Source organism: Protomyctophum bolini (genome assembly GCF_963924005.1).
Source record: "Protomyctophum bolini genome assembly, chromosome: 12".
NCBI lineage: Eukaryota > Metazoa > Chordata > Actinopteri > Myctophiformes > Myctophidae > Protomyctophum > Protomyctophum bolini.
The window spans coordinates 13,583,688-13,872,045 of NC_137873.1; the positions used below are offsets into that span (position 1 = coordinate 13,583,688).

Sequence of the window (288,358 nt, forward strand, 5' to 3'; positions counted from 1 at the left end):
AGCCTCGTTTCTCATCATTTTGGACCATGGGCTATAGCCCATATCGTACGGCATACTATAGCGCACCGTTTTTCATCATTTTTGAAGATTTGAAAAAAATGACGAAATGACAAAAACGAAAGGTTATAGCCCATGTTTTTTGAAATTTTGAAAAAAAAAGTTAGCCTCGTTTCTCATCATTTTGGACCATGGGCTATAGCCCATATCGTACGGCATACTATAGCGCGCCGTTTTTCATCATTTTTAAAGATTTGAAAAAAATGACGAAATGACAAAAACGATGGGTTATAGCCCATGTTTTTTGAAATTTTGAAAAAAAAAGTTAGCCTCGTTTCTCATCATTTTGGACCATGGGCTATAGCCCATATCGTACGGCATACTATAGCGCGCCGTTTTTCATCATTTTTGAAGATTTGAAAAAAATTACGAAATGACAAAAACGATGGGTTATAGCCCATGTTTTTTGAAATTTTGAAAAAAAAAGTTAGCCTCGTTTCTCATCATTTTGGACCATGGGCTATAGCCCATATCGTACGGCATACTATAGCGCACCGTTTTTCATCATTTTTGAAGATTTGAAAAAAATGACGAAATGACAAAAACGATGGGTTATAGCCCATGTTTTTTGAAATTTTGAAAAAAAAAGTTAGCCTCGTTTCTCATCATTTTGGACCATGGGCTATAGCCCATATCGTACGGCATACTATGGCGCGCCGTTTTTCATCATTTTCGAAGATTTGAAAAAAATGACAAAATGACAAAAACGAAAGGTTATAGCCCATGTTTTTTGAAATTTTGAAAAAAAAAGTTAGCCTCGTTTCTCATCATTTTGGACCATGGGCTATAGCCCATATCGTACGGCATACTATAGCGCGCCGTTTTTAATCATTTTTGAAGATTTGAAAAAAATTACGAAATGACAAAAACGATGGGTTATAGCCCATGTTTTTTGAAATTTTGAAAAAAAAAGTTAGCCTCGTTTCTCATCATTTTGGACCATGGGCTATAGCCCATATCGTACGGCATACTATAGCGCACCGTTTTTCATCATTTTTGAAGATTTGAAAAAAATGACGAAATGACAAAAACGATGGGTTATAGCCCATGTTTTTTGAAATTTTGAAAAAAAAAGTTAGCCTCGTTTCTCATCATTTTGGACCATGGGCTATAGCCCATATCGTACGGCATACTATAGCGCGCCGTTTTTCATCATTTATGGAGTTGGAACAACTGATGTTCAGGAGGAGGAGAAACGCGCATTGGCCCTGCCCTTCACGCCACTCTCCTCCCTCCACGTCAATCTACCTGTCCCCCTTTTATATCTGCCCAATACCACCCAGAATCCTCCTTGCTTCGCCCGCCTCGCTGCGTCGCACACTAGCCGCCTTCCTACAGGCTTCTCTCGCAAAATTTTATCAACACCATTTCCTCACTCACCGTTCGTCCACGGAACCAGCATTCTACCTCGTTCGCGTACTTCCAACGCCACCAAGGCTCATCAACATGTTTGCTGCGGGCTACACAGACAGATGGCCTCCCCAACTTCAGAACCGGCACACCGTCACGACACGGGACCCTCGCCGATCAGATGACGCCACCCACAGTTCAAGAGCCACGCCGTTCGAGCCAAACAGAACGATCCATCCGCCTCCCCAACACTACAACTCACAAAGCTAAGTTTCATTCAACCGTCCGTCCTTTCATTAAGCCACAGCGTAGCTCAGGGCTTTCGGCTTTCCATTCATGCCCGAATCTCATACTACGCGCAGCCTGTCACGTCATCACTCCGTGACAGCCCAACCAGAAGCAGTTCCTGCTGAAACCACACGGGGTCGCCGAAGGCCAGCTAACGGACTGCACTCACTATAGTGCTTCTCCCTGCGGTCTCAGGCTTCCACGCAGCCTTCTTTCATGTTAACGGCTCGCACTTTCACAGTGTTTCCCTGCAGCCAAGCTTCCTTATGTCGTGCGTATCATACCGTATGGATGTAACAATTGCTTGCCATTCACTCAGCCTTTCAGTCACCTGCCTATTCTCTGTCTTTCTCTCTCTCTGTCTATCTCTCTCTCTCTCCCTCTACCCCCCCCCCCCCCCCCCCCCGCAATATTGCTTGCTCTGGGTGGATCTTTGTTGGTTGTAAAGTATCTTGAGACAACTTGTTGTGATTTGACACTATAATAAAATTGAATTGACCATAGACTATTGAATAGACTTGCATTTACATAGTCCTAGCACTTCATAGTAAACACGTATATCGTATAATATAGCATAGTACGCTAAGTTGACATAGATACTCCGTGCTTTTGTTCCCACTTAAACGTAAGTCGCCCTGGATCAAGAGCGTCTGCTAATTGCCCAAATCGTAACTCGTTTTTAGCCAGTCGGCCAGCCAGCCAAGCTCCCAGCCTCCCATCCCCAGGCATTCTTCTGCCTTTTTTCAGCCAGTCACGCTCCCAGCGCCTCTCTCAGGCCCCAGCCACTCCTCCAGCCATTCAGCCAGCCACTCTCCCAGCGCCTCTCTCAGGCCCCAGCCACTCCTCCAGCCATTCAGCCAGCCACTCTCCCAGCGCCTCTCTCAGGCCCCAGCCATTCAGCCAGCCACTCTCCCAGCGCCTCTCTCAGGCCCCAGCCACTCCTCCAGCCATTCAGCCAGCCACGCTCCCAGCGCCTCTCTCAGGCCCCAGCCATTCTTTCAGCCAGCCACTCTCCCAGCACCTCTCTCAGGCCCCAGCCATTCTTCAGCCAGCCACGCTCCCAGCGCCTCTCAGACCCCAGCCATTCCTTCAGCCATTCACGCAGCCAGTTAGCCAGCCATGACCCACGCCCCCGCCATGCTCCCATGCCATGCACTTTACGTAGCCTAGCACTTCTTAGTACACTTGTATATCGTATAAAATTATAGTATAGTATGCATAGTCGACTAGATACTCCACCGTTACGTTCTTAGTTTATACCTGATTCACGATAACTACTCTTACGTTTGCGACGTACGACATGCTTTGTTCCTGCTCACATGTAAGTCACTCTGGCTCAAGAGCGTCTGCTAAATGCCTAAATCACAAATCGTAAATGGTATTTCAGCCAGTCGGTCAGCCAGTCACTCTCTCAGCCTCTCACTCAGGCCCCTGTCCCCCCTCCTTCTCACCTTCCACAGCTAGTCCGACGGCTGCCCCTCCCCCGTCCCCTCCCTCTCTCCTATCCCCTCCTCCCCCCCCTCTCTCTCCTATCCCCTCCCTCCCTCTCTCCTATCCCCCCCACTCTCTGCCCGCCTCCGCCGAGGCTCCGCCCACCTTCCTCATGGCTTCTCCTGCCGAGGCTCCGCCCACCCTCCCTCGGGCCTCTCCGCCTTCCCACAGGCCTCACCCGCCTACCCTCCCCTCCCGGCCCCCCCTCCCCAGGCTCTGCCCACCTTCCCTCCGGCCTCTCTCGCCTTCCCACAGGCCTCACCCGCCTACCCTCCCCTCCCGGCCCCCCCTCCCCAGGCTCTGCCCACCTTCCCTCCGGCCTCTCTCGCCTTCCCACAGGCCTCACCCGCCTACCCTCCCCTCCCGGCCCACCCTCCCCAGGCTCCGCCCACCATCCCGCTGGCTTTTTCTGCCTTCCCACAGGCCTCACCCGCCTACCCTCCCCTCCCGGCCCACCCTCCCCAGGCTCCGCCCACCATCCCGCTGGCTTTTTCTGCCTTCCCACAGGCCTCACCCGCCTACCCGCCCCTCCCGGCCACCTACCACCCCACGCTGACTCCTCCCAGCGTCCTTTCCGACTCCTCCTACCCCCCCCCCCCCCCCCCCCCCCGTCCTCCCAACTTCTCTCTCTCCACAGCAACCCCACCCCCCATCCCCCCCAGCTACCTCGCCACCGTGGTATCCCTTTTCATAATAGTCCATATTTGTAATATTCCCTGTCAAATGTTTTGGTCACGTGCTAGGACAAATGTGCCTCGTTATCAGTCCATATTTGCAATATTCCATGTCAAATGTTTTGGTCACCGTGCTAGAACAAATGTGCCTTGTCATTAGTCCATATTTGCAATTGTCATTTGTCATTTACAGACGATCCGCTGCCCGCCGCCTCACTCCTCTCTCTCCTGTCCTCCCTCCCCGTCCCCCCCTTCCTCTCTCCACGGCCAGACCAGGGCCGCCCAGAGAGTGCCTGCCCCAGGAGATCCAGCTAGACCACTTCCCCCACGCTCGATCCACCTTCCTCCCGACCCACTCCCGCCCCCAGTTCTAGACCTTGCTCGTTTTTGTTTTTTTGGGGACCTAGAATACAAACTATGCGCAGACACGGGTTCCTCTCTCAGACCCGTATCCTGCCCCAGACCCTCAATTTCAGGTTCAGGTTTAGGTTCAGGCCCAGGTTCAGGTTCATTCGTCACGTGTACAGATACAGAGTATAATTACAATGAAAATGATTTAGTGTTAAGCGTTAAGACCATGCGACTTCGTCCGTGATGTGTATACCCAGGTCACCATTCTCCCCCGGAACTTCCCCTCGACACCTCTCCGCAGCGGCCCTCCACCCTCCTAGGCAGTCGGCTCGGACCGTCCTCCCTTCCTCAGACCTCGCCACGCTCTCGGCCCTCACCAGCCACGGCCACATCGCTCCTCCGCCCTGACAACTCTCCCTTCCCTAGACCTCGCCACGATCTCCAACCTCCCCTAGTCACTTTCACCATCACTAGCCACGGCCACCTCGCTCCTCCACCCCTACAAATCTCCCTTCCCTAGACCTCACCACGCTCTCCAACCTCCTCTAGTCACTTTCACTAGCCACCTCGCTCCTCCACCCCTACAACTCTCCCTTCCCTAGACTTCACCACGCTCTCCAACCTCCTCTAGTCACTTTCACTAGCCACCTCGTTCCTCCGCCCCTACAACTCTCCCTTCCCTAGACTTCACCACGCTCTCCAACCTCCTCTAGTCACTTTCACTAGCCACCTCGTTCCTCCGCCCCTACAACTCTCCCTTCCCTAGACCTCGCCACGCTCTCCAACCTCCTCTAGTCACTTTCACTAGCCACGGCCACCTTGCTCCTCCGCCCCTACAACTCTCTCTTCCCTAGACCTCGCCACGCTCTCCAACCTCCTCCAGTCACTTTCACTAGCCACGGCCTCGCTCCTCCGCCCCTACAATTCTCCCTTCCCTAGACCTCGCCACGCTCCGCCTCCTCTAGTTACAACTTCCACAGCACTCCCTCCACATCGGCGCCGCATCCACTGCTGCCAGCCAAGGCCCCCAAGACCTCGCCACCCACCTGCTTGGCAGATGGGCCACCCAAGCCTACCAGTTCCACCCGTACGAACCTCCCTGGCTTCCCCTAATAAGTAGCCGCGGCCCGTTGCTCCTTTTGGGGATATTGTCCATGCGCACCGTAAGACGAACGCCTTACGACGAACGCCACACGACGAGTGCCATTCGACCTCCTCCCCAAAGACTCCAGGGTCGGCGACCCCCCGGAACCTACACATCCGCATTCATTCATCCCTCCTTCATCCCTCCATTTATTCACTGTCAATAAATTCCTTAAACCTCCCCAATGGCGTGTTTATTCCTACTAGTGAAATGGAGTTGGAACAACTGATGTTCAGGAGGAGGAGAAACGCGCATTGGCCCTGCCCTTCACGCCACTCTCCTCCCTCCACGTCAATCTACCTGTCCCCCTTTTATATCTGCCCAATACCACCCAGAATCCTCCTTGCTTCGCCCGCCTCGCTGCGTCGCACACTAGCCGCCTTCCTACAGGCTTCTCGCAACCCACCCCCACCCCTTCACCTCCATAGCAACTCCTCTCCCCGCTCCCCCCAAAGGAGCGACTACATCCACCTCACCAAAAGCGGATCAAACGATTAAAACAAAACTCTCTCCCATCCTTATCAGGTTCCTGCGGGGGGATATTGTCCATGCGCACCGTAAGACGAACGCCTTACGACGAACGCCACACGACGAGTGCCATTCGACCTCCTCCCCAAAGACTCCAGGGTCGGCGACCCCCCGGAACCTACACATCCGCATTCATTCATCCCTCCTTCATCCCTCCATTTATTCACTGTCAATAAATTCCTTAAACCTCCCCAATGGCGTGTTTATTCCTACTAGTGAATTGAAGATTCGAAAAAAATGACAAAATGACAAAAACGAAAGGTTATAGCCCATGTTTTTTGAAATTTTGAAAAAAAAAGTTAGCCTCGTTTCTCATCATTTTGGACCATGGGCTATAGCCCATATCGTACGGCATACTATAGCGCGCCGTTTTTCATCATTTTTGAAGATTTGAAAAAAATGACGAAATGACAAAAACGAAAGGTTATAGCCCATGTTTTTTGAAATTTTGAAAAAAAAACTTAGCCTCGTTTCTCATCATTTTGGACCATGGGCTATAGCCCATATCGTACGGCATACTATAGCGCGCCGTTTTTCATCATTTTTGAAGATTTGAAAAAAATGACGAAATGACAAAAACGATGGGTTATAGCCCATGTTTTTTGAAATTTTGGAAAAAAAAGTTAGCCTCGTTTCTCATCATTTTGGACCATGGGCTATAGCCCATATCGTACGGCATACTATAGCGCACCGTTTTTCATCATTTTTGAAGATTTGAAAAAAATGACGAAATGACAAAAACGATGGGTTATAGCCCATGTTTTTTGAAATTTTGAAAAAAAAAGTTAGCCTCGTTTCTCATCATTTTGGACCATGGGCTATAGCCCATATCGTACGGCATACTATAGCGCGCCGTTTTTCATCATTTTTGAAGATTTGAAAAAAATTACAAAATGACAAAAACGAAAGGTTATAGCCCATGTTTTTTGAAATTTTGAAAAAAAAAGTTAGCCTCGTTTCTCATCATTTTGGACCATGGGCTATAGCCCATATCGTACGGCATACTATAGCGCGCCGTTTTTCATCATTTTTGAAGATTTGAAAAAAATGACGAAATGACAAAAACGAAAGGTTATAGCCCATGTTTTTTGAAATTTTGAAAAAAAAACTTAGCCTCGTTTCTTATCATTTTGGACCATGGGCTATAGCCCATATCGTACGGCATACTATAGCGCGCCGTTTTTCATCATTTTTTAAGATTTGAAAAAAATGACGAAATGACAAAAACGATGGATTATAGCCCATGTTTTTTGAAATTTTGAAAAAAAAAGTTAGCCTCGTTTCTCATCATTTTGGACCATGGGCTATAGCCCATATCGTACGGCATACTATAGCGCGCTGTTTTTCATCATTTTGGAAGATTTGAAAAAAATGACGAAATGACAAAAACGATGGGTTATAGCCCATGTTTTTTGAAATTTTGAAAAAAAAAAGTTAGCCTCGTTTCTCATCATTTTGGACCATGGGCTATAGCCCATATCGTACGGCATACTATAGCGCGCCGTTTTTCATCATTTTTGAAGATTTGAAAAAAATGACGAAATGACAAAAACGATGAGTTATAGCCCATGTTTTTTGAAATTTTGAAAAAAAAAGTTAGCCTCGTTTCTCATCATTTTGGACCATGGGCTATAGCCCATATCGTACGGCATACTATAGCGCGCCGTTTTTCATCATTTTTGAAGATTTGAAAAAAATGACAAAATGACAAAAACGAAAGGTTATAGCCCATGTTTTTTGAAATTTTGGAAAAAAAAGTTAGCCTCGTTTCTCATCATTTTGGACCATGGGCTATAGCCCATATCGTAGGGCATACTATAGCGCGCCGTTTTTCATCATTTTTGAAGATTTGAAAAAAATGACGAAATGACAAAAACGAAAGGTTATAGCCCATGTTTTTTGAAATTTTGAAAAAAAAACTTAGCCTCGTTTCTCATCATTTTGGACCATGGGCTATAGCCCATATCGTACGGCATACTATAGCGCGCCGTTTTTCATCATTTTTGAAGATTTGAAAAAAATGACGAAATGACAAAAACGATGGGTTATAGCCCATGTTTTTTGAAATTTTGAAAAAAAAAGTTAGCCTCGTTTCTCATCATTTTGGACCATGGGCTATAGCCCATATCGTACGGCATACTATAGCGCACCGTTTTTCATCATTTTTGAAGATTTGAAAAAAATGACGAAATGACAAAAACGATGGGTTATAGCCCATGTTTTTTGAAATTTTGAAAAAAAAAGTTAGCCTCTTTTCTCATTATTTTGGACCATGGGCTATAGCCCATATCGTACGGCATACTATAGCGCGCCGTTTTTCATCATTTTTGAAGATTTGAAAAAAATGACAAAATGACAAAAACGAAAGGTTATAGCCCATGTTTTTTGAAATTTTGAAAAAAAAAGTTAGCCTCGTTTCTCATCATTTTGGACCATGGGCTATAGCCCATATCGTACAGCATACTATACCGCGCCGTTTTTCATCATTTTTGAAGATTTGAAAAAAATGACGAAATGACAAAAACGAAAGGTTATAGCCCATGTTTTTTGAAATTTTGAAAAAAAAACTTAGCCTCGTTTCTTATCATTTTGGACCATGGGCTATAGCCCATATCGTACGGCATACTATAGCGCGCCGTTTTTCATCATTTTTGAAGATTTGAAAAAAATGACGAAATGACAAAAACGATGGGTTATAGCCCATGTTTTTTGAAATTTTGAAAAAAAAAGTTAGCCTCGTTTCTCATCATTTTGGACCATGGGCTATAGCCCATATCGTACGGCATACTATAGCGCGCCGTTTTTCATCATTTTTGAAGATTTGAAAAAAATGACAAAATGACAAAAACGATGGGTTATAGCCCATGTTTTTTGAAATTTTGAAAAATAAAGTTAGCCTCGTTTCTCATCATTTTGGACCATGGGCTATAGCCCATATCGTACGGCATACTATAGCGCGCCGTTTTTCATCATTTTTGAAGATTTGAAAAAAATGACGAAATGACAAAAACGATGGGTTATAGCCCATGTTTTTTGAAATTTTGAAAAAAAAAGTTAGCCTCGTTTCTCATCATTTTGGACCATGGGCTATAGCCCATATCGTACGGCATACTATAGCGCGCCGTTTTTCAACATTTTTTAAGATTTGAAAAAAAGACGAAATGACAAAAACGATGGGTTATAGCCCATGTTTTTTGAAATTTTGAAAAAAAAAGTTAGCCTCGTTTCTCATCATTTTGGACCATGGGCTATAGCCCATATCGTACGGCATACTATAGCGCGCCGTTTTTCATCATTTTTGAAGATTTGAAAAAAATGACAAAATGACAAAAACGAATGGTTATAGCCCATGTTTTTTGAAATTTTGAAAAAAAAAGTTAGCCTCGTTTCTCATCATTTTGGACCATGGGCTATAGCCCATATCGTACGGCATACTATAGCGCGCCGTTTTTCATCATTTTTGAAGATTTGAAAAAAATGACAAAATGACAAAAACGAATGGTTATAGCCCATGTTTTTTGAAATTTTGAAAAAAAAAGTTAGCCTCGTTTCTCATCATTTTGGACCATGGGCTATAGCCCATATCGTACGGCATACTATAGCACGCCGTTTTTCATCATTTTTGAAGATTTGAAAAAAATGACGAAATGACAAAAACGAAAGGTTATAGCCCATGTTTTTTGAAATTTTGAAAAAAAAAGTTAGCCTCGTTTCTCATCATTTTGGACCATGGGCTATAGCCCATATCGTACGGCATACTATAGCACGCCGTTTTTCATCATTTTTGAAGATTTGAAAAAAATGACGAAATGACAAAAACGAAAGGTTATAGCCCATGTTTTTTGAAATTTTGAAAAAAAAAGTTAGCCTCGTTTCTCATCATTTTGGACCATGGGCTATAGCCCATATCGTACGGCATACTATAGCGCGCCGTTTTTCATCATTTTTAAAGATTTGAAAAAAATTACGAAATGACAAAAACGATGGGTTATAGCCCATGTTTTTTGAAATTTTGAAAAAAAAAGTTAGCCTCGTTTCTCATCATTTTGGACCATGGGCTATAGCCCATATCGTACGGCATACTATAGCGCGACGTTTTTCATCATTTTTAAAGATTTGAAAAAAATGACGAAATGACAAAAACGATGGGTTATAGCCCATGTTTTTTTAAATTTTGAAAAAAAAAGTTAGCCTCGTTTCTCATCATTTTGGACCATGGGCTATAGCCCATATCGTACGGCATACTATAGCGCGCCGTTTTTCATCATTTTTGAAGATTTGAAAAAAATTACGAAATGACAAAAACGATGGGTTATAGCCCATGTTTTTTGAAATTTTGAAAAAAAAAGTTAGCCTCGTTTCTCATCATTTTGGACCATGGGCTATAGCCCATATCGTACGGCATACTATAGCGCGCCGTTTTTCATCATTTTTGAAGATTTGAAAAAAATGACAAAATGACAAAAACGAAAGGTTATAGCCCATGTTTTTTGAAATTTTGAAAAAAAAAGTTAGCCTCGTTTCTCATCATTTTGGACCATGGGCTATAGCCCATATCGTACGGCATACTATAGCGCGCCGTTTTTCATCATTTTTGAAGATTTGAAAAAAATGACAAAATGACAAAAACGAAAGGTTATAGCCCATGTTTTTTGAAATTTTGAAAAAAAAAGTTAGCCTCGTTTCTCATCATTTTGGACCATGGGCTATAGCCCATATCGTACGGCATACTATAGCGCGCCGTTTTTCATCATTTTTGAAGATTTGAAAAAAATGACAAAATGACAAAAACGAAAGGTTATAGCCCATGTTTTTTGAAATTTTGAAAAAAAAAGTTAACCTCGTTTCTCATCATTTTGGACCATGGGCTATAGCCCATATCGTACGGCATACTATAACGCGCCGTTTTTCATCATTTTTGAAGATTTGAAAAAAATGACGAAATGACAAAAACGATGGGTTATAGCCCATGTTTTTTGAAATTTTGAAAAAAAAAGTTAGCCTCGTTTCTCATCATTTTGGACCATGGGCTATAGCCCATATCGTACGGCATACTATAGCGCGCCGTTTTTCATCATTTTTGAAGATTTGAAAAAAATGACAAAATGACAAAAACGAAAGGTTATAGCCCATGTTTTTTGAAATTTTGAAAAAAAAAGTTAGCCTCGTTTCTCATCATTTTGGACCATGGGCTATAGCCCATATCGTACGGCATACTATAGCGTGCCGTTTTTCATCATTTTTGAAGATTTGAAAAAAATGACAAAATGACAAAAACGAATGGTTATAGCCCATGTTTTTTGAAATTTTGAAAAAAAAAGTTAGCCTCGTTTCTCATCATTTTGGACCATGGGCTATAGCCCATATCGTACGGCATACTATAGCACGCCGTTTTTCATCATTTTTGAAGATTTGAAAAAAATGACGAAATGACAAAAACGAAAGGTTATAGCCCATGTTTTTTGAAATTTTGAAAAAAAAAGTTAGCCTCGTTTCTCATCATTTTGGACCATGGGCTATAGCCCATATCGTACGGCATACTATAGCGCGCCTTTTTCATCATTTTTGAAGATTTGAAAAAAATGACAAAATGACAAAAACGAATGGTTATAGCCCATGTTTTTTGAAATTTTGAAAAAAAAAGTTAGCCTCGTTTCTCATCATTTTGGACCATGGGCTATAGCCCATATCGTACGGCATACTATAGCACGCCGTTTTTCATCATTTTTGAAGATTTGAAAAAAATGACGAAATGACAAAAACGAAAGGTTATAGCCCATGTTTTTTGAAATTTTGAAAAAAAAAGTTAGCCTCGTTTCTCATCATTTTGGACCATGGGCTATAGCCCATATCGTACGGCATACTATAGCGCGCCGTTTTTCATCATTTTTGAAGATTTGAAAAAAATGACAAAATGACAAAAACGAAAGGTTATAGCCCATGTTTTTTGAAATTTTGAAAAAAAAAGTTAGCCTCGTTTCTCATCATTTTGGACCATGGGCTATAGCCCATATCGTACGGCATACTATAGCACGCCGTTTTTCATCATTTTTGAAGATTTGAAAAAAATGACGAAATGACAAAAACGAAAGGTTATAGCCCATGTTTTTTGAAATTTTGAAAAAAAAAGTTAGCCTCGTTTCTCATCATTTTGGACCATGGGCTATAGCCCATATCGTACGGCATACTATAGCGCGCCGTTTTTCATCATTTTTAAAGATTTGAAAAAAATTACGAAATGACAAAAACGATGGGTTATAGCCCATGTTTTTTGAAATTTTGAAAAAAAAAGTTAGCCTCGTTTCTCATCATTTTGGACCATGGGCTATAGCCCATATCGTACGGCATACTATAGCGCGACGTTTTTCATCATTTTTAAAGATTTGAAAAAAATGACGAAATGACAAAAACGATGGGTTATAGCCCATGTTTTTTTAAATTTTGAAAAAAAAAGTTAGCCTCGTTTCTCATCATTTTGGACCATGGGCTATAGCCCATATCGTACGGCATACTATAGCGCGCCGTTTTTCATCATTTTTGAAGATTTGAAAAAAATTACGAAATGACAAAAACGATGGGTTATAGCCCATGTTTTTTGAAATTTTGAAAAAAAAAGTTAGCCTCGTTTCTCATCATTTTGGACCATGGGCTATAGCCCATATCGTACGGCATACTATAGCGCGCCGTTTTTCATCATTTTTGAAGATTTGAAAAAAATGACAAAATGACAAAAACGAAAGGTTATAGCCCATGTTTTTTGAAATTTTGAAAAAAAAAGTTAGCCTCGTTTCTCATCATTTTGGACCATGGGCTATAGCCCATATCGTACGGCATACTATAGCGCGCCGTTTTTCATCATTTTTGAAGATTTGAAAAAAATGACAAAATGACAAAAACGAAAGGTTATAGCCCATGTTTTTTGAAATTTTGAAAAAAAAAGTTAACCTCGTTTCTCATCATTTTGGACCATGGGCTATAGCCCATATCGTACGGCATACTATAACGCGCCGTTTTTCATCATTTTTGAAGATTTGAAAAAAATGACGAAATGACAAAAACGATGGGTTATAGCCCATGTTTTTTGAAATTTTGAAAAAAAAGGTTAGCCTCGTTTCTCATCATTTTGGACCATGGGCTATAGCCCATATCGTACGGCATACTATAGCGCGCCGTTTTTCATCATTTTTGAAGATTTGAAAAAAATGACAAAATGACAAAAACGAAAGGTTATAGCCCATGTTTTTTGAAATTTTGAAAAAAAAAGTTAGCCTCGTTTCTCATCATTTTGGACCATGGGCTATAGCCCATATCGTACGGCATACTATAGCGCGCCGTTTTTCATCATTTTTGAAGATTTGAAAAAAATGACGAAATGACAAAAACGAAAGGTTATAGCCCATGTTTTTTGAAATTTTGAAAAAAAAAGTTAGCCTCGTTTCTCATCATTTTGGACCATGGGCTATAGCCCATATCGTACGGCATACTATAGCGCGCCGTTTTTCATCATTTTTGAAGATTTGAAAAAAATGACGAAATGACAAAAACGATGGGTTATAGCCCATGTTTTTTGAAATTTTGAAAAAAAAAGTTAGCCTCGTTTCTCATTATTTTGGACCATGGGCTATAGCCCATATCGTACGGCATACTATAGCGCGCCGTTTTTCATCATTTTTGAAGATTTGAAAAAAATGACAAAATGACAAAAACGAAAGGTTATAGACCATGTTTTTTGAAATTTTGAAAAAAAAAAGTTAGCCTTGTTTCTCATCATTTTGGACCATGGGCTATAGCCCATATCGTACGGCATACTATAGCGCGCCGTTTTTCATCATTTTTGAAGATTTGAAAAAAATGACGAAATGACAAAAACGATGGGTTATAGCCCATGTTTTTTGAAATTTTGAAAAAAGAAGTTAGCCTCGTTTCTCATAATTTTGGACCATGGGCTATAGCCCATATCGTACGGCATACTATAGCGCGCCGTTTTTCATCATTTTTGAAGATTTGAAAAAAATGACGAAATTACAAAAACGATGGGTTATAGCCCATGTTTTTTTAAATTTTGAAAAAAAAAGTTAGCCTCGTTTCTCATCATTTTGGACCATGGGCTATAGCCCATATCGTACGGCATACTATAGCGCGCCGTTTTTCATCATTTTTGAAGATTTGAAAAAAATGACGAAATGACAAAAACGAAAGGTTATAGCCCATGTTTTTTGAAATTTTGAAAAAAAAAGTTAGCCTCGTTTCTCATCATTTTGGACCATGGGCTATAGCCCATATCGTACGGCATACTATAGCGCGCCGTTTTTCATCATTTTTGAAGATTTGAAAAAGAATGACGAAATGACAAAAACGATGGGTTATAGCCCATGTTTTTTGAAATTTTGAAAAAAAAAGTTAGCCTCGTTTCTCATCATTTTGGACCATGGGCTATAGCCCATATCGTACGGCATACTATAGCGCGCCGTTTTTCATCATTTTTGAAGATTTGAAAAAAATGACGAAATGACAAAAACGATGGGTTATAGCCCATGTTTTTTGAAATTTTGAAAAAAAAAGTTAGCCTCGTTTCTCATCATTTTGGACCATGGGCTATAGCCCATATCGTACGGCATACTATAGCGCGCCGTTTTTCATCATTTTTGAAGATTTGAAAAAAATGACGAAATGACAAAAACGATGGGTTATAGCCCATGTTTTTTGAAATTTTGAAAAAAAAAGTTAGCCTCGTTTCTCATCATTTTGGACCATGGGCTATAGCCCATATCGTACGGCATACTATAGCGCGCCGTTTTTCATCATTTTTGAAGATTTGAAAAAAATGACGAAATGACAAAAACGAAAGGTTATAGCCCATGTTTTTTGAAATTTTGAAAAAAAAAGTTAGCCTCGTTTCTCATCATTTTGGACCATGGGCTATAGCCCATATCGTACGGCATACTATAGCGCGCCGTTTTTCATCATTTTTGAAGATTTGAAAAAAATGACGAAATGACAAAAACGAAAGGTTATAGCCCATGTTTTTTGAAATTTTGAAAAAAAAAGTTAGCCTCGTTTCTCATCATTTTGGACCATGGGCTATAGCCCATATCGTACGGCATACTATAGCGCGCCGTTTTTCATCATTTTTGAAGATTTGAAAAAAATGACGAAATGACAAAAACGATGGGTTATAGCCCATGTTTTTTGAAATTTTGAAAAAAAAAGTTAGCCTCGTTTCTCATCATTTTGGACCATGGGCTATAGCCCATATCGTACGGCATACTATAGCGCGCCGTTTTTCATCATTTTTGAAGATTTGAAAAAAATGACAAAATGACAAAAACGAAAGGTTATAGCCCATGTTTTTTGAAATTTTGAAAAAAAAAGTTAGCCTCGTTTCTCATCATTTTGGACCATGGGCTATAGCCCATATCGTACGGCATACTATAGCGCGCCGTTTTTCATCATTTTTGAAGATTTGAAAAAAATGACGAAATGACAAAAACGAAAGGTTATAGCCCATGTTTTTTGAAATTTTGAAAAAAAAAGTTAGCCTCGTTTCTCATCATTTTGGACCATGGGCTATAGCCCATATCGTACGGCATACTATAGCGCGCCGTTTTTCATCATTTTTGAAGATTTGAAAAAAATGACGAAATGACAAAAACGATGGGTTATAGCCCATGTTTTTTTAAATTTTGAAAAAAAAAGTTAGCCTCATTTCTCATCATTTTGGACCATGGGCTATAGCCCATATCGTACGGCATACTATAGCGCGCCGTTTTTCATCATTTTTGAAGATTTGAAAAAAATGACGAAATGACAAAAACGATGGGTTATAGCCCATGTTTTTTGAAATTTTGAAAAAAAAAGTTAGCCTCGTTTCTCATCATTTTGGACCATGGGCTATAGCCCATATCGTACGGCATACTATAGCGCGCCGTTTTTCATCATTTTTGAAGATTTGAAAAAAATGACAAAATGACAAAAACGAAAGGTTATAGCCCATGTTTTTTGAAATTTTGAAAAAAAAAGTTAGCCTCGTTTCTCATCATTTTGGACCATGGGCTATAGCCCATATCGTACGGCATACTATAGCGCGCCGTTTTTCATCATTTTTGAAGATTTGAAAAAAATGACGAAATGACAAAAACGAAAGGTTATAGCCCATGTTTTTTGAAATTTTGAAAAAAAAAGTTAGCCTCGTTTCTCATCATTTTGGACCATGGGCTATAGCCCATATCGTACGGCATACTATAGCGCGCCGTTTTTCATCATTTTTGAAGATTTGAAAAAAATGACGAAATGACAAAAACGATGGGTTATAGCCCATGTTTTTTTAAATTTTGAAAAAAAAAGTTAGCCTCATTTCTCATCATTTTGGACCATGGGCTATAGCCCATATCGTACGGCATACTATAGCGCGCCGTTTTTCATCATTTTTGAAGATTTGAAAAAAATGACGAAATGACAAAAACGATGGGTTATAGCCCATGTTTTTTGAAATTTTGAAAAAAAAAGTTAGCCTCGTTTCTCATCATTTTGGACCATGGGCTATAGCCCATATCGTACGGCATACTATAGCGCGCCGTTTTTCATCATTTTTGAAGATTTGAAAAAAATGACGAAATGACAAAAACGATGGGTTATAGCCCATGTTTTTTGAAATTTTGAAAAAAAAAGTTAGCCTCGTTTCTCATCATTTTGGACCATGGGCTATAGCCCATATCGTACGGCATACTATAGCGCGCCGTTTTTCATCATTTTTGAAGATTTGAAAAAAATGACGAAATGACAAAAACGATGGGTTATAGCCCATGTTTTTTGAAATTTTGAAAAAAAAAGTTAGCCTCGTTTCTCATCATTTTGGACCATGGGCTATAGCCCATATCGTACGGCATACTATAGCGCGCCGTTTTTCATCATTTTTGAAGATTTGAAAAAAATGACAAAAACGAAAGGTTATAGCCCATGTTTTTTGAAATTTTGAAAAAAAAAGTTAGCCTCGTTTCTCATCATTTTGGACCATGGGCTATAGCCCATATCGTATGGCATACTATAGCACGCCGTTTTTCATCATTTTTGAAGATTTGAAAAAAATGACGAAATGACAAAAACGAAAGGTTATAGCCCATGTTTTTTGAAATTTTGAAAAAAAAAGTTAGCCTCGTTTCTCATCATTTTGGACCATGGGCTATAGCCCATATCGTACGGCATACTATAGCGCGCCGTTTTTCATCATTTTTGAAGATTTGAAAAAAATGACAAAATGACAAAAACGAAAGGTTATAGCCCATGTTTTTTGAAATTTTGAAAAAAAAAGTTAGCCTCGTTTCTCATCATTTTGGACCATGGGCTATAGCCCATATCGTACGGCATACTATAGCACGCCGTTTTTCATCATTTTTGAAGATTTGAAAAAAATGACGAAATGACAAAAACGAAAGGTTATAGCCCATGTTTTTTGAAATTTTGAAAAAAAAAGTTAGCCTCGTTTCTCATCATTTTGGACCATGGGCTAAAGCCCATATCGTACGGCATACTATAGCGCGCCGTTTTTCATCATTTTTAAAGATTTGAAAAAAATTACGAAATGACAAAAACGATGGGTTATAGCCCATGTTTTTTGAAATTTTGAAAAAAAAAGTTAGCCTCGTTTCTCATCATTTTGGACCATGGGCTATAGCCCATATCGTACGGCATACTATAGCGCGACGTTTTTCATCATTTTTAAAGATTTGAAAAAATGACGAAATGACAAAAACGATGGGTTATAGCCCATGTTTTTTGAAATTTTGAAAAAAAAAGTTAGCCTTGTTTCTCATCATTTTGGACCATGGGCTATAGCCCATATCGTACGGCATACTATAGCGCGCCGTTTTTCATCATTTTTGAAGATTTGAAAAAAATGACAAAATGACAAAAACGAAAGGTTATAGCCCATGTTTTTTGAAATTTTGAAAAAAAAAGTTAGCCTCGTTTCTCATCATTTTGGACCGTGGGCTATAGCCCATATCGTACGGCATACTATAGCACGCCGTTTTTCATCATTTTTGAAGATTTGAAAAAAATGACGAAATGACAAAAACGATAGGTTATAGCCCATGTTTTTTGAAATTTTGAAAAAAAAAGTTAGCCTCGTTTCTCATCATTTTGGACCATGGGCTATAGCCCATATCGTACGGCATACTATAGCGCGCCGTTTTTCATCATTTTTAAAGATTTGAAAAAAATTACGAAATGACAAAAACGATGGGTTATAGCCCATGTTTTTTGAAATTTTGAAAAAAAAAGTTAGCCTCGTTTCTCATCATTTTGGACCATGGGCTATAGCCCATATCGTACGGCATACTATAGCGCGCCGTTTTTCATCATTTTTGAAGATTTGAAAAAAATGACAAAATGACAAAAACGATGGGTTATAGCCCATGTTTTTTGAAATTTTGAAAAAAAAAGTTAGCCTCGTTTCTCATCATTTTGGACCATGGGCTATAGCCCATATCGTACGGCATACTATAGCGCGCCGTTTTTCATCATTTTTGAAGATTTGAAAAAAATGACAAAATGACAAAAACGAAAGGTTATAGCCCATGTTTTTTGAAATTTTGAAAAAAAAAGTTAGCCTTGTTTCTCATCATTTTGGACCATGGGCTATAGCCCATATCGTACGGCATACTATAGCGCGCCGTTTTTCATCATTTTTGAAGATTTGAAAAAAATGACGAAATGACAAAAACGATGGGTTATAGCCCATGTTTTTTGAAATTTTGAAAAAAAAAGTTAGCCTCGTTTCTCATCATTTTGGACCATGGGCTATAGCCCATATCGTACGGCATACTATAGCGCGCCGTTTTTCATCATTTTTGAAGATTTGAAAAAAATGACAAAATGACAAAAACGAAAGGTTATAGCCCATGTTTTTTGAAATTTTGAAAAAAAAAGTTAGCCTCGTTTCTCATCATTTTGGACCATGGGCTATAGCCCATATCGTACGGCATACTATAGCGCGCCGTTTTTCATCATTTTTGAAGATTTGAAACAAATGACGAAATGACAAAAACGATGGGTTATAGCCCATGTTTTTTGAAATTTTGAAAAAAAAAGTTAGCCTCGTTTCTCATCATTTTGGACCATGGGCTATAGCCCATATCGTACGGCATACTATAGCGCGCCGTTTTTCATCATTTTTGAAGATTTGAAAAAAATGACAAAATGACAAAAACGAAAGGTTATAGCCCATGTTTTTTGAAATTTTGAAAAAAAAAGTTAGCCTCGTTTCTCATCATTTTGGACCATGGGCTATAGCCCATATCGTACGGCATACTATAGCGCGCCGTTTTTCATCATTTTTGAAGATTTGAAAAAAATGACGAAATGACAAAAACGAAAGGTTATAGCCCATGTTTTTTGAAATTTTGAAAAAAAAAGTTAGCCTCGTTTCTCATCATTTTGGACCATGGGCTATAGCCCATATCGTACGGCATACTATAGCGCGCCGTTTTTCATCATTTTTGAAGATTTTAAAAAAATGACGAAATGACAAAAACGATGTGTTATAGCCCATGTTTTTTGAAATTTTGAAAAAAAAAGTTAGCCTCGTTTCTCATCATTTTGGACCATGGGCTATAGCCCATATCGTACGGCATACTATAGCGCGCCGTTTTTCATCATTTTTGAAGATTTGAAAAAAATGACGAAATGACAAAAACGATGGGTTATAGCCCATGTTTTTTGAAATTTTGAAAAAAAAAGTTAGCCTCGTTTCTCATCATTTTGGACCATGGGCTATAGCCCATATCGTACGGCATACTATAGCGCGCCGTTTTTCATCATTTTTGAAGATTTGAAAAAAATGACAAAATGACAAAAACGAAAGGTTATAGCCCATGTTTTTTGAAATTTTGAAAAAAAAAGTTAGCCTCGTTTCTCATCATTTTGGACCATGGGCTATAGCCCATATCGTACGGCATACTATAGCGCGCCGTTTTTCATCATTTTTGAAGATTTGAAAAAAATGACGAAATGACAAAAACGAAAGGTTATAGCCCATGTTTTTTGAAATTTTGAAAAAAAAAGTTAGCCTCGTTTCTCATCATTTTGGACCATGGGCTATAGCCCATATCGTACGGCATACTATAGCGCGCCGTTTTTCATCATTTTTGAAGATTTTAAAAAAATGACAAAATGACAAAAACGATGTGTTATAGCCCATGTTTTTTGAAATTTTGAAAAAAAAAGTTAGCCTCGTTTCTCATCATTTTGGACCATGGGCTATAGCCCATATCGTACGGCATACTATAGCGCGCCGTTTTTCATCATTTTTGAAGATTTGAAAAAAATGACGAAATGACAAAAACGATGGGTTATAGCCCATGTTTTTTTTAATTTTGAAAAAAAAAGTTAGCCTCGTTTCTCATCATTTTGGACCATGGGCTATAGCCCATATCGTACGGCATACTATAGCGCGCCGTTTTTCATCATTTTTGAAGATTTGAAAAAAATGACAAAATGACAAAAACGAAAGGTTATAGCCCATGTTTTTTGAAATTTTGAAAAAAAAAGTTAGCCTCGTTTCTCATCATTTTGGACCATGGGCTATAGCCCATATCGTACGGCATACTATAGCACGCCGTTTTTCATCATTTTTGAAGATTTGAAAAAAATGACGAAATGACAAAAACGAAAGGTTATAGCCCATGTTTTTTGAAATTTTGAAAAAAAAAGTTAGCCTCGTTTCTCATCATTTTGGACCATGGGCTATAGCCCATATCGTACGGCATACTATAGCGCGCCGTTTTTCATCATTTTTGAAGATTTGAAAAAAATGACAAAATGACAAAAACGCAAGGTTATAGCCCATGTTTTTTGAAATTTTGAAAAAAAAAGTTAGCCTCGTTTCTCATCATTTTGGACCATGGGCTATAGCCCATATCGTACGGCATACTATAGCACGCCGTTTTTCATCATTTTTGAAGATTTGAAAAAAATGACGAAATGACAAAAACGAAAGGTTATAGCCCATGTTTTTTGAAATTTTGAAAAAAAAAGTTAGCCTCGTTTCTCATCATTTTGGACCATGGGCTATAGCCCATATCGTACGGCATACTATAGCGCGCCGTTTTTCATCATTTTTAAAGATTTGAAAAAAATTACGAAATGACAAAAACGATGGGTTATAGCCCATGTTTTTTGAAATTTTGAAAAAAAAAGTTAGCCTCGTTTCTCATCATTTTGGACCATGGGCTATAGCCCATATCGTACGGCATACTATAGCGCGCCGTTTTTCATCATTTTTGAAGATTTGAAAAAAATGACGAAATGACAAAAACGATGGGTTATAGCCCATGTTTTTTGAAATTTTGAAAAAAAAAGTTAGCCTCGTTTCTCATCATTTTGGACCATGGGCTATAGCCCATATCGTACGGCATACTATAGCGCGCCGTTTTTCATCATTTTTGAAGATTTGAAAAAAATGACGAAATGACAAAAACGATGGGTTATAGCCCATGTTTTTTGAAATTTTGAAAAAAAAAGTTAGCCTCGTTTCTCATCATTTTGAACCATGGGCTATAGCCCATATCGTACGGCATACTATAGCGCGCCGTTTTTCATCATTTTTGAAGATTTGAAAAAAGACGAAATGACAAAAACGATGGGTTATAGGTTATAGCCCATGTTTTTTGAAATTTTGAAAAAAAAAGTTGGCCTCGTTTCTCATCATTTTGGACCATGGGCTATAGCCCATATCGTACGGCATACTATAGCGCGCCGTTTTTCATCATTTTTGAAGATTTGAAAAAAATGACGAAATGACAAAAACGATGGGTTATAGCCCATGTTTTTTTTAATTTTGAAAAAAAAAGTTAGCCTCGTTTCTCATCATTTTGGACCATGGGCTATAGCCCATATCGTACGGCATACTATAGCGCGCCGTTTTTCATCATTTTTGAAGATTTGAAAAAAATGACAAAATGACAAAAACGAAAGGTTATAGCCCATGTTTTTTGAAATTTTGAAAAAAAAAGTTAGCCTCGTTTCTCATCATTTTGGACCATGGGCTATAGCCCATATCGTACGGCATACTATAGCACGCCGTTTTTCATCATTTTTGAAGATTTGAAAAAAATGACGAAATGACAAAAACGATGGGTTATAGCCCATGTTTTTTTTAATTTTGAAAAAAAAAGTTAGCCTCGTTTCTCATCATTTTGGACCATGGGCTATAGCCCATATCGTACGGCATACTATAGCGCGCCGTTTTTCATCATTTTTGAAGATTTGAAAAAAATGACAAAATGACAAAAACGAAAGGTTATAGCCCATGTTTTTTGAAATTTTGAAAAAAAAAGTTAGCCTCGTTTCTCATCATTTTGGACCATGGGCTATAGCCCATATCGTACGGCATACTATAGCACGCCGTTTTTCATCATTTTTGAAGATTTGAAAAAAATGACGAAATGACAAAAACGAAAGGTTATAGCCCATGTTTTTTGAAATTTTGAAAAAAAAAGTTAGCCTCGTTTCTCATCATTTTGGACCATGGGCTATAGCCCATATCGTACGGCATACTATAGCGCGCCGTTTTTCATCATTTTTGAAGATTTGAAAAAAATGACAAAATGACAAAAACGAAAGGTTATAGCCCATGTTTTTTGAAATTTTGAAAAAAAAAGTTAGCCTCGTTTCTCATCATTTTGGACCATGGGCTATAGCCCATATCGTACGGCATACTATAGCACGCCGTTTTTCATCATTTTTGAAGATTTGAAAAAAATGACGAAATGACAAAAACGAAAGGTTATAGCCCATGTTTTTTGAAATTTTGAAAAAAAAAGTTAGCCTCGTTTCTCATCATTTTGGACCATGGGCTATAGCCCATATCGTACGGCATACTATAGCGCGCCGTTTTTCATCATTTTTAAAGATTTGAAAAAAATTACGAAATGACAAAAACGATGGGTTATAGCCCATGTTTTTTGAAATTTTGAAAAAAAAAGTTAGCCTCGTTTCTCATCATTTTGGACCATGGGCTATAGCCCATATCGTACGGCATACTATAGCGCGCCGTTTTTCATCATTTTTGAAGATTTGAAAAAAATGACGAAATGACAAAAACGATGGGTTATAGCCCATGTTTTTTGAAATTTTGAAAAAAAAAGTTAGCCTCGTTTCTCATCATTTTGGACCATGGGCTATAGCCCATATCGTACGGCATACTATAGCGCGCCGTTTTTCATCATTTTTGAAGATTTGAAAAAAGACGAAATGACAAAAACGATGGGTTATAGGTTATAGCCCATGTTTTTTGAAATTTTGAAAAAAAAAGTTGGCCTCGTTTCTCATCATTTTGGACCATGGGCTATAGCCCATATCGTACGGCATACTATAGCGCGCCGTTTTTCATCATTTTTGAAGATTTGAAAAAAATGACGAAATGACAAAAACGATGGGTTATAGCCCATGTTTTTTTTAATTTTGAAAAAAAAAGTTAGCCTCGTTTCTCATCATTTTGGACCATGGGCTATAGCCCATATCGTACGGCATACTATAGCGCGCCGTTTTTCATCATTTTTGAAGATTTGAAAAAAATGACAAAATGACAAAAACGAAAGGTTATAGCCCATGTTTTTTGAAATTTTGAAAAAAAAAGTTAGCCTCGTTTCTCATCATTTTGGACCATGGGCTATAGCCCATATCGTACGGCATACTATAGCACGCCGTTTTTCATCATTTTTGAAGATTTGAAAAAAATGACGAAATGACAAAAACGAAAGGTTATAGCCCATGTTTTTTGAAATTTTGAAAAAAAAAGTTAGCCTCGTTTCTCATCATTTTGGACCATGGGCTATAGCCCATATCGTACGGCATACTATAGCGCGCCGTTTTTCATCATTTTTGAAGATTTGAAAAAAATGACAAAATGACAAAAACGAAAGGTTATAGCCCATGTTTTTTGAAATTTTGAAAAAAAAAGTTAGCCTCGTTTCTCATCATTTTGGACCATGGGCTATAGCCCATATCGTACGGCATACTATAGCACGCCGTTTTTCATCATTTTTGAAGATTTGAAAAAAATGACGAAATGACAAAAACGAAAGGTTATAGCCCATGTTTTTTGAAATTTTGAAAAAAAAAGTTAGCCTCGTTTCTCATCATTTTGGACCATGGGCTATAGCCCATATCGTACGGCATACTATAGCGCGCCGTTTTTCATCATTTTTAAAGATTTGAAAAAAATTACGAAATGACAAAAACGATGGGTTATAGCCCATGTTTTTTGAAATTTTGAAAAAAAAAGTTAGCCTCGTTTCTCATCATTTTGGACCATGGGCTATAGCCCATATCGTACGGCATACTATAGCGCGCCGTTTTTCATCATTTTTGAAGATTTGAAAAAAATGACGAAATGACAAAAACGATGGGTTATAGCCCATGTTTTTTGAAATTTTGAAAAAAAAAGTTAGCCTCGTTTCTCATCATTTTGGACCATGGGCTATAGCCCATATCGTACGGCATACTATAGCGCGCCGTTTTTCATCATTTTTGAAGATTTGAAAAAAATGACGAAATGACAAAAACGAAAGGTTATAGCCCATGTTTTTTGAAATTTTGAAAAAAAAAGTTAGCCTCGTTTCTCATCATTTTGGACCATGGGCTATAGCCCATATCGTACGGCATACTATAGCACGCCGTTTTTCATCATTTTTGAAGATTTGAAAAAAATGACGAAATGACAAAAACGAAAGGTTATAGCCCATGTTTTTTGAAATTTTGAAAAAAAAAGTTAGCCTCGTTTCTCATCATTTTGGACCATGGGCTATAGCCCATATCGTACGGCATACTATAGCGCGCCGTTTTTCATCATTTTTGAAGATTTGAAAAAAATGACAAAATGACAAAAACGAAAGGTTATAGCCCATGTTTTTTGAAATTTTGGAAAAAAAAATTAGCCTCGTTTCTCATCATTTTGGACCATGGGCTATAGCCCATATCGTACGGCATACTATAGCACGCCGTTTTTCATCATTTTTGAAGATTTGAAAAAAATGACGAAATGACAAAAACGAAAGGTTATAGCCCATGTTTTTTGAAATTTTGAAAAAAAAAGTTAGCCTCGTTTCTCATCATTTTGGACCATGGGCTATAGCCCATATCGTACGGCATACTATAGCGCGCCGTTTTTCATCATTTTTAAAGATTTGAAAAAAATTACGAAATGACAAAAACGATGGGTTATAGCCCATGTTTTTTGAAATTTTGAAAAAAAAAGTTAGCCTCGTTTCTCATCATTTTGGACCATGGGCTATAGCCCATATCGTACGGCATACTATAGCGCGACGTTTTTCATCATTTTTAAAGATTTGAAAAAAATGACGAAATGACAAAAACGATGGGTTATAGCCCATGTTTTTTGAAATTTTGAAAAAAAAAATTAGCCTCGTTTCTCATCATTTTGGACCATGGGCTATAGCCCATATCGTACGGCATACTATAGCGCGACGTTTTTCATCATTTTTAAAGATTTGAAAAAAATGACGAAATGACAAAAACGATGGGTTATAGCCCATGTTTTTTGAAATTTTGAAAAAAAAAGTTAGCCTCGTTTCTCATCATTTTGGACCATGGGCTATAGCCCATATCGTACGGCATACTATAGCGCGCCGTTTTTCATCATTTTTGAAGATTTGAAAAAAATTACGAAATGACAAAAACGATGGGTTATAGCCCATGTTTTTTGAAATTTTGAAAAAAAAAGTTAGCCTCGTTTCTCATCATTTTGGACCATGGGCTATAGCCCATATCGTACGGCATACTATAGCGCGCCGTTTTTCATCATTTTTGAAGATTTGAAAAAAATGACAAAATGACAAAAACGAAAGGTTATAGCCCATGTTTTTTGAAATTTTGAAAAAAAAAGTTAGCCTCGTTTCTCATCATTTTGGACCATGGGCTATAGCCCATATCGTACGGCATACTATAGCGCGCCGTTTTTCATCATTTTTGAAGATTTGAAAAAAATTACGAAATGACAAAAACGATGGGTTATAGCCCATGTTTTTTGAAATTTTGAAAAAAAAAGTTAGCCTCGTTTCTCATCATTTTGGACCATGGGCTATAGCCCATATCGTACGGCATACTATAGCGCGCCGTTTTTCATCATTTTTGAAGATTTGAAAAAAATGACGAAATGACAAAAACGATGGGTTATAGCCCATGTTTTTTGAAATTTTGAAAAAAAAAGTTAGCCTCGTTTCTCATCATTTTGGACCATGGGCTATAGCCCATATCGTACGGCATACTATAGCGCGCCGTTTTTCATCATTTTTGAAGATTTGAAAAAAATGACGAAATGACAAAAACGAAAGGTTATAGCCCATGTTTTTTGAAATTTTGAAAAAAAAAGTTAGCCTCGTTTCTCATCATTTTGGACCATGGGCTATAGCCCATATCGTACGGCATACTATAGCGCGCCGTTTTTCATCATTTTTGAAGATTTGAAAAAAATGACAAAATGACAAAAACGAAAGGTTATAGCCCATGTTTTTTGAAATTTTGAAAAAAAAAGTTAGCCTCATTTCTCATCATTTTGGACCATGGGCTATAGCCCATATCGTACGGCATACTATAGCGCGCCGTTTTTCATCATTTTTGAAGATTTGAAAAAAATGACGAAATGACAAAAACGAAAGGTTATAGCCCATGTTTTTTGAAATTTTGAAAAAAAAAGTTAGCCTCGTTTCTCATCATTTTGGACCATGGGCTATAGCCCATATCGTACGGCATACTATAGCGCGCCGTTTTTCATCATTTTTGAAGATTTGAAAAAAATGACGAAATGACAAAAACGATGGGTTATAGCCCATGTTTTTTTTAATTTTGAAAAAAGAAGTTAGCCTCGTTTCTCATCATTTTGGACCATGGGCTATAGCCCATATCGTACGGCATACTATAGCGCGCCGTTTTTCATCATTTTTGAAGATTTGAAAAAAATGACGAAATGACAAAAACGATGGGTTATAGCCCATGTTTTTTGAAATTTTGAAAAAAAAAGTTAGCCTCGTTTCTCATCATTTTGGACCATGGGCTATAGCCCATATCGTACGGCATACTATAGCGCGCCGTTTTTCATCATTTTTGAAGATTTGAAAAAAATGACGAAATGACAAAAACGATGGGTTATAGCCCATGTTTTTTGAAATTTAAAAAAAAAAAGTTAGCCTCGTTTCTCATCATTTTGGACCATGGGCTATAGCCCATATCGTACGGCATACTATAGCGCGCCGTTTTTCATCATTTTTGAAGATTTGAAAAAAATGACGAAATGACAAAAACGATGGGTTATAGCCCATGTTTTTTGAAATTTTGAAAAAAAAAGTTAGCCTCGTTTCTCATCATTTTGTACCATGGGCTATAGCCCATATCGTACGGCATACTATAGCGCGCCGTTTTTCATCATTTTTGAAGATTTGAAAAAAAGACGAAATGACAAAAACGATGGGTTATAGCCCATGTTTTTTGAAATTTTGAAAAAAAAAGTTAGCCTCGTTTCTCATCATTTTGGACCATGGGCTATAGCCCATATCGTACGGCATACTATAGCGCGCCGTTTTTCATCATTTTTGAAGATTTGAAAAAAATGACAAAATGACAAAAACGAAAGGTTATAGCCCATGTTTTTTGAAATTTTGAAAAAAAAAGTTAGCCTCGTTTCTCATCATTTTGGACCATGGGCTATAGCCCATATCGTACGGCATACTATAGCACGCCGTTTTTCATCATTTTTGAAGATTTGAAAAAAATGACGAAATGACAAAAACGAAAGGTTATAGCCCATGTTTTTTGAAATTTTGGAAAAAAAAGTTAGCCTCGTTTCTCATCATTTTGGACCATGGGCTATAGCCCATATCGTACGGCATACTATAGCGCGCCGTTTTTCATCATTTTTAAAGATTTGAAAAAAATTACGAAATGACAAAAACGATGGGTTATAGCCCATGTTTTTTGAAATTTTGAAAAAAAAAGTTAGCCTCGTTTCTCATCATTTTGGACCATGGGCTATAGCCCATATCGTACGGCATACTATAGCGCGCCGTTTTTCATCATTTTTGAAGATTTTTAAAAAATGACGAAATGACAAAAACGATGTGTTATAGCCCATGTTTTTTGAAATTTTGAAAAAAAAGAGTTAGCCTCGTTTCTCATCATTTTGGACCATGGGCTATAGCCCATATCGTACGGCATACTATAGCGCGCCGTTTTTCATCATTTTTGAAGATTTGAAAAAAATGACGAAATGACAAAAACGATGGGTTATAGCCCATGTTTTTTTGAAATTTTGAAAAAAAAAGTTAGCCTCGTTTCTCATCATTTTGGACCATGGGCTATAGCCCATATCGTACGGCATACTATAGCGCGCCGTTTTTCATCATTTTTGAAGATTTGAAAAAAGACGAAATGACAAAAACGATGGGTTATAGCCCATGTTTTTTGAAATTTTGAAAAAAAAAGTTAGCCTCGTTTCTCATCATTTTGGACCATGGGCTATAGCCCATATCGTACGGCATACTATAGCACGCCGTTTTTCATCATTTTTGAAGATTTGAAAAAAATGACGAAATGACAAAAACGAAAGGTTATAGCCCATGTTTTTTGAAATTTTGAAAAAAAAAGTTAGCCTCGTTTCTCATCATTTTGGACCATGGGCTATAGCCCATATCGTACGGCATACTATAGCGCGCCGTTTTTCATCATTTTTGAAGATTTGAAAAAAATGACAAAATGACAAAAACGAAAGGTTATAGCCCATGTTTTTTGAAATTTTGAAAAAAAAAGTTAGCCTCGTTTCTCATCATTTTGGACCATGGGCTATAGCCCATATCGTACGGCATACTATAGCATGCCGTTTTTCATCATTTTTGAAGATTTGAAAAAAATGACGAAATGACAAAAACGAAAGGTTATAGCCCATGTTTTTTGAAATTTTGAAAAAAAAAGTTAGCCTCGTTTCTCATCATTTTGGACCATGGGCTATAGCCCATATCGTACGGCATACTATAGCACGCCGTTTTTCATCATTTTTAAAGATTTGAAAAAAATTACGAAATGACAAAAACGATGGGTTATAGCCCATGTTTTTTGAAATTTTGAAAAAAAAAGTTAGCCTCGTTTCTCATCATTTTGGACCATGGGCTATAGCCCATATCGTACGGCATACTATAGCGCGACGTTTTTCATCATTTTTAAAGATTTGAAAAAAATGACGAAATGACAAAAACGATGGGTTATAGCCCATGTTTTTTGAAATTTTGAAAAAAAAAGTTAGCCTCGTTTCTCATCATTTTGGACCATGGGCTATAGTCCATATCGTACGGCATACTATAGCGCGCCGTTTTTCATCATTTTTGAAGATTTGAAAAAAATTACGAAATGACAAAAACGATGGGTTATAGCCCATGTTTTTTGAAATTTTGAAAAAAAAAGTTAGCCTCGTTTCTCATCATTTTGGACCATGGGCTATAGCCCATATCGTACGGCATACTATAGCGCGCCGTTTTTCATCATTTTTGAAGATTTGAAAAAAATGACAAAATGACAAAAACGAAAGGTTATAGCCCATGTTTTTTGAAATTTTGAAAAAAAAAGTTAGCCTCGTTTCTCATCATTTTGGACCATGGGCTATAGCCCATATCGTACGGCATACTATAGCGCGCCGTTTTTCATCATTTTTGAAGATTTGAAAAAAATGACAAAAACGAAGGTTATAGCCCATGTTTTTTGAAATTTTGAAAAAAAAAGTTAGCCTCGTTTCTCATCATTTTGGACCATGGGCTATAGCCCATATCGTACGGCATACTATAGCGCGCCGTTTTTCATCATTTTTGAAGATTTGAAAAAAATGACGAAATTACAAAAACGATGGGTTATAGCCCATGTTTTTTGAAATTTTGAAAAAAAAAGTTAGCCTCGTTTCTCATCATTTTGGACCATGGGCTATAGCCCATATCGTACGGCATACTATAGCGCGCCGTTTTTCATCATTTTTGAAGATTTGAAAAAAATGACAAAATGACAAAAACGAAAGGTTATAGCCCATGTTTTTTGAAATTTTGAAAAAAAAAGTTAGCCTCGTTTCTCATCATTTTGGACCATGGGCTATAGCCCATATCGTACGGCATACTATAGCGCGCCGTTTTTCATCATTTTTGAAGATTTGAAAAAAATGACGAAATGACAAAAACGATGGGTTATAGCCCATGTTTTTTGAAATTTTGAAAAAAAAAGTTAGCCTCGTTTCTCATCATTTTGGACCATGGGCTATAGCCCATATCGTACGGCATACTATAGCGCGCCGTTTTTCATCATTTTTGAAGATTTGAAAAAAATGACAAAATGACAAAAACGAAAGGTTATATCCCATGTTTTTTGAAATTTTGAAAAAAAAAGTTAGCCTCGTTTCTCATCATTTTGGACCATGGGCTATAGCCCATATCGTACGGCATACTATAGCGCGCCGTTTTTCATCATTTTTGAAGATTTGAAAAAAATGACGAAATGACAAAAACGAAAGGTTATAGCCCATGTTTTTTGAAATTTTGAAAAAAAAAGTTAGCCTCGTTTCTCATCATTTTGGACCATGGGCTATAGCCCATATCGTACGGCATACTATAGCGCGCCGTTTTTCATCATTTTTGAAGATTTGAAAAAAATGACGAAATGACAAAAACGATGGGTTATAGCCCATGTTTTTTGAAATTTTGAAAAAAAGAAGTTAGCCTCGTTTCTCATCATTTTGGACCATGGGCTATAGCCCATATCGTACGGCATACTATAGCGCGCCGTTTTTCATCATTTTTGAAGATTTGAAAAAAATGACAAAATGACAAAAACGAAAGGTTATAGCCCATGTTTTTTGAAATTTTGAAAAAAAAAGTTAGCCTTGTTTCTCATCATTTTGGACCATGGGCTATAGCCCATATCGTACGGCATACTATAGCGCGCCGTTTTTCATCATTTTTGAAGATTTGAAAAAAATGACGAAATGACAAAAACGATGGGTTATAGCCCATGTTTTTTGAAATTTTGAAAAAAAAAGTTAGCCTCGTTTCTCATCATTTTGGACCATGGGCTATAGCCCATATCGTACGGCATACTATAGCGCGCCGTTTTTCATCATTTTTGAAGATTTGAAAAAAATGACGAAATGACAAAAACGACGGGTTATAGCCCATGTTTTTTTAAATTTTGAAAAAAAAAGTTAGCCTCGTTTCTCATCATTTTGGACCATGGGCTATAGCCCATATCGTACGGCATACTATAGCGCGCCGTTTTTCATCATTTTTGAAGATTTGAAAAAAATGACGAAATGACAAAAACGATGGGTTATAGCCCATGTTTTTTGAAATTTTGAAATAAAAAGTTAGCCTCGTTTCTCATCATTTTGGACCGTGGGCTATAGCCCATATCGTACGGCATACTATAGCGCGCCGTTTTTCATCATTTTTGAGGATTTAAAAAAAATGACAAAATGACAAAAACGACGGGTTATAGCCCATGTTTTTTTAAATTTTGAAAAAAAAAGTTAGCCTCGTTTCTCATCATTTTGGACCATGGGCTATAGCCCATATCGTACGGCATACTATAGCGCGCCGTTTTTCATCATTTTTGAAGATTTGAAAAAAATGACAAAAACGAAAGGTTATAGCCCATGTTTTTTGAAATTTTGAAAAAAAAAGTTAGCCTCGTTTCTCATCATTTTGGACCATGGGCTATAGCCCATATCGTACGGCATACTATAGCGCGCCGTTTTTCATCATTTTTGAAGATTTGAAAAAAATGACGAAATGACAAAAACGATGGGTTATAGCCCATGTTTTTTGAAATTTTGAAAAAAAAAGTTAGCCTCGTTTCTCATCATTTTGGACCATGGGCTATAGCCCATATCGTACGGCATACTATAGCGCGCCGTTTTTCATCATTTTTGAAGATTTGAAAAAAATGACGAAATGACAAAAACGATGGGTTATAGCCCATGTTTTTTGAAATTTAAAAAAAAAAAGTTAGCCTCGTTTCTCATCATTTTGGACCATGGGCTATAGCCCATATCGTACGGCATACTATAGCGCGCCGTTTTTCATCATTTTTGAAGATTTGAAAAAAATGACGAAATGACAAAAACGATGGGTTATAGCCCATGTTTTTTGAAATTTTGAAAAAAAAAGTTAGCCTCGTTTCTCATCATTTTGTACCATGGGCTATAGCCCATATCGTACGGCATACTATAGCGCGCCGTTTTTCATCATTTTTGAAGATTTGAAAAAAAGACGAAATGACAAAAACGATGGGTTATAGCCCATGTTTTTTGAAATTTTGGAAAAAAAAGTTAGCCTCGTTTCTCATCATTTTGGACCATGGGCTATAGCCCATATCGTACGGCATACTATAGCGCGCCGTTTTTCATCATTTTTGAAGATTTGAAAAAAATGACAAAATGACAAAAACGAAAGGTTATAGCCCATGTTTTTTGAAATTTTGAAAAAAAAAGTTAGCCTCGTTTCTCATCATTTTGGACCATGGGCTATAGCCCATATCGTACGGCATACTATAGCACGCCGTTTTTCATCATTTTTGAAGATTTGAAAAAAATGACGAAATGACAAAAACGAAAGGTTATAGCCCATGTTTTTTGAAATTTTGAAAAAAAAAGTTAGCCTCGTTTCTCATCATTTTGGACCATGGGCTATAGCCCATATCGTACGGCATACTATAGCGCGCCGTTTTTCATCATTTTTAAAGATTTGAAAAAAATTACGAAATGACAAAAACGATGGGTTATAGCCCATGTTTTTTGAAATTTTGAAAAAAAAAGTTAGCCTCGTTTCTCATCATTTTGGACCATGGGCTATAGCCCATATCGTACGGCATACTATAGCGCGCCGTTTTTCATCATTTTTGAAGATTTTAAAAAAATGACGAAATGACAAAAACGATGTGTTATAGCCCATGTTTTTTGAAATTTTGAAAAAAAAGAGTTAGCCTCGTTTCTCATCATTTTGGACCATGGGCTATAGCCCATATCGTACGGCATACTATAGCGCGCCGTTTTTCATCATTTTTGAAGATTTGAAAAAAATGACGAAATGACAAAAACGAAAGGTTATAGCCCATGTTTTTTGAAATTTTGAAAAAAAAAGTTAGCCTTGTTTCTCATCATTTTGGACCATGGGCTATAGCCCATATCGTACGGCATACTATAGCGCGCCGTTTTTCATCATTTTTGAAGATTTGAAAAAAATGACGAAATGACAAAAACGATGGGTTATAGCCCATGTTTTTTGAAATTTTGAAAAAAAAAGTTAGCCTCGTTTCTCATCATTTTGGACCATGGGCTATAGCCCATATCGTACGGCATACTATAGCGCGCCGTTTTTCATCATTTTTGAAGATTTGAAAAAAATGACGAAATGACAAAAACGACGGGTTATAGCCCATGTTTTTTTAAATTTTGAAAAAAAAAGTTAGCCTCGTTTCTCATCATTTTGGACCATGGGCTATAGCCCATATCGTACGGCATACTATAGCGCGCCGTTTTTCATCATTTTTGAAGATTTGAAAAAAATGACGAAATGACAAAAACGATGGGTTATAGCCCATGTTTTTTGAAATTTTGAAATAAAAAGTTAGCCTCGTTTCTCATCATTTTGGACCGTGGGCTATAGCCCATATCGTACGGCATACTATAGCGCGCCGTTTTTCATCATTTTTGAGGATTTAAAAAAAATGACAAAATGACAAAAACGACGGGTTATAGCCCATGTTTTTTGAAATTTTGAAAAAAAAAGTTAGCCTCGTTTCTCATCATTTTGGACCATGGGCTATAGCCCATATCGTACGGCATACTATAGCGCGCCGTTTTTCATCATTTTTGAAGATTTGAAAAAAATGACAAAAACGAAAGGTTATAGCCCATGTTTTTTGAAATTTTGAAAAAAAAAGTTAGCCTCGTTTCTCATCATTTTGGACCATGGGCTATAGCCCATATCGTACGGCATACTATAGCGCGCCGTTTTTCATCATTTTTGAAGATTTGAAAAAAATGACGAAATGACAAAAACGATGGGTTATAGCCCATGTTTTTTGAAATTTTGAAAAAAAAAGTTAGCCTCGTTTCTCATCATTTTGGACCATGGGCTATAGCCCATATCGTACGGCATACTATAGCGCGCCGTTTTTCATCATTTTTGAAGATTTGAAAAAAATGACGAAATGACAAAAACGATGGGTTATAGCCCATGTTTTTTGAAATTTAAAAAAAAAAAGTTAGCCTCGTTTCTCATCATTTTGGACCATGGGCTATAGCCCATATCGTACGGCATACTATAGCGCGCAGTTTTTCATCATTTTTGAAGATTTGAAAAAAATGACGAAATGACAAAAACGATGGGTTATAGCCCATGTTTTTTGAAATTTTGAAAAAAAAAGTTAGCCTCGTTTCTCATCATTTTGTACCATGGGCTATAGCCCATATCGTACGGCATACTATAGCGCGCCGTTTTTCATCATTTTTGAAGATTTGAAAAAAAGACGAAATGACAAAAACGATGGGTTATAGCCCATGTTTTTTGAAATTTTGGAAAAAAAAGTTAGCCTCGTTTCTCATCATTTTGGACCATGGGCTATAGCCCATATCGTACGGCATACTATAGCGCGCCGTTTTTCATCATTTTTGAAGATTTGAAAAAAATGACAAAATGACAAAAACGAAAGGTTATAGCCCATGTTTTTTGAAATTTTGAAAAAAAAAGTTAGCCTCGTTTCTCATCATTTTGGACCATGGGCTATAGCCCATATCGTACGGCATACTATAGCACGCCGTTTTTCATCATTTTTGAAGATTTGAAAAAAATGACGAAATGACAAAAACGAAAGGTTATAGCCCATGTTTTTTGAAATTTTGAAAAAAAAAGTTAGCCTCGTTTCTCATCATTTTGGACCATGGGCTATAGCCCATATCGTACGGCATACTATAGCGCGCCGTTTTTCATCATTTTTAAAGATTTGAAAAAAATTACGAAATGACAAAAACGATGGGTTATAGCCCATGTTTTTTGAAATTTTGAAAAAAAAAGTTAGCCTCGTTTCTCATCATTTTGGACCATGGGCTATAGCCCATATCGTACGGCATACTATAGCGCGCCGTTTTTCATCATTTTTGAAGATTTTTAAAAAATGACGAAATGACAAAAACGATGTGTTATAGCCCATGTTTTTTGAAATTTTGAAAAAAAAGAGTTAGCCTCGTTTCTCATCATTTTGGACCATGGGCTATAGCCCATATCGTACGGCATACTATAGCGCGCCGTTTTTCATCATTTTTGAAGATTTGAAAAAAATGACGAAATGACAAAAACGATGGGTTATAGCCCATGTTTTTTGAAATTTTGAAAAAAAAAGTTAGCCTCGTTTCTCATCATTTTGGACCATGGGCTATAGCCCATATCGTACGGCATACTATAGCGCGCCGTTTTTCATCATTTTTGAAGATTTGAAAAAAGACGAAATGACAAAAACGATGGGTTATAGCCCATGTTTTTTGAAATTTTGAAAAAAAACGTTAGCCTCGTTTCTCATCATTTTGGACCATGGGCTATAGCCCATATCGTACGGCATACTATAGCGCGCCGTTTTTCATCATTTTTGAAGATTTGAAAAAAATGACAAAATGACAAAAACGAAAGGTTATAGCCCATGTTTTTTGAAATTTTGAAAAAAAAAGTTAGCCTTGTTTCTCATCATTTTGGACCATGGGCTATAGCCCATATCGTACGGCATACTATAGCGCGCCGTTTTTCATCATTTTTGAAGATTTGAAAAAAATGACGAAATGACAAAAACGATGGGTTATAGCCCATGTTTTTTGAAATTTTGAAAAAAAAAGTTAGCCTCGTTTCTCATCATTTTGGACCATGGGCTATAGCCCATATCGTACGGCATACTATAGCGCGCCGTTTTTCATCATTTTTGAAGATTTGAAAAAAATGACGAAATGACAAAAACGACGGGTTATAGCCCATGTTTTTTTAAATTTTGAAAAAAAAAGTTAGCCTCGTTTCTCATCATTTTGGACCATGGGCTATAGCCCATATCGTACGGCATACTATAGCGCGCCGTTTTTCATCATTTTTGAAGATTTGAAAAAAATGACAAAAACGAAAGGTTATAGCCCATGTTTTTTGAAATTTTGAAAAAAAAAGTTAGCCTCGTTTCTCATCATTTTGGACCATGGGCTATAGCCCATATCGTACGGCATACTATAGCGCGCCGTTTTTCATCATTTTTGAAGATTTGAAAAAAATGACGAAATGACAAAAACGATGGGTTATAGCCCATGTTTTTTGAAATTTTGAAAAAAAAAGTTAGCCTCGTTTCTCATCATTTTGGACCATGGGCTATAGCCCATATCGTACGGCATACTATAGCGCGCCGTTTTTCATCATTTTTGAAGATTTGAAAAAAATGACAAAAACGAAAGGTTATAGCCCATGTTTTTTGAAATTTTGAAAAAAAAAGTTAGCCTCGTTTCTCATCATTTTGGACCATGGGCTATAGCCCATATCGTACGGCATACTATAGCGCGCCGTTTTTCATCATTTTTGAAGATTTGAAAAAAATGACAAAAACGAAAGGTTATAGCCCATGTTTTTTGAAATTTTGAAAAAAAAAGTTAGCCTCGTTTCTCATCATTTTGGACCATGGGCTATAGCCCATATCGTACGGCATACTATAGCGCGCCGTTTTTCATCATTTTTGAAGATTTGAAAAAAAATGACGAAATGACAAAAACGATGGGTTATAGCCCATGTTTTTTGAAATTTTGAAAAAAAAAGTTAGCCTCGTTTCTCATCATTTTGGACCATGGGCTATAGCCCATATCGTACGGCATACTATAGCGCGCCGTTTTTCATCATTTTTGAAGATTTGAAAAAAATGACGAAATGACAAAAACGATGGGTTATAGCCCATGTTTTTTGAAATTTAAAAAAAAAAAGTTAGCCTCGTTTCTCATCATTTTGGACCATGGGCTATAGCCCATATCGTACGGCATACTATAGCGCGCCGTTTTTCATCATTTTTGAAGATTTGAAAAAAATGACGAAATGACAAAAACGATGGGTTATAGCCCATGTTTTTTGAAATTTTGAAAAAAAAAGTTAGCCTCGTTTCTCATCATTTTGTACCATGGGCTATAGCCCATATCGTACGGCATACTATAGCGCGCCGTTTTTCATCATTTTTGAAGATTTGAAAAAAAGGCGAAATGACAAAAACGATGGGTTATAGCCCATGTTTTTTGAAATTTTGAAAAAAAAAGTTAGCCTCGTTTCTCATCATTTTGGACCATGGGCTATAGCCCATATCGTACGGCATACTATAGCGCGCCGTTTTTCATCATTTTTGAAGATTTGAAAAAAATGACAAAATGACAAAAACGAAAGGTTATAGCCCATGTTTTTTGAAATTTTGAAAAAAAAAGTTAGCCTCGTTTCTCATCATTTTGGACCATGGGCTATAGCCCATATCGTACGGCATACTATAGCACGCCGTTTTTCATCATTTTTGAAGATTTGAAAAAAATGACGAAATGACAAAAACGAAAGGTTATAGCCCATGTTTTTTGAAATTTTGAAAAAAAAAGTTAGCCTCGTTTCTCATCATTTTGGACCATGGGCTATAGCCCATATCGTACGGCATACTATAGCGCGCCGTTTTTCATCATTTTTAAAGATTTGAAAAAAATTACGAAATGACAAAAACGATGGGTTATAGCCCATGTTTTTTGAAATTTTGAAAAAAAAAGTTAGCCTCGTTTCTCATCATTTTGGACCATGGGCTATAGCCCATATCGTACGGCATACTATAGCGCGCCGTTTTTCATCATTTTTGAAGATTTTTAAAAAATGACGAAATGACAAAAACGATGTGTTATAGCCCATGTTTTTTGAAATTTTGAAAAAAAAGAGTTAGCCTCGTTTCTCATCATTTTGGACCATGGGCTATAGCCCATATCGTACGGCATACTATAGCGCGCCGTTTTTCATCATTTTTGAAGATTTGAAAAAAATGACGAAATGACAAAAACGATGGGTTATAGCCCATGTTTTTTGAAATTTTGAAAAAAAAAGTTAGCCTCGTTTCTCATCATTTTGGACCATGGGCTATAGCCCATATCGTACGGCATACTATAGCGCGCCGTTTTTCATCATTTTTGAAGATTTGAAAAAAGACGAAATGACAAAAACGATGGGTTATAGCCCATGTTTTTTGAAATTTTGAAAAAAAACGTTAGCCTCGTTTCTCATCATTTTGGACCATGGGCTATAGCCCATATCGTACGGCATACTATAGCGCGCCGTTTTTCATCATTTTTGAAGATTTGAAAAAAATGACAAAATGACAAAAACGAAAGGTTATAGCCCATGTTTTTTGAAATTTTGAAAAAAAAAGTTAGCCTTGTTTCTCATCATTTTGGACCATGGGCTATAGCCCATATCGTACGGCATACTATAGCGCGCCGTTTTTCATCATTTTTGAAGATTTGAAAAAAATGACGAAATGACAAAAACGATGGGTTATAGCCCATGTTTTTTGAAATTTTGAAAAAAAAAGTTAGCCTCGTTTCTCATCATTTTGGACCATGGGCTATAGCCCATATCGTACGGCATACTATAGCGCGCCGTTTTTCATCATTTTTGAAGATTTGAAAAAAATGACGAAATGACAAAAACGACGGGTTATAGCCCATGTTTTTTTAAATTTTGAAAAAAAAAGTTAGCCTCGTTTCTCATCATTTTGGACCATGGGCTATAGCCCATATCGTACGGCATACTATAGCGCGCCGTTTTTCATCATTTTTGAAGATTTGAAAAAAATGACAAAAACGAAAGGTTATAGCCCATGTTTTTTGAAATTTTGAAAAAAAAAGTTAGCCTCGTTTCTCATCATTTTGGACCATGGGCTATAGCCCATATCGTACGGCATACTATAGCGCGCCGTTTTTCATCATTTTTGAAGATTTGAAAAAAATGACGAAATGACAAAAACGATGGGTTATAGCCCATGTTTTTTGAAATTTTGAAAAAAAAAGTTAGCCTCGTTTCTCATCATTTTGGACCATGGGCTATAGCCCATATCGTACGGCATACTATAGCGCGCCGTTTTTCATCATTTTTGAAGATTTGAAAAAAATGACGAAATGACAAAAACGATGGGTTATAGCCCATGTTTTTTGAAATTTAAAAAAAAAAAGTTAGCCTCGTTTCTCATCATTTTGGACCATGGGCTATAGCCCATATCGTACGGCATACTATAGCGCGCCGTTTTTCATCATTTTTGAAGATTTGAAAAAAATGACGAAATGACAAAAACGATGGGTTATAGCCCATGTTTTTTGAAATTTTGAAAAAAAAAGTTAGCCTCGTTTCTCATCATTTTGTACCATGGGCTATAGCCCATATCGTACGGCATACTATAGCGCGCCGTTTTTCATCATTTTTGAAGATTTGAAAAAAAGACGAAATGACAAAAACGATGGGTTATAGCCCATGTTTTTTGAAATTTTGAAAAAAAAAGTTAGCCTCGTTTCTCATCATTTTGGACCATGGGCTATAGCCCATATCGTACGGCATACTATAGCGCGCCGTTTTTCATCATTTTTGAAGATTTGAAAAAAATGACAAAATGACAAAAACGAAAGGTTATAGCCCATGTTTTTTGAAATTTTGAAAAAAAAAGTTAGCCTCGTTTCTCATCATTTTGGACCATGGGCTATAGCCCATATCGTACGGCATACTATAGCACGCCGTTTTTCATCATTTTTGAAGATTTGAAAAAAATGACGAAATGACAAAAACGAAAGGTTATAGCCCATGTTTTTTGAAATTTTGAAAAAAAAAGTTAGCCTCGTTTCTCATCATTTTGGACCATGGGCTATAGCCCATATCGTACGGCATACTATAGCGCGCCGTTTTTCATCATTTTTAAAGATTTGAAAAAAATTACGAAATGACAAAAACGATGGGTTATAGCCCATGTTTTTTGAAATTTTGAAAAAAAAAGTTAGCCTCGTTTCTCATCATTTTGGACCATGGGCTATAGCCCATATCGTACGGCATACTATAGCGCGCCGTTTTTCATCATTTTTGAAGATTTTTAAAAAATGACGAAATGACAAAAACGATGTGTTATAGCCCATGTTTTTTGAAATTTTGAAAAAAAAGAGTTAGCCTCGTTTCTCATCATTTTGGACCATGGGCTATAGCCCATATCGTACGGCATACTATAGCGCGCCGTTTTTCATCATTTTTGAAGATTTGAAAAAAATGACGAAATGACAAAAACGATGGGTTATAGCCCATGTTTTTTGAAATTTTGAAAAAAAAAGTTAGCCTCGTTTCTCATCATTTTGGACCATGGGCTATAGCCCATATCGTACGGCATACTATAGCGCGCCGTTTTTCATCATTTTTGAAGATTTGAAAAAAGACGAAATGACAAAAACGATGGGTTATAGCCCATGTTTTTTGAAATTTTGAAAAAAAACGTTAGCCTCGTTTCTCATCATTTTGGACCATGGGCTATAGCCCATATCGTACGGCATACTATAGCGCGCCGTTTTTCATCATTTTTGAAGATTTGAAAAAAATGACAAAATGACAAAAACGAAAGGTTATAGCCCATGTTTTTTGAAATTTTGAAAAAAAAAGTTAGCCTCGTTTCTCATCATTTTGGACCATGGGCTATAGCCCATATCGTACGGCATACTATAGCACGCCGTTTTTCATCATTTTTGAAGATTTGAAAAAAATGACGAAATGACAAAAACGAAAGGTTATAGCCCATGTTTTTTGAAATTTTGAAAAAAAAAGTTAGCCTCGTTTCTCATCATTTTGGACCATGGGCTATAGCCCATATCGTACGGCATACTATAGCGCGCCGTTTTTCATCATTTTTGAAGATTTGAAAAAAATGACAAAATGACAAAAACGAAAGGTTATAGCCCATGTTTTTTGAAATTTTGAAAAAAAAAGTTAGCCTCGTTTCTCATCATTTTGGACCATGGGCTATAGCCCATATCGTACGGCATACTATAGCATGCCGTTTTTCATCATTTTTGAAGATTTGAAAAAAATGACGAAATGACAAAAACGAAAGGTTATAGCCCATGTTTTTTGAAATTTTGAAAAAAAAAGTTAGCCTCGTTTCTCATCATTTTGGACCATGGGCTATAGCCCATATCGTACGGCATACTATAGCACGCCGTTTTTCATCATTTTTAAAGATTTGAAAAAAATTACGAAATGACAAAAACGATGGGTTATAGCCCATGTTTTTTGAAATTTTGAAAAAAAAAGTTAGCCTCGTTTCTCATCATTTTGGACCATGGGCTATAGCCCATATCGTACGGCATACTATAGCGCGCCGTTTTTCATCATTTTTAAAGATTTGAAAAAAATTACGAAATGACAAAAACGATGGGTTATAGCCCATGTTTTTTGAAATTTTGAAAAAAAAAGTTAGCCTCGTTTCTCATCATTTTGGACCATGGGCTATAGCCCATATCGTACGGCATACTATAGCGCGCCGTTTTTCATCATTTTTGAAGATTTTTAAAAAATGACGAAATGACAAAAACGATGTGTTATAGCCCATGTTTTTTGAAATTTTGAAAAAAAAGAGTTAGCCTCGTTTCTCATCATTTTGGACCATGGGCTATAGCCCATATCGTACGGCATACTATAGCGCGCCGTTTTTCATCATTTTTGAAGATTTGAAAAAAATGACGAAATGACAAAAACGATGGGTTATAGCCCATGTTTTTTGAAATTTTGAAAAAAAAAGTTAGCCTCGTTTCTCATCATTTTGGACCATGGGCTATAGCCCATATCGTACGGCATACTATAGCGCGCCGTTTTTCATCATTTTTGAAGATTTGAAAAAAGACGAAATGACAAAAACGATGGGTTATAGCCCATGTTTTTTGAAATTTTGAAAAAAAACGTTAGCCTCGTTTCTCATCATTTTGGACCATGGGCTATAGCCCATATCGTACGGCATACTATAGCGCGCCGTTTTTCATCATTTTTGAAGATTTGAAAAAAATGACAAAATGACAAAAACGAAAGGTTATAGCCCATGTTTTTTGAAATTTTGAAAAAAAAAGTTAGCCTCGTTTCTCATCATTTTGGACCATGGGCTATAGCCCATATCGTACGGCATACTATAGCACGCCGTTTTTCATCATTTTTGAAGATTTGAAAAAAATGACGAAATGACAAAAACGAAAGGTTATAGCCCATGTTTTTTGAAATTTTGAAAAAAAAAGTTAGCCTCGTTTCTCATCATTTTGGACCATGGGCTATAGCCCATATCGTACGGCATACTATAGCGCGCCGTTTTTCATCATTTTTGAAGATTTGAAAAAAATGACAAAATGACAAAAACGAAAGGTTATAGCCCATGTTTTTTGAAATTTTGAAAAAAAAAGTTAGCCTCGTTTCTCATCATTTTGGACCATGGGCTATAGCCCATATCGTACGGCATACTATAGCATGCCGTTTTTCATCATTTTTGAAGATTTGAAAAAAATGACGAAATGACAAAAACGAAAGGTTATAGCCCATGTTTTTTGAAATTTTGAAAAAAAAAGTTAGCCTCGTTTCTCATCATTTTGGACCATGGGCTATAGCCCATATCGTACGGCATACTATAGCACGCCGTTTTTCATCATTTTTAAAGATTTGAAAAAAATTACGAAATGACAAAAACGATGGGTTATAGCCCATGTTTTTTGAAATTTTGAAAAAAAAAGTTAGCCTCGTTTCTCATCATTTTGGACCATGGGCTATAGCCCATATCGTACGGCATACTATAGCGCGCCGTTTTTCATCATTTTTAAAGATTTGAAAAAAATTACGAAATGACAAAAACGATGGGTTATAGCCCATGTTTTTTGAAATTTTGAAAAAAAAAGTTAGCCTCGTTTCTCATCATTTTGGACCATGGGCTATAGCCCATATCGTACGGCATACTATAGCGCGCCGTTTTTCATCATTTTTGAAGATTTTTAAAAAATGACGAAATGACAAAAACGATGTGTTATAGCCCATGTTTTTTGAAATTTTGAAAAAAAAGAGTTAGCCTCGTTTCTCATCATTTTGGACCATGGGCTATAGCCCATATCGTACGGCATACTATAGCGCGCCGTTTTTCATCATTTTTGAAGATTTGAAAAAAATGACGAAATGACAAAAACGATGGGTTATAGCCCATGTTTTTTGAAATTTTGAAAAAAAAAGTTAGCCTCGTTTCTCATCATTTTGGACCATGGGCTATAGCCCATATCGTACGGCATACTATAGCGCGCCGTTTTTCATCATTTTTGAAGATTTGAAAAAAGACGAAATGACAAAAACGATGGGTTATAGCCCATGTTTTTTGAAATTTTGAAAAAAAACGTTATCCTCGTTTCTCATCATTTTGGACCATGGGCTATAGCCCATATCGTACGGCATACTATAGCGCGCCGTTTTTCATCATTTTTGAAGATTTGAAAAAAATGACGAAATGACAAAAACGATGGGTTATAGCCCATGTTTTTTGAAATTAAAAAAAAAAAAGTTAGCCTCGTTTCTCATCATTTTGGACCATGGGCTATAGCCCATATCGTACGGCATACTATAGCGCGCCGTTTTTCATCATTTTTGAAGATTTGAAAAAAATGACGAAATGACAAAAACGATGGGTTATAGCCCATGTTTTTTTAAATTTTGAAAAAAAAAGTTAGCCTCGTTTCTCATCATTTTGTACCATGGGCTATAGCCCATATCGTACGGCATACTATAGCGCGCCGTTTTTCATCATTTTTGAAGATTTGAAAAAAAGACGAAATGACAAAAACGATGGGTTATAGCCCATGTTTTTTGAAATTTTGAAAAAAAAAGTTAGCCTCGTTTCTCATCATTTTGGACCATGGGCTATAGCCCATATCGTACGGCATACTATAGCGCGCCGTTTTTCATCATTTTTGAAGATTTGAAAAAAATGACAAAATGACAAAAACGAAAGGTTATAGCCCATGTTTTTTGAAATTTTGAAAAAAAAAGTTAGCCTCGTTTCTCATCATTTTGGACCATGGGCTATAGCCCATATCGTACGGCATACTATAGCACGCCGTTTTTCATCATTTTTGAAGATTTGAAAAAAATGACGAAATGACAAAAACGAAAGGTTATAGCCCATGTTTTTTGAAATTTTGAAAAAAAAAGTTAGCCTCGTTTCTCATCATTTTGGACCATGGGCTATAGCCCATATCGTACGGCATACTATAGCGCGCCGTTTTTCATCATTTTTAAAGATTTGAAAAAAATTACGAAATGACAAAAACGATGGGTTATAGCCCATGTTTTTTGAAATTTTGAAAAAAAAAGTTAGCCTCGTTTCTCATCATTTTGGACCATGGGCTATAGCCCATATCGTACGGCATACTATAGCGCGCCGTTTTTCATCATTTTTGAAGATTTTTAAAAAATGACGAAATGACAAAAACGATGTGTTATAGCCCATGTTTTTTGAAATTTTGAAAAAAAAGAGTTAGCCTCGTTTCTCATCATTTTGGACCATGGGCTATAGCCCATATCGTACGGCATACTATAGCGCGCCGTTTTTCATCATTTTTGAAGATTTGAAAAAAATGACGAAATGACAAAAACGATGGGTTATAGCCCATGTTTTTTGAAATTTTGAAAAAAAAAGTTAGCCTCGTTTCTCATCATTTTGGACCATGGGCTATAGCCCATATCGTACGGCATACTATAGCGCGCCGTTTTTCATCATTTTTGAAGATTTGAAAAAAGACGAAATGACAAAAACGATGGGTTATAGCCCATGTTTTTTGAAATTTTGAAAAAAAACGTTAGCCTCGTTTCTCATCATTTTGGACCATGGGCTATAGCCCATATCGTACGGCATACTATAGCGCGCCGTTTTTCATCATTTTTGAAGATTTGAAAAAAATGACAAAATGACAAAAACGAAAGGTTATAGCCCATGTTTTTTGAAATTTTGAAAAAAAAAGTTAGCCTCGTTTCTCATCATTTTGGACCATGGGCTATAGCCCATATCGTACGGCATACTATAGCACGCCGTTTTTCATCATTTTTGAAGATTTGAAAAAAATGACGAAATGACAAAAACGAAAGGTTATAGCCCATGTTTTTTGAAATTTTGAAAAAAAAAGTTAGCCTCGTTTCTCATCATTTTGGACCATGGGCTATAGCCCATATCGTACGGCATACTATAGCGCGCCGTTTTTCATCATTTTTGAAGATTTGAAAAAAATGACAAAATGACAAAAACAAAAGGTTATAGCCCATGTTTTTTGAAATTTTGAAAAAAAAAGTTAGCCTCGTTTCTCATCATTTTGGACCATGGGCTATAGCCCATATCGTACGGCATACTATAGCATGCCGTTTTTCATCATTTTTGAAGATTTGAAAAAAATGACGAAATGACAAAAACGAAAGGTTATAGCCCATGTTTTTTGAAATTTTGAAAAAAAAAGTTAGCCTCGTTTCTCATCATTTTGGACCATGGGCTATAGCCCATATCGTACGGCATACTATAGCACGCCGTTTTTCATCATTTTTAAAGATTTGAAAAAAATTACGAAATGACAAAAACGATGGGTTATAGCCCATGTTTTTTGAAATTTTGAAAAAAAAAGTTAGCCTCGTTTCTCATCATTTTGGACCATGGGCTATAGCCCATATCGTACGGCATACTATAGCGCGCCGTTTTTCATCATTTTTAAAGATTTGAAAAAAATTACGAAATGACAAAAACGATGGGTTATAGCCCATGTTTTTTGAAATTTTGAAAAAAAAAGTTAGCCTCGTTTCTCATCATTTTGGACCATGGGCTATAGCCCATATCGTACGGCATACTATAGCGCGCCGTTTTTCATCATTTTTGAAGATTTTTAAAAAATGACGAAATGACAAAAACGATGTGTTATAGCCCATGTTTTTTGAAATTTTGAAAAAAAAGAGTTAGCCTCGTTTCTCATCATTTTGGACCATGGGCTATAGCCCATATCGTACGGCATACTATAGCGCGCCGTTTTTCATCATTTTTGAAGATTTGAAAAAAATGACGAAATGACAAAAACGATGGGTTATAGCCCATGTTTTTTGAAATTTTGAAAAAAAAAGTTAGCCTCGTTTCTCATCATTTTGGACCATGGGCTATAGCCCATATCGTACGGCATACTATAGCGCGCCGTTTTTCATCATTTTTGAAGATTTGAAAAAAGACGAAATGACAAAAACGATGGGTTATAGCCCATGTTTTTTGAAATTTTGAAAAAAAACGTTATCCTCGTTTCTCATCATTTTGGACCATGGGCTATAGCCCATATCGTACGGCATACTATAGCGCGCCGTTTTTCATCATTTTTGAAGATTTGAAAAAAATGACGAAATGACAAAAACGATGGGTTATAGCCCATGTTTTTTGAAATTAAAAAAAAAAAAGTTAGCCTCGTTTCTCATCATTTTGGACCATGGGCTATAGCCCATATCGTACGGCATACTATAGCGCGCCGTTTTTCATCATTTTTGAAGATTTGAAAAAAATGACGAAATGACAAAAACGATGGGTTATAGCCCATGTTTTTTGAAATTTTGAAAAAAAAAGTTAGCCTCGTTTCTCATCATTTTGTACCATGGGCTATAGCCCATATCGTACGGCATACTATAGCGCGCCGTTTTTCATCATTTTTGAAGATTTGAAAAAAAGACGAAATGACAAAAACGATGGGTTATAGCCCATGTTTTTTGAAATTTTGAAAAAAAAAGTTAGCCTCGTTTCTCATCATTTTGGACCATGGGCTATAGCCCATATCGTACGGCATACTATAGCGCGCCGTTTTTCATCATTTTTGAAGATTTGAAAAAAATGACAAAATGACAAAAACGAAAGGTTATAGCCCATGTTTTTTGAAATTTTGAAAAAAAAAGTTAGCCTCGTTTCTCATCATTTTGGACCATGGGCTATAGCCCATATCGTACGGCATACTATAGCACGCCGTTTTTCATCATTTTTGAAGATTTGAAAAAAATGACGAAATGACAAAAACGAAAGGTTATAGCCCATGTTTTTTGAAATTTTGAAAAAAAAAGTTAGCCTCGTTTCTCATCATTTTGGACCATGGGCTATAGCCCATATCGTACGGCATACTATAGCGCGCCGTTTTTCATCATTTTTAAAGATTTGAAAAAAATTACGAAATGACAAAAACGATGGGTTATAGCCCATGTTTTTTGAAATTTTGAAAAAAAAAGTTAGCCTCGTTTCTCATCATTTTGGACCATGGGCTATAGCCCATATCGTACGGCATACTATAGCGCGCCGTTTTTCATCATTTTTGAAGATTTTAAAAAAATGACGAAATGACAAAAACGATGTGTTATAGCCCATGTTTTTTGAAATTTTGAAAAAAAAGAGTTAGCCTCGTTTCTCATCATTTTGGACCATGGGCTATAGCCCATATCGTACGGCATACTATAGCGCGCCGTTTTTCATCATTTTTGAAGATTTGAAAAAAATGACGAAATGACAAAAACGATGGGTTATAGCCCATGTTTTTTGAAATTTTGAAAAAAAAAGTTAGCCTCGTTTCTCATCATTTTGGACCATGGGCTATAGCCCATATCGTACGGCATACTATAGCGCGCCGTTTTTCATCATTTTTGAAGATTTGAAAAAAGACGAAATGACAAAAACGATGGGTTATAGCCCATGTTTTTTGAAATTTTGAAAAAAAACGTTAGCCTCGTTTCTCATCATTTTGGACCATGGGCTATAGCCCATATCGTACGGCATACTATAGCGCGCCGTTTTTCATCATTTTTGAAGATTTGAAAAAAATGACAAAATGACAAAAACGAAAGGTTATAGCCCATGTTTTTTGAAATTTTGAAAAAAAAAGTTAGCCTCGTTTCTCATCATTTTGGACCATGGGCTATAGCCCATATCGTACGGCATACTATAGCACGCCGTTTTTCATCATTTTTGAAGATTTGAAAAAAATGACGAAATGACAAAAACGAAAGGTTATAGCCCATGTTTTTTGAAATTTTGAAAAAAAAAGTTAGCCTCGTTTCTCATCATTTTGGACCATGGGCTATAGCCCATATCGTACGGCATACTATAGCGCGCCGTTTTTCATCATTTTTGAAGATTTGAAAAAAATGACAAAATGACAAAAACGAAAGGTTATAGCCCATGTTTTTTGAAATTTTGAAAAAAAAAGTTAGCCTCGTTTCTCATCATTTTGGACCATGGGCTATAGCCCATATCGTACGGCATACTATAGCATGCCGTTTTTCATCATTTTTGAAGATTTGAAAAAAATGACGAAATGACAAAAACGAAAGGTTATAGCCCATGTTTTTTGAAATTTTGAAAAAAAAAGTTAGCCTCGTTTCTCATCATTTTGGACCATGGGCTATAGCCCATATCGTACGGCATACTATAGCACGCCGTTTTTCATCATTTTTAAAGATTTGAAAAAAATTACGAAATGACAAAAACGATGGGTTATAGCCCATGTTTTTTGAAATTTTGAAAAAAAAAGTTAGCCTCGTTTCTCATCATTTTGGACCATGGGCTATAGCCCATATCGTACGGCATACTATAGCGCGCCGTTTTTCATCATTTTTAAAGATTTGAAAAAAATTACGAAATGACAAAAACGATGGGTTATAGCCCATGTTTTTTGAAATTTTGAAAAAAAAAGTTAGCCTCGTTTCTCATCATTTTGGACCATGGGCTATAGCCCATATCGTACGGCATACTATAGCGCGCCGTTTTTCATCATTTTTGAAGATTTTTAAAAAATGACGAAATGACAAAAACGATGTGTTATAGCCCATGTTTTTTGAAATTTTGAAAAAAAAGAGTTAGCCTCGTTTCTCATCATTTTGGACCATGGGCTATAGCCCATATCGTACGGCATACTATAGCGCGCCGTTTTTCATCATTTTTGAAGATTTGAAAAAAATGACGAAATGACAAAAACGATGGGTTATAGCCCATGTTTTTTGAAATTTTGAAAAAAAAAGTTAGCCTCGTTTCTCATCATTTTGGACCATGGGCTATAGCCCATATCGTACGGCATACTATAGCGCGCCGTTTTTCATCATTTTTGAAGATTTGAAAAAAGACGAAATGACAAAAACGATGGGTTATAGCCCATGTTTTTTGAAATTTTGAAAAAAAACGTTAGCCTCGTTTCTCATCATTTTGGACCATGGGCTATAGCCCATATCGTACGGCATACTATAGCGCGCCGTTTTTCATCATTTTTGAAGATTTGAAAAAAATGACAAAATGACAAAAACGAAAGGTTATAGCCCATGTTTTTTGAAATTTTGAAAAAAAAAGTTAGCCTCGTTTCTCATCATTTTGGACCATGGGCTATAGCCCATATCGTACGGCATACTATAGCACGCCGTTTTTCATCATTTTTGAAGATTTGAAAAAAATGACGAAATGACAAAAACGAAAGGTTATAGCCCATGTTTTTTGAAATTTTGAAAAAAAAAGTTAGCCTCGTTTCTCATCATTTTGGACCATGGGCTATAGCCCATATCGTACGGCATACTATAGCGCGCCGTTTTTCATCATTTTTGAAGATTTGAAAAAAATGACAAAATGACAAAAACGAAAGGTTATAGCCCATGTTTTTTGAAATTTTGAAAAAAAAAGTTAGCCTCGTTTCTCATCATTTTGGACCATGGGCTATAGCCCATATCGTACGGCATACTATAGCATGCCGTTTTTCATCATTTTTGAAGATTTGAAAAAAATGACGAAATGACAAAAACGAAAGGTTATAGCCCATGTTTTTTGAAATTTTGAAAAAAAAAGTTAGCCTCGTTTCTCATCATTTTGGACCATGGGCTATAGCCCATATCGTACGGCATACTATAGCACGCCGTTTTTCATCATTTTTAAAGATTTGAAAAAAATTACGAAATGACAAAAACGATGGGTTATAGCCCATGTTTTTTGAAATTTTGAAAAAAAAAGTTAGCCTCGTTTCTCATCATTTTGGACCATGGGCTATAGCCCATATCGTACGGCATACTATAGCGCGACGTTTTTCATCATTTTTAAAGATTTGAAAAAAATGACGAAATGACAAAAACGATGGGTTATAGCCCATGTTTTTTGAAATTTTGAAAAAAAAAGTTAGCCTCGTTTCTCATCATTTTGGACCATGGGCTATAGCCCATATCGTACGGCATACTATAGCGCGCCGTTTTTCATCATTTTTGAAGATTTGAAAAAAGACGAAATGACAAAAACGATGGGTTATAGCCCATGTTTTTTGAAATTTTGAAAAAAAACGTTAGCCTCGTTTCTCATCATTTTGGACCATGGGCTATAGCCCATATCGTACGGCATACTATAGCGCGCCGTTTTTCATCATTTTTGAAGATTTGAAAAAAATGACAAAATGACAAAAACGAAAGGTTATAGCCCATGTTTTTTGAAATTTTGAAAAAAAAAGTTAGCCTCGTTTCTCATCATTTTGGACCATGGGCTATAGCCCATATCGTACGGCATACTATAGCACGCCGTTTTTCATCATTTTTGAAGATTTGAAAAAAATGACGAAATGACAAAAACGAAAGGTTATAGCCCATGTTTTTTGAAATTTTGAAAAAAAAAGTTAGCCTCGTTTCTCATCATTTTGGACCATGGGCTATAGCCCATATCGTACGGCATACTATAGCGCGCCGTTTTTCATCATTTTTGAAGATTTGAAAAAAATGACAAAATGACAAAAACGAAAGGTTATAGCCCATGTTTTTTGAAATTTTGAAAAAAAAAGTTAGCCTCGTTTCTCATCATTTTGGACCATGGGCTATAGCCCATATCGTACGGCATACTATAGCATGCCGTTTTTCATCATTTTTGAAGATTTGAAAAAAATGACGAAATGACAAAAACGAAAGGTTATAGCCCATGTTTTTTGAAATTTTGAAAAAAAAAGTTAGCCTCGTTTCTCATCATTTTGGACCATGGGCTATAGCCCATATCGTACGGCATACTATAGCACGCCGTTTTTCATCATTTTTAAAGATTTGAAAAAAATTACGAAATGACAAAAACGATGGGTTATAGCCCATGTTTTTTTAAATTTTGAAAAAAAAAGTTAGCCTCGTTTCTCATCATTTTGGACCATGGGCTATAGCCCATATCGTACGGCATACTATAGCGCGACGTTTTTCATCATTTTTAAAGATTTGAAAAAAATGACGAAATGACAAAAACGATGGGTTATAGCCCATGTTTTTTGAAATTTTGAAAAAAAAAGTTAGCCTCGTTTCTCATCATTTTGGACCATGGGCTATAGCCCATATCGTACGGCATACTATAGCGCGCCGTTTTTCATCATTTTTGAAGATTTGAAAAAAATTACGAAATGACAAAAACGATGGGTTATAGCCCATGTTTTTTGAAATTTTGAAAAAAAAGGTTAGCCTCGTTTCTCATCATTTTGGACCATGGGCTATAGCCCATATCGTACGGCATACTATAGCGCGCCGTTTTTCATCATTTTTGAAGATTTGAAAAAAATGACAAAATGACAAAAACGAAAGGTTATAGCCCATGTTTTTTGAAATTTTGAAAAAAAAAGTTAGCCTCGTTTCTCATCATTTTGGACCATGGGCTATAGCCCATATCGTACGGCATACTATAGCGCGCCGTTTTTCATCATTTTTGAAGATTTGAAAAAAATGACAAAAACGAAGGTTATAGCCCATGTTTTTTGAAATTTTGAAAAAAAAAGTTAGCCTCGTTTCTCATCATTTTGGACCATGGGCTATAGCCCATATCGTACGGCATACTATAGCGCGCCGTTTTTCATCATTTTTGAAGATTTGAAAAAAATGACGAAATTACAAAAACGATGGGTTATAGCCCATGTTTTTTGAAATTTTGAAAAAAAAAGTTAGCCTCGTTTCTCATCATTTTGGACCATGGGCTATAGCCCATATCGTACGGCATACTATAGCGCGCCGTTTTTCATCATTTTTGAAGATTTGAAAAAAATGACAAAATGACAAAAACGAAAGGTTATAGCCCATGTTTTTTGAAATTTTGAAAAAAAAAGTTAGCCTTGTTTCTCATCATTTTGGACCATGGGCTATAGCCCATATCGTACGGCATACTATAGCGCGCCGTTGTTCATCATTTTTGAAGATTTGAAAAAAATGACGAAATGACAAAAACGACGGGTTATAGCCCATGTTTTTTTAAATTTTGAAAAAAAAAGTTAGCCTCGTTTCTCATCATTTTGGACCATGGGCTATAGCCCATATCGTACGGCATACTATAGCGCGCCGTTTTTCATCATTTTTGAAGATTTGAAAAAAATGACAAAAACGAAAGGTTATAGCCCATGTTTTTTGAAATTTTGAAAAAAAAAGTTAGCCTCGTTTCTCATCATTTTGGACCATGGGCTATAGCCCATATCGTACGGCATACTATAGCGCGCCGTTTTTCATCATTTTTGAAGATTTGAAAAAAATGACGAAATGACAAAAACGATGGGTTATAGCGCATGTTTTTTGAAATTTTGAAAAAAAAGGTTAGCCTCGTTTCTCATCATTTTGGACCATGGGCTATAGCCCATATCGTACGGCATACTATAGCGCGCCGTTTTTCATCATTTTTGAAGATTTGAAAAAAATGACAAAATGACAAAAACGAAAGGTTATAGCCCATGTTTTTTGAAATTTTGAAAAAAAAAGTTAGCCTCGTTTCTCATCATTTTGGACCATGGGCTATAGCCCATATCGTACGGCATACTATAGCGCGCCGTTTTTCATCATTTTTGAAGATTTGAAAAAAATGACAAAAACGAAGGTTATAGCCCATGTTTTTTGAAATTTTGAAAAAAAAAGTTAGCCTCGTTTCTCATCATTTTGGACCATGGGCTATAGCCCATATCGTACGGCATACTATAGCGCGCCGTTTTTCATCATTTTTGAAGATTTGAAAAAAATGACGAAATTACAAAAACGATGGGTTATAGCCCATGTTTTTTGAAATTTTGAAAAAAAAAGTTAGCCTCGTTTCTCATCATTTTGGACCATGGGCTATAGCCCATATCGTACGGCATACTATAGCGCGCCGTTTTTCATCATTTTTGAAGATTTGAAAAAAATGACAAAATGACAAAAACGAAAGGTTATAGCCCATGTTTTTTGAAATTTTGAAAAAAAAAGTTAGCCTTGTTTCTCATCATTTTGGACCATGGGCTATAGCCCATATCGTACGGCATACTATAGCGCGCCGTTGTTCATCATTTTTGAAGATTTGAAAAAAATGACGAAATGACAAAAACGACGGGTTATAGCCCATGTTTTTTTAAATTTTGAAAAAAAAAGTTAGCCTCGTTTCTCATCATTTTGGACCATGGGCTATAGCCCATATCGTACGGCATACTATAGCGCGCCGTTTTTCATCATTTTTGAAGATTTGAAAAAAATGACAAAAACGAAAGGTTATAGCCCATGTTTTTTGAAATTTTGAAAAAAAAAGTTAGCCTCGTTTCTCATCATTTTGGACCATGGGCTATAGCCCATATCGTACGGCATACTATAGCGCGCCGTTTTTCATCATTTTTGAAAAAAATGACGAAATGACAAAAACGATGGGTTATAGCGCATGTTTTTTGAAATTTTGAAAAAAAAAGTTAGCCTCGTTTCTCATCATTTTGGACCATGGGCTATAGCCCATATCGTACGGCATACTATAGCGCGCCGTTTTTCATCATTTTTGAAGATTTGAAAAAAATGACGAAATGACAAAAACGATGGGTTATAGCCCATGTTTTTTGAAATTTTGAAAAAAAAAGTTAGCCTCGTTTCTCATCATTTTGGACCATGGGCTATAGCCCATATCGTACGGCATACTATAGCGCGCCGTTTTTCATCATTTTTGAAGATTTGAAAAAAATGACGAAATGACAAAAACGATGGGTTATAGCCCATGTTTTTTGAAATTTTGAAAAAAAAAGTTAGCCTCGTTTCTCATCATTTTGGACCATGGGCTATAGCCCATATCGTACGGCATACTATAGCGCGCCGTTTTTAATCATTTTTGAAGATTTGAAAAAAATGACGAAATGACAAAAACGATGGGTTATAGCCCATGTTTTTTGAAATTTTGAAAAAAAAAGTTAGCCTCGTTTCTCATCATTTTGGACCATGGGCTATAGCCCATATCGTACGGCATACTATAGCGCGCCGTTTTTCATCTTCATTTTTGAAGATTTGAAAAAAATGACGAAATGACAAAAACGATGGGTTATAGCCCATGTTTTTTTAAAAGTATCCTTTTGGAATACTTTAAGTAGGCCTACATCTGGGGGCACGGTGGCACATGCAGTCGGTAGTGCTGTCGCCTCACAGCTTGGTTCGATTCCTGCTGGAGAAGCTGTGGGCACTGGGGTGTGTTCTCTCCTCCGCGCCGTCAGTGCCCATACCCGAGGGCAGGGTTGGTGAAAGGGCCTTTCTGTGTGGAGTTTGCATGTTCTCCCCGTGTCCCCTAGGGTAGGTACCCTCACATGTTCTCCCCGTGTCCCCTAGGGTAGGTACCCTCACATGTTCTCCCCGTGTCCCCTATCCTATAGGGTAGGTACCCTCACATGTTTTGTTGCCCCAAAAAAATAAAAAAAGACAAAAGTGGAATGAAACATTGATCAGTTCTTATGGTGGTACTTGGAGAGACACATATTTTCTTAGGTGGTACTTCAGTATAAAAAGGTTGGGAACCAATGTGCTATACTATAGTATGCCTGTTCGGTCAAAAATGATGAAAAACGAGTATTTGAGAAATAGACGAAAATCACTCATAGTGATTTACGTCTTTTTTTTTAATCCTCAAAGATGATGAAAAACGGTGTGCTATAGTATGCCGTCCAAGGCCATGGGCTATTGGGCTATGGGCTGAACTTGAATCCACAACCTGTGGCTCACATAGACAGCAGCTTATCACAGAGAGCCACCACATGCTCTCTGAGAATCTCTGCAGCTTTTCATTGTTCTTCAAGGTGTTATTCTCCAAAATGTGATCCACAGTGAAGAGTATAGATTGCAACTCAGCTAGACTTGAACCCACAACCTGTGACTCACATGGATGTCGTCTTAACAAGGGTGCCACTGAGCTCTCTGTGATTTTGTCACTTTTCAAATGGGGCCTTGGGATCATGTACAGAGCATTTAATGGTGTTTTCTGTGCATCAAAAAGGCAAAGAATAAATATACTTTATTTCAGAAGTCTTTTCAATCATTCTTGAATTTGTTAATACAAGTTTTACCTCATTTCAGTATTCAATAGTTTTACAATTGTTTCACAATGTAGCTTCTTTTTTATATGAGTGCTTCTCATTTTACAATGAGCTTCTTTAAGTGCATCACAAAATATTAAAAAATAATCATATTTATGTAACACTGTTAGTTTCCCCCCACATCATTGGTGTGAAAGTCTTACTGTAAAATAACATTTGTATTTGAATGTTCCCAGTCGAACACATCAAATATCTCAATTATTATAGTTTTTGGGAGGCATTGAGTTGCTTCATTAATGGCCGCGCCAATGGCTACGCACTGAAAAACAAAAACAAAATGAATTAATTAAAATAAACAAACAAAAAACATCAAGAAATTAGTTCAAATGTTGTAATAAGAAAGCTAGGGATGGGACGATAATATAATATTGTGAAGGTTTCATGTGATTACTGTGATAATATCGTTTAACAATATTGCGATAATTAAAACATGCTTAAAGATTAGCCAAAGTACAGAGACAACTCTGTCCAGTTGTATGACGGACAACTTTACCATACATTCATCTTCCGTGATATGATTACTGCATGTGTTTTCTTTTTTTAATCACAATTATTAATCCATTTTGGACAGGAACCCCTTTTGGTGTTAGCATGCTTTAGCTATTGAAAAATAGCAGATCTACACGCTCATTTTATATTTATTTACATTTATATGTTATATTTATTTTTCCTATTCTGTTTTAGTAATATTTCTATGATATTACTCTTTTTTTTTTTTTTTCATTTGTGTTTTTCATAAATTATGCTACTGTGATTAATGATCACAGACTATTATTATTATTATTATTATTATTATTATTATTTGTATTATATAAAAAGGTGGGCAAAATAAGCTTTATGCTTCAGCCCATACCTTTTCGGTTAAAACTAGTCACTGCGTTGACTAAGTAATGTAAATTGAGCAATGTAAATTGCTTCAACCTATTTTGTTTATCTGTTTTGTAAAAATGACCGAAATAAAGATTCAAACTAAAAAAAAACTTGTAGGTCTGCTATTTTTGAAAAATCGAAGAACGACTGACGTAGAAGACATTTTTAGTATCTGATCTCAGGTCAGAATGGAAAACTGTCAGGATGTAGAAGACATTTTTAGATTCTGATCTCAGGTCAGAATGGGTTAATACATAAATAAACAATGTTTTACTTACGTCTACACGTGGGAAGCTCAGGGCTCCATTGTCCATCGATGCCACAGGATACGGTGGTGGACCCCAGCAACACGTAGCCCCAGTCACAGTGAAATGACACGGCGTCTCGGTGCTCGTAGGGCGGCCTTAAGGCCCCCGTCCTGGAGGCGTGGAGCACGTCGGGGAGGACAGGACAGGATATGTCTGGAGAAGGAGATATTCAACAAGCATCCCTCAGTGACATTAATAATAATAATAATAAAAAAACTTTATTTGTATAGCACCTTTCATGACATGAAATGCAGCTCAAAGTGCTTTACAGAGCAATGGAGAAGAAAAGAAAAGAAAAGCAAGGCATAAACATTAAAAAGAAAACAAGCAGTAATGCAGTGAGGACATGAATTAAAAAAATAAAAAAAAAGATCAATTAAAAGCAAGAGTGTAGAAGTGGGTCTTGAGCTGTGCTTTAAAAATGTCTACAGAGGCTGCCTGTCGAAGGTACACATTGTCAGTGTCTGCCCAGGCCTCTTTTCCACCAAAATAACTTCAGTTCAGGAACTGGTTCCGTTCTAGACCCTTGGAGGCTTAATGGTTCTTTCACGGAACCGGCGGCCATTTTTTGGTTCCAGTTCCAAAAACCAGTGTTTAGATTTCTGAACCAATTCATTTTCAGTGTAAACACTCTGAGCTGGTTCAATATCAGGTGGGGGAAAAAATAACCGAACCGCCTCAGTGTCATGTTGGAACATCTCAAATGGTATGACCTCCGGGAATTTGACCTCAGGAAAATCAAACTGCAAGTATACGGCTGTCACAATTAGGTCAAATAATGTGTGATTAACAATGGTTTCTGTCCGGACATTATGCATGAAAAAAAAAATATATATTTCTGTAAACAAGGTGCACAGGGCAGATATGACAAACGTGATCGAAATAGTACGTAGCCCTGCAAGCTCAAAACGCATCACGGTTTTGAGCTTGTAGATCTGCTATTTCCTGTGACAGGCGTACACAGGTATAAAGTATGTTTGACCTGTTCTCAACAAAGCCATGTGTCTACGATAATGCCTAGCAAATGAGATTTGACCTAAAAGTTGTAATGGAAATATTAGAATGCCACATAGAACAATCATATACATTATTAGGGTGTTTCTCATCCGTCCATCCAGTCTTTCACCATACACTGACACGGAACAAGACAGGAACGCCCAAAAAACGTCACATCCGGTTTTTTTACCCTGGGCAGAATTTTCTATGGCTGCCAATGCAACTTTTTCCAATCCTTAATCACATACGGACAAACATCTATGCCGATAATATCCAACTTGCGGAGGTAACGTGCCTTGTCCACGGACAGCAGATCTTTCAACGTATGGCATTGCAAATACGTTTGATAATCGCTACTCTGCGCAATATTGTTTTGGAAATGCCGCAAATTGCATTGCAGTGAACGAGAGCAAATCACAACTTACCCTGGGGGTGGTGACTCCGCCCTGAATACGTGTTGTCGTGTCAGTGTATTGAGCTAACTCTGACTGAACAGCAGCTGTCAATCTAACAGCTGAGTCTCCATGCTTACTGTACCACTATTGGCAAACAAGTATTTGTGTAACTATCCCATTTAGAACAGAAACAAGTCTAGCACCTAATACGGTAGGTGCTAGTAGGTGCCACCTATGCCTTCCTCTCTCAACCTACAACCAAGAAAGGACATGTTGAATGACCACCCGTTACTGACTGTCTATTTTATTGTTGTAAAAAGGAGAATGAGACTAGCAGGACACTGCCAAAGACACCAAGAGCTGCCAGCCAGCAAACTAGTGCTGTGGGAACCAACACACGGGCACCGGTCACGAGGACGTCCCACGCTAACTGGATGTACTCAAGAACGACGCAGGAGCCTAAAGTACCAACGAACTGGCCAGATGTATGGAGAACCGGGATGACTGGAAACGACGATGGAGGGCTCGTCTGAGGACGACCTAGAGAAATGTGGATCTGCTGGGGAATAAAGGGGGGTGATTTCATTGATGCTGGGGGAGAGAACTGGGACACAGTTAATGCTACCACTTTGCTGTACTGTACTGAGAACTCTGAATAAAGATGACGATGCCTGAATCTTGAGCCGGAGTCCTGTGTCTGATGCTTTTCGTCTGCTTGTCAACATTGAGACCATTAATAATTGCCACTACAGAACCCAAGCCAACATCACGTGGTACCTTTGCATGTGGGGGGTTTGGAACTCCAGGTTCCGTCCTTGGTGCACCAGAGCTGCCTGTCCCCGTTGAGCGTCCCTTTACGGCAGCGGTAGCTCACTACGCTGTGGTACGTGTAGGTCTCAAACGCCCCCGACATCACTGCATCAGACACCGACGGCGGCTCTGGGCAGTGCACGGCTGGAAGACACCGGAGGTGTAGAGCCTATTAGTTTTATCAGCATTATTCTTCATTAATTCATTTGTGTCTTGTCTTTGTCTGCTGGTTCAGGTTGTCATTAGTTTCAGTGTCAGTTTTTTGTTTATTGTAATGACTTCAAAAAAGGTTGAGAAAAATAAAGCCATTTACAAAACATGAACAGTTAAAACAAGCACTGCTAAATAGGGAAGATTAATTTAATATCCTCCTGAGATAGTGAAGATTAATTTAATATCCTCCTGAGATAGTAAATAGGGAAGATTAATTTAATATCCTCCTGAGATAGTAAATAGTAAAAGAAAACCTATGAAAATCAGGGAACTAAAACGTTGCCAAGAAATGTCTTCACCAACATGTTTCTAAAGGTGTCTAATAATAACATGTACTAAAATATGTGTCTAAAGGTGTCTAATAACATGTACTAAAAGTTAAATGTCTTCACCAACATGTTTCTAAAGGTGTCTAATAACATGTACTAAAAGTTAAATGTCTTCACCAACATGTTTCTAAAGGTGTCTAATAACATGTACTAAAGGTTAAATGTCTTCACCAACATGTTTCTAAAGGCGTCTAATAACATGTACTAAAAGTACCAATATGTTTCTAAAGGCGTCTAATAACATGTACTAAAATATGTTTCTAAAGGTGTCTAATAACATATACTAAAAGTTTGAAATTCAACTCCTGTGGCAAATTTCCACAAATCTGATGAGGTCAGCACATTTGGGGTTTAGCCCAATGAGTGTTTTTAATACAGTTTTTTGTTATTTTCTTTTTAGATTATATAATTGTTATGTCTAACTATTTTCCCTCTAAATTCTAGTTGATTATTTTGTCAGTTTTATACTAAACACTGTATATTATCATTATTACCTTCACAGACAGGAACTCGGCCGTCCCACACTCCTGAACTCATGCAGTTCCTGGTTTTGTGGCCGACCATGTCATACCTGACAACAGAGTAGGACAAATAAATTAAACACATGGACCACAGGTCAGCAATGACACATAATGTACCGCATATAAGGCTCCATTTTCGTCACCAATCTACATTGACACGTTGTGAGCTTGTAGACTGGGCATTTTAACTAGTCAAAATAGTAAAAAAGGCAAATAAAGTTTAGGGATATGGGGTTTAGTGGTGACGAAAATGGAGCCCATAGTGTTGAGTTTGACAGCATTATTATTATATATATATTTTTTTTTATCCCACGATTTTCCAACCCATTTTTTTCACCCAGTGTCAATTATCTAATGTAATCCTGGGCGCTACACTTCCTCTGCCAACCTGGGGGGGGGGGGGGGGCAGCAGACTGAGCTCATGCTTCCTTCTATGCATGAGGAGTCCAAGCTGCTTCTTTTCACCTGACAGGGGAGAGTTTCCCCGGGCCGGACGTAGCGTGTGGAAGGAACACGTTATTCCGGCCAGTTCCTTTCCCCTCCATCAGGCCCCCCGGCTGGCCAGGTGGAGGTAGTTTAGAGACCAGGATTACTGCATGTTTTTGTGAGGGTACCTACAGTACCCTAGCCTAGGGCAGTGGTTCCCAAAGTGGGGTCCGGGGACCCCCAGGGGTACCTGAGGGACTTCCAGGGGGGACCCATCTATTTTGTTCATGTTCATAAAGTGCTAAAGTGTTTAAAGCAGTGGTTCCCAAACTTACATTTAGACGTCTACATTTAGACGTCTACATTTAGACGTCTGTATACATTTAGACCAGTGGTTCCCAAAGTGGGGTCCAGGGACCCCCAGGGGTACCTGAGGGAGTTCCAGGGGGGACCCATCTATTTTGTTCATGTTCATAAAGTGCTAAAGTGTTTAAAGCAGTGGTTCCCAAACTTTTTCATGTCAAGGACCCCCAAATTGACACTACTTAGCCCGTGGACCCCCATTTGAAAAGATATGCCAGGGACCCCCATAAGAGAAGACGTACACATTTAGACGTCTACATTTAGACGTCTACATTTAGACGTCTGTATACATTTAGACCAGTGGTTCCCAAAGTGGGGTCCGGGGACCCCCAGGGGTACCTGAGGGAGTTCCAGGGGGGACCCATCTTTTCTGTTCATGTTCATAAAGTGCTAAAGTGTTTAAAGCAGTGGTTCCCAAACTTACATTTAGACGTCTACATTTAGACGTCTACATTTAGACGTCTGTATACATTTAGACCAGTGGTTCCCAAAGTGGGGTCCGGGGACCCCCAGGGGTACCTGAGGGAGTTCCAGGGGGGACCCATCTATTTTGTTCATGTTCATAAAGTGCTAAAGTGTTTAAAGCAGTGGTTCCCAAACTTACATTTAGACGTCTACATTTAGACGTCTACATTTAGACGTCTGTATACATTTAGACCAGTGGTTCCCAAAGTGGGGTCCGGGGACCCCCAGGGGTACCTGAGGGAGTTCCAGGGGGGACCCATCTATTTTGTTCATGTTCATAAAGTGCTAAAGTGTTTAAAGCAGTGGTTCCCAAACTTACATTTAGACGTCTACATTTAGACGTCTACATTTAGACAGTGTCCCCCTGAGTGCCTTCCCAGTGCCTCCCCAGTGTCTCCCCAGTGCCTCCCCAGTGCCTCCCCAGTGTGCCCCTGAGTGCCTTCCCAGTGTCTCCCCAGTGTGCCCCCGAGTGCCTTCCCAGTGCCTCCCCAGTGTGCCCCTGAGTGCCTCCCCAGTGTCTCCCCAGTGCCTCCTCAGTGCCTGCCCAGTGTCCCCCAGTGTCCCCCCAGTGTCTCCAATAGCAATACAAGAGCAATAATACAAATTAATCTTAATGTATTAATCTTATTAATTAATGAATCAAATTAATTAATTAATTAATCAAAATTGCGGCCTCTGCCCAGCACCATGCCAAAGCTTTTTCCTGCAGGAAACACTGCTTGTGGTTGTAAATATATTGTTATCCGTGTTGCGAGGATGAGAGGGTACCTGGAAAAATATCTACCCCAAAAGGGGTACCTGGTCCAAAAAAGTTTGGGAACCCCTGCCCTAGGGGACACGGGGAGAACATGCAAACTCCACACAGAAAGGCCCTTTCGCCAATTGAACCCAGGACCTTCTAGCTGTGAGGCGACAGCACTATACCGACCGTCATATTTTAGTAATCTGAAATGTTTTAGTGTTAGTCTAGTTTTAGTGCTCAGCGGCCTTGTGGTTAGAGTGTCCGCCCTGAGACTGGGAGGTCGGGGTTCGATCCCCGGCCGGGTCATACCAAAGACTCTAAAAATGGGACCCAGTGCCTCCCTGCTTGACACTCAGCATCAAGGGTTGGATTGGGGGTAAGTCCCTGCGACATACTAGCGTCACGTCCAGGCTACTTAGTTTTAGTCGACTAAATCTACAGCTGATTTAGTGGACTAAAATGTATTTTGGCGGGCCTCGATTGTGTCATAATGGCTGATTTTAAACAACCTGAAAAAAGAAGATCTACAAGCTCACAACGCGTGGCAGCGCCACGCGTTGTGAGCAACCAAGCATAATATGACTCATCTTTTAGTTCTACTGGATCTCTTTCCCACTAGTTCCTCCCTAACATTTTAGTCTAGTTTTTATTTGTTGACAAAATTGACAATACATTTAGTCTTAGTGTTAGTCATCGTAGGTTGGTTTTTATTTAGTTTGTCAGTGAAAAACCTTAGTCAACGAACATTTGCTTTGTCATAGCTTTAGTGTACGTGACCCACCAGCCTCGTGGAGATTGGGCTGCCGTGTATAAATGTACAGTAACATAATGTATAACGTTCTTACCCTTCATCACAGACCGCTGTAGCAGAGTCTCCAAACTCTGCTCCACTGTACAAAAAATGACCGTTGGAGACTTCCCCTGCAGAGCCGCAGGACTTCCCTGTTTGGGTCACACACAAACAAGATGATGTTGCCAGTGTCTGCGTGGTGGCCTACTGAACAAACACTATACTATAGAGTCTATAGCAAAGGTACGATCCCTGTAGAGATTTAACATTTTACAAAAAGGATTTATTTTTAAAAAATAAATGTCTGTGTGTGTGTGTGTGTGTGTGTGTGTGTGTGAGAGTTACAGTAAGATTGAACCCCCCTACCCCACCCATGGCAAACACACACACACACACACACACACACACACACACACACACACAGTAGGCTAACGGTCTCTACAGATTTCTACATTTTCAAATACATTTTCAGGTGTGTTACCAACTTCATCCAATAAGGAGAGTGTAGCCAATTATCAGCTTCACATTTATTCTGCTAATTTCTTTGTGTCATCAATTCACACACACACACACACACACACACACACACACACACACACACACACACACACACACACACACACACACACACACACACTCTTGTTTAACCTCTATGAGCCCTCTCTTCTGATTGGATAACATTTATATGCCAACCTGAAAATGTATTTTCTATTTACTTTAAGAGCTGGAGAGATGGGGAGGCTGCCATTACTGAACATTAGCAATGATTACTATCAGAATATGAACAGACATAGTAAAGATTACTATCAGAATATAGAGCTATTTAACAAAGAATATCACTTAGCAAGTATCTTTACGGCAAAGGATATTTTAAGTACAGTAGGCCTGTTAGTAAGTACATTAAATAGTTATACTTACGTTCACATCTCAATGTGAGCCTGGTCCACTGTCCGTTGATACAATGGCGGTAACTGCTGCCCCCTGCTGGTACGTATCCCAACTCACACACGTAGCTCACTCTGGAGCCAGCAGGAAACACAGCGGTCTTCTGGGTAATGTAGTCATCGTGAAGGAGGATAGTGGGTTGGTCGTTGAGCTGCGGTGCGTCACACTCACCTATAGCCAGGAATTAAGCATGTCAGCTCTAAGCTCATTTACAATTTACAATTTAGGCATTTAGCAGACGCTCTTAATCGAGAGCGACTTACATTAAGCAAGAACAAAAAAGCATGGGAATACATCAAATAAAACATTTATCATGAAACTTGCGTAAGCTAAGAAAGTAACAGTGGAATATCTATAATGAAACTATACATGTAAACTATACATCTATACTACTATGCTATACATCTGTACTATGACTACATACAATGCAATTATAGTGCTGTCTACATAACATGCTATAAGTCTGTATCAAATGCTATCTAAGTCTACAGAAATGCTATCTAAGGGGGTGGGGTAAGTGCTATGGGCCATGATGGAGTCTGAAAAGGTGGGTTTTCAGACTACGGCGGAAGATTGGGAGTGATGCTGCAGTTCTGACTGCAATGGGAAGTGCATTCCACAGTTTTGGAGCCAGAAGGGAGAAGAGTTTGGGACGTGTGAAGCGTTGTCCCAGCGTTTTTTGTGAGGGTACTTCCAGCTTCCCTGCGTTGGCTGATCTGAGTGCGTGGGAGGGTTTGTAGGGTTCGATCATACTTGCAAGATAACGGTTCAGTAACAGATAAGGGACGAACTTCTGATATTTAAATAATCTAAACACCAATATTGGTTTCTTCTTCCATCACTATAATTATGCAATTGATATAAAATATTGCAGAATGGAGTTGCACGGTGATGACATCACCAGTGGAGGAAGCTCCTAGACTCATTGTTACATATTGTGAATCACCTAATCAACATGAGTTAAGGTCATTACACACTGGCGAATTAGCGACGCGATGCGAATAAGCGATCTGAAAATGCGAAATATTGCATGTTGCAGTTCGCCTGCGAATCTCTGCAAAATACGACACCAGAGCGAACAAATAAAGAGCGAAAACGGTCGCATTTTCGCACATTCGCCACTGATGTGGAAGCTTGCATGGACTTCAATTGTTTTTTTTTAAAATGCGAATTATTCGCACGAATATATCGCGTCGCCAATTCGCCAGTGTGTAATGACCTTTAGACTTTAATATATTAGCACCCCTCACTTCACACGGGTGTGATTTTTATGTTTCAAACCTCTATGAACTGCTGCAAATAAAATTGCCCTCCGGGGACATTGATAAAGAACTTGAACTTGACAAGACAACATTTCTCAACAAATAGGTTTATAAAACACATTTGTTTCATGAGAATGACAAATTATAACATAAGCTATGTGCTGTTTTCCCATATTTTGGATTTCCAGCCCAATCTCAAATATACAAGCTCCGAGCGTGTTGCAAACTTTTGTGAGCTTGTAGATTGTGCGATTTTCGCCTACCATTTCCCCCCAGAAGAAGGGACACACTAGGGTCAACATCGCCTACCATTCCCCCCAGAGTAGGGACACACTACTGACACTAGGGTCAACATCGCCTACCATTTCCCCCAGAGTAGGGACACACTAGGGTCAACATCGCCTACCATTTCCCCCAGAGTAGGGACACACTAGGGTCAACATCGCCTACCATTTCCCCCAGAGTAGGGACACACTATAGGGTCAACATCGCCTACCATTTCCCCCAGAGTAGGGACACACTAGGGTCAACATCGCCTACCATTTCCCCCAGAGTAGGGACACACTAGGGTCAACATCGCCTACCATTTCCCCCAGAGTAGGGACACACTATAGGGTCAACATCAACAACTCACCCGGTGGTTTGGGTTGAGCAGACGGTTCAACAGACTGCAGACAGCTTGGAAGCCGAGGCTGCCACTGGCCCGCAGGACCACATGTGACCCGCAGGGGTCCGTCCAGCCAGAAACCCCGCTTGCAGGTGAAGGTCAAGGCCTCTCCCATCCCGTACGAAGCCCCTGCTCTGCCAGTGGACACGCTGTTGTCCACAGCAGGGCCAGGACATGTCTTCTCCACCGCTTTAGCATCTGACAGAGGGAAATAAACAGAATAAACATCCGCTGGCATACATATGCATATGAACGTGCACGTTACATTACGGGCGTGCCAAAATACATTTAGTCGACTAAAACTTTTCAGATTACTAAAATATGACTAAAACTAAATTATTTTTCATTCCATAGACTATATGACCAACTACAAAATAGAAGTTATTTTTTAAATTACTAGACTTTCACAATTGCTACAGTAATGATACTTTTACTTAAAAGGATATTTCACTTCACACAAGAAAGCAATCTTGGTCATAATTCTACTCAGGCTTTTGTGAGCACCCCAGACAGTTTTGAAGTTGTTCGATACAGTATTTAGATATTTTAGCTTCCCCACAGCTAAAATACTATAGAAACAAAAGACAAAACACGGGCACCTCACATATTAGGATTGCTGAATCAAGCAACATAAAAAACTGTCTGGGGTGCTCACAAAAACCCAAGTAGATGATACAATTACCAAAAGTATTTTTGAAAGTGAAAAATCCCTTTAAGTAACATATTTGAGTACTTTTTCCACCACAACGTGAGTTATGAGAAATAATAAGAAATGAGAAAATTCTTAATTTTTTTTAATTTTTTTTTCCTATTTCTTTCCTATTTTTTTCCTTTTTTTTTCTTATTGTTTTTCCTATTTCTTTCTCATTTATTTCTTTTTTTTATATATATTTGTTCGATTTGAGATTTGTTCGATTTGAGATTTGTTCGATTTGAGATTTGTTCGATTTGAGATTTTGTTCGATTTGAGATTTTGTTCGATTTGAGACTTGAATTTGTGAGATTTGTCACAGTCACACCCATTACTCCTAAAACATTATTTGACACTTTGGTTGTTGAGAAACAGCTCCTAAAACATTATTTTACACTTTTGGTTGTTGAGAAACAGCTCCTAAAACATTATTTGACACTTTTGGTTGTTGAAAAACAGCTTCAAACCATTATTTGACACTTTGGTTGTTGAGAAACAGCTCCTAAAACATTATTTTACACTTTTGGTTGTTGAGAAACAGCTCCTAAAACATTATTTGACACTTTTGGTTGTTGAAAAACAGCTTCTAACCATTATTTGACACTTTGGTTGTTGAGAAACAGCTCCTAAAACATTATTTTACACTTTGGGAGGCAAATTATTTTGGGAGGCAAATTATTTTGGGAGGCAAATTATTTTGGCAAATTATTTTGGGAGGCAAATTATATTGGCAAATTATTTCGGGAGGCAAATTATTTTGGGAGGCAAATTATTTTGGCAAATTATTTTGGGAGGCAAATTATTTTGGGAGGCAAATTATTTTGGCAAATTATTTTGGGAGGCAAATTATTTTTGCAAATTATTTTGGCAAATTATTTTGGGAGGCAAATTATTTTGGGAGGCAAATTATTTTGGCAAGTTATTTTGGGAGGCAAATTATTTTGGCAAATTATTTTGTGAGGCAAATTATTTTGTGAGGCAAATTATTTTGGGAGGCAAATTATTTTGGCAAGTTATTTTGGGAGGCAAATTATTTTGGGAGGCAAATTATTTTGGCAAATTATTTTGTGAGGCAAATTATTTTGGCAAATTATTTTGGGAGGCAAATTATTTTGGGAGGCAAATTATTTTGGGAGGCAAATTATTTTGGGAAGCAAATTATTTTGGGAGGCAAATTATTTTGGGAGGCAAAATATTTTGGCAAATTATTTTGGGAGGCAAATTATTTTAGAAGGCAAATTATTTTGGGAGGCAAATTATTTTGGGAGGCAAATTATTTTGGGAGGCAAATTATTTTGGCAAATTATTTTGGGAGGCAAATTATTTTGGGAGGCAAATTATTTTGTCAGGCAAATTATTTTGGGAGGCAAATTATTTTGGCAAATTATTTTGGGAGGCAAATTATTTTGGCAAATTATTTTGGGAGGCAAATTATTTTGGCAATTTTGGCAAATAATTTTGGGAGGCAAATTATTTTGGGAGGCAAATTATTTTGGCAAATTATTTTGGGAGGCAAATTATTTTGGGAGGCAAATTATTTTGGCAGGCAAATTATTTTGGGAGGCAAATAATTTTGGGAGGCAATTTATTTTGGGAGGCAAATTATTTTGGCAAAATATTTTGGGAGGCAAATTATTTTGGCAAATATTTTGGGAGGCAAATTATTTTGGGAGGCAAATTATTTTGGGAGGCAAATTATTTTGGCAGGCAAATTATTTTGGGAGGCAAATTATTTTGGGAGGCAAATTATTTTGGGAGGCAAATTATTTTGGCAAATTATTTTGGGAGGCAAATTATTTTGGCAAATTATTTTGGGATTATTATTAATTTGCCAAAATAATTTGCCTCCCAAAATAATTTGCCAAAAAAAATTGCCTCCCAAAATAATTTGCCAAAATAATTTGCCTCCCAAAATAATTTGCCTCCCAAAATAATTTGCCAAAATAATTTGCCAAAATAATTTGCCAAAATAATTTGCCAAAATAATTTGCCTCCAAAAATAATTTGCCAAAATAATTTGCCTCCCAAAATTATTTGCCAAAATTATTTGCCTCCCAAAATAATTTGCCTCCCAAAATAATTTGCCTCTCAAAATAATTTGCCAAAATAATTTGCCTCCCAAAATAATTTGCCAAAGAAACAGCTCCTAAAACATTATTTGACACTTTTGGTTGTTGAGAAACAGCTCCTAACCATTATTTGACACTTTTGGTTGTTGAAAAACAGCTTCTAACCATTATTTGACACTTTGGTTGTTGAGAAACAGCTCCTAAAACATTATTTTACACTTTTGGTTGTTGAGAAACAGCTCCTAAAACATTATTTGACACTTTTGGTTGTTGAAAAACAGCTTCTAACCATTATTTGACACTTTGGTTGTTGAGAAACAGCTCCTAAAACATTATTTTACACTTTTGGTTGTTGAGAAACAGCTCCTAAAACATTATTTGACACTTTTGGTTGTTGAAAAACAGCTTCTAACCATTATTTGACACTTTGGTTGTTGAGAAACAGCTCCTAAAACATTATTTTACACTTTTGGTTGTTGAAAAACAGCTTCTAACCATTATTTGACACTTTGGTTGTTGAGAAACAGCTCTTAAAACATTATTTTACACTTTTGGTTGTTGAGAAACAGCTCCTAAAACATTATTTGACACTTTTGGTTGTTGAAAAACAGCTTCTAACCATTATTTGACACTTTGGTTGTTGAGAAACAGCTCCTAAAACATTATTTTACACTTTTGGTTGTTGAGAAACAGCTCCTAAAACATTATTTGACACTTTTGGTTGTTGAAAAACAGCTTCTAACCATTATTTGACACTTTGGTTGTTGAGAAACAGCTCCTAAAACATTATTTTACACTTTTGGTTGTTGAGAAACAGCTCCTAAAACATTATTTGACACTTTTGGTTGTTGAAAAACAGCTTCTAACCATTATTTGACACTTTGGTTGTTGAGAAACAGCTCCTAAAACATGATTTTACACTTTTGGTTGTTGAGAAACAGCTCCTAAAACATTATTTGACACTTTTGGTTGTTGAAAAACAGCTTCTAACCATTATTTGACACTTTGGTTGTTGAGAAACAGCTCCTAAAACATTATTTTACACTTTTGGTTGTTGAGAAACAGCTCCTAAAACATTATTTGACACTTCTGGTTGTTGAAAAACAGCTTCTAACCATTATTTGACACTTTGGTTGTTGAGAAACAGCTCCTAAAACATTATTTTACACTTTTGGTTGTTGAGAAACAGCTCCTAAAACATTATTTGACACGTTTGGTTGTTGAAAAACAGCTTCTAACCATTATTTGACACTTTGGTTGTTGAGAAACAGCTCCTAAAACATTATTTTACACTTTTGGTTGTTGAGAAACAGCTCCTAAAACATTATTTGACACTTTTGGTTGTTGAAAAACAGCTTCTAACCATTATTTGACACTTTGGTTGTTGAGAAACAGCTCTTAAAACATTATTTTACACTTTTGGTTGTTGAGAAACAGCTCCTAAAACATTATTTGACACTTTTGGTTGTTGAAAAACAGCTTCTAACCATTATTTGACACTTTGGTTGTTGAGAAACAGCTCCTAAAACATTATTTTACACTTTTGGTTGTTGAGAAACAGCTCCTAAAACATTATTTGACACTTTTGGTTGTTGAAAAACAGCTTCTAACCATTATTTGACACTTTGGTTGTTGAGAAACAGCTCCTAAAACATTATTTTACACTTTGGTTGTTGAGAAACAGCTCCTAAAACATTATTTGACACTTTTGGTTGTTGAAAAACAGCTTCTAACCATTATTTGACACTTTGGTTGTTGAGAAACAGCTCCTAAAACATGATTTTACACTTTTGGTTGTTGAGAAACAGCTCCTAAAACATTATTTGACACTTTTGGTTGTTGAAAAACAGCTTCTAACCATTATTTGACACTTTGGTTGTTGAGAAACAGCTCCTAAAACATTATTTTACACTTTTGGTTGTTGAGAAACAGCTCCTAAAACATTATTTGACACTTTTGGTTGTTGAAAAACAGCTTCTAACCATTATTTGACACTTTGGTTGTTGAGAAACAGCTCCTAAAACATTATTTTACACTTTTGGTTGTTGAGAAACAGCTCCTAAAACATTATTTGACACTTTTGGTTGTTGAAAAACAGCTTCTAACCATTATTTGACACTTTGGTTGTTGAGAAACAGCTCCTAAAACATTATTTTACACTTTTGGTTGTTGAAAAACAGCTTCTAACCATTATTTGACACTTTGGTTGTTGAGAAACAGCTCTTAAAACATTATTTTACACTTTTGGTTGTTGAGAAACAGCTCCTAAAACATTATTTGACACTTTTGGTTGTTGAAAAACAGCTTCTAACCATTATTTGACACTTTGGTTGTTGAGAAACAGCTCCTAAAACATTATTTTACACTTTTGGTTGTTGAGAAACAGCTCCTAAAACATTATTTGACACTTTTGGTTGTTGAAAAACAGCTTCTAACCATTATTTGACACTTTGGTTGTTGAGAAACAGCTCCTAAAACATTATTTTATACTTTTGGTTGTTGAGAAACAGCTCCTAAAACATTATTTGACACTTTTGGTTGTTGAAAAACAGCTTCTAACCATTATTTGACACTTTGGTTGTTGAGAAACAGCTCCTAAAACATGATTTTACACTTTTGGTTGTTGAGAAACAGCTCCTAAAACATTATTTGACACTTTTGGTTGTTGAAAAACAGCTTCTAACCATTATTTGACACTTTGGTTGTTGAGAAACAGCTCCTAAAACATTATTTTACACTTTTGGTTGTTGAGAAACAGCTCCTAAAACATTATTTGACACTTTTGGTTGTTGAAAAACAGCTTCTAACCATTATTTGACACTTTGGTTGTTGAGAAACAGCTCCTAAAACATTATTTTACACTTTTGGTTGTTGAGAAACAGCTCCTAAAACATTATTTGACACGTTTGGTTGTTGAAAAACAGCTTCTAACCATTATTTGACACTTTGGTTGTTGAGAAACAGCTCCTAAAACATTATTTTACACTTTTGGTTGTTGAGAAACAGCTCCTAAAACATTATTTGACACTTTTGGTTGTTGAAAAACAGCTTCTAACCATTATTTGACACTTTGGTTGTTGAGAAACAGCTCTTAAAACATTATTTTACACTTTTGGTTGTTGAGAAACAGCTCCTAAAACATTATTTGACACTTTTGGTTGTTGAAAAACAGCTTCTAACCATTATTTGACACTTTGGTTGTTGAGAAACAGCTCCTAAAACATTATTTTACACTTTTGGTTGTTGAGAAACAGCTCCTAAAACATTATTTGACACTTTTGGTTGTTGAAAAACAGCTTCTAACCATTATTTGACACTTTGGTTGTTGAGAAACAGCTCCTAAAACATTATTTTACACTTTGGTTGTTGAGAAACAGCTCCTAAAACATTATTTGACACTTTTGGTTGTTGAAAAACAGCTTCTAACCATTATTTGACACTTTGGTTGTTGAGAAACAGCTCCTAAAACATTATTTTACACTTTGGGAGGCAAATTATTTTGGGAGGCAAATTATTTTGGGAGGCAAATTATTTTGGCAAATTATTTTGGGAGGCAAATTATTTTGGCAAGTTATTTTGGGAGGCAAATTATTTTGGCAAATTATTTTGGGAGGCAAATTATTTTGGGAGGCAAATTATTTTGGGAGGCAAATTATTTTGGCAAATTATTTTGGGAGGCAAATTATTTTGGCAAATTATTTTGGGAGGCAAATTATTTTTGCAAATTATTTTGGGAGGCAAATTATTTTGGGAGGCAAATTATTTTGGCAAGTTATTTTGGGAGGCAAATTATTTTGGCAAATTATTTTGTGAGGCAAATTATTTTGGGAGGCAAATTATTTTGGCAAGTTATTTTGGGAGGCAAATTATTTTGGCAAATTATTTTGTGAGGCAAATTATTTTGTGAGGCAAATTATTTTGGGAGGCAAATTATTTTGGGAGGCAAATTATTTTGGCAAATTATTTTGGGAGGCAAATTATTTTGGCAAATTATTTTGGCAAATTATTTTGTGAGGCAAATTATTTTGTGAGGCAAATTATTTTGGGAGGCAAATTATTTTGGCAAATTATTTTGGGAGGCAAATTATTTTGGGAGGCAAATTATTTTGGCAAATTATTTTGGGAGGCAAATTATTTTGTCAGGCAAATTATTTTGGGAGGCAAATTATTTTGGGAGGCAAATTATTTTGTCAGGCAAATTATTTTGGGAGGCAAATTATTTTGGCAAATTATTTTGGGAGGCAAATTATTTTGGCAAATTATTTTGGGAGGCAAATTATTTTGGCAATTTTGGCAAATAATTTTGGGAGGCAAATTATTTTGGGAGGCAAATTATTTTGGCAAATTATTTTGGGAGGCAAATTATTTTGGGAGGCAAATTATTTTGGCAGGCAAATTATTTTGGGAGGCAAATAATTTTGGGAGGCAATTTATTTTGGGAGGCAAATTATTTTGGCAAAATATTTTGGGAGGCAAATTATTTTGGCAAATATTTTGGGAGGCAAATTATTTTGGGAGGCAAATTATTTTGGGAGGCAAATTATTTTGGGAGGCAAATTATTTTGGCAGGCAAATTATTTTGGGAGGCAAATTATTTTGGGAGGCAAATTATTTTGGCAAATTATTTTGGGAGGCAAATTATTTTGGCAAATTATTTTGGGATTATTATTAATTTGCCAAAATAATTTGCCTCCCAAAATAATTTGCCAAAAAAAATTGCCTCCCAAAATAATTTGCCAAAATAATTTGCCTCCCAAAATAATTTGCCTCCCAAAATAATTTGCCTCCCAAAATAATTTGCCAAAATAATTTGCCAAAATAATTTGCCAAAATAATTTGCCTCCAAAAATAATTTGCCAAAATAATTTGCCTCCCAAAATTATTTGCCAAAATTATTTGCCTCCCAAAATAATTTGCCTCCCAAAATAATTTGCCTCTCAAAATAATTTGCCAAAATAATTTGCCTCCCAAAATAATTTGCCAAAGAAACAGCTCCTAAAACATTATTTGACACTTTTGGTTGTTGAGAAACAGCTCCTAACCATTATTTGACACTTTTGGTTGTTGAAAAACAGCTTCTAACCATTATTTGACACTTTGGTTGTTGAGAAACAGCTCCTAAAACATTATTTTACACTTTTGGTTGTTGAGAAACAGCTCCTAAAACATTATTTGACACTTTTGGTTGTTGAAAAACAGCTTCTAACCATTATTTGACACTTTGGTTGTTGAGAAACAGCTCCTAAAACATGATTTTACACTTTTGGTTGTTGAGAAACAGCTCCTAAAACATTATTTGACACTTTTGGTTGTTGAAAAACAGCTTCTAACCATTATTTGACACTTTGGTTGTTGAGAAACAGCTCCTAAAACATTATTTTACACTTTTGGTTGTTGAGAAACAGCTCCTAAAACATTATTTGACACTTTTGGTTGTTGAAAAACAGCTTCTAACCATTATTTGACACTTTGGTTGTTGAGAAACAGCTCCTAAAACATTATTTTACACTTTTGGTTGTTGAGAAACAGCTCCTAAAACATTATTTGACACTTTTGGTTGTTGAAAAACAGCTTCTAACCATTATTTGACACTTTGGTTGTTGAGAAACAGCTCCTAAAACATTATTTTACACTTTTGGTTGTTGAGAAACAGCTCCTAAAACATTATTTGACACGTTTGGTTGTTGAAAAACAGCTTCTAACCATTATTTGACACTTTGGTTGTTGAGAAACAGCTCCTAAAACATTATTTGACACTTTTGGTTGTTGAAAAACAGCTTCTAACCATTATTTGACACTTTGGTTGTTGAGAAACAGCTCTTAAAACATTATTTTACACTTTTGGTTGTTGAGAAACAGCTCCTAAAACATTATTTGACACTTTTGGTTGTTGAAAAACAGCTTCTAACCATTATTTGACACTTTGGTTGTTGAGAAACAGCTCCTAAAACATTATTTTACACTTTTGGTTGTTGAGAAACAGCTCCTAAAACATTATTTGACACTTTTGGTTGTTGAAAAACAGCTTCTAACCATTATTTGACACTTTGGTTGTTGAGAAACAGCTCCTAAAACATTATTTTACACTTTTGGTTGTTGAGAAACAGCTCCTAAAACATTATTTGACACTTTTGGTTGTTGAAAAACAGCTTCTAACCATTATTTGACACTTTGGTTGTTGAGAAACAGCTCCTAAAACATGATTTTACACTTTTGGTTGTTGAGAAACAGCTCCTAAAACATTATTTGACACTTTTGGTTGTTGAAAAACAGCTTCTAACCATTATTTGACACTTTGGTTGTTGAGAAACAGCTCCTAAAACATTATTTTACACTTTTGGTTGTTGAGAAACAGCTCCTAAAACATTATTTGACACTTTTGGTTGTTGAAAAACAGCTTCTAACCATTATTTGACACTTTGGTTGTTGAGAAACAGCTCCTAAAACATTATTTTACACTTTTGGTTGTTGAGAAACAGCTCCTAAAACATTATTTGACACGTTTGGTTGTTGAAAAACAGCTTCTAACCATTATTTGACACTTTGGTTGTTGAGAAACAGCTCCTAAAACATTATTTGACACTTTGGTTGTTGAGAAACAGCTCCTAAAACATTATTTTACACTTTTGGTTGTTGAGAAACAGCTCCTAAAACATTATTTGACACGTTTGGTTGTTGAAAAACAGCTTCTAACCATTATTTGACACTTTGGTTGTTGAGAAACAGCTCCTAAAACATTATTTTACACTTTGGTTGTTGAGAAACAGCTCCTAAAACATTATTTGACACTTTTGGTTGTTGAAAAACAGCTTCTAACCATTATTTGACACTTTGGTTGTTGAGAAACAGCTCCTAAAACATTATTTTACACTTTGGGAGGCAAATTATTTTGGGAGGCAAATTATTTTGGGAGGCAAATTATTTTGGCAAATTATTTTGGGAGGCAAATTATTTTGGCAAGTTATTTTGGGAGGCAAATTATTTTGGCAAATTATTTTGGGAGGCAAATTATTTTGGGAGGCAAATTATTTTGGGAGGCAAATTATTTTGGCAAATTATTTTGGGAGGCAAATTATTTTGGCAAATTATTTTGGGAGGCAAATTATTTTGGCAAATTATTTTGGGAGGCAAATTATTTTTGCAAATTATTTTGGCAAATTATTTTGGGAGGCAAATTATTTTGGCAAGTTATTTTGGGAGGCAAATTATTTTGGCAAATTATTTTGTGAGGCAAATTATTTTGGGAGGCAAATTATTTTGGCAAGTTATTTTGGGAGGCAAATTATTTTGGCAAATTATTTTGTGAGGCAAATTATTTTGTGAGGCAAATTATTTTGGGAGGCAAATTATTTTGGGAGGCAAATTATTTTGGCAAATTATTTTGGGAGGCAAATTATTTTGGCAAATTATTTTGGCAAATTATTTTGTGAGGCAAATTATTTTGTGAGGCAAATTATTTTGGGAGGCAAATTATTTTGGCAAATTATTTTGGGAGGCAAATTATTTTGGGAGGCAAATTATTTTGGCAAATTATTTTGGGAGGCAAATTATTTTGTCAGGCAAATTATTTTGGGAGGCAAATTATTTTGGGAGGCAAAATATTTTGGCAAATTATTTTGGGAGGCAAATTATTTTGGGAGGCAAATTATTTTGGCAAATTATTTTGGGAGGCAAATTATTTTGGCAAATTATTTTGGGAGGCAAATTATTTTGGCAAATTATTTTGGAAGGCAAATTATTTTGGGAGTCAAATTATTTTGGCAAATAATTTTGGGAGGCAAATAATTTTGGGAGGCAAATTATTTTGGGAGGCAAATTATTTTGGGAGGCAAATTATTTTGGCAGGCAAATTATTTTGGGAGGCAAATTATTTTGGGAGGCAATTTATTTTGGGAGGCAAATTATTTTGGCAAAATATTTTGGGAGGCAAATTATTTTGGGAGGCAAATTATTTTGGGAGGCAAATTATTTTGGCAGGCAAATTATTTTGGGAGGCAAATTATTTTGGGAGGCAAATTATTTTGGGAGGCAAATTATTTTGGGAGGCAAATTATTTTGGCAAATTATTTTGGGAGGCAAATTATTTTGGGAGGCAAATTATTTTGTCAGGCAAATTATTTTGGGAGGCAAATTATTTTGGCAAATTATTTTGGGAGGCAAATTATTTTGGCAAATTATTTTGGGAGGCAAATTATTTTGGCAATTTTGGCAAATAATTTTGGGAGGCAATTTATTTTGGGAGGCAAATTATTTTGGCAAAATATTTTGGGAGGCAAATTATTTTGGCAAATATTTTGGGAGGCAAATTATTTTGGGAGGCAAATTATTTTGGGAGGCAAATTATTTTGGCAGGCAAATTATTTTGGGAGGCAAATTATTTTGGGAGGCAAATTATTTTGGGAGGCAAATTATTTTGGCAAATTATTTTGGGAGGCAAATTATTTTGGCAAATTATTTTGGGATTATTATTAATTTGCCAAAATAATTTGCCTCCCAAAATAATTTGCCAAAAAAAATTGCCTCCCAAAATAATTTGCCAAAATAATTTGCCTCCCAAAATAATTTGCCTCCCAAAATAATTTGCCTCCCAAAATAATTTGCCAAAATAATTTGCCAAAATAATTTGCCTCCAAAAATAATTTGCCAAAATAATTTGCCTCCCAAAATTATTTGCCAAAATTATTTGCCTCCCAAAATAATTTGCCTCCCAAAATAATTTGCCTCTCAAAATAATTTGCCAAAATAATTTGCCTCCCAAAATAATTTGCCAAAGAAACAGCTCCTAAAACATTATTTGACACTTTTGGTTGTTGAGAAACAGCTCCTAACCATTATTTGACACTTTTGGTTGTTGAAAAACAGCTTCTAACCATTATTTGACACTTTGGTTGTTGAGAAACAGCTCCTAAAACATTATTTTACACTTTTGGTTGTTGAGAAACAGCTCCTAAAACATTATTTGACACTTTTGGTTGTTGAAAAACAGCTTCTAACCATTATTTGACACTTTGGTTGTTGAGAAACAGCTCCTAAAACATGATTTTACACTTTTGGTTGTTGAGAAACAGCTCCTAAAACATTATTTGACACTTTTGGTTGTTGAAAAACAGCTTCTAACCATTATTTGACACTTTGGTTGTTGAGAAACAGCTCCTAAAACATTATTTTACACTTTTGGTTGTTGAGAAACAGCTCCTAAAACATTATTTGACACTTTTGGTTGTTGAAAAACAGCTTCTAACCATTATTTGACACTTTGGTTGTTGAGAAACAGCTCCTAAAACATTATTTTACACTTTTGGTTGTTGAGAAACAGCTCCTAAAACATTATTTGACACTTTTGGTTGTTGAAAAACAGCTTCTAACCATTATTTGACACTTTGGTTGTTGAGAAACAGCTCCTAAAACATTATTTTACACTTTTGGTTGTTGAGAAACAGCTCCTAAAACATTATTTGACACGTTTGGTTGTTGAAAAACAGCTTCTAACCATTATTTGACACTTTGGTTGTTGAGAAACAGCTCCTAAAACATTATTTGACACTTTTGGTTGTTGAAAAACAGCTTCTAACCATTATTTGACACTTTGGTTGTTGAGAAACAGCTCCTAAAACATTATTTTACACTTTTGGTTGTTGAGAAACAGCTCCTAAAACATTATTTGACACTTTTGGTTGTTGAGAAACAGCTCCTAAAACATTATTTGACACTTTTGGTTGTTGAAAAACAGCTTCTAACCATTATTTGACACTTTGGTTGTTGAGAAACAGCTCCTAAAACATGATTTTACACTTTGGTTGTTGAGAAACAGCTCCTAAAACATTATTTGACACTTTTGGTTGTTGAAAAACAGCTTCTAACCATTATTTGACACTTTGGTTGTTGAGAAACAGCTCCTAAAACATTATTTTACACTTTGGGAGGCAAATTATTTTGGGAGGCAAATTATTTTGGGAGGCAAATTATTTTGGCAAATTATTTTGGGAGGCAAATTATTTTGGCAAGTTATTTTGGGAGGCAAATTATTTTGGCAAATTATTTTGGGAGGCAAATTATTTTGGGAGGCAAATTATTTTGGGAGGCAAATTATTTTGGCAAATTATTTTGGGAGGCAAATTATTTTGGCAAATTATTTTGGGAGGCAAATTATTTTGGCAAATTATTTTGGGAGGCAAATTATTTTTGCAAATTATTTTGGCAAATTATTTTGGGAGGCAAATTATTTTGGCAAGTTATTTTGGGAGGCAAATTATTTTGGCAAATTATTTTGTGAGGCAAATTATTTTGGGAGGCAAATTATTTTGGCAAGTTATTTTGGGAGGCAAATTATTTTGGCAAATTATTTTGTGAGGCAAATTATTTTGTGAGGCAAATTATTTTGGGAGGCAAATTATTTTGGGAGGCAAATTATTTTGGCAAATTATTTTGGGAGGCAAATTATTTTGGCAAATTATTTTGGCAAATTATTTTGTGAGGCAAATTATTTTGTGAGGCAAATTATTTTGGGAGGCAAATTATTTTGGCAAATTATTTTGGGAGGCAAATTATTTTGGGAGGCAAATTATTTTGGCAAATTATTTTGGGAGGCAAATTATTTTGTCAGGCAAATTATTTTGGGAGGCAAATTATTTTGGGAGGCAAAATATTTTGGCAAATTATTTTGGGAGGCAAATTATTTTGGGAGGCAAATTATTTTGGCAAATTATTTTGGGAGGCAAATTATTTTGGCAAATTATTTTGGGAGGCAAATTATTTTGGCAAATTATTTTGGAAGGCAAATTATTTTGGGAGTCAAATTATTTTGGCAAATAATTTTGGGAGGCAAATAATTTTGGGAGGCAAATTATTTTGGGAGGCAAATTATTTTGGGAGGCAAATTATTTTGGCAGGCAAATTATTTTGGGAGGCAAATTATTTTGGGAGGCAATTTATTTTGGGAGGCAAATTATTTTGGCAAAATATTTTGGGAGGCAAATTATTTTGGGAGGCAAATTATTTTGGGAGGCAAATTATTTTGGCAGGCAAATTATTTTGGGAGGCAAATTATTTTGGCAAATTATTTTGGGAGGCAAATTATTTTGGGAGGCAAATTATTTTGGCAAATTATTTTGGGAGGCAAATTATTTTGGCAAATTATTTTGGGAGGCAAATTATTTTGGCAAATTATTTTGGGAGGCAAATTATTTTGGCAAATTATTTTGGGAGGCAAATTATTTTGGCAAATTATTTTGGGAGGCAAATTATTTTGGCAAATTATTTTGGGAGGCAAATTATTTTGGGAGGCAAATTATTTTGGGAGGCAAATTATTTTGGGAGGCAAATTATTTTGGCAAATTATTTTGGGAGGCAAATTATTTTGGGAGGCAAATTATTTTGTCAGGCAAATTATTTTGGGAGGCAAATTATTTTGGCAAATTATTTTGGGAGGCAAATTATTTTGGCAAATTATTTTGGGAGGCAAATTATTTTGGCAATTTTGGCAAATAATTTTGGGAGGCAAATTATTTTGGGAGGCAAATTATTTTGGCAAATTATTTTGGGAGGCAAATTATTTTGGGAGGCAAATTATTTTGGCAGGCAAATTATTTTGGGAGGCAAATAATTTTGGGAGGCAATTTATTTTGGGAGGCAAATTATTTTGGCAAAATATTTTGGGAGGCAAATTATTTTGGCAAATTTTTTGGGAGGCAAATTATTTTGGGAGGCAAATTATTTTGGGAGGCAAATTATTTTGGCAGGCAAATTATTTTGGGAGGCAAATTATTTTGGGAGGCAAATTATTTTGGGAGGCAAATTATTTTGGCAAATTATTTTGGGAGGCAAATTATTTTGGCAAATTATTTTGGGATTATTATTAATTTGCCAAAATAATTTGCCTCCCAAAATAATTTGCCAAAAAAAATTGCCTCCCAAAATAATTTGCCAAAATAATTTGCCTCCCAAAATAATTTGCCTCCCAAAATAATTTGCCTCCCAAAATAATTTGCCAAAATAATTTGCCAAAATAATTTGCCTCCAAAAATAATTTGCCAAAATAATTTGCCTCCCAAAATTATTTGCCAAAATTATTTGCCTCCCAAAATAATTTGCCTCCCAAAATAATTTGCCTCTCAAAATAATTTGCCAAAATAATTTGCCTCCCAAAATAATTTGCCAAAGAAACAGCTCCTAAAACATTATTTGACACTTTTGGTTGTTGAGAAACAGCTCCTAACCATTATTTGACACTTTTGGTTGTTGAAAAACAGCTTCTAACCATTATTTGACACTTTGGTTGTTGAGAAACAGCTCCTAAAACATTATTTTACACTTTTGGTTGTTGAGAAACAGCTCCTAAAACATTATTTGACACTTTTGGTTGTTGAAAAACAGCTTCTAACCATTATTTGACACTTTGGTTGTTGAGAAACAGCTCCTAAAACATGATTTTACACTTTTGGTTGTTGAGAAACAGCTCCTAAAACATTATTTGACACTTTTGGTTGTTGAAAAACAGCTTCTAACCATTATTTGACACTTTGGTTGTTGAGAAACAGCTCCTAAAACATTATTTTACACTTTTGGTTGTTGAGAAACAGCTCCTAAAACATTATTTGACACTTTTGGTTGTTGAAAAACAGCTTCTAACCATTATTTGACACTTTGGTTGTTGAGAAACAGCTCCTAAAACATTATTTTACACTTTTGGTTGTTGAGAAACAGCTCCTAAAACATTATTTGACACTTTTGGTTGTTGAAAAACAGCTTCTAACCATTATTTGACACTTTGGTTGTTGAGAAACAGCTCCTAAAACATTATTTTACACTTTTGGTTGTTGAGAAACAGCTCCTAAAACATTATTTGACACGTTTGGTTGTTGAAAAACAGCTTCTAACCATTATTTGACACTTTGGTTGTTGAGAAACAGCTCCTAAAACATTATTTGACACTTTTGGTTGTTGAAAAACAGCTTCTAACCATTATTTGACACTTTGGTTGTTGAGAAACAGCTCCTAAAACATTATTTTACACTTTTGGTTGTTGAGAAACAGCTCCTAAAACATTATTTGACACTTTTGGTTGTTGAGAAACAGCTCCTAAAACATTATTTGACACTTTTGGTTGTTGAAAAACAGCTTCTAACCATTATTTGACACTTTGGTTGTTGAGAAACAGCTCCTAAAACATGATTTTACACTTTTGGTTGTTGAGAAACAGCTCCTAAAACATTATTTGACACTTTTGGTTGTTGAAAAACAGCTTCTAACCATTATTTGACACTTTGGTTGTTGAGAAACAGCTCCTAAAACATTATTTTACACTTTTGGTTGTTGAGAAACAGCTCCTAAAACATTATTTGACACTTTTGGTTGTTGAAAAACAGCTTCTAACCATTATTTGACACTTTGGTTGTTGAGAAACAGCTCCTAAAACATTATTTTACACTTTTGGTTGTTGAGAAACAGCTCCTAAAACATTATTTGACACGTTTGGTTGTTGAAAAACAGCTTCTAACCATTATTTGACACTTTGGTTGTTGAGAAACAGCTCCTAAAACATTATTTTACACTTTTGGTTGTTGAGAAACAGCTCCTAAAACATTATTTGACACTTTTGGTTGTTGAAAAACAGCTTCTAACCATTATTTGACACTTTGGTTGTTGAGAAACAGCTCTTAAAACATTATTTTACACTTTTGGTTGTTGAGAAACAGCTCCTAAAACATTATTTGACACTTTTGGTTGTTGAAAAACAGCTTCTAACCATTATTTGACACTTTGGTTGTTGAGAAACAGCTCCTAAAACATTATTTTACACTTTTGGTTGTTGAGAAACAGCTCCTAAAACATTATTTGACACTTTTGGTTGTTGAAAAACAGCTTCTAACCATTATTTGACACTTTGGTTGTTGAGAAACAGCTCCTAAAACATTATTTTACACTTTGGTTGTTGAGAAACAGCTCCTAAAACATTATTTGACACTTTTGGTTGTTGAAAAACAGCTTCTAACCATTATTTGACACTTTGGTTGTTGAGAAACAGCTCCTAAAACATTATTTTACACTTTGGGAGGCAAATTATTTTGGGAGGCAAATTATTTTGGGAGGCAAATTATTTTGGCAAATTATTTTGGGAGGCAAATTATTTTGGCAAATTATTTTGGGAGGCAAATTATTTTGGCAAGTTATTTTGGGAGGCAAATTATTTTGGCAAATTATTTTGGGAGGCAAATTATTTTGGGAGGCAAATTATTTTGGGAGGCAAATTATTTTGGGAGGCAAATTATTTTGGGAGGCAAATTATTTTGGCAAATTATTTTGGGAGGCAAATTATTTTTGCAAATTATTTTGGCAAATTATTTTGGGAGGCAAATTATTTTGGGAGGCAAATTATTTTGGCAAGTTATTTTGGGAGGCAAATTATTTTGGCAAATTATTTTGTGAGGCAAATTATTTTGGGAGGCAAATTATTTTGGCAAGTTATTTTGGGAGGCAAATTATTTTGGCAAATTATTTTGTGAGGCAAATTATTTTGTGAGGCAAATTATTTTGGGAGGCAAATTATTTTGGGAGGCAAATTATTTTGGCAAATTATTTTGGGAGGCAAATTATTTTGGCAAATTATTTTGTGAGGCAAATTATTTTGTGAGGCAAATTATTTTGGGAGGCAAATTATTTTGGCAAATTATTTTGGGAGGCAAATTATTTTGGGAAGCAAATTATTTTGGCAAATTATTTTGGGAGGCAAATTATTTTGTCAGGCAAATTATTTTGGGAGGCAAATTATTTTGGGAGGCAAAATATTTTGGCAAATTATTTTGGGAGGCAAATTATTTTGGCAAATTATTTTGGGAGGCAAATTATTTTGGCAAATTATTTTGGGAGGCAAATTATTTTGGCAAATTATTTTGGGAGGCAAATTATTTTGGCAAATTATTTTGGGAGGCAAATTATTTTGGGAGTCAAATTATTTTGGCAAATAATTTTGGGAGGCAAATAATTTTGGGAGGCAAATTATTTTGGGAGGCAAATTATTTTGGGAGGCAAATTATTTTGGCAGGCAAATTATTTTGGGAGGCAAATTATTTTGGGAGGCAATTTATTTTGGGAGGCAAATTATTTTGGCAAAATATTTTGGGAGGCAAATTATTTTGGGAGGCAAATTATTTTGGGAGGCAAATTATTTTGGCAGGCAAATTATTTTGGGAGGCAAATTATTTTGGGAGGCAAATTATTTTGGCAAATTATTTTGGGAGGCAAATTATTTTGGGAGGCAAATTATTTTGGCAAATTATTTTGGGAGGCAAATTATTTTGGCAAATTATTTTGGGAGGCAAATTATTTTGGCAAATTATTTTGGGAGGCAAATTATTTTGGCAAATTATTTTGGGAGGCAAATTATTTTGGCAAATTATTTTGGGAGGCAAATTATTTTGGGAGGCAAATTATTTTGGGAGGCAAATTATTTTGGGAGGCAAATTATTTTGGGAGGCAAATTATTTTGGGAGGCAAATTATTTTGGGAGGCAAATTATTTTGGGAGGCAAATTATTTTGGGAGGCAAATTATTTTGGCAGGCAAATTATTTTGGGAGGCAAATTATTTTGGCAAATTATTTTGGGAGGCAAATTATTTTTGCAAATTATTTTGGCAAATTATTTTGGGAGGCAAATTATTTTGGGAGGCAAATTATTTTGGCAAGTTATTTTGGGAGGCAAATTATTTTGGCAAATTATTTTGTGAGGCAAATTATTTTGGGAGGCAAATTATTTTGGCAAGTTATTTTGGGAGGCAAATTATTTTGGCAAATTATTTTGTGAGGCAAATTATTTTGTGAGGCAAATTATTTTGGGAGGCAAATTATTTTGGGAGGCAAATTATTTTGGCAAATTATTTTGGGAGGCAAATTATTTTGGCAAATTATTTTGTGAGGCAAATTATTTTGTGAGGCAAATTATTTTGGGAGGCAAATTATTTTGGCAAATTATTTTGGGAGGCAAATTATTTTGGGAGGCAAATTATTTTGGCAAATTATTTTGGGAGGCAAATTATTTTGGGAGGCAAATTATTTTGGGAGGCAAAATATTTTGGCAAATTATTTTGGGAGGCAAATTATTTTGGCAAATTATTTTGGGAGGCAAATTATTTTGGCAAATTATTTTGGGAGGCAAATTATTTTGGCAAATTATTTTGGGAGGCAAATTATTTTGGCAAATTATTTTGGGAGGCAAATTATTTTGGGAGTCAAATTATTTTGGCAAATAATTTTGGGAGGCAAATTATTTTGGGAGGCAAATTATTTTGGGAGGCAAATTATTTTGGCAGGCAAATTATTTTGGGAGGCAAATTATTTTGGGAGGCAATTTATTTTGGCAAATTATTTTGTGAGGCAAATTATTTTGTGAGGCAAATTATTTTGGGAGGCAAATTATTTTGGGAGGCAAATTATTTTGGCAGGCAAATTATTTTGGGAGGCAAATTATTTTGGGAGGCAAATTATTTTGGCAAATTATTTTGGGAGGCAAATTATTTTGGGAGGCAAATTATTTTGGGAGGCAAATTATTTTGGCAAATTATTTTGGGAGGCAAATTATTTTGGCAAATTATTTTGGGAGGCAAATTATTTTGGCAAATTATTTTGGGAGGCAAATTATTTTGGCAAATTATTTTGGGAGGCAAATTATTTTGGCAAATTATTTTGGGAGGCAAATTATTTTGGCAAATTATTTTGGGAGGCAAATTATTTTGGGAGGCAAATTATTTTGGGAGGCAAATTATTTTGGGAGGCAAATTATTTTGGCTAATTATTTTGGCAGGCAAATTATTTTGGGAGGCAAATTATTTTGGGAGGCAAATTATTTTGGGAGGCAAATTATTTTGGCAAATTATTTTGGGAGGCAAATTATTTTGGGAGGCAAATTATTTTGGCAGGCAAATTATTTTGGCAAATTATTTTGGGAGGCAAATTATTTTGGCAAATTATTTTGGGAGGCAAATTATTTTGGCAAATTATTTTGGGAGGCAAATTATTTTGGCAAATTATTTTGGGAGGCAAATTATTTTGGCAAATTATTTTGGCAAGTTATTTTGGGAGGCAAATTATTTTGGCAAATTATTTTGTGAGGCAAATTATTTTGGGAGGCAAATTATTTTGGCAAATTATTTTGGGAGGCAAATTATTTTGGCAAAATATTTTGGGAGGCAAATTATTTTGGCAAATATTTTGGGAGGCAAATTATTTTGGGAGGCAAATTATTTTGGGAGGCAAATTATTTTGGCAGGCAAATTATTTTGGGAGGCAAATTATTTTGGGAGGCAAATTATTTTGGCAAATTATTTTGGCAAATTATTTTGGCAAATTATTTTGGGATTATTATTAATTTGCCAAAATAATTTGCCTCCCAAAATAATTTGCCAAAATAATTTGCCTCCCAAAATAATTAGCCTCCCAAAATAATTTGCCTCCCAAAATTATTTGCCAAAATTATTTGCCTCCCAAAATAATTTGCCTCCCAAAATAATTTGCCAAAATAATTTGCCTCCCAAAATAATTTGCCAAAGAAACAGCTCCTAAAACATTATTTGACACTATTGGTTGTTGAAAAACAGCTTCTAACCATTATTTGACACTTTGGTTGTTGAGAATAATTTGCCAAAATAATTTGCCTCCCAAAATAATTTGCCTCCCAAAATAATTTGCCTGACAAAATAATTTGCCTCCCAAAATAATTTGCCAAAAAAAATTGCCTCCCAAAATAATTTGCCAAAATAATTTGCCTCCCAAAATAATTTGCCAAAATAATTTGCCTCCCAAAATAATTAGCCAAAATAATTTGCCTCCCAAAATTATTTGCCAAAATGATTTGCCTCCCAAAATAATTTGCCAAAAAAATTTGCCTCCCAAAATAATTTGCCAAAATAATTTGCCTCCCAAAATAATTTGCCTCCCAAAATAATTTGCCTCCCAAAATAATTTGCCAAAGAAACAGCTCCTAAAACATTATTTGACACTTTTGGTTGTTGAAAAACAGCTTCTAACCATTATTTGACACTTTGGTTGTTGAGAAACAGCTCCTAAAACATTATTTTACACTTTTGGTTGTTGAGAAACAGCTCCTAAAACATTATTTGACACTTTTGGTTGTTGAAAAACAGCTTCTAACCATTATTTGACACTTTGGTTGTTGAGAAACAGCTCCTAAAACATTATTTTACACTTTTGGTTGTTGAGAAACAGCTCCTAAAACATTATTTGACACTTTTGGTTGTTGAAAAACAGCTTCTAACCATTATTTGACACTTTGGTTGTTGAGAAACAGCTCCTAAAACATTATTTTACACTTTTGGTTGTTGAGAAACAGCTCCTAAAACATTATTTGACACTTTTGGTTGTTGAAAAACAGCTTCTAACCATTATTTGACACTTTGGTTGTTGAGAAACAGCTCCTAAAACATTATTTTACACTTTTGGTTGTTGAGAAACAGCTCCTAAAACATTATTTGACACTTTTGGTTGTTGAAAAACAGCTTCTAACCATTATTTGACACTTTGGTTGTTGAGAAACAGCTCCTAAAACATGATTTTACACTTTTGGTTGTTGAGAAACAGCTCCTAAAACATTATTTGACACTTTTGGTTGTTGAAAAACAGCTTCTAACCATTATTTGACACTTTGGTTGTTGAGAAACAGCTCCTAAAACATTATTTTACACTTTTGGTTGTTGAGAAACAGCTCCTAAAACATTATTTGACACTTTTGGTTGTTGAAAAACAGCTTCTAACCATTATTTGACACTTTGGTTGTTGAGAAACAGCTCCTAAAACATTATTTTACACTTTTGGTTGTTGAGAAACAGCTCCTAAAACATTATTTGACACTTTTGGTTGTTGAAAAACAGCTTCTAACCATTATTTGACACTTTGGTTGTTGAGAAACAGCTCCTAAAACATTATTTTACACTTTTGGTTGTTGAGAAACAGCTCCTAAAACATTATTTGACACTTTTGGTTGTTGAAAAACAGCTTCTAACCATTATTTGACACTTTGGTTGTTGAGAAACAGCTCCTAAAACATTATTTTACACTTTTGGTTGTTGAGAAACAGCTCCTAAAACATTATTTGACACTTTTGGTTGTTGAAAAACAGCTTCTAACCATTATTTGACACTTTGGTTGTTGAGAAACAGCTCCTAAAACATTATTTTACACTTTTGGTTGTTGAGAAACAGCTCCTAAAACATTATTTGACACGTTTGGTTGTTGAAAAACAGCTTCTAACCATTATTTGACACTTTGGTTGTTGAGAAACAGCTCCTAAAACATTATTTTACACTTTTGGTTGTTGAGAAACAGCTCCTAAAACATTATTTGACACTTTTGGTTGTTGAAAAACAGCTTCTAACCATTATTTGACACTTTGGTTGTTGAGAAACAGCTCCTAAAACATTATTTTACACTTTTGCTTGTTGAGAAACAGCTCCTAAAACATTATTTGACACTTTTGGTTGTTGAAAAACAGCTTCTAACCATTATTTGACACTTTGGTTGTTGAGAAACAGCTCCTAAAACATTATTTTACACTTTTGGTTGTTGAGAAACAGCTCCTAAAACATTATTTGACACGTTTGGTTGTTGAAAAACAGCTTCTAACCATTATTTGACACTTTGGTTGTTGAGAAACAGCTCCTAAAACATTATTTTACACTTTTGGTTGTTGAGAAACAGCTCCTAAAACATTATTTGACACTTTTGGTTGTTGAAAAACAGCTTCTAACCATTATTTGACACTTTGGTTGTTGAGAAACAGCTCTTAAAACATTATTTTACACTTTTGGTTGTTGAGAAACAGCTCCTAAAACATTATTTGACACTTTTGGTTGTTGAAAAACAGCTTCTAACCATTATTTGACACTTTGGTTGTTGAGAAACAGCTCCTAAAACATTATTTTACACTTTTGGTTGTTGAGAAACAGCTCCTAAAACATTATTTGACACTTTTGGTTGTTGAAAAACAGCTTCTAACCATTATTTGACACTTTGGTTGTTGAGAAACAGCTCCTAAAACATTATTTTACACTTTTGGTTGTTGAGAAACAGCTCCTAAAACATTATTTGACACTTTTGGTTGTTGAAAAACAGCTTCTAACCATTATTTGACACTTTGGTTGTTGAGAAACAGCTCCTAAAACATGATTTTACACTTTTGGTTGTTGAGAAACAGCTCCTAAAACATTATTTGACACTTTTGGTTGTTGAAAAACAGCTTCTAACCATTATTTGACACTTTGGTTGTTGAGAAACAGCTCCTAAAACATTATTTTACACTTTTGGTTGTTGAGAAACAGCTCCTAAAACATTATTTGACACTTTTGGTTGTTGAAAAACAGCTTCTAACCATTATTTGACACTTTGGTTGTTGAGAAACAGCTCCTAAAACATTATTTTACACTTTTGGTTGTTGAGAAACAGCTCCTAAAACATTATTTGACACGTTTGGTTGTTGAAAAACAGCTTCTAACCATTATTTGACACTTTGGTTGTTGAGAAACAGCTCCTAAAACATTATTTTACACTTTTGGTTGTTGAGAAACAGCTCCTAAAACATTATTTGACACTTTTGGTTGTTGAAAAACAGCTTCTAACCATTATTTGACACTTTGGTTGTTGAGAAACAGCTCTTAAAACATTATTTTACACTTTTGGTTGTTGAGAAACAGCTCCTAAAACATTATTTGACACTTTTGGTTGTTGAAAAACAGCTTCTAACCATTATTTGACACTTTGGTTGTTGAGAAACAGCTCCTAAAACATTATTTTACACTTTTGGTTGTTGAGAAACAGCTCCTAAAACATTATTTGACACTTTTGGTTGTTGAAAAACAGCTTCTAACCATTATTTGACACTTTGGTTGTTGAGAAACAGCTCCTAAAACATTATTTTACACTTTGGTTGTTGAGAAACAGCTCCTAAAACATTATTTGACACTTTTGGTTGTTGAAAAACAGCTTCTAACCATTATTTGACACTTTGGTTGTTGAGAAACAGCTCCTAAAACATTATTTTACACTTTGGGAGGCAAATTATTTTGGGAGGCAAATTATTTTGGCAAATTATTTTGGGAGGCAAATTATTTTGGCAAGTTATTTTGGGAGGCAAATTATTTTGGCAAATTATTTTGGGAGGCAAATTATTTTGGCAAATTATTTTGGGAGGCAAATTATTTTGGCAAATTATTTTGGGAGGCAAATTATTTTGGCAGGCAAATTATTTTGGGAGGCAAATTATTTTTGCAAATTATTTTGGCAAATTATTTTGGGAGGCAAATTATTTTGGGAGGCAAATTATTTTGGCAAGTTATTTTGGGAGGCAAATTATTTTGGCAAATTATTTTGTGAGGCAAATTATTTTGGGAGGCAAATTATTTTGGCAAGTTATTTTGGGAGGCAAATTATTTTGGCAAATTATTTTGTGAGGCAAATTATTTTGTGAGGCAAATTATTTTGGGAGGCAAATTATTTTGGGAGGCAAATTATTTTGGCAAATTATTTTGGGAGGCAAATTATTTTGGCAAATTATTTTGTGAGGCAAATTATTTTGTGAGGCAAATTATTTTGTGAGGCAAATTATTTTGGGAGGCAAATTATTTTGGCAAATTATTTTGGGAGGCAAATTATTTTGGGAGGCAAATTATTTTGGCAAATTATTTTGGGAGGCAAATTATTTTGGGAGGCAAATTATTTTGTCAGGCAAATTATTTTGGGAGGCAAATTATTTTGGGAGGCAAATTATTTTGGCAAATTATTTTGGGAGGCAAATTATTTTGGCAAATTATTTTGGGAGGCAAATTATTTTGGCAAATTATTTTGGGAGGCAAATTATTTTGGGAGTCAAATTATTTTGGCAAATAATTTTGGGAGGCAAATAATTTTGGGAGGCAAATTATTTTGGGAGGCAAATTATTTTGGGAGGCAAATTATTTTGTCAGGCAAATTATTTTGGGAGGCAAATTATTTTGGCAAATTATTTTGGGAGGCAAATTATTTTGGCAAATTATTTTGGGAGGCAAATTATTTTGGGAGGCAAATTATTTTGGCAAATTATTTTGGGAGGCAAATTATTTTGGCAAATTATTTTGGGAGGCAAATTATTTTGGGAGTCAAATTATTTTGGCAAATAATTTTGGGAGGCAAATAATTTTGGGAGGCAAATTATTTTGGGAGGCAAATTATTTTGGGAGGCAAATTATTTTGTCAGGCAAATTATTTTGGGAGGCAAATTATTTTGGCAAATTATTTTGGGAGGCAAATTATTTTGGCAAATTATTTTGGGAGGCAAAATATTTTGGGAGGCAAATTATTTTGGCAAATTATTTTGGGAGGCAAATTATTTTGGCAAATTATTTTGGGAGGCAAATTATTTTGGGAGTCAAATTATTTTGGCAAATAATTTTGGGAGGCAAATAATTTTGGGAGGCAAATAATTTTGGGAGGCAAATAATTTTGGGAGGCAAATTATTTTGGGAGGCAAATTATTTTGGCAGGCAAATTATTTTGGGAGGCAAATTATTTTGGGAGGCAAATTATTTTGGCAAAATATTTTGGGAGGCAAATTATTTTGGGAGGCAAATTATTTTGGGAGGCAAATTATTTTGGGAGGCAAATTATTTTGGCAGGCAAATTATTTTGGCAAATTATTTTGGGAGGCAAATTATTTTGGGAGGCAAATTATTTTGGGAGGCAAATTATTTTGGCAAATTATTTTGGGAGGCAAATTATTTTGGCAAATTATTTTGGGAGGCAAATTATTTTGGCAAATTATTTTGGGAGGCAAATTATTTTGGCAAGTTATTTTGGGAGGCAAATTATTTTGGCAAATTATTTTGGGAGGCAAATTATTTTGGCAAATTATTTTGGGAGGCAAATTATTTTGGCAAATTATTTTGGGAGGCAAATTATTTTGGCAAATTATTTTGGGAGGCAAATTATTTTGGGAGGCAAATTATTTTTGCAAATTATTTTGGCAAATTATTTTGGGAGGCAAATTATTTTGGCAAGTTATTTTGGGAGGCAAATTATTTTGGCAAATTATTTTGTGAGGCAAATTATTTTGGGAGGCAAATTATTTTGGCAAGTTATTTTGGGAGGCAAATTATTTTGGCAAATTATTTTGTGAGGCAAATTATTTTGTGAGGCAAATTATTTTGGGAGGCAAATTATTTTGGGAGGCAAATTATTTTGGCAAATTATTTTGGGAGGCAAATTATTTTGGCAAATTATTTTGTGAGGCAAATTATTTTGTGAGGCAAATTATTTTGGGAGGCAAATTATTTTGGCAAATTATTTTGGGAGGCAAATTATTTTGGGAGGCAAATTATTTTGGGAGGCAAATTATTTTGGCAAATTATTTTGGGAGGCAAATTATTTTGGGAGGCAAATTATTTTGTCAGGCAAATTATTTTGGGAGGCAAATTATTTTGGGAGGCAAATTATTTTGGCAAATTATTTTGGGAGGCAAATTATTTTGGGAGGCAAATTATTTTGGCAAATTATTTTGGGAGGCAAATTATTTTGGCAAATTATTTTGGGAGGCAAATTATTTTGGCAAATTATTTTGGGAGGCAAATTATTTTGGGAGTCAAATTATTTTGGCAAATAATTTTGGGAGGCAAATAATTTTGGGAGGCAAATAATTTTGGGAGGCAAATAATTTTGGGAGGCAAATTATTTTGGGAGGCAAATTATTTTGTCAGGCAAATTATTTTGGGAGGCAAATTATTTTGGGAGGCAAATTATTTTGGCAAATTATTTTGGGAGGCAAATTATTTTGGCAAATTATTTTGGGAGGCAAATTATTTTGGGAGGCAAATTATTTTGGCAAATTATTTTGGGAGGCAAATTATTTTGGGAGGCAAATTATTTTGGGAGTCAAATTATTTTGGCAAATAATTTTGGGAGGCAAATAATTTTGGGAGGCAAATAATTTTGGGAGGCAAATAATTTTGGGAGGCAAATTATTTTGGGAGGCAAATTATTTTGGCAGGCAAATTATTTTGGGAGGCAAATTATTTTGGGAGGCAATTTATTTTGGGAGGCAAATTATTTTGGCAAAATATTTTGGGAGGCAAATTATTTTGGGAGGCAAATTATTTTGGGAGGCAAATTATTTTGGGAGGCAAATTATTTTGGCAGGCAAATTATTTTGGGAGGCAAATTATTTTGGGAGGCAAATTATTTTGGCAAATTATTTTGGGAGGCAAATTATTTTGGGAGGCAAATTATTTTGGCAAATTATTTTGGGAGGCAAATTATTTTGGCAAATTATTTTGGGAGGCAAATTATTTTGGCAAATTATTTTGGGAGGCAAATTATTTTGGCAAATTATTTTGGGAGGCAAATTATTTTGGGAGGCAAATTATTTTGGGAGGCAAATTATTTTGGGAGGCAAATTATTTTGGGAGGCAAATTATTTTGGCAGGCAAATTATTTTGGGAGGCAAATTATTTTGGGAGGCAAATTATTTTGGCAAATTATTTTGGGAGGCAAATTATTTTGGGAGGCAAATTATTTTGGCAGGCAAATTATTTTGGCAAATTATTTTGGGAGGCAAATTATTTTGGCAAATTATTTTGGGAGGCAAATTATTTTGGCAAATTATTTTGGGAGGCAAATTATTTTGGCAAATTATTTTGGGAGGCAAATTATTTTGGCAAGTTATTTTGGGAGGCAAATTATTTTGGCAAATTATTTTGTGAGGCAAATTATTTTGGGAGGCAAATTATTTTGGCAAATTATTTTGGCAAATTATTTTGGCAAATTATTTTGGGAGGCAAATTATTTTGGCAAATTATTTTGGGAGGCAAATTATTTTGTCAGGCAAATTATTTTGGGAGGCAAATTATTTTGTCAGGCAAATTATTTTGGGAGGCAAATTATTTTGGGAGGCAAATTATTTTGGGAGGCAAATTATTTTGGCAAATTATTTTGGGAGGCAAATTATTTTGGGAGTCAAATTATTTTGGCAAATTATTTTGGCAAATTATTTTGGGAGGCAAATAATTTTGGCAAATAATTTTGGGAGGCAAATTATTTTGGGAGGCAAATTATTTTGGCAAATTATTTTGGGAGGCAAATTATTTTGGCAGGCAAATTATTTTGGGAGGCAAATTATTTTGGGAGGCAATTTATTTTGGGAGGCAAATTATTTTGGCAAAATATTTTGGGAGGCAAATTATTTTGGCAAATATTTTGGGAGGCAAATTATTTTGGGAGGCAAATTATTTTGGGAGGCAAATCATTTTGGCAAATTATTTTGGGAGGCAAATTATTTTGGCAAATTATTTTGGGAGGCAAATTATTTTGGGAGGCAAATTATTTTGGCAAATTATTTTGGGAGGCAAATTATTTTGTGAGGCAAATTATTTTGGGAGGCAAATTATTTTGGCAGGCAAATTATTTTGGGAGGCAAATTATTTTGGGAGGCAAATTATTTTGGGAGGCAAATTATTTTGGGAGGCAAATTATTTTGGCAGGCAAATTATTTTGGCAAATTATTTTGGGAGGCAAATTATTTTGGCAAATTATTTTGGGAGGCAAATTATTTTGGCAAATTATTTTGGGAGGCAAATTATTTTGGCAAATTATTTTGGGAGGCAAATTATTTTGGCAAATTATTTTGGCAAGTTATTTTGGGAGGCAAATTATTTTGGCAAATTATTTTGTGAGGCAAATTATTTTGGGAGGCAAATTATTTTGGCAAATTATTTTGGGAGGCAAATTATTTTGGCAAATTATTTTGGGAGGCAAATTATTTTGGGAGGCAAATTATTTTGTCAGAAAAATATATTTTGGGAGGCAAATTATTTTGTCAGGCAAATTATTTTGGGAGGCAAATTATTTTGGAAGGCAAATTATTTTGGCAAATATTTTGGGAGGCAAATTATTTTGGGAGGCAAATTATTTTGGGAGGCAAATTATTTTGGGAGGCAAATTATTTTGGGAGGCAAATTATTTTGGGATTATTATTAATTTGCCAAAATAATTTGCCTCCCAAAATAATTTGCCAAAAAAAATTGCCTCCCAAAATAATTTGCCAAAATAATTTGCCTCCCAAAATAATTTGCCTCCCAAAATAATTTGCCAAAATAATTTGCCAAAATAATTTGCCTCCCAAAATAATTAGCCAAAATAATTTGCCTCCCAAAATTATTTGCCAAAATGATTTGCCTCCCAAAATATTTTGCCAAAAAAATTTGCCTCCCAAAATAATTTGCCAAAATAATTTGCCTCCCAAAATAATTTGCCTCCCAAAATAATTTGCCTCCCAAAATAATTTGCCAAAGAAACAGCTCCTAAAACATTATTTGACACTTTTGGTTGTTGAAAAACAGCTTCTAACCATTATTTGACACTTTGGTTGTTGAGAAACAGCTCCTAAAACATTATTTTACACTTTTGGTTGTTGAGAAACAGCTCATAAAACATTATTTGACACTTTTGGTTGTTGAAAAACAGCTTCTAACCATTATTTGACACTTTGGTTGTTGAGAAACAGCTCCTAAAACATTATTTTACACTTTTGGTTGTTGAGAAACAGCTCCTAAAACATTATTTGACACTTTTGGTTGTTGAAAAACAGCTTCTAACCATTATTTGACACTTTGGTTGTTGAGAAACAGCTCCTAAAACATTATTTTACACTTTTGGTTGTTGAGAAACAGCTCCTAAAACATTATTTGACACTTTTGGTTGTTGAAAAACAGCTTCTAACCATTATTTGACACTTTGGTTGTTGAGAAACAGCTCCTAAAACATGATTTTACACTGTTGGTTGTTGAGAAACAGCTCCTAAAACATTATTTGACACTTTTGGTTGTTGAAAAACAGCTTCTAACCATTATTTGACACTTTGGTTGTTGAGAAACAGCTCCTAAAACATTATTTTACACTTTTGGTTGTTGAGAAACAGCTCCTAAAACATTATTTGACACTTTTGGTTGTTGAGAAACAGCTCCTAAAACATTATTTTACACTTTTGGTTGTTGAGAAACAGCTCCTAAAACATTATTTTGGGAGGCAAATTATTTTGGGAGGCAAATTATTTTGGCAAATTATTTTGGGAGGCAAATTATTTTGGCAAATTATTTTGGGAGGCAAATTATTTTGGCAAATTATTTTGGGAGGCAAATTATTTTGGCAAATTATTTTGGGAGGCAAATTATTTTGGCAAGTTATTTTGGGAGGCAAATTATTTTGGCAAATTATTTTGGGAGGCAAATTATTTTGGCAAATTATTTTGGGAGGCAAATTATTTTGGCAAATTATTTTGGGAGGCAAATTATTTTGGCAAATTATTTTGGGAGGCAAATTATTTTGGGAGGCAAATTATTTTTGCAAATTATTTTGGCAAATTATTTTGGGAGGCAAATTATTTTGGGAGGCAAATTATTTTGGGAGGCAAATTATTTTGGCAAGTTATTTTGGGAGGCAAATTATTTTGGCAAATTATTTTGTGAGGCAAATTATTTTGTGAGGCAAATTATTTTGGGAGGCAAATTATTTTGGGAGGCAAATTATTTTGGCAAATTATTTTGGGAGGCAAATTATTTTGGGAGGCAAATTATTTTTGCAAATTATTTTGGGAGGCAAATTATTTTGGGAGGCAAATTATTTTGGCAAGTTATTTTGGGAGGCAAATTATTTTGGCAAATTATTTTGTGAGGCAAATTATTTTGTGAGGCAAATTATTTTGGGAGGCAAATTATTTTGGGAGGCAAATTATTTTGGCAAATTATTTTGGGAGGCAAATTATTTTGGCAAATTATTTTGGGAGGCAAATTATTTTGGCAAATTATTTTGGGAGGCAAATTATTTTGGGAGGCAAATTATTTTTGCAAATTATTTTGGCAAATTATTTTGGGAGGCAAATTATTTTGGCAAATTATTTTGGGAGGCAAATTATTTTGTCAGGCAAATTATTTTGGGAGGCAAATTATTTTGTCAGGCAAATTATTTTGGGAGGCAAATTATTTTGGGAGGCAAATTATTTTGGGAGGCAAATTATTTTGGCAAATTATTTTGGGAGGCAAATTATTTTGGGAGTCAAATTATTTTGGCAAATTATTTTGGCAAATTATTTTGGGAGGCAAATAATTTTGGCAAATAATTTTGGGAGGCAAATTATTTTGGGAGGCAAATTATTTTGGCAAATTATTTTGGGAGGCAAATTATTTTGGCAGGCAAATTATTTTGGGAGGCAAATTATTTTGGGAGGCAATTTATTTTGGGAGGCAAATTATTTTGGCAAAATATTTTGGGAGGCAAATTATTTTGGCAAATATTTTGGGAGGCAAATTATTTTGGGAGGCAAATTATTTTGGGAGGCAAATTATTTTGGGAGGCAAATCATTTTGGCAAATTATTTTGGGAGGCAAATTATTTTGGCAAATTATTTTGGGAGGCAAATTATTTTGGGAGGCAAATTATTTTGGCAAATTATTTTGGGAGGCAAATTATTTTGTGAGGCAAATTATTTTGGGAGGCAAATTATTTTGGCAGGCAAATTATTTTGGGAGGCAAATTATTTTGGGAGGCAAATTATTTTGGGAGGCAAATTATTTTGGGAGGCAAATTATTTTGGCAGGCAAATTATTTTGGCAAATTATTTTGGGAGGCAAATTATTTTGGCAAATTATTTTGGGAGGCAAATTATTTTGGCAAATTATTTTGGGAGGCAAATTATTTTGGCAAATTATTTTGGGAGGCAAATTATTTTGGCAAATTATTTTGGCAAGTTATTTTGGGAGGCAAATTATTTTGGCAAATTATTTTGTGAGGCAAATTATTTTGGGAGGCAAATTATTTTGGGAGGCAAATTATTTTGTCAGAAAAATATATTTTGGGAGGCAAATTATTTTGTCAGGCAAATTATTTTGGGAGGCAAATTATTTTGGAAGGCAAATTATTTTGGCAAATATTTTGGGAGGCAAATTATTTTGGGAGGCAAATTATTTTGGGAGGCAAATTATTTTGGGAGGCAAATTATTTTGGCAGGCAAATTATTTTGGGAGGCAAATTATTTTGGGAGGCAAATTATTTTGGCAAATTATTTTGGGAGGCAAATTATTTTGGGATTATTATTAATTTGCCAAAATAATTTGCCTCCCAAAATAATTTGCCAAAAAAAATTGCCTCCCAAAATAATTTGCCAAAATAATTTGCCTCCCAAAATAATTTGCCTCCCAAAATAATTTGCCAAAATAATTTGCCAAAATAATTTGCCTCCCAAAATAATTAGCCAAAATAATTTGCCTCCCAAAATTATTTGCCAAAATGATTTGCCTCCCAAAATATTTTGCCAAAAAAATTTGCCTCCCAAAATAATTTGCCAAAATAATTTGCCTCCCAAAATAATTTGCCTCCCAAAATAATTTGCCTCCCAAAATAATTTGCCAAAGAAACAGCTCCTAAAACATTATTTGACACTTTTGGTTGTTGAAAAACAGCTTCTAACCATTATTTGACACTTTGGTTGTTGAGAAACAGCTCCTAAAACATTATTTTACACTTTTGGTTGTTGAGAAACAGCTCATAAAACATTATTTGACACTTTTGGTTGTTGAAAAACAGCTTCTAACCATTATTTGACACTTTGGTTGTTGAGAAACAGCTCCTAAAACATTATTTTACACTTTTGGTTGTTGAGAAACAGCTCCTAAAACATTATTTGACACTTTTGGTTGTTGAAAAACAGCTTCTAACCATTATTTGACACTTTGGTTGTTGAGAAACAGCTCCTAAAACATTATTTTACACTTTTGGTTGTTGAGAAACAGCTCCTAAAACATTATTTGACACTTTTGGTTGTTGAAAAACAGCTTCTAACCATTATTTGACACTTTGGTTGTTGAGAAACAGCTCCTAAAACATGATTTTACACTGTTGGTTGTTGAGAAACAGCTCCTAAAACATTATTTGACACTTTTGGTTGTTGAAAAACAGCTTCTAACCATTATTTGACACTTTGGTTGTTGAGAAACAGCTCCTAAAACATTATTTTACACTTTTGGTTGTTGAGAAACAGCTCCTAAAACATTATTTGACACTTTTGGTTGTTGAGAAACAGCTCCTAAAACATTATTTTACACTTTTGGTTGTTGAGAAACAGCTCCTAAAACATTATTTTGGGAGGCAAATTATTTTGGGAGGCAAATTATTTTGGCAAATTATTTTGGGAGGCAAATTATTTTGGCAAATTATTTTGGGAGGCAAATTATTTTGGCAAATTATTTTGGGAGGCAAATTATTTTGGCAAATTATTTTGGGAGGCAAATTATTTTGGCAAGTTATTTTGGGAGGCAAATTATTTTGGCAAATTATTTTGGGAGGCAAATTATTTTGGCAAATTATTTTGGGAGGCAAATTATTTTGGCAAATTATTTTGGGAGGCAAATTATTTTGGCAAATTATTTTGGGAGGCAAATTATTTTGGGAGGCAAATTATTTTTGCAAATTATTTTGGCAAATTATTTTGGGAGGCAAATTATTTTGGGAGGCAAATTATTTTGGGAGGCAAATTATTTTGGCAAGTTATTTTGGGAGGCAAATTATTTTGGCAAATTATTTTGTGAGGCAAATTATTTTGTGAGGCAAATTATTTTGGGAGGCAAATTATTTTGGGAGGCAAATTATTTTGGCAAATTATTTTGGGAGGCAAATTATTTTGGGAGGCAAATTATTTTTGCAAATTATTTTGGCAAATTATTTTGGGAGGCAAATTATTTTGGGAGGCAAATTATTTTGGGAGGCAAATTATTTTGGCAAGTTATTTTGGGAGGCAAATTATTTTGGCAAATTATTTTGTGAGGCAAATTATTTTGTGAGGCAAATTATTTTGGGAGGCAAATTATTTTGGGAGGCAAATTATTTTGGCAAATTATTTTGGGAGGCAAATTATTTTGGCAAATTATTTTGGGAGGCAAATTATTTTGGCAAATTATTTTGGGAGGCAAATTATTTTGGGAGGCAAATTATTTTTGCAAATTATTTTGGCAAATTATTTTGGGAGGCAAATTATTTTGGGAGGCAAATTATTTTGGGAGGCAAATTATTTTGGCAAATTATTTTGGGAGGCAAATTATTTTGGGAGGCAAATTATTTTGGGAGGCAAATTATTTTGGCAAATTATTTTGGGAGGCAAATTATTTTGGCAAATTATTTTGTGAGGCAAATTATTTTGTGAGGCAAATTATTTTGGGAGGCAAATTATTTTGGCAAATTATTTTGGGAGGCAAATTATTTTGGGAGGCAAATTATTTTGGGAGGCAAATTATTTTGGCAAATTATTTTGGGAGGCAAATTATTTTGGGAGGCAAATTATTTTGTCAGGCAAATTATTTTGGGAGGCAAATTATTTTGGGAGGCAAATTATTTTGGCAAATTATTTTGGGAGGCAAATTATTTTGGGAGGCAAATTATTTTGGCAAATTATTTTGGGAGGCAAATTATTTTGGCAAATTATTTTGGGAGGCAAATTATTTTGGGAGGCAAATTATTTTGGGAGTCAAATTATTTTGGCAAATAATTTTGGGAGGCAAATAATTTTGGGAGGCAAATAATTTTGGGAGGCAAATAATTTTGGGAGGCAAATTATTTTGGGAGGCAAATTATTTTGTCAGGCAAATTATTTTGGGAGGCAAATTATTTTGGGAGGCAAATTATTTTGGCAAATTATTTTGGGAGGCAAATTATTTTGGCAAATTATTTTGGGAGGCAAATTATTTTGGGAGGCAAATTATTTTGGCAAATTATTTTGGCAAATTATTTTGGGAGGCAAATTATTTTGGGAGTCAAATTATTTTGGCAAATAATTTTGGGAGGCAAATAATTTTGGGAGGCAAATAATTTTGGGAGGCAAATAATTTTGGGAGGCAAATAATTTTGGGAGGCAAATTATTTTGGCAGGCAAATTATTTTGGGAGGCAAATTATTTTGGGAGGCAATTTATTTTGGGAGGCAAATTATTTTGGCAAAATATTTTGGGAGGCAAATTATTTTGGGAGGCAAATTATTTTGGGAGGCAAATTATTTTGGGAGGCAAATTATTTTGGCAGGCAAATTATTTTGGGAGGCAAATTATTTTGGGAGGCAAATTATTTTGGCAAATTATTTTGGGAGGCAAATTATTTTGGGAGGCAAATTATTTTGGCAAATTATTTTGGGAGGCAAATTATTTTGGCAAATTATTTTGGGAGGCAAATTATTTTGGCAAATTATTTTGGGAGGCAAATTATTTTGGCAAATTATTTTGGGAGGCAAATTATTTTGGGAGGCAAATTATTTTGGGAGGCAAATTATTTTGGGAGGCAAATTATTTTGGCAGGCAAATTATTTTGGGAGGCAAATTATTTTGGGAGGCAAATTATTTTGGCAAATTATTTTGGGAGGCAAATTATTTTGGGAGGCAAATTATTTTGGCAGGCAAATTATTTTGGCAAATTATTTTGGGAGGCAAATTATTTTGGCAAATTATTTTGGGAGGCAAATTATTTTGGCAAATTATTTTGGGAGGCAAATTATTTTGGCAAATTATTTTGGGAGGCAAATTATTTTGGCAAATTATTTTGGCAAGTTATTTTGGGAGGCAAATTATTTTGGCAAATTATTTTGTGAGGCAAATTATTTTGGGAGGCAAATTATTTTGGCAAATTATTTTGGCAAATTATTTTGGCAAATTATTTTGGGAGGCAAATTATTTTGGCAAATTATTTTGGGAGGCAAATTATTTTGTCAGGCAAATTATTTTGGGAGGCAAATTATTTTGTCAGGCAAATTATTTTGGGAGGCAAATTATTTTGGGAGGCAAATTATTTTGGGAGGCAAATTATTTTGGCAAATTATTTTGGGAGGCAAATTATTTTGGGAGTCAAATTATTTTGGCAAATTATTTTGGCAAATTATTTTGGGAGGCAAATAATTTTGGCAAATAATTTTGGGAGGCAAATTATTTTGGGAGGCAAATTATTTTGGCAAATTATTTTGGGAGGCAAATTATTTTGGCAGGCAAATTATTTTGGGAGGCAAATTATTTTGGGAGGCAATTTATTTTGGGAGGCAAATTATTTTGGCAAAATATTTTGGGAGGCAAATTATTTTGGCAAATATTTTGGGAGGCAAATTATTTTGGGAGGCAAATTATTTTGGGAGGCAAATTATTTTGGGAGGCAAATCATTTTGGCAAATTATTTTGGGAGGCAAATTATTTTGGCAAATTATTTTGGGAGGCAAATTATTTTGGGAGGCAAATTATTTTGGCAAATTATTTTGGGAGGCAAATTATTTTGTGAGGCAAATTATTTTGGGAGGCAAATTATTTTGGCAGGCAAATTATTTTGGGAGGCAAATTATTTTGGGAGGCAAATTATTTTGGGAGGCAAATTATTTTGGGAGGCAAATTATTTTGGCAGGCAAATTATTTTGGCAAATTATTTTGGGAGGCAAATTATTTTGGCAAATTATTTTGGGAGGCAAATTATTTTGGCAAATTATTTTGGGAGGCAAATTATTTTGGCAAGTTATTTTGGGAGGCAAATTATTTTGGCAAATTATTTTGTGAGGCAAATTATTTTGGGAGGCAAATTATTTTGGCAAATTATTTTGGGAGGCAAATTATTTTGGCAAATTATTTTGGGAGGCAAATTATTTTGGGAGGCAAATTATTTTGTCAGAAAAATATATTTTGGGAGGCAAATTATTTTGTCAGGCAAATTATTTTGGGAGGCAAATTATTTTGGGAGGCAAATTATTTTGGCAAATATTTTGGGAGGCAAATTATTTTGGGAGGCAAATTATTTTGGGAGGCAAATTATTTTGGGAGGCAAATTATTTTGGCAGGCAAATTATTTTGGGAGGCAAATTATTTTGGGAGGCAAATTATTTTGGGAGGCAAATTATTTTGGCAAATTATTTTGGGAGGCAAATTATTTTGGCAAATTATTTTGGGATTATTATTAATTTGCCAAAATAATTTGCCTCCCAAAATAATTTGCCAAAAAAAATTGCCTCCCAAAATAATTTGCCAAAATAATTTGCCTCCCAAAATAATTTGCCTCCCAAAATAATTTGCCAAAATAATTTGCCAAAATAATTTGCCTCCCAAAATAATTAGCCAAAATAATTTGCCTCCCAAAATTATTTGCCAAAATGATTTGCCTCCCAAAATATTTTGCCAAAAAAATTTGCCTCCCAAAATAATTTGCCAAAATAATTTGCCTCCCAAAATAATTTGCCTCCCAAAATAATTTGCCTCCCAAAATAATTTGCCAAAATAATTTGCCTCCCAAAATAATTTGCCAAAGAAACAGCTCCTAAAACATTATTTGACACTTTTGGTTGTTGAAAAACAGCTTCTAACCATTATTTGACACTTTGGTTGTTGAGAAACAGCTCCTAAAACATTATTTTACACTTTTGGTTGTTGAGAAACAGCTCATAAAACATTATTTGACACTTTTGGTTGTTGAAAAACAGCTTCTAACCATTATTTGACACTTTGGTTGTTGAGAAACAGCTCCTAAAACATTATTTTACACTTTTGGTTGTTGAGAAACAGCTCCTAAAACATTATTTGACACTTTTGGTTGTTGAAAAACAGCTTCTAACCATTATTTGACACTTTGGTTGTTGAGAAACAGCTCCTAAAACATTATTTTACACTTTTGGTTGTTGAGAAACAGCTCCTAAAACATTATTTGACACTTTTGGTTGTTGAAAAACAGCTTCTAACCATTATTTGACACTTTGGTTGTTGAGAAACAGCTCCTAAAACATGATTTTACACTGTTGGTTGTTGAGAAACAGCTCCTAAAACATTATTTGACACTTTTGGTTGTTGAAAAACAGCTTCTAACCATTATTTGACACTTTGGTTGTTGAGAAACAGCTCCTAAAACATTATTTTACACTTTTGGTTGTTGAGAAACAGCTCCTAAAACATTATTTGACACTTTTGGTTGTTGAAAAACAGCTTCTAACCATTATTTGACACTTTGGTTGTTGAGAAACAGCTCCTAAAACATTATTTTACACTTTTGGTTGTTGAGAAACAGCTCATAAAACATTATTTGACACTTTTGGTTGTTGAAAAACAGCTTCTAACCATTATTTGACACTTTGGTTGTTGAGAAACAGCTCATAAAACATTATTTTACACTTTTGGTTGTTGAGAAACAGCTCCTAAAACATTATTTGACACGTTTGGTTGTTGAAAAACAGCTTCTAACCATTATTTGACACTTTGGTTGTTGAGAAACAGCTCCTAAAACATTATTTTACACTTTTGGTTGTTGAGAAACAGCTCCTAAAACATTATTTGACACTTTTGGTTGTTGAAAAACAGCTTCTAACCATTATTTGACACTTTGGTTGTTGAGAAACAGCTCTTAAAACATTATTTTACACTTTTGGTTGTTGAGAAACAGCTCCTAAAACATTATTTTACACTTTTGGTTGTTGAAAAACAGCTTCTAACCATTATTTGACACTTTGGTTGTTGAGAAACAGCTCCTAAAACATTATTTTACACTTTTGGTTGTTGAGAAACAGCTCCTAAAACATTATTTGACACTTTTGGTTGTTGAAAAACAGCTTCTAACCATTATTTGACACTTTGGTTGTTGAGAAACAGCTCCTAAAAAATTATTTTACACTTTTGGTTGTTGAGAAACAGCTCCTAAAACATTATTTGACACTTTTGGTTGTTGAAAAACAGCTTCTAACCATTATTTGACACTTTGGTTGTTGAGAAACAGCTCCTAAAACATGATTTTACACTTTTGGTTGTTGAGAAACAGCTCCTAAAACATTATTTGACACTTTTGGTTGTTGAAAAACAGCTTCTAACCATTATTTGACACTTTGGTTGTTGAGAAACAGCTCCTAAAACATTATTTTACACTTTTGGTTGTTGAGAAACAGCTCCTAAAACATTATTTGACACTTTTGGTTGTTGAAAAACAGCTTCTAACCATTATTTGACACTTTGGTTGTTGAGAAACAGCTCCTAAAACATTATTTTACACTTTTGGTTGTTGAGAAACAGCTCCTAAAACATTATTTGACACTTTTGGTTGTTGAAAAACAGCTTCTAACCATTATTTGACACTTTGGTTGTTGAGAAACAGCTCATAAAACATTATTTTACACTTTTGGTTGTTGAGAAACAGCTCCTAAAACATTATTTGACACGTTTGGTTGTTGAAAAACAGCTTCTAACCATTATTTGACACTTTGGTTGTTGAGAAACAGCTCCTAAAACATTATTTTACACTTTTGGTTGTTGAGAAACAGCTCCTAAAACATTATTTGACACTTTTGGTTGTTGAAAAACAGCTTCTAACCATTATTTGACACTTTGGTTGTTGAGAAACAGCTCTTAAAACATTATTTTACACTTTTGGTTGTTGAGAAACAGCTCCTAAAACATTATTTGACACTTTTGGTTGTTGAAAAACAGCTTCTAACCATTATTTGACACTTTGGTTGTTGAGAAACAGCTCCTAAAACATTATTTTACACTTTTGGTTGTTGAGAAACAGCTCCTAAAACATTATTTGACACTTTTGGTTGTTGAAAAACAGCTTCTAACCATTATTTGACACTTTGGTTGTTGAGAAACAGCTCCTAAAACATTATTTTACACTTTGGTTGTTGAGAAACAGCTCCTAAAACATTATTTGACACTTTTGGTTGTTGAAAAACAGCTTCTAACCATTATTTGACACTTTGGTTGTTGAGAAACAGCTCCTAAAACATGATTTTACACTTTTGGTTGTTGAGAAACAGCTCCTAAAACATTATTTGACACTTTTGGTTGTTGAAAAACAGCTTCTAACCATTATTTGACACTTTGGTTGTTGAGAAACAGCTCCTAAAACATTATTTTACACTTTTGGTTGTTGAGAAACAGCTCCTAAAACATTATTTGACACTTTTGGTTGTTGAAAAACAGCTTCTAACCATTATTTGACACTTTGGTTGTTGAGAAACAGCTCCTAAAACATTATTTTACACTTTTGGTTGTTGAGAAACAGCTCCTAAAACATTATTTGACACTTTTGGTTGTTGAAAAACAGCTTCTAACCATTATTTGACACTTTGGTTGTTGAGAAACAGCTCATAAAACATTATTTTACACTTTTGGTTGTTGAGAAACAGCTCCTAAAACATTATTTGACACGTTTGGTTGTTGAAAAACAGCTTCTAACCATTATTTGACACTTTGGTTGTTGAGAAACAGCTCCTAAAACATTATTTTACACTTTTGGTTGTTGAGAAACAGCTCCTAAAACATTATTTGACACTTTTGGTTGTTGAAAAACAGCTTCTAACCATTATTTGACACTTTGGTTGTTGAGAAACAGCTCTTAAAACATTATTTTACACTTTTGGTTGTTGAGAAACAGCTCCTAAAACATTATTTGACACTTTTGGTTGTTGAAAAACAGCTTCTAACCATTATTTGACACTTTGGTTGTTGAGAAACAGCTCCTAAAACATTATTTTACACTTTTGGTTGTTGAGAAACAGCTCCTAAAACATTATTTGACACTTTTGGTTGTTGAAAAACAGCTTCTAACCATTATTTGACACTTTGGTTGTTGAGAAACAGCTCCTAAAACATTATTTTACACTTTTGGTTGTTGAGAAACAGCTCCTAAAACATTATTTGACACTTTTGGTTGTTGAAAAACAGCTTCTAACCATTATTTGACACTTTGGTTGTTGAGAAACAGCTCTTAAAACATTATTTTACACTTTTGGTTGTTGAGAAACAGCTCCTAAAACATTATTTGACACTTTTGGTTGTTGAAAAACAGCTTCTAACCATTATTTGACACTTTGGTTGTTGAGAAACAGCTCCTAAAACATTATTTTACACTTTTGGTTGTTGAGAAACAGCTCCTAAAACATTATTTGACACTTTTGGTTGTTGAAAAACAGCTTCTAACCATTATTTGACACTTTGGTTGTTGAGAAACAGCTCCTAAAACATTATTTTACACTTTTGGTTGTTGAGAAACAGCTCCTAAAACATTATTTGACACTTTTGGTTGTTGAGAAACAGCTCCTAAAACATTATTTGACACTTTTGGTTGTTGAAAAACAGCTTCTAACCATTATTTGACACTTTGGTTGTTGAGAAACAGCTCCTAAAACATTATTTTACACTTTTGGTTGTTGAGAAACAGCTCCTAAAACATTATTTGACACTTTTGGTTGTTGAAAAACAGCTTCTAACCATTATTTGACACTTTGGTTGTTGAGAAACAGCTCCTAAAACATGATTTTACACTTTTGGTTGTTGAGAAACAGCTCCTAAAACATTATTTGACACTTTTGGTTGTTGAAAAACAGCTTCTAACCATTATTTGACACTTTGGTTGTTGAGAAACAGCTCCTAAAACATTATTTTACACTTTTGGTTGTTGAGAAACAGCTCCTAAAACATTATTTGACACTTTTGGTTGTTGAAAAACAGCTTCTAACCATTATTTGACACTTTGGTTGTTGAGAAACCGCTCTTAAAACATTATTTTACACTTTTGGTTGTTGAGAAACAGCTCCTAAAACATTATTTTACACTTTTGGTTGTTGAAAAACAGCTTCTAACCATTATTTGACACTTTGGTTGTTGAGAAACAGCTCCTAAAACATTATTTTACACTTTTGGTTGTTGAGAAACAGCTCCTAAAACATTATTTGACACTTTTGGTTGTTGAAAAACAGCTTCTAACCATTATTTGACACTTTGGTATTTGAGAAACAGCTCCTAAAACATTATTTTACACTTTTGGTTGTTGAGAAACAGCTCCTAAAACATTATTTGACACTTTTGGTTGTTGAAAAACAGCTTCTAACCATTATTTGACACTTTGGTTGTTGAGAAACAGCTCCTAAAACATGATTTTACACTTTTGGTTGTTGAGAAACAGCTCCTAAAACATTATTTGACACTTTTGGTTGTTGAAAAACAGCTTCTAACCATTATTTGACACTTTGGTTGTTGAGAAACAGCTCCTAAAACATTATTTTACACTTTTGGTTGTTGAGAAACAGCTCCTAAAACATTATTTGACACTTTTGGTTGTTGAAAAACAGCTTCTAACCATTATTTGACACTTTGGTTGTTGAGAAACAGCTCCTAAAACATTATTTTACACTTTTGGTTGTTGAGAAACAGCTCCTAAAACATTATTTGACACTTTTGGTTGTTGAAAAACAGCTTCTAACCATTATTTGACACTTTGGTTGTTGAGAAACAGCTCATAAAACATTATTTTACACTTTTGGTTGTTGAGAAACAGCTCCTAAAACATTATTTGACACGTTTGGTTGTTGAAAAACAGCTTCTAACGATTATTTGACACTTTGGTTGTTGAGAAACAGCTCCTAAAACATTATTTTACACTTTTGGTTGTTGAGAAACAGCTCCTAAAACATTATTTGACACTTTTGGTTGTTGAAAAACAGCTTCTAACCATTATTTGACACTTTGGTTGTTGAGAAACAGCTCTTAAAACATTATTTTACACTTTTGGTTGTTGAGAAACAGCTCCTAAAACATTATTTGACACTTTTGGTTGTTGAAAAACAGCTTCTAACCATTATTTGACACTTTGGTTGTTGAGAAACAGCTCCTAAAACATTATTTTACACTTTTGGTTGTTGAGAAACAGCTCCTAAAACATTATTTGACACTTTTGGTTGTTGAAAAACAGCTTCTAACCATTATTTGACACTTTGGTTGTTGAGAAACAGCTCCTAAAACATTATTTTACACTTTGGTTGTTGAGAAACAGCTCCTAAAACATTATTTGACACTTTTGGTTGTTGAAAAACAGCTTCTAACCATTATTTGACACTTTGGTTGTTGAGAAACAGCTCCTAAAACATGATTTTACACTTTTGGTTGTTGAGAAACAGCTCCTAAAACATTATTTGACACTTTTGGTTGTTGAAAAACAGCTTCTAACCATTATTTGACACTTTGGTTGTTGAGAAACAGCTCCTAAAACATTATTTTACACTTTTGGTTGTTGAGAAACAGCTCCTAAAACATTATTTGACACTTTTGGTTGTTGAAAAACAGCTTCTAACCATTATTTGACACTTTGGTTGTTGAGAAACAGCTCCTAAAACATTATTTTACACTTTTGGTTGTTGAGAAACAGCTCCTAAAACATTATTTGACACTTTTGGTTGTTGAAAAACAGCTTCTAACCATTATTTGACACTTTGGTTGTTGAGAAACAGCTCATAAAACATTATTTTACACTTTTGGTTGTTGAGAAACAGCTCCTAAAACATTATTTGACACGTTTGGTTGTTGAAAAACAGCTTCTAACCATTATTTGACACTTTGGTTGTTGAGAAACAGCTCCTAAAACATTATTTTACACTTTTGGTTGTTGAGAAACAGCTCCTAAAACATTATTTGACACTTTTGGTTGTTGAAAAACAGCTTCTAACCATTATTTGACACTTTGGTTGTTGAGAAACAGCTCTTAAAACATTATTTTACACTTTTGGTTGTTGAGAAACAGCTCCTAAAACATTATTTGACACTTTTGGTTGTTGAAAAACAGCTTCTAACCATTATTTGACACTTTGGTTGTTGAGAAACAGCTCCTAAAACATTATTTTACACTTTTGGTTGTTGAGAAACAGCTCCTAAAACATTATTTGACACTTTTGGTTGTTGAAAAACAGCTTCTAACCATTATTTGACACTTTGGTTGTTGAGAAACAGCTCCTAAAACATTATTTTACACTTTTGGTTGTTGAGAAACAGCTCCTAAAACATTATTTGACACTTTTGGTTGTTGAAAAACAGCTTCTAACCATTATTTGACACTTTGGTTGTTGAGAAACAGCTCTTAAAACATTATTTTACACTTTTGGTTGTTGAGAAACAGCTCCTAAAACATTATTTGACACTTTTGGTTGTTGAAAAACAGCTTCTAACCATTATTTGACACTTTGGTTTTTGAGAAACAGCTCCTAAAACATTATTTTACACTTTTGGTTGTTGAGAAACAGCTCCTAAAACATTATTTGACACTTTTGGTTGTTGAAAAACAGCTTCTAACCATTATTTGACACTTTGGTTGTTGAGAAACAGCTCCTAAAACATTATTTTACACTTTTGGTTGTTGAGAAACAGCTCCTAAAACATTATTTGACACTTTTGGTTGTTGAAAAACAGCTTCTAACCATTATTTGACACTTTGGTTGTTGAGAAACAGCTCCTAAAACATGATTTTACACTTTTGGTTGTTGAGAAACAGCTCCTAAAACATTATTTGACACTTTTGGTTGTTGAAAAACAGCTTCTAACCATTATTTGACACTTTGGTTGTTGAGAAACAGCTCCTAAAACATTATTTTACACTTTTGGTTGTTGAGAAACAGCTCCTAAAACATTATTTGACACTTTTGGTTGTTGAAAAACAGCTTCTAACCATTATTTGACACTTTGGTTGTTGAGAAACAGCTCCTAAAACATGATTTTACACTTTTGGTTGTTGAGAAACAGCTCCTAAAACATTATTTGACACTTTTGGTTGTTGAAAAACAGCTTCTAACCATTATTTGACACTTTGGTTGTTGAGAAACAGCTCCTAAAACATTATTTTACACTTTTGGTTGTTGAGAAACAGCTCCTAAAACATTATTTTACACTTTTGGTTGTTGAAAAACAGCTTCTAACCATTATTTGACACTTTGGTTGTTGAGAAACAGCTCCTAAAACATTATTTTACACTTTTGGTTGTTGAGAAACAGCTCCTAAAACATTATTTGACACTTTTGGTTGTTGAAAAACAGCTTCTAACCATTATTTGACACTTTGCTTGTTGAGAAACAGCTCATAAAACATTATTTTACACTTTTGGTTGTTGAGAAACAGCTCCTAAAACATTATTTGACACGTTTGGTTGTTGAAAAACAGCTTCTAACCATTATTTGACACTTTGGTTGTTGAGAAACAGCTCCTAAAACATTATTTTACACTTTTGGTTGTTGAGACACAGCTCCTAAAACATTATTTGACACTTTTGGTTGTTGAAAAACAGCTTCTAACCATTATTTGACACTTTGGTTGTTGAGAAACAGCTCTTAAAACATTATTTTACACTTTTGGTTGTTGAGAAACAGCTCCTAAAACATTATTTGACACTTTTGGTTGTTGAAAAACAGCTTCTAACCATTATTTGACACTTTGGTTGTTGAGAAACAGCTCCTAAAACATTATTTTACACTTTTGGTTGTTGAGTAACAGCTCCTAAAACATTATTTGACACTTTTGGTTGTTGAAAAACAGCTTCTAACCATTATTTGACACTTTGGTTGTTGAGAAACAGCTCCTAAAACATTATTTTACACTTTGGTTGTTGAGAAACAGCTCCTAAAACATTATTTGACACTTTTGGTTGTTGAAAAACAGCTTCTAACCATTATTTGACACTTTGGTTGTTGAGAAACAGCTCCTAAAACATGATTTTACACTTTTGGTTGTTGAGAAACAGCTCCTAAAACATTATTTGACACTTTTGGTTGTTGAAAAACAGCTTCTAACCATTATTTGACACTTTAGTTGTTGAGAAACAGCTCCTAAAACATTATTTGACACTTTTGGTTGTTGAAAAACAGCTTCTAACCATTATTTGACACTTTGGTTGTTGAGAAACAGCTCCTAAAACATTATTTTACATTTTTGGTTGTTGAAAAACAGCTTCTAACCATTATTTGACACTTTAGTTGTTGAGAAACAGCTCCTAAAACATTATTTGACACTTTTGGTTGTTGAGAAACAGCTCCTAAAACATTATTTGACACTTTTGGTTGTTGAAAAACAGCTTCTAACCATTATTTGACACTTTAGTTGTTGAGAAACAGCTCCTAAAACATTATTTGACACTTTTGGTTATTGAAAAACAGCTTCTAACCATTATTTGACACTTTGGTTGTTGAGAAACAGCTCCTAAAACATTATTTTACACTTTTGGTTGTTGAAAAACAGCTTCTAACCATTATTTGACACTTTAGTTGTTGAGAAACAGCTCCTAAAACATTATTTGACACTTTTGGTTGTTGAAAAACAGCTTCTAACCATTATTTGACACTTTGGTTGTTGAGAAACAGCTCCTAAAAAATTATTTTACATTTTTGGTTGTTGAGAAACGGCTCCTAAAACATTATTTGACACGTTTGGTTGTTGAAAAACAGCTTCTAACCATTATTTGACACTTTGGTTGTTGAGAAACAGCTCCTAAAACATTATTTTACACTTTTGGTTGTTGAGAAACAGCTCCTAAAACATTATTTGACACTTTTGGTTGTTGAAAAACAGCTTCTAACCATTATTTGACACTTTGGTTGTTGAGAAACAGCTCATAAAACATTATTTTACACTTTTGGTTGTTGAGAAACAGCTCCTAAAACATTATTTGACACTTTTGGTTGTTGAAAAACAGCTTCTAACAATTATTTGACACTTTGGTTGTTGAGAAACAGCTCATAAAACATTATTTTACACTTTTGGTTGTTGAGAAACAGCTCCTAAAACATTATTTGACACTTTTGGTTGTTGAAAAACAGCTTCTAACCATTATTTGACACTTTGGTTGTTGAGAAACAGCTCCTAAAACATTATTTTACACTTTTGGTTGTTGAGAAACAGCTCCTAAAACATTATTTGACACTTTTGGTTGTTGAAAAACAGCTTCTAACCATTATTTGACACTTTGGTTGTTGAGAAACAGCTCATAAAACATTATTTTACACTTTTGGTTGTTGAGAAACAGCTCCTAAAACATTATTTGACACTTTTGGTTGTTGAAAAACAGCTTCTAACCATTATTTGACACTTTGGTTGTTGAGAAACAGCTCCTAAAACATTATTTTACACTTTGGGAGGCAAATTATTTTGGGAGGCAAATTATTTTGGGAGGCAAATTATTTTGGCAAATTATTTTGGGAGGCAAATTATTTTGGCAAATTATTTTGGGAGGCAAATTATTTTGGGAGGCAAATTATTTTGGCAAATTATTTTGGGAGGCAAATTATTTTGGGAGGCAAATTATTTTGGCAAATTATTTTGGGAGGCAAATTATTTTTGCAAATTATTTTGGCAAATTATTTTGGGAGGCAAATTATTTTGGGAGGCAAATTATTTTGGCAAGTTATTTTGGGAGGCAAATTATTTTGGCAAATTATTTTGTGAGGCAAATTATTTTGGGAGGCAAATTATTTTGGCAAGTTATTTTGGGAGGCAAATTATTTTGGGAGGCAAATTATTTTGGCAAATTATTTTGGGAGGCAAATTATTTTGGCAAATTATTTTGGAAGGCAAATTATTTTGGGAGGCAAATTATTTTGGCAAATTATTTTGGGAGGCAAATTATTTTGGCAAATTATTTTGGGAGGCAAATTATTTTGGGAGGCAAATTATTTTGTCAGGCAAATTATTTTGGGAGGCAAATTATTTTGGGAGGCAAATTATTTTGGCAAATTATTTTGGGAGGCAAATTATTTTGGGAGGCAAATTATTTTGGGAGGCAAATTATTTTGGCAGGCAAATTATTTTAGGAGGCAAATTATTTTGGGAGGCAAATTATTTTGGGAGGCAAATTATTTTGGCAAATTATTTTGGGAGGCAAATTATTTTGGCAAATTATTTTGGGAGGCAAATTATTTTGGCAAATTATTTTGGGATTATTATTAATTTGCCAAAATAATTTGCCTCCCAAAATAATTTGCCAAAAAAATTTGCCTCCCAAAATAATTTGCCTCCCAAAATAATTTGCCTCCCAAAATAATTTGCCTCCCAAAATAATTTGCCTCCCAAAATAATTAGCCAAAGTAATTTGCCTCCCAAAATAATTTGCCTCCCAAAATTATTTGCCAAAATGATTTGCCTCCCAAAATAATTTGCCAAAAAAATTTGCCTCCCAAAATAATTTGCCAAAATAATTTGCCTCCCAAAATAATTTGCCTCCCAAAATAATTTGCCAAAATAATTTGCCTCCCAAAATAATTTGCCAAAGAAACAGCTCCTAAAACATTATTTGACACTTTTGGTTGTTGAAAAACAGCTTCTAACCATTATTTGACACTTTGGTTGTTGAGAAACAGCTCCTAAAACATTATTTTACACTTTTGGTTGTTGAGAAACAGCTCCTAAAACATTATTTGACACTTTTGGTTGTTGAAAAACAGCTTCTAACCATTATTTGACACTTTGGTTGTTGAGAAACAGCTCCTAAAACATTATTTTACACTTTTGGTTGTTGAGAAACAGCTCCTAAAACATTATTTGACACTTTTGGTTGTTGAAAAACAGCTTCTAACCATTATTTGACACTTTGGTTGTTGAGAAACAGCTCCTAAAACATTATTTTACACTTTTGGTTGTTGAGAAACAGCTCCTAAAACATTATTTGACACTTTTGGTTGTTGAAAAACAGCTTCTAACCATTATTTGACACTTTGGTTGTTGAGAAACAGCTCCTAAAACATTATTTTACATTTTTGGTTGTTGAGAAACAGCTCCTAAAACATTATTTGACACTTTTGGTTGTTGAAAAACAGCTTCTAACCATTATTTGACACTTTGGTTGTTGAGAAACAGCTCCTAAAACATGATTTTACACTTTTGGTTGTTGAGAAACAGCTCCTAAAACATTATTTGACACTTTTGGTTGTTGAAAAACAGCTTCTAACCATTATTTGACACTTTGGTTGTTGAGAAACAGCTCATAAAACATTATTTTACACTTTTGGTTGTTGAGAAACAGCTCCTAAAACATTATTTGACACTTTTGGTTGTTGAAAAACAGCTCCTAAAACATTATTTTACACTTTTGGTTATTGAGAAACAGCTCCTAAAACATTATTTGACACTTTTGGTTGTTGAAAAACAGCTTCTAACCATTATTTGACACTTTGGTTGTTGAGAAACAGCTCATAAAACATTATTTTACACTTTTGGTGGTTGAGAAACAGCTCCTAAAACATTATTTGACACTTTTGGTTGTTGAAAAACAGCTTCTAACCATTATTTGACACTTTGGTTGTTGAGAAACAGCTCCTAAAACATTATTTTACACTTTTGGTTGTTGAGAAACAGCTCCTAAAACATTATTTGACACTTTTGGTTGTTGAAAAACAGCTTCTAACCATTATTTAACACTTTGGTTGTTGAGAAACAGCTCCTAAAACATTATTTTACACTTTTGGTTGTTGAGAAACAGCTCCTAAAACATTATTTGACACTTTTGGTTGTTGAAAAACAGCTTCTAACCATTATTTGACACTTTGGTTGTTGAGAAACAGCTCCTAAAACATTATTTTACACTTTTGGTGGTTGAGAAACAGCTCCTAAAACATTATTTGACACTTTTGGTTGTTGAAAAACAGCTTCTAACCATTATTTGACACTTTGGTTGTTGAGAAACAGCTCCTAAAACATTATTTTACACTTTTGGTTATTGAGAAACAGCTCCTAAAACATTATTTGACACTTTTGGTTGTTGAAAAACAGCTTCTAACCATTATTTGACACTTTGGTTGTTGAGAAACAGCTCATAAAACATTATTTTACACTTTGGGAGGCAAATTATTTTGGGAGGCAAATTATTTTGGGAGGCAAATTATTTTGGCAAATTATTTTGGGAGGCAAATTATTTTGGCAAGTTATTTTGGGAGGCAAATTATTTTGGCAAATTATTTTGGGAGGCAAATTATTTTGGCAAATTATTTTGGGAGGCAAATTATTTTGGCAAATTATTTTGGGAGGCAAATTATTTTGGCAAATTATTTTGGGAGGCAAATTATTTTGGCAAATTATTTTGGGAGGCAAATTATTTTGGGAGGCAAATTATTTTTGCAAATTATTTTGGCAAATTATTTTGGGAGGCAAATTATTTTGGGAGGCAAATTATTTTGGCAAATTATTTTGGGAGGCAAATTATTTTGGCAAATTATTTTGGGAGGCAAATTATTTTGGCAAATTATTTTGGGAGGCAAATTATTTTGGCAAATTATTTTGGGAGGCAAATTATTTTGGCAAATTATTTTGGGAGGCAAATTATTTTGGGAGGCAAATTATTTTGTCAGGCAAATTATTTTGGGAGGCAAATTATTTTGGGAGGCAAATTATTTTGGCAAATTATTTTGGGAGGCAAATTATTTTGGCAAATTATTTTGGGAGGCAAATTATTTTGGGAGGCAAATTATTTTGGCAAATAATTTTGGGAGGCAAATTATTTTGGGAGTCAAATTATTTTGGCAAATAATTTTGGGAGGCAAATTATTTTGGGAGGCAAATTATTTTGGCAAATTATTTTGGGAGGCAAATTATTTTGGGAGGCAAATTATTTTGGGAGGCAAATTATTTTGGCAGGCAAATTATTTTGGGAGGCAAATTATTTTGGCAAAATATTTTGGGAGGCAAATTATTTTGGCAAATTATTATGGGAGGCAAATTATTTTGGGAGGCAAATTATTTTGGGAGGCAAATTATTTTGGCAGGCAAATTATTTTGGGAGGCAAATTATTTTGGGAGGCAAATTATTTTGGCAAATTATTTTGGGAGGCAAATTATTTTGGGAGGCAAATTATTTTGGGAGGCAAATTATTTTGGGAGGCAAATTATTTTGGCAAATTATTTTGGGAGGCAAATTATTTTGGCAAATTATTTTGGGAGGCAAATTATTTTGGCAAATTATTTTGGGAGGCAAATTATTTTGGGAGGCAAATTATTTTGGGAGGCAAATTATTTTGGCAGGCAAATTATTTTGGGAGGCAAATTATTTTGGGAGGCAAATTATTTTGGGAGGCAAATTATTTTGGGAGGCAAATTATTTTGGCAAATTATTTTGGGAGGCAAATTATTTTGTGAGGCAAATTATTTTGGGAGGCAAATTATTTTGGGAGGCAAATTATTTTGGCAAATTATTTTGGGAGGCAAATTATTTTGGCAAATTATTTTGGAAGGCAAATTATTTTGGGAGGCAAATTATTTTGGGAGGCAAATTATTTTGGGAGGCAAATTATTTTGGCAAATTATTTTGGGAGGCAAATTATTTTGGCAAATTATTTTGGGAGGCAAATTATTTTGGGAGGCAAATTATTTTGGGAGGCAAATTATTTTGGCAAATTATTTTGGGAGGCAAATTATTTTGGCAAATTATTTTGGGAGGCAAATTATTTTGGGAGGCAAATTATTTTGGGAGGCAAATAATTTTGGGAGGCAAATTATTTTGGGAGGCAAATTATTTTGGGAGGCAAATTATTTTGGCAAAATATTTTGGGAGGCAAATTATTTTGGCAAATATTTTGGGAGGCAAATTATTTTGGGAGGCAAATTATTTTGGGAGGCAAATTATTTTGGGAGGCAAATTATTTTGGGAGGCAAATTATTTTGGGAGGCAAATTATTTTGGCAGGCAAATTATTTTAGGAGGCAAATTATTTTGGGAGGCAAATTATTTTGGGAGGCAAATTATTTTGGCAAATTATTTTGGCAAATTATTTTGGGAGGCAAATTATTTTGGCAAATTATTTTGGGATTATTATTAATTTGCCAAAATAATTTGCCTCCCAAAATAATTTGCCAAAAAAATTTGCCTCCCAAAATAATTTGCCTCCCAAAATAATTTGCCTCCCAAAATAATTAGCCAAAGTAATTTGCCTCCCAAAATAATTTGCCTCCCAAAATTATTTGCCAAAATGATTTGCCTCCCAAAATAATTTGCCAAAAAAATTTGCCTCCCAAAATAATTTGCCAAAATAATTTGCCTCCCAAAATAATTTGCCTCCCAAAATAATTTGCCTCCCAAAATAATTTGCCAAAATAATTTGCCTCCCAAAATAATTTGCCAAAGAAACAGCTCCTAAAACATTATTTGACACTTTTGGTTGTTGAAAAACAGCTTCTAACCATTATTTGACACTTTGGTTGTTGAGAAACAGCTCCTAAAACATTATTTTACACTTTTGGTTGTTGAGAAACAGCTCCTAAAACATTATTTGACACTTTTGGTTGTTGAAAAACAGCTTCTAACCATTATTTGACACTTTGGTTGTTGAGAAACAGCTCCTAAAACATTATTTTACACTTTTGGTGGTTGAGAAACAGCTCCTAAAACATTATTTGACACTTTTGGTTGTTGAAAAACAGCTTCTAACCATTATTTGACACTTTGGTTGTTGAGAAACAGCTCCTAAAACATTATTTTACACTTTTGGTTATTGAGAAACAGCTCCTAAAACATTATTTGACACTTTTGGTTGTTGAAAAACAGCTTCTAACCATTATTTGACACTTTGGTTGTTGAGAAACAGCTCATAAAACCTTATTTTACACTTTTGGTTGTTGAGAAACAGCTCCTAAAACATTATTTGACACTTTTGGTTGTTGAAAAACAGCTTCTAACCATTATTTGACACTTTGGTTGTTGAGAAACAGCTCCTAAAACATTATTTTACACTTTTGGTGGTTGAGAAACAGCTCCTAAAACATTATTTGACACTTTTGGTTGTTGAAAAACAGCTTCTAACCATTATTTGACACTTTGGTTGTTGAGAAACAGCTCCTAAAACATTATTTTACACTTTTGGTTATTGAGAAACAGCTCCTAAAACATTATTTGACACTTTTGGTTGTTGAAAAACAGCTTCTAACCATTATTTGACACTTTGGTTGTTGAGAAACAGCTCCTAAAACATTATTTTACACTTTTGGTTGTTGAGAAACAGCTCCTAAAACATTATTTGACACTTTTGGTTGTTGAAAAACAGCTTCTAACCATTATTTGACACTTTGGTTGTTGAGAAACAGCTCCTAAAACATTATTTGACACTTTTGGTTGTTGAGAAACAGCTCCTAAAACATTATTTGACACTTTTGGTTGTTGAAAAACAGCTTCTAACCATTATTTGACACTTTGGTTGTTGAGAAACAGCTCCTAAAACATTATTTGACACTTTTGGTTATTGAGAAACAGCTCCTAAAACATTATTTGACACTTTTGGTTGTTGAAAAACAGCTTCTAACCATTATTTGACACTTTGGTTGTTGAGAAACAGCTCCTAAAACATTATTTGACACTTTTGGTTGTTGAGAAACAGCTCCTAAAACATTATTTGACACTTTTGGTTGTTGAAAAACAGCTTCTAACCATTAATTGACACTTTGGTTGTTTGGTTGCTCATAAAACATTATTTTACACTTTTGGTTATTGAGAAACAGCTCCTAAAACATTATTTGACACTTTTGGTTGTTGAAAAACAGCTTCTAACCATTATTTGACACTTTGGTTGTTGAGAAACAGCTCCTAAAACATTATTTTACACTTTTGGTTGTTGAGAAACAGCTCCTAAAACATTATTTGACACTTTTGGTTGTTGAAAAACAGCTTCTAACCATTATTTGAGACTTTGGTTGTTGAGAAACAGCTCCTAAAACATTATTTTACACTTTTGGTTGTTGAGAAACAGCTCCTAAAACATTATTTGACACTTTTGGTTGTTGAAAAACAGCTTCTAACCATTATTTGACACTTTGGTTGTTGAGAAACAGCTCCTAAAACATTATTTTACACTTTTGGTTGTTGAGAAACAGCTCCTAAAACATTATTTGACACTTTTGGTTGTTGAAAAACAGCTTCTAACCATTATTTGACACTTTGGTTGTTGAGAAACAGCTCATAAAACATTATTTTACACTTTGGGAGGCAAATTATTTTGGGAGGCAAATTATTTTGGGAGGCAAATTATTTTGTCAGAAAAATATATTTTGGGAGGCAAATTATTTTGTCAGGCAAATTATTTTGGGAGGCAAATTATTTTGGGAGGCAAATTATTTTGGCAAATATTTTGGGAGGCAAATTATTTTGGGAGGCAAATTATTTTGGGAGGCAAATTATTTTGGGAGGCAAATTATTTTGGCAGGCAAATTATTTTGGGAGGCAAATTATTTTGGGAGGCAAATTATTTTGGGAGGCAAATTATTTTGGCAAATTATTTTGGGAGGCAAATTATTTTGGCAAATTATTTTGGGATTATTATTAATTTGCCAAAATAATTTGCCTCCCAAAATAATTTGCCAAAAAAAATTGCCTCCCAAAATAATTTGCCAAAATAATTTGCCTCCCAAAATAATTTGCCTCCCAAAATAATTTGCCAAAATAATTTGCCTCCCAAAATAATTAGCCAAAATAATTTGCCTCCCAAAATTATTTGCCAAAATGATTTGCCTCCCAAAATATTTTGCCAAAAAAATTTGCCTCCCAAAATAATTTGCCAAAATAATTTGCCTCCCAAAATAATTTGCCTCCCAAAATAATTTGCCTCCCAAAATAATTTGCCAAAATAATTTGCCTCCCAAAATAATTTGCCAAAGAAACAGCTCCTAAAACATTATTTGACACTTTTGGTTGTTGAAAAACAGCTTCTAACCATTATTTGACACTTTGGTTGTTGAGAAACAGCTCCTAAAACATTATTTTACACTTTTGGTTGTTGAGAAACAGCTCATAAAACATTATTTGACACTTTTGGTTGTTGAAAAACAGCTTCTAACCATTATTTGACACTTTGGTTGTTGAGAAACAGCTCCTAAAACATTATTTTACACTTTTGGTTGTTGAGAAACAGCTCCTAAAACATTATTTGACACTTTTGGTTGTTGAAAAACAGCTTCTAACCATTATTTGACACTTTGGTTGTTGAGAAACAGCTCCTAAAACATTATTTTACACTTTTGGTTGTTGAGAAACAGCTCCTAAAACATTATTTGACACTTTTGGTTGTTGAAAAACAGCTTCTAACCATTATTTGACACTTTGGTTGTTGAGAAACAGCTCCTAAAACATGATTTTACACTGTTGGTTGTTGAGAAACAGCTCCTAAAACATTATTTGACACTTTTGGTTGTTGAAAAACAGCTTCTAACCATTATTTGACACTTTGGTTGTTGAGAAACAGCTCCTAAAACATTATTTTACACTTTTGGTTGTTGAGAAACAGCTCCTAAAACATTATTTGACACTTTTGGTTGTTGAAAAACAGCTTCTAACCATTATTTGACACTTTGGTTGTTGAGAAACAGCTCCTAAAACATTATTTTACACTTTTGGTTGTTGAGAAACAGCTCCTAAAACATTATTTGACACTTTTGGTTGTTGAAAAACAGCTTCTAACCATTATTTGACACTTTGGTTGTTGAGAAACAGCTCATAAAACATTATTTTACACTTTTGGTTGTTGAGAAACAGCTCCTAAAACATTATTTGACACGTTTGGTTGTTGAAAAACAGCTTCTAACCATTATTTGACACTTTGGTTGTTGAGAAACAGCTCCTAAAACATTATTTTACACTTTTGGTTGTTGAGAAACAGCTCCTAAAACATTATTTGACACTTTTGGTTGTTGAAAAACAGCTTCTAACCATTATTTGACACTTTGGTTGTTGAGAAACAGCTCTTAAAACATTATTTTACACTTTTGGTTGTTGAGAAACAGCTCCTAAAACATTATTTTACACTTTTGGTTGTTGAAAAACAGCTTCTAACCATTATTTGACACTTTGGTTGTTGAGAAACAGCTCCTAAAACATTATTTTACACTTTTGGTTGTTGAGAAACAGCTCCTAAAACATTATTTGACACTTTTGGTTGTTGAAAAACAGCTTCTAACCATTATTTGACACTTTGGTTGTTGAGAAACAGCTCCTAAAACATTATTTTACACTTTTGGTTGTTGAGAAACAGCTCCTAAAACATTATTTGACACTTTTGGTTGTTGAAAAACAGCTTCTAACCATTATTTGACACTTTGGTTGTTGAGAAACAGCTCCTAAAACATGATTTTACACTTTTGGTTGTTGAGAAACAGCTCCTAAAACATTATTTGACACTTTTGGTTGTTGAAAAACAGCTTCTAACCATTATTTGACACTTTGGTTGTTGAGAAACAGCTCCTAAAACATTATTTTACACTTTTGGTTGTTGAGAAACAGCTCCTAAAACATTATTTGACACTTTTGGTTGTTGAAAAACAGCTTCTAACCATTATTTGACACTTTGGTTGTTGAGAAACAGCTCCTAAAACATTATTTTACACTTTTGGTTGTTGAGAAACAGCTCCTAAAACATTATTTGACACTTTTGGTTGTTGAAAAACAGCTTCTAACCATTATTTGACACTTTGGTTGTTGAGAAACAGCTCATAAAACATTATTTTACACTTTTGGTTGTTGAGAAACAGCTCCTAAAACATTATTTGACACGTTTGGTTGTTGAAAAACAGCTTCTAACCATTATTTGACACTTTGGTTGTTGAGAAACAGCTCCTAAAACATTATTTTACACTTTTGGTTGTTGAGAAACAGCTCCTAAAACATTATTTGACACTTTTGGTTGTTGAAAAACAGCTTCTAACCATTATTTGACACTTTGGTTGTTGAGAAACAGCTCTTAAAACATTATTTTACACTTTTGGTTGTTGAGAAACAGCTCCTAAAACATTATTTGACACTTTTGGTTGTTGAAAAACAGCTTCTAACCATTATTTGACACTTTGGTTGTTGAGAAACAGCTCTTAAAACATTATTTTACACTTTTGGTTGTTGAGAAACAGCTCCTAAAACATTATTTGACACTTTTGGTTGTTGAAAAACAGCTTCTAACCATTATTTGACACTTTGGTTGTTGAGAAACCGCTCTTAAAACATTATTTTACACTTTTGGTTGTTGAGAAACAGCTCCTAAAACATTATTTTACACTTTTGGTTGTTGAAAAACAGCTTCTAACCATTATTTGACACTTTGGTTGTTGAGAAACAGCTCCTAAAACATTATTTTACACTTTTGGTTGTTGAGAAACAGCTCCTAAAACATTATTTGACACTTTTGGTTGTTGAAAAACAGCTTCTAACCATTATTTGACACTTTGGTATTTGAGAAACAGCTCCTAAAACATTATTTTACACTTTTGGTTGTTGAGAAACAGCTCCTAAAACATTATTTGACACTTTTGGTTGTTGAAAAACAGCTTCTAACCATTATTTGACACTTTGGTTGTTGAGAAACAGCTCCTAAAACATGATTTTACACTTTTGGTTGTTGAGAAACAGCTCCTAAAACATTATTTGACACTTTTGGTTGTTGAAAAACAGCTTCTAACCATTATTTGACACTTTGGTTGTTGAGAAACAGCTCCTAAAACATTATTTTACACTTTTGGTTGTTGAGAAACAGCTCCTAAAACATTATTTGACACTTTTGGTTGTTGAAAAACAGCTTCTAACCATTATTTGACACTTTGGTTGTTGAGAAACCGCTCTTAAAACATTATTTTACACTTTTGGTTGTTGAGAAACAGCTCCTAAAACATTATTTTACACTTTTGGTTGTTGAAAAACAGCTTCTAACCATTATTTGACACTTTGGTTGTTGAGAAACAGCTCCTAAAACATTATTTTACACTTTTGGTTGTTGAGAAACAGCTCCTAAAACATTATTTGACACTTTTGGTTGTTGAAAAACAGCTTCTAACCATTATTTGACACTTTGGTATTTGAGAAACAGCTCCTAAAACATTATTTTACACTTTTGGTTGTTGAGAAACAGCTCCTAAAACATTATTTGACACTTTTGGTTGTTGAAAAACAGCTTCTAACCATTATTTGACACTTTGGTTGTTGAGAAACAGCTCCTAAAACATGATTTTACACTTTTGGTTGTTGAGAAACAGCTCCTAAAACATTATTTGACACTTTTGGTTGTTGAAAAACAGCTTCTAACCATTATTTGACACTTTGGTTGTTGAGAAACAGCTCCTAAAACATTATTTTACACTTTTGGTTGTTGAGAAACAGCTCCTAAAACATTATTTGACACTTTTGGTTGTTGAAAAACAGCTTCTAACCATTATTTGACACTTTGGTTGTTGAGAAACAGCTCCTAAAACATTATTTTACACTTTTGGTTGTTGAGAAACAGCTCCTAAAACATTATTTGACACTTTTGGTTGTTGAAAAACAGCTTCTAACCATTATTTGACACTTTGGTTGTTGAGAAACAGCTCATAAAACATTATTTTACACTTTTGGTTGTTGAGAAACAGCTCCTAAAACATTATTTGACACGTTTGGTTGTTGAAAAACAGCTTCTAACGATTATTTGACACTTTGGTTGTTGAGAAACAGCTCCTAAAACATTATTTTACACTTTTGGTTGTTGAGAAACAGCTCCTAAAACATTATTTGACACTTTTGGTTGTTGAAAAACAGCTTCTAACCATTATTTGACACTTTGGTTGTTGAGAAACAGCTCTTAAAACATTATTTTACACTTTTGGTTGTTGAGAAACAGCTCCTAAAACATTATTTGACACTTTTGGTTGTTGAAAAACAGCTTCTAACCATTATTTGACACTTTGGTTGTTGAGAAACAGCTCCTAAAACATTATTTTACACTTTTGGTTGTTGAGAAACAGCTCCTAAAACATTATTTGACACTTTTGGTTGTTGAAAAACAGCTTCTAACCATTATTTGACACTTTGGTTGTTGAGAAACAGCTCCTAAAACATTATTTTACACTTTGGTTGTTGAGAAACAGCTCCTAAAACATTATTTGACACTTTTGGTTGTTGAAAAACAGCTTCTAACCATTATTTGACACTTTGGTTGTTGAGAAACAGCTCCTAAAACATGATTTTACACTTTTGGTTGTTGAGAAACAGCTCCTAAAACATTATTTGACACTTTTGGTTGTTGAAAAACAGCTTCTAACCATTATTTGACACTTTGGTTGTTGAGAAACAGCTCCTAAAACATTATTTTACACTTTTGGTTGTTGAGAAACAGCTCCTAAAACATTATTTGACACTTTTGGTTGTTGAAAAACAGCTTCTAACCATTATTTGACACTTTGGTTGTTGAGAAACAGCTCCTAAAACATTATTTTACACTTTTGGTTGTTGAGAAACAGCTCCTAAAACATTATTTGACACTTTTGGTTGTTGAAAAACAGCTTCTAACCATTATTTGACACTTTGGTTGTTGAGAAACAGCTCATAAAACATTATTTTACACTTTTGGTTGTTGAGAAACAGCTCCTAAAACATTATTTGACACGTTTGGTTGTTGAAAAACAGCTTCTAACCATTATTTGACACTTTGGTTGTTGAGAAACAGCTCCTAAAACATTATTTTACACTTTTGGTTGTTGAGAAACAGCTCCTAAAACATTATTTGACACTTTTGGTTGTTGAAAAACAGCTTCTAACCATTATTTGACACTTTGGTTGTTGAGAAACAGCTCTTAAAACATTATTTTACACTTTTGGTTGTTGAGAAACAGCTCCTAAAACATTATTTGACACTTTTGGTTGTTGAAAAACAGCTTCTAACCATTATTTGACACTTTGGTTGTTGAGAAACAGCTCCTAAAACATTATTTTACACTTTTGGTGGTTGAGAAACAGCTCCTAAAACATTATTTGACACTTTTGGTTGTTGAAAAACAGCTTCTAACCATTATTTGACACTTTGGTTGTTGAGAAACAGCTCCTAAAACATTATTTTACACTTTTGGTTATTGAGAAACAGCTCCTAAAACATTATTTGACACTTTTGGTTGTTGAAAAACAGCTTCTAACCATTATTTGACACTTTGGTTGTTGAGAAACAGCTCATAAAACATTATTTTACACTTTGGGAGGCAAATTATTTTGGGAGGCAAATTATTTTGGGAGGCAAATTATTTTGGCAAATTATTTTGGGAGGCAAATTATTTTGGCAAGTTATTTTGGGAGGCAAATTATTTTGGCAAATTATTTTGGGAGGCAAATTATTTTGGCAAATTATTTTGGGAGGCAAATTATTTTGGCAAATTATTTTGGGAGGCAAATTATTTTGGCAAATTATTTTGGGAGGCAAATTATTTTGGGAGGCAAATTATTTTTGCAAATTATTTTGGCAAATTATTTTGGGAGGCAAATTATTTTGGGAGGCAAATTATTTTGGCAAATTATTTTGGGAGGCAAATTATTTTGGCAAATTATTTTGGGAGGCAAATTATTTTGGCAAATTATTTTGGGAGGCAAATTATTTTGGCAAATTATTTTGGGAGGCAAATTATTTTGGCAAATTATTTTGGGAGGCAAATTATTTTGGGAGGCAAATTATTTTGTCAGGCAAATTATTTTGGGAGGCAAATTATTTTGGGAGGCAAATTATTTTGGCAAATTATTTTGGGAGGCAAATTATTTTGGCAAATTATTTTGGGAGGCAAATTATTTTGGCAAATTATTTTGGGAGGCAAATTATTTTGGCAAATAATTTTGGGAGGCAAATTATTTTGGGAGTCAAATTATTTTGGCAAATAATTTTGGGAGGCAAATTATTTTGGGAGGCAAATTATTTTGGCAAATTATTTTGGGAGGCAAATTATTTTGGGAGGCAAATTATTTTGGGAGGCAAATTATTTTGGCAGGCAAATTATTTTGGGAGGCAAATTATTTTGGCAAAATATTTTGGGAGGCAAATTATTTTGGCAAATTATTATGGGAGGCAAATTATTTTGGGAGGCAAATTATTTTGGGAGGCAAATTATTTTGGCAGGCAAATTATTTTGGGAGGCAAATTATTTTGGGAGGCAAATTATTTTGGCAAATTATTTTGGGAGGCAAATTATTTTGGGAGGCAAATTATTTTGGGAGGCAAATTATTTTGGGAGGCAAATTATTTTGGCAAATTATTTTGGGAGGCAAATTATTTTGGCAAATTATTTTGGGAGGCAAATTATTTTGGCAAATTATTTTGGGAGGCAAATTATTTTGGGAGGCAAATTATTTTGGGAGGCAAATTATTTTGGCAGGCAAATTATTTTGGGAGGCAAATTATTTTGGGAGGCAAATTATTTTGGGAGGCAAATTATTTTGGGAGGCAAATTATTTTGGCAAATTATTTTGGGAGGCAAATTATTTTGTGAGGCAAATTATTTTGGGAGGCAAATTATTTTGGGAGGCAAATTATTTTGGCAAATTATTTTGGGAGGCAAATTATTTTGGCAAATTATTTTGGAAGGCAAATTATTTTGGGAGGCAAATTATTTTGGGAGGCAAATTATTTTGGGAGGCAAATTATTTTGGCAAATTATTTTGGGAGGCAAATTATTTTGGCAAATTATTTTGGGAGGCAAATTATTTTGGGAGGCAAATTATTTTGGGAGGCAAATTATTTTGGCAAATTATTTTGGGAGGCAAATTATTTTGGCAAATTATTTTGGGAGGCAAATTATTTTGGGAGGCAAATTATTTTGGGAGGCAAATAATTTTGGGAGGCAAATTATTTTGGGAGGCAAATTATTTTGGGAGGCAAATTATTTTGGCAAAATATTTTGGGAGGCAAATTATTTTGGCAAATATTTTGGGAGGCAAATTATTTTGGGAGGCAAATTATTTTGGGAGGCAAATTATTTTGGGAGGCAAATTATTTTGGGAGGCAAATTATTTTGGGAGGCAAATTATTTTGGCAGGCAAATTATTTTAGGAGGCAAATTATTTTGGGAGGCAAATTATTTTGGGAGGCAAATTATTTTGGCAAATTATTTTGGCAAATTATTTTGGGAGGCAAATTATTTTGGCAAATTATTTTGGGATTATTATTAATTTGCCAAAATAATTTGCCTCCCAAAATAATTTGCCAAAAAAATTTGCCTCCCAAAATAATTTGCCTCCCAAAATAATTTGCCTCCCAAAATAATTTGCCTCCCAAAATAATTTGCCTCCCAAAATAATTAGCCAAAGTAATTTGCCTCCCAAAATAATTTGCCTCCCAAAATTATTTGCCAAAATGATTTGCCTCCCAAAATAATTTGCCAAAAAAATTTGCCTCCCAAAATAATTTGCCTCCCAAAATAATTTGCCTCCCAAAATAATTTGCCTCCCAAAATAATTTGCCAAAATAATTTGCCTCCCAAAATAATTTGCCAAAGAAACAGCTCCTAAAACATTATTTGACACTTTTGGTTGTTGAAAAACAGCTTCTAACCATTATTTGACACTTTGGTTGTTGAGAAACAGCTCCTAAAACATTATTTTACACTTTTGGTTGTTGAGAAACAGCTCCTAAAACATTATTTGACACTTTTGGTTGTTGAAAAACAGCTTCTAACCATTATTTGACACTTTGGTTGTTGAGAAACAGCTCCTAAAACATTATTTTACACTTTTGGTGGTTGAGAAACAGCTCCTAAAACATTATTTGACACTTTTGGTTGTTGAAAAACAGCTTCTAACCATTATTTGACACTTTGGTTGTTGAGAAACAGCTCCTAAAACATTATTTTACACTTTTGGTTATTGAGAAACAGCTCCTAAAACATTATTTGACACTTTTGGTTGTTGAAAAACAGCTTCTAACCATTATTTGACACTTTGGTTGTTGAGAAACAGCTCATAAAACCTTATTTTACACTTTTGGTTGTTGAGAAACAGCTCCTAAAACATTATTTGACACTTTTGGTTGTTGAAAAACAGCTTCTAACCATTATTTGACACTTTGGTTGTTGAGAAACAGCTCCTAAAACATTATTTTACACTTTTGGTGGTTGAGAAACAGCTCCTAAAACATTATTTGACACTTTTGGTTGTTGAAAAACAGCTTCTAACCATTATTTGACACTTTGGTTGTTGAGAAACAGCTCCTAAAACATTATTTTACACTTTTGGTTATTGAGAAACAGCTCCTAAAACATTATTTGACACTTTTGGTTGTTGAAAAACAGCTTCTAACCATTATTTGACACTTTGGTTGTTGAGAAACAGCTCCTAAAACATTATTTTACACTTTTGGTTGTTGAGAAACAGCTCCTAAAACATTATTTGACACTTTTGGTTGTTGAAAAACAGCTTCTAACCATTATTTGACACTTTGGTTGTTGAGAAACAGCTCCTAAAACATTATTTGACACTTTTGGTTGTTGAGAAACAGCTCCTAAAACATTATTTGACACTTTTGGTTGTTGAAAAACAGCTTCTAACCATTATTTGACACTTTGGTTGTTGAGAAACAGCTCCTAAAACATTATTTGACACTTTTGGTTATTGAGAAACAGCTCCTAAAACATTATTTGACACTTTTGGTTGTTGAAAAACAGCTTCTAACCATTATTTGACACTTTGGTTGTTGAGAAACAGCTCCTAAAACATTATTTGACACTTTTGGTTGTTGAGAAACAGCTCCTAAAACATTATTTGACACTTTTGGTTGTTGAAAAACAGCTTCTAACCATTAATTGACACTTTGGTTGTTTGGTTGCTCATAAAACATTATTTTACACTTTTGGTTATTGAGAAACAGCTCCTAAAACATTATTTGACACTTTTGGTTGTTGAAAAACAGCTTCTAACCATTATTTGACACTTTGGTTGTTGAGAAACAGCTCCTAAAACATTATTTTACACTTTTGGTTGTTGAGAAACAGCTCCTAAAACATTATTTGACACTTTTGGTTGTTGAAAAACAGCTTCTAACCATTATTTGAGACTTTGGTTGTTGAGAAACAGCTCCTAAAACATTATTTTACACTTTTGGTTGTTGAGAAACAGCTCCTAAAACATTATTTGACACTTTTGGTTGTTGAAAAACAGCTTCTAACCATTATTTGACACTTTGGTTGTTGAGAAACAGCTCCTAAAACATTATTTTACACTTTTGGTTGTTGAGAAACAGCTCCTAAAACATTATTTGACACTTTTGGTTGTTGAAAAACAGCTTCTAACCATTATTTGACACTTTGGTTGTTGAGAAACAGCTCATAAAACATTATTTTACACTTTGGGAGGCAAATTATTTTGGGAGGCAAATTATTTTGGGAGGCAAATTATTTTGTCAGAAAAATATATTTTGGGAGGCAAATTATTTTGTCAGGCAAATTATTTTGGGAGGCAAATTATTTTGGGAGGCAAATTATTTTGGCAAATATTTTGGGAGGCAAATTATTTTGGGAGGCAAATTATTTTGGGAGGCAAATTATTTTGGGAGGCAAATTATTTTGGCAGGCAAATTATTTTGGGAGGCAAATTATTTTGGGAGGCAAATTATTTTGGGAGGCAAATTATTTTGGCAAATTATTTTGGGAGGCAAATTATTTTGGCAAATTATTTTGGGATTATTATTAATTTGCCAAAATAATTTGCCTCCCAAAATAATTTGCCAAAAAAAATTGCCTCCCAAAATAATTTGCCAAAATAATTTGCCTCCCAAAATAATTTGCCTCCCAAAATAATTTGCCAAAATAATTTGCCTCCCAAAATAATTAGCCAAAATAATTTGCCTCCCAAAATTATTTGCCAAAATGATTTGCCTCCCAAAATATTTTGCCAAAAAAATTTGCCTCCCAAAATAATTTGCCAAAATAATTTGCCTCCCAAAATAATTTGCCTCCCAAAATAATTTGCCTCCCAAAATAATTTGCCAAAATAATTTGCCTCCCAAAATAATTTGCCAAAGAAACAGCTCCTAAAACATTATTTGACACTTTTGGTTGTTGAAAAACAGCTTCTAACCATTATTTGACACTTTGGTTGTTGAGAAACAGCTCCTAAAACATTATTTTACACTTTTGGTTGTTGAGAAACAGCTCATAAAACATTATTTGACACTTTTGGTTGTTGAAAAACAGCTTCTAACCATTATTTGACACTTTGGTTGTTGAGAAACAGCTCCTAAAACATTATTTTACACTTTTGGTTGTTGAGAAACAGCTCCTAAAACATTATTTGACACTTTTGGTTGTTGAAAAACAGCTTCTAACCATTATTTGACACTTTGGTTGTTGAGAAACAGCTCCTAAAACATTATTTTACACTTTTGGTTGTTGAGAAACAGCTCCTAAAACATTATTTGACACTTTTGGTTGTTGAAAAACAGCTTCTAACCATTATTTGACACTTTGGTTGTTGAGAAACAGCTCCTAAAACATGATTTTACACTGTTGGTTGTTGAGAAACAGCTCCTAAAACATTATTTGACACTTTTGGTTGTTGAAAAACAGCTTCTAACCATTATTTGACACTTTGGTTGTTGAGAAACAGCTCCTAAAACATTATTTTACACTTTTGGTTGTTGAGAAACAGCTCCTAAAACATTATTTGACACTTTTGGTTGTTGAAAAACAGCTTCTAACCATTATTTGACACTTTGGTTGTTGAGAAACAGCTCCTAAAACATTATTTTACACTTTTGGTTGTTGAGAAACAGCTCCTAAAACATTATTTGACACTTTTGGTTGTTGAAAAACAGCTTCTAACCATTATTTGACACTTTGGTTGTTGAGAAACAGCTCATAAAACATTATTTTACACTTTTGGTTGTTGAGAAACAGCTCCTAAAACATTATTTGACACGTTTGGTTGTTGAAAAACAGCTTCTAACCATTATTTGACACTTTGGTTGTTGAGAAACAGCTCCTAAAACATTATTTTACACTTTTGGTTGTTGAGAAACAGCTCCTAAAACATTATTTGACACTTTTGGTTGTTGAAAAACAGCTTCTAACCATTATTTGACACTTTGGTTGTTGAGAAACAGCTCTTAAAACATTATTTTACACTTTTGGTTGTTGAGAAACAGCTCCTAAAACATTATTTTACACTTTTGGTTGTTGAAAAACAGCTTCTAACCATTATTTGACACTTTGGTTGTTGAGAAACAGCTCCTAAAACATTATTTTACACTTTTGGTTGTTGAGAAACAGCTCCTAAAACATTATTTGACACTTTTGGTTGTTGAAAAACAGCTTCTAACCATTATTTGACACTTTGGTTGTTGAGAAACAGCTCCTAAAACATTATTTTACACTTTTGGTTGTTGAGAAACAGCTCCTAAAACATTATTTGACACTTTTGGTTGTTGAAAAACAGCTTCTAACCATTATTTGACACTTTGGTTGTTGAGAAACAGCTCCTAAAACATGATTTTACACTTTTGGTTGTTGAGAAACAGCTCCTAAAACATTATTTGACACTTTTGGTTGTTGAAAAACAGCTTCTAACCATTATTTGACACTTTGGTTGTTGAGAAACAGCTCCTAAAACATTATTTTACACTTTTGGTTGTTGAGAAACAGCTCCTAAAACATTATTTGACACTTTTGGTTGTTGAAAAACAGCTTCTAACCATTATTTGACACTTTGGTTGTTGAGAAACAGCTCCTAAAACATTATTTTACACTTTTGGTTGTTGAGAAACAGCTCCTAAAACATTATTTGACACTTTTGGTTGTTGAAAAACAGCTTCTAACCATTATTTGACACTTTGGTTGTTGAGAAACAGCTCATAAAACATTATTTTACACTTTTGGTTGTTGAGAAACAGCTCCTAAAACATTATTTGACACGTTTGGTTGTTGAAAAACAGCTTCTAACCATTATTTGACACTTTGGTTGTTGAGAAACAGCTCCTAAAACATTATTTTACACTTTTGGTTGTTGAGAAACAGCTCCTAAAACATTATTTGACACTTTTGGTTGTTGAAAAACAGCTTCTAACCATTATTTGACACTTTGGTTGTTGAGAAACAGCTCTTAAAACATTATTTTACACTTTTGGTTGTTGAGAAACAGCTCCTAAAACATTATTTGACACTTTTGGTTGTTGAAAAACAGCTTCTAACCATTATTTGACACTTTGGTTGTTGAGAAACAGCTCTTAAAACATTATTTTACACTTTTGGTTGTTGAGAAACAGCTCCTAAAACATTATTTGACACTTTTGGTTGTTGAAAAACAGCTTCTAACCATTATTTGACACTTTGGTTGTTGAGAAACCGCTCTTAAAACATTATTTTACACTTTTGGTTGTTGAGAAACAGCTCCTAAAACATTATTTTACACTTTTGGTTGTTGAAAAACAGCTTCTAACCATTATTTGACACTTTGGTTGTTGAGAAACAGCTCCTAAAACATTATTTTACACTTTTGGTTGTTGAGAAACAGCTCCTAAAACATTATTTGACACTTTTGGTTGTTGAAAAACAGCTTCTAACCATTATTTGACACTTTGGTATTTGAGAAACAGCTCCTAAAACATTATTTTACACTTTTGGTTGTTGAGAAACAGCTCCTAAAACATTATTTGACACTTTTGGTTGTTGAAAAACAGCTTCTAACCATTATTTGACACTTTGGTTGTTGAGAAACAGCTCCTAAAACATGATTTTACACTTTTGGTTGTTGAGAAACAGCTCCTAAAACATTATTTGACACTTTTGGTTGTTGAAAAACAGCTTCTAACCATTATTTGACACTTTGGTTGTTGAGAAACAGCTCCTAAAACATTATTTTACACTTTTGGTTGTTGAGAAACAGCTCCTAAAACATTATTTGACACTTTTGGTTGTTGAAAAACAGCTTCTAACCATTATTTGACACTTTGGTTGTTGAGAAACCGCTCTTAAAACATTATTTTACACTTTTGGTTGTTGAGAAACAGCTCCTAAAACATTATTTTACACTTTTGGTTGTTGAAAAACAGCTTCTAACCATTATTTGACACTTTGGTTGTTGAGAAACAGCTCCTAAAACATTATTTTACACTTTTGGTTGTTGAGAAACAGCTCCTAAAACATTATTTGACACTTTTGGTTGTTGAAAAACAGCTTCTAACCATTATTTGACACTTTGGTATTTGAGAAACAGCTCCTAAAACATTATTTTACACTTTTGGTTGTTGAGAAACAGCTCCTAAAACATTATTTGACACTTTTGGTTGTTGAAAAACAGCTTCTAACCATTATTTGACACTTTGGTTGTTGAGAAACAGCTCCTAAAACATGATTTTACACTTTTGGTTGTTGAGAAACAGCTCCTAAAACATTATTTGACACTTTTGGTTGTTGAAAAACAGCTTCTAACCATTATTTGACACTTTGGTTGTTGAGAAACAGCTCCTAAAACATTATTTTACACTTTTGGTTGTTGAGAAACAGCTCCTAAAACATTATTTGACACTTTTGGTTGTTGAAAAACAGCTTCTAACCATTATTTGACACTTTGGTTGTTGAGAAACAGCTCCTAAAACATTATTTTACACTTTTGGTTGTTGAGAAACAGCTCCTAAAACATTATTTGACACTTTTGGTTGTTGAAAAACAGCTTCTAACCATTATTTGACACTTTGGTTGTTGAGAAACAGCTCATAAAACATTATTTTACACTTTTGGTTGTTGAGAAACAGCTCCTAAAACATTATTTGACACGTTTGGTTGTTGAAAAACAGCTTCTAACGATTATTTGACACTTTGGTTGTTGAGAAACAGCTCCTAAAACATTATTTTACACTTTTGGTTGTTGAGAAACAGCTCCTAAAACATTATTTGACACTTTTGGTTGTTGAAAAACAGCTTCTAACCATTATTTGACACTTTGGTTGTTGAGAAACAGCTCTTAAAACATTATTTTACACTTTTGGTTGTTGAGAAACAGCTCCTAAAACATTATTTGACACTTTTGGTTGTTGAAAAACAGCTTCTAACCATTATTTGACACTTTGGTTGTTGAGAAACAGCTCCTAAAACATTATTTTACACTTTTGGTTGTTGAGAAACAGCTCCTAAAACATTATTTGACACTTTTGGTTGTTGAAAAACAGCTTCTAACCATTATTTGACACTTTGGTTGTTGAGAAACAGCTCCTAAAACATTATTTTACACTTTGGTTGTTGAGAAACAGCTCCTAAAACATTATTTGACACTTTTGGTTGTTGAAAAACAGCTTCTAACCATTATTTGACACTTTGGTTGTTGAGAAACAGCTCCTAAAACATGATTTTACACTTTTGGTTGTTGAGAAACAGCTCCTAAAACATTATTTGACACTTTTGGTTGTTGAAAAACAGCTTCTAACCATTATTTGACACTTTGGTTGTTGAGAAACAGCTCCTAAAACATTATTTTACACTTTTGGTTGTTGAGAAACAGCTCCTAAAACATTATTTGACACTTTTGGTTGTTGAAAAACAGCTTCTAACCATTATTTGACACTTTGGTTGTTGAGAAACAGCTCCTAAAACATTATTTTACACTTTTGGTTGTTGAGAAACAGCTCCTAAAACATTATTTGACACTTTTGGTTGTTGAAAAACAGCTTCTAACCATTATTTGACACTTTGGTTGTTGAGAAACAGCTCATAAAACATTATTTTACACTTTTGGTTGTTGAGAAACAGCTCCTAAAACATTATTTGACACTTTTGGTTGTTGAAAACAGCTTCTAACCATTATTTGACACTTTGGTTGTTGAGAAACAGCTCCTAAAACATTATTTTACACTTTTGGTTGTTGAGAAACAGCTCCTAAAACATTATTTGACACTTTTGGTTGTTGAAAAACAGCTTCTAACCATTATTTGACACTTTGGTTGTTGAGAACAGCTCCTTAAAACATTATTTTACACTTTTGGTTGTTGAGAAACAGCTCCTAAAACATTATTTGACACTTTTGGTTGTTGAAAAACAGCTTCTAACCATTATTTGACACTTTGGTTGTTGAGAAACAGCTCCTTAAAACATTATTTTACACTTTTGGTTGTTGAGAAACAGCTCTAAAACATTATTTGACACTTTTGGTTGTTGAAAAACAGCTTCTAACCATTATTTGACACTTTGGTTGTTGAGAAACAGCTCCTAAAACATTATTTTACACTTTTGGTTGTTGAGAAACAGCTCCTAAACATTATTTGACACTTTTGGTTGTTGAAAAACAGCTTCTAACCATTATTTGACACTTTGGTTGTTGAGAAACAGCTCCTAAAACATTATTTTACACTTTTGGTTGTTGAGAAACAGCTCCTAAAACATTATTTGACACTTTTGGTTGTTGAAAAACAGCTTCTAACCATTATTTGACACTTTGGTTTTTGAGAAACAGCTCCTAAAACATGATTTTACACTTTTGGTTGTTGAGAAACAGCTCCTAAAACTTATTTGACACTTTTGGTTGTTGAAAAACAGCTTCTAACCATTATTTGACACTTTGGTTGTTGAGAAACAGCTCTAAAACATTATTTTACACTTTTGGTTGTTGAGAAACAGCTAGCTCCTAAAACATTATTTGACACTTTTGGTTGTTGAAAAACAGCTTCTAACCATTATTTGACACTTTGGTTGTTGAGAAACAGCTCCTAAAACATTATTTTACACTTTTGGTTGTTGAGAAACAGCTCCTAAAACATTATTTGACACTTTTGGTTGTTGAAAAACAGCTTCTAACCATTATTTGACACTTTGGTTGTTGAGAAACAGCTCCTAAAACATTATTTTACACTTTTGGTTGTTGAGAAACAGCTCCTAAAACATTATTTGACACTTTTGGTTGTTGAAAAACAGCTTCTAACCATTATTTGACACTTTGGTTGTTGAGAAACAGCTCCTAAAACATTATTTTACACTTTTGGTTGTTGAGAAACAGCTCCTAAAACATTATTTGACACTTTTGGTTGTTGAAAAACAGCTTCTAACCATTATTTGACACTTTGGTTGTTGAGAAACAGCTCCTAAAACATTATTTTACACTTTTGGTTGTTGAGAAACAGCTCCTAAAACATTATTTGACACTTTTGGTTGTTGAAAAACAGCTTCTAACCATTATTTGACACTTTGGTTGTTGAGAAACAGCTCCTAAAACATTATTTTACACTTTTGGTTGTTGAGAAACAGCTCCTAAAACATTATTTGACACTTTTGGTTGTTGAAAAACAGCTTCTAACCATTATTTGACACTTTGGTTGTTGAGAAACAGCTCCTAAAACATTATTTTACACTTTTGGTTGTTGAGAAACAGCTCCTAAAACATTATTTGACACTTTTGGTTGTTGAAAAACAGCTTCTAACCATTATTTGACACTTTGGTTGTTGAGAAACAGCTCCTAAAACATTATTTTACACTTTTGGTTGTTGAGAAACAGCTCCTAAAACATTATTTGACACTTTTGGTTGTTGAAAAACAGCTTCTAACCATTATTTGACACTTTGGTTGTTGAGAAACAGCTCCTAAAACATTATTTTACACTTTTGGTTGTTGAGAAACAGCTCCTAAAACATTATTTGACACTTTTGGTTGTTGAAAAACAGCTTCTAACCATTATTTGACACTTTGGTTGTTGAGAAACAGCTCCTAAAACATTATTTTACACTTTTGGTTGTTGAGAAACAGCTCCTAAAACATTATTTGACACTTTTGGTTGTTGAAAAACAGCTTCTAACCATTATTTGACACTTTGGTTGTTGAGAAACAGCTCCTAAAACATTATTTTACACTTTTGGTTGTTGAGAAACAGCTCCTAAAACATTATTTGACACTTTTGGTTGTTGAAAAACAGCTTCTAACCATTATTTGACACTTTGGTTGTTGAGAAACAGCTCCTAAAACATTATTTTACACTTTTGGTTGTTGAGAAACAGCTCCTAAAACATTATTTGACACTTTTGGTTGTTGAAAAACAGCTTCTAACCATTATTTGACACTTTGGTTGTTGAGAAACAGCTCCTAAAACATTATTTTACACTTTTGGTTGTTGAGAAACAGCTCCTAAAACATTATTTGACACTTTTGGTTGTTGAAAAACAGCTTCTAACCATTATTTGACACTTTGGTTGTTGAGAAACAGCTCCTAAAACATTATTTTACACTTTTGGTTGTTGAGAAACAGCTCCTAAAACATTATTTGACACTTTTGGTTGTTGAAAAACAGCTTCTAACCATTATTTGACACTTTGGTTGTTGAGAAACAGCTCCTAAAACATTATTTTACACTTTTGGTTGTTGAGAAACAGCTCCTAAAACATTATTTGACACTTTTGGTTGTTGAAAAACAGCTTCTAACCATTATTTGACACTTTGGTTGTTGAGAAACAGCTCCTAAAACATTATTTTACACTTTTGGTTGTTGAGAAACAGCTCCTAAAACATTATTTGACACTTTTGGTTGTTGAAAAACAGCTTCTAACCATTATTTGACACTTTGGTTGTTGAGAAACAGCTCCTAAAACATTATTTTACACTTTTGGTTGTTGAGAAACAGCTCCTAAAACATTATTTGACACTTTTGGTTGTTGAAAAACAGCTTCTAACCATTATTTGACACTTTGGTTGTTGAGAAACAGCTCCTAAAACATTATTTTACACTTTTGGTTGTTGAGAAACAGCTCCTAAAACATTATTTGACACTTTTGGTTGTTGAAAAACAGCTTCTAACCATTATTTGACACTTTGGTTGTTGAGAAACAGCTCCTAAAACATTATTTTACACTTTTGGTTGTTGAGAAACAGCTCCTAAAACATTATTTGACACTTTTGGTTGTTGAAAAACAGCTTCTAACCATTATTTGACACTTTGGTTGTTGAGAAACAGCTCCTAAAACATTATTTTACACTTTTGGTTGTTGAGAAACAGCTCCTAAAACATTATTTGACACTTTTGGTTGTTGAAAAACAGCTTCTAACCATTATTTGACACTTTGGTTGTTGAGAAACAGCTCCTAAAACATTATTTTACACTTTTGGTTGTTGAGAAACAGCTCCTAAAACATTATTTGACACTTTTGGTTGTTGAAAAACAGCTTCTAACCATTATTTGACACTTTGGTTGTTGAGAAACAGCTCCTAAAACATTATTTTACACTTTTGGTTGTTGAGAAACAGCTCCTAAAACATTATTTGACACTTTTGGTTGTTGAAAAACAGCTTCTAACCATTATTTGACACTTTGGTTGTTGAGAAACAGCTCCTAAAACATTATTTTACACTTTTGGTTGTTGAGAAACAGCTCCTAAAACATTATTTGACACTTTTGGTTGTTGAAAAACAGCTTCTAACCATTATTTGACACTTTGGTTGTTGAGAAACAGCTCCTAAAACATGATTTTACACTTTTGGTTGTTGAGAAACAGCTCCTAAAACATTATTTGACACTTTTGGTTGTTGAAAAACAGCTTCTAACCATTATTTGACACTTTGGTTGTTGAGAAACAGCTCCTAAAACATTATTTTACACTTTTGGTTGTTGAGAAACAGCTCCTAAAACATTATTTGACACTTTTGGTTGTTGAAAAACAGCTTCTAACCATTATTTGACACTTTGGTTGTTGAGAAACAGCTCCTAAAACATGATTTTACACTTTTGGTTGTTGAGAAACAGCTCCTAAAACATTATTTGACACTTTTGGTTGTTGAAAAACAGCTTCTAACCATTATTTGACACTTTGGTTGTTGAGAAACAGCTCCTAAAACATTATTTTACACTTTTGGTTGTTGAGAAACAGCTCCTAAAACATTATTTTACACTTTTGGTTGTTGAAAAACAGCTTCTAACCATTATTTGACACTTTGGTTGTTGAGAAACAGCTCCTAAAACATTATTTTACACTTTTGGTTGTTGAGAAACAGCTCCTAAAACATTATTTGACACTTTTGGTTGTTGAAAAACAGCTTCTAACCATTATTTGACACTTTGCTTGTTGAGAAACAGCTCATAAAACATTATTTTACACTTTTGGTTGTTGAGAAACAGCTCCTAAAACATTATTTGACACGTTTGGTTGTTGAAAAACAGCTTCTAACCATTATTTGACACTTTGGTTGTTGAGAAACAGCTCCTAAAACATTATTTTACACTTTTGGTTGTTGAGACACAGCTCCTAAAACATTATTTGACACTTTTGGTTGTTGAAAAACAGCTTCTAACCATTATTTGACACTTTGGTTGTTGAGAAACAGCTCCTAAAACATTATTTTACACTTTTGGTTGTTGAGTAACAGCTCCTAAAACATTATTTGAAGGCAAATTATTTTGGCAAATTATTTTGGGAGGCAAATTATTTTGGCAAGTTATTTTGGGAGGCAAATTATTTTGGCAAATTATTTTGGGAGGCAAATTATTTTGGGAGGCAAATTATTTTGGGAGGCAAATTATTTTGGCAAATTATTTTGGGAGGCAAATTATTTTGGCAAATTATTTTGGGAGGCAAATTATTTTTGCAAATTATTTTGGCAAATTATTTTGGGAGGCAAATTATTTTGGCAAGTTATTTTGGGAGGCAAATTATTTTGGCAAATTATTTTGTGAGGCAAATTATTTTGGGAGGCAAATTATTTTGGCAAGTTATTTTGGGAGGCAAATTATTTTGGCAAATTATTTTGTGAGGCAAATTATTTTGTGAGGCAAATTATTTTGGGAGGCAAATTATTTTGGGAGGCAAATTATTTTGGGAGGCAAATTATTTTGGCAAATTATTTTGTGAGGCAAATTATTTTGGGAGGCAAATTATTTTGGCAAATTATTTTGGGAGGCAAATTATTTTGGGAGGCAAATTATTTTGGGAGGCAAATTATTTTGGCAAATTATTTTGGGAGGCAAATTATTTTGTCAGGCAAATTATTTTGGGAGGCAAATTATTTTGGGAGGCAAAATATTTTGGCAAATTATTTTGGGAGGCAAATTATTTTGGCAAATTATTTTGGGAGGCAAATTATTTTGGCAAATTATTTTGGGAGGCAAATTATTTTGGGAGGCAAATTATTTTGGGAGGCAAATTATTTTGGGAGTCAAATTATTTTGGGAGTCAAATTATTTTGGCAAATAATTTTGGGAGGCAAATTATTTTGGGAGGCAAATTATTTTGGGAGGCAAATTATTTTGGCAGGCAAATTATTTTGGGAGGCAAATTATTTTGGGAGGCAATTTATTTTGGGAGGCAAATTATTTTGGCAAAATATTTTGGGAGGCAAATTATTTTGGGAGGCAAATTATTTTGGGAGGCAAATTATTTTGGCAGGCAAATTATTTTGGGAGGCAAATTATTTTGGGAGGCAAATTATTTTGGCAAATTATTTTGGGAGGCAAATTATTTTGGGAGGCAAATTATTTTGGCAAATTATTTTGGGAGGCAAATTATTTTGGCAAATTATTTTGGGAGGCAAATTATTTTGGCAAATTATTTTGGGAGGCAAATTATTTTGGCAAATTATTTTGGGAGGCAAATTATTTTGGCAAATTATTTTGGGAGGCAAATTATTTTGGCAAATTATTTTGGGAGGCAAATTATTTTGGGAGGCAAATTATTTTGGGAGGCAAATTATTTTGGGAGGCAAATTATTTTGGCAGGCAAATTATTTTGGGAGGCAAATTATTTTGGGAGGCAAATTATTTTGGGAGGCAAATTATTTTGGCAAATTATTTTGGGAGGCAAATTATTTTGGGAGGCAAATTATTTTGGCAGGCAAATTATTTTGGCAAATTATTTTGGGAGGCAAATTATTTTGGCAAATTATTTTGGGAGGCAAATTATTTTTGCAAATTATTTTGGCAAATTATTTTGGGAGGCAAATTATTTTGGCAAGTTATTTTGGGAGGCAAATTATTTTGGCAAATTATTTTGTGAGGCAAATTATTTTGGGAGGCAAATTATTTTGGCAAATTATTTTGGGAGGCAAATTATTTTGGCAAATTATTTTGGGAGGCAAATTATTTTGGCAAATTATTTTGGGAGGCAAATTATTTTGGGAGGCAAATTATTTTGGCAGGCAAATTATTTTGGGAGGCAAATTATTTTGGGAGGCAAATTATTTTGGGAGGCAAATTATTTTGGCAAATTATTTTGGGAGGCAAATTATTTTGGGAGGCAAATTATTTTGGCAGGCAAATTATTTTGGCAAATTATTTTGGGAGGCAAATTATTTTGGCAAATTATTTTGGGAGGCAAATTATTTTTGCAAATTATTTTGGGAGGCAAATTATTTTGGGAGGCAAATTATTTTGGCAAGTTATTTTGGGAGGCAAATTATTTTGGCAAATTATTTTGGGAGGCAAATTATTTTGTGAGGCAAATTATTTTGGGAGGCAAATTATTTTGGGAGGCAAATTATTTTGGCAAATTATTTTGGGAGGCAAATTATTTTGGCAAATTATTTTGTGAGGCAAATTATTTTGTGAGGCAAATTATTTTGGGAGGCAAATTATTTTGGCAAATTATTTTGGGAGGCAAATTATTTTGGGAGGCAAATTATTTTGGGAGGCAAATTATTTTGGCAAATTATTTTGGGAGGCAAATTATTTTGTCAGGCAAATTATTTTGGGAGGCAAATTATTTTGGCAAATTATTTTGGGAGGCAAATTATTTTTGCAAATTATTTTGGCAAATTATTTTGGGAGGCAAATTATTTTGGGAGGCAAATTATTTTGGCAAGTTATTTTGGGAGGCAAATTATTTTGTGAGGCAAATTATTTTGTGAGGCAAATTATTTTGGGAGGCAAATTATTTTGGGAGGCAAATTATTTTGGGAGGCAAATTATTTTGGCAAATTATTTTGGGAGGCAAATTATTTTGGCAAATTATTTTGGGAGGCAAATTATTTTGGCAAATTATTTTGGGAGGCAAATTATTTTGGGAGGCAAATTATTTTGGGAGGCAAATTATTTTGGGAGGCAAATTATTTTGGCAGGCAAATTATTTTGGGAGGCAAATTATTTTGGGAGGCAAATTATTTTGGGAGGCAAATTATTTTGGCAAATTATTTTGGGAGGCAAATTATTTTGGCAAATTATTTTGGGAGGCAAATTATTTTGGCAAATTATTTTGGGAGGCAAATTATTTTGGCAAATTATTTTGGGAGGCAAATTATTTTTGCAAATTATTTTGGCAAATTATTTTGGGAGGCAAATTATTTTGGGAGGCAAATTATTTTGGCAAGTTATTTTGGGAGGCAAATTATTTTGGCAAATTATTTTGTGAGGCAAATTATTTTGGGAGGCAAATTATTTTGGGAGGCAAATTATTTTGGCAAATTATTTTGGGAGGCAAATTATTTTGGCAAATTATTTTGGGAGGCAAATTATTTTGGCAAATTATTTTGGGAGGCAAATTATTTTGGGAGGCAAATTATTTTGGGAGGCAAATTATTTTGGGAGGCAAATTATTTTGGCAGGCAAATTATTTTGGGAGGCAAATTATTTTGGGAGGCAAATTATTTTGGGAGGCAAATTATTTTGGCAAATTATTTTGGGAGGCAAATTATTTTGGGAGGCAAATTATTTTGGCAGGCAAATTATTTTGGCAAATTATTTTGGGAGGCAAATTATTTTGGCAAATTATTTTGGGAGGCAAATTATTTTTGCAAATTATTTTGGCAAATTATTTTGGGAGGCAAATTATTTTGGCAAGTTATTTTGGGAGGCAAATTATTTTGGCAAATTATTTTGGGAGGCAAATTATTTTGTGAGGCAAATTATTTTGGGAGGCAAATTATTTTGGGAGGCAAATTATTTTGGCAAATTATTTTGGGAGGCAAATTATTTTGGCAAATTATTTTGTGAGGCAAATTATTTTGTGAGGCAAATTATTTTGGGAGGCAAATTATTTTGGCAAATTATTTTGGGAGGCAAATTATTTTGGGAGGCAAATTATTTTGGGAGGCAAATTATTTTGGCAAATTATTTTGGGAGGCAAATTATTTTGTCAGGCAAATTATTTTGGGAGGCAAATTATTTTGGGAGGCAAAATATTTTGGCAAATTATTTTGGGAGGCAAATTATTTTGGCAAATTATTTTGGGAGGCAAATTATTTTGGCAAATTATTTTGGGAGGCAAATTATTTTGGCAAATTATTTTGGGAGGCAAATTATTTTGGCAAATTATTTTGGGAGGCAAATTATTTTGGGAGTCAAATTATTTTGGCAAATAATTTTGGGAGGCAAATAATTTTGGGAGGCAAATTATTTTGGGAGGCAAATTATTTTGGGAGGCAAATTATTTTGGCAGGCAAATTATTTTGGGAGGCAAATTATTTTGGGAGGCAATTTATTTTGGGAGGCAAATTATTTTGGCAAAATATTTTGGGAGGCAAATTATTTTGGGAGGCAAATTATTTTGGGAGGCAAATTATTTTGGCAGGCAAATTATTTTGGGAGGCAAATTATTTTGGGAGGCAAATTATTTTGGGAGGCAAATTATTTTGGGAGGCAAATTATTTTGGGAGGCAAATTATTTTGGCAAATTATTTTGGGAGGCAAATTATTTTGGCAAATTATTTTGGGAGGCAAATTATTTTGGCAAATTATTTTGGGAGGCAAATTATTTTGGGAGGCAAATTATTTTGGCAAATTATTTTGGGAGGCAAATTATTTTGGCAAATTATTTTGGGAGGCAAATTATTTTGGGAGGCAAATTATTTTGGGAGGCAAATTATTTTGGGAGGCAAATTATTTTGGCAGGCAAATTATTTTGGGAGGCAAATTATTTTGGGAGGCAAATTATTTTGGGAGGCAAATTATTTTGGCAAATTATTTTGGGAGGCAAATTATTTTGGGAGGCAAATTATTTTGGCAGGCAAATTATTTTGGCAAATTATTTTGGGAGGCAAATTATTTTGGCAAATTATTTTGGGAGGCAAATTATTTTGGCAAATTATTTTGGGAGGCAAGTTATTTTGGCAAATTATTTTGGGAGGCAAATTATTTTGGCAAATTATTTTGGCAAGTTATTTTGGGAGGCAAATTATTTTGGCAAATTATTTTGTAAGGCAAATTATTTTGGGAGGCAAATTATTTTGGCAAATTATTTTGGGAGGCAAATTATTTTGGCAAAATATTTTGGGAGGCAAATTATTTTGGCAAATATTTTGGGAGGCAAATTATTTTGGGAGGCAAATTATTTTGGGAGGCAAATTATTTTGGCAGGCAAATTATTTTGGGAGGCAAATTATTTTGGGAGGCAAATTATTTTGGGAGGCAAATTATTTTGGCAAATTATTTTGGGATTATTATTAATTTGCCAAAATAATTTGCCTCCCAAAATAATTTGCCTCCCAAAATAATTTGCCTCCCAAAATAATTTGCCTCCCAAAATAATTTGCCAAAATAATTTGCCTCCCAAAATAATTAGCCTCCCAAAATAATTAGCCAAAATAATTTGCCTCCCAAAATAATTTGCCAAAATTATTTGCCTCCCAAAATAATTTGCCTCCCAAAATAATTTGCCTCCCAAAATAATTTGCCAAAATAATTTGTCTCCCAAAATAATTTGCCAAAGAAACAGCTCCTAAAACATTATTTGACACTTTTGGTTGTTGAAAAACAGCTTCTAACCATTATTTGACACTTTGGTTGTTGGGAGGCAAATTATTTTGGGAGGCAAATTATTTTGGCAGGCAAATTATTTTGGGAGGCAAATTATTTTGGGAGGCAAATTATTTTGGGAGGCAAATTATTTTGGCAAATTATTTTGGGAGGCAAATTATTTTGGCAAATTATTTTGGGAGGCAAATTATTTTGGCAAATTATTTTGGGAGGCAAATTATTTTGGCAAATTATTTTGGGAGGCAAATTATTTTGGGAGGCAAATTATTTTGGCAAATTATTTTGGGAGGCAAATTATTTTGGGAGGCAAAATATTTTGGCAAATTATTTTGGGAGGCAAATTATTTTGGCAAATTATTTTGGGAGGCAAATTATTTTGGCAAATTATTTTGGGAGGCAAATTATTTTGGGAGGCAAATTATTTTGGGAGGCAAATTATTTTGGGAGTCAAATTATTTTGGGAGTCAAATTATTTTGGCAAATAATTTTGGGAGGCAAATTATTTTGGGAGGCAAATTATTTTGGGAGGCAAATTATTTTGGCAGGCAAATTATTTTGGGAGGCAAATTATTTTGGGAGGCAATTTATTTTGGGAGGCAAATTATTTTGGCAAAATATTTTGGGAGGCAAATTATTTTGGGAGGCAAATTATTTTGGGAGGCAAATTATTTTGGCAGGCAAATTATTTTGGGAGGCAAATTATTTTGGGAGGCAAATTATTTTGGCAAATTATTTTGGGAGGCAAATTATTTTGGGAGGCAAATTATTTTGGCAAATTATTTTGGGAGGCAAATTATTTTGGCAAATTATTTTGGGAGGCAAATTATTTTGGCAAATTATTTTGGGAGGCAAATTATTTTGGCAAATTATTTTGGGAGGCAAATTATTTTGGCAAATTATTTTGGGAGGCAAATTATTTTGGCAAATTATTTTGGGAGGCAAATTATTTTGGGAGGCAAATTATTTTGGGAGGCAAATTATTTTGGGAGGCAAATTATTTTGGCAGGCAAATTATTTTGGGAGGCAAATTATTTTGGGAGGCAAATTATTTTGGGAGGCAAATTATTTTGGCAAATTATTTTGGGAGGCAAATTATTTTGGGAGGCAAATTATTTTGGCAGGCAAATTATTTTGGCAAATTATTTTGGGAGGCAAATTATTTTGGCAAATTATTTTGGGAGGCAAATTATTTTTGCAAATTATTTTGGCAAATTATTTTGGGAGGCAAATTATTTTGGCAAGTTATTTTGGGAGGCAAATTATTTTGGCAAATTATTTTGTGAGGCAAATTATTTTGGGAGGCAAATTATTTTGGCAAATTATTTTGGGAGGCAAATTATTTTGGCAAATTATTTTGGGAGGCAAATTATTTTGGCAAATTATTTTGGGAGGCAAATTATTTTGGGAGGCAAATTATTTTGGCAGGCAAATTATTTTGGGAGGCAAATTATTTTGGGAGGCAAATTATTTTGGGAGGCAAATTATTTTGGCAAATTATTTTGGGAGGCAAATTATTTTGGGAGGCAAATTATTTTGGCAGGCAAATTATTTTGGCAAATTATTTTGGGAGGCAAATTATTTTGGCAAATTATTTTGGGAGGCAAATTATTTTTGCAAATTATTTTGGCAAATTATTTTGGGAGGCAAATTATTTTGGGAGGCAAATTATTTTGGCAAGTTATTTTGGGAGGCAAATTATTTTGGCAAATTATTTTGGGAGGCAAATTATTTTGTGAGGCAAATTATTTTGGGAGGCAAATTATTTTGGGAGGCAAATTATTTTGGCAAATTATTTTGGGAGGCAAATTATTTTGGCAAATTATTTTGTGAGGCAAATTATTTTGTGAGGCAAATTATTTTGGGAGGCAAATTATTTTGGCAAATTATTTTGGGAGGCAAATTATTTTGGGAGGCAAATTATTTTGGGAGGCAAATTATTTTGGCAAATTATTTTGGGAGGCAAATTATTTTGTCAGGCAAATTATTTTGGGAGGCAAATTATTTTGGCAAATTATTTTGGGAGGCAAATTATTTTTGCAAATTATTTTGGCAAATTATTTTGGGAGGCAAATTATTTTGGGAGGCAAATTATTTTGGCAAGTTATTTTGGGAGGCAAATTATTTTGTGAGGCAAATTATTTTGTGAGGCAAATTATTTTGGGAGGCAAATTATTTTGGGAGGCAAATTATTTTGGGAGGCAAATTATTTTGGCAAATTATTTTGGGAGGCAAATTATTTTGGCAAATTATTTTGGGAGGCAAATTATTTTGGCAAATTATTTTGGGAGGCAAATTATTTTGGGAGGCAAATTATTTTGGGAGGCAAATTATTTTGGGAGGCAAATTATTTTGGCAGGCAAATTATTTTGGGAGGCAAATTATTTTGGGAGGCAAATTATTTTGGGAGGCAAATTATTTTGGCAAATTATTTTGGGAGGCAAATTATTTTGGCAAATTATTTTGGGAGGCAAATTATTTTGGCAAATTATTTTGGGAGGCAAATTATTTTGGCAAATTATTTTGGGAGGCAAATTATTTTTGCAAATTATTTTGGCAAATTATTTTGGGAGGCAAATTATTTTGGGAGGCAAATTATTTTGGCAAGTTATTTTGGGAGGCAAATTATTTTGGCAAATTATTTTGTGAGGCAAATTATTTTGGGAGGCAAATTATTTTGGGAGGCAAATTATTTTGGCAAATTATTTTGGGAGGCAAATTATTTTGGCAAATTATTTTGGGAGGCAAATTATTTTGGCAAATTATTTTGGGAGGCAAATTATTTTGGGAGGCAAATTATTTTGGGAGGCAAATTATTTTGGGAGGCAAATTATTTTGGCAGGCAAATTATTTTGGGAGGCAAATTATTTTGGGAGGCAAATTATTTTGGGAGGCAAATTATTTTGGCAAATTATTTTGGGAGGCAAATTATTTTGGGAGGCAAATTATTTTGGCAGGCAAATTATTTTGGCAAATTATTTTGGGAGGCAAATTATTTTGGCAAATTATTTTGGGAGGCAAATTATTTTTGCAAATTATTTTGGCAAATTATTTTGGGAGGCAAATTATTTTGGCAAGTTATTTTGGGAGGCAAATTATTTTGGCAAATTATTTTGGGAGGCAAATTATTTTGTGAGGCAAATTATTTTGGGAGGCAAATTATTTTGGGAGGCAAATTATTTTGGCAAATTATTTTGGGAGGCAAATTATTTTGGCAAATTATTTTGTGAGGCAAATTATTTTGTGAGGCAAATTATTTTGGGAGGCAAATTATTTTGGCAAATTATTTTGGGAGGCAAATTATTTTGGGAGGCAAATTATTTTGGGAGGCAAATTATTTTGGGAGGCAAATTATTTTGGCAAATTATTTTGGGAGGCAAATTATTTTGTCAGGCAAATTATTTTGGGAGGCAAATTATTTTGGGAGGCAAAATATTTTGGCAAATTATTTTGGGAGGCAAATTATTTTGGCAAATTATTTTGGGAGGCAAATTATTTTGGCAAATTATTTTGGGAGGCAAATTATTTTGGCAAATTATTTTGGGAGGCAAATTATTTTGGCAAATTATTTTGGGAGGCAAATTATTTTGGGAGTCAAATTATTTTGGCAAATAATTTTGGGAGGCAAATAATTTTGGGAGGCAAATTATTTTGGGAGGCAAATTATTTTGGGAGGCAAATTATTTTGGCAGGCAAATTATTTTGGGAGGCAAATTATTTTGGGAGGCAATTTATTTTGGGAGGCAAATTATTTTGGCAAAATATTTTGGGAGGCAAATTATTTTGGGAGGCAAATTATTTTGGGAGGCAAATTATTTTGGCAGGCAAATTATTTTGGGAGGCAAATTATTTTGGGAGGCAAATTATTTTGGGAGGCAAATTATTTTGGGAGGCAAATTATTTTGGCAGGCAAATTATTTTGGGAGGCAAATTATTTTGGGAGGCAAATTATTTTGGGAGGCAAATTATTTTGGCAAATTATTTTGGGATTATTATTAATTTGCCAAAATAATTTGCCTCCCAAAATAATTTGCCTCCCAAAATAATTTGCCTCCCAAAATAATTTGCCTCCCAAAATAATTTGCCAAAATAATTTGCCTCCCAAAATAATTAGCCTCCCAAAATAATTAGCCAAAATAATTTGCCTCCCAAAATTATTTGCCAAAATTATTTGCCTCCCAAAATAATTTGCCTCCCAAAATAATTTGCCTCCCAAAATAATTTGCCAAAATAATTTGCCTCCCAAAATAATTTGCCAAAGAAACAGCTCCTAAAACATTATTTGACACTTTTGGTTGTTGAAAAACAGCTTCTAACCATTATTTGACACTTTGGTTGTTGAGAATAATTTGCCAAAATAATTTGCCTCCCAAAATAATTTGCCTCCCAAAATAATTTGCCTGACAAAATAATTTGCCTCCCAAAATAATTTGCCAAAAAAAATTGCCTCCCAAAATAATTTGCCAAAATAATTTGCCTCCCAAAATAATTTGCCTCCCAAAATAATTAGCCAAAATAATTTGCCTCCCAAAATTATTTGCCAAAATGATTTGCCTCCCAAAATAATTTGCCAAAAAAATTTGCCTCCCAAAATAATTTGCCAAAATAATTTGCCTCCCAAAATAATTTGCCTCCCAAAATAATTTGCCTCCCAAAATAATTTGCCAAAGAAACAGCTCCTAAAACATTATTTGACACTTTTGGTTGTTGAAAAACAGCTTCTAACCATTATTTGACACTTTGGTTGTTGAGAAACAGCTCCTAAAACATTATTTTACACTTTTGGTTGTTGAGAAACAGCTCCTAAAACATTATTTGACACTTTTGGTTGTTGAAAAACAGCTTCTAACCATTATTTGACACTTTGGTTGTTGAGAAACAGCTCCTAAAACATTATTTTACACTTTTGGTTGTTGAGAAACAGCTCCTAAAACATTATTTGACACTTTTGGTTGTTGAAAAACAGCTTCTAACCATTATTTGACACTTTGGTTGTTGAGAAACAGCTCCTAAAACATTATTTTACACTTTTGGTTGTTGAGAAACAGCTCCTAAAACATTATTTGACACTTTTGGTTGTTGAAAAACAGCTTCTAACCATTATTTGACACTTTGGTTGTTGAGAAACAGCTCCTAAAACATTATTTTACACTTTTGGTTGTTGAGAAACAGCTCCTAAAACATTATTTGACACTTTTGGTTGTTGAAAAACAGCTTCTAACCATTATTTGACACTTTGGTTGTTGAGAAACAGCTCCTAAAACATGATTTTACACTTTTGGTTGTTGAGAAACAGCTCCTAAAACATTATTTGACACTTTTGGTTGTTGAAAAACAGCTTCTAACCATTATTTGACACTTTGGTTGTTGAGAAACAGCTCCTAAAACATTATTTTACACTTTTGGTTGTTGAGAAACAGCTCCTAAAACATTATTTGACACTTTTGGTTGTTGAAAAACAGCTTCTAACCATTATTTGACACTTTGGTTGTTGAGAAACAGCTCCTAAAACATTATTTTACACTTTTGGTTGTTGAGAAACAGCTCCTAAAACATTATTTGACACTTTTGGTTGTTGAAAAACAGCTTCTAACCATTATTTGACACTTTGGTTGTTGAGAAACAGCTCCTAAAACATTATTTTACACTTTTGGTTGTTGAGAAACAGCTCCTAAAACATTATTTGACACTTTTGGTTGTTGAAAAACAGCTTCTAACCATTATTTGACACTTTGGTTGTTGAGAAACAGCTCCTAAAACATGATTTTACACTTTTGGTTGTTGAGAAACAGCTCCTAAAACATTATTTGACACTTTTGGTTGTTGAAAAACAGCTTCTAACCATTATTTGACACTTTGGTTGTTGAGAAACAGCTCCTAAAACATTATTTTACACTTTTGGTTGTTGAGAAACAGCTCCTAAAACATTATTTGACACTTTTGGTTGTTGAAAAACAGCTTCTAACCATTATTTGACACTTTGGTTGTTGAGAAACAGCTCCTAAAACATTATTTTACACTTTTGGTTGTTGAGAAACAGCTCCTAAAACATTATTTGACACTTTTGGTTGTTGAAAAACAGCTTCTAACCATTATTTGACACTTTGGTTGTTGAGAAACAGCTCATAAAACATTATTTTACACTTTTGGTTGTTGAGAAACAGCTCCTAAAACATTATTTGACACGTTTGGTTGTTGAAAAACAGCTTCTAACCATTATTTGACACTTTGGTTGTTGAGAAACAGCTCCTAAAACATTATTTTACACTTTTGGTTGTTGAGAAACAGCTCCTAAAACATTATTTGACACTTTTGGTTGTTGAAAAACAGCTTCTAACCATTATTTGACACTTTGGTTGTTGAGAAACAGCTATTAAAACATTATTTTACACTTTTGGTTGTTGAGAAACAGCTCCTAAAACATTATTTGACACTTTTGGTTGTTGAAAAACAGCTTCTAACCATTATTTGACACTTTGGTTGTTGAGAAACAGCTCCTAAAACATTATTTTACACTTTTGGTTGTTGAGAAACAGCTCCTAAAACATTATTTGACACTTTTGGTTGTTGAAAAACAGCTTCTAACCATTATTTGACACTTTGGTTGTTGAGAAACAGCTCCTAAAACATTATTTTACACTTTGGTTGTTGAGAAACAGCTCCTAAAACATTATTTGACACTTTTGGTTGTTGAAAAACAGCTTCTAACCATTATTTGACACTTTGGTTGTTGAGAAACAGCTCCTAAAACATGATTTTACACTTTTGGTTGTTGAGAAACAGCTCCTAAAACATTATTTGACACTTTTGGTTGTTGAAAAACAGCTTCTAACCATTATTTGACACTTTGGTTGTTGAGAAACAGCTCCTAAAACATTATTTTACACTTTTGGTTGTTGAGAAACAGCTCCTAAAACATTATTTGACACTTTTGGTTGTTGAAAAACAGCTTCTAACCATTATTTGACACTTTGGTTGTTGAGAAACAGCTCCTAAAACATTATTTTACACTTTTGGTTGTTGAGAAACAGCTCCTAAAACATTATTTGACACTTTTGGTTGTTGAAAAACAGCTTCTAACCATTATTTGACACTTTGGTTGTTGAGAAACAGCTCATAAAACATTATTTTACACTTTTGGTTGTTGAGAAACAGCTCCTAAAACATTATTTGACACGTTTGGTTGTTGAAAAACAGCTTCTAACCATTATTTGACACTTTGGTTGTTGAGAAACAGCTCCTAAAACATTATTTTACACTTTTGGTTGTTGAGAAACAGCTCCTAAAACATTATTTGACACTTTTGGTTGTTGAAAAACAGCTTCTAACCATTATTTGACACTTTGGTTGTTGAGAAACAGCTCTTAAAACATTATTTTACACTTTTGGTTGTTGAGAAACAGCTCCTAAAACATTATTTGACACTTTTGGTTGTTGAAAAACAGCTTCTAACCATTATTTGACACTTTGGTTGTTGAGAAACAGCTCCTAAAACATTATTTTACACTTTTGGTTGTTGAGAAACAGCTCCTAAAACATTATTTGACACTTTTGGTTGTTGAAAAACAGCTTCTAACCATTATTTGACACTTTGGTTGTTGAGAAACAGCTCCTAAAACATTATTTTACACTTTTGGTTGTTGAGAAACAGCTCCTAAAACATTATTTTACACTTTTGGTTGTTGAGAAACAGCTCCTAAAACATTATTTGACACTTTTGGTTGTTGAAAAACAGCTTCTAACCATTATTTGACACTTTGGTTGTTGAGAAACAGCTCCTAAAACATTATTTTACACTTTTGGTTGTTGAGAAACAGCTCCTAAAACATTATTTGACACTTTTGGTTGTTGAAAAACAGCTTCTAACCATTATTTGACACTTTGGTTGTTGAGAAACAGCTCATAAAACATTATTTTACACTTTTGGTTGTTGAGAAACAGCTCCTAAAACATTATTTGACACGTTTGGTTGTTGAAAAACAGCTTCTAACCATTATTTGACACTTTGGTTGTTGAGAAACAGCTCCTAAAACATTATTTTACACTTTTGGTTGTTGAGAAACAGCTCCTAAAACATTATTTGACACTTTTGGTTGTTGAAAAACAGCTTCTAACCATTATTTGACACTTTGGTTGTTGAGAAACAGCTCTTAAAACATTATTTTACACTTTTGGTTGTTGAGAAACAGCTCCTAAAACATTATTTGACACTTTTGGTTGTTGAAAAACAGCTTCTAACCATTATTTGACACTTTGGTTGTTGAGAAACAGCTCCTAAAACATTATTTTACACTTTTGGTTGTTGAGAAACAGCTCCTAAAACATTATTTGACACTTTTGGTTGTTGAAAAACAGCTTCTAACCATTATTTGACACTTTGGTTGTTGAGAAACAGCTCCTAAAACATTATTTTACACTTTTGGTTGTTGAGAAACAGCTCCTAAAACATTATTTGACACTTTTGGTTGTTGAAAAACAGCTTCTAACCATTATTTGACACTTTGGTTGTTGAGAAACAGCTCTTAAAACATTATTTTACACTTTTGGTTGTTGAGAAACAGCTCCTAAAACATTATTTGACACTTTTGGTTGTTGAAAAACAGCTTCTAACCATTATTTGACACTTTGGTTGTTGAGAAACAGCTCCTAAAACATTATTTTACACTTTTGGTTGTTGAGAAACAGCTCCTAAAACATTATTTGACACTTTTGGTTGTTGAAAAACAGCTTCTAACCATTATTTGACACTTTGGTTGTTGAGAAACAGCTCCTAAAACATTATTTTACACTTTTGGTTGTTGAGAAACAGCTCCTAAAACATTATTTGACACTTTTGGTTGTTGAAAAACAGCTTCTAACCATTATTTGACACTTTGGTTGTTGAGAAACAGCTCCTAAAACATTATTTTACACTTTTGGTTGTTGAGAAACAGCTCATAAAACATTATTTTACACTTTTGGTTGTTGAGAAACAGCTCCTAAAACATTATTTGACACGTTTGGTTGTTGAAAAAAAGCTTCTAACCATTATTTGACACTTTGGTTGTTGAGAAACAGCTCCTAAAACATTATTTGACACTTTGGTTGTTGAGAAACAGCTCATAAAACATTATTTTACACTTTTGGTTGTTGAGAAACAGCTCCTAAAACATTATTTGACACGTTTGGTTGTTGAAAAACAGCTTCTAACCATTATTTGACACTTTGGTTGTTGAGAAACAGCTCCTAAAACATTATTTTACACTTTTGGTTGTTGAGAAACAGCTCCTAAAACATTATTTGACACTTTTGGTTGTTGAAAAACAGCTTCTAACCATTATTTGACACTTTGGTTGTTGAGAAACAGCTCTTAAAACATTATTTTACACTTTTGGTTGTTGAGAAACAGCTCCTAAAACATTATTTGACACTTTTGGTTGTTGAAAAACAGCTTCTAACCATTATTTGACACTTTGGTTGTTGAGAAACAGCTCCTAAAACATTATTTTACACTTTTGGTTGTTGAGAAACAGCTCCTAAAACATTATTTGACACTTTTGGTTGTTGAAAAACAGCTTCTAACCATTATTTGACACTTTGGTTGTTGAGAAACAGCTCCTAAAACATTATTTTACACTTTTGGTTGTTGAGAAACAGCTCCTAAAACATTATTTTACACTTTTGGTTGTTGAGAAACAGCTCCTAAAACATTATTTGACACTTTTGGTTGTTGAAAAACAGCTTCTAACCATTATTTGACACTTTGGTTGTTGAGAAACAGCTCCTAAAACATTATTTTACACTTTTGGTTGTTGAGAAACAGCTCCTAAAACATTATTTGACACTTTTGGTTGTTGAAAAACAGCTTCTAACCATTATTTGACACTTTGGTTGTTGAGAAACAGCTCATAAAACATTATTTTACACTTTTGGTTGTTGAGAAACAGCTCCTAAAACATTATTTGACACGTTTGGTTGTTGAAAAACAGCTTCTAACCATTATTTGACACTTTGGTTGTTGAGAAACAGCTCCTAAAACATTATTTTACACTTTTGGTTGTTGAGAAACAGCTCCTAAAACATTATTTGACACTTTTGGTTGTTGAAAAACAGCTTCTAACCATTATTTGACACTTTGGTTGTTGAGAAACAGCTCTTAAAACATTATTTTACACTTTTGGTTGTTGAGAAACAGCTCCTAAAACATTATTTGACACTTTTGGTTGTTGAAAAACAGCTTCTAACCATTATTTGACACTTTGGTTGTTGAGAAACAGCTCCTAAAACATTATTTTACACTTTTGGTTGTTGAGAAACAGCTCCTAAAACATTATTTGACACTTTTGGTTGTTGAAAAACAGCTTCTAACCATTATTTGACACTTTGGTTGTTGAGAAACAGCTCCTAAAACATTATTTTACACTTTTGGTTGTTGAGAAACAGCTCCTAAAACATTATTTGACACTTTTGGTTGTTGAAAAACAGCTTCTAACCATTATTTGACACTTTGGTTGTTGAGAAACAGCTCTTAAAACATTATTTTACACTTTTGGTTGTTGAGAAACAGCTCCTAAAACATTATTTGACACTTTTGGTTGTTGAAAAACAGCTTCTAACCATTATTTGACACTTTGGTTGTTGAGAAACAGCTCCTAAAACATTATTTTACACTTTTGGTTGTTGAGAAACAGCTCCTAAAACATTATTTGACACTTTTGGTTGTTGAAAAACAGCTTCTAACCATTATTTGACACTTTGGTTGTTGAGAAACAGCTCCTAAAACATTATTTTACACTTTTGGTTGTTGAGAAACAGCTCCTAAAACATTATTTGACACTTTTGGTTGTTGAAAAACAGCTTCTAACCATTATTTGACACTTTGGTTGTTGAGAAACAGCTCCTAAAACATTATTTTACACTTTTGGTTGTTGAGAAACAGCTCCTAAAACATTATTTGACACTTTTGGTTGTTGAAAAACAGCTTCTAACCATTATTTGACACTTTGGTTGTTGAGAAACAGCTCCTAAAACATTATTTTACACTTTTGGTTGTTGAGAAACAGCTCCTAAAACATTATTTGACACTTTTGGTTGTTGAAAAACAGCTTCTAACCATTATTTGACACTTTGGTTGTTGAGAAACAGCTCCTAAAACATTATTTTACACTTTTGGTTGTTGAGAAACAGCTCCTAAAACATTATTTGACACTTTTGGTTGTTGAAAAACAGCTTCTAACCATTATTTGACACTTTGGTTGTTGAGAAACAGCTCCTAAAACATTATTTTACACTTTTGGTTGTTGAGAAACAGCTCCTAAAACATTATTTGACACGTTTGGTTGTTGAAAAACAGCTTCTAACCATTATTTGACACTTTGGTTGTTGAGAAACAGCTCCTAAAACATTATTTTACACTTTTGGTTGTTGAGAAACAGCTCCTAAAACATTATTTGACACTTTTGGTTGTTGAAAAACAGCTTCTAACCATTATTTGACACTTTGGTTGTTGAGAAACAGCTCTTAAAACATTATTTTACACTTTTGGTTGTTGAGAAACAGCTCCTAAAACATTATTTGACACTTTTGGTTGTTGAAAAACAGCTTCTAACCATTATTTGACACTTTGGTTGTTGAGAAACAGCTCCTAAAACATTATTTTACACTTTTGGTTGTTGAGAAACAGCTCCTAAAACATTATTTGACACTTTTGGTTGTTGAAAAACAGCTTCTAACCATTATTTGACACTTTGGTTGTTGAGAAACAGCTCCTAAAACATTATTTTACACTTTGGTTGTTGAGAAACAGCTCCTAAAACATTATTTGACACTTTTGGTTGTTGAAAAACAGCTTCTAACCATTATTTGACACTTTGGTTGTTGAGAAACAGCTCCTAAAACATGATTTTACACTTTTGGTTGTTGAGAAACAGCTCCTAAAACATTATTTGACACTTTTGGTTGTTGAAAAACAGCTTCTAACCATTATTTGACACTTTGGTTGTTGAGAAACAGCTCCTAAAACATTATTTTACACTTTTGGTTGTTGAGAAACAGCTCCTAAAACATTATTTGACACTTTTGGTTGTTGAAAAACAGCTTCTAACCATTATTTGACACTTTGGTTGTTGAGAAACAGCTCCTAAAACATTATTTTACACTTTTGGTTGTTGAGAAACAGCTCCTAAAACATTATTTGACACTTTTGGTTGTTGAAAAACAGCTTCTAACCATTATTTGACACTTTGGTTGTTGAGAAACAGCTCATAAAACATTATTTTACACTTTTGGTTGTTGAGAAACAGCTCCTAAAACATTATTTGACACGTTTGGTTGTTGAAAAACAGCTTCTAACCATTATTTGACACTTTGGTTGTTGAGAAACAGCTCCTAAAACATTATTTTACACTTTTGGTTGTTGAGAAACAGCTCCTAAAACATTATTTGACACTTTTGGTTGTTGAAAAACAGCTTCTAACCATTATTTGACACTTTGGTTGTTGAGAAACAGCTCTTAAAACATTATTTTACACTTTTGGTTGTTGAGAAACAGCTCCTAAAACATTATTTGACACTTTTGGTTGTTGAAAAACAGCTTCTAACCATTATTTGACACTTTGGTTGTTGAGAAACAGCTCCTAAAACATTATTTTACACTTTTGGTTGTTGAGAAACAGCTCCTAAAACATTATTTGACACTTTTGGTTGTTGAAAAACAGCTTCTAACCATTATTTGACACTTTGGTTGTTGAGAAACAGCTCCTAAAACATTATTTTACACTTTTGGTTGTTGAGAAACAGCTCCTAAAACATTATTTGACACTTTTGGTTGTTGAAAAACAGCTTCTAACCATTATTTGACACTTTGGTTGTTGAGAAACAGCTCTTAAAACATTATTTTACACTTTTGGTTGTTGAGAAACAGCTCCTAAAACATTATTTGACACTTTTGGTTGTTGAAAAACAGCTTCTAACCATTATTTGACACTTTGGTTTTTGAGAAACAGCTCCTAAAACATTATTTTACACTTTTGGTTGTTGAGAAACAGCTCCTAAAACATTATTTGACACTTTTGGTTGTTGAAAAACAGCTTCTAACCATTATTTGACACTTTGGTTGTTGAGAAACAGCTCCTAAAACATTATTTTACACTTTTGGTTGTTGAGAAACAGCTCCTAAAACATTATTTGACACTTTTGGTTGTTGAAAAACAGCTTCTAACCATTATTTGACACTTTGGTTGTTGAGAAACAGCTCCTAAAACATGATTTTACACTTTTGGTTGTTGAGAAACAGCTCCTAAAACATTATTTGACACTTTTGGTTGTTGAAAAACAGCTTCTAACCATTATTTGACACTTTGGTTGTTGAGAAACAGCTCCTAAAACATTATTTTACACTTTTGGTTGTTGAGAAACAGCTCCTAAAACATTATTTGACACTTTTGGTTGTTGAAAAACAGCTTCTAACCATTATTTGACACTTTGGTTGTTGAGAAACAGCTCCTAAAACATGATTTTACACTTTTGGTTGTTGAGAAACAGCTCCTAAAACATTATTTGACACTTTTGGTTGTTGAAAAACAGCTTCTAACCATTATTTGACACTTTGGTTGTTGAGAAACAGCTCCTAAAACATTATTTTACACTTTTGGTTGTTGAGAAACAGCTCCTAAAACATTATTTTACACTTTTGGTTGTTGAAAAACAGCTTCTAACCATTATTTGACACTTTGGTTGTTGAGAAACAGCTCCTAAAACATTATTTTACACTTTTGGTTGTTGAGAAACAGCTCCTAAAACATTATTTGACACTTTTGGTTGTTGTAAAACAGCTTCTAACCATTAATTGACACTTTGCTTGTTGAGAAACAGCTCATAAAACATTATTTTACACTTTTGGTTGTTGAGAAACAGCTCCTAAAACATTATTTGACACGTTTGGTTGTTGAAAAACAGCTTCTAACCATTATTTGACACTTTGGTTGTTGAGAAACAGCTCCTAAAACATTATTTTACACTTTTGGTTGTTGAGACACAGCTCCTAAAACATTATTTGACACTTTTGGTTGTTGAAAAACAGCTTCTAACCATTATTTGACACTTTGGTTGTTGAGAAACAGCTCTTAAAACATTATTTTACACTTTTGGTTGTTGAGAAACAGCTCCTAAAACATTATTTGACACTTTTGGTTGTAGAAAAACAGCTTCTAACCATTATTTGACACTTTGGTTGTTGAGAAACAGCTCCTAAAACATTATTTTACACTTTTGGTTGTTGAGTAACAGCTCCTAAAACATTATTTGACACTTTTGGTTGTTGAAAAACAGCTTCTAACCATTATTTGACACTTTGGTTGTTGAGAAACAGCTCCTAAAACATTATTTTACACTTTTGGTTGTTGAGACACAGCTCCTAAAACATTATTTGACACTTTTGGTTGTTGAAAAACAGCTTCTAACCATTATTTGACACTTTGGTTGTTGAGAAACAGCTCTTAAAACATTATTTTACACTTTTGGTTGTTGAGAAACAGCTCCTAAAACATTATTTGACACTTTTGGTTGTAGAAAAACAGCTTCTAACCATTATTTGACACTTTGGTTGTTGAGAAACAGCTCCTAAAACATTATTTTACACTTTTGGTTGTTGAGTAACAGCTCCTAAAACATTATTTGACACTTTTGGTTGTTGAAAAACAGCTTCTAACCATTATTTGACACTTTGGTTGTTGAGAAACAGCTCCTAAAACATTATTTTACACTTTGGTTGTTGAGAAACAGCTCCTAAAACATTATTTGACACTTTTGGTTGTTGAAAAACAGCTTCTAACCATTATTTGACACTTTGGTTGTTGAGAAACAGCTCCTAAAACATGATTTTACACTTTTGGTTGTTGAGAAACAGCTCCTAAAACATTATTTGACACTTTTGGTTGTTGAAAAACAGCTTCTAACCATTATTTGACACTTTGGTTGTTGAGAAACAGCTCCTAAAACATTATTTTACATTTTTGGTTGTTGAAAAACAGCTTCTAACCATTATTTGACACTTTAGTTGTTGAGAAACAGCTCCTAAAACATTATTTGACACTTTTGGTTGTTGAGAAACAGCTCCTAAAACATTATTTGACACTTTTGGTTGTTGAAAAACAGCTTCTAACCATTATTTGACACTTTAGTTGTTGAGAAACAGCTCCTAAAACATTATTTGACACTTTTGGTTATTGAAAAACAGCTTCTAACCATTATTTGACACTTTGGTTGTTGAGAAACAGCTCCTAAAACATTATTTTACACTTTTGGTTGTTGAAAAACAGCTTCTAACCATTATTTGACACTTTAGTTGTTGAGAAACAGCTCCTAAAACATTATTTGACACTTTTGGTTGTTGAAAAACAGCTTCTAACCATTATTTGACACTTTGGTTGTTGAGAAACAGCTCCTAAAACATTATTTTACACTTTTGGTTGTTGAGAAACAGCTCCTAAAACATTATTTGACACTTTTGGTTGTTGAAAAACAGCTTCTAACCATTATTTGACACTTTGGTTGTTGAGAAACAGCTCCTAAAACATTATTTTACACTTTTGGTTGTTGAGAAACAGCTCCTAAAACATTATTTGACACTTTTGGTTGTTGAAAAACAGCTTCTAACCATTATTTGACACTTTGGTTGTTGAGAAACAGCTCCTAAAACATTATTTTACACTTTTGGTTGTTGAGAAACAGCTCCTAAAACATTATTTGACACTTTTGGTTGTTGAAAAACAGCTTCTAACCATTATTTGACACTTTGGTTGTTGAGAAACAGCTCCTAAAACATTATTTTACACTTTTGGTTGTTGAGAAACAGCTCCTAAAACATTATTTGACACTTTTGGTTGTTGAAAAACAGCTTCTAACCATTATTTGACACTTTGGTTGTTGAGAAACAGCTCCTAAAACATTATTTTACACTTTTGGTTGTTGAGAAACAGCTCCTAAAACATTATTTGACACTTTTGGTTGTTGAAAAACAGCTTCTAACCATTATTTGACACTTTGGTTGTTGAGAAACAGCTCCTAAAACATGATTTTACACTTTTGGTTGTTGAGAAACAGCTCCTAAAACATTATTTGACACTTTTGGTTGTTGAAAAACAGCTTCTAACCATTATTTGACACTTTGGTTGTTGAGAAACAGCTCCTAAAACATTATTTTACACTTTTGGTTGTTGAGAAACAGCTCCTAAAACATTATTTGACACTTTTGGTTGTTGAAAAACAGCTTCTAACCATTATTTGACACTTTGGTTGTTGAGAAACAGCTCCTAAAACATTATTTTACACTTTTGGTTGTTGAGAAACAGCTCCTAAAACATTATTTGACACGTTTGGTTGTTGAAAAACAGCTTCTAACCATTATTTGACACTTTGGTTGTTGAGAAACAGCTCCTAAAACATTATTTTACACTTTTGGTTGTTGAGAAACAGCTCCTAAAACATTATTTGACACTTTTGGTTGTTGAAAAACAGCTTCTAACCATTATTTGACACTTTGGTTGTTGAGAAACAGCTCTTAAAACATTATTTTACACTTTTGGTTGTTGAGAAACAGCTCCTAAAACATTATTTGACACTTTTGGTTGTTGAAAAACAGCTTCTAACCATTATTTGACACTTTGGTTGTTGAGAAACAGCTCCTAAAACATTATTTTACACTTTTGGTTGTTGAGAAACAGCTCCTAAAACATTATTTGACACTTTTGGTTGTTGAAAAACAGCTTCTAACCATTATTTGACACTTTGGTTGTTGAGAAACAGCTCCTAAAACATTATTTTACACTTTGGTTGTTGAGAAACAGCTCCTAAAACATTATTTGACACTTTTGGTTGTTGAAAAACAGCTTCTAACCATTATTTGACACTTTGGTTGTTGAGAAACAGCTCCTAAAACATTATTTTACACTTTGGGAGGCAAATTATTTTGGGAGGCAAATTATTTTGGGAGGCAAATTATTTTGGCAAATTATTTTGGGAGGCAAATTATTTTGGCAAGTTATTTTGGGAGGCAAATTATTTTGGCAAATTATTTTGGGAGGCAAATTATTTTGGGAGGCAAATTATTTTGGGAGGCAAATTATTTTGGCAAATTATTTTGGGAGGCAAATTATTTTGGCAAATTATTTTGGGAGGCAAATTATTTTTGCAAATTATTTTGGCAAATTATTTTGGGAGGCAAATTATTTTGGGAGGCAAATTATTTTGGCAAGTTATTTTGGGAGGCAAATTATTTTGGCAAATTATTTTGTGAGGCAAATTATTTTGGGAGGCAAATTATTTTGGCAAGTTATTTTGGGAGGCAAATTATTTTGGCAAATTATTTTGTGAGGCAAATTATTTTGTGAGGCAAATTATTTTGGCAAATTATTTTGTGAGGCAAATTATTTTGGGAGGCAAATTATTTTGGCAAGTTATTTTGGGAGGCAAATTATTTTGGCAAATTATTTTGTGAGGCAAATTATTTTGTGAGGCAAATTATTTTGGGAGGCAAATTATTTTGGGAGGCAAATTATTTTGGCAAATTATTTTGGGAGGCAAATTCTTTTGTGAGGCAAATTATTTTGGGAGGCAAATTATTTTGGCAAATTATTTTGGGAGGCAAATTATTTTGGGAGGCAAATTATTTTGGCAAATTATTTTGGGAGGCAAATTATTTTGTCAGGCAAATTATTTTGGGAGGCAAATTATTTTGGGAGGCAAAATATTTTGGCAAATTATTTTGGGAGGCAAATTATTTTGGCAAATTATTTTGGGAGGCAAATTATTTTGGCAAATTATTTTGGGAGGCAAATTATTTTGGCAAATTATTTTGGGAGGCAAATTATTTTGGCAAATTATTTTGGGAGGCAAATTATTTTGGGAGTCAAATTATTTTGGCAAATAATTTTGGGAGGCAAATTATTTTGGGAGGCAAATTATTTTGGGAGGCAAATTATTTTGGGAGGCAAATTATTTTGGCAGGCAAATTATTTTGGGAGGCAAATTATTTTGGGAGGCAATTTATTTTGGGAGGCAAATTATTTTGGCAAAATATTTTGGGAGGCAAATTATTTTGGGAGGCAAATTATTTTGGCAGGCAAATTATTTTGGGAGGCAAATTATTTTGGGAGGCAAATTATTTTGGGAGGCAAATTATTTTGGCAAATTATTTTGGGAGGCAAATTATTTTGGCAAATTATTTTGGGAGGCAAATTATTTTGGCAAATTATTTTGGGAGGCAAATTATTTTGGCAAATTATTTTGGGAGGCAAATTATTTTGGGAGGCAAATTATTTTGGGAGGCAAATTATTTTGGCAGGCAAATTATTTTGGGAGGCAAATTATTTTGGGAGGCAAATTATTTTGGGAGGCAAATTATTTTGGCAAATTATTTTGGGAGGCAAATTATTTTGGGAGGCAAATTATTTTGGCAGGCAAATTATTTTGGCAAATTATTTTGGGAGGCAAATTATTTTGGCAAATTATTTTGGGAGGCAAATTATTTTTGCAAATTATTTTGGCAAATTATTTTGGGAGGCAAATTATTTTGGGAGGCAAATTATTTTGGCAAGTTATTTTGGGAGGCAAATTATTTTGGCAAATTATTTTGTGAGGCAAATTATTTTGTGAGGCAAATTATTTTGGGAGGCAAATTATTTTGGGAGGCAAATTATTTTGGGAGGCAAATTATTTTGGCAAATTATTTTGGGAGGCAAATTATTTTGGCAAATTATTTTGGGAGGCAAATTATTTTGGGAGGCAAATTATTTTGGGAGGCAAATTATTTTGGCAGGCAAATTATTTTGGGAGGCAAATTATTTTGGGAGGCAAATTATTTTGGGAGGCAAATTATTTTGGGAGGCAAATTATTTTGGGAGGCAAATTATTTTGGCAGGCAAATTATTTTGGCAAATTATTTTGGGAGGCAAATTATTTTGGCAAGTTATTTTGGGAGGCAAATTATTTTGGCAAATTATTTTGTGAGGCAAATTATTTTGTGAGGCAAATTATTTTGGGAGGCAAATTATTTTGGGAGGCAAATTATTTTGGGAGGCAAATTATTTTGGCAAATTATTTTGGGAGGCAAATTATTTTGGCAAATTATTTTGGGAGGCAAATTATTTTGGGAGGCAAATTATTTTGGGAGGCAAATTATTTTGGGAGGCAAATTATTTTGGGAGGCAAATTATTTTGGGAGGCAAATTATTTTGGCAAATTATTTTGGGAGGCAAATTATTTTGGGAGGCAAATTATTTTGGCAGGCAAATTATTTTGGCAAATTATTTTGGGAGGCAAATTATTTTGGCAAATTATTTTGGGAGGCAAATTATTTTTGCAAATTATTTTGGCAAATTATTTTGGGAGGCAAATTATTTTGGGAGGCAAATTATTTTGGCAAGTTATTTTGGGAGGCAAATTATTTTGGCAAATTATTTTGGGAGGCAAATTATTTTGTGAGGCAAATTATTTTGGGAGGCAAATTATTTTGGCAAATTATTTTGGGAGGCAAATTATTTTGGCAAATTATTTTGTGAGGCAAATTATTTTGTGAGGCAAATTATTTTGGGAGGCAAATTATTTTGGCAAATTATTTTGTGAGGCAAATTATTTTGGGAGGCAAATTATTTTGGGAGGCAAATTATTTTGGCAAATTATTTTGGGAGGCAAATTATTTTGTCAGGCAAATTATTTTGGGAGGCAAATTATTTTGGGAGGCAAAATATTTTGGCAAATTATTTTGGGAGGCAAATTATTTTGGCAAATTATTTTGGGAGGCAAATTATTTTGGCAAATTATTTTGGGAGGCAAATTATTTTGGCAAATTATTTTGGGAGGCAAATTATTTTGGCAAATTATTTTGGGAGGCAAATTATTTTGGGAGTCAAATTATTTTGGCAAATAATTTTGGGAGGCAAATAATTTTGGGAGGCAAATTATTTTGGGAGGCAAATTATTTTGGGAGGCAAATTATTTTGGCAGGCAAATTATTTTGGGAGGCAAATTATTTTGGGAGGCAATTTATTTTGGGAGGCAAATTATTTTGGCAAAATATTTTGGGAGGCAAATTATTTTGGGAGGCAAATTATTTTGGCAGGCAAATTATTTTGGGAGGCAAATTATTTTGGGAGGCAAATTATTTTGGCAAATTATTTTGGGAGGCAAATTATTTTGGGAGGCAAATTATTTTGGCAGGCAAATTATTTTGGCAAATTATTTTGGGAGGCAAATTATTTTGGCAAGTTATTTTGGGAGGCAAATTATTTTGGCAAATTATTTTGTGAGGCAAATTATTTTGTGAGGCAAATTATTTTGGGAGGCAAATTATTTTGGGAGGCAAATTATTTTGGGAGGCAAATTATTTTGGCAAATTATTTTGGGAGGCAAATTATTTTGGCAAATTATTTTGGGAGGCAAATTATTTTGGGAGGCAAATTATTTTGGGAGGCAAATTATTTTGGCAGGCAAATTATTTTGGGAGGCAAATTATTTTGGGAGGCAAATTATTTTGGGAGGCAAATTATTTTGGGAGGCAAATTATTTTGGGAGGCAAATTATTTTGGCAGGCAAATTATTTTGGCAAATTATTTTGGGAGGCAAATTATTTTGGCAAATTATTTTGGGAGGCAAATTATTTTTGCAAATTATTTTGGCAAATTATTTTGGGAGGCAAATTATTTTGGGAGGCAAATTATTTTGGCAAGTTATTTTGGGAGGCAAATTATTTTGGCAAATTATTTTGGGAGGCAAATTATTTTGTGAGGCAAATTATTTTGGGAGGCAAATTATTTTGGCAAATTATTTTGGCAAATTATTTTGGGAGGCAAATTATTTTGGCAAATTATTTTGTGAGGCAAATTATTTTGTGAGGCAAATTATTTTGGGAGGCAAATTATTTTGGCAAATTATTTTGTGAGGCAAATTATTTTGGGAGGCAAATTATTTTGGGAGGCAAATTATTTTGGCAAATTATTTTGGGAGGCAAATTATTTTGTCAGGCAAATTATTTTGGGAGGCAAATTATTTTGGGAGGCAAAATATTTTGGCAAATTATTTTGGGAGGCAAATTATTTTGGCAAATTATTTTGGGAGGCAAATTATTTTGGCAAATTATTTTGGGAGGCAAATTATTTTGGCAAATTATTTTGGGAGGCAAATTATTTTGGCAAATTATTTTGGGAGGCAAATTATTTTGGGAGTCAAATTATTTTGGCAAATAATTTTGGGAGGCAAATAATTTTGGGAGGCAAATTATTTTGGGAGGCAAATTATTTTGGGAGGCAAATTATTTTGGCAGGCAAATTATTTTGGGAGGCAAATTATTTTGGGAGGCAATTTATTTTGGGAGGCAAATTATTTTGGCAAAATATTTTGGGAGGCAAATTATTTTGGGAGGCAAATTATTTTGGCAGGCAAATTATTTTGGGAGGCAAATTATTTTGGGAGGCAAATTATTTTGGGAGGCAAATTATTTTGGGAGGCAAATTATTTTGGCAAATTATTTTGGGAGGCAAATTATTTTGGCAAATTATTTTGGGAGGCAAATTATTTTGGGAGGCAAATTATTTTGGGAGGCAAATTATTTTGGGAGGCAAATTATTTTGGGAGGCAAATTATTTTGGCAGGCAAATTATTTTGGGAGGCAAATTATTTTGGGAGGCAAATTATTTTGGGAGGCAAATTATTTTGGCAAATTATTTTGGGAGGCAAATTATTTTGGGAGGCAAATTATTTTGGCAGGCAAATTATTTTGGCAAATTATTTTGGGAGGCAAATTATTTTGGCAAATTATTTTGGGAGGCAAATTATTTTGGCAAATTATTTTGGGAGGCAAATTATTTTGGCAAATTATTTTGGGAGGCAAATTATTTTGGCAAATTATTTTGGCAAGTTATTTTGGGAGGCAAATTATTTTGGCAAATTATTTTGTGAGGCAAATTATTTTGGGAGGCAAATTATTTTGGCAAATTATTTTGGGAGGCAAATTATTTTGGCAAAATATTTTGGGAGGCAAATTATTTTGGCAAATATTTTGGGAGGCAAATTATTTTGGGAGGCAAATTATTTTGGGAGGCAAATTATTTTGGCAGGCAAATTATTTTGGGAGGCAAATTATTTTGGGAGGCAAATTATTTTGGGAGGCAAATTATTTTGGGAGGCAAATTATTTTGGCAAATTATTTTGGGATTATTATTAATTTGCCAAAATAATTTGCCTCCCAAAATAATTTGCCTCCCAAAATAATTTGCCTCCCAAAATAATTTGCCAAAATAATTTGCCTCCCAAAATAATTAGCCTCCCAAAATAATTAGCCAAAATAATTTGCCTCCCAAAATTATTTGCCAAAATTATTTGCCTCCCAAAATAATTTGCCTCCCAAAATAATTTGCCTCCCAAAATAATTTGCCAAAATAATTTGCCTCCCAAAATAATTTGCCAAAGAAACAGCTCCTAAAACATTATTTGACACTTTTGGTTGTTGAAAAACAGCTTCTAACCATTATTTGACACTTTGGTTGTTGAGAATAATTTGCCAAAATAATTTGCCTCCCAAAATAATTTGCCTCCCAAAATAATTTGCCTGACAAAATAATTTGCCTCCCAAAATAATTTGCCAAAAAAAATTGCCTCCCAAAATAATTTGCCAAAATAATTTGCCTCCCAAAATAATTTGCCAAAATAATTTGCCAAAATAATTTGCCTCCCAAAATAATTAGCCAAAATAATTTGCCTCCCAAAATTATTTGCCAAAATGATTTGCCTCCCAAAATAATTTGCCAAAAAAATTTGCCTCCCAAAATAATTTGCCAAAATAATTTGCCTCCCAAAATAATTTGCCTCCCAAAATAATTTGCCAAAGAAACAGCTCCTAAAACATTATTTGACACTTTTGGTTGTTGAAAAACAGCTTCTAACCATTATTTGACACTTTGGTTGTTGAGAAACAGCTCCTAAAACATTATTTTACACTTTTGGTTGTTGAGAAACAGCTCCTAAAACATTATTTGACACTTTTGGTTGTTGAAAAACAGCTTCTAACCATTATTTGACACTTTGGTTGTTGAGAAACAGCTCCTAAAACATTATTTTACACTTTTGGTTGTTGAGAAACAGCTCCTAAAACATTATTTGACACTTTTGGTTGTTGAAAAACAGCTTCTAACCATTATTTGACACTTTGGTTGTTGAGAAACAGCTCCTAAAACATTATTTTACACTTTTGGTTGTTGAGAAACAGCTCCTAAAACATTATTTGACACTTTTGGTTGTTGAAAAACAGCTTCTAACCATTATTTGACACTTTGGTTGTTGAGAAACAGCTCCTAAAACATTATTTTACACTTTTGGTTGTTGAGAAACAGCTCCTAAAACATTATTTGACACTTTTGGTTGTTGAAAAACAGCTTCTAACCATTATTTGACACTTTGGTTGTTTAGAAACAGCTCCTAAAACATGATTTTACACTTTTGGTTGTTGAGAAACAGCTCCTAAAACATTATTTGACACTTTTGGTTGTTGAAAAACAGCTTCTAACCATTATTTGACACTTTGGTTGTTGAGAAACAGCTCCTAAAACATTAATTTACACTTTTGGTTGTTGAGAAACAGCTCCTAAAACATTATTTGACACTTTTGGTTGTTGAAAAACAGCTTCTAACCATTATTTGACACTTTGGTTGTTGAGAAACAGCTCCTAAAACATTATTTTACACTTTTGGTTGTTGAGAAACAGCTCCTAAAACATTATTTGACACTTTTGGTTGTTGAAAAACAGCTTCTAACCATTATTTGACACTTTGGTTGTTGAGAAACAGCTCCTAAAACATTATTTTACACTTTTGGTTGTTGAGAAACAGCTCCTAAAACATTATTTGACACTTTTGGTTGTTGAAAAACAGCTTCTAACCATTATTTGACACTTTGGTTGTTGAGAAACAGCTCCTAAAACATGATTTTACACTTTTGGTTGTTGAGAAACAGCTCCTAAAACATTATTTGACACTTTTGGTTGTTGAAAAACAGCTTCTAACCATTATTTGACACTTTGGTTGTTGAGAAACAGCTCCTAAAACATTATTTTACACTTTTGGTTGTTGAGAAACAGCTCCTAAAACATTATTTGACACTTTTGGTTGTTGAAAAACAGCTTCTAACCATTATTTGACACTTTGGTTGTTGAGAAACAGCTCCTAAAACATTATTTTACACTTTTGGTTGTTGAGAAACAGCTCCTAAAACATTATTTGACACTTTTGGTTGTTGAAAAACAGCTTCTAACCATTATTTGACACTTTGGTTGTTGAGAAACAGCTCCTAAAACATTATTTTACACTTTTGGTTGTTGAGAAACAGCTCCTAAAACATTATTTGACACTTTTGGTTGTTGAAAAACAGCTTCTAACCATTATTTGACACTTTGGTTGTTGAGAAACAGCTCCTAAAACATTATTTTACACTTTTGGTTGTTGAGAAACAGCTCCTAAAACATTATTTGACACTTTTGGTTGTTGAAAAACAGCTTCTAACCATTATTTGACACTTTGGTTGTTGAGAAACAGCTCCTAAAACATTATTTTACACTTTTGGTTGTTGAGAAACAGCTCCTAAAACATTATTTGACACTTTTGGTTGTTGAAAAACAGCTTCTAACCATTATTTGACACTTTGGTTGTTGAGAAACAGCTCCTAAAACATTATTTTACACTTTTGGTTGTTGAGAAACAGCTCCTAAAACATTATTTGACACTTTTGGTTGTTGAAAAACAGCTTCTAACCATTATTTGACACTTTGGTTGTTGAGAAACAGCTCCTAAAACATTATTTTACACTTTTGGTTGTTGAGAAACAGCTCCTAAAACATTATTTGACACTTTTGGTTGTTGAAAAACAGCTTCTAACCATTATTTGACACTTTGGTTGTTGAGAAACAGCTCCTAAAACATGATTTTACACTTTTGGTTGTTGAGAAACAGCTCCTAAAACATTATTTGACACTTTTGGTTGTTGAAAAACAGCTTCTAACCATTATTTGACACTTTGGTTGTTGAGAAACAGCTCCTAAAACATTATTTTACACTTTTGGTTGTTGAGAAACAGCTCCTAAAACATTATTTGACACTTTTGGTTGTTGAAAAACAGCTTCTAACCATTATTTGACACTTTGGTTGTTGAGAAACAGCTCCTAAAACATTATTTTACACTTTTGGTTGTTGAGAAACAGCTCCTAAAACATTATTTGACACGTTTGGTTGTTGAAAAACAGCTTCTAACCATTATTTGACACTTTGGTTGTTGAGAAACAGCTCCTAAAACATTATTTTACACTTTTGGTTGTTGAGAAACAGCTCCTAAAACATTATTTGACACTTTTGGTTGTTGAAAAACAGCTTCTAACCATTATTTGACACTTTGGTTGTTGAGAAACAGCTCTTAAAACATTATTTTACACTTTTGGTTGTTGAGAAACAGCTCCTAAAACATTATTTGACACTTTTGGTTGTTGAAAAACAGCTTCTAACCATTATTTGACACTTTGGTTGTTGAGAAACAGCTCCTAAAACATTATTTTACACTTTTGGTTGTTGAGAAACAGCTCCTAAAACATTATTTGACACTTTTGGTTGTTGAAAAACAGCTTCTAACCATTATTTGACACTTTGGTTGTTGAGAAACAGCTCCTAAAACATTATTTTACACTTTGGTTGTTGAGAAACAGCTCCTAAAACATTATTTGACACTTTTGGTTGTTGAAAAACAGCTTCTAACCATTATTTGACACTTTGGTTGTTGAGAAACAGCTCCTAAAACATTATTTTACACTTTGGGAGGCAAATTATTTTGGGAGGCAAATTATTTTGGGAGGCAAATTATTTTGGCAAATTATTTTGGGAGGCAAATTATTTTGGCAAGTTATTTTGGGAGGCAAATTATTTTGGCAAATTATTTTGGGAGGCAAATTATTTTGGGAGGCAAATTATTTTGGGAGGCAAATTATTTTGGCAAATTATTTTGGGAGGCAAATTATTTTGGCAAATTATTTTGGGAGGCAAATTATTTTTGCAAATTATTTTGGCAAATTATTTTGGGAGGCAAATTATTTTGGGAGGCAAATTATTTTGGCAAGTTATTTTGGGAGGCAAATTATTTTGGCAAATTATTTTGTGAGGCAAATTATTTTGGGAGGCAAATTATTTTGGCAAGTTATTTTGGGAGGCAAATTATTTTGGCAAATTATTTTGTGAGGCAAATTATTTTGTGAGGCAAATTATTTTGGGAGGCAAATTATTTTGGGAGGCAAATTATTTTGGCAAATTATTTTGGGAGGCAAATTATTTTGGGAGGCAAATTATTTTGGCAAATTATTTTGGGAGGCAAATTATTTTGGGAGGCAAATTATTTTGGCAAATTATTTTGGGAGGCAAATTATTTTGTCAGGCAAATTATTTTGGGAGGCAAATTATTTTGGGAGGCAAAATATTTTGGCAAATTATTTTGGGAGGCAAATTATTTTGGCAAATTATTTTGGGAGGCAAATTATTTTGGCAAATTATTTTGGGAGGCAAATTATTTTGGCAAATTATTTTGGGAGGCAAATTATTTTGGCAAATTATTTTGGGAGGCAAATTATTTTGGGAGTCAAATTATTTTGGCAAATAATTTTGGGAGGCAAATTATTTTGGGAGGCAAATTATTTTGGGAGGCAAATTATTTTGGCAGGCAAATTATTTTGGGAGGCAAATTATTTTGGGAGGCAATTTATTTTGGGAGGCAAATTATTTTGGCAAAATATTTTGGGAGGCAAATTATTTTGGGAGGCAAATTATTTTGGCAGGCAAATTATTTTGGGAGGCAAATTATTTTGGGAGGCAAATTATTTTGGGAGGCAAATTATTTTGGCAAATTATTTTGGGAGGCAAATTATTTTGGCAAATTATTTTGGGAGGCAAATTATTTTGGCAAATTATTTTGGGAGGCAAATTATTTTGGCAAATTATTTTGGGAGGCAAATTATTTTGGGAGGCAAATTATTTTGGGAGGCAAATTATTTTGGGAGGCAAATTATTTTGGGAGGCAAATTATTTTGGGAGGCAAATTATTTTGGCAGGCAAATTATTTTGGGAGGCAAATTATTTTGGGAGGCAAATTATTTTGGGAGGCAAATTATTTTGGCAAATTATTTTGGGAGGCAAATTATTTTGGGAGGCAAATTATTTTGGCAGGCAAATTATTTTGGCAAATTATTTTGGGAGGCAAATTATTTTGGCAAATTATTTTGGGAGGCAAATTATTTTTGCAAATTATTTTGGGAGGCAAATTATTTTGGGAGGCAAATTATTTTGGCAAGTTATTTTGGGAGGCAAATTATTTTGGCAAATTATTTTGTGAGGCAAATTATTTTGTGAGGCAAATTATTTTGGGAGGCAAATTATTTTGGGAGGCAAATTATTTTGGGAGGCAAATTATTTTGGCAAATTATTTTGGGAGGCAAATTATTTTGGCAAATTATTTTGGGAGGCAAATTATTTTGGGAGGCAAATTATTTTGGGAGGCAAATTATTTTGGCAGGCAAATTATTTTGGGAGGCAAATTATTTTGGGAGGCAAATTATTTTGGGAGGCAAATTATTTTGGCAAATTATTTTGGCAAATTATTTTGGGAGGCAAATTATTTTGGGAGGCAAATTATTTTGGCAGGCAAATTATTTTGGCAAATTATTTTGGGAGGCAAATTATTTTGGCAAGTTATTTTGGGAGGCAAATTATTTTGGCAAATTATTTTGTGAGGCAAATTATTTTGTGAGGCAAATTATTTTGGGAGGCAAATTATTTTGGGAGGCAAATTATTTTGGGAGGCAAATTATTTTGGCAAATTATTTTGGGAGGCAAATTATTTTGGCAAATTATTTTGGGAGGCAAATTATTTTGGGAGGCAAATTATTTTGGGAGGCAAATTATTTTGGCAGGCAAATTATTTTGGGAGGCAAATTATTTTGGGAGGCAAATTATTTTGGGAGGCAAATTATTTTGGCAAATTATTTTGGGAGGCAAATTATTTTGGGAGGCAAATTATTTTGGCAGGCAAATTATTTTGGCAAATTATTTTGGGAGGCAAATTATTTTGGCAAATTATTTTGGGAGGCAAATTATTTTTGCAAATTATTTTGGCAAATTATTTTGGGAGGCAAATTATTTTGGGAGGCAAATTATTTTGGCAAGTTATTTTGGGAGGCAAATTATTTTGGCAAATTATTTTGGGAGGCAAATTATTTTGTGAGGCAAATTATTTTGTGAGGCAAATTATTTTGGCAAATTATTTTGGCAAATTATTTTGGGAGGCAAATTATTTTGGCAAATTATTTTGTGAGGCAAATTATTTTGTGAGGCAAATTATTTTGGGAGGCAAATTATTTTGGCAAATTATTTTGTGAGGCAAATTATTTTGGGAGGCAAATTATTTTGGGAGGCAAATTATTTTGGGAGGCAAATTATTTTGTCAGGCAAATTATTTTGGAAGGCAAATTATTTTGGGAGGCAAAATATTTTGGCAAATTATTTTGGGAGGCAAATTATTTTGGCAAATTATTTTGGGAGGCAAATTATTTTGGCAAATTATTTTGGGAGGCAAATTATTTTGGCAAATTATTTTGGGAGGCAAATTATTTTGGCAAATTATTTTGGGAGGCAAATTATTTTGGGAGTCAAATTATTTTGGCAAATAATTTTGGGAGGCAAATAATTTTGGGAGGCAAATTATTTTGGGAGGCAAATTATTTTGGGAGGCAAATTATTTTGGCAGGCAAATTATTTTGGGAGGCAAATTATTTTGGGAGGCAATTTATTTTGGGAGGCAAATTATTTTGGCAAAATATTTTGGGAGGCAAATTATTTTGGGAGGCAAATTATTTTGGCAGGCAAATTATTTTGGGAGGCAAATTATTTTGGGAGGCAAATTATTTTGGCAAATTATTTTGGGAGGCAAATTATTTTGGGAGGCAAATTATTTTGGCAGGCAAATTATTTTGGCAAATTATTTTGGGAGGCAAATTATTTTGGCAAGTTATTTTGGGAGGCAAATTATTTTGGCAAATTATTTTGTGAGGCAAATTATTTTGTGAGGCAAATTATTTTGGGAGGCAAATTATTTTGGGAGGCAAATTATTTTGGGAGGCAAATTATTTTGGCAAATTATTTTGGGAGGCAAATTATTTTGGCAAATTATTTTGGGAGGCAAATTATTTTGGGAGGCAAATTATTTTGGGAGGCAAATTATTTTGGCAGGCAAATTATTTTGGGAGGCAAATTATTTTGGGAGGCAAATTATTTTGGGAGGCAAATTATTTTGGCAAATTATTTTGGGAGGCAAATTATTTTGGGAGGCAAATTATTTTGGCAGGCAAATTATTTTGGCAAATTATTTTGGGAGGCAAATTATTTTGGCAAATTATTTTGGGAGGCAAATTATTTTTGCAAATTATTTTGGCAAATTATTTTGGGAGGCAAATTATTTTGGGAGGCAAATTATTTTGGCAAATTATTTTGGCAAATTATTTTGGGAGGCAAATTATTTTGTGAGGCAAATTATTTTGTGAGGCAAATTATTTTGGGAGGCAAATTATTTTGGCAAATTATTTTGGCAAATTATTTTGGGAGGCAAATTATTTTGGCAAATTATTTTGTGAGGCAAATTATTTTGTGAGGCAAATTATTTTGGGAGGCAAATTATTTTGGCAAATTATTTTGTGAGGCAAATTATTTTGGGAGGCAAATTATTTTGGGAGGCAAATTATTTTGGCAAATTATTTTGGGAGGCAAATTATTTTGTCAGGCAAATTATTTTGGGAGGCAAATTATTTTGGGAGGCAAAATATTTTGGCAAATTATTTTGGGAGGCAAATTATTTTGGCAAATTATTTTGGGAGGCAAATTATTTTGGCAAATTATTTTGGGAGGCAAATTATTTTGGCAAATTATTTTGGGAGGCAAATTATTTTGGCAAATTATTTTGGGAGGCAAATTATTTTGGGAGTCAAATTATTTTGGCAAATAATTTTGGGAGGCAAATAATTTTGGGAGGCAAATTATTTTGGGAGGCAAATTATTTTGGGAGGCAAATTATTTTGGCAGGCAAATTATTTTGGGAGGCAAATTATTTTGGGAGGCAATTTATTTTGGGAGGCAAATTATTTTGGCAAAATATTTTGGGAGGCAAATTATTTTGGGAGGCAAATTATTTTGGCAGGCAAATTATTTTGGGAGGCAAATTATTTTGGGAGGCAAATTATTTTGGCAAATTATTTTGGGAGGCAAATTATTTTGGGAGGCAAATTATTTTGGCAAATTATTTTGGGAGGCAAATTATTTTGGCAAATTATTTTGGGAGGCAAATTATTTTGGGAGGCAAATTATTTTGGCAAATTATTTTGGGAGGCAAATTATTTTGGGAGGCAAATTATTTTGGGAGGCAAATTATTTTGGGAGGCAAATTATTTTGGGAGGCAAATTATTTTGGCAGGCAAATTATTTTGGGAGGCAAATTATTTTGGGAGGCAAATTATTTTGGGAGGCAAATTATTTTGGCAAATTATTTTGGGAGGCAAATTATTTTGGGAGGCAAATTATTTTGGCAGGCAAATTATTTTGGCAAATTATTTTGGGAGGCAAATTATTTTGGCAAATTATTTTGGGAGGCAAATTATTTTGGCAAATTATTTTGGGAGGCAAATTATTTTGGCAAATTATTTTGGGAGGCAAATTATTTTGGCAAATTATTTTGGCAAGTTATTTTGGGAGGCAAATTATTTTGGCAAATTATTTTGTGAGGCAAATTATTTTGGGAGGCAAATTATTTTGGCAAATTATTTTGGGAGGCAAATTATTTTGGCAAAATATTTTGGGAGGCAAATTATTTTGGCAAATATTTTGGGAGGCAAATTATTTTGGGAGGCAAATTATTTTGGGAGGCAAATTATTTTGGCAGGCAAATTATTTTGGGAGGCAAATTATTTTGGGAGGCAAATTATTTTGGGAGGCAAATTATTTTGGGAGGCAAATTATTTTGGCAAATTATTTTGGGATTATTATTAATTTGCCAAAATAATTTGCCTCCCAAAATAATTTGCCTCCCAAAATAATTTGCCTCCCAAAATAATTTGCCAAAATAATTTGCCTCCCAAAATAATTAGCCTCCCAAAATAATTAGCCAAAATAATTTGCCTCCCAAAATAATTTGCCAAAATTATTTGCCTCCCAAAATAATTTGCCTCCCAAAATAATTTGCCTCCCAAAATAATTTGCCAAAATAATTTGCCTCCCAAAATAATTTGCCAAAGAAACAGCTCCTAAAACATTATTTGACACTTTTGGTTGTTGAAAAACAGCTTCTAACCATTATTTGACACTTTGGTTGTTGAGAATAATTTGCCAAAATAATTTGCCTCCCAAAATAATTTGCCTCCCAAAATAATTTGCCTGACAAAATAATTTGCCTCCCAAAATAATTTGCCAAAAAAAATTGCCTCCCAAAATAATTTGCCAAAATAATTTGCCTCCCAAAATAATTTGCCAAAATAATTTGCCAAAATAATTTGCCTCCCAAAATAATTAGCCAAAATAATTTGCCTCCCAAAATTATTTGCCAAAATGATTTGCCTCCCAAAATAATTTGCCAAAAAAATTTGCCTCCCAAAATAATTTGCCAAAATAATTTGCCTCCCAAAATAATTTGCCTCCCAAAATAATTTGCCTCCCAAAATAATTTGCCAAAGAAACAGCTCCTAAAACATTATTTGACACTTTTGGTTGTTGAAAAACAGCTTCTAACCATTATTTGACACTTTGGTTGTTGAGAAACAGCTCCTAAAACATTATTTTACACTTTTGGTTGTTGAGAAACAGCTCCTAAAACATTATTTGACACTTTTGGTTGTTGAAAAACAGCTTCTAACCATTATTTGACACTTTGGTTGTTGAGAAACAGCTCCTAAAACATTATTTTACACTTTTGGTTGTTGAGAAACAGCTCCTAAAACATTATTTGACACTTTTGGTTGTTGAAAAACAGCTTCTAACCATTATTTGACACTTTGGTTGTTGAGAAACAGCTCCTAAAACATTATTTTACACTTTTGGTTGTTGAGAAACAGCTCCTAAAACATTATTTGACACTTTTGGTTGTTGAAAAACAGCTTCTAACCATTATTTGACACTTTGGTTGTTGAGAAACAGCTCCTAAAACATTATTTTACACTTTTGGTTGTTGAGAAACAGCTCCTAAAACATTATTTGACACTTTTGGTTGTTGAAAAACAGCTTCTAACCATTATTTGACACTTTGGTTGTTGAGAAACAGCTCATAAAACATTATTTTACACTTTTGGTTGTTGAGAAACAGCTCCTAAAACATTATTTGACACGTTTGGTTGTTGAAAAACAGCTTCTAACCATTATTTGACACTTTGGTTGTTGAGAAACAGCTCCTAAAACATTATTTTACACTTTTGGTTGTTGAGAAACAGCTCCTAAAACATTATTTGACACTTTTGGTTGTTGAGAAACAGCTCCTAAAACATTATTTGACACTTTTGGTTGTTGAAAAACAGCTTCTAACCATTATTTGACACTTTGGTTGTTGAGAAACAGCTCTTAAAACATTATTTTACACTTTTGGTTGTTGAGAAACAGCTCCTAAAACATTATTTGACACTTTTGGTTGTTGAAAAACAGCTTCTAACCATTATTTGACACTTTGGTTGTTGAGAAACAGCTCCTAAAACATTATTTTACACTTTTGGTTGTTGAGAAACAGCTCCTAAAACATTATTTGACACTTTTGGTTGTTGAAAAACAGCTTCTAACCATTATTTGACACTTTGGTTGTTGAGAAACAGCTCCTAAAACATTATTTTACACTTTTGGTTGTTGAGAAACAGCTCCTAAAACATTATTTGACACTTTTGGTTGTTGAAAAACAGCTTCTAACCATTATTTGACACTTTGGTTGTTGAGAAACAGCTCCTAAAACATTATTTTACACTTTTGGTTGTTGAGAAACAGCTCCTAAAACATTATTTGACACTTTTGGTTGTTGAAAAACAGCTTCTAACCATTATTTGACACTTTGGTTGTTGAGAAACAGCTCCTAAAACATGATTTTACACTTTTGGTTGTTGAGAAACAGCTCCTAAAACATTATTTGACACTTTTGGTTGTTGAAAAACAGCTTCTAACCATTATTTGACACTTTGGTTGTTGAGAAACAGCTCCTAAAACATTATTTTACACTTTTGGTTGTTGAGAAACAGCTCCTAAAACATTATTTGACACTTTTGGTTGTTGAAAAACAGCTTCTAACCATTATTTGACACTTTGGTTGTTGAGAAACAGCTCCTAAAACATGATTTTACACTTTTGGTTGTTGAGAAACAGCTCCTAAAACATTATTTGACACTTTTGGTTGTTGAAAAACAGCTTCTAACCATTATTTGACACTTTGGTTGTTGAGAAACAGCTCCTAAAACATTATTTTACACTTTTGGTTGTTGAGAAACAGCTCCTAAAACATTATTTGACACTTTTGGTTGTTGAAAAACAGCTTCTAACCATTATTTGACACTTTGGTTGTTGAGAAACAGCTCCTAAAACATTATTTTACACTTTTGGTTGTTGAGAAACAGCTCCTAAAACATTATTTGACACTTTTGGTTGTTGAAAAACAGCTTCTAACCATTATTTGACACTTTGGTTGTTGAGAAACAGCTCATAAAACATTATTTTACACTTTTGGTTGTTGAGAAACAGCTCCTAAAACATTATTTGACACGTTTGGTTGTTGAAAAACAGCTTCTAACCATTATTTGACACTTTGGTTGTTGAGAAACAGCTCCTAAAACATTATTTTACACTTTTGGTTGTTGAGAAACAGCTCCTAAAACATTATTTGACACTTTTGGTTGTTGAAAAACAGCTTCTAACCATTATTTGACACTTTGGTTGTTGAGAAACAGCTCTTAAAACATTATTTTACACTTTTGGTTGTTGAGAAACAGCTCCTAAAACATTATTTGACACTTTTGGTTGTTGAAAAACAGCTTCTAACCATTATTTGACACTTTGGTTGTTGAGAAACAGCTCCTAAAACATTATTTTACACTTTTGGTTGTTGAGAAACAGCTCCTAAAACATTATTTGACACTTTTGGTTGTTGAAAAACAGCTTCTAACCATTATTTGACACTTTGGTTGTTGAGAAACAGCTCCTAAAACATTATTTTACACTTTGGTTGTTGAGAAACAGCTCCTAAAACATTATTTGACACTTTTGGTTGTTGAAAAACAGCTTCTAACCATTATTTGACACTTTGGTTGTTGAGAAACAGCTCCTAAAACATGATTTTACACTTTTGGTTGTTGAGAAACAGCTCCTAAAACATTATTTGACACTTTTGGTTGTTGAAAAACAGCTTCTAACCATTATTTGACACTTTGGTTGTTGAGAAACAGCTCCTAAAACATTATTTTACACTTTTGGTTGTTGAAAAACAGCTTCTAACCATTATTTGACACTTTGGTTGTTGAGAAACAGCTCCTAAAACATTATTTTACACTTTTGGTTGTTGAGAAACAGCTCCTAAAACATTATTTGACACTTTTGGTTGTTGAAAAACAGCTTCTAACCATTATTTGACACTTTGGTTGTTGAGAAACAGCTCCTAAAACATTATTTTACACTTTTGGTTGTTGAGAAACAGCTCCTAAAACATTATTTGACACTTTTGGTTGTTGAAAAACAGCTTCTAACCATTATTTGACACTTTGGTTGTTGAGAAACAGCTCCTAAAACATTATTTTACACTTTTGGTTGTTGAGAAACAGCTCCTAAAACATTATTTGACACTTTTGGTTGTTGAAAAACAGCTTCTAACCATTATTTGACACTTTGGTTGTTGAGAAACAGCTCCTAAAACATGATTTTACACTTTTGGTTGTTGAGAAACAGCTCCTAAAACATTATTTGACACTTTTGGTTGTTGAAAAACAGCTTCTAACCATTATTTGACACTTTGGTTGTTGAGAAACAGCTCCTAAAACATTATTTTACACTTTTGGTTGTTGAGAAACAGCTCCTAAAACATTATTTGACACTTTTGGTTGTTGAAAAACAGCTTCTAACCATTATTTGACACTTTGGTTGTTGAGAAACAGCTCCTAAAACATTATTTTACACTTTTGGTTGTTGAGAAACAGCTCCTAAAACATTATTTGACACTTTTGGTTGTTGAAAAACAGCTTCTAACCATTATTTGACACTTTGGTTGTTGAGAAACAGCTCCTAAAACATTATTTTACACTTTTGGTTGTTGAGAAACAGCTCCTAAAACATTATTTGACACTTTTGGTTGTTGAAAAACAGCTTCTAACCATTATTTGACACTTTGGTTGTTGAGAAACAGCTCCTAAAACATGATTTTACACTTTTGGTTGTTGAGAAACAGCTCCTAAAACATTATTTGACACTTTTGGTTGTTGAAAAACAGCTTCTAACCATTATTTGACACTTTGGTTGTTGAGAAACAGCTCCTAAAACATTATTTTACACTTTTGGTTGTTGAGAAACAGCTCCTAAAACATTATTTGACACTTTTGGTTGTTGAAAAACAGCTTCTAACCATTATTTGACACTTTGGTTGTTGAGAAACAGCTCCTAAAACATTATTTTACACTTTTGGTTGTTGAGAAACAGCTCCTAAAACATTATTTGACACTTTTGGTTGTTGAAAAACAGCTTCTAACCATTATTTGACACTTTGGTTGTTGAGAAACAGCTCATAAAACATTATTTTACACTTTTGGTTGTTGAGAAACAGTTCCTAAAACATTATTTGACACGTTTGGTTGTTGAAAAACAGCTTCTAACCATTATTTGACACTTTGGTTGTTGAGAAACAGCTCCTAAAACATTATTTTACACTTTTGGTTGTTGAGAAACAGCTCCTAAAACATTATTTGACACTTTTGGTTGTTGAAAAACAGCTTCTAACCATTATTTGACACTTTGGTTGTTGAGAAACAGCTCTTAAAACATTATTTTACACTTTTGGTTGTTGAGAAACAGCTCCTAAAACATTATTTGACACTTTTGGTTGTTGAAAAACAGCTTCTAACCATTATTTGACACTTTGGTTGTTGAGAAACAGCTCCTAAAACATTATTTTACACTTTTGGTTGTTGAGAAACAGCTCCTAAAACATTATTTGACACTTTTGGTTGTTGAAAAACAGCTTCTAACCATTATTTGACACTTTGGTTGTTGAGAAACAGCTCCTAAAACATTATTTTACACTTTGGTTGTTGAGAAACAGCTCCTAAAACATTATTTGACACTTTTGGTTGTTGAAAAACAGCTTCTAACCATTATTTGACACTTTGGTTGTTGAGAAACAGCTCCTAAAACATGATTTTACACTTTTGGTTGTTGAGAAACAGCTCCTAAAACATTATTTGACACTTTTGGTTGTTGAAAAACAGCTTCTAACCATTATTTGACACTTTGGTTGTTGAGAAACAGCTCCTAAAACATTATTTTACACTTTTGGTTGTTGAGAAACAGCTCCTAAAACATTATTTGACACTTTTGGTTGTTGAAAAACAGCTTCTAACCATTATTTGACACTTTGGTTGTTGAGAAACAGCTCCTAAAACATTATTTTACACTTTTGGTTGTTGAGAAACAGCTCCTAAAACATTATTTGACACTTTTGGTTGTTGAAAAACAGCTTCTAACCATTATTTGACACTTTGGTTGTTGAGAAACAGCTCATAAAACATTATTTTACACTTTTGGTTGTTGAGAAACAGCTCCTAAAACATTATTTGACACGTTTGGTTGTTGAAAAACAGCTTCTAACCATTATTTGACACTTTGGTTGTTGAGAAACAGCTCCTAAAACATTATTTTACACTTTTGGTTGTTGAGAAACAGCTCCTAAAACATTATTTGACACTTTTGGTTGTTGAAAAACAGCTTCTAACCATTATTTGACACTTTGGTTGTTGAGAAACAGCTCTTAAAACATTATTTTACACTTTTGGTTGTTGAGAAACAGCTCCTAAAACATTATTTGACACTTTTGGTTGTTGAAAAACAGCTTCTAACCATTATTTGACACTTTGGTTGTTGAGAAACAGCTCCTAAAACATTATTTTACACTTTTGGTTGTTGAGAAACAGCTCCTAAAACATTATTTGACACTTTTGGTTGTTGAAAAACAGCTTCTAACCATTATTTGACACTTTGGTTGTTGAGAAACAGCTCCTAAAACATTATTTTACACTTTTGGTTGTTGAGAAACAGCTCCTAAAACATTATTTTACACTTTTGGTTGTTGAGAAACAGCTCCTAAAACATTATTTGACACTTTTGGTTGTTGAAAAACAGCTTCTAACCATTATTTGACACTTTGGTTGTTGAGAAACAGCTCCTAAAACATTATTTTACACTTTTGGTTGTTGAGAAACAGCTCCTAAAACATTATTTGACACTTTTGGTTGTTGAAAAACAGCTTCTAACCATTATTTGACACTTTGGTTGTTGAGAAACAGCTCATAAAACATTATTTTACACTTTTGGTTGTTGAGAAACAGCTCCTAAAACATTATTTGACACGTTTGGTTGTTGAAAAACAGCTTCTAACCATTATTTGACACTTTGGTTGTTGAGAAACAGCTCCTAAAACATTATTTTACACTTTTGGTTGTTGAGAAACAGCTCCTAAAACATTATTTGACACTTTTGGTTGTTGAAAAACAGCTTCTAACCATTATTTGACACTTTGGTTGTTGAGAAACAGCTCTTAAAACATTATTTTACACTTTTGGTTGTTGAGAAACAGCTCCTAAAACATTATTTGACACTTTTGGTTGTTGAAAAACAGCTTCTAACCATTATTTGACACTTTGGTTGTTGAGAAACAGCTCCTAAAACATTATTTTACACTTTTGGTTGTTGAGAAACAGCTCCTAAAACATTATTTGACACTTTTGGTTGTTGAAAAACAGCTTCTAACCATTATTTGACACTTTGGTTGTTGAGAAACAGCTCCTAAAACATTATTTTACACTTTTGGTTGTTGAGAAACAGCTCCTAAAACATTATTTGACACTTTTGGTTGTTGAAAAACAGCTTCTAACCATTATTTGACACTTTGGTTGTTGAGAAACAGCTCTTAAAACATTATTTTACACTTTTGGTTGTTGAGAAACAGCTCCTAAAACATTATTTGACACTTTTGGTTGTTGAAAAACAGCTTCTAACCATTATTTGACACTTTGGTTGTTGAGAAACAGCTCCTAAAACATTATTTTACACTTTTGGTTGTTGAGAAACAGCTCCTAAAACATTATTTGACACTTTTGGTTGTTGAAAAACAGCTTCTAACCATTATTTGACACTTTGGTTGTTGAGAAACAGCTCCTAAAACATTATTTTACACTTTTGGTTGTTGAGAAACAGCTCCTAAAACATTATTTGACACTTTTGGTTGTTGAAAAACAGCTTCTAACCATTATTTGACACTTTGGTTGTTGAGAAACAGCTCCTAAAACATTATCTTACACTTTTGGTTGTTGAGAAACAGCTCCTAAAACATTATTTGACACTTTTGGTTGTTGAAAAACAGCTTCTAACCATTATTTGACACTTTGGTTGTTGAGAAACAGCTCCTAAAACATTATTTTACACTTTTGGTTGTTGAGAAACAGCTCCTAAAACATTATTTGACACTTTTGGTTGTTGAAAAACAGCTTCTAACCATTATTTGACACTTTGGTTGTTGAGAAACAGCTCCTAAAACATTATTTTACACTTTTGGTTGTTGAGAAACAGCTCCTAAAACATTATTTGACACTTTTGGTTGTTGAAAAACAGCTTCTAACCATTATTTGACACTTTGGTTGTTGAGAAACAGCTCCTAAAACATTATTTTACACTTTTGGTTGTTGAGAAACAGCTCCTAAAACATTATTTGACACGTTTGGTTGTTGAAAAACAGCTTCTAACCATTATTTGACACTTTGGTTGTTGAGAAACAGCTCCTAAAACATTATTTTACACTTTTGGTTGTTGAGAAACAGCTCCTAAAACATTATTTGACACTTTTGGTTGTTGAAAAACAGCTTCTAACCATTATTTGACACTTTGGTTGTTGAGAAACAGCTCTTAAAACATTATTTTACACTTTTGGTTGTTGAGAAACAGCTCCTAAAACATTATTTGACACTTTTGGTTGTTGAAAAACAGCTTCTAACCATTATTTGACACTTTGGTTGTTGAGAAACAGCTCCTAAAACATTATTTTACACTTTTGGTTGTTGAGAAACAGCTCCTAAAACATTATTTGACACTTTTGGTTGTTGAAAAACAGCTTCTAACCATTATTTGACACTTTGGTTGTTGAGAAACAGCTCCTAAAACATTATTTTACACTTTGGTTGTTGAGAAACAGCTCCTAAAACATTATTTGACACTTTTGGTTGTTGAAAAACAGCTTCTAACCATTATTTGACACTTTGGTTGTTGAGAAACAGCTCCTAAAACATTATTTTACACTTTGGGAGGCAAATTATTTTGGGAGGCAAATTATTTTGGGAGGCAAATTATTTTGGGAGGCAAATTATTTTGGGAGGCAAATTATTTTGGGAGGCAAATTATTTTGGCAAATTATTTTGGGAGGCAAATTATTTTGGCAAATTATTTTGGGAGGCAAATTATTTTTGCAAATTATTTTGGCAAATTATTTTGGGAGGCAAATTATTTTGGGAGGCAAATTATTTTGGCAAGTTATTTTGGGAGGCAAATTATTTTGGCAAATTATTTTGTGAGGCAAATTATTTTGGGAGGCAAATTATTTTGGCAAGTTATTTTGGGAGGCAAATTATTTTGGCAAATTATTTTGTGAGGCAAATTATTTTGTGAGGCAAATTATTTTGGGAGGCAAATTATTTTGGGAGGCAAATTATTTTGGCAAATTATTTTGGGAGGCAAATTATTTTGGCAAATTATTTTGTGAGGCAAATTATTTTGTGAGGCAAATTATTTTGGGAGGCAAATTATTTTGGCAAATTATTTTGGGAGGCAAATTATTTTGGGAGGCAAATTATTTTGGGAGGCAAATTATTTTGGCAAATTATTTTGGGAGGCAAATTATTTTGTCAGGCAAATTATTTTGGGAGGCAAATTATTTTGGGAGGCAAAATATTTTGGCAAATTATTTTGGGAGGCAAATTATTTTGGCAAATTATTTTGGGAGGCAAATTATTTTGTCAAATTATTTTGGGAGGCAAATTATTTTGGCAAATTATTTTGGGAGGCAAATTATTTTGGCAAATTATTTTGGGAGGCAAATTATTTTGGGAGTCAAATTATTTTGGCAAATAATTTTGGGAGGCAAATTATTTTGGGAGGCAAATTATTTTGGGAGGCAAATTATTTTGGGAGGCAAATTATTTTGGCAGGCAAATTATTTTGGGAGGCAATTTATTTTGGGAGGCAAATTATTTTGGCAAAATATTTTGGGAGGCAAATTATTTTGGGAGGCAAATTATTTTGGGAGGCAAATTATTTTGGCAGGCAAATTATTTTGGGAGGCAAATTATTTTGGGAGGCAAATTATTTTGGGAGGCAAATTATTTTGGGAGGCAAATTATTTTGGCAAATTATTTTGGGAGGCAAATTATTTTGGGAGGCAAATTATTTTGGCAAGTTATTTTGGGAGGCAAATTATTTTGGCAAATTATTTTGTGAGGCAAATTATTTTGGGAGGCAAATTATTTTGGCAAGTTATTTTGGGAGGCAAATTATTTTGGCAAATTATTTTGTGAGGCAAATTATTTTGTGAGGCAAATTATTTTGGGAGGCAAATTATTTTGGGAGGCAAATTATTTTGGCAAATTATTTTGGGAGGCAAATTATTTTGTGAGGCAAATTATTTTGGGAGGCAAATTATTTTGGCAAATTATTTTGGGAGGCAAATTATTTTGGGAGGCAAATTATTTTGGGAGGCAAATTATTTTGGGAGGCAAATTATTTTGGCAAATTATTTTGGGAGGCAAATTATTTTGTCAGGCAAATTATTTTGGGAGGCAAATTATTTTGGGAGGCAAAATATTTTGGCAAATTATTTTGGGAGGCAAATTATTTTGGCAAATTATTTTGGGAGGCAAATTATTTTGGCAAATTATTTTGGGAGGCAAATTATTTTGGGAGGCAAATTATTTTGGCAAATTATTTTGGGAGGCAAATTATTTTGGGAGTCAAATTATTTTGGCAAATAATTTTGGGAGGCAAATAATTTTGGGAGGCAAATTATTTTGGGAGGCAAATTATTTTGGGAGGCAAATTATTTTGGCAGGCAAATTATTTTGGGAGGCAAATTATTTTGGGAGGCAATTTATTTTGGGAGGCAAATTATTTTGGCAAAATATTTTGGGAGGCAAATTATTTTGGGAGGCAAATTATTTTGGCAGGCAAATTATTTTGGGAGGCAAATTATTTTGGGAGGCAAATTATTTTGGCAAATTATTTTGGGAGGCAAATTATTTTGGCAAATTATTTTGGGAGGCAAATTATTTTGGCAAATTATTTTGGGAGGCAAATTATTTTGGCAAATTATTTTGGGAGGCAAATTATTTTGGGAGGCAAATTATTTTGGGAGGCAAATTATTTTGGGAGGCAAATTATTTTGGGAGGCAAATTATTTTGGCAGGCAAATTATTTTGGGAGGCAAATTATTTTGGGAGGCAAATTATTTTGGGAGGCAAATTATTTTGGCAAATTATTTTGGGAGGCAAATTATTTTGGGAGGCAAATTATTTTGGCAGGCAAATTATTTTGGCAAATTATTTTGGGAGGCAAATTATTTTGGCAAATTATTTTGGGAGGCAAATTATTTTTGCAAATTATTTTGGCAAATTATTTTGGGAGGCAAATTATTTTGGGAGGCAAATTATTTTGGCAAGTTATTTTGGGAGGCAAATTATTTTGGCAAATTATTTTGTGAGGCAAATTATTTTGTGAGGCAAATTATTTTGGGAGGCAAATTATTTTGGGAGGCAAATTATTTTGGGAGGCAAATTATTTTGGCAAATTATTTTGGGAGGCAAATTATTTTGGCAAATTATTTTGGGAGGCAAATTATTTTGGGAGGCAAATTATTTTGGGAGGCAAATTATTTTGGCAGGCAAATTATTTTGGGAGGCAAATTATTTTGGGAGGCAAATTATTTTGGGAGGCAAATTATTTTGGCAAATTATTTTGGGAGGCAAATTATTTTGGGAGGCAAATTATTTTGGCAGGCAAATTATTTTGGCAAATTATTTTGGGAGGCAAATTATTTTGGCAAGTTATTTTGGGAGGCAAATTATTTTGGCAAATTATTTTGTGAGGCAAATTATTTTGTGAGGCAAATTATTTTGGGAGGCAAATTATTTTGGGAGGCAAATTATTTTGGGAGGCAAATTATTTTGGCAAATTATTTTGGGAGGCAAATTATTTTGGCAAATTATTTTGGGAGGCAAATTATTTTGGGAGGCAAATTATTTTGGGAGGCAAATTATTTTGGCAGGCAAATTATTTTGGGAGGCAAATTATTTTGGGAGGCAAATTATTTTGGGAGGCAAATTATTTTGGCAAATTATTTTGGGAGGCAAATTATTTTGGGAGGCAAATTATTTTGGCAGGCAAATTATTTTGGCAAATTATTTTGGGAGGCAAATTATTTTGGCAAATTATTTTGGGAGGCAAATTATTTTTGCAAATTATTTTGGCAAATTATTTTGGGAGGCAAATTATTTTGGCAAGTTATTTTGGGAGGCAAATTATTTTGGCAAATTATTTTGGGAGGCAAATTATTTTGTGAGGCAAATTATTTTGGGAGGCAAATTATTTTGGCAAATTATTTTGGCAAATTATTTTGGGAGGCAAATTATTTTGTGAGGCAAATTATTTTGGGAGGCAAATTATTTTGTGAGGCAAATTATTTTGGGAGGCAAATTATTTTGGCAAATTATTTTGTGAGGCAAATTATTTTGGGAGGCAAATTATTTTGGGAGGCAAATTATTTTGGCAAATTATTTTGGGAGGCAAATTATTTTGTCAGGCAAATTATTTTGGGAGGCAAATTATTTTGGGAGGCAAAATATTTTGGCAAATTATTTTGGGAGGCAAATTATTTTGGCAAATTATTTTGGGAGGCAAATTATTTTGGCAAATTATTTTGGGAGGCAAATTATTTTGGCAAATTATTTTGGGAGGCAAATTATTTTGGCAAATTATTTTGGCAAATTATTTTGGGAGGCAAATTATTTTGGGAGTCAAATTATTTTGGCAAAAAATTTTGGGAGGCAAATAATTTTGGGAGGCAAATTATTTTGGGAGGCAAATTATTTTGGGAGGCAAATTATTTTGGCAGGCAAATTATTTTGGGAGGCAAATTATTTTGGGAGGCAATTTATTTTGGGAGGCAAATTATTTTGGCAAAATATTTTGGGAGGCAAATTATTTTGGGAGGCAAATTATTTTGGCAGGCAAATTATTTTGGGAGGCAAATTATTTTGGGAGGCAAATTATTTTGGCAAATTATTTTGGGAGGCAAATTATTTTGGGAGGCAAATTATTTTGGCAAATTATTTTGGGAGGCAAATTATTTTGGCAAATTATTTTGGGAGGCAAATTATTTTGGCAAATTATTTTGGGAGGCAAATTATTTTGGCAAATTATTTTGGGAGGCAAATTATTTTGGGAGGCAAATTATTTTGGGAGGCAAATTATTTTGGGAGGCAAATTATTTTGGGAGGCAAATTATTTTGGCAGGCAAATTATTTTGGGAGGCAAATTATTTTGGGAGGCAAATTATTTTGGGAGGCAAATTATTTTGGCAAATTATTTTGGGAGGCAAATTATTTTGGGAGGCAAATTATTTTGGCAGGCAAATTATTTTGGCAAATTATTTTGGGAGGCAAATTATTTTGGCAAATTATTTTGGGAGGCAAATTATTTTGGCAAATTATTTTGGGAGGCAAATTATTTTGGCAAATTATTTTGGGAGGCAAATTATTTTGGCAAATTATTTTGGCAAGTTATTTTGGGAGGCAAATTATTTTGGCAAATTATTTTGTGAGGCAAATTATTTTGGGAGGCAAATTATTTTGTGAGGCAAATTATTTTGGGAGGCAAATTATTTTGGCAAAATATTTTGGGAGGCAAATTATTTTGGCAAATATTTTGGGAGGCAAATTATTTTGGGAGGCAAATTATTTTGGGAGGCAAATTATTTTGGCAGGCAAATTATTTTGGGAGGCAAATTATTTTGGGAGGCAAATTATTTTGGGAGGCAAATTATTTTGGGAGGCAAATTATTTTGGCAAATTATTTTGGGATTATTATTAATTTGCCAAAATAATTTGCCTCCCAAAATAATTTGCCAAAATAATTTGCCTCCCAAAATAATTAGCCTCCCAAAATAATTAGCCAAAATAATTTGCCTCCCAAAATAATTTGCCAAAATTATTTGCCTCCCAAAATAATTTGCCTCCCAAAATAATTTGCCTCCCAAAATAATTTGCCAAAATAATTTGCCTCCCAAAATAATTTGCCAAAGAAACAGCTCCTAAAACATTATTTGACACTTTTGGTTGTTGAAAAACAGCTTCTAACCATTATTTGACACTTTGGTTGTTGAGAATAATTTGCCAAAATAATTTGCCTCCCAAAATAATTTGCCTCCCAAAATAATTTGCCTGACAAAATAATTTGCCTCCCAAAATAATTTGCCAAAAAAAATTGCCTCCCAAAATAATTTGCCAAAATAATTTGCCTCCCAAAATAATTTGCCAAAATAATTTGCCAAAATAATTTGCCTCCCAAAATAATTAGCCAAAATAATTTGCCTCCCAAAATTATTTGCCAAAATGATTTGCCTCCCAAAATAATTTGCCAAAAAAATTTGCCTCCCAAAATAATTTGCCAAAATAATTTGCCTCCCAAAATAATTTGCCTCCCAAAATAATTTGCCTCCCAAAATAATTTGCCAAAGAAACAGCTCCTAAAACATTATTTGACACTTTTGGTTGTTGAAAAACAGCTTCTAACCATTATTTGACACTTTGGTTGTTGAGAAACAGCTCCTAAAACATTATTTTACACTTTTGGTTGTTGAGAAACAGCTCCTAAAACATTATTTGACACTTTTGGTTGTTGAAAAACAGCTTCTAACCATTATTTGACACTTTGGTTGTTGAGAAACAGCTCCTAAAACATTATTTTACACTTTTGGTTGTTGAGAAACAGCTCCTAAAACATTATTTGACACTTTTGGTTGTTGAAAAACAGCTTCTAACCATTATTTGACACTTTGGTTGTTGAGAAACAGCTCCTAAAACATTATTTTACACTTTTGGTTGTTGAGAAACAGCTCCTAAAACATTATTTGACACTTTTGGTTGTTGAAAAACAGCTTCTAACCATTATTTGACACTTTGGTTGTTGAGAAACAGCTCCTAAAACATTATTTTACACTTTTGGTTGTTGAGAAACAGCTCCTAAAACATTATTTGACACTTTTGGTTGTTGAAAAACAGCTTCTAACCATTATTTGACACTTTGGTTGTTTAGAAACAGCTCCTAAAACATGATTTTACACTTTTGGTTGTTGAGAAACAGCTCCTAAAACATTATTTGACACTTTTGGTTGTTGAAAAACAGCTTCTAACCATTATTTGACACTTTGGTTGTTGAGAAACAGCTCCTAAAACATTAATTTACACTTTTGGTTGTTGAGAAACAGCTCCTAAAACATTATTTGACACTTTTGGTTGTTGAAAAACAGCTTCTAACCATTATTTGACACTTTGGTTGTTGAGAAACAGCTCCTAAAACATTATTTTACACTTTTGGTTGTTGAGAAACAGCTCCTAAAACATTATTTGACACTTTTGGTTGTTGAAAAACAGCTTCTAACCATTATTTGACACTTTGGTTGTTGAGAAACAGCTCCTAAAACATTATTTTACACTTTTGGTTGTTGAGAAACAGCTCCTAAAACATTATTTGACACTTTTGGTTGTTGAAAAACAGCTTCTAACCATTATTTGACACTTTGGTTGTTGAGAAACAGCTCCTAAAACATGATTTTACACTTTTGGTTGTTGAGAAACAGCTCCTAAAACATTATTTGACACTTTTGGTTGTTGAAAAACAGCTTCTAACCATTATTTGACACTTTGGTTGTTGAGAAACAGCTCCTAAAACATTATTTTACACTTTTGGTTGTTGAGAAACAGCTCCTAAAACATTATTTGACACTTTTGGTTGTTGAAAAACAGCTTCTAACCATTATTTGACACTTTGGTTGTTGAGAAACAGCTCCTAAAACATTATTTTACACTTTTGGTTGTTGAGAAACAGCTCCTAAAACATTATTTGACACTTTTGGTTGTTGAAAAACAGCTTCTAACCATTATTTGACACTTTGGTTGTTGAGAAACAGCTCCTAAAACATTATTTTACACTTTTGGTTGTTGAGAAACAGCTCCTAAAACATTATTTGACACTTTTGGTTGTTGAAAAACAGCTTCTAACCATTATTTGACACTTTGGTTGTTTAGAAACAGCTCCTAAAACATGATTTTACACTTTTGGTTGTTGAGAAACAGCTCCTAAAACATTATTTGACACTTTTGGTTGTTGAAAAACAGCTTCTAACCATTATTTGACACTTTGGTTGTTGAGAAACAGCTCCTAAAACATTAATTTACACTTTTGGTTGTTGAGAAACAGCTCCTAAAACATTATTTGACACTTTTGGTTGTTGAAAAACAGCTTCTAACCATTATTTGACACTTTGGTTGTTGAGAAACAGCTCCTAAAACATTATTTTACACTTTTGGTTGTTGAGAAACAGCTCCTAAAACATTATTTGACACTTTTGGTTGTTGAAAAACAGCTTCTAACCATTATTTGACACTTTGGTTGTTGAGAAACAGCTCCTAAAACATTATTTTACACTTTTGGTTGTTGAGAAACAGCTCCTAAAACATTATTTGACACTTTTGGTTGTTGAAAAACAGCTTCTAACCATTATTTGACACTTTGGTTGTTGAGAAACAGCTCCTAAAACATGATTTTACACTTTTGGTTGTTGAGAAACAGCTCCTAAAACATTATTTGACACTTTTGGTTGTTGAAAAACAGCTTCTAACCATTATTTGACACTTTGGTTGTTGAGAAACAGCTCCTAAAACATTATTTTACACTTTTGGTTGTTGAGAAACAGCTCCTAAAACATTATTTGACACTTTTGGTTGTTGAAAAACAGCTTCTAACCATTATTTGACACTTTGGTTGTTGAGAAACAGCTCCTAAAACATTATTTTACACTTTTGGTTGTTGAGAAACAGCTCCTAAAACATTATTTGACACTTTTGGTTGTTGAAAAACAGCTTCTAACCATTATTTGACACTTTGGTTGTTGAGAAACAGCTCATAAAACATTATTTTACACTTTTGGTTGTTGAGAAACAGCTCCTAAAACATTATTTGACACGTTTGGTTGTTGAAAAACAGCTTCTAACCATTATTTGACACTTTGGTTGTTGAGAAACAGCTCCTAAAACATTATTTTACACTTTTGGTTGTTGAGAAACAGCTCCTAAAACATTATTTGACACTTTTGGTTGTTGAAAAACAGCTTCTAACCATTATTTGACACTTTGGTTGTTGAGAAACAGCTCTTAAAACATTATTTTACACTTTTGGTTGTTGAGAAACAGCTCCTAAAACATTATTTGACACTTTTGGTTGTTGAAAAACAGCTTCTAACCATTATTTGACACTTTGGTTGTTGAGAAACAGCTCCTAAAACATTATTTTACACTTTTGGTTGTTGAGAAACAGCTCCTAAAACATTATTTGACACTTTTGGTTGTTGAAAAACAGCTTCTAACCATTATTTGACACTTTGGTTGTTGAGAAACAGCTCCTAAAACATTATTTTACACTTTGGTTGTTGAGAAACAGCTCCTAAAACATTATTTGACACTTTTGGTTGTTGAAAAACAGCTTCTAACCATTATTTGACACTTTGGTTGTTGAGAAACAGCTCCTAAAACATGATTTTACACTTTTGGTTGTTGAGAAACAGCTCCTAAAACATTATTTGACACTTTTGGTTGTTGAAAAACAGCTTCTAACCATTATTTGACACTTTGGTTGTTGAGAAACAGCTCCTAAAACATTATTTTACACTTTTGGTTGTTGAGAAACAGCTCCTAAAACATTATTTGACACTTTTGGTTGTTGAGAAACAGCTCCTAAAACATTATTTGACACTTTTGGTTGTTGAAAAACAGCTTCTAACCATTATTTGACACTTTGGTTGTTGAGAAACAGCTCATAAAACATTATTTTACACTTTTGGTTGTTGAGAAACAGCTCCTAAAACATTATTTGACACGTTTGGTTGTTGAAAAACAGCTTCTAACCATTATTTGACACTTTGGTTGTTGAGAAACAGCTCCTAAAACATTATTTTACACTTTTGGTTGTTGAGAAACAGCTCCTAAAACATTATTTGACACTTTTGGTTGTTGAAAAACAGCTTCTAACCATTATTTGACACTTTGGTTGTTGAGAAACAGCTCTTAAAACATTATTTTACACTTTTGGTTGTTGAGAAACAGCTCCTAAAACATTATTTGACACTTTTGGTTGTTGAAAAACAGCTTCTAACCATTATTTGACACTTTGGTTGTTGAGAAACAGCTCCTAAAACATTATTTTACACTTTTGGTTGTTGAGAAACAGCTCCTAAAACATTATTTGACACTTTTGGTTGTTGAAAAACAGCTTCTAACCATTATTTGACACTTTGGTTGTTGAGAAACAGCTCCTAAAACATTATTTTACACTTTTGGTTGTTGAGAAACAGCTCCTAAAACATTATTTGACACTTTTGGTTGTTGAAAAACAGCTTCTAACCATTATTTGACACTTTGGTTGTTGAGAAACAGCTCTTAAAACATTATTTTACACTTTTGGTTGTTGAGAAACAGCTCCTAAAACATTATTTGACACTTTTGGTTGTTGAAAAACAGCTTCTAACCATTATTTGACACTTTGGTTTTTGAGAAACAGCTCCTAAAACATTATTTTACACTTTTGGTTGTTGAGAAACAGCTCCTAAAACATTATTTGACACTTTTGGTTGTTGAAAAACAGCTTCTAACCATTATTTGACACTTTGGTTGTTGAGAAACAGCTCCTAAAACATTATTTTACACTTTTGGTTGTTGAGAAACAGCTCCTAAAACATTATTTGACACTTTTGGTTGTTGAAAAACAGCTTCTAACCATTATTTGACACTTTGGTTGTTGAGAAACAGCTCCTAAAACATGATTTTACACTTTTGGTTGTTGAGAAACAGCTCCTAAAACATTATTTGACACTTTTGGTTGTTGAAAAACAGCTTCTAACCATTATTTGACACTTTGGTTGTTGAGAAACAGCTCCTAAAACATTATTTTACACTTTTGGTTGTTGAGAAACAGCTCCTAAAACATTATTTTACACTTTTGGTTGTTGAAAAACAGCTTCTAACCATTATTTGACACTTTGGTTGTTGAGAAACAGCTCCTAAAACATTATTTTACACTTTTGGTTGTTGAGAAACAGCTCCTAAAACATTATTTGACACTTTTGGTTGTTGAAAAACAGCTTCTAACCATTATTTGACACTTTGCTTGTTGAGAAACAGCTCATAAAACATTATTTTACACTTTTGGTTGTTGAGAAACAGCTCCTAAAACATTATTTGACACGTTTGGTTGTTGAAAAACAGCTTCTAACCATTATTTGACACTTTGGTTGTTGAGAAACAGCTCCTAAAACATTATTTTACACTTTTGGTTGTTGAGACACAGCTCCTAAAACATTATTTGACACTTTTGGTTGTTGAAAAACAGCTTCTAACCATTATTTGACACTTTGGTTGTTGAGAAACAGCTCTTAAAACATTATTTTACACTTTTGGTTGTTGAGAAACAGCTCCTAAAACATTATTTGACACTTTTGGTTGTAGAAAAACAGCTTCTAACCATTATTTGACACTTTGGTTGTTGAGAAACAGCTCCTAAAACATTATTTTACACTTTTGGTTGTTGAGTAACAGCTCCTAAAACATTATTTGACACTTTTGGTTGTTGAAAAACAGCTTCTAACCATTATTTGACACTTTGGTTGTTGAGAAACAGCTCCTAAAACATTATTTTACACTTTTGGTTGTTGAGAAACAGCTCCTAAAACATTATTTGACACTTTTGGTTGTTGAAAAACAGCTTCTAACCATTATTTGACACTTTGGTTGTTGAGAAACAGCTCATAAAACATTATTTTACACTTTTGGTTGTTGAGAAACAGCTCCTAAAACATTATTTGACACTTTTGGTTGTTGAAAAACAGCTTCTAACCATTATTTGACACTTTGGTTGTTGAGAAACAGCTCCTAAAACATTATTTTACACTTTGGGAGGCAAATTATTTTGGGAGGCAAATTATTTTGGGAGGCAAATTATTTTGGGAGGCAAATTATTTTGGCAAATTATTTTGGGAGGCAAATTATTTTGGCAAGTTATTTTGGGAGGCAAATTATTTTGGCAAATTATTTTGGGAGGCAAATTATTTTGGGAGGCAAATTATTTTGGCAAATTATTTTGGGAGGCAAATTATTTTGGGAGGCAAATTATTTTGGCAAATTATTTTGGGAGGCAAATTATTTTTGCAAATTATTTTGGCAAATTATTTTGGGAGGCAAATTATTTTGGGAGGCAAATTATTTTGGCAAGTTATTTTGGGAGGCAAATTATTTTGGCAAATTATTTTGTGAGGCAAATTATTTTGGGAGGCAAATTATTTTGGCAAGTTATTTTGGGAGGCAAATTATTTTGGGAGGCAAATTATTTTGGCAAATTATTTTGGGAGGCAAATTATTTTGGCAAATTATTTTGGAAGGCAAATTATTTTGGGAGGCAAATTATTTTGGCAAATTATTTTGGGAGGCAAATTATTTTGGCAAATTATTTTGGGAGGCAAATTATTTTGGCAAATTATTTTGGGAGGCAAATTATTTTGGGAGGCAAATTATTTTGTCAGGCAAATTATTTTGGGAGGCAAATTATTTTGGGAGGCAAATTATTTTGGCAAATTATTTTGGGAGGCAAATTATTTTGGCAAATTATTTTGGGAGGCAAATTATTTTGGCAAATTATTTTGGGAGGCAAATTATTTTGGCAAATAATTTTGGGAGGCAAATTATTTTGGGAGTCAAATTATTTTGGCAAATAATTTTGGGAGGCAAATTATTTTGGGAGGCAAATTATTTTGGGAGGCAAATTATTTTGGGAGGCAAATTATTTTGGGAGGCAAATTATTTTGGCAGGCAAATTATTTTGGGAGGCAAATTATTTTGGCAAAATATTTTGGGAGGCAAATTATTTTGGCAAATTATTTTGGGAGGCAAATTATTTTGGGAGGCAAATTATTTTGGGAGGCAAATTATTTTGGCAGGCAAATTATTTTGGGAGGCAAATTATTTTGGGAGGCAAATTATTTTGGCAAATTATTTTGGGAGGCAAATTATTTTGGGAGGCAAATTATTTTGGGAGGCAAATTATTTTGGCAAATTATTTTGGGAGGCAAATTATTTTGGCAAATTATTTTGGGAGGCAAATTATTTTGGGAGGCAAATTATTTTGGGAGGCAAATTATTTTGGCAGGCAAATTATTTTGGGAGGCAAATTATTTTGGGAGGCAAATTATTTTGGGAGGCAAATTATTTTGGGAGGCAAATTATTTTGGCAAATTATTTTGGGAGGCAAATTATTTTGTGAGGCAAATTATTTTGGGAGGCAAATTATTTTGGGAGGCAAATTATTTTGGCAAATTATTTTGGGAGGCAAATTATTTTGGCAAATTATTTTGGAAGGCAAATTATTTTGGGAGGCAAATTATTTTGGGAGGCAAATTATTTTGGGAGGCAAATTATTTTGGGAGGCAAATTATTTTGGCAAATTATTTTGGCAAATTATTTTGGGAGGCAAATTATTTTGGGAGGCAAATTATTTTGGGAGGCAAATTATTTTGGCAAATTATTTTGGGAGGCAAATTATTTTGGCAAATTATTTTGGGAGGCAAATTATTTTGGGAGGCAAATTATTTTGGGAGGCAAATAATTTTGGGAGGCAAATAATTTTGGGAGGCAAATTATTTTGGGAGGCAAATTATTTTGGGAGGCAAATTATTTTGGCAAAATATTTTGGGAGGCAAATTATTTTGGCAAATATTTTGGGAGGCAAATTATTTTGGCAAATTATTTTGGGAGGCAAATTATTTTGGCAAATTATTTTGGGAGGCAAATTATTTTGGCAAATTATTTTGGAAGGCAAATTATTTTGGGAGGCAAATTATTTTGGGAGGCAAATTATTTTGGGAGGCAAATTATTTTGGCAAATTATTTTGGGAGGCAAATTATTTTGGCAAATTATTTTGGCAAATTATTTTGGGAGGCAAATTATTTTGGGAGGCAAATTATTTTGGGAGGCAAATTATTTTGGCAAATTATTTTGGGAGGCAAATTATTTTGGCAAATTATTTTGGGAGGCAAATTATTTTGGGAGGCAAATTATTTTGGGAGGCAAATAATTTTGGGAGGCAAATTATTTTGGGAGGCAAATTATTTTGGGAGGCAAATTATTTTGGGAGGCAAATTATTTTGGCAAAAAATTTTGGGAGGCAAATTATTTTGGCAAATATTTTGGGAGGCAAATTATTTTGGCAAATTATTTTGGGAGGCAAATTATTTTGGCAAATTATTTTGGGAGGCAAATTATTTTGGGAGGCAAATTATTTTGGGAGGCAAATTATTTTGGGAGGCAAATTATTTTGGCAGGCAAATTATTTTAGGAGGCAAATTATTTTGGGAGGCAAATTATTTTGGCAAATTATTTTGGGAGGCAAATTATTTTGGCAAATTATTTTGGAAGGCAAATTATTTTGGCAAATTATTTTGGGATTATTATTAATTTGCCAAAATAATTTGCCTCCCAAAATAATTTGCCAAAAAAATTTGCCTCCCAAAATAATTTGCCAAAATAATTTGCCTCCCAAAATAATTTGCCTCCCAAAATAATTTGCCTCCCAAAATAATTTGCCAAAATAATTTGCCTCCCAAAATAATTAGCCAAAGTAATTTGCCTCCCAAAATAATTTGCCTCCCAAAATTATTTGCCAAAATGATTTGCCTCCCAAAATAATTTGCCAAAAAAATTTGCCTCCCAAAATAATTTGCCTCCCAAAATAATTTGCCAAAATAATTTGCCTCCCAAAATAATTTGCCAAAGAAACAGCTCCTAAAACATTATTTGACACTTTTGGTTGTTGAAAAACAGCTTCTAACCATTATTTGACACTTTGGTTGTTGAGAAACAGCTCCTAAAACATTATTTTACACTTTTGGTTGTTGAGAAACAGCTCCTAAAACATTATTTGACACTTTTGGTTGTTGAAAAACAGCTTCTAACCATTATTTGACACTTTGGTTGTTGAGAAACAGCTCCTAAAACATTATTTTACACTTTTGGTTGTTGAGAAACAGCTCCTAAAACATTATTTGACACTTTTGGTTGTTGAAAAACAGCTTCTAACCATTATTTGACACTTTGGTTGTTGAGAAACAGCTCCTAAAACATTATTTTACACTTTTGGTTGTTGAGAAACAGCTCCTAAAACATTATTTGACACTTTTGGTTGTTGAAAAACAGCTTCTAACCATTATTTGACACTTTGGTTGTTGAGAAACAGCTCCTAAAACATTATTTTACACTTTTGGTTGTTGAAAAACAGCTCCTAAAACATTATTTGACACTTTTGGTTGTTGAAAAACAGCTTCTAACCATTATTTGACACTTTGGTTGTTGAGAAACAGCTCCTAAAACATGATTTTACACTTTTGGTTGTTGAGAAACAGCTCCTAAAACATTATTTGACACTTTTGGTTGTTGAAAAACAGCTTCTAACCATTATTTGACACTTTGGTTGTTGAGAAACAGCTCATAAAACATTATTTTACACTTTTGGTTGTTGAGAAACAGCTCCTAAAACATTATTTGACACTTTTGGTTGTTGAAAAACAGCTCCTAAAACATTATTTTACACTTTTGGTTATTGAGAAACAGCTCCTAAAACATTATTTGACACTTTTGGTTGTTGAAAAACAGCTTCTAACCATTATTTGACACTTTGGTTGTTGAGAAACAGCTCATAAAACATTATTTTACACTTTTGGTGGTTGAGAAACAGCTCCTAAAACATTATTTGACACTTTTGGTTGTTGAAAAACAGATTCTAACCATTATTTGACACTTTGGTTGTTGAGAAACAGCTCCTAAAACATTATTTTACACTTTTGGTTGTTGAGAAACAGCTCCTAAAACATTATTTGACACTTTTGGTTGTTGAAAAACAGCTTCTAACCATTATTTAACACTTTGGTTGTTGAGAAACAGCTCCTAAAACATTATTTTACACTTTTGGTTGTTGAGAAACAGCTCCTAAAACATTATTTGACACTTTTGGTTGTTGAAAAACAGCTTCTAACCATTATTTGACACTTTGGTTGTTGAGAAACAGCTCCTAAAACATTATTTTACACTTTTGGTGGTTGAGAAACAGCTCCTAAAACATTATTTGACACTTTTGGTTGTTGAAAAACAGCTTCTAACCATTATTTGACACTTTGGTTGTTGAGAAACAGCTCCTAAAACATTATTTTACACTTTTGGTTATTGAGAAACAGCTCCTAAAACATTATTTGACACTTTTGGTTGTTGAAAAACAGCTTCTAACCATTATTTGACACTTTGGTTGTTGAGAAACAGCTCCTAAAACATTATTTTACACTTTTGGTTGTTGAGAAACAGCTCCTAAAACATTATTTGACACTTTTGGTTGTTGAAAAACAGCTTCTAACCATTATTTGACACTTTGGTTGTTGAGAAACAGCTCCTAAAACATTATTTTACACTTTTGGTTGTTGAGAAACAGCTCCTAAAACATTATTTGACACTTTTGGTTGTTGAAAAACAGCTTCTAACCATTATTTGACACTTTGGTTGTTGAGAAACAGCTCCTAAAACATTATTTTACACTTTTGGTTGTTGAGAAACAGCTCCTAAAACATTATTTGACACTTTTGGTTGTTGAAAAACAGCTTCTAACCATTATTTGACACTTTGGTTGTTGAGAAACAGCTCCTAAAACATTATTTTACACTTTTGGTTGTTGAGAAACAGCTCCTAAAACATTATTTGACACTTTTGGTTGTTGAAAAACAGCTTCTAACCATTATTTGACACTTTGGTTGTTGAGAAACAGCTCCTAAAACATGATTTTACACTTTTGGTTGTTGAGAAACAGCTCCTAAAACATTATTTGACACTTTTGGTTGTTGAAAAACAGCTTCTAACCATTATTTGACACTTTGGTTGTTGAGAAACAGCTCATAAAACATTATTTTACACTTTTGGTTGTTGAGAAACAGCTCCTAAAACATTATTTGACACTTTTGGTTGTTGAAAAACAGCTCCTAAAACATTATTTTACACTTTTGGTTATTGAGAAACAGCTCCTAAAACATTATTTGACACTTTTGGTTGTTGAAAAACAGCTTCTAACCATTATTTGACACTTTGGTTGTTGAGAAACAGCTCATAAAACATTATTTTACACTTTTGGTGGTTGAGAAACAGCTCCTAAAACATTATTTGACACTTTTGGTTGTTGAAAAACAGATTCTAACCATTATTTGACACTTTGGTTGTTGAGAAACAGCTCCTAAAACATTATTTTACACTTTTGGTTGTTGAGAAACAGCTCCTAAAACATTATTTGACACTTTTGGTTGTTGAAAAACAGCTTCTAACCATTATTTAACACTTTGGTTGTTGAGAAACAGCTCCTAAAACATTATTTTACACTTTTGGTTGTTGAGAAACAGCTCCTAAAACATTATTTGACACTTTTGGTTGTTGAAAAACAGCTTCTAACCATTATTTGACACTTTGGTTGTTGAGAAACAGCTCCTAAAACATTATTTTACACTTTTGGTGGTTGAGAAACAGCTCCTAAAACATTATTTGACACTTTTGGTTGTTGAAAAACAGCTTCTAACCATTATTTGACACTTTGGTTGTTGAGAAACAGCTCCTAAAACATTATTTTACACTTTTGGTTATTGAGAAACAGCTCCTAAAACATTATTTGACACTTTTGGTTGTTGAAAAACAGCTTCTAACCATTATTTGACACTTTGGTTGTTGAGAAACAGCTCATAAAACCTTATTTTACACTTTTGGTTGTTGAGAAACAGCTCCTAAAACATTATTTGACACTTTTGGTTGTTGAAAAACAGCTTCTAACCATTATTTGACACTTTGGTTGTTGAGAAACAGCTCCTAAAACATTATTTTACACTTTTGGTGGTTGAGAAACAGCTCCTAAAACATTATTTGACACTTTTGGTTGTTGAAAAACAGCTTCTAACCATTATTTGACACTTTGGTTGTTGAGAAACAGCTCCTAAAACATTATTTTACACTTTTGGTTATTGAGAAACAGCTCCTAAAACATTATTTGACACTTTTGGTTGTTGAAAAACAGCTTCTAACCATTATTTGACACTTTGGTTGTTGAGAAACAGCTCCTAAAACATTATTTTACACTTTTGGTTGTTGAGAAACAGCTCCTAAAACATTATTTGACACTTTTGGTTGTTGAAAAACAGCTTCTAACCATTATTTGACACTTTGGTTGTTGAGAAACAGCTCCTAAAACATTATTTGACACTTTTGGTTGTTGAGAAACAGCTCCTAAAACATTATTTGACACTTTTGGTTGTTGAAAAACAGCTTCTAACCATTATTTGACACTTTGGTTGTTGAGAAACAGCTCCTAAAACATTATTTGACACTTTTGGTTATTGAGAAACAGCTCCTAAAACATTATTTGACACTTTTGGTTGTTGAAAAACAGCTTCTAACCATTATTTGACACTTTGGTTGTTGAGAAACAGCTCCTAAAACATTATTTGACACTTTTGGTTGTTGAGAAACAGCTCCTAAAACATTATTTGACACTTTTGGTTGTTGAAAAACAGCTTCTAACCATTATTTGACACTTTGGTTGTTTGGTTGCTCATAAAACATTATTTTACACTTTTGGTTATTGAGAAACAGCTCCTAAAACATTATTTGACAATTTTGGTTGTTGAAAAACAGCTTCTAACCATTATTTGACACTTTGGTTGTTGAGAAACAGCTCCTAAAACATTATTTTACACTTTTGGTTGTTGAGAAACAGCTCCTAAAACATTATTTGACACTTTTGGTTGTTGAAAAACAGCTTCTAACCATTATTTGAGACTTTGGTTGTTGAGAAACAGCTCCTAAAACATTATTTTACACTTTTGGTTGTTGAGAAACAGCTCCTAAAACATTATTTGACACTTTTGGTTGTTGAAAAACAGCTTCTAACCATTATTTGACACTTTGGTTGTTGAGAAACAGCTCCTAAAACATTATTTTACACTTTTGGTTGTTGAGAAACAGCTCCTAAAACATTATTTGACACTTTTGGTTGTTGAAAAACAGCTTCTAACCATTATTTGACACTTTGGTTGTTGAGAAACAGCTCCTAAAACATTATTTTACACTTTTGGTTGTTGAGAAACAGCTCCTAAAACATTATTTGACACATTTGGTTGTTGAAAAACAGCTTCTAACCATTATTTGACACTTTGGTTGTTGAGAAACAGCTCCTAAAACATTATTTTACACTTTTGGTTATTGAGAAACAGCTCCTAAAACATTATTTGACACTTTTGGTTGTTGAAAAACAGCTTCTAACCATTATTTGACACTTTGGTTGTTGAGAAACAGCTCATAAAACATTATTTTACACTTTTGGTTGTTGAGAAACAGCTCCTAAAACATTATTTGACACTTTTGGTTGTTGAAAAACAGCTTCTAACCATTATTTGACACTTTGGTTGTTGAGAAACAGCTCCTAAAACATTATTTTACACTTTTGGTTGTTGAGAAACAGCTCCTAAAACATTATTTGACACTTTTGGTTGTTGAAAAACAGCTTCTAACCATTATTTGACACTTTAGTTGTTGAGAAACAGCTCCTAAAACATTATTTTACACTTTTGGTTGTTGAGAAACAGCTCCTAAAACATTATTTGACACTTTTGGTTGTTGAAAAACAGCTTCTAACCATTATTTGACACTTTGGTTGTTGAGAAACAGCTCCTAAAACATTATTTTACATTTTTGGTTATTGAGAAACGGCTCCTAAAACATTATTTGACACTTTTGGTTGTTGAAAAACAGCTTCTAACCATTATTTGACACTTTGGTTGTTGAGAAACAGCTCCTAAAACATTATTTTACACTTTTGGTTGTTGAGACACAGCTCCTAAAACATTATTTGACACTTTTGGTTGTTGAAAAACAGCTTCTAACCATTATTTGACACTTTGGTTGTTGAGAAACAGCTCTTAAAACATTATTTTACACTTTTGGTTGTTGAGAAACAGCTCCTAAAACATTATTTGACACTTTTGGTTGTAGAAAAACAGCTTCTAACCATTATTTGACACTTTGGTTGTTGAGAAACAGCTCCTAAAACATTATTTTACACTTTTGGTTGTTGAGTAACAGCTCCTAAAACATTATTTGACACTTTTGGTTGTTGAAAAACAGCTTCTAACCATTATTTGACACTTTGGTTGTTGAGAAACAGCTCCTAAAACATTATTTTACACTTTTGGTTGTTGAGAAACAGCTCCTAAAACATTATTTGACACTTTTGGTTGTTGAAAAACAGCTTCTAACCATTATTTGACACTTTGGTTGTTGAGAAACAGCTCATAAAACATTATTTTACACTTTTGGTTGTTGAGAAACAGCTCCTAAAACATTATTTGACACTTTTGGTTGTTGAAAAACAGCTTCTAACCATTATTTGACACTTTGGTTGTTGAGAAACAGCTCCTAAAACATTATTTTACACTTTGGGAGGCAAATTATTTTGGCAAATTATTTTGGGAGGCAAATTATTTTGGGAGGCAAATTATTTTGGCAAATTATTTTGGGAGGCAAATTATTTTGGCAAGTTATTTTGGGAGGCAAATTATTTTGGCAAATTATTTTGGGAGGCAAATTATTTTGGCAAATTATTTTGGGAGGCAAATTATTTTGGCAAATTATTTTGGGAGGCAAATTATTTTTGCAAATTATTTTGGCAAATTATTTTGGGAGGCAAATTATTTTGGGAGGCAAATTATTTTGGCAAGTTATTTTGGGAGGCAAATTATTTTGGCAAATTATTTTGTGAGGCAAATTATTTTGGGAGGCAAATTATTTTGGCAAGTTATTTTGGGAGGCAAATTATTTTGGGAGGCAAATTATTTTGGCAAATTATTTTGGGAGGCAAATTATTTTGGCAAATTATTTTGGAAGGCAAATTATTTTGGGAGGCAAATTATTTTGGCAAATTATTTTGGGAGGCAAATTATTTTGGCAAATTATTTTGGGAGGCAAATTATTTTGGCAAATTATTTTGGGAGGCAAATTATTTTGGGAGGCAAATTATTTTGTCAGGCAAATTATTTTGGGAGGCAAATTATTTTGGGAGGCAAATTATTTTGGCAAATTATTTTGGGAGGCAAATTATTTTGGCAAATTATTTTGGGAGGCAAATTATTTTGGCAAATAATTTTGGGAGGCAAATTATTTTGGGAGTCAAATTATTTTGGGAGGCAAATTATTTTGGGAGTCAAATTATTTTGGCAAATAATTTTGGGAGGCAAATTATTTTGGGAGGCAAATTATTTTGGGAGGCAAATTATTTTGGGAGGCAAATTATTTTGGGAGGCAAATTATTTTGGCAGGCAAATTATTTTGGGAGGCAAATTATTTTGGCAAAATATTTTGGGAGGCAAATTATTTTGGGAGGCAAATTATTTTGGGAGGCAAATTATTTTGGGAGGCAAATTATTTTGGCAGGCAAATTATTTTGGGAGGCAAATTATTTTGGGAGGCAAATTATTTTGGCAAATTATTTTGGGAGGCAAATTATTTTGGGAGGCAAATTATTTTGGGAGGCAAATTATTTTGGGAGGCAAATTATTTTGGCAAATTATTTTGGGAGGCAAATTATTTTGGCAAATTATTTTGGGAGGCAAATTATTTTGGCAAATTATTTTGGGAGGCAAATTATTTTGGGAGGCAAATTATTTTGGGAGGCAAATTATTTTGGCAGGCAAATTATTTTGGGAGGCAAATTATTTTGGGAGGCAAATTATTTTGGGAGGCAAATTATTTTGGGAGGCAAATTATTTTGGGAGGCAAATTATTTTGGCAAATTATTTTGGGAGGCAAATTATTTTGTGAGGCAAATTATTTTGGGAGGCAAATTATTTTGGCAAATTATTTTGGGAGGCAAATTATTTTGGCAAATTATTTTGGAAGGCAAATTATTTTGGGAGGCAAATTATTTTGGGAGGCAAATTATTTTGGGAGGCAAATTATTTTGGGAGGCAAATTATTTTGGCAAATTATTTTGGGAGGCAAATTATTTTGGCAAATTATTTTGGCAAATTATTTTGGGAGGCAAATTATTTTGGGAGGCAAATTATTTTGGGAGGCAAATTATTTTGGCAAATTATTTTGGGAGGCAAATTATTTTGGCAAATTATTTTGGGAGGCAAATTATTTTGGGAGGCAAATTATTTTGGGAGGCAAATAATTTTGGGAGGCAAATTATTTTGGGAGGCAAATTATTTTGGGAGGCAAATTATTTTGGCAAAATATTTTGGGAGGCAAATTATTTTGGCAAATATTTTGGGAGGCAAATTATTTTGGCAAATTATTTTGGGAGGCAAATTATTTTGGCAAATTATTTTGGGAGGCAAATTATTTTGGCAAATTATTTTGGAAGGCAAATTATTTTGGGAGGCAAATTATTTTGGGAGGCAAATTATTTTGGCAAATTATTTTGGGAGGCAAATTATTTTGGCAAATTATTTTGGCAAATTATTTTGGGAGGCAAATTATTTTGGGAGGCAAATTATTTTGGGAGGCAAATTATTTTGGCAAATTATTTTGGGAGGCAAATTATTTTGGCAAATTATTTTGGGAGGCAAATTATTTTGGGAGGCAAATTATTTTGGGAGGCAAATAATTTTGGGAGGCAAATTATTTTGGGAGGCAAATTATTTTGGGAGGCAAATTATTTTGGGAGGCAAATTATTTTGGCAAAATATTTTGGGAGGCAAATTATTTTGGCAAATATTTTGGGAGGCAAATTATTTTGGCAAATTATTTTGGGAGGCAAATTATTTTGGCAAATTATTTTGGGAGGCAAATTATTTTGGGAGGCAAATTATTTTGGGAGGCAAATTATTTTGGGAGGCAAATTATTTTGGCAGGCAAATTATTTTAGGAGGCAAATTATTTTGGGAGGCAAATTATTTTGGGAGGCAAATTATTTTGGGAGGCAAATTATTTTGGCAAATTATTTTGGGAGGCAAATTATTTTGGCAAATTATTTTGGGATTATTATTAATTTGCCAAAATAATTTGCCTCCCAAAATAATTTGCCAAAAAAATTTGCCTCCCAAAATAATTTGCCAAAATAATTTGCCTCCCAAAATAATTTGCCTCCCAAAATAATTTGCCAAAATAATTTGCCTCCCAAAATAATTAGCCAAAGTAATTTGCCTCCCAAAATAATTTGCCTCCCAAAATTATTTGCCAAAATGATTTGCCTCCCAAAATAATTTGCCTCCCAAAATAATTTGCCTCCCAAAATAATTTGCCAAAATAATTTGCCTCCCAAAATAATTTGCCAAAGAAACAGCTCCTAAAACATTATTTGACACTTTTGGTTGTTGAAAAACAGCTTCTAACCATTATTTGACACTTTGGTTGTTGAGAAACAGCTCCTAAAACATTATTTTACACTTTTGGTTGTTGAGAAACAGCTCCTAAAACATTATTTGACACTTTTGGTTGTTGAAAAACAGCTTCTAACCATTATTTGACACTTTGGTTGTTGAGAAACAGCTCCTAAAACATTATTTTACACTTTTGGTTGTTGAGAAACAGCTCCTAAAACATTATTTGACACTTTTGGTTGTTGAAAAACAGCTTCTAACCATTATTTGACACTTTGGTTGTTGAGAAACAGCTCCTAAAACATTATTTTACACTTTTGGTTGTTGAGAAACAGCTCCTAAAACATTATTTGACACTTTTGGTTGTTGAAAAACAGCTTCTAACCATTATTTGACACTTTGGTTGTTGAGAAACAGCTCATAAAACATTATTTTACACTTTTGGTTGTTGAGAAACAGCTCCTAAAACATTATTTGACACTTTTGGTTGTTGAAAAACAGCTTCTAACCATTATTTGACACTTTGGTTGTTGAGAAACAGCTCCTAAAACATTATTTTACACTTTGGGAGGCAAATTATTTTGGCAAATTATTTTGGGAGGCAAATTATTTTGGGAGGCAAATTATTTTGGCAAATTATTTTGGGAGGCAAATTATTTTGGCAAGTTATTTTGGGAGGCAAATTATTTTGGCAAATTATTTTGGGAGGCAAATTATTTTGGGAGGCAAATTATTTTGGCAAATTATTTTGGGAGGCAAATTATTTTGGCAAATTATTTTGGGAGGCAAATTATTTTGTGAGGCAAATTATTTTGGGAGGCAAATTATTTTGGCAAATTATTTTGGGAGGCAAATTATTTTGGGAGGCAAATTATTTTGGGAGGCAAATTATTTTGGCAAATTATTTTGGGAGGCAAATTATTTTGTCAGGCAAATTATTTTGGGAGGCAAATTATTTTGGGAGGCAAAATATTTTGGCAAATTATTTTGGGAGGCAAATTATTTTGGCAAATTATTTTGGGAGGCAAATTATTTTGGCAAATTATTTTGGGAGGCAAATTATTTTGGCAAATTATTTTGGGAGGCAAATTATTTTGGCAAATTATTTTGGGAGGCAAATTATTTTGGGAGTCAAATTATTTTGGGAGTCAAATTATTTTGGCAAATAATTTTGGGAGGCAAATTATTTTGGGAGGCAAATTATTTTGGGAGGCAAATTATTTTGGGAGGCAAATTATTTTGGCAGGCAAATTATTTTGGGAGGCAAATTATTTTGGGAGGCAATTTATTTTGGGAGGCAAATTATTTTGGCAAAATATTTTGGGAGGCAAATTATTTTGGGAGGCAAATTATTTTGGCAGGCAAATTATTTTGGGAGGCAAATTATTTTGGGAGGCAAATTATTTTGGCAAATTATTTTGGGAGGCAAATTATTTTGGGAGGCAAATTATTTTGGCAAATTATTTTGGGAGGCAAATTATTTTGGCAAATTATTTTGGGAGGCAAATTATTTTGGCAAATTATTTTGGGAGGCAAATTATTTTGGCAAATTATTTTGGGAGGCAAATTATTTTGGGAGGCAAATTATTTTGGCAGGCAAATTATTTTGGGAGGCAAATTATTTTGGGAGGCAAATTATTTTGGGAGGCAAATTATTTTGGCAAATTATTTTGGGAGGCAAATTATTTTGGGAGGCAAATTATTTTGGCAGGCAAATTATTTTGGCAAATTATTTTGGGAGGCAAATTATTTTGGCAAATTATTTTGGGAGGCAAATTATTTTGGCAAATTATTTTGGGAGGCAAATTATTTTGGCAAATTATTTTGGGAGGCAAATTATTTTGGCAAATTATTTTGGCAAGTTATTTTGGGAGGCAAATTATTTTGGGAGGCAAATTATTTTGGCAAATTATTTTGTGAGGCAAATTATTTTGGGAGGCAAATTATTTTGGCAAATTATTTTGGGAGGCAAATTATTTTGGCAAAATATTTTGGGAGGCAAATTATTTTGGCAAATATTTTGGGAGGCAAATTATTTTGGGAGGCAAATTATTTTGGGAGGCAAATCATTTTGGCAAATAATTTTGGGAGGCAAATTATTTTGGGAGGCAAATTACTTTGGCTAATTATTTTGGGAGGCAAATTATTTTGGCAAATTATTTTGGGAGGCAAATTATTTTGGGAGGCAAATTATTTTGGGAGGCAAATCATTTTGGCAAATAATTTTGGGAGGCAAATTATTTTGGGAGGCAAATTACTTTGGCTAATTATTTTGGGAGGCAAATTATTTTGGCAAATTATTTTGGGAGGCAAATTATTTTGGGAGGCAAATTATTTTGGCAAGTTATTTTGGGAGGCAAATTATTTTGGCAAATTATTTTGTGAGGCAAATTATTTTGGGAGGCAAATTATTTTGGCAAGTTATTTTGGGAGGCAAATTATTTTGGGAGGCAAATTATTTTGGCAAATTATTTTGGGAGGCAAATTATTTTGGCAAATTATTTTGGAAGGCAAATTATTTTGGGAGGCAAATTATTTTGGCAAATTATTTTGGGAGGCAAATTATTTTGGCAAATTATTTTGGGAGGCAAATTATTTTGGCAAATTATTTTGGGAGGCAAATTATTTTGGGAGGCAAATTATTTTGGGAGGCAAATTATTTTGTCAGGCAAATTATTTTGGGAGGCAAATTATTTTGGGAGGCAAATTATTTTGGCAAATTATTTTGGGAGGCAAATTATTTTGGCAAATTATTTTGGGAGGCAAATTATTTTGGCAAATAATTTTGGGAGGCAAATTATTTTGGGAGTCAAATAATTTTGGGAGGCAAATTATTTTGGGAGTCAAATTATTTTGGCAAATAATTTTGGGAGGCAAATTATTTTGGGAGGCAAATTATTTTGGGAGGCAAATTATTTTGGGAGGCAAATTATTTTGGGAGGCAAATTATTTTGGCAGGCAAATTATTTTGGGAGGCAAATTATTTTGGCAAAATATTTTGGGAGGCAAATTATTTTGGCAAATTATTTTGGGAGGCAAATTATTTTGGGAGGCAAATTATTTTGGGAGGCAAATTATTTTGGCAGGCAAATTATTTTGGGAGGCAAATTATTTTGGGAGGCAAATTATTTTGGCAAATTATTTTGGGAGGCAAATTATTTTGGGAGGCAAATTATTTTGGGAGGCAAATTATTTTGGGAGGCAAATTATTTTGGCAAATTATTTTGGGAGGCAAATTATTTTGGCAAATTATTTTGGGAGGCAAATTATTTTGGCAAATTATTTTGGGAGGCAAATTATTTTGGGAGGCAAATTATTTTGGGAGGCAAATTATTTTGGCAGGCAAATTATTTTGGGAGGCAAATTATTTTGGGAGGCAAATTATTTTGGGAGGCAAATTATTTTGGGAGGCAAATTATTTTGGGAGGCAAATTATTTTGGCAAATTATTTTGGGAGGCAAATTATTTTGTGAGGCAAATTATTTTGGGAGGCAAATTATTTTGGCAAATTATTTTGGGAGGCAAATTATTTTGGCAAATTATTTTGGAAGGCAAATTATTTTGGGAGGCAAATTATTTTGGGAGGCAAATTATTTTGGGAGGCAAATTATTTTGGGAGGCAAATTATTTTGGCAAATTATTTTGGGAGGCAAATTATTTTGGCAAATTATTTTGGCAAATTATTTTGGGAGGCAAATTATTTTGGGAGGCAAATTATTTTGGGAGGCAAATTATTTTGGCAAATTATTTTGGGAGGCAAATTATTTTGGCAAATTATTTTGGGAGGCAAATTATTTTGGGAGGCAAATTATTTTGGGAGGCAAATAATTTTGGGAGGCAAATTATTTTGGGAGGCAAATTATTTTGGGAGGCAAATTATTTTGGCAAAATATTTTGGGAGGCAAATTATTTTGGCAAATATTTTGGGAGGCAAATTATTTTGGCAAATTATTTTGGGAGGCAAATTATTTTGGCAAATTATTTTGGGAGGCAAATTATTTTGGCAAATTATTTTGGAAGGCAAATTATTTTGGGAGGCAAATTATTTTGGGAGGCAAATTATTTTGGCAAATTATTTTGGGAGGCAAATTATTTTGGCAAATTATTTTGGCAAATTATTTTGGGAGGCAAATTATTTTGGGAGGCAAATTATTTTGGGAGGCAAATTATTTTGGCAAATTATTTTGGGAGGCAAATTATTTTGGCAAATTATTTTGGGAGGCAAATTATTTTGGGAGGCAAATTATTTTGGGAGGCAAATAATTTTGGGAGGCAAATTATTTTGGGAGGCAAATTATTTTGGGAGGCAAATTATTTTGGGAGGCAAATTATTTTGGCAAAATATTTTGGGAGGCAAATTATTTTGGCAAATATTTTGGGAGGCAAATTATTTTGGCAAATTATTTTGGGAGGCAAATTATTTTGGCAAATTATTTTGGGAGGCAAATTATTTTGGGAGGCAAATTATTTTGGGAGGCAAATTATTTTGGGAGGCAAATTATTTTGGCAGGCAAATTATTTTAGGAGGCAAATTATTTTGGGAGGCAAATTATTTTGGGAGGCAAATTATTTTGGGAGGCAAATTATTTTGGCAAATTATTTTGGGAGGCAAATTATTTTGGCAAATTATTTTGGGATTATTATTAATTTGCCAAAATAATTTGCCTCCCAAAATAATTTGCCAAAAAAATTTGCCTCCCAAAATAATTTGCCAAAATAATTTGCCTCCCAAAATAATTTGCCTCCCAAAATAATTTGCCAAAATAATTTGCCTCCCAAAATAATTAGCCAAAGTAATTTGCCTCCCAAAATAATTTGCCTCCCAAAATTATTTGCCAAAATGATTTGCCTCCCAAAATAATTTGCCTCCCAAAATAATTTGCCTCCCAAAATAATTTGCCAAAATAATTTGCCTCCCAAAATAATTTGCCAAAGAAACAGCTCCTAAAACATTATTTGACACTTTTGGTTGTTGAAAAACAGCTTCTAACCATTATTTGACACTTTGGTTGTTGAGAAACAGCTCCTAAAACATTATTTTACACTTTTGGTTGTTGAGAAACAGCTCCTAAAACATTATTTGACACTTTTGGTTGTTGAAAAACAGCTTCTAACCATTATTTGACACTTTGGTTGTTGAGAAACAGCTCCTAAAACATTATTTTACACTTTTGGTTGTTGAGAAACAGCTCCTAAAACATTATTTGACACTTTTGGTTGTTGAAAAACAGCTTCTAACCATTATTTGACACTTTGGTTGTTGAGAAACAGCTCCTAAAACATTATTTTACACTTTTGGTTGTTGAGAAACAGCTCCTAAAACATTATTTGACACTTTTGGTTGTTGAAAAACAGCTTCTAACCATTATTTGACACTTTGGTTGTTGAGAAACAGCTCCTAAAACATTATTTTACACTTTTGGTTGTTGAGAAACAGCTCCTAAAACATTATTTGACACTTTTGGTTGTTGAAAAACAGCTTCTAACCATTATTTGACACTTTGGTTGTTGAGAAACAGCTCCTAAAACATGATTTTACACTTTTGGTTGTTGAGAAACAGCTCCTAAAACATTATTTGACACTTTTGGTTGTTGAAAAACAGCTTCTAACCATTATTTGACACTTTGGTTGTTGAGAAACAGCTCATAAAACATTATTTTACACTTTTGGTTGTTGAGAAACAGCTCCTAAAACATTATTTGACACTTTTGGTTGTTGAAAAACAGCTCCTAAAACATTATTTTACACTTTTGGTTATTGAGAAACAGCTCCTAAAACATTATTTGACACTTTTGGTTGTTGAAAAACAGCTTCTAACCATTATTTGACACTTTGGTTGTTGAGAAACAGCTCATAAAACATTATTTTACACTTTTGGTGGTTGAGAAACAGCTCCTAAAACATTATTTGACACTTTTGGTTGTTGAAAAACAGATTCTAACCATTATTTGACACTTTGGTTGTTGAGAAACAGCTCCTAAAACATTATTTTACACTTTTGGTTGTTGAGAAACAGCTCCTAAAACATTATTTGACACTTTTGGTTGTTGAAAAACAGCTTCTAACCATTATTTAACACTTTGGTTGTTGAGAAACAGCTCCTAAAACATTATTTTACACTTTTGGTTGTTGAGAAACAGCTCCTAAAACATTATTTGACACTTTTGGTTGTTGAAAAACAGCTTCTAACCATTATTTGACACTTTGGTTGTTGAGAAACAGCTCCTAAAACATTATTTTACACTTTTGGTGGTTGAGAAACAGCTCCTAAAACATTATTTGACACTTTTGGTTGTTGAAAAACAGCTTCTAACCATTATTTGACACTTTGGTTGTTGAGAAACAGCTCCTAAAACATTATTTTACACTTTTGGTTATTGAGAAACAGCTCCTAAAACATTATTTGACACTTTTGGTTGTTGAAAAACAGCTTCTAACCATTATTTGACACTTTGGTTGTTGAGAAACAGCTCATAAAACCTTATTTTACACTTTTGGTTGTTGAGAAACAGCTCCTAAAACATTATTTGACACTTTTGGTTGTTGAAAAACAGCTTCTAACCATTATTTGACACTTTGGTTGTTGAGAAACAGCTCCTAAAACATTATTTTACACTTTTGGTGGTTGAGAAACAGCTCCTAAAACATTATTTGACACTTTTGGTTGTTGAAAAACAGCTTCTAACCATTATTTGACACTTTGGTTGTTGAGAAACAGCTCCTAAAACATTATTTTACACTTTTGGTTATTGAGAAACAGCTCCTAAAACATTATTTGATACTTTTGGTTGTTGAAAAACAGCTTCTAACCATTATTTGACACTTTGGTTGTTGAGAAACAGCTCCTAAAACATTATTTTACACTTTTGGTTGTTGAGAAACAGCTCCTAAAACATTATTTGACACTTTTGGTTGTTGAAAAACAGCTTCTAACCATTATTTGACACTTTGGTTGTTGAGAAACAGCTCCTAAAACATTATTTGACACTTTTGGTTGTTGAGAAACAGCTCCTAAAACATTATTTGACACTTTTGGTTGTTGAAAAACAGCTTCTAACCATTATTTGACACTTTGGTTGTTGAGAAACAGCTCCTAAAACATTATTTGACACTTTTGGTTATTGAGAAACAGCTCCTAAAACATTATTTGACACTTTTGGTTGTTGAAAAACAGCTTCTAACCATTATTTGACACTTTGGTTGTTGAGAAACAGCTCCTAAAACATTATTTGACACTTTTGGTTGTTGAGAAACAGCTCCTAAAACATTATTTGACACTTTTGGTTGTTGAAAAACAGCTTCTAACCATTATTTGACACTTTGGTTGTTTGGTTGCTCATAAAACATTATTTTACACTTTTGGTTATTGAGAAACAGCTCCTAAAACATTATTTGACAATTTTGGTTGTTGAAAAACAGCTTCTAACCATTATTTGACACTTTGGTTGTTGAGAAACAGCTCCTAAAACATTATTTTACACTTTTGGTTGTTGAGAAACAGCTCCTAAAACATTATTTGACACTTTTGGTTGTTGAAAAACAGCTTCTAACCATTATTTGACACTTTGGTTGTTGAGAAACAGCTCCTAAAACATTATTTTACACTTTTGGTTGTTGAGAAACAGCTCCTAAAACATTATTTGACACTTTTGGTTGTTGAAAAACAGCTTCTAACCATTATTTGACACTTTGGTTGTTGAGAAACAGCTCCTAAAACATTATTTTACACTTTTGGTTGTTGAGAAACAGCTCCTAAAACATTATTTGACACATTTGGTTGTTGAAAAACAGCTTCTAACCATTATTTGACACTTTGGTTGTTGAGAAACAGCTCCTAAAACATTATTTTACACTTTTGGTTATTGAGAAACAGCTCCTAAAACATTATTTGACACTTTTGGTTGTTGAAAAACAGCTTCTAACCATTATTTGACACTTTGGTTGTTGAGAAACAGCTCATAAAACATTATTTTACACTTTTGGTTGTTGAGAAACAGCTCCTAAAACATTATTTGACACTTTTGGTTGTTGAAAAACAGCTTCTAACCATTATTTGACACTTTGGTTGTTGAGAAACAGCTCCTAAAACATTATTTTACACTTTTGGTTGTTGAGAAACAGCTCCTAAAACATTATTTGACACTTTTGGTTGTTGAAAAACAGCTTCTAACCATTATTTGACACTTTAGTTGTTGAGAAACAGCTCCTAAAACATTATTTTACACTTTTGGTTGTTGAGAAACAGCTCCTAAAACATTATTTGACACTTTTGGTTGTTGAAAAACAGCTTCTAACCATTATTTGACACTTTGGTTGTTGAGAAACAGCTCCTAAAACATTATTTTACATTTTTGGTTATTGAGAAACGGCTCCTAAAACATTATTTGACACTTTTGGTTGTTGAAAAACAGCTTCTAACCATTATTTGACACTTTGGTTGTTGAGAAACAGCTCCTAAAACATTATTTTACACTTTTGGTTGTTGAGAAACAGCTCCTAAAACATTATTTGACACTTTTGGTTGTTGAAAAACAGCTTCTAACCATTATTTGACACTTTGGTTGTTGAGAAACAGCTCCTAAAACATTATTTTACACTTTTGGTTGTTGAGAAACAGCTCCTAAAACATTATTTGACACTTTTGGTTGTTGAAAAACAGCTTCTAACCATTATTTGACACTTTGGTTGTTGAGAAACAGCTCCTAAAACATTATTTGACACTTTTGGTTGTTGAGAAACAGCTCCTAAAACATTATTTGACACTTTTGGCTGTTGAAAAACAGCTTCTAACCATTATTTGACACTTTGGTTGTTGAGAAACAGCTCCTAAAACATTATTTTACACTTTTGGTTATTGAGAAACAGCTCCTAAAACATTATTTGACACTTTTGGTTGTTGAAAAACAGCTTCTAACCATTATTTGACACTTTTGGTTGTTGAGAAACAGCTCCTAAAACATTATTTGACACTTTTGATTGTTGAAAAACAGCTTCTAACCATAGATTTGTTCGATTTGAGATTTTGTTCGATTTGAGATTTGTTCGATTTGAGATTTGAGATTTGTTCGATTTGAATTTGTGAGATTTGTCACACCCATTACCGCTATATGAGAAATAATAAGAAATGAGAAATAATAAAAAATGAGAAATAATAAGAAATGAGAAATGAGAAATATTAAGAAATTATTTCTTATTTTTTTTTCCTATTTTTTTCTTATTTCTTATCCTATTTTTTTTCTTCTTATTTTTTCCCACTGAGGATCGTCGCTCCACCTCCCTGACGCTAAACAGGTCACCGTGCGGTGGCGTTCCCTACCTGACATGCACTGAGGAACGTCGCTCCACCTCCCAGACGCTAAACAGGTCACCGTGCGGTGGCGTTCCCTACCTGACATGCACTGAGGAACGTCGCTCCACCTCCCAGACGCTAAACAGGTCACCGTGCGGTGGCCCTGGAGGTGATGCCCAGCATGGCACGTCACCGTGACGACGGTGTTCACCCTCATACGGCCGTCGTTAAGCCTTCCATTCGTTACACTGAACCTGGGACACTTGATAACTACAAAAGGAAAAAGTACAAAAAAAGACTTAACCCATTCTGACCTGAGATCAGATTCACACGAGGTTTTCCACTGGACACACACTGGTCTGATGAACCCATTCTGACCTGAGATCAGATTCTAAAAATGTCAGTCGTTCTTCGATTTTTCAAAAATAGCAGACCTACAAGCTCGTAGCGCGCCACTCGGTGGCGCGCTATGAGCTTGTAGATCTGCTATTTTTCAATAGCTAAAGCATAACATGATGCCAACACCGAAATGGGTTCCCGGTCAGAATGGGTTAATGCAAGACGGGTTTGCTTTTTTTTTTACGTTGATAAAAGGTTTGCTTTACAGCTTACCGTCTGAAGAAATCAAAGTAACTACATTGTCAAAGTGACTGATACCAGATGCTGAACATAAAAGCTTGCATGAAATAAGACGGTGTCCTTTTTGTGTTTCATTTTCAAGCAAGAATTTAATAAATAATAATAGTGGTGAAATAGTCATATTGCCCAGTGCCCACTGTTCAGACTTTTTGTTTACATTGTAATTTGTTTGCAATACTGGGTGTATATAAAAAGAAAAATAACAAACAATAGAGTACCAAAGTCTGATGCATTTTATTTTACACATCCTACCTGGGTTGTGTTTGTTTTGACCCATTCTGAATTCCCATGGACTTTTTCATAATCATATCACGTCAAATATGAACGGTGTTCCAAAAATTAACAAATGATCCCGGTGGTTTGACTCGTATGGATATGATGAAGAATTAACTGACAGCGAGAAAACGCTAAATGTTACCGCCACAGAATTAGTTAAATTTTCACCAGAAACTGACTGTATCAAATATGAGTGACTGACAACCTCCCTGACAATAATCTCTGAGACTGTGTTTATTTTTGGACCACAATGCTCATATGTGACGATTTTAAGATGACCTGATGTTATTCCCCTTCTCCATGGAGGAAAAGACCCGGAAAAGAAATCCCCGTTCATTTTCCTCATAGACTTTTCAGAAAGTATTTATTTAAAGACGTTTACGCCGCGGACAAAGCCAACTTGTCGTGACCAATCATGAGAACAAACACAATTTTTCGGGCCAAACAAAGAATTAGAAAGTAGAAAAAAACAGCAGGCGATCGAGGAAGCGCAAGTTTTTCTCGCACTATCGAGAAAGCGCGAGTTTTTCTCGCACTATCGAGAAAGCGCAAGTTTTTCTCGCACTATAGAGAAACTCGCACTATCGATAAAGCATGAGTTTTTCATCGCACTATCGATAAAGCGCGAGTTTTTCTCGCAAATTGTTGTTCTTCTTCTTTGTAATTATTTGTTTGGTCCAAAATATTGTGTGTTCTCATGATTTGTCACAACAAGAGTTGGCTTCGTACGACGCTTAAAAAGGTCTTTAAATAAAACACGTTTTGAAATATCTATGGGAAAAAATGCATTGGGATTAATTCCCTGGGCCTCATGAAAGGGGGCGGGACTGCGACGCTCTATTGCAAGAAGATGCAATATGTGTACTGCAACATGAAATGTAATATGAACAAATTGCAATTCAATATATACACTTACCAATGCACCTGGGAAAAGATGGAGACCATTTTCCATCGGGTCCACAGGTCACAGCGCTGGATCCGTTCAGCATATAGCCGTCCCTACAGCTGAAGGACAGCGAGTCTCCAGGCCTGGAAACACCCGTTAATCCCTGGATCTGCATCTGGTCCGATGCCTTGAACTTGTTGGGTTCTTTACATGTAATAATGTCTCCAGCTAAGAACAAAGAGGGGAGGGAAAAAAGATGTGCAGTTGTTATTTTTGCGTAGTGCAAAATAGGCTCTGTACAGTGTACACAGCAGCCATATTGGAAAGGTCTTACCAATAATAATTATTAGAGTTCTCAATGGGCCTGACAAGCAAAGCCCGGCCTTAACTGGCCTGGCTGAGGCTCGGGCCCAGCCCGACTAATTATAGCATATGTTAATTATCTACAAGCTCATAGCTCATAGTGCCTGCCACGCTATGAGCTATGATCTGCATATCAGCTTTTCAGAAAACTGTTAGGATTTAGAAGAACATCGTAGAATCGAATCGGCCTCACCCATTTTGGGCGGGAACCCCTTTTGGTGTTTTAAACAAATTTAAACAATAATTTAGCTATTGAAAAATAGCAGATCTACAAGCTCATCTGCTATTTTTGAAAAATCGTGAAAATATTTATTTCAGAGGTCAGGCCTAAATGGGTTAATGGGAAAAGAAAAAAAAATACCATGACATCGTTTCTACATTAATTTCGTTTTGGGCAATTATTTGGGGGCCCCGGCCACTCGCAACACATCCTCACGGGTCACACCACCACACCACCGGGTTGAGAATCACTGACTTAAATAGCAATCCAGGACCTGAGGAAGCTGACCTGGAGTGTCGGCCTGGTCATCGTCACCACTCTGGGGCAGACACTGCGGCAGCGGAGGTGTCCAGGTGCCGTCAGCACAGCTCCTAAAACATTATTTGACACTTTTGGTTGTAGAAAAACAGCTTCTAACCATTATTTGACACTTTGGTTGTTGAGAAACAGCTCCTAAAACATTATTTTACACTTTTGGTTGTTGAGTAACAGCTCCTAAAACATTATTTGACACTTTTGGTTGTTGAAAAACAGCTTCTAACCATTATTTGACACTTTGGTTGTTGAGAAACAGCTCCTAAAACATTATTTTACACTTTTGGTTGTTGAGAAACAGCTCCTAAAACATTATTTGACACTTTTGGTTGTTGAAAAACAGCTTCTAACCATTATTTGACACTTTGGTTGTTGAGAAACAGCTCATAAAACATTATTTTACACTTTTGGTTGTTGAGAAACAGCTCCTAAAACATTATTTGACACTTTTGGTTGTTGAAAAACAGCTTCTAACCATTATTTGACACTTTGGTTGTTGAGAAACAGCTCCTAAAACATTATTTTACACTTTGGGAGGCAAATTATTTTGGCAAATTATTTTGGGAGGCAAATTATTTTGGGAGGCAAATTATTTTGGCAAATTATTTTGGGAGGCAAATTATTTTGGCAAGTTATTTTGGGAGGCAAATTATTTTGGCAAATTATTTTGGGAGGCAAATTATTTTGGGAGGCAAATTATTTTGGCAAATTATTTTGGGAGGCAAATTATTTTGGCAAATTATTTTGGGAGGCAAATTATTTTTGCAAATTATTTTGGCAAATTATTTTGGGAGGCAAATTATTTTGGGAGGCAAATTATTTTGGCAAGTTATTTTGGGAGGCAAATTATTTTGGCAAATTATTTTGTGAGGCAAATTATTTTGGGAGGCAAATTATTTTGGCAAGTTATTTTGGGAGGCAAATTATTTTGGGAGGCAAATTATTTTGGCAAATTATTTTGGGAGGCAAATTATTTTGGCAAATTATTTTGGAAGGCAAATTATTTTGGGAGGCAAATTATTTTGGCAAATTATTTTGGGAGGCAAATTATTTTGGCAAATTATTTTGGGAGGCAAATTATTTTGGCAAATTATTTTGGGAGGCAAATTATTTTGGGAGGCAAATTATTTTGTCAGGCAAATTATTTTGGGAGGCAAATTATTTTGGGAGGCAAATTATTTTGGCAAATTATTTTGGGAGGCAAATTATTTTGGCAAATTATTTTGGGAGGCAAATTATTTTGGCAAATTATTTTGGGAGGCAAATTATTTTGGCAAATAATTTTGGGAGGCAAATTATTTTGGGAGTCAAATTATTTTGGCAAATAATTTTGGGAGGCAAATTATTTTGGGAGGCAAATTATTTTGGGAGGCAAATTATTTTGGGAGGCAAATTATTTTGGGAGGCAAATTATTTTGGCAGGCAAATTATTTTGGGAGGCAAATTATTTTGGCAAAATATTTTGGGAGGCAAATTATTTTGGCAAATTATTTTGGGAGGCAAATTATTTTGGGAGGCAAATTATTTTGGCAGGCAAATTATTTTGGGAGGCAAATTATTTTGGGAGGCAAATTATTTTGGCAAATTATTTTGGGAGGCAAATTATTTTGGGAGGCAAATTATTTTGGGAGGCAAATTATTTTGGGAGGCAAATTATTTTGGCAAATTATTTTGGGAGGCAAATTATTTTGGCAAATTATTTTGGGAGGCAAATTATTTTGGCAAATTATTTTGGGAGGCAAATTATTTTGGGAGGCAAATTATTTTGGGAGGCAAATTATTTTGGCAGGCAAATTATTTTGGGAGGCAAATTATTTTGGGAGGCAAATTATTTTGGGAGGCAAATTATTTTGGGAGGCAAATTATTTTGGGAGGCAAATTATTTTGGCAAATTATTTTGGGAGGCAAATTATTTTGTGAGGCAAATTATTTTGGGAGGCAAATTATTTTGGGAGGCAAATTATTTTGGCAAATTATTTTGGGAGGCAAATTATTTTGGCAAATTATTTTGGAAGGCAAATTATTTTGGGAGGCAAATTATTTTGGGAGGCAAATTATTTTGGGAGGCAAATTATTTTGGGAGGCAAATTATTTTGGCAAATTATTTTGGGAGGCAAATTATTTTGGCAAATTATTTTGGGAGGCAAATTATTTTGGGAGGCAAATTATTTTGGGAGGCAAATTATTTTGGGAGGCAAATTATTTTGGCAAATTATTTTGGGAGGCAAATTATTTTGGCAAATTATTTTGGGAGGCAAATTATTTTGGGAGGCAAATTATTTTGGGAGGCAAATAATTTTGGGAGGCAAATTATTTTGGGAGGCAAATTATTTTGGGAGGCAAATTATTTTGGCAAAATATTTTGGGAGGCAAATTATTTTGGCAAATATTTTGGGAGGCAAATTATTTTGGCAAATTATTTTGGGAGGCAAATTATTTTGGCAAATTATTTTGGGAGGCAAATTATTTTGGCAAATTATTTTGGAAGGCAAATTATTTTGGGAGGCAAATTATTTTGGGAGGCAAATTATTTTGGGAGGCAAATTATTTTGGCAAATTATTTTGGGAGGCAAATTATTTTGGCAAATTATTTTGGCAAATTATTTTGGGAGGCAAATTATTTTGGGAGGCAAATTATTTTGGGAGGCAAATTATTTTGGGAGGCAAATTATTTTGGCAAATTATTTTGGGAGGCAAATTATTTTGGCAAATTATTTTGGGAGGCAAATTATTTTGGGAGGCAAATTATTTTGGGAGGCAAATAATTTTGGGAGGCAAATTATTTTGGGAGGCAAATTATTTTGGGAGGCAAATTATTTTGGGAGGCAAATTATTTTGGCAAAATATTTTGGGAGGCAAATTATTTTGGCAAATATTTTGGGAGGCAAATTATTTTGGCAAATTATTTTGGGAGGCAAATTATTTTGGCAAATTATTTTGGGAGGCAAATTATTTTGGGAGGCAAATTATTTTGGGAGGCAAATTATTTTGGGAGGCAAATTATTTTGGCAGGCAAATTATTTTAGGAGGCAAATTATTTTGGGAGGCAAATTATTTTGGGAGGCAAATTATTTTGGCAAATTATTTTGGGAGGCAAATTATTTTGGCAAATTATTTTGGGATTATTATTAATTTGCCAAAATAATTTGCCTCCCAAAATAATTTGCCAAAAAAATTTGCCTCCCAAAATAATTTGCCAAAATAATTTGCCTCCCAAAATAATTTGCCTCCCAAAATAATTTGCCAAAATAATTTGCCTCCCAAAATAATTAGCCAAAGTAATTTGCCTCCCAAAATAATTTGCCTCCCAAAATTATTTGCCAAAATGATTTGCCTCCCAAAATAATTTGCCTCCCAAAATAATTTGCCTCCCAAAATAATTTGCCTCCCAAAATAATTTGCCTCCCAAAATAATTTGCCAAAGAAACAGCTCCTAAAACATTATTTGACACTTTTGGTTGTTGAAAAACAGCTTCTAACCATTATTTGACACTTTGGTTGTTGAGAAACAGCTCCTAAAACATTATTTTACACTTTTGGTTGTTGAGAAACAGCTCCTAAAACATTATTTGACACTTTTGGTTGTTGAAAAACAGCTTCTAACCATTATTTGACACTTTGGTTGTTGAGAAACAGCTCCTAAAACATTATTTTACACTTTTGGTTGTTGAGAAACAGCTCCTAAAACATTATTTGACACTTTTGGTTGTTGAAAAACAGCTTCTAACCATTATTTGACACTTTGGTTGTTGAGAAACAGCTCCTAAAACATTATTTTACACTTTTGGTTGTTGAGAAACAGCTCCTAAAACATTATTTGACACTTTTGGTTGTTGAAAAACAGCTTCTAACCATTATTTGACACTTTGGTTGTTGAGAAACAGCTCCTAAAACATTATTTTACACTTTTGGTTGTTGAGAAACAGCTCCTAAAACATTATTTGACACTTTTGGTTGTTGAAAAACAGCTTCTAACCATTATTTGACACTTTGGTTGTTGAGAAACAGCTCCTAAAACATGATTTTACACTTTTGGTTGTTGAGAAACAGCTCCTAAAACATTATTTGACACTTTTGGTTGTTGAAAAACAGCTTCTAACCATTATTTGACACTTTGGTTGTTGAGAAACAGCTCATAAAACATTATTTTACACTTTTGGTTGTTGAGAAACAGCTCCTAAAACATTATTTGACACTTTTGGTTGTTGAAAAACAGCTCCTAAAACATTATTTTACACTTTTGGTTATTGAGAAACAGCTCCTAAAACATTATTTGACACTTTTGGTTGTTGAAAAACAGCTTCTAACCATTATTTGACACTTTGGTTGTTGAGAAACAGCTCATAAAACATTATTTTACACTTTTGGTGGTTGAGAAACAGCTCCTAAAACATTATTTGACACTTTTGGTTGTTGAAAAACAGATTCTAACCATTATTTGACACTTTGGTTGTTGAGAAACAGCTCCTAAAACATTATTTTACACTTTTGGTTGTTGAGAAACAGCTCCTAAAACATTATTTGACACTTTTGGTTGTTGAAAAACAGCTTCTAACCATTATTTAACACTTTGGTTGTTGAGAAACAGCTCCTAAAACATTATTTTACACTTTTGGTTGTTGAGAAACAGCTCCTAAAACATTATTTGACACTTTTGGTTGTTGAAAAACAGCTTCTAACCATTATTTGACACTTTGGTTGTTGAGAAACAGCTCCTAAAACATTATTTTACACTTTTGGTGGTTGAGAAACAGCTCCTAAAACATTATTTGACACTTTTGGTTGTTGAAAAACAGCTTCTAACCATTATTTGACACTTTGGTTGTTGAGAAACAGCTCCTAAAACATTATTTTACACTTTTGGTTATTGAGAAACAGCTCCTAAAACATTATTTGACACTTTTGGTTGTTGAAAAACAGCTTCTAACCATTATTTGACACTTTGGTTGTTGAGAAACAGCTCATAAAACCTTATTTTACACTTTTGGTTGTTGAGAAACAGCTCCTAAAACATTATTTGACACTTTTGGTTGTTGAAAAACAGCTTCTAACCATTATTTGACACTTTGGTTGTTGAGAAACAGCTCCTAAAACATTATTTTACACTTTTGGTGGTTGAGAAACAGCTCCTAAAACATTATTTGACACTTTTGGTTGTTGAAAAACAGCTTCTAACCATTATTTGACACTTTGGTTGTTGAGAAACAGCTCCTAAAACATTATTTTACACTTTTGGTTATTGAGAAACAGCTCCTAAAACATTATTTGACACTTTTGGTTGTTGAAAAACAGCTTCTAACCATTATTTGACACTTTGGTTGTTGAGAAACAGCTCCTAAAACATTATTTTACACTTTTGGTTGTTGAGAAACAGCTCCTAAAACATTATTTGACACTTTTGGTTGTTGAAAAACAGCTTCTAACCATTATTTGACACTTTGGTTGTTGAGAAACAGCTCCTAAAACATTATTTGACACTTTTGGTTGTTGAGAAACAGCTCCTAAAACATTATTTGACACTTTTGGTTGTTGAAAAACAGCTTCTAACCATTATTTGACACTTTGGTTGTTGAGAAACAGCTCCTAAAACATTATTTGACACTTTTGGTTATTGAGAAACAGCTCCTAAAACATTATTTGACACTTTTGGTTGTTGAAAAACAGCTTCTAACCATTATTTGACACTTTGGTTGTTGAGAAACAGCTCCTAAAACATTATTTGACACTTTTGGTTGTTGAGAAACAGCTCCTAAAACATTATTTGACACTTTTGGTTGTTGAAAAACAGCTTCTAACCATTATTTGACACTTTGGTTGTTTGGTTGCTCATAAAACATTATTTTACACTTTTGGTTATTGAGAAACAGCTCCTAAAACATTATTTGACAATTTTGGTTGTTGAAAAACAGCTTCTAACCATTATTTGACACTTTGGTTGTTGAGAAACAGCTCCTAAAACATTATTTTACACTTTTGGTTGTTGAGAAACAGCTCCTAAAACATTATTTGACACTTTTGGTTGTTGAAAAACAGCTTCTAACCATTATTTGAGACTTTGGTTGTTGAGAAACAGCTCCTAAAACATTATTTTACACTTTTGGTTGTTGAGAAACAGCTCCTAAAACATTATTTGACACTTTTGGTTGTTGAAAAACAGCTTCTAACCATTATTTGACACTTTGGTTGTTGAGAAACAGCTCCTAAAACATTATTTTACACTTTTGGTTGTTGAGAAACAGCTCCTAAAACATTATTTGACACTTTTGGTTGTTGAAAAACAGCTTCTAACCATTATTTGACACTTTGGTTGTTGAGAAACAGCTCCTAAAACATTATTTTACACTTTTGGTTGTTGAGAAACAGCTCCTAAAACATTATTTGACACATTTGGTTGTTGAAAAACAGCTTCTAACCATTATTTGACACTTTGGTTGTTGAGAAACAGCTCCTAAAACATTATTTTACACTTTTGGTTATTGAGAAACAGCTCCTAAAACATTATTTGACACTTTTGGTTGTTGAAAAACAGCTTCTAACCATTATTTGACACTTTGGTTGTTGAGAAACAGCTCATAAAACATTATTTTACACTTTTGGTTGTTGAGAAACAGCTCCTAAAACATTATTTGACACTTTTGGTTGTTGAAAAACAGCTTCTAACCATTATTTGACACTTTGGTTGTTGAGAAACAGCTCCTAAAACATTATTTTACACTTTTGGTTGTTGAGAAACAGCTCCTAAAACATTATTTGACACTTTTGGTTGTTGAAAAACAGCTTCTAACCATTATTTGACACTTTAGTTGTTGAGAAACAGCTCCTAAAACATTATTTTACACTTTTGGTTGTTGAGAAACAGCTCCTAAAACATTATTTGACACTTTTGGTTGTTGAAAAACAGCTTCTAACCATTATTTGACACTTTGGTTGTTGAGAAACAGCTCCTAAAACATTATTTTACATTTTTGGTTATTGAGAAACGGCTCCTAAAACATTATTTGACACTTTTGGTTGTTGAAAAACAGCTTCTAACCATTATTTGACACTTTGGTTGTTGAGAAACAGCTCCTAAAACATTATTTTACACTTTTGGTTGTTGAGAAACAGCTCCTAAAACATTATTTGACACTTTTGGTTGTTGAAAAACAGCTTCTAACCATTATTTGACACTTTGGTTGTTGAGAAACAGCTCCTAAAACATTATTTTACACTTTTGGTTGTTGAGAAACAGCTCCTAAAACATTATTTGACACTTTTGGTTGTTGAAAAACAGCTTCTAACCATTATTTGACACTTTGGTTGTTGAGAAACAGCTCCTAAAACATTATTTGACACTTTTGGTTGTTGAGAAACAGCTCCTAAAACATTATTTGACACTTTTGGCTGTTGAAAAACAGCTTCTAACCATTATTTGACACTTTTGGTTGTTGAGAAACAGCTCCTAAAACATTATTTTACACTTTTGGTTATTGAGAAACAGCTCCTAAAACATTATTTGACACTTTTGGTTGTTGAAAAACAGCTTCTAACCATTATTTGACACTTTTGGTTGTTGAGAAACAGCTCCTAAAACATTATTTGACACTTTTGATTGTTGAAAAACAGCTTCTAACCATAGATTTGTTCGATTTGAGATTTTGTTCGATTTGAGATTTGTTCGATTTGAGATTTGAGATTTGTTCGATTTGAATTTGTGAGATTTGTCACACCCATTACCGCTATATGAGAAATAATAAGAAATGAGAAATAATAAAAAATGAGAAATAATAAGAAATGAGAAATGAGAAATATTAAGAAATTATTTCTTATTTTTTTTTCCTATTTTTTTCTTATTTCTTATCCTATTTTTTTTCTTCTTATTTTTTCCCACTGAGGATCGTCGCTCCACCTCCCTGACGCTAAACAGGTCACCGTGCGGTGGCGTTCCCTACCTGACATGCACTGAGGAACGTCGCTCCACCTCCCAGACGCTAAACAGGTCACCGTGCGGTGGCGTTCCCTACCTGACATGCACTGAGGAACGTCGCTCCACCTCCCAGACGCTAAACAGGTCACCGTGCGGTGGCCCTGGAGGTGATGCCCAGCATGGCACGTCACCGTGACGACGGTGTTCACCCTCATACGGCCGTCGTTAAGCCTTCCATTCGTTACACTGAACCTGGGACACTTGATAACTACAAAAGGAAAAAGTACAAAAAAAGACTTAACCCATTCTGACCTGAGATCAGATTCACACGAGGTTTTCCACTGGACACACACTGGTCTGATGAACCCATTCTGACCTGAGATCAGATTCTAAAAATGTCAGTCGTTCTTCGATTTTTCAAAAATAGCAGACCTACAAGCTCGTAGCGCGCCACTCGGTGGCGCGCTATGAGCTTGTAGATCTGCTATTTTTCAATAGCTAAAGCATAACATGATGCCAACACCGAAATGGGTTCCCGGTCAGAATGGGTTAATGCAAGACGGGTTTGCTTTTTTTTTTACGTTGATAAAAGGTTTGCTTTACAGCTTACCGTCTGAAGAAATCAAAGTAACTACATTGTCAAAGTGACTGATACCAGATGCTGAACATAAAAGCTTGCATGAAATAAGACGGTGTCCTTTTTGTGTTTCATTTTCAAGCAAGAATTTAATAAATAATAATAGTGGTGAAATAGTCATATTGCCCAGTGCCCACTGTTCAGACTTTTTGTTTACATTGTAATTTGTTTGCAATACTGGGTGTATATAAAAAGAAAAATAACAAACAATAGAGTACCAAAGTCTGATGCATTTTATTTTACACATCCTACCTGGGTTGTGTTTGTTTTGACCCATTCTGAATTCCCATGGACTTTTTCATAATCATATCACGTCAAATATGAACGGTGTTCCAAAAATTAACAAATGATCCCGGTGGTTTGACTCGTATGGATATGATGAAGAATTAACTGACAGCGAGAAAACGCTAAATGTTACCGCCACAGAATTAGTTAAATTTTCACCAGAAACTGACTGTATCAAATATGAGTGACTGACAACCTCCCTGACAATAATCTCTGAGACTGTGTTTATTTTTGGACCACAATGCTCATATGTGACGATTTTAAGATGACCTGATGTTATTCCCCTTCTCCATGGAGGAAAAGACCCGGAAAAGAAATCCCCGTTCATTTTCCTCATAGACTTTTCAGAAAGTATTTATTTAAAGACGTTTACGCCGCGGACAAAGCCAACTTGTCGTGACCAATCATGAGAACAAACACAATTTTTCGGGCCAAACAAAGAATTAGAAAGTAGAAAAAAACAGCAGGCGATCGAGGAAGCGCAAGTTTTTCTCGCACTATCGAGAAAGCGCGAGTTTTTCTCGCACTATCGAGAAAGCGCAAGTTTTTCTCGCACTATAGAGAAACTCGCACTATCGATAAAGCATGAGTTTTTCATCGCACTATCGATAAAGCGCGAGTTTTTCTCGCAAATTGTTGTTCTTCTTCTTTGTAATTATTTGTTTGGTCCAAAATATTGTGTGTTCTCATGATTTGTCACAACAAGAGTTGGCTTCGTACGACGCTTAAAAAGGTCTTTAAATAAAACACGTTTTGAAATATCTATGGGAAAAAATGCATTGGGATTAATTCCCTGGGCCTCATGAAAGGGGGCGGGACTGCGACGCTCTATTGCAAGAAGATGCAATATGTGTACTGCAACATGAAATGTAATATGAACAAATTGCAATTCAATATATACACTTACCAATGCACCTGGGAAAAGATGGAGACCATTTTCCATCGGGTCCACAGGTCACAGCGCTGGATCCGTTCAGCATATAGCCGTCCCTACAGCTGAAGGACAGCGAGTCTCCAGGCCTGGAAACACCCGTTAATCCCTGGATCTGCATCTGGTCCGATGCCTTGAACTTGTTGGGTTCTTTACATGTAATAATGTCTCCAGCTAAGAACAAAGAGGGGAGGGAAAAAAGATGTGCAGTTGTTATTTTTGCGTAGTGCAAAATAGGCTCTGTACAGTGTACACAGCAGCCATATTGGAAAGGTCTTACCAATAATAATTATTAGAGTTCTCAATGGGCCTGACAAGCAAAGCCCGGCCTTAACTGGCCTGGCTGAGGCTCGGGCCCAGCCCGACTAATTATAGCATATGTTAATTATCTACAAGCTCATAGCTCATAGTGCCTGCCACGCTATGAGCTATGATCTGCATATCAGCTTTTCAGAAAACTGTTAGGATTTAGAAGAACATCGTAGAATCGAATCGGCCTCACCCATTTTGGGCGGGAACCCCTTTTGGTGTTTTAAACAAATTTAAACAATAATTTAGCTATTGAAAAATAGCAGATCTACAAGCTCATCTGCTATTTTTGAAAAATCGTGAAAATATTTATTTCAGAGGTCAGGCCTAAATGGGTTAATGGGAAAAGAAAAAAAAATACCATGACATCGTTTCTACATTAATTTCGTTTTGGGCAATTATTTGGGGGCCCCGGCCACTCGCAACACATCCTCACGGGTCACACCACCACACCACCGGGTTGAGAATCACTGACTTAAATAGCAATCCAGGACCTGAGGAAGCTGACCTGGAGTGTCGGCCTGGTCATCGTCACCACTCTGGGGCAGACACTGCGGCAGCGGAGGTGTCCAGGTGCCGTCAGCACCACAGGTGATGCGTTGTTGGGTTCCTCCGGTCTGGATGAAACCCGGGCTGCAGGTGAAGGTGACCGAGTCCCCCTGTCTGTGGGCTGAGCCGTTGGGCAACACAGGCTCAGAGCAGGTGTTCACTGGCACCGACCCGATCTCTATATGGAGACGCAAAGGAGACGGATGTATGGAAACACAAAGGAGACAGATGTGTTTTGTGTTTTTGGTGCGAGACGCTGTCACGTATATCCAAGTATACAGTATATATATATCAGGCTTTAAGACCTTTTGCACTTCAAATGAATGTGAATATTACCCGTTTCATGTGCTATGCATCCTCACCCACTGACTGCAATGATGTGAATTTAGCATCAATCCATTTCATTGTATTTTTTTATCATTTTTAATTTAAGATTTTTCCAACATTTCCACAACAGAACAGATTCAGACTTGCATAGAAGACAGTGTACATTTACACATTTTGAATATATTAAGCATACACACTTTTTATAATAATATAAAGAACAAAAACAATGAAAGAAAGAAAGAAAGAAAGAAAAGTGTCTCCCCATAGGATCCCACTGTAACAGACCCCCAGGCCTTAGTTTAAAGGAGAAATCCAGACCAAAAGTTCAAAAACACATGTGTACCCTGCATGAATCAGCCTATAATCCTGTCCCAACATAAGTACATGTTGGCCTTGAATTGTTTAATAGATGCCCCCTGTTCTCCATGTCCCCCACCCCCTCCCACAGTAAAATGCATGCGTTTTGGTCTGGATGTATCCTTTAAGAGGCTGTTTCACTACTCTTATCCGAAGGACAGGTCTTTTCCCATAAAACTGTCCCTCTGTTTCTGGACGTTTTTCCCAGAGAGGGGAACAGCCCAGGACCTCTTGACACCGTCTACCCACACCCGTGTCTACTCTAGGCCACTCTGTTAGGGGGGAGACACAGAGCCACAACATGCAGGTACCCCGGCCGCGTCCCTGTCTGGGGTAGGAATGGTCAAAATAAGAATAAGCCGTTTGTTTGACATTGGCAGAGAATACTTAACTAATGCATGTTACTTACAACCGTGCTACTCAGCATATACAGTATGAATAGCACGGTTTGGGTGCGTCAAGTTGTGTGTTAAGTACTGGGTGGTAGATAGCTTAAGGTTAGGTGTGGCACATCCATTTCCCGGGGGTTTAGCACATTCTAACGCGGACAGACTCCCACGTGTCACCGGCTGATACTAGTGACTTATTATGCCTCTCCCGACCGATTGTTGTTGCACACAATAGCTTCCTCAGGCAGTACTACTTGTCAACCAGTAGGTGTACTACCAGACCCCATGAAAGTCGAACGTCTCAATGGAAGACCATGGAGACAGACCACTATACATACTCCTTATATAATTATGGTACGACAAAGACATGCTTAACAGAATATTTAATTTCTTAAAATGAGTTTCAGACGGCAGCTCGAAACGGTACATATCATTCAGCATTATTACACCATAAACATTTCCGCTCAAAAGAACATTCACACCCAGTGCTACTATGTTTGTCTTTGTTTACTTGGAATCATTGCCACATTGTCTTGTGTAACGTGTAATGACTGGCAGTACAACCACCGACTACTGTACCGCCGTGCACGCATATCTAACACCCTAACCCTGTGGTCAGGCACTGTCTGTACTCGCCTTCCACAGTCAATGACAGACAGGCCGACGCTAAATAGCACTCTGTCTGGCATTGCAGTTAGATGATTCTATGAGTCCATCTAGTGAAAATAAATAAATTAGTCTGTCCTAATGGAAACAAATATTCTCTCCAGTTTTCCTTGTGACATACTGTATCTTTGGAGGGAAAGATTTACATATTCATACCGTTAATATGAAAAAAGGTGCTATAAAGTAACAATGCAAGCCAGGAGTGCCGTGGATAAAAAAAGTTATTTACAGGGTCAGGGGTCAGGGGTGCCCTGCGCCAAATATATCTGAGAACCAGGTCTGGTCTAGTGGGTCTAATGACAAGGACAGAGCCTTATAGCAGGCTGCTCAGGCTTCAAGATTCATAATCTCCTGTTTTAAATGACTCAATAATATCACGATTAAAATGACTCATAATATCACAATCAAAATGACTCATCCTTCACGAGTCACAACACACTCCGTTGACCCATAGGGGTCTGCAGCCTACTCGGCCCCCCCCTCCTTTTCTCCCTCACCAGATATAGCTGATCTACAAGCTCACACGTGTTGTGAGTTGTATAGAACAGGGGTTTTCAACTGATTATGAACCAGGTACCACCACCCTGACTAAGAATCAACCACTGTTGAGTTGGGTGAGGGGATATTAGTCGTCCGGAGCTATTCCTTTCCCATGGTTGCCCTTACTCTGTTCTCTTAACCTTGCATATTAAACTCATAGATGGCAGACACATGCGATTGCATGATTATATGGACACATTTGACATGTCCTAATAGACTCAACCTGTCAATCCGGTTCACTTTCCCGTGAAATTCAAACTCCCTTTCTGTGGAAGTTCTTGACATCCGACTTCCCAGTAACTGACATTGATGTCATCATACATCACCAGGTCACTTAAGGCGAGACACAACAGGTGAAATCATGATTTTTCTTCTTTTTTTTTTTTTTTTTGCTATTTTGCTTCCTAAACATGTTTTCTTTCAAACTAAAGCAAAATACACATTAAAAATACAGATTTAGATGTTTAGTTGGATAGTTTATTTTAGCCAATGACAGCTCGTTTTTCTGGGTGAAAAGCCACCATCTCTATTTTCATGATTGGTTGTTGGTACAAGGAAGTGACCATATTTGGATCAGACCACAGTCAGCTCGAGGTCCAAACCTTTCCAATGATATATGCCATTATATGTTGTTGCCAAGGTTTGGATGAGATATTTTGTCTCACAATAGTGGCTTCAAATAAAACGTTTTGGAATTTTACAATACAAATCTTTTAAGAACATCTCTCAATGCAAGAATAAGAGATCCGCTGAGGTTAAGACAAATACGTGAACTGATGCGATGGTGGAAACTGGGAACCAGAGTGGGCAAACTGGGCATGCACTTAAACAAACACATGATTAAAATAGCCCAGTGGTCTTCAACCAGTGAGTGGTATAGTGGACCCTCAGAAGCCCTTTCCACCGGTTAGTTCTTTTTGGTTTCTTAGTCCATGAGCCAGAGCCAGAGCCAGGGCTGGACTGGGACAAAAATTCGGCCCGGGCATTTTCGCGTGAATTTGGCCCAGACCGGCCCACCCACCACAACCAGCGCGCAGATATAGCAGAAACTCTACCGCCCGCTCCGTCGAGGCACACACAAACAAACAAGCCCTAATAATACCACCACTTTTACAGAACAACATAGGCCTAAATGATACAAACCAACAGACAACTACACAACCCTTTGTAGAGGGTTTATTTGTCACTCACTGATAACAGGTACAGTGACATTATCATGATAGCACTGGCAGAATGGCAGCACGCCCGGACCTTTCCTGGTGGCCTGGCGCCTATTGGCCTGCCTGCCTGTTTGTTTTTAATCATGGCGGCCCCCCCTACGGCCGCGGCCCACGGGGAAAATGCCCGGTATGCCCGGTGGCCTGTCCAGCCCTGGCCAGAGCTCCGAAATGGGTGGGAAAAAAACTAGACCTATATTAAATTGTTGATAGGATCAATACAAGTAAATTAATACATAACCCTTCCACAGTAGCTTTTTCATATTTTCTATTATTTTGCAAATTTTCCTACATAATGCCTCATTTGTAGGCTATACTTAAAAAAATGTAAATGTATATTACAATAATATCATTGTCTTCGTGTAAGTACTCAATTGGGGGAAGTTTCATGGGGATAACAATCTAATATGTATGATTTTGCACATAATTAACGGTCCAATTTTGGAGGACTAAAATCTTTGTTTTTTTTCTGAGAAATGTCCCTTTAAAGGAAAAGACGTACAGTAGGCTACACTGGCCGCTGACGTCACCATCAAAACAGGCAGCAGGTTGCACATGCCAAAACAAAATAGTAGATTCCATAGCGCGGTGGTAGACTACGTGTCGCTGGCCGAAAAGAACCAAGTTTGGATTGTAGTCTACAATCCAAACACACACACACACACACGTTCTTTGCTACAGTTTGTAGATAGACATGGCATTACTATTTTCGGTAAGGGATTGAATTGAGGACACGTTAGTGTAGGAGTAAGCACAGGCAGTTGTCAAAATAACGATACCTTTTACGCACAACCACAAACAGAACATAACGTAGGGCAGCTGGTTCATAGCCCTAATGCCCTTTGCTCCGTTACATTAAGGCATTTAATAGAGCTATGTACCAGATCTAGGCCTAAACGTAGAATTATATAGTTGGCTAAAGCCTAGCTCTGGTCCATAGCTCTAATCGTAGAAGCAGTAGAAGGCTATGGACCAGAGCTAGCTAAAGCCTAAATGTAAACAAACTCACTTACTTTGACATGTTGATATAGGTGTCCATTTTCCAGCCATACACGAGTAAACAGCAAGTCTATTGTTTCCTCCAGATGGAGTGAATCCCTCCATGCATTCATAAAACACCTTCTCATTAGGATGGTATTTCTGTCGTATGGAGCTGGAGCTTTGCATCTTGCCGTTCGGAACGGATAAGTCTGGAGCAGCGCAGTGCTTGTTTCGAGGAGTTGGATGCATCCGAGCTGTGGGGGGGAAATGCAGGAATTAGGCAACGTCTATCAGCTGAACTAAACACGGGGGGAAATAAAATAGAGCGAGATATATGCTAATACAATATGTTTGGAAGTTTGAACATTTCCATTTACCCAAAGAATGCATCGTAAGCGAGAGAAAAACGATATTCCATCGAACGTCCAACATGTTTTCTTTTATCAAGTTGTGTGCCGTGCGCAAAGACGCAGCTCAGATTCTGCTGTGCTGCTGCTGTGCTTGACTTTTAACACATAGACTGCTACAGGTTCTAGCGGACCAAGGCTTACTGGTGCTGAAGGCTTAACATGGGCTTTTTGAGCTTTTTGGGGGGCCCACAGCGAGGGGCCTCTTATAGCGAGAATCACACCGCATAAATCAAAAGAAAGCCCAACTTGTCCACTAATTTAAAAAAAAAAAATTATGATTCTACCATCTTCCATTCTGGAGATATTGACCTTTTTCTAACACCTGCTTTTGCCTGCACGCTGCTCGTGAAAAAAAACAACAGAGATATGGAGGCCTGAAGTTGACAGACATTTCAGTTCAGTTTTTTTAGTTCAAAAGACCGATATAAAATTGAGCACAAATAATATCCTATACAAACCATATACCGAATGAAAGCCCTGAATGTCTACTTTTAGGAGGAAAACAGTACACATTGTACACATATACAGTTTTGACAGTAATTGGTCATTGAATTCAGCTTGTGCCCACCAGAGATAACTTCATAGAAGACATGGACCTGAACTGCTCAATATTCACAAAATAAGGCCTATAGCAACATATACATACTATATAGTATGAGTCATGTAAACCCATTTACAGTTTGGTCTGTGAACTTCTACTGTAATAATAAAAATCACACCCCTGTGAAGTGAGCGGTGCAACTCTGTTCTCTACGTATTCACTACAGCTCGCTACACGGATATACGGACTGAGTCATGTAAACCCATTTACAGTTTGGTCTGTGAACTTCTACTGTAATAATAAAAATCACACCCCTGTGAAGTGAGCGGTGCAACTCTGTTCTCTACGTATTCACTACAGCTCGCTACACGGATATACGGACTGAGTCATGTAAACCCATTTACAGTTTGGTCTGTGAACTTCTACTGTAATAATAAAAATCACACCCCTGTGAAGTGAGCGGTGAAACTCTGTCTTGTCCCATATTCTTTGCACTATGTACGGATTGAGGCAGAAAGTCATGTAAACCTTTTTACAGTTGTCTGTAAACTTCTACTGTAATAATAAAAATCACACCCCTGTGAAGTGAGCGGTGCAACTCTGTTCACTATATACGGACTGAGGCAGAAAGTCATGTAAACCCATTTAGTTTGGTCTGTGAACTTCTACTGTAATAATAAAAATCACACCCATGTGAAGTGAGCGGTGCAACTCTGTTCACTATATACGGACTGAGGCAGAAAGTCATGTAAACCTTTTATTTGCAGTTTGGTACGTTTATTTTCTACTGTAATAATAAAAATCACACCCCTGTGAAGTGAGCGGTGCAACTCTGTTCTCTACGTATTCACTACAGCTCGCTACACGGATATACGGACTGAGTCATGTAAACCCATTTACAGTTTGGTCTGTGAACTTCTACTGTAATAATAAAAATCACACCCCTGTGAAGTGAGCGGTGAAACTCTGTCTTGTCCCATATTCTTTGCACTATGTACGGATTGAGGCAGAAAGTCATGTAAACCTTTTTACAGTTGTCTGTAAACTTCTACTGTAATAATAAAAATCACACCCCTGTGAAGTGAGCGGTGCAACTCTGTTCTCTACGTATTCACTACAGCTCGCTACACGGATATACGGACTGAGTCATGTAAACCCATTTACAGTTTGGTCTGTGAACTTCTACTGTAATAATAAAAATCACACCCCTGTGAAGTGAGCGGTGAAACTCTGTCTTGTCCCATATTCTTTGCACTATGTACGGATTGAGGCAGAAAGTCATGTAAACCTTTTTACAGTTGTCTGTAAACTTCTACTGTAATAATAAAAATCACACCCCTGTGAAGTGAGCGGTGCAACTCTGTTCACTATATACGGACTGAGGCAGAAAGTCATGTAAACCCATTTACAGTTTGGTCTGTGAACTTCTACTGTAATAATAAAAATCACACCCCTGTGAAGTGAGCGGTGAAACTCTGTCTTGTCCCATATTCTTTGCACTATGTACGGATTGAGGCAGAAAGTCATGTAAACCTTTTTACAGTTGTCTGTAAACTTCTACTGTAATAATAAAAATCACACCCCTGTGAAGTGAGCGGTGCAACTCTGTTCACTATATACGGACTGAGGCAGAAAGTCATGTAAACCCATTTAGTTTGGTCTGTGAACTTCTACTGTAATAATAAAAATCACACCCATGTGAAGTGAGCGGTGCAACTCTGTTCACTATATACGGACTGAGGCAGAAAGTCATGTAAACCTTTTATTTGCAGTTTGGTACGTTTATTTTCTACTGTAATAATAAAAATCACACCCCTGTGAAGTGAGCGGTGCAACTCTGTTCTCTACGTATTCACTACAGCTCGCTACACGGATATACGGACTGAGTCATGTAAACCCATTTACAGTTTGGTCTGTGAACTTCTACTGTAATAATAAAAATCACACCCCTGTGAAGTGAGCGGTGAAACTCTGTCTTGTCCCATATTCTTTTCACTATGTACGGATTGAGGCAGAAAGTCATGTAAACCTTTTTACAGTTGTCTGTAAACTTCAATTACTGCAATAATCGTACAAAATACACAAATACACAAAAAATACACAAAAATACACAAATACACAATATAAAGTTCAGTCAAAATAAACATAAAAAACACAACAATATAAAGTTCAGTCAAAATAAACATAAAAAAACACAACAAAATTAAACCTTGTAAAACCTACTGGTGTGGTACTTGTGGTAACAAGTACCACTATGCAGGGGCACCCCACAGGCTTTGCACATGAAGCTCGTCTCATGCCGCTGACCCGGAACGCTGCAAACCCGACACCGCCTTTGGGGTGTCTTTTTGCGGCTGCCTGGGGCTTTGGGGATTCTAATCAGCTCATGGTTTCTAAGCAGCCCTGACAGCCTGCTGTCAGGGTCTCTGCGTGGTGGCCTAGAGGATCCCCCCACTGCACCCACCCTCGCTGACCTTTGGGCTCTTGGGGCTCCCCCCCCCCCCACTGCACCCAGCGGCTCTCCAGGGGCTTCCTCCCCCCCCACTGCACCCAGCGGCTCTCCAGGGGCTTCCTCCCCCCCCACTGCACCCAGCGGCTCTCCAGGGGCTTCCTCCCCCCCCACTGCACCCAGCGGCTCTCCCATCTGCTCCCCCCCCTCTGCACCCACCTCCCCCTCTGCACCCACCCGAACCTCCCGCAAGTTGCCCCATTCCTTGATGATGCTGACCAGGAACGATAACAGAGTCTTTCTTTTGGGGGTGCCCCTTGTGGCGATTTTGAAGAGACAGAAAGCATTATACATAGCAATGCTGAACAAATACATGATAAACTTTTTAGTCCACTTGAATGTTCTGCGTGTAAACGGGTAATATGAGATCATCTGGTCTAATTTATCGACCCCGTTCATGTACTGGTTGTACGCTGCAATGGCTTGAGGCTTTATGAGCTCTCGTCGGACCGCCCTCCCCTTTTCCCTCTCCAGGACCGTGACCATCTTGTTGTCATGTACAGTTGACAGAGCCCTGACAATGTTTTTGTCCCGCCATGCAATTACCATTACATTATCTTTATGGCGCATTATCCGTTCTCCAGGTGCCAGCTGGCTGAGGGTAACATCTCTAATGGCAGGAGGTTCTCCCCGGTTTCTCCTTAGAGTCCCACAGACATGCGTTCCCAACCGTCTAAGATTATTGCACATTTTTACACTGTTATAATAATTGTCCATATACAATATGTAACCCTGATGTGCCAAGTCAGCCATCAGGTGTTCAACTGTCGGAATCAAGGGCGACTTTTGCCCTACATAGGGTTTAAGGCTATAGCAGTAACCTGTCTTGCTGTCACAAAGTATGTACGACTTCAGGCCATACTTGATCGGCTTAAGGGGGTTGTAAACCCTGAAGGCCAACCTACCTCTCCAGAGCATCATTCCCTCATCTATAGAGATGTTCTGTGCTGGTGTGAACATGTCCTTGAATTTGGCCAACAAGTAGTCCAACACTGGCCTCACCTTGTGCAGCCTGTCCGCCGGGTCCCCTGCCGCATTGTCTGAAAAGTGAATCACTCTTAGCAGTATCTGGAACCGGTCACGGGCCATGGTCTGGTTGAAAAAGGGGGTTGAAAGAACCTCGTCGGTGCTCCAGTACAGCTCCAGGCGGGGCAACTTTATGATGCCGGTCAGAAAGTAGAGCGCCAGAAAGTTCTTGAGCTCCGTTAAGGTGACCTCTCTCCACCGCCACATTCTCGAGTGGACCTGCTCGACAGGGACCTACAATTTAAAATTGACATTTAGTATATAGATAAAAGGAAGGGGAAAGAAAAAAAAAAAAAAAAACAAAAAAAAAGGAAAGGTGTATATATATATAATATATATATATATATATAATTTCAAAAAAAAAAAAAAAAAAAAAAAAATCACACCATCGTGAAGTGAGTGGTGCCGGAATGCGGCCAGGCGGCCGGCCCGGTTCCGGCGAGCCGCCTCGTGTCCAAAATGGTTGAGAAATGACAGAGTTACCATGTGGCACAGACAAACCCAGGGACACACATAGCTGCCTATAGGAGTGGTTGAATCACTGCACCACTCAAAAAAAAAAAAAAAGTGTTGCTAAAAAAAACACAGCACTACCCCTCTCTCCGTTTCTGGCGCCCCTTACTGGTATAAATAAGTAACATACTTGCACCACTCAAAAAAAGTGGTGCTCGGTTTTCTAGTACCGTAAGTATACACTATAGAATGCCATGTCTACATAATATGCCATCTAAATTACATAATTTTACCTTATCATAAACCAACTTCGCATAGAGGTTGGTTTGGACCACGATGTCCGCCAGCAACTCATCTGTCAGGAAGAGCTGGAAGAACTCCCACGGGGCACTGTCTGCTGTCAGTGGATCATAGTGGGCACCCGGGTCGGCGGTGAAGGGGATGTGGTGGGGTTTCCAGCCAACATCAGACCACTCAGAGGCTGCCTCAGCTGGACGGTCACCAGCTACATTATAAACACATATACATGTACAAAATTACCATAAAATACATTTTTATTTGTGTAGTACTGTATACATTTGCTGCTATGCTCACACTTTTTTTACTCTGTAAACCTGTGATGTGACAATAAATCTGATTCTCAAAATAAGTCTCACCGAGCTCGCTGGCAACAGGCTCTGCAGAACTGGTTGATGGCCGTTCACCATCATCCAGAAACAGCGTGTCTGAAATGTAGATCAATTCAGGCATTTAGGTCCAAGCACATGTAGTTAGCCTTCATTTACTGTACTGTCATAAAGTAAAAGTACTGTCATAGTAAATTTACATTTATAATCAAATGTGGTGCATAGTAAACTAGGGTCACATGCAAAACTCACCCAAACCAGCAGCAGCATCATCAAAGGGTGATGGCCGGTCAATGTCATCTGCTGAAATGAAATCCCATATCAAAATATGTACATCAAATCAATTTTATCTAAGTGACTTAGTTACAATAAGCACAGATATAAAATGCAGATATTGTTAGCATGTTAGCCTGCATAGAATGTCAGTACAAGAGTACATGTGTTTGCATTGTGAAATTGAATTGACATTGTAATTGAATGTGGTGCGTAGTAAACTGGTATCACATGCTAAACTCACCCTGTCCGTGTGAAACGGCAGCAGCAGCCCTGGACAATGGCTGTGATAATGGGTCATCAGAATCAGATATGGCTGAAATAAAAATCACAGTAAAATATCAAAATATGTACATCATATCAATTCTATTGAAGAGACTTACAATAAGCACAGGTATCAAATGCAGATATTGTTAGCCTGAATATAATGTCACTACAATAGTACATGTGTTTGCATTGTGAAATTGAATTTACATTGTACTGGATGTAGTGTGTAGTAAACTATGATCACATTCTAAACTCACCCCATCCGTGTGGAACGGCAGCAGCACTTCTGGAAGGCTGGTGGTGGTCATCATCAGACAGGGCTGAAATTATATCACAGTAATATTATCAAAATGTGTACATGAAATCTATTGTATCTTATCGACTTAGTGTTATTATATGGCCTCAGCTGCCTGACCTGACTCAGTGACAACCTTTCTGCATAACCATATTGATAACCATGACATGAAAACAGAAAACTGTCAGGAAAAATGTCAGGCAGCTGAGGCCAATATAACACTAAGTCAATAAGGTACGGACAGAATGAGCAGGAACACGCATGCATATCATATAGTACATATATAGTGCTATAATCGAAGTGTTTGAATGAAAATGTAGAACATTTTGTTCTCATACCTCCATGGGGTGCCTGGGCAGACTCACCCATCTCCTCGTCTGAGTCTGAAAGCCACTTGTCTGAGTCTGACTCGTGGTCTGACATGCCTGAAAACATAATCAATATTACAATGTATTCACTTACTATGAGACCTAGCAGATCATGTCTGTCTGTCTGTCTGTCTGTGTGTGTCCCCTTTGTGCCCATATATGGAGCCGAGTGATTTGTGAATCACTCGGCTCCATATATGGGCACAAAAGGGGCCAGGTCCACATATACAGTAACAGCGGGACAGACACACAGACAGACAGATAGACATGTGTACGAGCTGCGTTCGCAGCTGAGACCCTGCAGATCATGTCTGTCTGTCTGTGTGTCTGTCCCGCTGTTACTGTATAGAAATAAATGATTTGGATTATGTAACATCTGCACTTATAAAAAAAATCATCCATGCATCCCATCCCATCCCACCAGCGGCAGTCTGAGATGGAGGGATGACTATGTCACTACAATAGTACATGCGTTTGCATTGTGAAAATGAATTTACATTGTACTGGATGTAGTGTGTAGTAAACTATGATCACATTCTAAACTATTGTTAGCTAAATACTGAATCGCGTTTTGTTACTGTACTTTCTAATCTACTGTGAGTGAATCCCTGAGACCCTGTTGCATCTGAATCAAATAATTATAAGACGAAAATATCTAATGTATTGTTAGCGTGCGTCTGTCTGTGTGTCTGTCCCGCTGTTACTGTATAGAAATAAATTATTTGCATTATGTAACATCTGCACGACATATAAAAAATGCATCCCATTCATCCATCCCATCCCATCCCACCAGCGGCAGTCTGATTCTAAACTATTGTTAGCTTGAATATAATTCGGCAGTCATCCCTCCATCATGGGATGGGATGCTAGCATGCGCATGTACTATTAGCATGCTAGCATCCAGTCATCCCTACATCACAATGATGCGATGCTAGCATGCGTGACATTATATTCAAGCTAACAATAGTTTAGAATCAGACTGCCGCTGGTGGGATGGGATGGGATGGATGAATGGGATGCATTTTTTATAGTAGATTAGAAAGTACAGTAACAAAACGCGATTCAGTATTTAGCGATTCAGTATTTAGCTTAGCAGTAAACTAACGTGGCATACAACAATTGATAAAAAATAAAAACTAACGTGGCATAGGTCCACAGTAAAATTGTAAAATGGAGGTTCTTTCTTACCGCCTTCCTGGTCGTACTCGTCCAGGTCTTCCCTGGTGGGGCTCCAGTCGTCCTCAAAATCGACAACATCCTCCTCGTCCTCCTGATCACTTTCTCCCGGGGAGAGAGTGACGGGAGACGGCGGAGGAGCTGCCGCAGCAGCCGCTGCAACGCGGGACGACCGACGTGGTGGTGGAACCGGGACCGCCGCCGCCGGCACATCTGCCTCCAAAGGCTGCTGCAGGCTAGGGCCAGCCTGGGTGTCCTGCTCGAAACCAGAGGCCTCTGGTTCCGAGTCGGTCTCGTCCTCCACCTTGTTGGCCATAAGCCACTCGGCGATCGAGGGCTGACCAGGACCGGGACATGGGGGGCGCCTGCGTGGCATGTCGCAAAATGGCGACGGACAACGACTAGACGCGGGGAAAGGGTAAACGGGAGACACTGACAAACAGTTCACTAAACTAACACTACTACACTTCACTAGACTGACAAAACGAACAAAACACTGAACACTGAACACTGATCCCTAAATCCTACTATTACTACTAACTAAAAACAAAACCTAACTGGAAAAAACTAACTAACGTGGCCTATACTATGGACGTATGCTAAAGGACGTATACTACTCTAAACGGACGGACTACTAAACGGACAACTAAAGACTAAACGGACGGACTAAAGACTAAACTATACCTATATAATAATAAACTAATCTAATAATATATACTAAATGGACGACTATGTGATCTAAATGTACTAAACTAAATGGACGATTGCTCAAAAAACTCACTCAAACTGCACTGCTCAAAACCAAACCGATGTCAACGTGTCTCCACAAATACTACCTACTCCCACAAGGGGAGCGCGGCATCCTGCCCTTTTTATAACTTTCGGTCGGATGACGGCATCGGAGGGTTGTAGATCCGATCGGTGCTGCTTTTTTTGCTGTCCGGGCGCAAATATAGTTGAACTATAGAAATCAATCAAAAAACGTTTTTTGGACCATAAAACGTTTTAAAACGTCTTGCGCTTCTTGCGCTCGGCTATAATAAAACGTTTAAAAACGCTTTGCGCATTCGATGAGTTAATACTACGGGAGGTGGGCCGGATTTATATACGCATTACGCACCGAAATTCAGACAGGATCTTTGCACATCAGCATTCCCAATGCATTATGAATTGATTGAAGATCTTTTTTTTTTTTTTTTTTTTACCGAATGGTTTTCCATGATGCGCTATATGGCCGACAGACATAATATTCCTGTCAGTGCCGGTTCTTATCAAACGTTTTCATATAAGTCAAGGACCACAAAATGCATTATGTAGCTCAGGCTGCTATCTGGATTCCAGCCATGACAATGGAGCAAGTTCGTAACCCAGCTGTTAGAAGTTTCTCCATGACGCTAATCGTGATGGACGGGAGGACTCACGGGAGTGAACCATGTGGCCATTTGGTTCGCAGCCCCCCATCTGAAAATATGTTGTGCCAGGGAGTCAGGGACTCGCATACAAGATTTGTTACATTTGACCGTTTTCTTTTTTTTTTACAATATTTACTAAATGGCATCTCACAACAGGTCATCATCACCACAATGCACTGTTAGATCTGCTCTTTTCAAATATCCACCTATATAGTTTTATATTAAACTAAACTGATGCCATTTTGCCATTTGTTTGCTGATCCCATGGAATGTAAAGTGCATTAGGCCATAAATAAAATCCATTATTATTATTATTTATGCTGCTGTATTGTCTGAAGGAAGTTTTACTCTTACAGTATGCACCTGTACAATAAAGTACAAACGTGACCTTGAGAACCACAGAGCAGCAATTGTAGACTTGATTTGAGGCCTAGGCCTACTTCTTTAAAGATGTCAACGGCTGTTTTTATACTGTGTTTTTATAGCTATAGCATATTTATTTATTTTTTGATGAAGCACTGAGAAAACTGTTGCGCCTTTCTTCGTCCTTTTTTTCAAACTTGACTACGGTAGCGGTGGTCTCAAAAACATACGGGAAACTTTGACAGGAAAAGACTCGAAAATAGAAGTAAAACTCCTTAGACTGAGACTTAGAAAAATATATTGTCTTTTATTTTATCATGCTCTTAAAGTGCTCTGTCTGTGCTCAAAGTGCAATTAAAAAGCAAACGTTTCGGTCCTTAATTAAGACCTTCGTCAGTGCTATATGATTTTCAGAGTTGCCGTGGATGAAAAGCCCCAAGTAAAACAAGGTTTGAGAACTAAACCACTGGTCTCATTGGAAGAGCAGGGAGACTGCAATTGTGTTAGTTATTATATAACACATTTTACCTTATAATTCCCTCTTATGGCCAGCCGCCAGTGACGTGGTTGACGCAGTGAAAGCCATAAATCCATCATGGCCAACTGTCGTAATGACACTCTCCCCTGAAACCGGGAGCACAATAATAACAAAATGTAGCAACCTTTAGCATTTTTGGCTAACGGCTAAAAACCGGCCGAGATCCGCGCGTGCACGGGTGATCGTGCACGCGCGCCGTCCTTATGTGCATCGCTGCGTAAAATGCGATCTTTTGGGCTTGATTAGATAGCTTAATTTGTTATGAAAATAAAGGATGATAGCTTTAATAGTATTCCGCGGACATCAGACTGTCTGACTGCAGAAAGCTAGTGGATGTTGTGATGCGTAGAACCGGAAATGACATCCCAGATTTGCTTGATTTGGTCAAACAAAGGCATAATGGTGCGTTCCCGCCACCTGGTGGCAATAATACATATTACAATACAATATGATTGCCGTGTGTGAAAGAGATGTGTATATACTAGGCCTATATCACAGATTTTTCTTTTGGCATTAAAATGACGAATTTAAACATGAATAGTGTTGGCAGAATGATCAATTCAATGTTAAATTAGGTTGGTCAGTATAAGGGGGTTAATGGTAAATGGTGCATTTATATATAGCACTTTTGGTGCTTTACATTCACCCATTCACACACCGGAGGAGGGGGAAACAGGCAAGGCATGCACCAACTCATCAGCAGTTTAAGGGGTTCAGTCAGTTCAACATTTCAACAGGACATTTCAACCCAGGATCGAAACTTCGCTCTATCTACCTCCTGAGCCACTGCCCACCCCCGATATTTATTTTGTAGTAGATTGTAGTAATTGTAATAATAATACATTGGCTTGGTGGAAAGTGTTTCTGGTATTGCGAGTTTAGATTCATTACAAAGCTCTGACTGTTGGTTTCCATACGTGTATCATGTGCAGGTTTAGAGTAGCCCGATCGTCAGACTGTAGAGATGCAGTCCACTCAGAGAGTGGGCGGCGTCTTTGGGCTGGATCCAGGCTAGGTTTAGAGGGTGTGGTGGAATTTATGAATGATTTGAAATTATTTCCTAAGGATGTTGAAATGCGGAGCAGGGGATTAAACCTGTCCAGTGTCTACAATATCACCACACGTTGCTATAGTAACTAATGTTTTCACATAATTGTAGTGGAGTAGTAAGTACAATATTTGCCTCTGAGATGTAGTGGAGTAAAAGTACAAATATCTCAAAACTTAATTTAAGTACAGTACTTAAGTAAATGTAAATGTTAAAGTAAAGGTTACTTTCCACCACATCATGTCAGCCCACTATCAGAGGGTTGTGGTTGACAGCTGGGTTATGTATTTAGGATTTGGGACATGGTGTGTAATGCCACCATGCCCATATGCGTAATGGATTAGAGCTAAGGAATGAGATGTTCTTCTTCCCTGACGAATGAGATTACAGCGCTTTGTTTTGGGATATGATAGTGTCTGTGTGCAAGGACCCTGACATCGTGTTGACTGGCGGCCCGATTGAGTCTTAGAAAAACAAACTGCAGTCATGCAGTGGTTCTAAAACACACACACACACACACACACACACACACACACACACACACACACGTGTCAGGAGGAAATAGTTGGCATAACGACTACATTGGGAGGAAAAGTGGCAAAAAAGCTAAACAAAAATGAAAACAAAAAATATCTGTAAGACTAGTCTAAATTAAGCATAAGAGTGTTCTGACAGAACTATGGTAATGTTTTATTTTGTTTCCAATATACTGAGAAACATTAAGTACGATTTCAAAAGACAAAACCAGCATAGTGATAATATTCATTCGGTTCATTTTGTATTTGTAACATAATATTGTATATACAGTACATACATACATACATACCTTCAGTGTTCTTATTGCTTGTTACGGCCTAATGTAAATAATATGCAACATGAAGGCACAACATGAATGGCTGTTATCACAGTACTATACCAACAATACTTAACCCATTTTGGGCGGAAACCCCTTTTGGTGTTAGCATTATGTTATGCTTTAGCTATTGAAAAAGAGCAGATCTACAAGCTCATAGCGTGCCACCGAGTGGCGCGCTACGAGCTTGTAGGTCTGCTGTTTTTGAAAAATAGCATAGAAACATAGCTTTTTCAGAAAAGTGTCAGGATGTAGAAGACATTTTTAGAATCTGATCTCAGGTCAAAATGGGTCCCATTTATGCCTGATGTCGAAAATAAAGAAAAAAAAGTCTTCTGAAAGAATATATATATTCAAAGATTTGTGCCGCATTTTCACGATTAAAAATAAATAGCAGACCTACAAGCTCGTAGCTTATGAGCTTGTAGATCTGCTATTTTTCAATAGCTAAAGTACAACATAATGCTTAGTTAAAACACCAAAAGGCCCAGAATGGGTTAAAACAACAATGATTAGGACACGTGGAGGTGGATGGCTTGTGTTGTTAACCCATTAAGACCTGCTGGGTTCTCACACTTTCAAGATTTTTCGAAAACTGTTCAAAAATAGCAGATGGATAAGCATGTGCCGCACTGCGAGCTATTTTTTAATAGCCAACAACATGCCACATTACAAGTAGCTAAACACATTGTTCCATTCTCTTTAAAGACAGTGCTTAAAACAACGACAATGATATAGAAAAAAAAGTATATAAAAGTTACAGTTTAAATTAAATAAGTGTGTTATTCAGTATCATAGTATCCTGATGAATTAAAACTGGCCATCAATGACAAAATAATAATAAAGTCACGTTTAGCATAAGGAGTCATAAGGACACTGCGACTGCTTTACATTATGTACTGCTACAGCCCCAGCCCCAAATTGGAATAAAGTGTACACGTATTTTAAAATATAGTCCCAACCGAAACATACAGGATTTAAGACACACTGCTTCATAATAACTACATTTAAAAGGCATGTTTCAATGCGCAGTGGACAATAATTCACAATCACCAACACATTCTATACATTTAATAGTCTAGCATTGTGATGATATACATAACAACTGGGTTTTATATCTCATTATGTTCTCAATCAATCACCGCCTATTTGATATACTTGCCAGTAAACTATTCCAATAAACCTGAAGTAAATGCATTTTGCTGATTTAAGACTGTCGTGCAAAAGGCATTAACCAACCTCCTGAAGGTCCGCAAGGCCAAGTACCGCACCTGAGGGGGACAGCTGGGGCCTTCTACGTTTGTTTCGGACGCCAAACTCTGGAATGATCTCCCGAACCATCTAAGAGCTGCTTCCTCTCTCTCCTCACTCAAAACCCACCTCTTCAGGATAGCTTTCCCCAGCTGAGGTCTGGTTAGGATGTCCCCCCCCCCCCTTCCCTCGTTTATCCTTTTATCTTTTTAACCCTGTACCGTTGTTGTATCTGCTATGTTTTGCTTTGTTTTTTTTCTTAATGAAGTCTGTTCCTAGTGTTCCTATGTAAAGTGCTTTGGGTATTTAGAAAAGCGCTATATCCATTTGAGCTATTATTATTATTATTAAGCTTGGATATACATTATGTGCATAAAGCTTAGAAATTATTAATTATGTATACGTACGTGCACAAACAAAGCTTAGATATTATGTGCACGGCACGCACACAGCAGATGCACGCACACAGTAGATTTACTTATCATACAAAAATCAAAACATCATATTAACCATCATAGGAACCAAACGTTTCCATATCTGTAACTCTGAGAGGAACCCTTTTCCACCGGAGTTGAGCCAGTTCCGTAATTTTTTCCTGCCTAATTTTGCAACCAATTCAAGAGTGTTTCCACTGAAAATGAACGCTAAAAGTTTGTTCGGACCTGGAGCCAAATAAATACCAGACTTTTCCAAGTAGGCTTGTCACTATTCTACAGGTAACACCGAGGCTCCACCGGGCGCGTCAGTGTCGCGTCTCCGTCACGGAATGTTCCCTTTTTAATCAATGAAGGGTGGCTCCACTGCCCGCCCTGCGTTGCGTTGCGTTACTGCATTAAAATTGCCCCGGTTTGTTTTTTGACGCGACGGCGTAAAATGCAGATGTGATTATGAACAGTGGCAAAAGCACACGAAACTGTAACTGACACTGGTGATCGAATTTCCCCCATGAAATGGATACTTGGTCAGACTGGTCATAGTCGACACATCGCTGGCCAGACCTGACAATCTAATCTGAGGACTCCTGCTCCTCATGAGGGCTGTTTAAACATTCTGCTATGGTTCTGTTTTAAACTGGTAGAAACTCAAGCCCCGTGGCTTGATAGTGTACAAAAAAAACGGGCCCATTTGGGAGAGAGAGAGAGAGAGAGAGAGAGCGAGTGCATTTTCCAGCAACGGCGGAACACCGTCAGCAGGTGGTGGTGTTTCTCGGTGGTATCAGTGCGACCCTCTTCTACCCCAAACCCTAAACCTAACCATAACTGCGAGCACGAAGCAGCGCATGTTCGCCAACCATAACCCATGTTCGCCAACCTTAATCCGATCGTTTTCCACATGGCGGTCCTATGGTATGTCGGATAAGCGTGCGCACCACCGAAACCCTTACCCTAACCCTAACCGCAAGCACGGCGCAATGCATGTCGGACCAACGCACTGCCGCGGAAGCGAGCGGCAGTCGAGTGTCTTAGCTGTCACCCCACCACCCCTCCCACCGGCGCCGTGGCAGTTACCGGCAGTTTACCGACACTGCCGAACGGCCCAAGATGGAGTGGCAGTGGAGTGACATAATCCACTGAAGCAGCTAACCCCGCCCACCCCACCGCCCCGGCTGATGGCGTTGCTCGATCGATCGAATGCACTATAAAAGCGTAATTGCCATTAATCTTCGGCAATGGCGTTAAGCGTCAGTATCAAAATTAGGCTTCAATTGACAATGATCTTCGGCAATGGCGCTATAGGAGTTTTAATAGTGTTTGGTCTTTCAATGCTGCAGGTAGTAGGTTGATGCTTATCTGACGCCTGCTTGTAAATCTGCTGTTTTCAAAAGATTTCTAATACATTTGAAAACTTGAAATGGGGGCATTCTGCACAATAAACACTTTCTACTTTTTGATTTTGATACCAAAACTTTTTGTACTTTTACGCAAGTCAATTTTGAATTCTGGACATTTACTTGTAACAGAGTATTTCTACATTGCAGATACCTTTACTTAAGTATCTTAAACATTGGAGTACTTTTTTACAGCACTGCCTACTATGGTACAGTACGTGTGCTGGATATAGCTGTATATACAGTATGTGGATATGGAGCAGAGAACAACACACAGAGGTATTCCAGACAACAGATAAAACGTTCACCCATCTCTTCTCTACGCCTCTTAACTGTCAACACCGTTGCCTGGTTCCTCCGGACTCGACTGGTTCAGGGACTCCTGCAAGTAAACCATCAAATAAAACAAAAAGGTTTTGTGTGAAATGGGGCCAAGAGTGAAAGGACAGCTTTAACTCAAAACACTCAGAGAATGAAGCACTTGTATGACTGGCTGGCTGCCGTCGCGTTTGAGCCAAGATTTAATGTACGAGGTCACGAAACATTCCATTTCAAAACATTCCATTTACCCAGTTATGAATCCAGTTATCCTGTTGCCACGGTCTGTTCAGAGGGCATACGTTTGTATCAAGACCAACACTTAATGAACAGCTTCCACCTGGCTTCTATTCGACTGTTGAACAAGGCATGACCACCGCCTCTCACCAGCCTAGAGGCTAAGGAAAAACCTATACCTATTTTCACATCTGCTCTTTATAGTGCCACCAGAAGGCTGACATATTATGTAAAACACATTGATTTTTATATTACTCCATTTTATCCAAATCTCACGCAATTCGGTACACATCTCTACAGTCATGTGATCAAGATGTGTTTGTTTGATACCTGTGCAACAATTTTTTAAATATTAGTCCTTCAGATTTGATCCAAATATCAATCCTGGTGGAGACCTGTCCACCCAGAGGGTTATATAAAAAAACCTTCTGAAACCTTCTTTTTTGTAAAAGTAGGAAAATAAAATGGAGCATAAAATGGAGCTGTGCCGAACCGCTTCAATGACTGGCCACGTGTGTCTCTTTGCATGTCTGTTTAAGTACGGACAGCTACACACACACACACACGGGGACAGAACCCACTGTTTGGGCAGTGTAGTAGCCGGTACTGACCTGGCTGTTGGACTCGGCGCCTTCAGGAAGCTCCATGCTGGGCAGAGATGGCGCCTGCGGCGGCCAGCGGGACTTGGGCGGGTTCCCGGCGCTGTAGAGGCGGGGCCTCTTCACCAGCTGGTCCTGGCTGGACAGAGGAGTGAAGCTGTTCCGCCTGAGGAACACCGTCTGGGAGCCTTCTGATGATGCTCTACCCTGCTGAGGTGGAGGGGCAGAGGTCACAGAGCAGAGGTCACAGAGCAGAGGTCACAGAGCAGAGGTCACACTCTGCCCTGCTGCAGTGGAGGGGCAGAGGTCACAGAGCAGAGGTGACATTTTTACTCTGGTTCACTCACTGGAGGGGTGTAGGAGACAACACAGAGGTGACATTGTGTTACCCTGGTTCACTGGAGGGGTGTAGGTGGACAACACAGAGGTGACATTGTGTTACCCTGGTTCACTGGAGGGGTGTAGGTGGACAACACAGAGGTGACATTGTGTTACCCTGGTTCACTGGAGGGGTGTAGGTGGACAACACAGAGGTGACATTGTGTTACCCTGGTTCACTGGAGGGGTGTAGGTGGACAACACAGAGGTGACATTGTGTTACCCTGGTTCACTGGAGGGGTGTAGGTGGACAACACAGAGGTGACATTGTGTTACCCTGGTTCACTGGAGGGGTGTAGGGGGACAACACAGAGGTGACATTGTGTTACCCTGGTTCACTGGAGGGGTGTAGGTGGACAACACAGAGGTGACATTGTGTTACCCTGGTTCACTGGAGGGGTGTAGGGGGACAACACAGAGGTGACATTGTGTTTCCCTGGTTCACTCACTGGAGGGGTGTAGGTGGACAACACAGAGGTGACATTGTGTTACCCTGGTTCACTGGAGGGGTGTAGGGGGACAACACAGAGGTGACATTGTGTTACCCTGGTTCACTGGAGGGGTGTAGGTGGACAACACAGAGGTGACATTTTACCCTGCTGCAGTGGACCGGAGGTGAAACATAACAGAGCTGACTTTAAGGGGTGCATCAGTTAATAGAACTAATTGATTTAATTGACTATATATATATATATATATATATATATATATTTATTTATTTTACAATAAAAAGGTCAGTGCAGTAAAGTAGATGAGTCATATTATGGTATCCAAAATATAGTCTCGTGTGCAGGAAGGACAAAAGGGAAGTAATCTGAATGATCCAATATAATTATGCTGGGAACACGTGTGTGTGTGAGCGTGTGTGAGCATGTGCGTGTGCGTGGGTGGCAATGCTACTGGAAAGCAACTCATTGTTATGGTTGATGTACGCAGACATGACACTCTTACCCAGCCCACTGTTTATACACTCACTGCCCGGGGAATCTGTTCAACACATTAAGACCTGAGGCCCATTCTACAAATGTCTTCTAAATACAGTTTTCTACAAATGTCTTCTAAATACAGTTTTCTACAAATGTCTTCTAAATACAGTTTTATGAAAAACTTGTGTTGCTATATCAGCGCTTCTCAAAACCATTTTATGCCAAAGGACCCCCAAAAATTATACGCATTTGGCCGCAGACCTCCATCACAAACTATTTTGTTCCAGGGACCTCCACAAAGTATGACTTATATAAAACTCATTTTTGAATATTACTTTTATCAAAATGTCCCGCAAATCGGTACACATGAGTACACTCTATAGTCACGTGATCAAGACTTCTCCTTTGTCCTTCCTGCACGTGAGACTATATTTTGGATACCATAATACGACTCCTCTACATACTGAAACTGTGCCCGCAGATTTCCACTAGGCGTGTTTTTATGTGACATTTTCATTATTTGTTTTGATTTAAACATTAATGTGTTTTATATAAACAGGTAGTAACTGAAATATAAACCATGTAATAATGTAATAATAATCTACTAATAAAGTAAATAAAAGGCCTCATATAATCTACAGTAGATGTTATAAAAGTGCACATGAGTACGCAGGGCCAAGAGTTACTGGGCTCAACTCTTACAGAGGAAGTTGTTTTTCACAAGAATGTGTGCCGAGGAATGGACGGAGCTATGTTTCTATGTCAGTCGTTCTTCGATTTTTCAAAAATAGCAGACCTACAAGCTTGTGAGCTTGTAGGTCTGCTATTTTTCAATAGCTAAAGCATAACATGATGGATAATGCTAACACCAAAAGGGGTTCCTGCCCAAAATAGGTTAAGACCTGATGATTCACAAAGAGGTGTAATCTTTTCTCTTTTTTGTGTGTTTTTATTTGTTATTAAACTGTGCTAATAAACTACACTAAAAGGTGTGTCCCGCACTGACAAATAAACAGATCTATGAGCATGTACTGTACATCTGTTTTTTTTTTTTATTGTGTAAAAAGTTTAAATCAAGTGTAAGAGTAATGCAGGCACAAACTCACTAGTGGTCGGTCTCTGTGGGTGTTGACCGCCTCCACTTTCAGATCAAACATGTCCACTTTACAGCCTGGCAGAGACGGGGGACAGACAGGGGACAGACAGGGGGACGGGGGACAGACAAGGGACAGACAGACAGGGGGAAAATAGTCACAGTCCAGGCAGTGTTGTTTTCGTCGACTTAAACTAAGACGAAAAATGTTCGTCGACTACCTTTTTCCACTGACGAAAACTAAATGGAAACTAAACGAAAACTAAGCTATGATGACTAAAACCAAGACTAAATATACTGACAATTTCGTCAACAAATAAAAACTAGACTAAAATGTTAGGAAGGGACTAGTGGACAAGAGATCCAGTATAAGTCATTTTACACTTTGTTGCATGCTGAAAATAGCCGACGCGTTGTGAGCTTGTAGATCAGCTATTTTCAGCAAGTGTAAAAACAGTCATTACGACAGCATCAAGGCCCGCCAAAATATATTTTAGTCGACTAAATCAACTGTAGATTTAGTCGACTGAAATATTATGACATTTAGTCGACTAAAACTATACTAACACTAAGACATTCCAGGTGACTAAAATGTGACTAAAACTAACTGAAACCTTTTCAAGAGACTATGACTAAAACTAAAATCTAAATTTGCTGTCAAAAACAACACTGAGTCCAGGTAAGGAGGGAGGTAGGCGGACAGACAGACAGACAGACAGGCAGACAGACCAGGCAGTAAAAACAACTATAAAAGCGACTAATGAGGTGTTTTTATGTCCTTCAGGTTGGTGATGTCTTACCATAAGCCACAGGGGTGAGCTTCAGAACCGTGTGCAAGGGGCACTTCAAGTAGGGCAGGTCATCTGTAGCGACACAAAATGTGACTCAGTTATGCCAGCAGACGTGGTCAGATGTTCCACATGACGTCACTGTTGGGCAGAAACCTTGTATCTCCATAGTTCAACTTTTTATGTTGCATGTGTACTTTATCATACAAGATTGCCCCACAAATGTAGTGTGCTATTGTCCACTATTTTGGCATTTCTTCTATTTAAACTATGCAACTTTGTCTAATGTGTATGATAGAGTATATGGTCATACAGTATGACTTACATTTGGGGTGTTGTATTGTCTCCCTGCTCTTTTATTCAAAGGCCATGTCTCACCTAGCTAGACACAGGATCTGACACAAATTTTGACCCGATGGTCAACTTGGTCAAGGCTCAATTCATCCCCTGAGCAAGTAGGCCGGCTCTAATAGCTTAAGTGTGTCTGTGGGTTTTCCAAATATTGAACCAATGAATAATAATAATATTAATAAGTACATTGGACCCATTGGAACACAGGTTTCTAATCGTCAGTGACAATAACCAGATTTATGTATTGTCGTATATATTTGGTGTTTGACCTTTTAAATTACACTTCTCCTTTTCCTCCCCGACATTAAGGGCACATGCACAGTATCAACAATATGGCCCATGGTCCAAAATGATAAGAAACGAGGCTAACTTTTTTTTTCAAAATTTCAAAAACATGGGCTATAACCATAGAGTATTAAAAGGATAGAGACTAAACTAACGCGAAGCTCCGCCCCCTCTGCTATTCATGTCAGTGGAAGTTGCTCAGTGGCGTTTTGAAGCACCCGGAAGGCTGCCGGAAGTACCGTCTTTTCGCTGATTCAGCATTTCACCGAGGTGCACTCTGGGTGCACTTCCGCATTTGGACACCAAAATTTGGTGTCCAAATGCGGAAGTGCACCCAGAGTGCACCTCGGCCGTGAACGCCATGTGAACGCGCCTGAAGCCTGAATCCATTCATGAACGCGCTCCGTGTCGAGTTCGAGCAAAGACAAAAAAGAAAAAACAATACATAGATTTTCGTCTGTTTACATAGCGCACAGGCGCTGAACCAGAAACTTGAGAATTATGACATTATCTAGGGATTTATATCGAAATGTTAGTAAAGACTTAGCAACTAGGTGGTCTATTTTACCCCTAAAATGTATCAATATAATAAAAACAGTTCCATCTGGGCAATGTTTAATGTTACAGTGTACTGTACACATGACATGATGGGTGCATTTGGTTCCATTGTACACTGACTTGAATTAGATTAACACTATAAGACATTTACTGTGTATGAATTCATAAATTACAGACTAAATTAAAACCACAATCTTTGAACATCTTCTGTTTTTTAAACTCAGTACCTCACCAGTTGTGTAAAGATGCAACACAATCAACAAACTCAATGTGGGAAAATTATAAAATTACTACAGTTTAATACAAATACAATGCTAAAAGGATTGAACCCAAGAAAGGACTACCGTATATGGCTTATTTTCCCCAATAATAATAATAATAATAAAACGTTATTTGTATAGCACCTTTCATGACATGAAATGCAGCTCAAAGTGCTTTACAGAGCAATGGAGAAAAAAAAAGAAAAGCAAGCCAAAGACATTAAAAAAACAACAAAAAATATCAATTAAAAGCAATGTTGTACAAGTGGGTCTTGAGCTGTGCTTTAAAAATGTCTACACAGGCTGCCTGTCGAAGGTACAGTGGGAGTTACATTGGGGTGTGATTATATACCATATAGAACCATATAAAATGGTTAAGTTTACTGTTGCTACTATTTAAAACGTCTCGCTTTGGTGACAGTAATTTGGAAGACGCACATATTACAGCAGTTACAATTAAGAACATAATATAAAAAGGAATGTATAGATTATAGAACTAGCCTTAATTGCGTCATTATTCATGACGAGAGTCAGAAAAACACGAGCTCCCACAACACAGCAATAACGTGTCAGTTTTAGTACTATTAGCTGGTAAACCAAACCAAACTCCGGTTTACGGTGGGCTTCTTATCTGTAATATAATAAATCAGTTATGTTTTGAGATGTGGTACATGATGCGAGCACTCGAGTCGTGGTTAACAAAAAGGCTGCTTTATCCTCCAGAAAACAGAATGTAAACACAAACTGCCCTGTGCGCGTCCACGAAGCAAACCAGCGGCGCGCTTTCTTGTGCTCATGCATGAATTTCATCCGCCTGCAGTCCCAAACTTGGCCACTAGGGACCAGCGCTTCAACATTGGAGTGCATAGCTGGCCCCTTGGCTATAACCCATCGTTTTTGTCATTTCGTCATTTTTTTCAAATCCTCAAAAATGATGAAAAACGGCGCGCTATAGTATGCCGTACGATATGGGCTATAGCCCATGGTCCAAAATGATGAGAAACGAGGATAACTTTTTTTTTCAAAATTTCAAAAAACATGGGCTATAACCCATCGTTTTTGGCATTTTGTCATTTTTTTCAAATCCTCGAAAATGATGAAAAACGGCGCGCTATAGTATGCCGTACGATATGGGCTATAGCCCATGGTCCAAAATGATGAGAAACGAGGCTAACTTTTTTTTTCAAAATTTCAAAAACATGGGCTATAACCCATCGTTTTTGTCATTTCGTCATTTTTTTCAAATCCTCAAAAATGATGAAAAACGGCGCGCTATAGTATGCCGTACGATATGGGCTATAGCCCATGGTCCAAAATGATGAGAAACGAGGATAACTTTTTTTTTCAACGTTTCAAAAAACATGGGCTATAACCCATCGCTTTTGTCATTTCGTCATTTTTTTCAAATCCTCAAAAATAATGAAAAACGGCGCGCTATAGTATGCCGTACGATATGGGCTATAGCCCATGGTCCAAAATGATGAGAAACGAGGCTAACTTTTTTTTTCAAAATTTCAAAAAACATGGGCTATAACCCATCGTTTTTGTCATTTCGTCATTTTTTTCAAATCCTCAAAAATGATGAAAAACGGCGCGCTATAGTATGCCGTACGATATGGGCTATAGCCCATGGTCCAAAATGATGAGAAACGAGGCTAACTTTTTTTTTCAAAATTTCAAAAACATGGGCTATAACCCATCGTTTTTGTCATTTCGTCATTTTTTTCAAATCCTCAAAAATGATGAAAAACGGCGCGCTATAGTATGCCGTACGATATGGGCTATAGCCCATGGTCCAAAATGATGAGAAACGAGGCTAACTTTTTTTTCAAAATTACATAAAACATGGGCTAAAACCCATCGTTTTTGTCATTTCGTCATTTTTTTCAAATCCTCAAAAATGATGAAAAACGGCGCGCTATAGTATGCCGTACGATATGGGCTATAGCCCATGGTCCAAAATGATGAGAAACGAGGCTAACTCTTTTTTTTCAAAATTTCAAAAAAACATGGGCTATAACCCATCGTTTTAGTCATTTTGTCATTTTTTTCAAATCCTCAAAAATGATGAAAAACGGCGCGCTATAGTATGCCGTACGATATGGGCTATAGCCCATGGTCCAAAATGAAGAGAAACGAGGCTAACTTTTTTTTTCAAAATTTCAAAAAACATGGGCTATAACCCATCGTTTTTGTCATTTTGTCATTTTTTTTAAATCCTCAAAAATGATGAAAAACGGCGCGCTATAGTATGCCGTACGATATGGGCTATAGCCCATGGTCCAAAATGATGAGAAACGAGGCTAACATTTTTTTTCAAAATTTCAAAAACATGGGCTATAACCCATCGTTTTTGTCATTTCGTCATTTTTTTCAAATCCTCAAAAATGATGAAAAACGGCGCGCTATAGTATGCCGTACGATATGGGCTATAGCCCATGGTCCAAAATGATGAGAAACGAGGATAACTTTTTTTTCCAAAATTTCAAAAAACATGGGCTATAACCCATCGTTTTTGTCATTTTGTCATTTTTTTCAAATCCTCAAAAATGATGAAAAACGGCGCGCTATAGTATGCCGTACGATATGGGCTATAGCCCATGGTCCAAAATGATGAGAAACGAGGCTAACTTTTTTTTTCAAAATTTCAAAAACATGGGCTATAACCCATCGTTTTTGTCATTTCGTCATTTTTTTCAAATCCTCAAAAATGATGAAAAACAGCGCGCTATAGTATGCCGTACGATATGGGCTATAGCCCATGGTCCAAAATGATGAGAAACGAGGATAACTTTTTTTTTCAACGTTTCAAAAAACATGGGCTATAACCCATCGTTTTTGTCATTTCGTCATTTTTTTAAAATCCTCAAAAATAATGAAAAACGGCGCGCTATAGTATGCCGTACGATATGGGCTATAGCCCATGGTCCAAAATGATGAGAAACGAGGCTAACTTTTTTTTTCAAAATTTCAAAAAACATGGGCTATAACCCATCGTTTTTGTCATTTCGTCATTTTTTTCAAATCCTCAAAAATGATGAAAAACGGCGTGCTATAGTATGCCGTACGATATGGGCTATAGCCCATGGTCCAAAATGATGAGAAACGAGGCTAACTTTTTTTTTCAAAATTTCAAAAAACATGGGCTATAACCCATCGTTTTTGTCATTTCGTCATTTTTTTCAAATCCTTAAAAAATGATGAAAAACGGCGCGCTATAGTATGCCGTACGATATGGGCTATAGCCCATGGTCCAAAATGATGAGAAACGAGGCTAACTTTTTTTTTCAAAATTTCAATAAACATGGGCTATAACCCATCGTTTTTGTCATTTTGTCATTTTTTTCAAATCCTCAAAAATGATGAAAAACGGCGCGCTATAGTATGCCGTACGATATGGGCTATAGCCCATGGTCCAAAATGAAGAGAAACGAGGCTAACTTTTTTTTTTCAAAATTTCAAAAACATGGGCTATAACCCATCGTTTTTGTCATTTCGTCATTTTTTTCAAATCCTCAAAAATGATGAAAAACGGCGCGCTATAGTATGCCGTACGATATGGGCTATAGCCCATGGTCCAAAATGATGAGAAACGAGGCTAACTTTTTTTTTCAAAATTTCAAAAAACATGGGCTATAACCCATCGTTTTTGTCATTTCGTCATTTTTTTCAAATCCTCAAAAATGTTGAAAAACGGCGCGCTATAGTATGCCGTACGATATTGGCTATAGCCCATGGTCCAAAATGATGAGAAACGAGGCTAACTTTTTTTTTCAAAATTTCAAAAAACATGGGCTATAACCCATCGGTTTTTGTCATTTTGTCATTTTTTTTCAAATCCTGAAAAATGATGAAAAACTGCGCGCTATAGTATGCCGTACGATATGGGCTATAGCCCATGGTCCAAAATGATGAGAAACGAGGCTAACTTTTTTTTTCAAAATTTCAAAAACATGGGCTATAACCCATCGTTTTTGTCATTTCGTCATTTTTTTCAAATCCTCAAAAATGATGAAAAATGGCGCGCTATAGTATGCCGTACGATATGGGCTATAGCCCATGGTCCAAAATGATGAGAAACGAGGCTAACTTTTTTTTTTTTTAATTTAAAAAAACATGGGCTATAACCCATCGTTTTTGTCATTTTGTCATTTTTTTCAAATCCTCAAAAATGATGAAAAACGGCGCGCTATAGTATGCCGTACGATATGGGCTATAGCCCATGGTCCAAAATGAAGAGAAACGAGGCTAACTTTTTTTTTCAAAATTTCAAAAACATGGGCTATAACCCATCGTTTTTGTTATTTCATCATTTTTTTCAAATCCTCAAAAATGATGAAAAACGGCGCGCTATAGTATGCCGTACGATATGGGCTATAGCCCATGGTCCAAAATGATGAGAAACGAGGCTAACTTTTTTTTTCAAAATTTCAAAAACATGGGCTATAACCCATCGTTTTTGTCATTTCGTCATTTTTTTCAAATCCTCAAAAATGATGAAAAACGGCGCGCTATAGTATGCCGTACGATATGGGCTATAGCCCATGGTCCAAAATGATGAGAAACGAGGCTAACTTTTTTTTTCAAAATTTCAAAAAACATGGGCTATAACCCATCGTTTTTGTCATTTCGTCATTTTTTTCAAATCCTCAAAAATGTTGAAAAACGGCGCGCTATAGTATGCCGTACGATATGGGCTATAGCCCATGGTCCAAAATGATGAGAAACGAGGCTAACTTTTTTTTTCAAAATTTCAAAAAACATGGGCTATAACCCATCGTTTTTTGTCATTTTGTCATTTTTTTTCAAATCCTGAAAAATGATGAAAAACGGCGCGCTATAGTATGCCGTACGATATGGGCTATAGCCCATGGTCCAAAATGATGAGAAACGAGGCTAACTTTTTTTTTCAAAATTTTAAAAAACATGGGCTATAACCCATCGTTTTTGTCATTTCGTCATTTTTTTCAAATCCTCAAAAATGTTGAAAAACGGCGCGCTATAGTATGCCGTACGATATTGGCTATAGCCCATGGTCCAAAATGATGAGAAACGAGGCTAACTTTTTTTTTCAAAATTTCAAAAAACATGGGCTATAACCCATCGGTTTTTGTCATTTTGTCATTTTTTTTCAAATCCTGAAAAATGATGAAAAACTGCGCGCTATAGTATGCCGTACGATATGGGCTATAGCCCATGGTCCAAAATGATGAGAAACGAGGCTAACTTTTTTTTTCAAAATTTCAAAAACATGGGCTATAACCCATCGTTTTTGTCATTTCGTCATTTTTTTCAAATCCTCAAAAATGATGAAAAATGGCGCGCTATAGTATGCCGTACGATATGGGCTATAGCCCATGGTCCAAAATGATGAGAAACGAGGCTAACTTTTTTTTTTTTTAATTTAAAAAAACATGGGCTATAACCCATCGTTTTTGTCATTTTGTCATTTTTTTCAAATCCTCAAAAATGATGAAAAACGGCGCGCTATAGTATGCCGTACGATATGGGCTATAGCCCATGGTCCAAAATGAAGAGAAACGAGGCTAACTTTTTTTTTCAAAATTTCAAAAACATGGGCTATAACCCATCATTTTTGTTATTTCATCATTTTTTTCAAATCCTCAAAAATGATGAAAAACGGCGCGCTATAGTATGCCGTACGATATGGGCTATAGCCCATGGTCCAAAATGATGAGAAACGAGGCTAACTTTTTTTTTCAAAATTTCAAAAACATGGGCTATAACCCATCGTTTTTGTCATTTCGTCATTTTTTTCAAATCCTCAAAAATGATGAAAAACGGCGCGCTATAGTATGCCGTACGATATGGGCTATAGCCCATGGTCCAAAATGATGAGAAACGAGGCTAACTTTTTTTTTCAAAATTTCAAAAAACATGGGCTATAACCCATCGTTTTTGTCATTTCGTCATTTTTTTCAAATCCTCAAAAATGTTGAAAAACGGCGCGCTATAGTATGCCGTACGATATGGGCTATAGCCCATGGTCCAAAATGATGAGAAACGAGGCTAACTTTTTTTTTCAAAATTTCAAAAAACATGGGCTATAACCCATCGTTTTTTGTCATTTTGTCATTTTTTTTCAAATCCTGAAAAATGATGAAAAACGGCGCGCTATAGTATGCCGTACGATATGGGCTATAGCCCATGGTCCAAAATGATGAGAAACGAGGCTAACTTTTTTTTTCAAAATTTTAAAAAACATGGGCTATAACCCATCGTTTTTGTCATTTCGTCATTTTTTTCAAATCCTCAAAAATGTTGAAAAACGGCGCGCTATAGTATGCCGTACGATATGGGCTATAGCCCATGGTCCAAAATGATGAGAAACGAGGCTAACTTTTTTTTTCAAAATTTCAAAAAACATGGGCTATAACCCATCGTTTTTGTCATTTTGTCATTTTTTTTCAAATCCTGAAAAATGATGAAAAACGGCGCGCTATAGTATGCCGTACGATATGGGCTATAGCCCATGGTCCAAAATGATGAGAAACGAGGCTAACTTTTTTTTCCAAAATTTCAAAAACATGGGCTATAACCCATCGTTTTTGTCATTTCGTCATTTTTTTTCAAATCGTCAAAAATGATGAAAAACGGCGCGCTATAGTATGCCGTACAATATGGGCTATAGCCCATGGTCCAAAATGATGAGAAACGAGGCTAACTTCTTTTTTCAAAATTTCAAAAAACATGGGCTATAACCCATCGTTTTTGTCATTTTGTCATTTTTTTCAAATCCTCAAAAATGATGAAAAACGGCGCGCTATAGTATGCCGTACGATATGGGCCCATGGTCCAAAATGAAGAGAAACGAGGCTAACTTTTTTTTTCAAAATTTCAAAAACATGGGCTATAACCCATCGTTTTTGTCATTTCATAATTTTTTTCAAATCCTCAAAAATGATGAAAAACGGCGCGCTATAGTATGCCGTACGATATGGGCTATAGCCCATGGTCCAAAATGATGAGAAACGAGGCTAACTTTTTTTTTCAAAATTTCAAAAAACATGGGCTATAACCCATCGTTTTTGTCATTTCGTCATTTTTTTAAAATCCTCAAAAATGATGAAAAACGGCGCGCTATAGTATGCCGTACGATATGGGCTATAGCCCATGATCCAAAATGATGAGAAACGAGGCTAACTTTTTTTTTCAAAATTTCAAAAACATGGGCTATAACCCATCGTTTTTGTCATTTCGTAATTTTTTTCAAATCCTCAAAAATGATGAAAAACGGCGCGCTATAGTTTGGCGTACGATATGGGCTATAGCCCATGGTCCAAAATGATGAGAAACGAGGCTAACTTTTTTTTTCAAAATTACAAAAAACATGGGCTATAACCCATCGTTTTTGTCATTTCGTCATTTTTTTCAAATCCTCAAAAATGATGAAAAACGGCGCGCTATAGTATGCCGTACGATATGGGCTATAGCCCATGGTCCAAAATGATGAGAAACGAGGCTAACTTTTTTTTTCAAATTTTCAAAAAACATGGGCTATAACCCATCGTTTTTGTCATTTTGTCATTTTTTTCAAATCCTCAAAAATGATGAAAAACGGCGCGCTATAGTATGCCGTACGATATGGGCTATAGCCCATGGTCCAAAATGATGAGAAACGAGTCTAACTTTTTTTTCCAAAATTTCAAAAACATGGGCTATAACCCATCGTTTTTGTCATTTCGTCATTTTTTTCAAATCGTCAGAAATGATGAAAAACGGCGCGCTATAGTATGCCGTACGATATGGGCTATAGCCCATGGTCCAAAATGATGAGAAACGAGGCTAACTTTTTTTTTCAAAATTTCAAAAACATGGGCTATAACCCATCGTTTTTGTCATTTCGTCATTTTTTTCAAATCGTCAAAAATGATGAAAAACGGCGCGCTATAGTATGCCGTACGATATGGGCTATAGCCCATGGTCCAAAATGATGAGAAACGAGGCTAACTTTTTTTTTCAAAATTTCAAAAAACATGGGCTATAACCCATCGTTTTTGTCATTTTGTCATTTTTTTCAAATCCTCAAAAATGATGAAAAACGGCGCGCTATAGTATGCCGTACGATATGGGCTATAGCCCATGGTCCAAAATGATGAGAAACGAGGCTAACTTTTTTTTCCAAATTTAAAAAAAACATGGGCTATAACCCATCGTTTTTGTCATTTTGTCATTTTTTTCAAATCCTCAAAAATGATGAAAAACGGCGCGCTATAGTATGCCGTACGATATGGGCTATAGCCCATGGTCCAAAATGAAGAGAAACGAGGCTAACTTTTTTTTTCAAAATTTCAAAAAACATGGGCTATAACCCATCGTTTTTGTCATTTTGTCATTTTTTTCAAATCCTCAAAAATGATGAAAAACGGCGCGCTATAGTATGCCGTACGATATGGGCTATAGCCCATGGTCCAAAATGATGAGAAACGAGGCTAACTTTTTTTTCCAAAATTTCAAAAACATGGGCTATAACCCATGGTTTTTGTCATTTCGTCATTTTTTTCAAATCCTCAAAAATGATGAAAAACGGCGCGCTATAGTATGCCGTACGATATGGGCTATAGCCCATGGTCCAAAATGATGAGAAACGAGGATAACTTTTTTTCAACGTTTCAAAAAACATGGGCTATAACCCATCGCTTTTGTCATTTCGTCATTTTTTTCAAATCCTCAAAAATAATGAAAAACGGCGCGCTATAGTATGCCGTACGATATGGGCTATAGCCCATGGTCCAAAATGATGAGAAACGAGGCTAACTTTTTTTTTTCAAAATTTCAAAAAACATGGGCTATAACCCATCGTTTTTGTCATTTCGTCATTTTTTTCAAATCCTCAAAAATGATGAAAAACGGCGCGCTATAGTATGCCGTACGATATGGGCTATAGCCCATGGTCCAAAATGATGAGAAACGAGGCTAACTTTTTTTTCCAAAATTTCAAAAACATGGGCTATAACCCATCGTTTTTGTCATTTCGTCATTTTTTCAAATCCTCAAAAATGATGAAAAACGGCGCGCTATAGTATGCCGTACGATATGGGCCATAGCCCATGGTCCAAAATGATGAGAAACGAGGCTAACTTTTTTTTTCAAAATTTCAAAAACATGGGCTATAACCCATCGTTTTTGTCATTTCGTCATTTTTTCAAATCCTCAAAAATGATGAAAAACGGCGCGCTATAGTATGCGGTACGATATGGGCTATAGCCCATGGTCCAAATAGATGAGAAACGAGGCTAACTTTTTTTTTCAAAATTACAAAAAACATGGGCTATAACCCATCGTTTTTGTCATTTCGTCATTTTTTTCAAATCCTCAAAAATGATGAAAAACGGCGCGCTATAGTATGCCGTACGATATGGGCTATAGCCCATGGTCCAAAATGATGAGAAACGAGGCTAACTTTTTTTTTCAAAATTTCAAAAAACATGGGCTATAACCCATCGTTTTTGTCATTTTGTCATTTTTTTCAAATCCTCAAAAATGATGAAAAACGGCGCGCTATAGTATGCCGTACGATATGGGCTATAGCCCATGGTCCAAAATGATGAGAAACGAGGCTAACTTTTTTTTCCATAATTTCAAAAACATGGGCTATAACCCATCGTTTTTGTCATTTCGTCATTTTTTTCAAATCGTCAGAAATGATGAAAAACGGCGCGCTATAGTATGCCGTACGATATGGGCTATAGCCCATGGTCCAAAATGATGAGAAACGAGGCTAACTTTTTTTTTCAAAATTTCAAAAAACATGGGCTATAACCCATCGTTTTTGTCATTTTGTCATTTTTTTCAAATCCTCAAAAATGATGAAAAACGGCGCGCTATAGTATGCCGTACGATATGGGCTATAGCCCATGGTCCAAAATGATGAGAAACGAGGCTAACTTTTTTTTTCAAAATTTCAAAAACATGGGCTATAACCCATCGTTTTTGTCATTTCGTCATTTTTTTCAAATCCTCAAAAATGATGAAAAACGGCGCGCTATAGTATGCCGTACGATATGGGCTATAGCCCATGGTCCAAAATGATGAGAAACGAGGCTAACTTTTTTTTTCAAAATTTCAAAAAACATGGGCTATAACCCATCGTTTTTGTCATTTCGTCATTTTTTTCAAATCCTCAAAAATGTTGAAAAACGGCGCGCTATAGTATGCCGTACGATATTGGCTATAGCCCATGGTCCAAAATGATGAGAAACGAGGCTAACTTTTTTTTTCAAAATTTCAAAAAACATGGGCTATAACCCATCGGTTTTTGTCATTTTGTCATTTTTTTTCAAATCCTGAAAAATGATGAAAAACTGCGCGCTATAGTATGCCGTACGATATGGGCTATAGCCCATGGTCCAAAATGATGAGAAACGAGGCTAACTTTTTTTTTCAAAATTTCAAAAACATGGGCTATAACCCATCGTTTTTGTCATTTCGTCATTTTTTTCAAATCGTCAAAAATGATGAAAAATGGCGCGCTATAGTATGCCGTACGATATGGGCTATAGCCCATGGTCCAAAATGATGAGAAACGAGGCTAACTTTTTTTTTTTTTAATTTCAAAAAACATGGGCTATAACCCATCGTTTTTGTCATTTTGTCATTTTTTTCAAATCTTCAAAAATGATGAAAAACGGCGCGCTATAGTATGCCGTACGATATGGGCTATAGCCCATGGTCCAAAATGAAGAGAAACGAGGCTAACTTTTTTTTTCAAAATTTCAAAAACATGGGCTATAACCCATCGTTTTTGTTATTTCATCATTTTTTTCAAATCCTCAAAAATGATGAAAAACGGCGCGCTATAGTATGCCGTACGATATGGGCTATAGCCCATGGTCCAAAATGATGAGAAACGAGGCTAACTTTTTTTTTCAAAATTTCAAAAACATGGGCTATAACCCATCGTTTTTGTCATTTCGTCATTTTCTTCAAATCCTCAAAAATGATGAAAAACGGCGCGCTATAGTATGCCGTACGATATGGGCTATAGCCCATGGTCCAAAATGATAAGAAACGAGGCTAACTTTTTTTTTCAAAATTTCAAAAAACATGGGCTATAACCCATCGTTTTTGTCATTTCGTCATTTTTTTCAAATCCTCAAAAATGTTGAAAAACGGCGCGCTATAGTATGCCGTACGATATGGGCTATAGCCCATGGTCCAAAATGATGAGAAACGAGGCTAACTTTTTTTTTCAAAATTTCAAAAAACATGGGCTATAACCCATCGTTTTTTGTCATTTTGTCATTTTTTTTCAAATCCTGAAAAATGATGAAAAACGGCGCGCTATAGTATGCCGTACGATATGGGCTATAGCCCATGGTCCAAAATGATGAGAAACGAGGCTAACTTTTTTTTTCAAAATTTCAAAAAACATGGGCTATAACCCATCGTTTTTGTCATTTTGTCATTTTTTTTCAAATCCTGAAAAATGATGAAAAACGGCGCGCTATAGTATGCCGTACGATATGGGCTATAGCCCATGGTCCAAAATGATGAGAAACGAGGCTAACTTTTTTTTCCAAAATTTCAAAAACATGGGCTATAACCCATCGTTTTTGTCATTTCGTCATTTTTTTTTCAAATCGTCAAAAATGATGAAAAACGGCGCGCTATAGTATGCCGTACGATATGGGCTATAGCCCATGGTCCAAAATGATGAGAAACGAGGCTAACTTTTTTTTTCAAAATTTCAAAAAACATGGGCTATAACCCATCGTTTTTGTCATTTTGTCATTTTTTTCAAATCCTCAAAAATGATGAAAAACGGCGCGCTATAGTATGCCGTACGATATGGGCTATAGCCCATGGTCCAAAATGAAGAGAAACGAGGCTAACTTTTTTTTCCAAAATTTCAAAAACATGGGCTATAACCCATCGTTTTTGTCATTTCATAATTTTTTTCAAATCCTCAAAAATGATGAAAAACGGCGCGCTATAGTATGCCGTACGATATGGGCTATAGCCCATGGTCCAAAATGATGAGAAACGAGGCTAACTTTTTTTTTCAAAATTTCAAAAAACATGGGCTATAACCCATCGTTTTTGTCATTTCGTCATTTTTTTCAAATCCTCAAAAATGATGAAAAACGGCGCGCTATAGTATGCCGTACGATATGGGCTATAGCCCATGATCCAAAATGATGAGAAACGAGGCTAACTTTTTTTTTCAAAATTTCAAAAACATGGGCTATAACCCATCGTTTTTGTCATTTCGTAATTTTTTTCAAATCCTCAAAAATGATGAAAAACGGCGCGCTATAGTTTGGCGTACGATATGGGCTATAGCCCATGGTCCAAAATGATGAGAAACGAGGCTAACTTTTTTTTTCAAAATTACAAAAAACATGGGCTATAACCCATCGTTTTTGTCATTTCGTCATTTTTTTCAAATCCTCAAAAATGATGAAAAACGGCGCGCTATAGTATGCCGTACGATTTGGGCTATAGCCCATGGTCCAAAATGAAGAGAAACGAGGCTAACTTTTTTTTTCAAAATTTCAAAAAACATGGGCTATAACCCATCGTTTTTGTCATTTTGTCATTTTTTTCAAATCCTCAAAAATGATGAAAAACGGCGCGCTATAGTATGCCGTACGATATGGGCTATAGCCCATGGTCCAAAATGATGAGAAACGAGGCTAACTTTTTTTTTCAAAATTTCAAAAACATGGGCTATAACCCATGGTTTTTGTCATTTCGTCATTTTTTTCAAATCCTCAAAAATGATGAAAAACGGCGCGCTATAGTATGCCGTACGATATGGGCTATAGCCCATGGTCCAAAATGATGAGAAACGAGGATAACTTTTTTTCAACGTTTCAAAAAACATGGGCTATAACCCATCGCTTTTGTCATTTCGTCATTTTTTTCAAATCCTCAAAAATAATGAAAAACGGCGCGCTATAGTATGCCGTACGATATGGGCTATAGCCCATGGTCCAAAATTATGAGAAACGAGGCTAACTTTTTTTTTTCAAAATTTCAAAAAACATGGGCTATAACCCATCGTTTTTGTCATTTCGTCATTTTTTTCAAATCCTCAAAAATGATGAAAAACGGCGCGCTATAGTATGCCGTACGATATGGGCTATAGCCCATGGTCCAAAATGATGAGAAACGAGGCTAACTTTTTTTTCCAAAATTTCAAAAACATGGGCTATAACCCATCGTTTTTGTCATTTCGTCATTTTTTCAAATCCTCAAAAATGATGAAAAACGGCGCGCTATAGTATGCCGTACGATATGGGCCATAGCCCATGGTCCAAAATGATGAGAAACGAGGCTAACTTTTTTTTTCAAAATTTCAAAAACATGGGCTATAACCCATCGTTTTTGTCATTTCGTCATTTTTTCAAATCCTCAAAAATGATGAAAAACGGCGCGCTATAGTATGCGGTACGATATGGGCTATAGCCCATGGTCCAAATAGATGAGAAACGAGGCTAACTTTTTTTTTCAAAATTACAAAAAACATGGGCTATAACCCATCGTTTTTGTCATTTCGTCATTTTTTTCAAATCCTCAAAAATGATGAAAAACGGCGCGCTATAGTATGCCGTACGATATGGGCTATAGCCCATGGTCCAAAATGATGAGAAACGAGGCTAACTTTTTTTTTCAAAATTTCAAAAAACATGGGCTATAACCCATCGTTTTTGTCATTTTGTCATTTTTTTCAAATCCTCAAAAATGATGAAAAACGGCGCGCTATAGTATGCCGTACGATATGGGCTATAGCCCATGGTCCAAAATGATGAGAAACGAGGCTAACTTTTTTTTTCAAAATTTCAAAAAACATGGGCTATAACCCATCGTTTTTGTCATTTCGTCATTTTTTTCAAATCCTCAAAAATGTTGAAAAACGGCGCGCTATAGTATGCCGTACGATATTGGCTATAGCCCATGGTCCAAAATGATGAGAAACGAGGCTAACTTTTTTTTTCAAAATTTCAAAAAACATGGGCTATAACCCATCGGTTTTTGTCATTTTGTCATTTTTTTTCAAATCCTGAAAAATGATGAAAAACTGCGCGCTATAGTATGCCGTACGATATGGGCTATAGCCCATGGTCCAAAATGATGAGAAACGAGGCTAACTTTTTTTTTCAAAATTTCAAAAACATGGGCTATAACCCATCGTTTTTGTCATTTCGTCATTTTTTTCAAATCGTCAAAAATGATGAAAAATGGCGCGCTATAGTATGCCGTACGATATGGGCTATAGCCCATGGTCCAAAATGATGAGAAACGAGGCTAACTTTTTTTTTTTTTAATTTAAAAAAACATGGGCTATAACCCATCGTTTTTGTCATTTTGTCATTTTTTTCAAATCCTCAAAAATGATGAAAAACGGCGCGCTATAGTATGCCGTACGATATGGGCTATAGCCCATGGTCCAAAATGAAGAGAAACGAGGCTAACTTTTTTTTTCAAAATTTCAAAAACATGGGCTATAACCCATCGTTTTTGTTATTTCATCATTTTTTTCAAATCCTCAAAAATGATGAAAAACGGCGCGCTATAGTATGCCGTACGATATGGGCTATAGCCCATGGTCCAAAATGATGAGAAACGAGGCTAACTTTTTTTTTCAAAATTTCAAAAACATGGGCTATAACCCATCGTTTTTGTCATTTCGTCATTTTCTTCAAATCCTCAAAAATGATGAAAATCGGCGCGCTATAGTATGCCGTACGATATGGGCTATAGCCCATGGTCCAAAATGATGAGAAACGAGGCTAACTTTTTTTTTCAAAATTTCAAAAAACATGGGCTATAACCCATCGTTTTTGTCATTTTGTCATTTTTTTCAAATCCTCAAAAATGTTGAAAAACGGCGCGCTATAGTATGCCGTACGATATGGGCTATAGCCCATGGTCCAAAATGATGAGAAACGAGGCTAACTTTTTTTTTCAAAATTTCAAAAAACATGGGCTATAACCCATCGTTTTTTGTCATTTTGTCATTTTTTTTCAAATCCTGAAAAATGATGAAAAACGGCGCGCTATAGTATGCCGTACGATATGGGCTATAGCCCATGGTCCAAAATGATGAGAAACGAGGCTAACTTTTTTTTTCAAAATTTCAAAAAACATGGGCTATAACCCATCGTTTTTGTCATTTCGTCATTTTTTTCAAATCCTCAAAAATGTTGAAAAACGGCGCGCTATAGTATGCCGTACGATATGGGCTATAGCCCATGGTCCAAAATGATGAGAAACGAGGCTAACTTTTTTTTTCAAAATTTCAAAAAACATGGGCTATAACCCATCGTTTTTGTCATTTTGTCATTTTTTTTCAAATCCTGAAAAATGATGAAAAACGTCGCGCTATAGTATGCCGTACGATATGGGCTATAGCCCATGGTCCAAAATGATGAGAAACGAGGCTAACTTTTTTTTCCAAAATTTCAAAAACATGGGCTATAACCCATCGTTTTTGTCATTTCGTCATTTTTTTTTCAAATCGTCAAAAATGATGAAAAACGGCGCGCTATAGTATGCCGTACGATATGGGCTATAGCCCATGGTCCAAAATGATGAGAAACGAGGCTAACTTTTTTTTTCAAAATTTCAAAAAACATGGGCTATAACCCATCGTTTTTGTCATTTTGTCATTTTTTTCAAATCCTCAAAAATGATGAAAAACGGCGCGCTATAGTATGCCGTACGATATGGGCTATAGCCCATGGTCCAAAATGAAGAGAAACGAGGCTAACTTTTTTTTTCAAAATTTCAAAAACATGGGCTATAACCCATCGTTTTTGTCATTTCATAATTTTTTTCAAATCCTCAAAAATGATGAAAAACGGCGCGCTATAGTATGCCGTACGATATGGGCTATAGCCCATGGTCCAAAATGATGAGAAACGAGGCTAACTTTTTTTTTCAAAATTTCAAAAAACATGGGCTATAACCCATCGTTTTTGTCATTTCGTCATTTTTTTCAAATCCTCAAAAATGATGAAAAACGGCGCGCTATAGTATGCCGTACGATATGGGCTATAGCCCATGATCCAAAATGATGAGAAACGAGGCTAACTTTTTTTTTCAAAATTTCAAAAACATGGGCTATAACCCATCGTTTTTGTCATTTCGTAATTTTTTTCAAATCCTCAAAAATGATGAAAAACGGCGCGCTATAGTTTGGCGTACGATATGGGCTATAGCCCATGGTCCAAAATGATGAGAAACGAGGCTAACTTTTTTTTTCAAAATTACAAAAAACATGGGCTATAACCCATCGTTTTTGTCATTTCGTCCTTTTTTTCAAATCCTCAAAAATGATGAAAAACGGCGCGCTATAGTATGCCGTACGATTTGGGCTATAGCCCATGGTCCAAAATGATGAGAAACGAGGCTAACTTTTTTTTCCAAAATTTCAAAAAACATGGGCTATAACCCATCGTTTTTGTCATTTTGTCATTTTTTTCAAATCCTCAAAAATGATGAAAAACGGCACGCTATAGTATGCCGTACGATATGGGCTATAGCCCATGGTCCAAAATGATGAGAAACGAGGCTAACTTTTTTTTCCAAAATTTCAAAAACATGGGCTATAACCCATCGTTTTTGTCATTTCGTCATTTTTTTCAAATCGTCAGAAATGATGAAAAACGGCGCGCTATAGTATGCCGTACGATATGGGCTATAGCCCATGGTCCAAAATGATGAGAAACGAGGCTAACTTTTTTTTTCAAAATTTCAAAAAACATGGGCTATAACCCATCGTTTTTGTCATTTCGTCATTTTTTTCAAATCCTCAAAAATGATGAAAAACGGCGCGCTATAGTTTGGCGTACGATATGGGCTATAGCCCATGGTCCAAAATGATGAGAAACGAGGCTAACTTTTTTTTTCAAAATTACAAAAAACATGGGCTATAACCCATCGTTTTTGTCATTTCGTCATTTTTTTCAAATCCTCAAAAATGATGAAAAACGGCGCGCTATAGTATGCCGTACGATATGGGCTATAGCCCATGGTCCAAAATGATGAGAAACGAGGCTAACTTTTTTTTTCAAAATTTCAAAAAACATGGGCTATAACCCATCGTTTTTGTCATTTTGTCATTTTTTTCAAATCCTCAAAAATGATGAAAAACGGCGCGCTATAGTATGCCGTACGATATGGGCTATAGCCCATGGTCCAAAATGATGAGAAACGAGGCTAACTTTTTTTTCCAAAATTTCAAAAACATGGGCTATAACCCATCGTTTTTGTCATTTCGTCATTTTTTTCAAATCGTCAGAAATGATGAAAAACGGCGCGCTATAGTATGCCGTACGATATGGGCTATAGCCCATGGTCCAAAATGATGAGAAACGAGGCTAACTTTTTTTTTCAAAATTTCAAAAAACATGGGCTATAACCCATCGTTTTTGTCATTTTGTCATTTTTTTCAAATCCTCAAAAATGATGAAAAACGGCGCGCTATAGTATGCCGTACGATATGGGCTATAGCCCATGGTCCAAAATGATGAGAAACGAGGCTAACTTTTTTTTTCAAAATTTCAAAAACATGGGCTATAACCCATCGTTTTTGTCATTTCGTCATTTTTTTCAAATCGTCAAAAATGATGAAAAACGGCGCGCTATAGTATGCCGTACGATATGGGCTATAGCCCATGGTCCAAAATGATGAGAAACGAGGCTAACTTTTTTTTTCAAAATTTCAAAAAACATGGGCTATAACCCATCGTTTTTGTCATTTTGTCATTTTTTTCAAATCCTCAAAAATGATGAAAAACGGCGCGCTATAGTATGCCCTACGATATGGGCTATAGCCCATGGTCCAAAATGAAGAGAAACGAGGCTAACTTTTTTTTCCAAAATTTCAAAAACATGGGCTATAACCCATCGTTTATGTCATTTCGTCATTTTTTTCAAATCCTCAAAAATGATGAAAAACGGCGCGCTATAGTATGCCGTACGATATGGGCTATAGCCCATGGTCCAAAATGATGAGAAACGAGGCTAACTTTTTTTTTCAAAATTTCAAAAAACATGGGCTATAACCCATCGTTTTTGTCATTTCGTCATTTTTTTCAAATCCTGAAAAATGATGAAAAACGGCGCGCTATAGTATGCCGTACGATATGGGCTATAGACCATGATCCAAAATGATGAGAAACGAGGCTAACTTTTTTTTTCAAAATTTCAAAAACATGGGCTATAACCCATCGTTTTTGTCATTTCGTCATTTTTTTCAAATCCTCAAAAATGATGAAAAACGGCGCGCTATAGTATGCCGTACGATATGGGCTATAGCCCATGATCCAAAATGATGAGAAACGAGGCTAACTTTTTTTTTCAAAATTTCAAAAACATGGGCTATAACCCATCGTTTTTGTCATTTCGTCATTTTTTTCAAATCCTCAAAAATGATGAAAAACGGCGCGCTATAGTATGCCGTACGATATGGGCTATAGCCCATGGTCCAAAATGATGAGAAACGAGGCTAACTTTTTTTTTCAAAATTTCAAAAAACATGGGCTATAACCCATCGTTTTTGTCATTTTGTCATTTTTTTCAAATCCTCAAAAATGATGAAAAACGGCGCGCTATAGTATGCCGTACGATATGGGCTATAGCCCATGGTCCAAAATGATGAGAAACGAGGATAACTTTTTTTTTCAACATTTCAAAAAACATGGGCTATAACCCATCGTTTTTGTCATTTCGTCATTTTTTTCAAATCCTCAAAAATGATGAAAAACGGCGCGCTATAGTATGCCGTACGATATGGGCTATAGCCCATGGTCCAAAATGATGAGAAACGAGGATAACTAAAAAAAATCAAAAAACATGGGCTATAACCCATCGTCGCATGGAGACAGAACTCTGCACCATGCATCTCACATGCCTTTGTGGCATAAACATAAAGACAAGGATGTATAAACCGAATGTTGTAGGTTAAAAAATGAGTCAATATAAAAACTGAAACAACAAATCACACTCTTCATTAGTAGTGACATATTGGGTAAGACTAAGATAACGGTTGTAAAACGCCCCTTGCTGGGCTTGAACCTAGAACCTTCTGTTTGCGAAGCCTGTGTCTTAACCGCTGCTACAACTTTGCTTATACATTAGAGACAAACCTACAAAGGTACAACCTTGCAAAGATGCAAAATGAAAAAAGAATAACTAAAGGCCCTGCTCTTTGTAATACACATACAAACTTGGAAAAACATCCTTGATGTAAGAGTGAGCTAAATATTGTATAAATGTCCGTACTAGTAGGCCTACTTGTGTGCAACAAGCAAGTAGGCACTCGATAGGGTGCAGTTCTAGTTTATTTTGCCATAACACCCACATTTTACTGTGTCGAAAGTGTGCATTGTTTTTTAACCTCCTAAAGAACCTCTATATTCTGAAAGGTGGGTTAAGTCAGACATTCTCAACTGCATCAAGTTCGAACCTGCTGAAGATTTAAAGGTCGGTCCCTGTTTCAATCCTGGATTTAGGCAGTTCAAATGAGGTACAGAAAACCCTTCGACTCTTTGGCTGATCTCACGGAGTGAAAAACTTTATGAGTTTACAGAAGAACAAAAGAAACAAAAAATAAGTGTGAATTGTCTGGAGCCAGTGGCTCAGTGTGTTAGAATGCTGCCACATGATCGGGAGATGGTCGGTTCAAAGCCCACTCAGGTTCAAACAACAAAATAAAGGGGCCAATCCCACCCCATTCTTTACTGACACTTTGCATTCCACACTAACATCAACTAGCACAGAAAAGATGTGTTGTAGTAACCAGCAGTTAGCTCAGTGAGATGAGTGGCAGTGCTTGTGATCCACAGGTCCAGGGTTCAAATCCTGGTCAAAACTGTGACACTTTGCTTTACACACTGATTTCCAGAAGGACAACTTTAAAGCAGCCCAGAAATTCACCATGTTTGTGTGCCTCAATGGCCCAGTGGATAAGTCAAATGATATCCGTAGTATACCTAGTAGAAGTGTGCCGGTTCGAACCTGACTCATATCTTTACGTTCAAGACCGATTTCAGAAGAAGAAAACAAACAAAAAAGCTTTGTAGTAGTATCCAGCAGTTAGCTCACTGTGATGAGAGGCTGTCATTGAGAGCCACAGGTCCAGGGTTCAAATCCTGGTCAAAACTGTGACACTTTGCTTTACACACTGATTTCCAGAAGGACAACTTTAAAGCAGCCCAGAAATTCACCATGTTTGTGTGCCTCAATGGCCCAGTGGATAAGTCAAATGATATCCGTAGTATACCTAGTAGAAGTGTGCCGGTTCGAACCTGACTCATATCTTTACGTTCAAGACCGATTTCAGAAGAAGAAAACAAACAAAAAAGCTTTGTAGTAGTATCCAGCAGTTAGCTCACTGTGATGAGAGGCTGTCATTGAGAGCCACAGGTCCAGGGTTCAAATCCTGGTCAAAACTGTGACACTTTGCTTTACACACTGATTTCCAGAAGGACAACTTTAAAGCAGCCCAGAAATTCACCATGTTTGTGTGCCTCAATGGCCCAGTGGATAAGTCAAATGATATCCGTAGTATACCTAGTAGAAGTGTGCCGGTTCGAACCCGACTCACTCCTAGTAGGCGGTGATGGTTCAAATCACTGACACCTAGCGTTGGAGTGGCCCAGTGGATAAATCAGATGATATCCATAGAATACCTAGTACAAGTATGCTGGTTCAAATCACCAACACCTAGAGTAGGAGGAGAGTAGGGGGCAGGTAGGAGGAGAGTAGGGGTCAGGTAGGAGGAGAGTAGGGTTCCGTTAGGAGGAGAGCAGGGTGGTCAGGTAGGAGGAGAGTAGAGGTCAGGCAGGAGGAGAGTATGGGTGAGGTAGGAGGAGAGTAAGGTTCAGGTAGGAGGAGAGCAGGGTGGTCAGGTAGGAGGAGAGTAGGAAGACAGTAGGGGTCAGGTAGGAAGAGAGTAGGGGTCAGGCAGGGAGAGAGTAGGAAGGAGAGGGGTCAGGCAGGAGTAGAGTCGGAAGGGGAGGGGTCAGGCAGGAGGATAGTAGGAAGGGGAGGGGCCAGGCAGGAGGAGAGTATGAAGGGGAGGGGCCAGGCAGGGGGATAGTAGGGATAGTAGGGATAGTAGGAAGGGTAGGGGCCAGGCATAGGGATAGTAGGAAGGGGAGGGGCCAGGAATGGGAGGGGCCACGCAGGGATAGGGGAGCGGCCAGGCATTAGGAGAGTAGGAAGGGGACGGGCCAGGCAGGAGGAGAGTAGGAAGGGGACGGGCCAGGCAGGAGGAGAGTAGGAAGGGGACGGGCCAGGCAGGGGGACAGTAGGAAGGGGAGGGGCCAGGCAGGAGGAGAGTAGGAAGGGGAGGGGCCAGGCAGGAGGAGAGTAGGAAGGTGAGGGACCAGGCAGGGGGAGAGTAGGAAGGTGAGGGGCCAGGCAGGGGGAGAGTGGGGAGGACCCAGGCAGGAGTATGGGGAGGGCCCAGGCAGGAGGAGATTAGGAAGGGGAGGGGCCAGGTAGGAGGAGAGTAGGAAGGGGAGGGGCTAGGAAGGGGCCAGGCAGGAGGAGAGTAGGAAGGGGAGGGGCTAGGAAGGGGAGGGGCCAGGCAGGAGGAGAGTAGGAAGGGGAGGGGCCAGGCAGGTGGAGAGTAGGAAGGGGAGGGGCCAGGCAGGTGGAGAGTAGGAAGGGGAGGGGCCAGGCAGGGGGATAGTAGGAAGGGGAGGGGCCAGGCAGGGGGAGAGTAGGAAGGGGAGGGGCCAGGCAGGGGGAGAGAAGCCAAAGGGGGTCTTCCTGATTTTTTTTATAATTTTGAAATTTGAAAATTATAAAAAAAATCAGGAATACCCCTTCCTACTCTCCCCCTGCCTGGCCCCTCCCAGGGGGAGAGTAGGAAGGGGAGTGGCCAGGCAGGGGGAGAGAAGCCAAAGCGGGTCTTCCTGATTTTTTTTATAATTTTCAAATTTCAAAATTATAAAAAAAATCAGGAAGACCCCTTCCTACTCTCCCCCTGCCTGGCCCCTCCCCTTCCTACTCTCCTCCCCTTCCTACTCTCCCCCTGCCTGGCCCCTCCCCTTCCTACTCTCCCCCTGCCTGGCCCCTCCCCTTCCTACTCTCCCCCTGCCTGGCCCCTCCCCTTCCTACTCTCCCCCTGCCTGGCCCCTCCACTTCCTACTCTCCTCCTGCCTGGCCCCTCCCCTTCTTACTCTCCTCCCATTCCTACTCTATCCCTGCCTGGCCCCTCCCCTTCCTGGCCCCTCCCCTTCCTGGCCCCTCCCCAGCCCCTCCCCTTCCTAGCCCCTCCGCAGCCCCTCCCCTTCCTACTATCCCTATGGCTGGCCCCAACCCCTTCCTACTATCCCCCTGCCTGGCCCCTCCCCTTCATACTATCCCCCTGCCTGGCCCCTCCCCTTCATACTCTCCTCCTGCCTGGCCCCTCCCCTTCATACTATCCACTGGGCCACTCCAACTCTAGGTGTCAGTGATTTGAACCATCACCGCCTACTAGGAGTGAGTCGGGTTCGAACCGGCACACTTCTACTAAGTATACTACGGATATCATTTGACTTATCCACTGGGCCATTGAGGCACACAAACATGGTGAATTTCTGGGCTGCTTTAAAGTTGTCCTTCTGGAAATCAGTGTGTAAAGCAAAGTGTCACAGTTTTGACCAGGATTTGAACCCTGGACCTGTGGATCACAAGCACTGCCACTCATCACACTGAGCTAACTGCTGGATACTACTACAAAGCTTTTTTGTTTGTTTTCTTCTTCTGAAATCGGTCTTGAACGTAAAGATATGAGTCAGGTTCGAACCGGCACACTTCTACTAGGTATACTACGGATATCATTTGACTTATCCACTGGGCCATTGAGGCACACAAACATGGTGAATTTCTGGGCTGCTTTAAAGTTGTCCTTCTGGAAATCAGTGTGTAAAGCAAAGTGTCACAGTTTTGACCAGGATTTGAACCCTGGACCTGTGGCTCTCAATGACAGCCTCTCATCACAGTGAGCTAACTGCTGGATACTACCAGAAAGCTTTTTTGTTTGTTTTCTTCTTCTGAAATCGGTCTTGAACGTAAAGATATGAGTCAGGTTCGAACCGGCACACTTCTACTAGGTATACTACAGATATCATTTGACTTATCCACTGGGCCATTGAGGCACACAAACATGGTGAATTTCTGGGCTGCTTTAAAGTTGTCCTTCTGGAAATCAGTGTGTAAAGCAAAGTGTCACAGTTTTGACCAGGATTTGAACCCTGGACCTGTGGCTCTCAATGACAGCCTCTCATCACAGTGAGCTAACTGCTGGATACTACTACAAAGCTTTTTTGTTTGTTTTCTTCTTCTGAAATCGGTCTTGAACGTAAAGATATGAGTCAGGTTCGAACCGGCACACTTCTACTAGGTATACTACGGATATCATTTGACTTATCCACTGGGCCATTGAGGCACACAAACATGGTGAATTTCTGGGCTGCTTTAAAGTTGTCCTTCTGGAAATCAGTGTGTACAGCAAAGTGTCACAGTTTTGACCAGGATTTGAACCCTGGACCTGTGGATCACAAGCACTGCCACTCATCACACTGAGCTAACTGCTGGTTACTACAACACATCTTTTCTGTGCTAGTTGATGTTAGTGTGGAATGCAAAGTGTCAGTAAAGAATGGGGTGGGATTGGCCCCTTTATTTTGTTGTTTGAACCTGAGTGGGCTTTGAACCGACCATCTCCCGATCATGTGGCAGCATTCTAACACACTGAGCCACTGGCTCCAGACAATTCACACTTATTTTTTGTTTCTTTTGTTCTTCTGTAAACTCATAAAGTTTTTCACTCCGTGAGATCAGCCAAAGAGTCGAAGGGTTTTCTGTACCTCATTTGAACTGCCTAAATCCAGGATTGAAACAGGGACCGACCTTTAAATATTCAGCAGGTTCGAACTTGATGCAGTTGAGAATGTCTGACTTAACCCACCTTTCAGAATATAGAGGTTCTTTAGGAGGTTAAAAAACAATGCACACTTTCGACACAGTAAAATGTGGGTGTTATGGCAAAATAAACTAGAACTGCACCCTATCGAGTGCCTACTTGCTTGTTGCACACAAGTAGGCCTACTAGTACGGACATTTATACAATATTTAGCTCACTCTTACATCAAGGATGTTTTTCCAAGTTTGTATGTGTATTACAAAGAGCAGGGCCTTTAGTTATTCTTTTTTCATTTTGCATCTTTGCAAGGTTGTACCTTTGTAGGTTTGTCTCTAATGTATAAGCAAAGTTGTAGCAGCGGTTAAGACACAGGCTTCGCAAACAGAAGGTTCTAGGTTCAAGCCCAGCAAGGGGCGTTTTACAACCGTTATCTTAGTCTTACCCAATATGTCACTACTAATGAAGAGTGTGATTTGTTGTTTCAGTTTTTATATTGACTCATTTTTTAACCTACAACATTCGGTTTATACATCCTTGTCTTTATGTTTATGCCACAAAGGCTGAGATGCATGGTGCAGAGTTCTGTCTCCATGCGACGATGGGTTATAGCCCATGTTTTTTGATTTTTTTTAGTTATCCTCGTTTCTCATCATTTTGGACCATGGGCTATAGCCCATATCGTACGGCATACTATAGCGCGCCGTTTTTCATCATTTTTGAGGATTTGAAAAAAATGACGAAATGACAAAAACGATGGGTTATAGCCCATGTTTTTTGAAATGTTGAAAAAAAAAGTTATCCTCGTTTCTCATCATTTTGGACCATGGGCTATAGCCCATATCGTACGGCATACTATAGCGCGCCGTTTTTCATCATTTTTGAGGATTTGAAAAAAATGACAAAATGACAAAAACGATGGGTTATAGCCCATGTTTTTTGAAATTTTGAAAAAAAAAGTTAGCCTCGTTTCTCATCATTTTGGACCATGGGCTATAGCCCATATCGTACGGCATACTATAGCGCGCCGTTTTTCATCATTTTTGAGGATTTGAAAAAAATGACGAAATGACAAAAACGATGGGTTATAGCCCATGTTTTTTGTAATTTTGAAAAAAAAGTTAGCCTCGTTTCTCATCATTTTGGACCATGGGCTATAGCCCATACCGTACGGCATACTATAGCGCGCCGTTTTTCATCATTTTTGAGGATTTGAAAAAAATGACAAAATGACAAAAACGATGGGTTATATGATATCCCATGTTTTTGAAATTTTGGAAAAAAAAGTTAGCCTCGTTTCTCATCATTTTGGATCATGGGCTATAGCCCATATCGTACGGCATACTATAGCGCGCTGTTTTTCATCATTTTTGAGGATTTGAAAAAAATGACGAAATGACAAAAACGATGGGTTATAGCCCAAGTTTTTGAAATTTTGAAAAAAAAAGTTAGCCTCGTTTCACATCATTTTGGATCATGGGCTATAGCCCATATCGTACGGCATACTATAGCGCGCCGTTTTTCATCATTTTTGAGGATTTGAAAAAAATGACGAAATGACAAAAACGATGGGTTATAGCCCATGTTTTTTGAAATTTTGAAAAAAAAAGTTAGCCTCGTTTCTCATCATTTTGGACCATGGGCTATAGCCCATATCGTACGGCATACTATAGCGCGCCGTTTTTCATCATTTTTGAGGATTTGAAAAAAATGACGAAATGACAAAAACGATGGGTTATAGCCCATGTTTTTTGTAATTTTGAAAAAAAAGTTAGCCTCGTTTCTCATCATTTTGGACCATGGGCTATAGCCCATACCGTACGGCATACTATAGCGCGCCGTTTTTCATCATTTTTGAGGATTTGAAAAAAATGACAAAATGACAAAAACGATGGGTTATATGATATCCCATGTTTTTGAAATTTTGGAAAAAAAAGTTAGCCTCGTTTCTCATCATTTTGGATCATGGGCTATAGCCCATATCGTACGGCATACTATAGCGCGCTGTTTTTCATCATTTTTGAGGATTTGAAAAAAATGACGAAATGACAAAAACGATGGGTTATAGCCCAAGTTTTTGAAATTTTGAAAAAAAAAGTTAGCCTCGTTTCACATCATTTTGGATCATGGGCTATAGCCCATATCGTACGGCATACTATAGCGCGCCGTTTTTCATCATTTTTGAGGATTTGAAAAAAATGACGAAATGACAAAAACGATGGGTTATAGCCCATGTTTTTTGAAATTTTGAAAAAAAAAGTTAGCCTCGTTTCTCATCATTTTGGACCATGGGCTATAGCCCATATCGTACGGCATACTATAGCGCGCCGTTTTTCATCATTTTTGAGGATTTGAAAAAAATGACGAAATGACAAAAACGATGGGTTATAGCCCATGTTTTTTGAAATTTTGAAAAAAAAAGTTAGCCTCGTTTCTCATCATTTTGGACCATGGGCTATAGCCCATATCGTACGGCATACTATAGCGCGCCGTTTTTCATTATTTTTGAGGATTTGAAAAAAATGACGAAATGACAAAAACGATGGGTTATAGCCCATGTTTTTTGAAACGTTGAAAAAAAAAGTTAGCCTCGTTTCTCATCATTTTGGACCATGGGCTATAGCCCATATCGTACGGCATACTATAGCGCGCCGTTTTTCATCATTTTTGAGGATTTGAAAAAAATGACAAAATGACAAAAACGATGGGTTATAGCCCATGTTTTTTGAAATTTTGAAAAAAAAAGTTAGCCTCGTTTCTCTTCATTTTGGACCATGGGCTATAGCCCATATCGTACGGCATGCTATAGCGCGCCGTTTTTCATCATTTTTGAGGATTTGAAAAAAATGACAAAATGACAAAAACGATGGGTTATAGCCCATGTTTTTTGAAATTTTGAAAAAAAAAGTTAGCCTCGTTTCTCTTCATTTTGGACCATGGGCTATAGCCCATATCGTACGGCATACTATAGCGCGCCGTTTTTCATCATTTTTGAGGATTTGAAAAAAATGACAAAATGACAAAAACGATGGGTTATAGCCCATGTTTTTTGAAATTTTGAAAAAAAAAGTTAGCCTCGTTTCTCATCATTTTGGACCATGGGCTATAGCCCATATCGTACGGCATACTATAGCGCGCCGTTTTTCATCATTTTTGAGGATTTGAAAAAAATGACGAAATGACAAAAACGATGGGTTATAGCCCATGTTTTTTGAAATTTTGAAAAAAAAAAGTTAGCCTCGTTTCTCATCATTTTGGACCATGGGCTATAGCCCATATCGTACGGCATACTATAGCGCGCCGTTTTTCATCATTTTTGAGGATTTGAAAAAAATGACGAAATGACAAAAACGATGGGTTATAGCCCATGTTTTTGAAATTTTGAAAAAAAAAGTTAGCCTCGTTTCTCATCATTTTGGACCATGGGCTATAGCCCATATCGTACGGCATACTATAGCGCGCCGTTTTTCATCATTTTTGAGGATTTGAAAAAAATGACGAAATGACAAAAACGATGGGTTATAGCCCATGTTTTTGAAATTTTGAAAAAAAAAGTTAGCCTCGTTTCTCATCATTTTGGACCATGGGCTATAGCCCATATCGTACGGCATACTATAGCGCGCCGTTTTTCATCATTTTTGAGGATTTGAAAAAAATGACAAAATGACAAAAACGATGGGTTATAGCCCATGTTTTTGAAATTTTGAAAAAAAAAGTTAGCCTCGATTCTCTTCATTTTGGACCATGGGCTATAGCCCATATCGTACGGCATACTATAGCGCGCCGTTTTTCATCATTTTTGAGGATTTGAAAAAAATGACAAAATGACAAAAACGATGGGTTATAGCCCATGTTTTTTGAAATTTTGAAAAAAAAAGTTAGCCTCGTTTCTCATCATTTTGGACCATGGCCTATAGCCGATATCGTACGGCATACTATAGCGCGCCGTTTTTCATCATTTTTGAGGATTTGAAAAAAATGACGAAATGACAAAAACGATGGGTTATAGCCCATGTTTTTGAAATTTTGGAAAAAAAAGTTAGCCTCGTTTCTCATCTTTTTGGACCATGGGCTATAGCCCATATCGTACGGCATACTATAGCGCGCCGTTTTTCATCATTTTTGAGGATTTGAAAAAAATGACGAAATGACAAAAACGATGGGTTATAGCCCATGTTTTTTGAAATTTTGAAAAAAAAAAGTTAGCCTCGTTTCTCATCATTTTGGACCATGGGCTATAGCCCATATCGTACGGCATACTATAGCGCGCCGTTTTTCATCATTTTTGAGGATTTGAAAAAAATGACGAAATGACAAAAACCATGGGTTATAGCCCATGTTTTTGAAATTTTGAAAAAAAAAGTTAGCCTCGTTTCTCATCATTTTGGACCATGGGCTATAGCCCATATCGTACGGCATACTATAGCGCGCCGTTTTTCATCATTTTTGAGGATTTGAAAAAAATGACAAAATGACAAAAACGATGGGTTATAGCCCATGTTTTTTGAAATTTTGAAAAAAAAAGTTAGCCTCGTTTCTCTTCATTTTGGACCATGGGCTATAGCCCATATCGTACGGCATACTATAGCGCGCCGTTTTTCATCATTTTTGACGATTTAAAAAAAATGACGAAATGACAAAAACGATGGGTTATAGCCCATGTTTTTGAAATTTTGAAAAAAAAAGTTAGCCTCATTTCTCATCATTTTGGACCATGGGCTATAGCCCATATCGTACGGCATACTATAGCGCGCCGTTTTTCATCATTTTTGAGGATTTGAAAAAAATGACAAAATGACAAAAACGATGGGTTATAGCCCATGTTTTTTGAAATTTTGAAAAAAAAAGTTAGCCTCGTTTCTCATCATTTTGGACCATGGGCTATAGCCCATATCGTACGGCATACTATAGCGCGCCGTTTTTCATCATTTTTGAGGATTTGAAAAAAATGACGAAATGACAAAAACGATGGGTTATAGCCCATGTTTTTGAAATTTTGAAAAAAAAAGTTAGCCTCGTTTCTCATCATTTTGGACCATGGGCTATGGCCCATATCGTACGGCATACTATAGCGCGCCGTTTTTCATCATTTTTGAGGATTTGAAAAAAATGACGAAATGACAAAAACGATGGGTTATAGCCCATGTTTTTTGAAATTTTGAAAAAAAAATGTTAGCCTCGTTTCTCATCATTTTGGACCATGGGCTATAGCCCATATCGTACCGCATACTATAGCGCGCCGTTTTTCATCATTTTTGAGGATTTGAAAAAATGACGAAATGACAAAAACGATGGGTTATAGCCCATGTTTTTGAAATTTTGAAAAAAAAAGTTAGCCTCGTTTCTCATCATTTTGGACCATGGGCTATGGCCCATATCGTACGGCATACTATAGCGCGCCGTTTTTCATCATTTTTGAGGATTTGAAAAAAATGATGAAATGACAAAAACGATGGGTTATAGCCCATGTTTTTTGAAATTTTGAAAAAAAAATGTTAGCCTCGTTTCTCATCATTTTGGACCATGGGCTATAGCCCATATCGTACCGCATACTATAGCGCGCCGTTTTTCATCATTTTTGAGGATTTGAAAAAATTACGAAATGACAAAAACGATGGGTTATAGCCCATGTTTTTGAAATTTTGAAAAAAAAAGTTAGCCTCGTTTCTCATCATTTTGGACCATGGGCTATAGCCCATATCGTACGGCATACTATAGCGCGCCGTTTTTCATCATTTTTGACGATTTAAAAAAAATGACGAAATGACAAAAACGATGGGTTATAGCCCATGTTTTTGAAATTTTGAAAAAAAAAGTTAGCCTCATTTCTCATCATTTTGGACCATGGGCTATAGCCCATATCGTACGGCATACTATAGCGCGCCGTTTTTCATCATTTTTGAGGATTTGAAAAAAATGACAAAATGACAAAAACGATGGGTTATAGCCCATGTTTTTTGAAATTTTGAAAAAAAAAGTTAGCCTCGTTTCTCATCATTTTGGACCATGGGCTATAGCCCATATCGTACGGCATACTATAGCGCGCCGTTTTTCATCATTTTTGAGGATTTGAAAAAAATGACGAAATGACAAAAACGATGGGTTATAGCCCATGTTTTTGAAATTTTGAAAAAAAAAGTTAGCCTCGTTTCTCATCATTTTGGACCATGGGCTATGGCCCATATCGTACGGCATACTATAGCGCGCCGTTTTTCATCATTTTTGAGGATTTGAAAAAAATGACGAAATGACAAAAACGATGGGTTATAGCCCATGTTTTTTGAAATTTTGAAAAAAAAATGTTAGCCTCGTTTCTCATCATTTTGGACCATGGGCTATAGCCCATATCGTACCGCATACTATAGCGCGCCGTTTTTCATCATTTTTGAGGATTTGAAAAAATGACGAAATGACAAAAACGATGGGTTATAGCCCATGTTTTTGAAATTTTGAAAAAAAAAGTTAGCCTCGTTTCTCATCATTTTGGACCATGGGCTATGGCCCATATCGTACGGCATACTATAGCGCGCCGTTTTTCATCATTTTTGAGGATTTGAAAAAAATGATGAAATGACAAAAACGATGGGTTATAGCCCATGTTTTTTGAAATTTTGAAAAAAAAATGTTAGCCTCGTTTCTCATCATTTTGGACCATGGGCTATAGCCCATATCGTACCGCATACTATAGCGCGCCGTTTTTCATCATTTTTGAGGATTTGAAAAAATGACGAAATGACAAAAACGATGGGTTATAGCCCATGTTTTTGAAATTTTGAAAAAAAAAAAAGTTAGCCTCGTTTCTCATCATTTTGGACCATGGGCTATGGCCCATATCGTACGGCATACTATAGCGCGCCGTTTTTCATCATTTTTGAGGATTTGAAAAAATGACGAAATGACAAAAACGATGGGTTATAGCCCATGTTTTTGAAATTTTGTAAAAAAAAGTTAGCCTCGTTTCTCATCATTTTGGACCATGGGCTATAGCCCATATCGTACGGCATACTATAGCGCGCCGTTTTTCATCATTTTTGAGGATTTGAAAAAAATGACGAAATGACAAAAACCATGGGTTATAGCCCATGTTTTTTGAAACGTTGAAAAAAAAAGTTAGCCTCGTTTCTCATCATTTTGGACCATGGGCTATAGCCCATATCGTACGGCATACTATAGCGCGCCGTTTTTCATCATTTTTGAGGATTTGAAAAAAATGACAAAATGACAAAAACGATGGGTTATAGCCCATGTTTTTTGAAATTTTGAAAAAAAAAGTTAGCCTCGTTTCTCTTCATTTTGGACCATGGGCTATAGCCCATATCGTACGGCATACTATAGCGCGCCGTTTTTCATCATTTTTGAGGATTTGAAAAAAATGACAAAATGACAAAAACGATGGGTTATAGCCCATGTTTTTTTTAAATTTGGAAAAAAAAGTTAGCCTCGTTTCTCATCATTTTGGACCATGGGCTATAGCCCATATCGTACGGCATACTATAGCGCGCCGTTTTTCATCATTTTTGAGGATTTGAAAAAAATGACAAAATGACAAAAACGATGGGTTATAGCCCATGTTTTTTGAAATTTTGAAAAAAAAAGTTAGCCTCGTTTCTCATCATTTTGGACCATGGGCTATAGCCCATATCGTACGGCATACTATAGCGCGCCGTTTTTCATCATTTTTGACGATTTAAAAAAAATGACGAAATGACAAAAACGATGGGTTATAGCCCATGTTTTTGAAATTTTGAAAAAAAAAGTTAGCCTCATTTCTCATCATTTTGGACCATGGGCTATAGCCCATATCGTACGGCATACTATAGCGCGCCGTTTTTCATCATTTTTGAGGATTTGAAAAAAATGACAAAATGACAAAAACGATGGGTTATAGCCCATGTTTTTTGAAATTTTGAAAAAAAAAGTTAGCCTCGTTTCTCATCATTTTGGACCATGGGCTATAGCCCATATCGTACGGCATACTATAGCGCGCCGTTTTTCATCATTTTTGAGGATTTGAAAAAAATGACGAAATGACAAAAACGATGGGTTATAGCCCATGTTTTTGAAATTTTGGAAAAAAAAGTTAGCCTCGTTTCTCATCATTTTGGACCATGGGCTATGGCCCATATCGTACGGCATACTATAGCGCGCCGTTTTTCATCATTTTTGAGGATTTGAAAAAAATGACGAAATGACAAAAACGATGGGTTATAGCCCATGTTTTTTGAAATTTTGAAAAAAAAATGTTAGCCTCGTTTCTCATCATTTTGGACCATGGGCTATAGCCCATATCGTACCGCATACTATAGCGCGCCGTTTTTCATCATTTTTGAGGATTTGAAAAAATGACGAAATGACAAAAACGATGGGTTATAGCCCATGTTTTTGAAATTTTGAAAAAAAAAGTTAGCCTCGTTTCTCATCATTTTGGACCATGGGCTATGGCCCATATCGTACGGCATACTATAGCGCGCCGTTTTTCATCATTTTTGAGGATTTGAAAAAAATGATGAAATGACAAAAACGATGGGTTATAGCCCATGTTTTTTGAAATTTTGAAAAAAAAATGTTAGCCTCGTTTCTCATCATTTTGGACCATGGGCTATAGCCCATATCGTACCGCATACTATAGCGCGCCGTTTTTCATCATTTTTGAGGATTTGAAAAAATGACGAAATGACAAAAACGATGGGTTATAGCCCATGTTTTTGAAATTTTGAAAAAAAAAAAAGTTAGCCTCGTTTCTCATCATTTTGGACCATGGGCTATGGCCCATATCGTACGGCATACTATAGCGCGCCGTTTTTCATCATTTTTGAGGATTTGAAAAAATGACGAAATGACAAAAACGATGGGTTATAGCCCATGTTTTTGAAATTTTGTAAAAAAAAGTTAGCCTCGTTTCTCATCATTTTGGACCATGGGCTATAGCCCATATCGTACGGCATACTATAGCGCGCCGTTTTTCATTATTTTTGAGGATTTGAAAAAAATGACGAAATGACAAAAACGATGGGTTATAGCCCATGTTTTTTGAAACGTTGAAAAAAAAAGTTAGCCTCGTTTCTCATCATTTTGGACCATGGGCTATAGCCCATATCGTACGGCATACTATAGCGCGCCGTTTTTCATCATTTTTGAGGATTTGAAAAAAATGACAAAATGACAAAAACGATGGGTTATAGCCCATGTTTTTTGAAATTTTGAAAAAAAAAGTTAGCCTCGTTTCTCTTCATTTTGGACCATGGGCTATAGCCCATATCGTACGGCATACTATAGCGCGCCGTTTTTCATCATTTTTGAGGATTTGAAAAAAATGACAAAATGACAAAAACGATGGGTTATAGCCCATGTTTTTTGAAATTTTGAAAAAAAAAGTTAGCCTCGTTTCTCTTCATTTTGGACCATGGGCTATAGCCCATATCGTACCGCATACTATAGCGCGCCGTTTTTCATCATTTTTGAGGATTTGAAAAAAATGACAAAATGACAAAAACGATGGGTTATAGCCCATGTTTTTTGAAATTTTGAAAAAAAAAGTTAGCCTCGTTTCTCATCATTTTGGACCATGGGCTATAGCCCATATCGTACGGCATACTATAGCGCGCCGTTTTTCATCATTTTTGAGGATTTGAAAAAAATGACGAAATGACAAAAACGATGGGTTATAGCCCATGTTTTTTGAAATTTTGAAGAAAAAAAGTTAGCCTCGTTTCTCATCATTTTGGACCATGGGCTATAGCCCATATCGTACGGCATACTATAGCGCGCCGTTTTTCATCATTTTTGAGGATTTGAAAAAAATGACGAAATGACAAAAACGATGGGTTATAGCCCATGTTTTTGAAATTTTGAAAAAAAAAGTTAGCCTCGTTTCTTATCATTTTGGACCATGGGCTATAGCCCA

At 35.2% G+C, this 288,358-nt stretch overlaps 2 protein-coding genes across 2 annotated transcripts; both read right to left on the bottom strand.

Annotated features, from left to right (window-relative positions):
* Positions 1-55,255: 55,255 nt before the first annotated feature.
* Positions 55,256-234,038, bottom strand: LOC308326072 (complement receptor type 1-like). Its single transcript, XM_080778883.1, has 15 exons — positions 233,909-234,038; positions 233,564-233,785; positions 229,014-229,232; positions 228,173-228,370; positions 226,308-226,611; positions 218,411-218,493; positions 217,570-217,767; positions 215,838-216,008; positions 65,424-65,654; positions 63,501-63,698; positions 62,638-62,734; positions 59,770-59,846; positions 58,701-58,877; positions 56,503-56,685; positions 55,256-55,613 (listed from the first exon to the last, which is right to left on the bottom strand). The coding sequence occupies exons 1-15, from the start codon at positions 233,961-233,963 to the stop codon at positions 55,588-55,590; spliced, it is 2,439 nt and encodes an 812-aa protein (XP_080635009.1). The 5' UTR covers positions 233,964-234,038; the 3' UTR covers positions 55,256-55,587.
* Positions 234,039-248,549: 14,511 nt separating this feature from the next.
* Positions 248,550-254,137, bottom strand: LOC308326073 (6-phosphofructo-2-kinase/fructose-2,6-bisphosphatase 2-like; the record flags this gene model as incomplete). Its single annotated transcript, XM_080778884.1, has 5 exons — positions 248,550-249,150; positions 249,935-250,132; positions 252,333-252,397; positions 253,120-253,182; positions 254,089-254,137. 5 exons carry the CDS (start codon positions 254,135-254,137, stop codon positions 249,097-249,099), a joined length of 429 nt encoding a protein of 142 aa, XP_080635010.1. The 3' UTR covers positions 248,550-249,096.
* Between the last annotated feature and the right edge of the window lie 34,221 nt (positions 254,138-288,358).

What these genes read in the sequence shown, in the direction of transcription:
- LOC308326072 (XM_080778883.1), bottom strand. Translation starts at nt 233,963, where the DNA reads ATGTTGGACGTTCGATGGAATATCGTTTTTCTCTCGCTTACGATGCAT. An exon ending in GCTTACGATGCATTCTTTGG is followed by an intron (nt 233,786 to 233,908) that starts GTAAATGGAAAT and finishes TCCCCCCCACAG; the next exon opens with CTCGGATGCATCCAACTCCT. An exon ending in TGCTCAACCCAAACCACCGG is followed by an intron (nt 63,699 to 65,423) that starts GTGAGTTGTTGA and finishes TCCTGGCTATAG; the next exon opens with GTGAGTGTGACGCACCGCAG.